Source organism: Ursus americanus, chromosome 23 (assembly GCF_024610735.1).
Source record: "Ursus americanus isolate L20-20 chromosome 23, mUrsAme1.1.p, whole genome shotgun sequence".
Taxonomy (NCBI): domain Eukaryota; kingdom Metazoa; phylum Chordata; class Mammalia; order Carnivora; family Ursidae; genus Ursus; species Ursus americanus.
Genome location: NC_142149.1, coordinates 822933 through 1055897, shown reverse-complemented (window position 1 = coordinate 1055897; position 232965 = coordinate 822933). Strand labels below are relative to the sequence as shown.

General features: G+C 57.7%; 7 protein-coding genes and 1 long non-coding RNA gene across 29 annotated transcripts; 3 read left to right on the top strand and 5 right to left on the bottom strand.

Moving 5' to 3' along the window:
• Positions 1 to 5012: 5012 nt before the first annotated feature.
• Positions 5013 to 9101, bottom strand: RFNG (RFNG O-fucosylpeptide 3-beta-N-acetylglucosaminyltransferase). Its single transcript, XM_045774943.2, has 8 exons — positions 8756 to 9101; positions 8184 to 8232; positions 7504 to 7606; positions 7223 to 7376; positions 6909 to 6997; positions 6651 to 6816; positions 6067 to 6152; positions 5013 to 5979 (listed from the first exon to the last, which is right to left on the bottom strand). The coding sequence occupies exons 1-8, from the start codon at positions 9041 to 9043 to the stop codon at positions 5898 to 5900; spliced, it is 1017 nt and encodes a 338-aa protein (XP_045630899.1). The 5' UTR covers positions 9044 to 9101; the 3' UTR covers positions 5013 to 5897.
• Positions 9093 to 14459, top strand: GPS1 (G protein pathway suppressor 1). 5 transcript variants are annotated; one of them, XM_045774939.2, is made up of 15 exons: positions 9093 to 9228; positions 9539 to 9623; positions 10115 to 10207; positions 10725 to 10906; positions 11430 to 11594; positions 11677 to 11812; positions 11916 to 11993; positions 12148 to 12208; positions 12654 to 12739; positions 12982 to 13076; positions 13207 to 13312; positions 13398 to 13478; positions 13565 to 13702; positions 13791 to 13925; positions 14014 to 14459. In XM_045774939.2, the coding sequence occupies exons 3-15, from the start codon at positions 10130 to 10132 to the stop codon at positions 14086 to 14088; spliced, it is 1416 nt and encodes a 471-aa protein (XP_045630895.2). In that variant the 5' UTR covers positions 9093 to 9228; positions 9539 to 9623; positions 10115 to 10129; the 3' UTR covers positions 14089 to 14459. The 5 variants fall into 5 exon arrangements, with proteins under 5 accessions (XP_045630895.2, XP_045630894.2, XP_045630893.2 ...); XM_045774938.2 differs by lacking the exon at positions 9539 to 9623 and having other exon boundaries at positions 9121 to 9228; positions 12151 to 12208; XM_045774937.2 differs by lacking the exon at positions 9539 to 9623 and having other exon boundaries at positions 9121 to 9228.
• Positions 14460 to 14739: 280 nt separating this feature from the next.
• On the bottom strand, positions 14740 to 21207 carry DUS1L (dihydrouridine synthase 1 like). Of its 2 annotated transcripts, none has more exons than XM_045774942.2 (14): positions 20754 to 21207; positions 19822 to 20267; positions 19200 to 19308; positions 18610 to 18660; positions 18211 to 18323; positions 17612 to 17694; positions 17369 to 17472; positions 17022 to 17166; positions 16742 to 16838; positions 16566 to 16654; positions 15985 to 16130; positions 15595 to 15632; positions 15232 to 15307; positions 14740 to 15131 (listed from the first exon to the last, which is right to left on the bottom strand). In XM_045774942.2, the coding sequence occupies exons 2-14, from the start codon at positions 20056 to 20058 to the stop codon at positions 14992 to 14994; spliced, it is 1428 nt and encodes a 475-aa protein (XP_045630898.1). In that variant the 5' UTR covers positions 20059 to 20267; positions 20754 to 21207; the 3' UTR covers positions 14740 to 14991. The 2 variants fall into 2 exon arrangements, with proteins under 2 accessions (XP_045630898.1, XP_045630897.1); XM_045774941.2 differs by having other exon boundaries at positions 19822 to 20068.
• Positions 21208 to 33852: 12645 nt separating this feature from the next.
• FASN (fatty acid synthase) lies at positions 33853 to 52055 on the bottom strand. The gene is made up of 42 exons (XM_045774959.2): positions 51921 to 52055; positions 50070 to 50203; positions 49185 to 49337; positions 47882 to 48055; positions 47566 to 47766; positions 47332 to 47454; positions 47131 to 47246; positions 46909 to 47043; positions 45930 to 46401; positions 45639 to 45826; positions 45350 to 45539; positions 44676 to 44770; positions 44434 to 44568; positions 44140 to 44343; positions 43876 to 43991; positions 43387 to 43562; positions 43096 to 43287; positions 42933 to 43013; positions 42626 to 42814; positions 42188 to 42367; positions 41906 to 42109; positions 40941 to 41245; positions 40303 to 40692; positions 39903 to 40067; positions 39702 to 39820; positions 39385 to 39539; positions 39052 to 39255; positions 38731 to 38881; positions 38465 to 38643; positions 38262 to 38381; positions 37957 to 38079; positions 37626 to 37849; positions 37349 to 37547; positions 37076 to 37227; positions 36873 to 36964; positions 36495 to 36646; positions 36151 to 36396; positions 35713 to 35901; positions 35194 to 35424; positions 34892 to 35112; positions 34701 to 34799; positions 33853 to 34584 (listed from the first exon to the last, which is right to left on the bottom strand). The coding sequence occupies exons 2-42, from the start codon at positions 50194 to 50196 to the stop codon at positions 34195 to 34197; spliced, it is 7557 nt and encodes a 2518-aa protein (XP_045630915.2). The 5' UTR covers positions 50197 to 50203; positions 51921 to 52055; the 3' UTR covers positions 33853 to 34194.
• Positions 52056 to 55243: 3188 nt separating this feature from the next.
• CCDC57 (coiled-coil domain containing 57) lies at positions 55244 to 155375 on the bottom strand. 10 transcript variants are annotated; one of them, XM_045775038.2, is made up of 22 exons: positions 155244 to 155375; positions 146887 to 146978; positions 145351 to 145514; positions 144680 to 145094; positions 142336 to 142444; positions 136709 to 136810; positions 135195 to 135352; positions 135002 to 135076; positions 130167 to 130367; positions 125963 to 126121; positions 122513 to 122675; positions 121912 to 122046; positions 121713 to 121775; positions 115949 to 116171; positions 115147 to 115299; positions 110791 to 110894; positions 107733 to 107903; positions 100769 to 100958; positions 89418 to 89518; positions 84500 to 84631; positions 83781 to 83997; positions 55244 to 55586 (listed from the first exon to the last, which is right to left on the bottom strand). In XM_045775038.2, the coding sequence occupies exons 4-22, from the start codon at positions 145084 to 145086 to the stop codon at positions 55381 to 55383; spliced, it is 3069 nt and encodes a 1022-aa protein (XP_045630994.2). In that variant the 5' UTR covers positions 145087 to 145094; positions 145351 to 145514; positions 146887 to 146978; positions 155244 to 155375; the 3' UTR covers positions 55244 to 55380. The 10 variants fall into 10 exon arrangements, with proteins under 10 accessions (XP_045630994.2, XP_045630995.2, XP_087710098.1 ...); XM_045775039.2 differs by lacking the exon at positions 145351 to 145514 and having other exon boundaries at positions 155244 to 155369; XM_087853974.1 differs by lacking the exons at positions 55244 to 55586; positions 145351 to 145514 and adding an exon at positions 87640 to 87677 and having other exon boundaries at positions 83839 to 83997; positions 155244 to 155369.
• On the top strand, positions 135346 to 138436 carry LOC148107913 (uncharacterized). Its single transcript, XR_015721221.1, has 2 exons — positions 135346 to 135580; positions 136789 to 138436. It is a non-coding gene; the product is annotated as an uncharacterized LOC148107913 (long non-coding RNA).
• Positions 155376 to 165266: 9891 nt separating the features above from the next.
• On the top strand, positions 165267 to 175510 carry SLC16A3 (solute carrier family 16 member 3). 5 transcript variants are annotated; one of them, XM_045774865.2, is made up of 5 exons: positions 165267 to 165401; positions 172272 to 172518; positions 172914 to 173057; positions 173402 to 174160; positions 174798 to 175510. In XM_045774865.2, exons 2-5 carry the CDS (start codon positions 172296 to 172298, stop codon positions 175052 to 175054), a joined length of 1383 nt encoding a protein of 460 aa, XP_045630821.2. In that variant the 5' UTR covers positions 165267 to 165401; positions 172272 to 172295; the 3' UTR covers positions 175055 to 175510. The 5 variants fall into 5 exon arrangements, with proteins under 5 accessions (XP_045630821.2, XP_045630822.2, XP_045630820.2 ...); XM_045774866.2 differs by lacking the exon at positions 165267 to 165401 and adding an exon at positions 166574 to 168288; XM_045774864.2 differs by lacking the exon at positions 165267 to 165401 and adding an exon at positions 169660 to 171223.
• A 421-nt stretch (positions 175511 to 175931) lies between these two features.
• On the bottom strand, positions 175932 to 209729 carry CSNK1D (casein kinase 1 delta). Of its 4 annotated transcripts, XM_045774871.2 has the most exons (10): positions 209342 to 209726; positions 202002 to 202112; positions 189196 to 189344; positions 188529 to 188757; positions 187949 to 188119; positions 187446 to 187594; positions 185681 to 185852; positions 184976 to 185115; positions 181961 to 182025; positions 180294 to 180797 (listed from the first exon to the last, which is right to left on the bottom strand). In XM_045774871.2, exons 1-9 carry the CDS (start codon positions 209415 to 209417, stop codon positions 181993 to 181995), a joined length of 1230 nt encoding a protein of 409 aa, XP_045630827.1. In that variant the 5' UTR covers positions 209418 to 209726; the 3' UTR covers positions 180294 to 180797; positions 181961 to 181992. The 4 variants fall into 4 exon arrangements, with proteins under 4 accessions (XP_045630825.1, XP_045630828.1, XP_045630827.1 ...); XM_045774869.2 differs by lacking the exons at positions 180294 to 180797; positions 181961 to 182025 and adding an exon at positions 175932 to 176142 and having other exon boundaries at positions 209342 to 209729; XM_045774872.2 differs by lacking the exons at positions 180294 to 180797; positions 181961 to 182025; positions 209342 to 209726 and adding exons at positions 175935 to 176142; positions 204641 to 208840.
• Positions 209730 to 232965: the final 23236 nt, after the last annotated feature.

The following is a 232965-nucleotide window of genomic DNA, read 5'->3' as shown; positions in this document are numbered from 1 at the left end:
AAACGACACGATGGGGCGCCTCCGGGCTCCGTCGGGAAGCGTCTGCCCGGGCTCAGGACGTGATCCCAGGATGCTGGGATCAGTCGTGCGCATCGGGCTCCCTGCTCAGGGAGCCTGCGTCTCCCTCTGCCTCTCGCTCTCTCTAATCAATGAAATCTTTTTAAAAAAATATGACACACACTTTACAAGAATACAAACACACAGTTAGATCCTGAAACACATGGATAGTTTCCAGGAGGGGTGGGGAGCGGAGGACAGAACTACAAGGAGCAAGTGTGTGAAAAAGAGGGGGGACCTGGCCCGAGCGGGGGAGAGTGAGGAAGTGATTCTTGCACAACTTCGAAGAAAGAAAAACCAAGGAGGAAAGGAAGGGAGGGAAGAGGGAAGGTGGTGGGCAGGAAGAAGGGACAGGGGAGGCGGGAGGGACGGCTGCCCTTACAGGAGGGGGTGCAGTGCCTCCTGGGGGGCCTCCCAAAGCTGTGCATTTTGGGGCTTTTGCTCCTTTCTCCGGGGCACGGGGAAGAGGGGGACAGGTTAGGGGCCCGAGGCCACTCTGTGTGGCTTCAAGCTTCAAATTTATTATTTTACTTTACTTAATTTATTTTATTTATTAAGTAGGCACCACGCCCAGCTTGGAGCCCAACGTGAGGCTTGACCTCAGGACCCCGAGATCAAGACCTGAGCTGAGATCAAGACCTGGGCGCTTACCCGACTGCCCCCCCCACGCCACCTTCTTGCATGAACCCCTCAGGAGCTGCCTGCCCTTCCAGAGCTCTGGCTCAGGTGGGAGCAGGGACGTCGCTGAGGCTCAGGGGCTGGGGGTGGGGGAGGAAAGCCCACCGGCTGGGCCAGAAGGCGGCCAGGGGCGGAGCAGGGCGAGCCCTGGGCCCGGCACAGGTGCAGGGAAGCCCGCTGGAGGCGGCGGCTGTGGCCGGGGTGCGGGAACCCGAGCCCGTGCGCCCCTGCACTGAGGCCAGGACCCCGTGGAGACCCCTCCTCACCACGATGACTCCCCATAACTGAGCTTTCCAAACTTGGCTCTGGCGTCCTGTCCTCGGGGAGACGGAAGACTGCTGCCCCCGCCTGGTGTGCGCCGGGAGCCTGCAGGCCCTGCCTTGTCCCGATTCCTTCTCCTCCTTTCTTCCCCTTTCTGCTCCTTCCAGAGCCTGTGTGCGGCTGCAGGGCTGCCCTCACATTCCATGTCAGGAGAACTTTCGGCCGAGAACAAGGTGCCTACCACTGACTGAAAACAGGAGTTTGTGTCTCTGGCAGTAACAGGGAACGGGCGCTTCTGAAGAACCCCCCACCCGGCCCCCCACCCCCGCCAGAGCACCCTCAGAGGCCGGTGTGCCAGAGTCCCACGTCATGGGCACGCGCCAAACTAGAGGCTTCTCCACGCTTTCCGGCTTCCCTCCCCTCGAGCCCGTGACAGGTGGGGAGAGGACTGTGGTCCCTTCCCGGGTCGTGTGCTCATCGCGCTTCTCTGTGCCTCCGTTTTACCCGGTGATGCTGGGGCCGCTTGGAAACCACAGATGGGCCCCGAAGGTAGGAGCGCCCTGGGTTCCCGACCCCCGCCATCACCGTGTGAACAGATGCGTGTTTAGGACTTAGTCCTTCCTGCACCACTGCCAAGCCCAGCCCAACACTCCGTGCTGGCTTTTTTTTTTTCTTTTTAAGTAAAAACAAATTAATTCATAGACTAATTCTAGCACTGTTTGTTGCAAAGACTTTCCCCCACTGGATTGCTCCGGGGATTTCTCGGGACCCTGTGACGGTGTGCGCGTGCACCTGCGTCTGGGCTCCCCTCCGGGGCCTCTGGGTCTCCGTGTGGGCCGTGCGCGGGCGCCCTGCCGTCTCCATCCTGTAGCTCCAGGGAGGTCTTGAGGTCAGGCTGTGTGAGTCCTTCAACTTTGTTCTTTTCCAAGATTGCTTTTTAGATCCCATGAGCTTAGCATCTCCATATAAAGTTCAGATTCAGCTGATCCACTTTTTTGTAATGTGTTTGTCCAAGTTTGGTGCCAGAGTTATCCTGTCCTCACAAATGAGGGAAAATGTCCTCTTCTAACCTATTTTCTGGAAGGCTTTGTGTCATGTCGTTCTTCCCTCCTTGGATGTTTGAGAGAGTTTGCCAGTGAAACCACCTGACCCTGGGGGTTTCTTTGTGGGAACGTTTTTTGTTAATACGTTGAAATATGTAATAAGTATGGGCCGCTCCGATTCTGAATCTCACCTCAGCTCACTTTGCAAACAACACCCTTATTTGGTGGTTCTTACTATATTCACAGAGTCGTGTAACCATAGCTACTCTCTAATCCCAGAATAGGGTTAATCCCTGTTATTCACGGTGGGACCAAGTCACCACAAATACTGAGTTAGCTAACACTGAGCCATTGCCCTTAGAGGAAATGCACGCGGGCTTCACACACGCGCTCACACACCTTACGGAGACGGTAACCCTGGAGATCAAAACACAATTCATTCTGGTAGATTCTACTTGACAAAAGAGAAAACAAGGCTCAGAAGTGTGGCATGAACTTGCATGAGGCCACTAGGTGCCGGAGTGGGGATTCGCACCCATGCCTCTGGCCGCAGAGCGGGCGCCGTTTGCCCTCTGTGCCCGTCCCCCCATCCTCGGGCCTCGCCAATTCTGCCTCAGCTGGGGGCGCGCAAGCCTTCACCTGTCTTCAAGTGGCCAGGAAAGTAGGTGCTGGTCTTGGGATTACAAGCAAATGTTAAGTGGGCCAGTGTGCAAACACACCGTCTTCCAATGGGGATCAAGGGTGTTTTCATCGCCCCGTCAGCAGCTGCTCCCGTTCACCCCAAACCCCAGCAGCTGGCCTGCTCTGCGGGTCCCCGTCCCTCCGGGGCTGGCCTGGGGCCTGGCCTGCGGGGACACGTGTCCTGATGCTTATTAAATACTCATTCAAAAAAGGTTAGAGGAGGTCCAAGGACACACAATTGAATTTTTAAACTTAATTTACAAAATTTTAACTTTTTTGATTATACGTCTACTGCAGGTTCGTCACAAAACATAGTTTGTTATGTGTAAAATACCATAAAGGGGAAAGAGAAAAACCCATTTTACTGGTTTTAGCATTTTTCAGAGACAATTAAACATTTTGGTGTTTCTTTCCAGGCTTTTTTTCCTCTCGGAAGCACAAAGGCACCAGCTGGCCTGGAAGAGCACGCAGCTCAGGAAGCCAGCCAGTCCCACCCCTCCTAGGAGGGCGCCGGGGGCCTGGGGACGGCTGTTCCTCCAGACCCGGTGAGGGGGGTCTGGGCCTCTGAGGTGGTCCGGCCTAGAGCTCCAGCCAGGGGAGGGGCCGTGTGGGCCACTCTAGTGCTGTCTATGGGTCTATGCTATGTGAGCACAGGACGTGGGAGAGGCAGGTGGTCTGAGCGGGCTGGGGTCTGGGAGGTTCAGCTGGTGCCCTGGTCTCGGGGGGCTGCTGCATGCTTCGTGTCCGAGGGTGTGAGGGGAGAGCTCCTGAGCAGGGACAATGCCTGGCAACCTGCCACGAAGCCCCTTCCAAGTGACCTGGGTCCCACGCCAGCTTGCTGCTTTGGGGTCTAACAGCACCGCTTTCAGAGGACCCTGGCTGGCTTCTCCCACCCCCGGGACTCCTGGAGCCCACACCCATCCATCCTCAGGATCCCTTCCCAGGCTGAGGTTCGGCTGTCTCCGGTTCCCGTGTCACCCTGCACGCTGACGGCCCCCCGCAGCCCCAAGCTCGCTGGGTCTGCAGCGGTGTGCGGCTGGCGTTGCCAGAGGCTCTCCGCAAAAGGCCTGAGCAGTGGGACTGCGTGCCTGGGGACAGACGTGTGAAGCAAAGTGGAAAATTGCTCATTGGAAAACTTCATAACCCGCGTGCAACAACACAAAATGGCTGTGCTGTGGCCAGTCGCTTACAAGAAGAGCCTCAAGGCCTGGGTAAGTGGACGTGAACGGAGACCCCGACCCGAGACGGAGAGACGGAACAGGACGGGCTCACAAACCCACGGCAAATCCAACCCTGGGGAATGGCTTACAGAGTGACTGTGTCATAACTGCTGGGAAGTCCGCTGTAGACAGAACAGGGGTGGGGTGGGCGGGCTCTCCCTCCTCTTCTGGGAGACACGTGGCCCTGAGAAGAGCCAGAAACCCGCTCCCGGGTCCTCGGTCGTAACCCACGCGGCAACTGCTCTGCACACGCTCCCTCGGTGGGGGCAGCACGTCCCCTTCCACGGCCCCCCTCCCAGGACACCTCGGCGCGGGCGAGGCGAGGGGCGCTACGGAGGCTCGGGAAGGAGGGCTAAGGGAACCCCCGTCTGCCTCGATGGAGCATCGAGACAGCCGCGCCCACCCGCGGCGGCTTGGGGACCGCAGCGGGCTGAGGCCTTCGGGTGTGTTTTTCTCCTGGCCGTGCACCATCAAATCACACACAGAAACCAGGCCACGCTGACTCCAAGCTGCTTGTGGGCGTGTTGCCTGCCTGCCCTATACGCACATCGGCACACGCCTCCACAGCAGTGCTCACTCACGTACGGCCACGCGCACGCGTATTCACGCACACGTACAGCCACGCGCACACGTCCACACACGTACAGCCACGCGCACACGTACACTCATGCACGCTCACGTACACGCACACCCACATGCGCCCATGTGCACTGCTGTTTACATACGTGCACACCTGTGCATGTCTGTGTGTGTACACCCCCCCCCCCCCGGCAATACACACACACACTAGTTCCACAGTGTGCTGAGAAAGCAAGCATAACGGGAAGACTACCCTCCTGGGACAGGTTTGTGCGTGTTCATCATTCCCTGCAGGACCCCTCTCCCGGCCCCTCGCCGTTTGCTTGGGCTCACACAGAAGAGTCCCATGGCAGCTTAAGGCTTGGCTGGCAGGGCTGTAAGGGGTGCAGATTTGCCTGGGATGGAGCCCCCCTGGAGCAGCGGCTGGAGGCCCCGCCAGGAGCGGAGCTGCCAGGTGCTGTGCTGGTCCATTAAGCCAATGAGCCAAACAGAGTAACCATTGAGCCTTTATTCACTTATGGCAATGGCACAGCAAGGGACCAGAGCGAAAGAGCTGACTCCCCTCGTTCCACTCTCTCCTCCACGGAAAGGCACAGTTAAGGTGGGTCAGCGGCTGGGATGGGGATGCCACACTGCAGAGGGAGCCCCAAACAAAAGGGCCCTGCTGCTTTTTGGACTTGGGGCGGGGGAGCCAGGGGAGGAAAAGTACAAAATGGTGGGTCAGAGTGCAGAAATAAGAAGACCTTGACCAAGGGGCCCCTGATGACAAGGCCTCCGGATGGAGATGCCCCAGCTAGGGATAAGCTGTGCCCCAGCCCACTGGCCAGAGGCCTGAGTCCTTACTGCAGCTCCCTCAGAGACCTCGATGCTCTGGCCAGGCACCAAGCCCGGTGAGGACAGGGTGGCTCCCCCGCCCCAGGCCTGCAGGTGAAGCCTCTGTGCTCACCGATGGCCAGCTGACGGATCCTGTCTGTGACCCTGGCCTGGAGCCCACTCAGGGGGCCCAGTCTGTCTGGAACCCCCTCTCCAGCAGGGTAAGGAGGGCAGGATAGAGCCCTGGGAGCCAGATGCCAGCCTCCTCCCAGGCCCTCAGATCCTAGGGTGGCCACCTTTCCCGTGGGAGCACACCTTGGGCTGGGCTAGGGGGGCAGCAGCATCTCCCCCTCCCGCCTTCTGGGGCAGCCTGCACACTGCACAGCCTGGACCCCTGGGTGGGGCAGGCAGCTCTCCCAGAGAGCCTGGTCACCTGGCCCTCCAGGGGCTCTGGGGGAGGCCTGCAGGGCACCCACATCTCCCTGGACGTGGCTGCGGCCACCTGAGAGAGCCGAGGCCAGGAGGGGTCAGCCACGCTCCTCCTCCCTGGGTTGGGAGTCCAGGGTCACCGAGAAACGAGGTCACTCTGCTTGTGCACAGGACACCAATCCGTATCTGGGTACAGAAGGCAGTGGACAGACTTGAACCTGGGAAGGAGACGTGGCGGTCAGGCCTGCTGGGGTGGAGGTGTTTTGGGGGGCTGGTGCCAGAGCCCCTCCGCACTGCGCACTCACCGTGTGGGGTCCTGCTGCAGACTGAAGCCTCCCATCACATTCACGACATTATGTGGGTTTTCTGGACCCCCGTAACTCAAGGTGACCTGGGAGAGGGAAGGGGGCAGGTCACTCTCCCAGGACCAGCTCCACCCCACACCCTCCGCTGGCTTCTGAAGTCAAGCCAGGAGAGGCTGCTGTGCCTCCCGCTTCCTGGGCCCCCCAGGGTAGGACCACCCCTAAGGGCAGACTCGGGAACAGCATGGAAGGGCTGAGAGGTGCAGCCGACACAGAAGACACCTCAGGACGGCGGCTGGTGCGCATGCGGGGGCACCCCTGTCCAAGCCTCCTGTTCCTCTCTGCGTCCTGGTCTGGGACCGCACTGCCCACAGCCGCTGCCCCTTACAAATGAGCCCCCAGACCCAGGCCTCTGGGTCCCAGCAGGCCGAGCACAGGGTCTGCAGCTGCGGGGCTGGGAATTCCTCCCTGAGCCCTGATGGTCCAGCCTGAGATCCCTGGGGGGCCGGTCAGGGGCGGGTCAGGGGCGGGACCCCAGGGGCGAGTGCGCGGGGAGCGCCCGGGGGCTCCGCGCCCAGGGGCCGCACCTGCTGTGGCACAGCGTCAGGCGGCAGCCTCTGCAGGTTCTCCAGGTGGGAATGGAAGAGCGAGCTGGGCAGCAGGCGAGCACCCAGCAGCCCCTCCACGATGTAGCCCACGGTGCAGTCATCCGGCAGCCGCACCCGCTCGGCTGTGCTCATGAAGCTGCCCAGGCTGGTGGGGGTCGGGGAAGCGGGTCAGGGCCTCCTCCATCCTCAGCCCCACTACCCCGGGCCTCCCAGCCCGGGCAGCCAGCACCCCCTCACCTGGCCCAGGGGCTCATCTTCAGAGCGAGGCCTCTGCTCAGGCAGAACCCGGCCCCGCCCGTAGCAAACCAGAACTTGACAGTGGTCACCTGAAGAGGAGAAAGATGCCAGGCGGGCCCCTCAGCAGCTCCCCACACAAATGGCGGGAGTGCCCCGCAAGAGGGTGGGCTTCTGCGACCTGGTCCCCCAGCTCCTCCCACAGCTCCCCCTGAAGTGCCCCCAGCCCCGGGGGTGGGTCAGACACCTGCCCCCCCCTGCCCTTCTCCACCGGGGTCTCCACTCTCTCAGCCGCCACTCCCCGGCCCCGCACTCACAGTGCCTCCTCCCTGGACCCTCTCGGCGGCCTCGATGGGGTGGTCCAGGCTGGGCCGCCCCAGGTAGACATCCTGGCTGGGCGAGAAGGTGGAGAGCAGCCGGAGCAGGCCTTTGGGGTTCACATAGTTGTCATCATCCACATGGCAGAACCACCTGGGGGAGGTGGGGAGCGCTCACGAGCGAGGGGCCGGTGCGGGTGGAGGCCTCCACCCCCTGGCCCAGGTGTGTGGGCCCCAGCCCTGGGCTCTCCCGGGGGCACCGGGCCGTGGCCATCACATACTTGCGGCCCGACTCGATGAACTTGTCGTACTCCACCGACATCTTGCAGCACAGTGCCTGGCGGGTGTGCACAGCGGAACAGTTGGTATTGATTACATGGCTGCCTGCCGGGGCGGGGGAGGGGGATGGAGAAACGAGGCAAGTATGAGGGCCAGAGTAAGATGAGGCCCGCCGCCAGCCCACCCCACGGAGATCAGGGCAAAACGTGGCTGTCCAGTGGGCCTTGCCATCTCGCCCTGCTCAAAGCCCCCAGTCTGGCTCCAACCGCGCAGCCCTGGCCTGGCCTCACTTGCTGACCTTGTTGCTGATCCACAAGGCCCGGACAGGTGACAGCCATTGGGAATCCCGTGAGGGCAAAGCCCCCCCGGGGTTGAGGACACATGCCTGAAGTGGGGCTGCCGGGAAGGAATGACTCTGTTGGAGTGTCTTCAGGGACCGTGGCTCCAGTCGGAGGCCCTGGGAAGCCCGCCAGAGGCTGTGGGAGGCAGAACCTGGCTGGCAGGGTGGGGCCCTGATGCTGGGCTGGTGGCAGGTGGGCACCCTGGCTCTGTTCTCTACCAGCTGTGTGACCCCAGACAAGTGACTTAACCGCTGGACTCTACGTAGCAGGGAGATGGGTGTCACTGCACCAGAGGATAAGCGAGGGGGCCTGGTGCACGCTGGGCTGGGGAGGGTGCTCACCTCCCTGGAGTTGAAGCTCAGGGTCATCCCCATCCGTGAAGATGAACGTCTGGGGAGAGACAACCTGTGAGACCCCAGGTGGACCAGGACGGAGCCGCAGAGATGCCAGCGGGTGAGCCTGGGCTTCAGGGCTGGAGCTTTGGGATGAGAAGAGGGTACCCAGGACGGTCCTGGACGCTTGGGGTTGGGATGGGGGAGAGAGGAGGGTGGCGCCCGCTACTGTCCCTGGCGTCTCCTGGTGCAGTTGGGGCCAGGCCTGCTCTCATGGGGTGTCTGCGGGGTCTTGGTCCAGTGTCAGCTGAGAGAACCCACCCAGGTAGGAGGGGGACTAGGCCTGGGTCCCCAGAGACTCAGAACGGGGGTCTGCCTATCACTCTGAGGACACAGCAGTGGGTAGGGGGTCCCGGGGATGGGGTCCCCGGGGCAGCCCTTGCGGGACAGGGCTGCCAGGGGTCGCGGACAGTTGTGGTCCGGCGTCGGGATCCTGGCTGGGGGCCCCGGGGGATGGGGGCCCCGGGGCTGGGGTCCTGGGGCAGGGGTGTTGACATCGGGGATCCTGGGGCGAGGCCCACCTGTTGGCGGGCCCGGGAGATCCAGGTGCTCAGTAGCAGCCCCAGGCGTGGACCGTGGTTCTTCTGAGTGGTCTTGACAGCGATGAAGACGTCGTCCGGTCGCAGGCGGGGGGCGGTGGCGGGTCGGGCAGGGGACGCCCGCCGGCCGGGGCCTGGAGTCGGAGCCGGGGCCGGGGCCTGGGCTGGGGCCGGCACACGGGGCAGCGGCAGTGGCAGCAGCAGCAGCGCGGCCAGGGCCGCGGCCAGCGCGAGGCAGGCCCGGCACAGCGCCCCCCGCGCGCGGCTCATGCGGCCGCGGGACCCGCGGGCACCGCCCGGGCCCAGGCCGCGCTGCGGCCCCTTTAAGAGCCGCCCCGCCCACCGCGACCCGGAAGCGCTGCCCCGGAAGTGGACGGCGCTGCCCCGGAAGTGGACGGCGCTCCGCGGCGGGGTGGGCGAAGATGCCGCTGCCGGTTCAGGTGTTTAACTTGCAGGTAACGAGCCGTGGCCGGCGGCCCCTCCGCGCCCTCCACGACCCCTACTCCCACCCCCCACCCCCGCCGCCGCCGGGCCGGAGCCGGGCCCCCGCGCGGCCTCCCGTCCCCACGGCCCGGCGGCCTCGCGCAGGGTCCCCGCCGTCGGCCCGGCAGGCCCGGCCCGGCGCTAACGCTCTTTCTCCCTTCAGCAGCAGGCCAGCTGTGTGTCAGGGTCGGGGGGTGCAGAGAGTCAGGACAGAATGAGGGATAGCCCGGCCCCCAGCTCGGCCTCCTCGTCAGTGACAGATCTGTACTGCACCCCTCACAGCAGTAGGTCAGACCTCTTCCTGCCGGGCACGGCCGGGGACTTCAGCCTGAGCGCCAGCCTGTCGGCCTGTACGCTGCTTTATGAGGTACCTTCCAGGACAGGGGGCCCAGGAGCGAGCGAGCGAGCGCGGGAGGGGGGCGCACCCCCGCCCGCCGGGCCGGGCCAGCCAGCGCAGGACGGGCGCCCCAGGAGACTCCTTCCCGCCGCCGCCCGGGCCCTGCCGGCCCCCTGCCGGGCGCTGCTTGCGGCTCGGAGGAAGCTGCGTCAGGACGGTGGCTGGGGGCGTGAAGGGCCTGTCGGGGGTCCCTGGGCAGGGGGCCCCCGCTGCCTGCTCTTCGCTCCAGAGGCCGGCGGTGGAGATGGCGCCAGGGCTGTCGGCTCAGCAGCCGCTGGGCTTGCGAGGGGCGGCGTTGGACGCGGGCCGGAGCGGGGAGGGGCAGGGACGCAGGCGCTCCCGGACAGGATCCCGCCGGGGACGTGGCACCGCGGGCAGAGCCCGACTCAGGGCACGGTGAGGGTTTCTCGCCCTTCCTGGGCAGTCCGGTTCGAGTGCCAAGGTGGCTGCCTGTGTTGCAGGGGGCTGTGGAGCCCATGCAGATCGATGTGGACCCCCAGGAAGACCCGCAGAACGCACCCGATGTCAACTACGTGGTGGAGAACCCCACCCTGGTAAGGAGCCCACCGGGCGGTCCTGGGGCAGGCAGCAGGTGCCTTTGGGGCGTCAGTCCTGGAGCGGGGGCTAGGCCAGACTCCCCACGCAGGCCATGTTTTTCTCTGATTTGGAAACCTTTAGGCTGTTCAGTTACCCACTTGTTATAAGGGGTGGTAGCCCAGCCGGAAACCGTGCACCCCACTTCTCTCCCACATGCGAGAGCCCCATGTGCAGCTTTTCTCAGACTGAGGACGGGTCTTTCTTGGGGCCCAGTGGCCATTCACTCCCTCAGCCCCCCGGGGCAGAGCTCTGCCCTGGAGGCCCCTGCACTGGCCCACCCCAAGCGGCCTTTGCCAGCGCTGGATCACGATCTGTCTGGTGCCCGAATACCCAGTTGTTCTTGTCATCGGCATAGGGCCTCTCGGACACTGCAGAAGGGTCAGCGTTTGGGTCCTGCTCTTGACTCACTTGCCAGGGCTTGATCTGGGGTCCTGCCTTGCACAGTCTCCATCCACTCCCCCACCCCCACTTCAGGATCTGGAGCAGTATGCGGCCAGCTACAGCGGGCTAATGCGCATCGAACGACTGCAGTTCATTGCTGACCACTGCCCCCCGCTGCGGGTGGAGGCCCTGAAGATGGCCCTCTCCTTTGTGCAGAGGACCTTCAATGTGGACATGTATGAAGAGATCCACCGCAAGCTCTCGGACGCCACCAGGTGAGACCGGGGGCTTGGCAAGAGGACGCAGGGCCCTTGGTGGGGGCAGACACCAGGGGCTGGGCGTGGTATGTCCCCCTTGGGTCTAGCCCAGGTGGGGGCCCTTCATGTGCCCCTGTGAGTCTTGACACCGTCCCCATGTGGGCACTTAATAGCATCACTGCCTCGACGTGGTGATCTGGCCTTCCTTGTTGAAAAGCCAGGAAGGGCAATAAATGGCAAAACGGGCTAGGTTCTCACTCCCCACTCTGTGGCTCTCTTTACGTTGTCCTGGCTTTTTTCTGTGTGCACGTGACACGTAGTTATTCTGACATCAAGCAGAACTTGTGAAGACAGCACTTTGCTTCTCTCCTCTTGGCATGGCTGCACGCACGACCCTTTTCCTGTTGGGCATCCCCGCCAGGCCATGGGCCCCTGTGTTCCTGTGCTGGCTGGGTGCTCACTCGGCTGGGGCTGGGCAGGGGCTCCCGGGAGGCACCCATCCTCCTGCACCTTGGCCCCTGATGGCCAAGTACTCCCTCAGGGAGCTGCAGAATGCTCCGGACACCATCCCAGAGAGCGGCGTGGAGCCGCCACCCCTTGACACGGCCTGGGTGGAGGCCACGCGGAAGAAGGCCTTGCTGAAGCTGGAGAAGCTGGACACGGACCTAAAGAACTACAAGGGCAACTCCATCAAGGAGAGTATCAGGTGCTGCTCCCGGGAGGCTGGGAGGCGGGTGTCGAGGCCCACGTGGCCCTGGGCCCAGGTCTGCTCACGCCTGGGCCCACAGGCGCGGCCACGATGACCTGGGTGACCACTATCTGGACTGTGGGGACCTGAGCAATGCCCTGAAGTGTTACTCCCGGGCCCGGGACTATTGCACCAGCGCCAAGCACGTCATCAACATGTGCCTCAACGTCATCAAGGTGGGCCCTGCCTCTGTCGGGTGGGCATCAGGAGGGGCTGCAGAGCAGCACTCCCCGGCGCCAGGAGGGGGCGCCCAGGCTGAGTCCCCCGCCCGCCCACCAGGTCAGCGTCTACTTGCAGAATTGGTCTCACGTGCTGAGCTACGTCAGCAAGGCTGAGTCCACGCCGGAGATTGCCGAGGTAACGCCGCCTCAGACCCCGTCCCAGGACTGCTGCGGCCCCAGTGGGCCTCGTCCTCCCCAGTCGGCCCTTGCCCCTCTCGGGCGGCGGCAGGGCCCGGGAAAGGACCAGGGTGTGGAGGCTGGTGGCTCATGTGTCCCCCTTTCCCCTGCAGCAGCGTGGGGAGCGGGACAGCCAGACCCAGGCGATCCTCACCAAGCTCAAGTGTGCTGCAGGTGAGGGCCTCGGGGCGGGAGGACGCCACGGCTGACCCCGGCACTGGGGTGGCCTCGTGTGCCGGATGTTAGGTCCTCACAGCCAGAGTGGTGGGCCTTGTCACATCTGAGGAAATGTCTGAGCTCTGCACCCACGGCCCCGGGGGTGCCTGCCAGGCTCCGGTCTTGGGCGGGGAAGCCAGCCTGTGGCCAGTGGTCAGGAGCTGAGGCATTGCTAACAGGTGGGCCTGGGAGCCCTTTGCAGGAGTGACAGCCGCTGTGCACGGCTTCCCTGGGCCCTTGACTCAAGGAGAGTGCCCCAGTCAGTGCTCTCGGGCGTGGTTACATCTTGACCAGAATCCTTGTCCCTGACACTGAGCAGCAGCTGGGCTGGGAGAGGTGAGGGTGGCTCTGGCAGCTTCCTCTGGGCACCAGGCTTCATTCTGCCAACCCCCCACCTCCCTAGGCCTAGCCGAGTTGGCCGCGCGCAAGTATAAGCAGGCTGCCAAGTGCTTCTTGCTGGCTTCATTCGATCACTGTGATTTCCCCGAGGTGAGGGACAGGAGGGTGTCTGGGGACGAGCCCTTGCTGGGACGCGGGAAGCAGGGGGAGGGTTTGTGGGTTGGGTTGTTTATTGAGGGGTATCCCCCCGCCCATGGAGTCCTATGTATTCTTTGGCTGGGTGGTGGGCGGAGCAGGGGTGACCCAGCCTTGTGTCTGGGCTTCCTCCTCGGATTCTGTCTCGACTGTCAGCGACCCTGATGTCTGGACCTAACTCTCTTCTGGCCCTTCAGCTGCTATCTCCCAGCAATGTGGCCGTCTATGGTGGCCTGTGTGCCTTGGCCACTTTCGACCGCCAGGAGCTGCAGCGCAACGTCATCTCCAGCAGGTGGGTGAGAGTGGGGTGATAGCCCCGCAGACCGTCCCTCTCCGGGGGCCCTTTCTCTGGCCCTGCACCTCCCCGGCCTGCAGGCCAGGTGGCAGGTGCGGGGCCGGCTCTGAGGGGTGTGCACCTGCAGCTCCTTCAAGTTGTTCTTGGAGCTGGAGCCACAGGTTCGCGACATCATCTTCAAATTCTATGAGTCCAAGTACGCCTCGTGCCTCAAGATGCTGGATGAGATGAAGGTGAGGGACCTGCCTGCTCTGGATGGGGAGGGGGGACCAGGCAGAGGGCGGCAGGTGGCGGTGCCTGACTGGGTCTCCTCACCAGGACAACCTGCTCTTGGACATGTACCTGGCCCCCCACGTCAGGACCCTGTACACCCAGATCCGCAACCGCGCCCTCATCCAGGTAGATGTGGGGGCACGAAGGCCAAGGCGGGGCGCTACGGATGGGTCTGGGAGTCGCGGGAGGCTGACGCGCCCTCTGCCCTGCAGTACTTCAGCCCCTACGTGTCGGCCGACATGCACAAGATGGCCGCGGCCTTCAACACCACCGTGGCGGCCCTGGAGGATGAGCTGACGCAGCTCATCCTCGAGGGGCTCATCAACGCCCGCATCGACTCCCACAGCAAGGTGCCTGGACTGGGGTCGAGGCCGTGGGTGCGGGAGGGGGCCCCTGAGACCCGGTGAGCACCGCTGAGCCCCGTCCCTCCCGCCGCAGATCCTGTACGCCAGGGATGTGGATCAACGCAGCACCACCTTTGAGAAGTCGCTGCTGATGGGGAAGGAGTTCCAGAGACGCGCCAAGGCGATGATCCTGCGGGCGGCCGTGCTGCGTAACCAGATTCACGTCAAGGTGAGGGCGGGGGCGGCCCTGGCGCGGAGAGGCAGCGAGGTGGGCACACGCGCGTCCCCTGGGCTGAGCAGCCCCATCTCCACCCCAGTCCCCTCCCCGAGAAGGGAGCCAGGGGGAGCTGACGCCGGCCAACAGCCAGTCCCGAATGAGCACCAACATGTGAGGGCGTCTGTCGGCCTCCGGGATGGTCTGCGTGCCCCCACCCTCGGACTTGGACACGCAGGCTCCCGTGGCTCGTGAGGCACTTCTGGAGGTTACCCCTGCCCCCGTGAAGGGCCCCCCGCCGGGGTGTCCACGTCCAGCTTCTCGTGACCCCTCCACCCTGTTGTGCCCCGTGGGGGGGGCCCTGGCGAAGTGGGCTGTTGCTCAAGGCCCTTCCTGGAAGGAGAGACCGCAGGGCTCACATGTGCGGCGCCCAGCCCCCCCTCCCCCCCACGCACCCCAGCGGCACTGCCTCCCAACTTTCCTGTTCCTGTGTCACTTGGGGTTGCAGACAAGTTCGATCTCAGACCATTAAAAGGCAGCCTGAGAACACTCCCCTCGTGCTGTTTCTTCCTGCTAAGAGGGCTTCTGAGGCTCATCTCCATGAGGTCAGGCTTTGGGGCTCCCCACCCCTCATGCAGCCGGTGCAGTGGGGAGGGGACTGAGGCCAGCGCGCTGCCCTCCGTTAGGAAGGTTCCCCAAGGCAGGGGGTTCCTTCCGTGGCTGCTTGTTTTGAGTCTTTATTGCCCTGACCCCACCCTCCCGACTCACAGCCTTGCTTCGAGTTTCCGCTGGGCTTGGGGCCTTCACATACCGTCTCCGGCTCTGAACGTGCATCTTTGAAAGGATTTATTGTTCACTTCTAACACACACGTTGTGAGGGGGCAGGTCCAGCCTGGGAGCCTGCTCCCTGGTGCAGCATTTCCGGGCTCCCAGCGGAGGCCGAGGGGAAGACCAGCTCATCCTTCTGTGTTGAGTAGTGGGAGATTCCCTGAGTAAAGGCATTTCCTTAAGTGGGACGTGTTGAGGTCTCAGCAGCAGTCCTGGGGCCTGGTGGGCCGGTGTGTGGCGCTCCAGCTGCCCCTCAGGCCAGGGCACTGCCCACAACCTCAGGAAGGCCACCTGGCTCCCCAGATCCTGCTGGCTGAGACTCCTGCGGCCGGGACTGGGCCCCTTTCCAAGCCAGAGACTTCTCCAATTTGGTTTTAAAAAGCAATCCGTGACCTGGCAGAGAAGGAGGGAAGTGGGGCTCAGGAGGCTGAGGGTCCCACTGCCCCCTGGGGGCCGGGGATGGGGGGCGCTGGCAGCAGCAGGTGCCCCTTACCTGGGCAGTCTGCGGCCTCTCTGAAAGCTCGCTTCTTACAGCAGCCCCGGCACAGGTTGAACACACATCTGTTACCCTGGACGCGGGAAAGCTAGTGAGCCTGGGGCTAACGCCCCTCCTGAGCAAGGCCCCCAAAACGCAGGGCCGGCTGGGGCACCAGCAGGCTGCACCCTGGCCCAAGGCTGGCCTGCCACGCTGCGAGGGGCTGTCCTGAGGGAGAGAAGCAGCCACCCCCCTCGGGCTGCCCCCTCAGCAGACAGGGAAAGGACAGTCCCCGCAGGTCCTGGGCAGCGTCAGCGGGGACCACCCTGCCAGCCACCTCCTGACACTGAGCTCTGCCCTAGGCAGCACGGCCAGACTCACCTTTGGGTTTCCACACTGATCACACTTTGCGTATTTTGCTGAGAAAAGAACAGAAGCAAATGTTGGTTGAGCAGGTGAGCCTGCCTCCTACCTGCCATTTCCTCCAGAGTGCCTGCTGCCGGCCGTGTCCCACCGTGTCCCGCCGTGTATGGCCCGAGGACGCAGCACACGTGCCCCCACCGTTCACTGGTTGCTTGCCACTAGAAGAACCTTCTCAGGACGGTAGCCCCAAAGCCCACCTCTGGCTCCGAGCAGTGGCCGAGGGAGCACATGGCAGGCAGGGCCACGGCTGCTTCATGTAGCAGCCTGGGTCACCGGCGGCCCTTGCTACTGCTCTCCCACCTGCCCTGGGGCGGAGCTCCCGGGGCCCCCGCAGTGGGAGCAGCTTACGCTTCAGCGAGGCATCGAAGGTCTTGTGGGGGTTCCTCAGCTGCTTCTTCTGCTTGTTCTTGGACAGGACGTCTGTGCCGCCCTCCTCCTCCTCCAGGGCCCGCTTGCTGCGGGCACCCCCGTTCTCCTTGCTCCCTTCCCGGGGCCTGAAAGGGAAGGGCAGCGGGCAGAGCTGGGGGCCCCCCGCAAGAGGCGACCCACCAGCCTGGGCCCCAGGGCAAGGACGTGCATACAGAGCCCCAGCAGCTTGGCTCCTGGGCCACGGCTGGGCCTGAGTGGCCACAGATCACAGTCCAGCCGCGGCTGTGAGGACCCAGCGGAAGCTCAGGGTTGTGTGCCCCTTGCCCCCAGTACAAGAAGCACTTAAGAGCTATCTTCTTATGGAAAAAAGACATAAAACCACAGCACCCACGATGGGTGAGGGCAAAGCCGGCACTGTGGGATGGAGCCCGGCCACCACCACCCTCCGCCAAGGCTGCAGAGAGGAGGCCAGGCTCCTGCTGTGGCAGTGGCGGAGTGCCCTCTCCTCTGTGTGCACCCCAGCCCCCCAACCCCGGCCCGTGGGCTGGTGTGAAGCTCACCCTGGCCGCAAGTAGGGCTGGCAGATCCAGTGGAAGAAAGGCAAGCCGCCAGATGGCTCCTCTCCCTCCTTCTGCCTGGATATATCCTCCTGCGAAAGCCCAGAGCACCCCAGGTCACGGAGCCCAGCACCCCCCCGCCCCCCCGCTCCCCGCGCCCCCGCAGCCCCGTCACCTGCCTGACACCGCAGCTTCAGTTCCTGGTTCACGGCTGCAACACCCTCCAGGGTCTTCACTTTGGCGAGCTCCTCCCGGAGCTGCTGATGCACCTGCAGCCTGGGACAGAGGCTCCATCACCGAGCCGGCCCCGCCTCCCGCTCCCCAGGCCGAGCCCAAGCCCCGCACACAGACGGGCACTCTCCATCTCTCTTCTGAGCCAGACCCACTACACGTCTCCAGAGAGCTCCCTCCTAACACCCCCAACACCCCAGTCAGGCGTCCACCTCAACAGCAACTCACGCGTGATGCCACAGCTTGAAGAGGTGGGCCCGCACGTAAGACAGGGGGCAGGGGTGCTGCCGCACGATGTCCAGGTACTCCTCGGCCAGCTCCCACACGGCGGGGCTGCGGCCCTCAAACAGGGCGGGGTTGTGCAAGTTGCCCTCTGTGGGGTATTGCTCAAGGTGGCAGGTGCTCACATCCCCGGAGGGCTGGCCCCCCCACCATGTCACGCCAAGGGCAGCCGCCAGTCCGAGCGCTCAGGCCCATCAGGCCGACGAGGCCTGTGAGTGAGGCCAGCGTGGGGCCCAGGGCGTCAGGATGGCGACAGGCGCCTCCAGCGTCTGCCAGCCGTGGCCCTGCCTCACCTGCACTCATGACCCCCTGGACTCCTGTGTCCTGGATGCAACGTTCCACATCCCGCAGGCACTGGATGTTCCCATTGGCAAACACGGGGATGGCCACTGCCTTCCTGTCGGCAGCAGGTGGACACTCAGAAAAAAAGGACTCTGTCCCTTCACCCCCCAGAGGACGGTGCTCCAGCCGCCACACTCCATCCGAGCAGGTGCTTCTCGGCCCAGGCAGCCGCGCCCCCCTCCACGCACACTCACCGCACGGCCTTGATGTGCTCCCAGGATGCAGTGCCCGACAAGGGCCCCTTCTGCTCCTTGGTGCGCCCGTGCACGGTCAGCAACTAGAACACAGCGATGCCCAGCTCTACCCTGCTCGCGGCCGCAGACCCCCGGGCCCAGCTCACTCAGTGCCTGCCCCCCAGTCCCCTGGGTTGCAACTGGTGGGGTGCTGCCCGGGGCTCCCACGTCCCACGGGTCCACCCAACACGCAAAGCAGACAGGCCCAGCCCTGTTCAAGGGCCAGTCTTCCCGGAAATGGCAGCACCCCAGCACCAAAGGCGTCAGGGACAGACGGGCAGGCGGGCACCAACCTGACCGTGAGGCTGGTGGCAGGTGGGGAGAAGGCAGCGGAGGCCTGGCACCTCCTCCTGCCCAGTACCAGCCTCCCTCTTGGGAGCCTGCGGCTCACCCACCCTCACCAGGCCTCGCCTCGTGGTCGCCATGATTCCGGTCCACCCTGGCGAGTCACTGCCTCACGGGAGCTCCTGGAGGCAAGGAGCACTCCACATCTGGCCCAGGGTGCAGAGGACACGAGGCAGGGGAGTAGCACGTGGCCCTGCGAGCCCACAGCCCCGCACCTGGCAGCCAGCCTTCTCCAGCATCTGGGCGTACTTCACAGTCTTGTCAATCTCCGGGAAGACACGGATTTTGCATGTGACGGGGACAGAGAGTTTCTCGTGTGCCAGCAGAACTGGGGAAAAGGAGAATCGGCTTCTGAGAAGCGTGGTGTTCACTTCAGGCAGGCGGGGCGCCTGCCTCCGCCAGATCCCATCTGCCAGCGTGCTGCAGGGGCCGGGCCGGGGCCAGAGCACCTGCCGTCAGGCTCAGATGAGCAGCTGGTGTGGGATGCGCGGCCTCACAGCCGCTCCTGCAGTGGGGCGCGTGCCGCGGCCAGGGCTCAGCGGCCGCCGGCTCAGGGCTCCTTTAGCAACTACGACCCAGCCTGACTCCCCACCCACAGCTCACGGCCAACTCACTCATTCTCTGGAGCAGGTCCCACTCCTCCTGCAGGAAGGCACCATAGTGACCTGCAAAGACCAGCATGGCCCTCAGCACCCGTTCCCCCGTGTCCACACAGGGCACGCGCCCCCTGCCATGCCAGTCCTGAGGGGCCACAGGAATAATCACCGAGTTGAGCAGTGTCTCAGCATCACACTTGGGGGAAGTGTGCCCAGGTGCGGAGCTCAAGGGCACTGAAGGCAATGCCCACCCTGCACGGCTGCCCAACCAGCAACCCCTGAACCGTACGCTTAGCAGCGCACGGCGGCAGTGTGCGGGTGACGGGGTGGGGGGGATGACACCTCCTTCCCGCAAAGCGTGTTCACCCGCAGGGAGCCCAGTGACCCCCCCCCCGCGCACTAAGGGGAGTGATAAGCCTCTGAGAGCCAGCAGAACCCTGTCCCTCCAGAGAGAGGAGCAAAGAAAGGCCTGAGACGCCACTGGGAGCAGCGCCAGGCCCTCCCCCGGTCGCGTCCACACCCTGGCCTCTAGCTGGGCACTCTGCGGGTTCAGGGCCTTGCCCCCGCCCAAAGCAGTGCTCAGTACAGCGACCCGAAGCTGAACTCACCTCGCTTGGCTATCATCTGCGGGCAACCCAAGTTCAGGTCGATGGCATCACAGTAATCCTGCGCCAGGAGAGCCGCCTGGACAAACACCTCTGGATCATTGGCACAGAACTGGGAAAGACACAGAAGGTCCCATGAGCCCAAGCCAGGCCCTGGTACCACAGCTCCCCAGCCCCACAGGGCGTTCATATGCGGCCCAGTGGAGACAGGGTCCCTAGGGCTGACTGCAGGATGCATCCTGTCCTAAACATTTACAGTATGGCATGTGCCCACACCACAAGGAGGGGGAGTCACTGATTCACACTGGTCCCGACTGGAACAAAAAACTGGCATCACTGACTTTAGCTAGAGAACAGTGTTCTTCCCCATCGTCTGATAACGACAGAACACGTGGCGGACAGCAGGCAGGCAACGGGGGGGGGGGGGGGGCTGCGAATCCTCCACAGCGCCCAAGGCATCCTCTCCCCCAAACTCAGCCAGCACCCGGCGAAGGGATAAATCTCTGGGAGACCAGCAGCAGGAGCCCTGGGAAGCCTAGTGCTTCACCACAGCACCCCACCCCCATCGGGAAGCTGTTAATGGAAAGAGGCTCCACCTGGTGCTCCTTGCCAGGTCCCTGCCCACCTGCACAATGAGAGGCCGGTCCTCGGGGCACACTTCGCAGTACAAGTTCTCCTTCCGATAGTTGGCATCGCGGACGAAGACCTGGGCGTGTAGCATGGGGGTGTAGCAGAGCTGGGCCCCGTGTCGGCGGCTCAGCAGCCTCCAGGCCAACTCACTCTGGTCCACCATGGGCGCCACCACGTGGCGAGCCCCCCCCAGGGTGCGGCTCCAGAACTCGAAGCCCTGCAGCTTTGGCATCGCCTCCACACTGAAGGGGGAGACCAAGGGCTCAGCCGGCCGCGGCGGCGGGGCATCCACGCAGGCGTAGGATCGGACCCAGAGGAAGCGCTACCCTCCTCGAGGCCACTCCAGGGCAGCCTGATGGTCACGGATATGGACATCAAGGGTGACACCGGCTGCAGGTCCAGAACCATCACCTTCCAGCGGAGGCCGTCACCCCCTGCTCGCTAGCAAGCCAATGGAACAGGGAAGGAGCTGTCTAGTCCTGGTCTGCGGGTCCGAGTCCCCCTCGGGACACCTCGGTCAGGGAGAACCGCCCCGCCCACCTCCTCTTCACAGGAAACGTCCGAACAGACTCTCTTCTCTGGCTTCTAGGACCTGTGCGGGCCAGCTGCCCTCGCTGGACCTGCCCGTCCCTACAAGCAACTAGCCGAGCCCCAGCGGAGCCCCGGAGGGGCGGCCCGGCTCACAGGGACAGCCGGGCCGGGAGCGGCAGCCCCCCCGCGCCCCGAGCTCTGCGATCACGGAGCAGTCACGGGCCTGGCCACTGACCGAGCGCGCACCTGGGGGTCTGGCACTTCCGGAGACCCTGAGGTCCCACGGAAAGTCCCCGAAGCGGCCGGAGCACGAGCGCGCGGGGCGCCGCAGCGCTGTCACCGTCACTGCCGCCTCGCGCTGGCAGGACCGCCGGGCCGGACCCGCAGGACACCTACCTGCGCCCGGGCCCGGGCTCCTCCCGGACCGCCGCCGGGCTTCTGGGGGCCAGGGCGCGGCGGGGGCTCCCTCGGTGCCCGCAGGCCGCCACGCCGGGGCCGCCACCCGGCCCAGGACTCCGCGCCGGGGCCGCCGGAAGGTGCCTCTGCCAGGGCGGTCCGGGCGGCCCGCGGTGCGGCGGGAAACGCGTCCCCGGGAAACCGCGCCCGGCCGCGGAGAAGCCCCGCCCCACGAGGTCGAAGGTCAGACGCTGGAGGTCGGCCGGGCCCCGCCACAGCGCGGTCGGGCGAGGGAGGGTGACGTGCCGACCGCGGGCGCCGAGGCCCGGCCCGGCCGGCGCCCGCTTTCCACTCCGAGCTCCCGCCTCTGTCTCCTAAAGGGGCCGCAAGTCCCCGCCTCAGTTCAGCACTCAGAGGCCTTAGGGGACCCCCCCCAGGCCGGAAGTGCTGCTATCGGCGAGGCCACACCCCCGAACTTCCGGGGCCCGGCCCGGGCGTGCGCGACGCTACCCCGCTGGAAACTGAGCACGCACGCGCAGAGCGCTCCCCGCCGCGGGGGCTGGCGGAAGCGCACCCGGATGTCCGGGGCTGTCGGGTCAGGAGCGACCCTCCGGAGTACCTTCGATGGCGGGGTTTCTTCCTGGCGCTTCCTCGAAACCCGTTCCCCCTTCCTGAAGGAACCTTTTGGTCTCACCTTTCCCCTGATTAGCGAGGCACCCGAACCCCTGCTCTGCCGGCTGCTCGAGCCCCTGCTCGGCGCCTGGGAGTGCACGTGCCCTTGGCTTAATTCGCGGGCCTCTGCGCACGAACCCGACAGGATGGAGGGACGGGTGCCAGTCATTTTATTCCAGCCTTAAATATTGCAGCATCCCCAAAGGACAAGGATTAAAAGAAGAATAATAACCAAACATGAGAGATAGACTAACATCTGAAAAATAAGGACCATACCAAATATAGCTCCTGTGTCCGCCAGGGGAGCCAGTGCTGGAATGTAGCTGGTCTTAGTTGAAATGTGCTGTTAGGTGTGAAACATACAGATTTCAAAGGCTTAGGAGGAAGGGAAAGAAGTGTAAGCGTTCATTCATAATTTTAAAGATATTGATTACATGTTGAAATGATACTATTTTTTTAAAGATTTTATTTATTTATTCGACAGAGATAGAGACAGCCAGCGAGAAAGGGAACACAAGCAGGGGGAGTGGGAGAGGAAGAAGCAGGCTCCTAGCGGAGGAGCCTGATGTGGGGCTCGATCCCATAACGCCGGGATCACGCCCTGAGCCAAAGGCAGACGCTTAACCGCTGTGCCACCCAGGCGCCCCTGAAATGATACTATTTCTTACACTGACTTAAATACATTATTAAAATTAATGTCACAGAGGCATGCCTGGGCGGCTCATTCGATTGAGCAGTCCACTCTGGGTTTCGGCTCAGGTCATGATCTCGGGGTCATGGGATTGGAGACCCCTGTGGGGCTCTGCCCTCAGTGGGGGGGGGGTCTTCTTGGGATTCTCTTTCTTCCTTTTTCTCTGCCCCTTCCCTCCCACCGGCCTAAGTAAATAGGTCTTTTAAAACACACACACACACACACACACACACACACACACACACACACAAAACCCAAAATCAACACCATGCTTATTTTTTTTAATATGGTTACTAGAAAATTTTAAATTACATATGTGGGCAGGATTTCTGGAATAGCAGATTGAGGAGTTTTCCAAATCCCTTCCCAAAAAAGCAATGTTAAAACAGGACAAATTGTTAAAAGCAACCATTCCAGGGCTCTCTCTCTCTCTCTCTTTTTTTTAAGATTTTATTTATTTATTTGACAGCACAGGCAGGGGGAGCAGCAGGTAGAGTAAGAGGGAGAAGCAGATTCCCTGCTGAGCAGGGAGCCCAACTCGGGGGCTCGATCCCAACACTTTGAGATCATGACCTGAGCCGAAGGCAAACGCCTAACAACTGAGCCACCCAGGTGCCCCCCATGCCAGGACTCTTGACCAAAGGCATACAACATTTGAGAGCACTTTGAAAAAAATGACTGAACATCCGGTGTGCCTGGCTGGCTCAGTCAGTGGAGCCAGGGACCCGGTGTGACTCTTGATCTCGGGATTATGGGTTTGAGCCCCATGTTGGCTGTAGAAATTACTCAAAAATAAAATCTTAAAAAAATAAAAGGGATGCCTGGGTGGCTCAGTCGGTTAAGCATCTCTCCCCTGCTTGTGTGCTCGCTCTCTTTCTTTCTCTTAGTCTCTCTTGCTCTCTGTCAAATAAATAACTAAAATCTTTTTTTTTTTTAAAGAAAAAGGTAAGAACAGGGGCAGTCTGTGGAGTTTCAGGAGGGGGCTACTTTCCTTTCCTCCCACCCTGTGGTAATTCCACCAGAGTCAGGTGAGCCTCCAGGACCTGACAGGGGGACATCTGATTAGAAAGCTGGACTGAGGGGCACCTGGGTGGCTCAGTCCTTAAGTGTCTGCCTTCGGCTCAGGTCATGATCCCAAGGTCCTGGGATCGAGCCCCATATTGGGCTGCTCCACTGGGAGCCTGCTTCTTCCTTTCCCACTCCTCCTGCTTGTGTTCCCTCTCTTGCTGGCTGTCTCTCTCTCCCTGTCAAATAAATAAATAAATAAATAAATAAAATCTTTAAAAAGAAAAGAAAGCTGGTGTGACTAGAAAGCCCCACAGGGTGCTGGTGGAGAAAATTGCAATCATGGTGGCAGACAGCTAGCTAGAGACCCACACCTTAGCTGCTGGAGGCCGTGAGGCTGGTTGAAACAAAGACAGTCCAGCCAGAAATTTAACAAGGAAATTCAGTCAATAAAATAGCTGCAGTTGGGCCTCGATTAGCCCCCAGCTGTCCCTGGTAGCCTGCAAGGCTGTGTCTCTGCTCAGGAGGGACCAAGGCTGTGGACTCAGCTATAGACTCTTCTCTGGCTGCATATGAGGCTTTGCACAAGCAAAAAGGACAAACCAGGGCTGAACTCTGAATGTCTCCCCAACCTACACCCACAACTGTCAGCAAGGACGGAGCCCTTACTTGTTCCAGACACTTAAGCATAACCTCTAACCAGTAATTGACTGTCATTAAACCATACTGACCCAGGGAAGCTTAGGAAACCAGACTTCCATATAAAAAAAGAATTTTAAAAAATCTAGCAGAGGGGCACCTGGCAGAGCTTGGAGTCCTGAACACACTGGGCGTGCAGCCTAATTAAAAAACAAACACACAAAAAGCCTGCTAGAGAGCCCAGTGGCCGCACACTGCGGCGGAGACAGACTCAACAGAATTCACCATCCAGGTCCAGTACCAATAACAACACCAAGTCAGACGGGGGGTGAGAGTCAGAACCCAGAGTTCCCACAGCACATCATCTAATATGCCCAGTACTCAATTAAAAAACATTCTTTAAAGATTATTTGTTTTAGGGGCTCCTGGGTGGCTCAGATGTCTGCTTTCAGCTCAGGTCATGATCTCGGGGTTCTAGGATCGAGCCCCACGTCGGGCTCCCTGCTCAGCAGAGAGTCTGCTTCTCCTTCTCCCTCTGCTTGCGCCTCTCCCTGCTTGTGCTCTCTTTCTGTCAAATTAAAAAATATATACATTTATTTTAGAGAGAGAGCGCATGAGTGAGAGCTGGGGGAAAAGGAGAAGCAGACTCCCCACCCAGCAGGGAGCCCGATGCAGGACTTGATCCCAGGACTCTGGGATCATGACCTGAGCCGAAGGCAGACGCTTCACTGACTGAGCCACCCAGGCGCCCCAACAGCACACTTCTAAGTGATCAACGGTCGAAGACAAAATCACAAGGGAGATTTTTTTTTTTTAATTGAGATGACTGAAAATGGCAACACCGCGTATCACAGTTTACAGGACGCAGCGAGGCTGCTCTCCCGAAGAAAGTTCCTGTTCTGAACGCCCTCGTGAGAAGAGAGGTCTCAGATCAATAACCCAAGCTTCCACTTTAGAAAACTGTTAAGAGAGCAAACTAAACCAAAGGAAGCAGAATAAAGGACTCAATAAAAATTAGAGCAGAACAAAAAAAATGAAGAGAAAACGGAAAAGCAATAGTGAAAACAACGAAACCAAAGATTGGTGTCTTGTAAAATCAACGAAATTGACACACCTTCAGCTAGACTGACGGAGAAAAAATAGAGAAGACACGGGTCAGCAGAAGCAGGACATCAGCACACGGACCCCAAGAAGAAAAGGCGGGCGGGGGTGCCGAGACCCCCGGTGGGATAGCACAGCAGTAATTTCGAGTCTCCCACGAAACAAAGGCCCGGCCCGGATGGCTTGGGTGAGTTCTAGGAAAGATCTAACAATCAATACCAAGCCTCCACACACACTTCTAAAAAAAATAGGGGAGAGGACACCGTCCAACTGGTTCTGTGAGGCCCGAGTCCTCCTGACGTCCGACCAGACAAAGGCCTCGCGGGGAAAGAAAACTGCGCGCTGATAGTCTTCACAGCAGGAAGATTGGTGGGCATCAGCCAACCCCAGGACTTACGGAAGGAACCATACCCCACGACCCAGTGGCGGTTACCCCGGGAATGCCGTCAGTTTACCGTCTGAAAATCAGCTAACGCACTATGCCATCTGTTAATAGAACGAAGTGCAAAAACCCATTACCTCAATAGATTCACAAGAGGCATTTGACGGAGTCCAACACCTACTTATGATACCAAACAAAGAAAGAAAGAATGAATGAAAAAGCCATCAATAAACTAGGAATAGAGGGAGGAATTTCCTCAATTTGATAAAAAGTATCTACACAAAATCCTGCAACTAGGGGTGCCTGGGTGACTCAGTCGTTAAGCGTCTGCCTTTGGCTCAGGTCATGATCCCGGGGTCCTGGGATCGAGTCCCGCATCCGGCTCCTTGCTCAGCGGGGAGCCTGCTTCTCCCTCTGCTGCTCCCCCTGCTTGAGCTCTCTCTCAAATAAATAAAATAAAAAAAGAAATGGAAGCAACCTTTAGTGTGAGGGTGCATTTCTGGGTTCTCTGTTCCCTATTAATCTGTATGTCTGTCTTTACCCCAATAGCACACTGTTTGAATTACGATAACTTCAGGGTCAGTCTTGAAATCAGGGGATCGATTCCTCCAACTTTGTACTTTTTCTGTTCCATCCGTTTTAGGCTCTTTGCATTTCCACTCACATTTTAGAATCAGCTTGTCAAAGTCCTCCGTTGAACGAAAAGCCTGCTGGCGCTCGGGTTAGCATCACACTGAATTCATAGATGGACTGGGGACGACGGAGGCCTGAGCGAGGCTGGGTCTTTGGGCCTCGCAGCGAGGCTTCCCCGGAACTTCCCTCCCGTGTGTCTCCTGTTGCGGGTTTTTTTCCGGAAGCTTCTCTAAATGGCGTCATTTGTCCTCTCATCTCATCATTGCTTCCCGGTATGTGATGTGTTTTCTTTTTTTTCCTCAGGGTCAAGATTTTCTCTTTATCTTTGGTTTTTAGCGGTTTGTTTATGTTATGTCTGACTGGTTTTACGGGTATGTGTCCTGTTTGGGCCTTGCTGGGGTTCTTGTCCTCACAGATCAAGATACTTAGCAAATGTTTGGCCATTATGTCTTCAAACGTTCTGTCTGTGCTGTTCTCGCCACCGCTGCCCGACCTCCCTCCTCACTGCTTCCTCCTCAGTGCCAAGGGCCCTGTGCTTTGCTCCAAGACAAGTCTGCCACTTGGGGGGGTGGGCGCCTGTTCCTGCGCCCTGTCCCCAGCACTGCTGGGGCACCGGGAGGGCACAGGTCACTCTGAGTGACAGTCCAGCCTCGTGAATGGGGCACCAGGCAGCCTCTTCCAGGGTCTGACAGCTCTGAGGGGCAGTGGGGCCAGCACCCACCCGAGGAGCCCGGGTGGGGGTCCCCTGGCACTCGGCCTCTTCCGGGGGGGATGTTCTGGGATGTTCCGGTCTGCCCCGCCCAGAGCAGAGTGGGGACGGGGGTGTGGGGACTTGGTAGCTTTAACGGCACAAACGTCCCTCCCTGGGCCCTGGGCGGGTTCACACACCGTGGGGACCGCTCGCCCCCATCCGCAAGCGTGGGCCTGCCGCTGTCGCTACTGGTTTCGGCGCCAGCGTGTCCAGAGTCGTGGCCGGGCCCTCTGGGCGTCCCCGTGTGTGAACATGTGCTTGCCGTCCCCCTCCCCGCCCGGCCCTGGAGGCCGCCCTCCTGCCATGGGGCCCGCCGTGCTGGGGTCCGGGCCACACCGCCGGCGGCGCCGCCCGCAGACTGAGCGGGGAGCGCCTGTCCGTGCGGCGCCAGCCGAGCCCATCCTGGAGGCGGCGGGGCTCCCTCTGCCTTCGTTCCAGGTCTGTCTTCGCCCGCGGCCACAGCCTCGAGGTCGGGCTGGTTAGCTGTCCTCCTGTCTGCGGGACAGGCCCGCCCGCCTGCCAAGGGCGCGCAAAGGGGACTCCCCCCCAGAGGGCTCCTGCCCTTTCCTGCGGCTCCCAGCCCCGCCGGCCGGTCCCCCCACCGCCTGGCCGGCAGAGCGTGCAGCTGCTGCTGGGCGTGAGTGTGAGCGTGCGTGCGTGTACGTGCGTGTGAGTGTGCGTGTGCGTGAGTGTGCGTGAGTGTGAGTGCGTGCGTGTGTGTATGTGTGTGCGTGCGCGTGCGAGAGTGCGGGAGTGCGTGCGCGTGCGAGAGTGTGCGTGAGTGTGTGTGCGCTCGTGTGCGTGTGCGGGAGTGTGCGCGGGTACGGCCCGGAGCTCCGCGTGACTGCGGTCCGCCTCTCTCTCTTACAAGGAGACAAGTCCGGGTCTTCCGTAGGCGGGGGTCTCGCCGACTTTGATGTGGTTTATATGTATCTAACAGCTTTATGGAGCTTTAATGAACGATGACATATTTATATGCCAGGGAAACAACGACAATCAGAAAAAGAAAAATATGTACGACGCCCCCAATGTTGCCTCCTGTCCCCCCAGCCCCCGTCCCTTGAAAGCGCTGATCGACTTTCTGTCGCTGGAGAGTACCTTGCCTTTCGGGGGTGTTACAGAGACGGACTCTCTCTGGTCCGGCGTTGGCAATCCGCATCATCGTGCCGAGTCCATCCAGGCCATTGTGGGCTCCCATCGTTCGCGGCCTGTTGCTGCTGAGGGCTTCCGACCGCCTGTTCACTTGTGGTGGACGTCTCTGTGTTTTGCAGCTTTGGGCTACACAATAGGCTTGTGGACAAGTCTGTGTGTGGACACAGACTCCGTTTCTCTTGGGTAGATCCCAGGAGGGGAATGGCCGGGTCATATGGCAGGTGCGCGTTTCACTTCTTCAGAAACTGCCGAAGTGTTTTCCAGGGCGGTTGTACCGCTTCACATTCCCGCTTGCGACGCAGGAATGTTCCAGTTGGTCCATGTCCTCCAATGCTCAATATTCTTTTTTTTTTTTTTTAGATTTTATTTTTAAGTAAGCTCTACACCCAGCATGGTACTTGAACCTATAACCCCGAGATCAAGAGTCACGTGTTCCGTGGACTGAGCCAGCCAGGCAGCCTTTGATGTTCTTAATTTTAACAAATAGGTGTGTTCTGATATCTCGCTGTGTTCTTTTTTTTTTTTTAAGATTTTATTTATTTATTTCACAGAGAGAGCGTGAGCGCGAGCAGGGGGAGCAGCAGGGGGAGAGGGAGAAGCAGGCTCCCCGCAGAGCAAGGAGCCCCGACGTGGGGCCCAATCCCAGGACCCTGAGATCATGACCTGAGCCGGAGGCAGATGCTGAACTGACTGAGCCCCCCAGGTGCCTCTCTCATTGTGTTCTTAATGTTCATTTCCTTATGAAATATTGTGTCTGTTCCTTATTTCTGTTTCACATCTTTTGCCCATTTAAAATTAAAAAAAAATTTTTTTTTAAAGATTTTATTTTTAAGCCATCTCTACACCCAGCGTGGAGCTTGAACTCACAGGCCCGAGATCAAGAGTCACCTGCTCTTCCATCTGAGCCACCTGGCACCCCTCTTTTGCCCATTTTTAAAAATTAAAATGTTTGTTTTCTTTTTGTTGAATTTTGAGAGTTCTTTACATATTCTGGACACAATTCCTTGGTCAAAAACTTTCCAGTGGTCTGTGACTTATTTTTCGTTTTTTGAACAATGTCTTTCAAAAAGTAGAAATGGGGGCACCTAGGTGGTCAGTCGGCTGAGCGTCTGACTCTTGACCCCAGCTCAGGTTTTGATCTCATGGTCGTGAGTTTCAGCCCTGTGTTGGGCTCCGTGCTGGGCGTGGAGCCTACTTAAAAAAAAAAAAAAAAAAAAAAAAAAGACAGTGAGTAGAAATGGTCAAACTTCGATAAAATGTAATTTAACAATTTATTCTCTTATCAATTGTGTTTTTGATGTCCTAGTTAAGAAACCTTTGCCTTGGGGTGCCTCGGTGGCTCAGATGGTTAAGCGTCTGCCTTCGGCTCAGGTCATGATCCCGAGGGTTCTGGGATCGAGTCCCGCATCAGGCTCCCTGCTCAGTGGGGAGTCTGCTTCTCCCTCTGCCTGCAGCTCCTCCTGCTTGTGCTCGCTGTCAAATAAATAACATCTTAAAAAAATTAAAAAAAAAAAGAGACCTTTGCCTAACCTGAGCTCACATTTTTTTTTTAAAGATTTTATTTATTTATTCGACAGAGATAGAGACAGCCAGCGAGAGAGGGAACACAAGCAGGGGGAGTGGGAGAGGAAGAAGCAGGCTCATAGTGGAGGGGCCTGATGTGGGGCTCGATCCCATAACACCGGGATCACGCCCTGAGCCGAAGGCAGACACTTAACCGCTGTGCCACCCAGGCGCCCTGAGCTCACAAACATTTATCCTGTATTTATTTTGAAAAGTTTTATAGTTTTAGAAGATATGTTTAAGTCTATGATCCATTTTGAGTTAATGTATGTGTTGTGCTGCGATCTAAGGTCTCTTCTTCTTCTTCTTCTTCTTTTTTTTTGGTATGTGGGGATATCCAATTATTCCAGAACCATTTATTGAAAAGACAGTCCTTTCTCTATGGAACAGCCTTTGCATCTGTGCTGAGAATTAGCTGTCCGTACATGTGTGAGTCTACTTCTTGGCTTAGTATTCTGTTCCACTGATCTACTTACATATCTTGATGTCAATAAACACACTGTCTTAATTATAGCAGCTTTGTAATAAATCTTGAAAAATCTTGGAATCGGGCAACTTCTCCAGCTTTGCTGCTCTTATCGAATTTGAGTCAGCATGTCCACGGCTATGAAAGCCTATTGGGATTTTGATCGAGACTGTGTAAAATGTATGGATTAGGGGGGCCCGGCCTGCTCCTTCGGTAGCACGTGGGACTCTTGGTCCCTGGCTCTGGAGTTCGAGCCCCAGGTTGGGTGTAGAGATTGCTTAAAGTTAAAATCTTAAAAAAAAAAAAAATCTATAGGTCGTTCTGGGGAGAATTTACACGTCGACACTGAGTTTTCTCACCCAGGGGCACAGCACATCGCCCCATCACCCCACGCGCTCCTTCATCCCGTTCAGCGGTGGGTGGTCTCCGAAGGCCTTACACACTATCGCGCTCGCCTGTGAGTCTCTCTTACTGGAGGGGCGCTGCTCTAACCGCCGTTGACTCGTGAACATCAGCGCCTGCGGCTCATTCCTTGTCCGGACGCAGTACACCGATCTCTCCTGCAGTCTCCCCACGCTCACGGCTTACATCCAGCAGGCTTTTGTAGGTTCCCTCAGCTTTTCTGCAAGGATGACCATGTTGCCTGCAACTGGGGGCGGTTTGATTTCTTCTTTCTCATCTGTACGCCCTTTGCCTCCGTTCTTTGGCTTGCTGTGCTGGCTACAACTCCCAGCGTGGCGTTGACTGGACGCGGCGGGGCCGTGAGTCTCTGCCTCCTCCCCGGGCGCAGGGGGAGCGTCCGCCCTTCTGCCACGAGGGGCGACGCGGCTGCATTTGCAGGGACGTCTTTATCGGGTGGAGGAGGTCTCCTGTCTCTAGCTGGCTGAGAGCTGTCCCCGCAAATGCGTGTTCGGTTTTGTACATCTGTGTTCAGCAGATGCTGTTTTCTGCATCCAATGAGATGATCCCTTTTTGGCCATTAATCTGGTGAATTATAGTGATTGATTTTTGAATGTCAAACCAGGCTGGCATTCCTAGGATAAACCCCATTTGGTCATGATGTATTACCCTTGGATATGATTCTGCATGCTAAAATTCCGTGTCGATTTTTCACATGTATGACCATGATGGATACTGGCAGCTTTCCTGTAACATTGGGTTTTGGTATCATAGGAGTGCTGGCCTCATAGAAGACCTGTACATGACTCCCTTGCTGTGGAGTGAACTGGGCCCCCCCGACATTCACGTGGGAGCCCTAGTCCCCGAAGTGACTGTATTTGCAGATGGGGCTATAAGGAGGTGCTAAAGGCAAGGTCCTAGGGGGGGCCCCCCATCTGATGGGGCTGGTGTCCTCTCAGGAAGAGGAAGAGACCCCAGGCGTGGTGCGCTGGCTCTCTGCCGTGTGAGGACAGCAAGGGGCAGCCGTCTGTGAGCCAGGAGGAGAGCTCTCCCCAGGAACTGAACTGGCAGGAACGGCGATCGTGGGTTTCCCAGCTATGAGAGGATTAATGTCGGTCTACGGTGTCGTGTCATGGCAGCATGAGCGATGAGCACGTCCCCAAAATATTGCATGCACACGGAATCCTTTTGAACTTACTGAGACTGGTTTCCCTTCCAGAATTCCGGGGAGAGTTTGAATAGAATGGGTAACATTTTCTCTTAAGTATCCCGCAGAATTCGCCATTCCCGTCTGGAGTTATCTTTGTGGAAAGGTTTTAGCTACAAACTCGTTTTCTTCCATACATGCGGGGTCACTCGGGCTGCGATTCCTTCCTGACTGTGTGCTGTGTGGGATCTTGTCATTTCACTGAGGCTGTCCAACTGCGTGGTGCAAAACTGTTCGTGATGTTCCCTCATCAGTCTTTTCACGTGTGTAGACTGTCAGGGACGCCACCTCTGTGGTTCCCGATGCCGGTATTTTGTGTCTTCCCTTCTCTCCCAGTTCCATCTGCTCTGAGGTTTTTTATTACCGGTCTTCTCCAAGAACTTGCTTCTGGCTTCATTAATTTTCTGTTCTGTATTTTACTCCATTGACTGTCACTCTGGTGTGTACCATTTCCATTATTCTGCTTAGCTGGGTCTCATTTGCTCTTATTTTTAGTTTCCGAAAGTTAATTTGAGTGGTTCGGCCGTTCCTGCCGCAAGCCTTCAGGCCATGCCCGTCCGCGGAGAGATGTGGCCTGGCGCTCTCGTCCAGCGCGAGATAGCAACTTCTCTTTCCAGTTTTTCTTTAACCCGAGGATTCTTTACAACTGTTACCTGATTTCCACACATTTGAGGATATTCTAGAGAATTTTTGTTATGGATTCTAATTTTATTCAATTGTGGTCAGAGAAGAACTTTTCCAGAAGTTGAATTATTTTTTAGCTTAATGACACCGGTTTTATGACCCAGACTGTACGACCTTGGCACATGCTCCCCGTGAATTTGGGAAGAATGTGTTCTGTGACTGTTGGGTCACAGACTGTTCCAGGCCCATCAGGGCAGACTGGCTGCTTCTGCCGCCCGTCTCGTACACCCTACTGACTTCCGGTCCGTGTTCTGCCAGCCCAGAAGGGCTTTTGAAATCTCCAGCTTTCATTGTAGACTTGTCTGTTTCTCTCTTCAGATCGACCACCTTTGTTTCCTGTGATTTGGAGCCATCACGGAGCATAAAAGTTCAGGATCGTTACATCCTTTCAACCAGTCGACTCTTTTATCATTTTGAAATAACCCTTTTTCTTTTTCTTTTTTTTTTTAAGATTTATTTATTTATTTGACAGAGAGACAGCCAGCGAGAGAGGGAACACAAGCAGGGGGAGTGGGAGAGGAAGAAGCAGGCTCATAGCGGAGGAGCCTGATGTAGGGCTCGATCCCATAACGCCGGGATCACGCCCTGAGCCGAAGACAGACGCTTAACCGCTGTGCCACCCAGGCGCCCCTGAAATAACCCTTTTTATCCCAAGTGTATTTGTTGCTCTGAGACCCTTTCAGTGTTGGCACATTTCCAGAACGTGCCAGAATGGCAGCCCTTCCCACAGGGTGACAGTATCCAGGTGGGAACGGCCTGTGTCTGTACACCCATCCATCCACTGGGGGACACCTCCTGGCCATCGTGAGCAGTGCCGCTGTGAACACTGAAGCACGCCCGTGTGAGCCCCGGTGCGTAATTCTTCGGGGTATATACCTAGGAGTGGAATTGGCTCGTGGTAATTGTGTGCTGAACTTTCTGAGGAATAGGGAGGGGTCCCGGTCCGTTTCTGGGCTCAACACGTCCCTTTAGAAGCCTAGAGGTGGGCCTGACCACCCCCCCAGCCCCCGGCTCTCTGGCTGCAGGGTCCAGCTCTCCCTGCTCATTCCCACCCATTGGGCCAGAACTCACACCTCGCCGCACCCCATGGATCCACTGGTGTCCCCATCACCCCTTGGCTCTCAGGGTTCAGATGCTCAGGGGACCTCCCTCCCCGACTTCCTCCGATCTCCCTTTGCCCAAACCAACGTGACGGTCAGTCTCCTGTTCAGCTTGGCGAGTTGTGCACACGGTAGCCTAGGTGTTGCTGTGAAGGTGTCTCGGTGGTGAGACTCATCCTTATGACCACCTGACTCCAAGTCAAGGTGACGCTCAGTAATGTGGGGAGGCCTCCTCAAGTGAGCGGAGACCCTGGACAACAATCCCAAGGCTTTTCTGAGGAGTAAGGAATTCAGGCAGGAAGTAGCAGTGCAGGGGCCCCAGGCTCGCCCTGGCTGATCTGAAGGGCCCAGTGGTAGCTCGTATGCCTGTCCTACTAGTTCTGCTCCTCTGGTGAGCGCCCACCCCAGCCCTCCAGGAGCCGGGCGCTGTCCCCGTGTCTGAGGGCTGCAGGGAGCAGAGGGGCACCCCCCCGACTCCCAGGAGGTGGCAGGCCCGTGCTGGCCCCCACGGCAGCTGTCAGAGGAGGGAAGAAAGGGTGACTGGAGGCCAGAGCTCAGGTGGGGTTTAATTGTGAGCAGGCCCTGCGGCCTTCACCAGCTTGGTGTAAAAACGGACACAGTACTCGACGCCGACCGTTACAGAAAACTCCAGAATTCAAGCAGCAACGTGAATCATGTTTCTTGAAAAACGAATACAGACGAACACAGAACGGGTGCCCCGCACGCCCTGGGCTGCTCCTTTCCACAGGCCCCTGCATCATGGGGGCCCCAGGGCTGGGGCTCCTGCGCCGCCGGCCTTCACAGGGTGGACGAGGCCCTGGCGTCTCCCCAGCGACGCAATAAATAGGAGAATCGAACACAGGACTGAGGAACAGACCCACGCGGCACACCAGGCCCCCGGGCCGACCCTTCACAGACCGGGGCGGGTCTCCGAGTCGGCGGCGGCGGCGCACGGGCACGGGTCCCACCGGCAGGACCCCCCTGGCCGCGGGGCGGCTAGCCCTCCCGCACGCTGACGCGCGGCTCGGCCAGGGAGCCGTGGATGATGCTGACGATGGAGTCCAGGCCGCTGCCCTCCAGCAGCGTGCGGTGGTCCCCCTCGATCACGTGCACGGACACCTTGCCGTCGCACACCTGCGACAGGCTGTAGTCGGCGCCCAGGCCCTCGCCGTACACGCTGCTGGTCTTGGCGCGCAGCAGCGTCACGTTGCCGTGGTAGGTGGCCCGCGGCGCGTACTCCTCGGCCGCGCGCAGCTTGTAGTAGAAGGAGCGCGCGGCGAAGCTCAGCTCTCGGCGGTCCAGACCTGTGTGGCTGCGCTTGATCAGGTCCACGGCGGCCGCCACACGCTCCTCCAGGCCCCCAAGGGGCAGCAGCGCCTCCAGCACCTGCGGGACGGGGCGCAGGACGGGGCTCTGAGCAGCGCGACCACGGGGTCGGACAGGGCCGAGCACGCTCGGGCTGCAGGGCGCCCCCCGCCCGGCCACCGGCTCCCCGCACCTACCCTGTCGTGCTCCATGTCTATGAACTGCTGCAGGAAGAAGCACATAGCCTCGGCCTCAGCTTCGGCCTCGCAGCCCCGGGTCATCTTGGCGCGGTAGCTCTGTGAAGGGAGAAGGGGCTGCTGCAGCTGCGGACTGCACCGGGACCCTGGGGCTGGGGGTGGGAGCCCGCTGTCGCTACCGGGGCCCTCACCTGCGTGTAGGCCAGCACGTAGGTGTGCGAGCCGTCGAACAGGAAGAGGCTGTTGTGTGTGGGGGCCGGGCTCTGCTGCGTCTGCAGCTGGAAGCACATCTCGAAGGCCACGCAGGCCCCGTACGAGTAGCCGGCAATGCGGTAGGGCCCCTCAGGCTGCACCTGCCGGATGCACTCGATGTAGTAGGCGGCCAGGCTCTGGATGCTGTCCAGGGGTGCAGCTGTGGGGCAGAAGGAGGCTCAGCGCAGGCAGGACACACACACCACCCTGCCTTACTGGGGGGAGGGAGGACGGGTCTCACCTCGGGTACACTGCAAGCCATAGGTGGGGATGCTGAGCTTGGCGGCCAGGCTGTGGAACACGGTGACGGAGCCTTCGATGGGATGCACCAGGAACAGCGGCCGCTCCGAGCTCTGTACCGAGTTGAGCCGTGTCAAGGTCGGGCCCTCGGGGTTCACCAGCAGGGTGCTCAGGTTCAGCTGGGCCTGCTGACTGGTGGAGCTGTTGTCCTTGGGCGTGGGGGCTCCCAGCTCTGTAAGGAGGGGCAGATGCCAGGGAGGGCCAGGGCCACACAAGGTGCTCCACGCGCACACACCCACCCCTGACTTGGGCTGCTGGTGGCCAGGGCCTGAGGCCCCAGTAAGGGCTCACAGGAAGGGGCCCGATGGACAAGCCCTGACCTGGGAGGGCGGCTTAGGCTGCTTGCAAGCCTGCAGCACAGAGAAGCACCCGTGCTGCTCCAGGGATAGAGCAGCTGGGGCCAGGGTGGCCCAGGGACCCCCCCCCCCTTTTCTCCAAGTCTTCCCTCATAGCCACATACCGTCAGCTGTGCTGGCCTTCGAGGAAAGCTCCTGCAACTTGCGAAGCGTGAGCTGCCGGATGTCCCGCATGGACAGCACCAGGTCGTGCTCACGCTCCAGCATCTGGCGCACCTCCACGCCCATGAGCGAGTCCAGGCCCAGGTCCGCCAGTGTGCTGTCCAGGTTCACGGTGGCCAAGTCTCGGATGCCTAGGGACAGGTACTTGGTTGGCAGTTCAAGAGAGGGGGAGGGGAAGGGCCCTGGGTGAGTGCAGACACCTCGGTGGCTAGTCCCCTTCCCATACCACCATCACCGTGGTTATGGCACGTGGCCCCCACCCAAACCACCGGCGCCTGTGCCCTCCTGGAGCAAAAAGGCACGGCTTCTCTTCCAGCCAGGGAAGCTGCAGCTAGTGGGAATTGAGGGTGCGCCAGTGTGGGGGTGGTGGGCTCTCTCACCTAGGATGTGGGCCACCGCCTTCATGAGGTCCTGGTGGGTGCTGCCGTCGCCCTGGGCAGTGGCCTTCTTCTCAGCCAGCACAAAACTGCTCAAGACGGGGTGGGGCTGGTTCAGGAAGAGGTCCAGCACCTCCAAGCAGGAGGTGATTCGCTGAGGCAGGGTCCCGCCAATGACCGTGTCGTTGGAGCCCATTGTCTCCAGGACGACACCCACATCGCCGATGGCGCCCCACTGCACGGCGAGGCCTACAAGAGTACAAGGGCCAGTGGGCCAGGGGTGAGGGGGGGCGCCCGTCGGGGCAGCAGCAGGTGGGGGTGACCGGGCGAGGAAAGAGCTGGCTCACCTGGGAGGCCGTCATGCCGGCGCTTCTCACACACGCGCTCCATCGTGGAGTTGGCGAAGCCGTAGTTGGCCTGGCCAGCGTTGCCGCGCCCACAGCTCACGGAGGAGAAGGCCACGAAGTAGTCCAGCTCGGGGCATGCTGCCCGGGTCACCCTGTGGGTGCTCGAGTCACACCCTGCCGGCTGGCCCAGCCCACCGCCAACGCGCCCAGGAGCCCCCGCCTGCCGAACTGCCTCCACTTCCCTGAACCCCCAGCTCAGGCCTGTTGCCTGGTCCCTGAGTGGCAGAGGGAACTCTGCGTTGGGGTGCACGCAGGCCAAGAGAGACAGCTGCTCCCAGCACGCGCCAGGTCAGAGCCAGGCCGTGCTGGGGGCCTCACCTGTCCAAGTTCACGGTACCACTGGCCTTGGGCTTGCTGACATCCTGGAAAAACTCGGGGGTTTGGTTCTCCAGCATGGCGTCTCTCAGGACCTGGGGGTGAGGGGTGCTTAGCACCTGCCCTGACCTGACGGCTTTGGAGGGCTCAGCCTAGGAGGGCCTTCCCTGGGGGGCCTGCTCTGGACCCTTCCGAATCACACTCACCATGGCCAGGTTGAAAACACCTCCCACAGGCCCCAGCTGCGTGGCCTCCGCGATGAGGCTCTGGGCCCCATCTAGCGAGCTGGCGTTGCTGGTGGACACCAGGACCTGCACGCCCTGGCGCCTCCACTCACGGACTTGCTTGGCCTGGTAGCCTGTGGGCCACAGGGCAGGGCGGTCAGGCCAACTGGGCTTCTAGCCCTGAGAGCACACGTGGGCCGAGCTGACCAGGTGTCCCCCCACCCCCACCCCATCCCGGCCCTCAGGCCCACTTACCTGTGCGGATCCCAGAGCGAGAGGTCAGCACGAGTTTCTGGGCCCCTCGCAGCACAAGCCACTGGGCCAGCTCAAGGCCGAACCCGCCCAGGCCCCCAGTGATGACATAGCTCTTGTGGGCTGGGCAGAAAGTCTTGGACGCAGCCGTCATCAGCAGGGGCCTGGTCACCTGCGGCACGGCCTCTTGCTCCTCGAGCACCTGCAGCCCAAGCAGCACCCCCGCTCAGGCACTGCCCTCGGGGGCCGGAGCCGGGGGTGCCGGGGGCCCTGCGCTCACCTGCACGACCACTTTGCCGATGTGCTTCCCTTGGGCCATGTAGCGGAACGCGTCCTCCACCTGGTGCTTGGGGAACGTGGTGCACTTGAGCGGCTGCACCACGCCGTCCCGGATGCCCGCCTGCAGCAGGCCCGCCACCTCCCGCCACTCGCTGCTGGCCTCGTCGAAGAGCGAGTCCAGCAGAATCCCGTGGAAGGCCACGTTTTTCAGGAAGATGGCCATGCCTGGGTGGACAGGGGAGAGGGCTCAGCATGCATGGCCCCCAGCTAACCCTGTGGACCTCGCCCCACCAGGGGCCTCCTGTCGCCCGCCTGCCCACGGCCCAGCTCACCCAGCTGGTGGTTGTTGGAAAGGTCGAATTTGCCGATTTCCAGGAATCGGCCGTGCTGGGCCAGGCACCGCACGCTGGCCTGCAGCTTCTCTTCCGCCAGAGAGTTCAGAACCAGGTCGACACCTTGGGGGGGCGGTGGGGGAAAGACAGGTCCTCCTCGTCACAACACTGGTCTGGGTCCAGAGGACTGGACCTTGTCCCCGCCCAGGCCGGGTGAGGAACAGGAGAGGAGGAGGATGGGAGCACGGGGGACAGCGACGGATGGGTGTGCCGGGGACGCCGCCGGGGGTCCGTGGGCCGCTCACCCTTCCCGGCCGTGTGCCGCAGCACGTGTTGTTCAAAGGACGTGTCCCGGGAGTTGGCAAAGCTGGCATCGCTCAGCTGGGGGAACCTGGCCTGGAGGTACGCCCGCTTTTCGGCTGACCCTGGCAGGGAGAGGCACGTTGCTGAGCCACGCAGTGGGGCTAGGCCGACAGCCCTGGGCTCCCAGGAGGGCCGGTGGGCTTACCCACGGTGGTGAAGACGCGGCAGCCCAGGCTCAGGGCGATGGCGATGGCGGCCTGGCCCACGCCGCCCGAGCCCGAGTGGATGAGCACCGTCTCCCCGCGCCGCACGCGTCCCCGCACCACGAGCGAGTAGTAGGCGGTAGTATAGACCACAGGCACGGACGCCGCCTCCTCCAGGGTCCTGCGGGCGCAGCGTAAGAGCTCAGCTCTGGCCAGAGCCTCGGCCGTGGCCACGTGGGGCGCCGGGCTCATGGTCCCACCAACTCACCAGCTAGACGGCACATCCCACAGGAAATCCTGGGACAGCACGACGGAGGTGGCCAGGCCTTCAGCGGGCACCAGCCCCATCACGCGCTTGCCACTGGCGTCCCGGCCAGAGAACTCCATGCCCAACATACATTCCCGGGCGGCCCATTTCCCTGGGGGTAGATGGTGGCGGTGAGCCCCACATGTCCCCGGAGGCGCCCAGTGTGCAAGCTCAGGCCCGAGGAGCCTCCAGGGCCCTGAATGCTGTGGGTCAAGGAATCCTCTTCCCAGTCCCTGGCCTGGAGCGTTTGCTCTGGCTGTCCCTGTAGGGGACAGTCCGTACCTGGGATGGCATCAGGGGACAGCTTGCCCGTGGCCAGCATGATGTCTCGGAAGTTGAGAGAGGCATAGTTGACGGTGCAGAGGTAGACGCCGGGCTCAGTGGGCTGGACGTGACGCAGAGGGGAGCAGACCCAGCGGATAGAGGACAGGTCCCCCCGGGTGAGGACGTTGACGAAGGCATGCTCGGTCTGCTCCTCTGGCAGGCCTGACCGCAACAGGGAGTGCGGCTGTCACAGGGGCTTCCCAGCCAGGGCCCCCAGCCCCATCACCCTCAGCCCACCCAGCCATAACGCAGGAGCTGGTGGGGGTCCGGGAGGCATCTTGGGGGGCTCACCACGCTCCAGTGGGAAATGGCGGAAGGCCCCCCAGGACCCGTCCCGGTAGACATTCATCACGAGGTCCCCCTGTAACACTTTCTGCAACTCTGAGGAGCTCGGGTCCATCTTGGGGACAGGGGACGTGCTGCTGAGGTTGGATACCAGGATGCATCTGCGGGCGGCCAAATAGGTGAGGGGGAGCTGGAGGAGGGGGAGAGGGCAGGGGGAGGGAGGGAGAGAGAGGGCAGGGGGAGGAGACCGGGAAGAAGGGGAGGGGGAGAGAGAGGGGTAGAGGGGCCTGCAGCTCTGGCTGAGCTCTGTGGCTGTCTCTCACCGAATCCGGTGCCCGCCAGGCTCCCGTCGGAGACAGTTCACCATGCCCACGACGCCCGAGGTGGCGCAGCTGACAGCCGTCAGCCACACGGGTCGGGACGAGTTGTCGGCCATGACGTTCTGCAGGACGAGGGAAGGGCTGGCGTCTGGGCAGGTCCCCAGGCCCGTGGGCATGGTGCTGGGGGGCCGGGCAGAGACTGACCTTCAGGGAGTCCACCCATCGGAAGCTGGTGTCCTCCACGGGCAGGAAGACGGGGCTGTCCCGCGGGGCCGGCCGGCGCAGCAGGAAGAGCGCCGAGCCGTAGAAGGAGCGCTTCAGGGCCGCCAGGTGCAGGGACGCTGCGGCGAACAGACCCTCCCACTCATCCTGCGGGGCGGGGCGGGGCGGGGTCCGTGCTCAGCCAGCCTCCGGCCCCGCCCCCTGCGACGCTGCGGCGAACAGACCCTCCCACTCATCCTACGTGGGCGGGGCCCGTGCTCAGCCAGCCTCCGGCCCCGCCCCCCGGCCCCGCCCCCTGCGACGCTGCGGCGAACAGACCCTCCCACTCATCCTACGTGGGCGGGGCCCGTGCTCAGCCAGCCCCCGGCCCCGCCCCCCGCACCTGACTCAGGAGGCTCTGCGGGCCTCGCTGCTCCGGGCAGGTGAGGAAGGCCACCGTCTCTCCCAGGGGGTGTCCTCGGAGCAGGACGTGCAGCAGCAGGAAGCCGCCCTCCTTGAGAGCGGCCGCCATGTTGCCGAGGGCCGTGGCTGGGTCACGGAGGGGGGCCACGGCACAGTTGCACACCAGCAGGTCGGCCGCGCCCAGGCTGCTGGGGGCGGGGTCTGCAGGGTCCCACTGGCCCTGGGCCATGCCGTATTCCTGTAGCTTGGCCTGGGCAGCCTCCAGCGCCTGCGGGTGGCGGTCCGTGGCCGTGTAGTCCAGCTGCAGCATGGGCTGCGTGTTGAGCAGCGCCGGAACGCGGGAATACAGGCGGCCATCACCAGCCAGCACCTGGAGGCGGGAGAGCTTCCGGGATCAGCTGCCCCCCAGGCAGGCATCCGGATCCCAGCTGGCGGACACCTGCCAGAAAGGCCCGCCTGCCCACCCTGCTGAGGAGACCGCCAGCTAGTGTCCTCCCCGCCGCGCCCACCGTCCAGCAGGGCGGAACGGTCAACGACATGAGGGCGGGCTCGGCACAGCTGCTGACCCGGCCCTGGCGTCCCTTACGTCCGAGCCTGGATCTGGGTGCCCACACCCACCTCTACAATGTACATCCTGGGGCTGGTCAGGTTCTCCAGGGCGGTGTCCACGCAGGCCTTGAGTGCCGGGGAATCGAGCAGGCCGCTGAGCAGAGGGTCGTCGTGCAGCAGGGGCCTCTGCTGGGCCAGCAGCTGGTCCAGCTCCAGCTGCAGGCTCCCGTTGAGCTGGAGCTGGCAGGCGGCTGCCAGTAGCTGAGGCAGGCCTTGCTGTGGGGGCTCCCGGGGGACCTGGGCCCCATCCAGCCCAGGTACCACCATCTTCAGCCCCTGCTGGGCCACCTTGGTCTGCAGTGCCTGTGCCAGCCCTGGGGAGGTGAGAGATGGGCACTAGGGAGGAGTCTCACCTGGGCCAATGTGCCCTAAGCCCCCCATACAGCAGGTGTCTGCTGAGAGCAGGGGTCCGTCAGCAACCAGAACGCACGTGACCCTGTCCTCCCAGGGCCCACTGTCTGGCCCTGGCCCTGGATAAGCAAACAGATGGGAGGGACAGAGCAGGCAGGCTGGTCCTCTAGGACTAGGAGCTAGCCCACCAGGTGGGTATCATCAAGGCATGAGCTCCACAGAGAGCAGGCTGCCTGTGGAGCGTTGGGCTCAGTGTCCTGACATCCCCAGCTGCACTCCAGTCCCCCGCTGATCATCCCCCACCCATCAGCATGGGTGCAAGCCCTCATGGGGCGGGGGGGGGGAGGGGAAGGGGTGCAGTCTGCCGGGCCAGGTCCCCGTGGCATCACACCCAAGTGGCTGGCCAGGGATGCAGCTAAGAAGGACCAAATCTGTCCTTGTGCCCTAGGCTGCCCCTGAAGACCGGGAGCCTCTCCAGGAGACAAGACTTGGCTTCCTGTGAAGCGAGAGCTTGTCAGGCTGGAGCGGGTCCCAGCGAGGGGCTGCGTGGGAAGCTGAGAAACTCCCTTTTGCCAGAGGCATCCAACGGAGGCTGGAGCACAGAGGCAGGGACTGGGCCTCACCCCTGCACAGCTGCAGCTCCTCCTGCAAGGCTGCGTTTCCAGCCAGGAGCCCCCCCTCCACGTGGGGGGTGAAGCAGAACTTCTCCAGGCTGGGGGCAAGCTGCTCCTGCTGCCGCCTCGGGGCCACGGAGGCGTGCAGGCCCGAGATGAGGACGCCACCGGCCGCTGTGCTGTTCAGACAGCTGCTCACCACCACATCAGCCACTGTGGGGAAGAGCTGGGTGAGCGTGGGCCGCGGTGGCCCAGGGACGCAGGCGTGGGGGGCCTGGGACACGGGGCTACCTTGGGCCTGGCCCTTGAGTGAGTACACCTTCTGCCGGTGAGTGGCGGGATCGATGTGGATGGAGGTGATGCGGGTGGGCAGACGCAGGGTGCGCTGGACGATGCCCAGGATGGACATCTGCAGCATGGTGTCCAGGAAGGTCACCCAGTTGTCCTTCCACAACAGTTGGCCTGTGTTGCCTGTGGCAGAGGGGCCGTCAGTGTGGCTGGGCTGGGTCTCTCGCGCGCATGGCACCCTCTCCTCTACACGCCTCGACCTGGGAGCCCCCGGTGGCCCGTCACACCCAGTACAGCCCTCCGTCCACAGGATTTGGGCGGCGAGGGAGTCACACGGCACCTGGATGGGATCCTGGGCAGCTGGTCAGGCCCAGTGTGGCCTAAAGGGAGGCGGCCCCAAGGCTCGTTCCCCAAGCATCAAGGGAGGACGTGGCGCCCTACCTTCAAGGTTGGTCTCCAGAATGCCCTGGAAGTACGGGCCATAATCATAGCCACGTAGCCGCAGCTCCTTGTACACATCCCCCTGGGACAGGCGGAACGTGGCTGTGGGGTCCGTGGGGTCTGCGGGGTCCGGGCCATCCCCGCGGTCGAAGAGCTTGGGATCAGGGTCCTCCCACTGGTACACCTTCCCTATGGGTGGGGGGCACAAGAGCCTGAGGTGCGTAGAGTGGAGCCGGCAGCCAAGGGTGCACTCAGAGGCCAACCCCCACCAGAGAGCCTGTGGCCTGGCCGGACACCCTCTGCTCACCGCTCACGATCAGGTTGCCGTTCTGAGACACCTCAAAGGTGCGGGAAGCCTCCAGGAGCCGAACTTCCAGGGCCACAGTCCCTGTGGACAGCAAGGCCAGACATGAGCATCAGGGGCGGCGGTCAGCATTCCCACCCTGACCCCGGCAGCTACCCCGTCTCACCGGACTTGGGCAAGATGGTGGCCTGGTGCAGCGTCACATCCTCAAACACCACAGGCACGTCTTCCATGTTCTGGCTCAAGGCACGCGCCAGCACCTTCCAGGCCAGGCACAGGTAGCCAGTGGCGGGGAAGAGGACGCGGCCATCGATGCAGTGGTCCACCAGGTAGTGGTCAGGGGACTCGGGGCTGGTGTCTGTGTGGGCTGGACCTTAGTGCCAGTGCCCAGGAGGGAGAAGGCAGGCCCCGCCGGCCCCCTTGCCCCACCCCGACCCTCCCCGCAGCCCCTGCTCACCGATGTTGTAGACGGTGGCTGTGGAGGAGCCGCTGGAGCCGCTGGGGAAGTCCCCAGCGGCAGGCACGTCCCACACCTGACTGTGGTCCCACTTGATGTGGGGCGAGATGAGAGGAGTCCCCCGGGGCACCGGGAACTCCACGGGTGGAAACAGGCCATTGGGGTTGGCATCGATGCTGGGGGGTGAGGGAAAGGTGTGATGTGCACGCCTGGCGCCGGGGGCCTTGCCCAGGACTACCCTGTCCCACCCACGGCCAACCGCCTCCCACCAGACCCCAGAGAGCATCAGGACGGGGTGGGGGGCCATAGCAAGGGAGCCTGGGGTGGCCCAGCACCCTCCAGCCCACTTCCTGGGGACGACCTCAAGGCCACCGAGGGGCCCTAGTAACACGCTTTGCTGTCAGGGAGAAGCTCCGTGTGGACACCCCCCCCCCGCTGCCCGGGAACCTGGCCCCCTCCCCAGCGGCCCAGCAGGGGCAGCCGACCCACCCCAGCAGGTGCAGCCTGCCCACGTTCCTGAGGAAGAACTCCAGGTTGTCCCTGTGGTCCCTCTTCATCAGGGGGATGATGGCGCAGCTGGCCTTGAGGCCTCTCTTCAGGACGGCCTGGTGAGGCAGACGGGCTTGGCCTTCCTCACTGGCTCCCACCTCCCCCCAGGCCCAGACCCTCGGCTTCTCTGGGCCGATGCACCAAGACCCCCGTCCCTCCCGGAACCGCCAGCCTTCCTCGCCCCCGGCCCCAGCTGGTGTGCACCTGCAGCAGGGCATGGGGGGCTATCTCCAGCACCACGGCGTGCTCGGGCACGTGACACAGCGCCTCCTGGAACAGCACGGGGCTCACGAGGTTGTTGACGCTGTATTCCGCCGAGCACATGCGGGCCAGGCTGCCCTTCCACTGGGCTTCAGGGATGGAGGTGCTGAGCCAGCGCGCCGAGCGGGGCTTCGGCTCCCGGATCACCTGCGCATGAGCCGCGGTCAGCGGTCAGCGGGCGGGGCCTTGGCTCCCACTGCCCCGCCTCCAGGAGCCCCCGTGGGGCGGCCAGCCCACCTTCTTGAGCGCCCGCAGCAGCGTGGGTGCGATGGACTCCATGAAGTAGGAGTGGAAGGCCATGCCGCCCGTCCGCACCTCCTTGGCAAACACACCCTCCTGCTTCAGCTGCTCCATAAATGCAGCCATCTCAGCCTAAGGACAGAGGTGTCAGGGCTGGACGAGTGCTTGGCTCCCCACGCAGAGCTCCCCCTGGGGACGGGGAAGGGACTTGGGGACAAGCCTTGCCTCCCAGGGCCCACCTGAGGTCCTGAGATGGTCACCGTGTCCTCGGAGTTGTGGCACGCGGGCACAATGCCAGGGGGACAGCGCTGTTTACACTCCTCCCAGGACAAGCCTGTGGGCAGGGATGGCCTCAGGGGGCGGGCTGCGGGGAGCCAGGGCCCCCACCCCAGGGGAAGGCACTGCCCAGGGCAGGCCCTAATGACGGGGTGCAGTAATGACAGCCGCGGAGTGGGGCCTTTATGGGGCACTTTCGCTCCCGCTGCGTTTGATCTTGAGGCAAGGTGTCCTCCCTGTTGTCCCACAGGCGGGGAGCTGAGTCCTGGACACCCGACAGGCCACCGAGGGCCTCGGCCCCTCCCCTGCCAGCCCCTCAATGTGGTGGCTCCCTGAGGTGTCCCTCCTGCCCAGCCCTGCCTGCCCAAGGCACGAGCAGGTGCCAGTGGAAGGGACCCACAGCGAGTCACTGATGCCGACTTTATCAAAAGCGCTCTGGTTTCTTGTGTAGAGGTGGGGGGGGGACTCTCGTCCCCACGTGGCTTCAGACCAGCTCGAGGCAACGGCGCGTGCTGATGCCCGCCGGCGAGCGTGCTGGGCACCGTGTGACCATAAGGAACGCAGGGACAGCACCCCCACCCCAGAGATCTCGAGGCCAGGGGGAGAAGCGGGGTGGGGGAGCACAGGGGACACCCACCCACGGCCGCCATGGCCCCTGGCGGGATGTTGGCCTCCTTGATGCACTGGCCCCTCCAGTAGGCGGTGAGGACGGCCTCCTCCTGAGAAAGGCAGCCGTCTGCGTAGCCGCAGGCCACCTCCCCCAGGGAGTGCCCGATGATGCCGTCGGGCCGCAGGTCCATGGAGGTCAGCAGGTCTATGAGGGCGATCTGGGGGGGGGGGAACGCGACATGTCACGCCAGTCTGGCCACCCGCACTGTCACAGCAGCCCCATCCTGCCCACTGGCCCCCAGACCCCAAGGGCACACCTGGATGGCGGTGAGGCACACGAACGAGTGGATGAGGTCGTCGAAGGTGGTCTCGTCTGCGCTCAGCAGCAGCTTGGATACCTGCAGACCCAAGGGCTTCACGGCCTCGTCGGAGCGCAGGATGGAGTCTCGGAAGCTGTCCAGGCGCATGAGGCTCGACCCCATCCCGCGCCACTGTGTGCCCATCCCTGTCCCAAGGAGAGGTGTCAGGGGTGGTGGCCGTCAGCCCCAGCCACCCGCTCCAGCCACCTGCTCGCCCTCCAGGGAGGGCCCGGGGAGCAGCGTGCTCACCAGAGCAGATGAACCAGAGTGGACGCCGTCCGTTGGGCGGCTGCTGAACCTCCTGCAGCTCCAGACTGCTGTCCTCGGCTCCCAGCACCGTGTAGCCCCGGAACGGCATGGCGCTGGGGGGGCTGGCCGCAATGTCATTGAGCATGCTCACGAAGGCCGCGTCCCGGCCGTGCTGGTGGCCCTGTTCCAGCAGGCACCGCACGGCCTCTGGGGTGCGCCCGCTGGCCTGCAGCAGACGGGGCAGGGTGACGTGCGGGGTGGACGGCGAGGGTGGCTGCAAATTGGGCCTGAGGATGACGTGCACATTGGAGCCGCCGAAGCCAAAGGAATTGATACCCACGTTGCCTCCACGGACGGGCAGGGGCCGGTCCACCACCTGCAGCCGCCCTTCCCGAAGGGCAGGGATCTCAGGGTTCGGGCTGTGGAAGTGTAGGTTGGGGGCCCAGACCCCGTTTTCCAGGGACAGCAGCACCTGTGGGTGGCTCGCAGTTGGTGGGGCAGCTGGCCCTGGACTCCCTGCATTGCTGCGTGGGGTCGGGCCTACCTGTCCCCCAACCTTACCCCTCCACAGTGCAGGGACCCAATGACCTCACCACAAGCCCTTTCCCCTCTCTGGGCTTCATGCCTCCACCTGGGGCCCTAAGGCGCCCCCCAGATGGATGGGCTGTGGGCCTGGACACAGAGGCCCCCTCAGCCAGGGCTCCCTCCAGGTCCCAGTTCTTGCAGAAACTGTAAGCAGGTTACTACGTCAGCCCGAAGGAGCTTAGAGCACCAGGAAGCCCCCACCGCACCCAGAAGCTGCCAGTGCGTGGTCTTCCCACAGGCCACCCAGCCCCCTCCTCTGGCTGAGTGACCCACAGGGAGCAAAGGTGGACACTGATCATAGGCTTGTGCCCTGCTGTCCGGTCCTCGGTGGCTGGCACCCTGCGGAACCCTCCCTTTCCGGGCAGGCAGGATGGCTCCAGACCTGCCCACCTACCTTGGCCAGCGCCGCGAGCCCCGAGGCGGGCTCTGGGTGCCCCATGTTCGACTTCGTGGACCCGATCAGCAAGGGGTCCCGGCGGGTGGTGCAAAGGGCTCGGTCAATGCCGTTCAGCTCCTGGGGGTCGCCGACCTGTGCAGGACAAGAGGAGAATCAGGACCCTGCCCCGGTGCCTCTCGGCGTGGGGCATGGGGCGTGGGGCGTGGGCGGGGCTCTCACCTTGGTGCCCGTACCATGGGCTTCGATATACTCGAGGGACTCTGGGGCCAGCCCAGCTGGCTCATACAGGGAGCGGATGAGCTGCTCCTGTGCCTCCCCGGAGGGGAAGGTCACACCTGTGGGAGGAGCCAGGCCTCAGCCCAACCAATGACCGCCCGTAGCAGCCCGGCCCGGGCCCCTCCGGCCCCGGCCGGCACCCACCTTGCTCCTTGCAGCCATCGGTGTTGATGCCGGCGTTCAGGATGGTGGCGTACACGCGCCGGGCCAGGGACTTCTTGGTCAGCAGCATGACCACCACGGCCTCCGAGCGGCAGTAACCGTTCCCTGCGTGCAGGGGGCACCTCAGGCCCAGGGGCTCTGCTGATCCGAGCCCCTGGGGCCAGGAGCTCCGGCGCCACCCCCTGCCCCCCCCCCCCCGGCCCTCTGCTGGCTCACCAGATTCATCGAAGGACTTGCAGCTGCCCTCGGGGCTCAGCATGCCCAGCTTCAGGAACTGCACAGAGGTGTTGGGTTTCAGCAGGATGTTGATACCGCCCACGATGGCGCAGGGGCACTCCCCGTGGCGGATGGCCTGGTAGGCGTTCTGCAGAGCCACCAGGCTGGAGGAGCAGGCCGTGTCCAGAGCGACGCTGGGCCCTGGAGCAAGAGCACAGCGTGGGTGCCCTCCCTGGGAGCCCGCGGCACAGACACCTTGCCCCAGGCAGCCTTCCTGGGGGAACCAGAGGCCCAGAGGGGCTGGCTGGGTACCCACCTTTAAAATCAAAGAAGAAGGAAATACGGTTGGCCATCATGGCACGCTGGCAGCCCACCATGCTGTAGCCCAATAGAGTCTCCGGGTCTCGACTAAGGGCCTCTGAGGCCTCAGAGCCGCTCACGCCCACCCAGACACCGGTGTGTGTCCCTCGGAGTGACGCTGGGTTGATGCCTGCAAGAAGCAACCGTGAGACCTGGCAGCCGGGCCTGCTGCCCAGCTCTGGGGGTAAGTCCTCCCCTCTCAGCCTGACTCTGGAGGGGCCTGAGCAGGGCAGCCAGCCCAGGTAGGGCTGAGGACAGATAACTGGGTCACAAGGAACCTGGGGCCCAGGAGACAGGTGGGGCTCCAGGCTCTGGGTCAGGCAGAGGCCAGAGAAAGCTGGAGGTGAGGACAGAAGGCAGCATTGTCCCCGGATACTCCCCTGGCCCCTGGTGTCACCAGTAGGGTCTGGCAAGCCCCAGTGACCAATGAGCACCCAAGCACCAAGGGCAGCCTACCCTAGGACAGCCTAAGATAAGGAAACAGAGAGAGACAAAGGCTGAGTGTCCAGGCCGGGAAAGGAGGGAGGGATCCTGGCCAGCCCCGGGGAGCAGCGTCCAAGGTCTCTGCTGGCCCTTCACTCCAGGGCACTGTGTGCCTGCGACACTGTTCAGTGCAGGCCCCAGGGGCTGGCTAGCTGTGGGGCAAGAGAGCTGGAAGGCCCGGACTGCCTGCCTGCCTGCGGCGTGACCGGTTGGCCCCCAGGGTCCCCCCAGGGCCGGGCTCCCCGTCACCTGCCTGCTGAGGCCCCACACCCACATGGCAGGACTTCTTGGCCCCTGGGGCATAGGTCTGGGTCTGCCCCGTGACAAGGCACAGCTGTCTCCAGCCACTTGTACAGGGCCAGACACAGCCTGGAAGAGGGGAGAGTGGAGAGCACTAGTCCTGGGGGCTGGTCCCCCCCTCCTGCTCTGCCTGGCACTCCACCCTTGCCCCAATACCAGCTGTACTTTGGGGGGAGGAAACTGGGGCGTCAGGGCATGCCAGGGACACCTGTGTGTGCAGTTGTGAAACCTTGACCTGCTCCCGGGCCCACGCCTCCCGCACCTCCATGAGCCCACGGGCCCTGGACCAGGGTCCAGGAGAGACAGCCACAGAGCCTTGCGTTGCCTCCTTGGTAATTTTTGTGTCTTCAGACTTATGCTTTTAGAAGTGAAAAGCGGCAATGTTGTCATGATTTCTGGAGAGGTGGGAACCTCAGGGACACGGGCCCCCAGCCCCAAGGCGGCCGTAGTCGGCCAGCAGCCTCATGAGCACCCACCTCCGTCCAAGATGGCCTCGTAGGTGACCTCCAGCAGCAAGCGTAGCTGGGGGTCCATGGTGTGAGCCTGCTTTGGGTGGACCCCGAAGAAGGACGCGTCGAACTTGGATAGGTCCTTCAGCTTGCCGGACCGCCTGGGCAGGCCGTAGAGTCCTGCAGACATAGGCAAGTGGAGGGCTGTGGGCCCCGAGTGACCGGCGGCAAAGTCCCTGCTGGGATGGGGAGCCATGGGCTGCCCAGGAGGATGGGGCAGGGGCTAGTGCTGCTGGGTCTGGGGTACCACTTGGGCGACACCAGCCCTGCTTCTGAGAAGGGGCCCCCCTGGGCAGCCGTGTGGGAGGCGGCCCGGGAGCAGAGCACAGCGGGGACAGTGCCTGTTCCTCCTGCCCAGCACCGCCCTAGCCGGAGACCCTCGCCTGTGCTACCGCTGCCGGCTGCTGAGGCCGGCCAGAATCTACCGCGCTGACTCACATCCCGTAAATCAGGTAGAGCCGCTCTGCAGAAGAGCCTACTGGGCGGGAGGGAGTCAAACCAGCTTCCCGAGAGCCTGGCTGCTTATCTGGCAGTAGCCGGATGGGCTCTGCGGGACAGGCTGGCGGGTGGTGGGGCTGGGGGTGCCTGCCCACCGGGACTCACCCGGGATCTGCTCCCCCAGCAGATCACCTAGCTCGGCCGTAACACGGGCAGACGCACGCCCAGGGTTGGCCCTCAGCCTCCCGTGGGCCCTCAGTCCCCAGCCTCGCCTTGATGACCAGTGGCTCTGCCGTTGGGACTGGGGCTCAGGCTGGAGCTGGTCTGCTCTGGGCAGCCAGGAGGCCGCATCCAGAGCAAGAACAGGAGATGGCCGCCCTGTGCGGGAGGGGAGCGCGAGGGCCACCCACTCACCTGCCTTCCACCTCCTGTCATCGTCTGTCACCATGTCTACACCGCCGATGAGATTGGCCCAGAACTCCTGCAGATTGTCCGACTCGGGCAGCTTCCCGGACATGCCAGCAATCACCACCTCCTCCATGGCTGGTCTGTGCAGGGAGGGCAGTGTGGGGGCCTGACGCTGTCGGCACTGGTGGCCGCACCACCAGCGTGCAGCCTCCCACCCTCCCCGGGCTTCCTGACCCCACAGCACCACCTATGGGTTTGCGAGCAGTGAGACCAAGATCTAGCTGGCCGGCCCAGACAGAAGCCCAGGGTGTATGGGGTGGGGGTCCATGCTGGTCCAGCCGGGCCTTGTCACTGGGAAGGCCGGGGCCTCTGGCCTTTGGCACTGACCTGTCACATGTGGGGCCCCGGCCTAGGTGACCACACCATAGCCCTGCTGCCCTGTGTCTGCCCCCCAAGTCGGTGGGCTCGGCAACCTGCTGTGGGGAGAGGGCCTCACGGAGGGTGGCAGGCCGGGCCACCCCAGAAGGGCCGAACCCTTCCCGGGACAGGGCCACTCGGCCATCAGTCTGTGAAGAGCTGACCCAGGGAATCAAGCAAGCAAAAAAGAAAGGGTGCCAAAGTTTAAGGGGAAAAAATGAGACTGGGGGGAACACCGGCCCACACTGACCAGTGGGCCCTGCACCCCATATCCCAGCTTGCTTTCCATGCTGGGGACAGGGGCCCAGGGCCACTCAGGGCAGCCCATGAACTGCCAGGGCTTGGGAGGGACATGGTGGGGGTCCCAAGTGCAAAGCCCCTGAAGGGTTCTGGGGAAAAGATGGCCTCCACCACACGGTGGACCCAGCCCGCCAGTCTGACCATCCAAGCAGGGTCCAACCTGGAGAACCATTCTTGGTTAGGGGCCAGGCAAGTGCAGCCCACCTCCGCACACCTGTACAGCTGAGGTCTCAGGACTACCTGCCCACCTCTGCACAGCCTGCCTGACCACCCAGACCCAGGTCTCCCGAGGCCCCCACTGCAGAGAAAGCCCCGGCCCCCCTGAGGAAGGGCGCTCCTGGGCAGGCCCTGGAGGGGGCAAGGCCACGGTTGGTCTGGCAACTTCCGCCAAGGCCCCAGGGCCTCGTGGCGCTCAGGACCGGTGGACGCGCCACCCTCCGGCCGTCCGGGTCTCTCCGAGCAAGGGCGCCCGAGCGGAGAGCCGCGTCTTCCTCGCGTGGCCCGGCATGCCTGAGTCCCTGCCGCGAGGGAGCCCCCACCCCCAGCGCTGAATAAAGAGCCCTTTGGCGGCCCAAGAGGCACCAGCTCGGGGGAGGCTGCTGCCTCCAGAGAGCGCCCGCTGTTCTCCCCTACTTGCTATTCACGCCGAGTCCCGCGCGGCCCGGGCAGGGGCTGGAGACCCCGCGGCGCCGGCCTCGCCCCGCCGCCCGCCCTCCAGAGCTTCGGGGCTCCGCGCGGCGCCCACTTGACCGGAGCCGGTTCCCCCCCCGCCCCGCCGCCGGGCCTCGGCCCCCCGGCACCGGGGCTGGGGGATGCCGCAGGCGAAGGGGCTGGGCGGTGCGGTCCGCGTGGCCCAGCCCGCGACCAAAATGGCTGTTCGCGGCGCGCCCGGCGTCCGTCCCTCGCGTCGCCCACCTGCCCCGCCCGGCCCCGGGCGCAGCGCCGCCGGCCCTCCAGCGCCGGACTCCGGCGCCCAGCGCACCCAGACCGGGGGCCTCGGAGCCCGCCGCCCGACGGGCTGACCCCTCCCCGCGGGAGCGCCCCGAGACCAGAGGGTGCGGGCCGGCGGCGCCCCGACGCCGGGCCGTCCTCCGCCCCCCAAGGTCCCCCGGCACCCGGTCCCCGCCGGGCCGCTCATACCTGGTCTGGGCGCAGGCGGCGGAGCGGGCGGCGGGGAGCGAGGATGGAGCGCGGTGGCGGAGAGGAGGCCGGGCCGCTGCCGTCTCTCTGGCTCCCTCTAGGCCGGCGCCGACTCTATTTAACCGCGGCCGTCCCCGCGCGGACACGCCACATGGGCTGACAGCTTGGCTGCGCCGCCCAGGCCAATGAGCGTCGGGGCTGCGCCCCGGGACCCGGCGCGCCGCCGCCGGTGGGGTGATGCCGCGCGCCGCCGAGCCGCCGGGACCCCGCGCGGGGGCGCGCAGGCCTGGGGAGCCCGGCGCTCGGGGGGCGCGGGGAGGGGCGCCTCAGCACCCCCGCCCCCGGCTTCCGTGCCCCGCCCCCGCGGGCCCGTGGCGAGGAACCTTCGGAGGCGCACGCGCACGCGCCGGGTACTGAGCCCGCGGCCGTCCCCCGCCCCTTCCCGGGCCCGTCCCCCCACACCCTCGAGCCGCGGGGCCACGTGTGCGCGCTGCGCGGGTGAAGATGGACGGGGATGTGCTTGAGCGCCACTCTGGGACCACTCTGGGGGTACACCGGGGGCCCACCGGATCCCCGGGAGCACCGACGGACCGGCCCGCGTTCTGGGGTCTCGGAGCCGGGTCGGGGTGGGGGAGGGGGCGGGGCTCGCACGCCACGGCGGCCAATCGGGGGCCGGGGGCGTGCGCACCGGCCCAATGGCGGTGCGCGAGTGGGCGTTGCTAGGCGATAGGGTGATGGGCCGGGCGGCGCGGCGGTCGTTGACCCCTGCCGAGGGCGCCCCGGGCGGGGTCACTGCCGGTCACCGCAGCGCTGCGCGGCCAGGCCTCCCCAATCTTGTGGGCCGGCGCGCGCGCCCCACGGCTCCCGGAGACCGTGGGCGGGGCGAGGCCCGGACACCGCTTGGCGTGGTTTGAACAAAGGCGCCCCCCCTGGGCAGAGGCACTCGCGCGCGCACGTGGCCACTTGCACCCACGGGCGCGCACACGCCCGGCTGAGCCTCCAGCCCTGCGTCTCCGCGCATGCTCCTGCTCACATGGTTACCGAACTTACAAAAAGACCTAGGCTTCCAGACCAAAAGGAGACAGACCGCCGGTCTAGGGGTCAGCTGAGAGTCCAGGAAGGCCGCCCTCCCTCCCTAGCGGCCATGCCCTACAGGACCCAGGCCGCCATATGGGCCCCCAAGCAGACCCTTTGTGAGGCCAGAGGAGTCCCTGGCGGTCCCCAGGACGGCCAGTGCCCTGCTTCCTCTCCACCGCCTCATTGTCTTGAAATCAAACCCTGCACTCCTCGCTGTGCTCCACGGCAACCCCTCCCGCTTTGCTTTTAGGAGCTCAGGGACCGTGTGGAGCAGGACACTGGCCAGGGACGCTCAGGGACTGCACAGAGCGGGACTGGCTCCGTGACACCAGACGCCAAAACTTCACTTGGCTGCATGCCTCTGCACGCACCACAGTACTCACCAGCCCCGTTAGGTCCCAGTGGCCACTCCATGCCCCAATGCTCCCATCTTTCCCTTGGCATCCTGTCTCTGGGGGCATCTAACTCCTGACAGTGGAAAAAAGGGCAGGCCGAGAAAAGGTGGGAGAGGGCCCTAGGGTCCAACAGCTGAATTAATGTTCTGAACAACCTTCCCATGGGTTTTTCTCTCTCTTCCAATTTAAGAAGTTTTCAGATACCTTGCACCCTGGGCCAGCAGTCACTGGACCATGCTGCGTACACTCTCAACTTTTGGTGACTTAAATTATCCCAGGCTCACTTCTTGCTGGTCAGTGGGGCTGTGCTCACTGCAGCCTGCCAGGGGCCCAGGCAATGGGAGCCAGTCTGGGATGGAGGGCCTGGGTTTGCACCATAGAGGGAGGGCTTGGAGGCTCACTCATGGGTTCTGAAATACCTCTTTGGAAAGTGACTGCTCAGGTTTTCAGCTTAAGGAAGTCACACAGTCACGCCCCACTTCTAAGGGCACACACCAGAAACAGCAGAGCACCGGGACCCCTGCCACCCCTCGGCAAAGCTGCCTCCGGGTTGCTGCTTCCTGGCACAGCGGGAATGGCCCACTGTTGCCTCCGCAGCTCCTGCAAGCACAGTGTGCCCAGGGTGAGTGCTTAGCCTGTGGAAGGATGTCCCCCAGGCCCGTGGGCCATCACATGGAGCTCAAGGCTGCACAGGATGGGACAGGAGCCATTGCAAAGCACAGGGACCTGGTCTGTGACCTCTTGGCCCTGCATCAGGCAGATGCACAGACCAGCCACACCGCCACTACTGTTTGTGGTCTCTCCCACGACGTGCGTCTGCACGCGCCCCTGCACCTGTGAGCCAGGCAGGGAGAGGACACTGTGCACATTTTACGTGAGGGCCAGTGGAAGCCACAAAGGCTGCAAGATGTGTGCAGGTCACCCTCCCCCAGCAGGTCACCCTCCCCAGCAGGTCACCCTCCCCAGCAGGTCACCCTCCCCCAGCAGGTCACCCTCCCCAGCACCCTCCCGTCTTCCTGGAGAAGCCATGTGCCCGGTTCCATGAGAGCCGGCTGCCCAGAAAGGGAAGCCTCAGGTTGCAGAGGGCCCGGGCTGCCTGAGGGCACAACCACGCTCTGCCTAGGCTGGGCACAGGCTGTCTCCGTTTCGGAGCGCTGCTACAGGCCAGGAGCGCCCTGGCTCTGCCAACCCGCTGTGGACACCAGGGGAGCAACGGGCTGAGGGCTCTGGAGCAGCACATGCCCTGGCCTCTCCCACACTGGCCCTCCCAAGACGGGAGATTGTGATCTGGAATGTGAAGTTCACTGCAGAGCAAATCCGCAAGTGTCAAGGACGTGTGGTTAGGGTTTGTGGGATGTGCTTCGGGTGGGGAAGTGTGGGAGTGGTTCTGTGGTACTTGGAAGGGTATCAGGTGCCTGGCCCCAGACATCTAGCTGTCAGAAATGTCTCACGACTGTCCTACTCGGGGGGCGGATGTGGAAGGCTCCAGACTGACCCGCTGGGTTGGTCTCATGGGACTAACGAGGACTGGAAGTGCCACCCCCACTCCACCAGCTCCCTGACGTGAGCAGGCAAGCAGGCATGGCGGAGCCCGGGGAGGCCGCCTCTGGTCTGGCCGTCGGCTCACCCGGAACCCCAGTTCTCACTTCTTCCAGGAGGTCCCCTCACATGTGCAGCACTCTGGGTGGGCATTCTGCTCTCCTGTCCCCCACCACCCTCACCAGGCCGTGCTGCCTGTGGACTCCCCCCACCCCAGCCCATGGAGGCCCTCCTGGCTTCCTTTCCCATGTCCCTGGAGCACTGATGCCCTTTCCCAGCAGGACGGAAGCAACTCCAGGGCCAAGCGAGAGCCCAGGAGGCACGGGATTTAATGGCTCTGGGGGAGTCAGTGGGGGCCCCTGACACACTGTGTGCCAGCACCCCCCCCCCCACGAAAGCACCAATACGGGAGGGCAGGGGAGGGTGTGGGAAAAGGAAGGCCCAAGAAGTCAGTCCTTCAAATTGTAGTTTCGGATCTTGGGGGGCCGCTGGCAGCCTTTAGTTTTTGCAGGTGGAGCCCTGGAGGGTCTGGCGGGCTTGGCCTTTGCGTGCGCTTCCACCTTCAACCCTTGGATGGCAAAGGCTGTCCGTGTCCTCGCGGTGCTCCTGTCCGGGTGTCTGAGGCTGTCGGGTACTGGACGTGCCATGAACTCTACTGGAGAACGGCAAGAGAAAGGCCTGTCACAGCAGGAAGGGACAGGAAGAGGCAGGAGGGGGCAGGAGGGGGCAGGAGGCCCAGGCTCCCCGTGTACAAGCTAAGCGGCTGTGCCTCTTGCCCGCAGGACCCAGAAACCCCACGCCCTGGCTGCCATTCCGGAGCCTGTCAGGCCAGAGGTCCTCCCCCACGGGGGTCAGGCCAGAGGTCCCCCCGGGGGGGAAGTGCTTGATGGCAGTGGCTGTGCCTTGGGGGCCTGGCACAGGAGGTCTCTGGGACACATGCTCTCCAGATGTGCTCCAGGGCCTGGGCCTGTCCTTCCACTGGGCACTCTGGACATTTGGGCCCCAAAACGCCATCTCCTGCCTGACCATTTCGTAATGGGTCCCCTGGGGGCACTGAGGTTAATGGTTGACCCAGGGCAGGTGTCAGGGACTTCCCCAGATGTCAACCACCCTCCACCTGCTGCCGTGCTCTCCAGGCACCCCAGCTGCCCAGCAGCCCTGACGCGTGTCCAGGCATAGGCCAAGGACCCAGGAGCCTAGACCGCATGCCACATGCATAGGCCGACACTCAGGGCAGCGTCTCTGAACTAGGGCATGGTAAAAGACTTTCGGGTTCCAAGCTTTTCTCTATTTCCCAAGTTTTTAGAACTAGGAATGTATTTCTTCTGTAAAAAACAAAACAAAACAAAAAAGATGGTATTAAGAAGCAGCTGTAAGATGCAAGGTGAGAGTGGCTCTCCCTTGTGGGCTGGCCTAGCAGGTAGGGCTGGGGTCTCTAGAGCCCCAGGAGGGTCCACCCTGGATGGGATGCTGCCCCAGAGTCCAGACGGGGGAAGGTGGGGCCTGGCACCAGCACCTCACACACGGGAGGCACACGGGTGACGCGTCTCCGAGCCGACCACCCAGGGCCTGGCCAGCACAGGGCGGTGTGCAGCACAGGTGGGGGGACACCGCATGGCAGGGACCCACCCAGGCGAGGCCCGAGGACAGGCCAAAGGGGCAGGAAAAGGCCTGTGCTTTAGAAAGCACACACAGGGGACGCACACTGTGGGCTTGCTGGCAGCGTCCCCGTGCTGGGAGCTGGAGGTCCGCCATGCATACCCGGGTCCCTGGCCCTCACGTTGGGCCTCTTCTGTCCTCTCGAGCACCTGGAACTGCTCCGTTCCCTGCAGCCTCCTTGGGGTCACATACGCCTCCTGTGCCCTGGGACCCAATCCTGGGGCCAGGCCCTGCTCTCCTCTGACTGCCCAGGCTCCAGGCACCGGGATCCTGGAGTGGGGCGAGGTTGCTCCCCGGATGTCCCCGTTCCTCTCTGCTTCCCGAGGCCATGGCTGCGTCTCCCTCAGGAAGGAAAGGCCTTTGGTTCTCTAACCGCAGACCCGTTCCTCCTCCGCACACACGCTCTCCGGGCTCGTCTCTGGAAGTGGACCCTCAGGCCCTGACTTCCATTCAGCCCCATCCTGGTAGCAGACAGTATCTAGGCCCATCCTCTGCTTGGCGTAGTTTCCTTCTGGAAGGCAGTGGCTCATGGGGGGGGGGGGCAGGGTTGGGACCCTGAGCCGACAACGTGAGGGACTGGCCCTCTCAGGGATTCCATGGGCCTGGCCTGAGTTCACCCTCACAATCCACTGCCGCTGGGGTTGGGGGGTGGGGGCAGGAAGGAGGAAGAGCCCAGGCCCCGAGGCCCTGTGCTTGGGGGGCCGTGCTCCCCGTGGCGGTGGGAGCAGGGCCTCTGAGGAGGACAGCAGTGCCAGCTGTGTGGTCTCGGGGGCTTCTGTCCCCCCCCCTTCCACAGAGCCCTCCCTGAGGTAGCCGGCTGCTCCAGGGCAGGGGCTGTCCCGGCTCAGGCATGAAGCTGGACGGGTCAGGCCTGTTTGCTGTCCTCCCCCTGCTCCCCCTCCCCCCGCACACGCCCTGTGACCGTGATGTGTCTCTTCCCTGGTTAACCTGAGATGTGCCCTCGGTGCTCAGACCAGTGCTGGTTGGTAGCCGTGCGACCTCCACCACTCTGCCCTTCCCGGTCCCCGTCTGACTCGTTCTGCGGACCCAGCCTGGGGCTGCTCTCTCTGCACTGGGTTCCGGTGAGGCTTCAGGAGAAGCACTGGGGCACACGACTTGCCTCCTGTGCGCTGCTGGTCCTGCTCCGCGGTGCCCGAGGCCAGGCAGCTGTGAGCCTGGGGGCGGGACCCTGTCTGTCTCAGGGGCTCGCGGGGCTCTGTGAGTGGTCCCCGCTTCGCGGCTGCTTGGAGCTGCTGCTCAGCCCCCTTCCGACTTGGGGAGGCTGTCTGCTCTGGGGAGCAGGTCAGGCTGCCTCTGACTGTCAGGGGGCCCGAGCACATGTTGGAAGGGCTGGGGACACGGAGCCCGTGCCGGCCCTGGCTCTCCAGAGCCTTCCCTGGGGCTGCGGGGGCAGCTCAGCCCTCAAGTCCCTGTTGTGGTCTTGGGCTTGGGGGACAAGGCCTTCCCAGGCTGACTGCAGTGTTGGCTGGTCCGGTCAGCGCTTCTGTCTCCCCTCCTTCATGTGTGCTGACGGGCACTGCTTCCACTGAAGCCTTTCCCCTGCTCCCGGGAGAGAACCTCGGGCCCCTAGGTCCAGCCCTTCTCAAATAAGATGAATTATACCCCCACCTCGCCTTGCCCCTCATCCCAATCCCCCCTTTCTTTCCCCTTAAGTAGGCTCCATGCCCAGCGTGCAGCCCAACATGGGGCTTGAACTCATGACCCCGAGATCAAGACCTGAGCTGAGATCCAGAGTCGGACGCTTAACCGACTGAGCCACTCAGGTGTCCCCCAAACCCCTTTTTGATTAATGGTTATGAATTAGATGACGTCAAACTCCCCAGAACCTTCCAAGGCTCCTTGGACCCCACAATGGTGGGATGGAGCCCAAGCTTTCAGCACACAGTGGATGTGGAGTGGTCTCACTCCCTAAGCCCACAGGCTGCTCCTGGCCTTAGGCTGGGGGCGCCGACCACAGACCAACCCCCTTGCTAAACATACCAGCTTCATTGCTCTGCCCCTGTCCTCCCTGAGCTCAACACCCAACCCCAACCCCTAATCGCTCCTTCCTAATATCATTTTCAGGGGGACCCCCTCCCTGGTTCTGAGCTCACCCAGGCCTGTCTGCTGGGGCCTCTCAGTGTGGTCCAGTGTGGTTTCCGCCCAGGGTCTCAAGAACCGCTGCTGGGCCGCGGGGAGCACAGCGGGGCCCTCAGGAAGGGAATTTAGGGGAAATACTCTGTGAGTACTGGCCTTAAAGAGAGACCAGCTCTATGCTTGTCTGGGCTGCCTTGTCCAAGGCGGGCGGGCAGAACCTGGAGAGCGGGCCCTGCCCTCCAAGTGGACCCTGTTCCTTCTCTGGGCCCTGAGGCTCGGCTCTATAGGAAAGAGTCGCTGACAGAGGTCAGAGGTGGGGCAGGCAGGCCACAGGGGTCTGGGGCGGGGCCAGGACAGTGACAACTGCAGGGCAGGGAAGGGGCAGAGAGTGATGGCCAGGCCCCTCTGCGGGCCTTGGTTTCCCTTTTGGAAGGGAGAGGCGATGGCGGGAAGAAGTCCCCGGGCCCCAGAAGGGAAAGAAGGTGCAGTGGGCAGGCTGGGGGTGTGGCAAGTGTGAATGGGCTTCAGGACCCCGGGCCGAGGGCCGGGGCTGCATTCAGACAGCTGTCCTGCGAGGCGCTGGCTGGAGACGGCAGGAGGCCACAGGGGAGCAGATGGGGCGGGGTGGGTTCTGATCTCCCTCCTTTTCACAGATCGAAGCCTAGAAACTAGATCAACAGGGTAAGATTCAGGAAAGATGCGTGTCAAGAAGGGACCATGGCAGGAGCAGTTGGGTCAGCCAGGCGGGCTCATGCTCCAGTCGGCCGGGGACCCTCCCTGGAGGGGCTGCCCGTCCTCACGCCCCTGACCACATGCTGTCATGAGCTGCTCTCTGTCCCTCTTGGCGGAGGAGAAGTTGTGAGCGACTGAGGCAACACTCTCCTTTTTCATGAAAACGTGGCCCCTCGGGAGGGCTGCCCATCAGCCACATGCACACAAGCTGGTCATCTTGCTCAAGACGCCGAGCCACCCTGGCCAGAGGCCTCCCCACGCCAGACCCGGAATCGCGCTCTGGAGCTCTGCTCAGGGCCTTTGGGACCCACGGGCTGCTTTCAGGTCCCCAGAAGGAGAGGCAAAGGGACGGAACGCCTCCATCCCAGTGGCCAAGTTGACAACGGAGTGGGGGGCCCCCGAGCAGGCCCAGCTGGATCAGGCGGCCAGCGTTCGGGCTCTGTGACACGGCTTGCGACTCTCGTGCTGCTCCCTGTCTGCTTTCAGCCCACGTGGGCAGCGGGAAGGCCTGAGGTGGCTCCCCGGGGGCCTTTCCCTTCACAAGGGCCGACCACGCGAGGACACGTGTCCTGTGTGCCGAGTCCTGACACGGGTGCCGGGCATGGCTCTAAGCGAAGCAGGCGTGCCTCGTCCTCCCCGGGCTGCGGCGACCCCATCCTCCCACCGCCCCGACACCCGCCAAGGGGAGGTGGTTAACTTTGCTCCAGAGCTGAACTGGAGGCTGCCCAGAGGACGTCAATGAAAATAAACTACCCGGGGGCTGCCGTGTCACGAGTTTGGCCGAAGTGCCTTTGCCGTTTTCCCGACTGCTCCCGGGAGAGCGGGCTGGCCGCACTCGGGAGCCGGACCCGGCTCAGCGCCTCTGGGTCGCGGCGCCGCGGCTCGGCTCGCAGGGGGCGTCACAGGTACAGAAACAGGCCTGATGAACCTCCACGTCTTCCTCTGCAAGGGCTGCACATTCCCTGTGCTCCCTGGCCTGACGGACACGTAAGCCTGGGAGAGTCGGCCTGCCTAGAAGGTCCTCTGCCCGCACAAAGCCTGGGGCCCTGCACTGCCGCTCAGCTCCCAGCCAAGCTGCCCATGGGCAGGTCCGCAAAGCAGGAGGCCCCTGGGCCGAGGCACCATGCAGACCGTGCAGGGGCCGGCAGATGGCGGGGCTGCAGGGGCCGGCAGAGGGAACTGACCCAGCCGGGGGTGCCCAGCCCAGGCTCTCGGGCTCCCTGGCAACGCCTGCCCACAGTGGCCTGGACAAGGGTCCATCTCAGTCCTGGTGCACTGACCGCTCCCTGGACGGTACGGCACAGGCTCAGCCCTTGTGAGACGGGACTGCCCTCCTGCCTCTGCGGCCTGCAGTGCTGTCGGGGGCTCTCAGAGTGGACGCTTCTGGAGCAGACTCTTGCAGGGGAAGGGGGTTGGCTGCCGGGCCTGTGGTCACCACGTGGACGCCTAGGCAGGGTCACCCTGCATCTCAGAGATGAAAGTTCACGTAAGAAAATGCAACAGGGAAGGGTGCCTGGGGGGCTCAGTCGGTGAAGCATCTGCCTTCGACTCAGGTCATGATCTCCAAGTCCTGGGATCGAGTTCCACGTTGGGGTCCCTGCTCAGCGGGAGCCTGCTTCTTCCTCTCCCTCTACCCCTCCCTCCCTGCTCACCTGTACTTTCTCTCTCTCTCTCTCTCTCACAAATAAATAAATAAAATCTTAAAAAATAAAAGACACATAAAAACTGAAAATAAAAAAAGAAAATCAAATTGTGGAAGGAGTGTCATCACAGGCGAGGAAGAGCCCGTCGGGAAAGGTCGGGTCCACAACACATCAAGGAAAGAGAATTCAGCACAGGCACATGGGGGATCTTGTCCCTACTGATAAAACAAACAGGCCCACACACGGGTGGAAAAGACCTGATGCACAGAACCGACTAGCTTGAGTGATTAGCCACACAGACATCTAAACCGGCAGGCAGAGAACGTCATTTCTTTGTCAGTGAATAAGCCACACACAGAATCAGACACATATTACACTTGCCACAGAGTAAGTCTCAATTCATTACAAATGTAAAGCGACGAATTCAGAAGCCAACGCCAAACCCTGTTAAATCCATTCTGCTTTGAAACTGTGTAACACATGACTTAATCACCCTCGAGTTATAAAGGAATACATAAAATGAATTAAGAAATGTTCAGAACTGGGGCACCTGGTGGCTCAGTCGTTTGAGTGTCCGAGTCTTGGTTTTGGCTCAGGTCACAATCTCAGGGTCGTGAGATCGAGCCCCGTGTCGGGCTCCCTGGTCAGTGCAGACTCTACTTGGGATTCTCTCTCTCTGCCCCTCCTCACTCTCTCTCTCTCTCTCAAATAAACGGATAAAGCTTAAAAAAAAAGAAAAGAAATATTCAGAACTGAATCCTCGAATTTGCAGGACACAGCTGAGATACACTCTCAGGAACAGAGAGACAGGTAACCCGCAAGGAGACGAGCTAACCCCCAGCATAAGGAGCTGAAGCAAACTCAGGGAAACAAGAAGTAAAGAAACGGTGAAGTTCGATGGAAACCCCAAGGAAAACATACGACGGAACACCAACCGAGCCCAGACTGTTGTCTGCAGAGATTAATGAGATCGACCTCTCCCAAGACCAACCCACACAAGGGAGAACAAATAAACACAACAGGGGAGTAACTGGGCAAAAGTGAGCGCTGCAAAAGCTGTTCACTAGTAAATTATTAAGACCTAGAGGCGATGGAAAATTCCAAAAACCAGAACCAAAAAACATCTGAAATATCCAATAAGTATTAAGAAATTGAGATGGTATTCGACAATTCTCTTCCCAAAGGCCCCTGGCTCAGATGGCTTTACAGGCGGTTCTGCCGAATTTTCACAGAAACCAAATTTTCATGGAACACTTCATTTCTATCTTATTCAAATTATTCAGAAAAGTAAAAAAAGAATGAAAGATGCCCAGCTAATTTTATTCCCAAACCATGTAAGGACAATACAAGAAAAACTTACAGGCCTATTTAACTTGTAAATACAGTTGCAAAAACTATATATAAACATTATCAAATCAAATCAGGCAGGTACTAAGAATACATCACTATCAAGAAAAATTTATGTCAGTAACGCAAGGCTGGTTTCTTTTCAGAAAATCTACCACCATATTTACCACACCAATAAATGAAAAGAAAAAACAATCATGCCTATCATAATGCAGAAAAAAACGGACAAGGTTTAAGACCTATTTGTGATGAAAACTCTTAGTAAATCTGGAATATAAAGGAAATGTTTAATTTGATAGAGGCTGCATTCTTGAAACGTGGCAATCACACGTATTTAGTGGACCAGCCTCGTTGCCTTCCAGTCTGTGAGTGGATGAGACGCCCGCCGTACTGTGGCTGTCGGTGCCCAGCCAAGTCTACAAGGGAAGAGAGGTCAGGAGTCTAAGGGCTGGAGGGCAAGAGAGAGACAGTCTTCATTTGAAGATGCCGTAGCGATTTACTCAGGGAAGACAGGCTGCCGGGATGAGGGTGGGAGCTCGGCAGCTCCCGGAACTTCCCTCTCGAACGGCACCAGCCCGTGAACATAACGAAGTATCAGAAACAGCAAGAAAACTCCCAGCAGGATGGCCGCCTGTTTCGTGAGGGACACGTTCCGCATGGTCTGGGGCTGGCCGGGGGCCACCTGGGGGCCTTCCCCCGGCAGAAGCGAGTGACACAGAGATGTGCAGCCTTCTGCAGAGACGAAATAACCCCATGAGATGAGAAAGCGGAAGTCACACCCGAAACTAATTGGAAACTGCCCGCCAATTACACTTCGATTAAAAGGAGAGGGAAAACGGAAGTTGGTTTGTTACGTCCACGGTCTAATGTTTTAAAGCTGCGGCGCCGTTTCCCAAACACAGTCCCGTGTGCAGGCCGGACGAGGCGGCAGTGCTGGTCTGGGATGAGGGCTGGAGCCCGAGGTGCAGACGCTCCTTCGCTCTTGCCGACGCGCAGGGGCTCCTGGGGCCCTTCCAAGAAGCCCGGGCCCGCTGGGAGGACACGGCTACAGTAATGACCTCCACCGGGAGCTCCTCAGTGCCACAGGGCGGAATGAGGAAGAGCCGAGCAAATTGATAAGAATTACCAGGGTCCTCTGAGGCCGCGCGGCGACGGCGAGCGGATGCAGGCCGACGGCGGTGTGTGCACGGCGGGGGACCGAACAGCGGCGCGGGCCTGACGCCCCCCAGGACCGGCACCAGGCCCCAGCTGCTCCTGAGAAAGTGGCTGCACTGACTTAGAGTTGACACGCAACACAACGCACCCGTCTTGAAACATGCGTTTCCGTGGCTTTTAGAAAACGCACGGCTCCACGCGGACGGAACGCGTCCGTCACCCAGCAGCCCCGCGCAAGCACGGCCCGGCCTTCGGTCCCCGCTCATCGGACGCGTCTCTTCCGGAGCCTCGCGTGAACGGAAGACACGACACTAGGCACGTTTTGAAGTCTGGTTCTCCCAAAACCAAAGGCATGTTTCTCGAGATTCACTCATGCTGCAATGGACCCCCGAACTCGTTCACCCGGGGGGGAGTTCCACTGAACGGCCACGCCGTACTCTGCCCTCCCCTTCATGCGTGGCGGGATGTTTGTGCTGTGCCCTGTCCGGGTATGAAGTCACCATCGACATTCATGCTAGTCTTTGGCTGCGTGCATGCTTCTTTTCTCGACACCTCTCTGCTCTTGATTTCCAATGTAATATGTCTGTGGCCGGCAAAGACAGTCCGTGTGATTTCAACCTCTTAAAATGTACTAAGACGAGTTTTATGGCCAAATATGTGGTCTATCTTGTCAAACGTCCCATGTGCACCTGAAAAGAATGTGTGTTCTGCTGTTGGGTAGAGGGGTCTACACATGCCAGTTAGGCCGAGCTGGCTGACCGTGCTGCTGAAACCCTCCCTACCCCCCCTGGCTTTTCTGTTTGGTGTTCTATTGATTACTGATAGAGACGTACTGAAGTCTCCAAGTGTAATTATGGACTTCTCTACATTTCCTTCCACTTCTGAGAGGGCTTTATAAAGATTGTATTATTTAATTTACAGATCGAGCAAGAGCAGGGGGAAGGGCAGAGGGAAAGGAGAGAAAATGTCAAGCGGACTGCACGCTGAGCACAAAGGCCGGCACGGAGCTCAGTCCCACGACCCCGAGATCACGGCCTGAGCTGAAATCCAGTCAGATGCTCAACCGACTGAGCCCCCCAGGCGCCCCTTTTCCCGAGAGTTTTTAAACTTCATGTGTTCACAGCTGTCATACCAGGAGCATACACAATTGGGACGGCTCTGTCTTCCTGCTCAACTGACTTCTATGCCATCATGAAATGCACCTCTTCATCTTGGGTTAGCATTCCTTGTCAGGAAGGCTACTTTGCCTGACATCAAATAGCCACCCAGCCTTCTTTATCTGTGTCTCTGTATTTAAAAGCGGGTTTCTGGTAGACAGCACACAGTTGAGGCTAGCCTTCTGCTCCCAGTTGGCTTTTTAATGCAATATTAGACCGTTACATTTAATACAATTATCAACATGATTGGTTTTAAATGTACCTTCTTGCTAAACTGCAATTGCAAATTGTTTTCTCTTTGTCCTGTCTGCCCTTTGTTCCCTTTTTCCTCCTTCTGGGGCTACTTTTGGGATGATCCTTTTGTTTTGTTTTTTAAAGATTTTTATTTATTTATTTATTTGAGCGAGTGAGAGAAAGCACGGGCCAGGGCGGGGGGCGGGAGGGGAGGCAGAGGGAGAGGGAGAAGGAGAAGCAGACTCCCCGCTGAGCAGGGACCCCGATGTGGGACTTGATCCAAGGACCCTGGGATCATGACCCGAGCTGAAGGCAGACGCTTCGCCGGCTGAGCCCCCCAGGCGCCCCAAGGGTCGATGTCTTTTACTCCGTTTTATCTCCATCACTGCAGTACTGGCGATCCTTCTTTGTGATCGTTTTTAATGGCTGTCGTGTGGCTTACAATGTGCACTCTTACCTCATGCTGCGGTGACACAATGTCGCACGAGGTCGCCTTCAAGGGCCTCGCAAGAGCATACTTCCTTCTCCCCTTCCCACCACGTATGCCATTTTTGTCATACCTTTTACTTCTGTGCACATCACAAGCCCCATAATGCACTGTAATATGTTAATATGTGCATTTTAAACAATCAGTCAGCATTTGAAGAAAAACGTAAGCCTGTCCTCTTCATTTACCCACAGACCCACACGTCTGCCTCTCCACGTTATTCTCTGTTGACCCACATTTCCATCTGGCATCATTTTCCTTCAGCCTGAAGAGTGTCCTCAATTTCATGTAGTGCGGGGTCGGTTGGTGGTGAATTCTATCAGATTTGTTCATCCGTAAAAGCTTTTATTTTGCCTTAGTGTTTGGAGGGTATTTTTGCTAGATACACAATTCCATTTTGACAGGTTTTCTTTCAGTATTTTACACCTGATGAGCATTTGCCTTCTGGCTTGCACAGTTTCTGAAGAAAAGTCTGCCATAATTCTCTCTTTGTTCATCTCTATGTACTGTGTCCTTTATTTTTGCTTTGACTGCTTTTAAGATTTTCTTCATCACTGGTTTTCAGACACGTGATGACAACACTCCCTGGGTGGCACATGCACACCTGTGTTTAGCCAGCTGTCTGGGGTAGTTGAACTTGGATCTGTGAGTTAAGAGTTTGCATCAGATTTAGGGGGAGATCTGGTCTTTTTTTAGAGAGAGCAAGTGCACAAGTGGGAGAGAGAATCTGCAGCAGACTCCGCATTCAGCCTGACGTGGGGTCAATCTCATGACACCGAGATCATGACCTGAGCCGACCGAGCCACCAGGTGCTCCTAGTGTTATTGCTTGAAACACTCTTTCTCCCCCTGCTCTCTACCCGGCTGTTAGACTGATGGACACTGTCTGTCACGAGGCCGAGGCTGTTTCCCCCCACCCCTCCTTCTCTCTTTGTACATCACTTAGGACAGATTCTGTTGCTATGTCTTTGAATTCTCTGTTCTTCCTTCTACCGTCTTTACTCTTGGGTTAATCCCATCCTATGAGCTTTCCTTATCAAATATTATAGTTTTCATCTCTGGAAGTTTTGTTTGGTACTTTTCATATTCTCAATTCTCATTAGGTACATGTTTTTCTTTATATACTTGAATATAGTCATTCCAGTTCTTTTAATGTCTTCGTCTGCTTGTTCCCCCATTTCTGTTATTTCTGGGCCTCTTTCTCCTGACTGATTTTCCTCTTGCACACGGATCACATTTTCCTGCTTCTTCACATGTCTTGGAATTTCTGATTGGGTGTTAGGCATTGTAATATTTCCTTGAAAAAACTTTTTTTAGAGTGTTGGGTTTGATTTTGGCAGGCAGTTAGGTTCCTAGATTGGTCATTTCAAAGACTGTTTTTAAACTTTTCTAGTGTAAGTCCACGTGGGGCTTCACTCCAGAGATACCTAGCCCTACTGCTGAGGCGTGACTCTCTGGGTCTCCACTGAAGGAAGGTCATGACGGGGACGCTGAGTATCTCCCCACTCTCTGAGAGCTGGAAATGGTTCAACGTACAAGCCGTCTGTCTCTCCTTTGTCTGGAATTCTGGAGCTTTAGTCTAAACGTCTGTGGGCTGGTATACAGGGAGGACTCACAACAACATCTGTACAGGTTTCTGGAGCTCTCTTCTGTATTGTACCCCCCTTTCCAGACTCTGTCCTGCAACTGCCAGCCCCTGCTGCCTTCCCAAACTCCACTTCCCATTTTCCCAATGCAGTAAGGCTGCTGAGTTCTGTCTGGCAACCCCCTCCCTGTGCCTGCAGCCCAGAAACTGTCTTCAGGCAGAAAGCCAAGGAGATCCTGGAACTCACCTCACCTGTTTGCCTTTTTTCAAGGACAACGGTCCTGTGCTGTCTATTGTCAGATGTCTGGAAACAGTTGTTTCATATATTTTGTCTAACTATCTAGCTGTTTATGGAGAGACACTGAGGTCGAGTCCATGTAACAGCTAGCCGGAAGCAGAAGTGAGAGCTAGCCGTGCTGCGGTCCCAGAACACAGGCCACTGAAGAGGAAGCTGATCTGGCTATTTCTTCAACTATTAACTTTGGTGTACATGTTCTTTCTATATCAACTTTTCCCCAAGTGGCATAACTGTTTAATCCCAACGCCTTCAAGAGGAGAGCTAACAGAGATGTACTTGACCGTCACCTCTCAAAAAGTTTACAGGACACTCTGCACTTCTTAAAAAGTCTCAGGTTGTACTAATTAGCACAGGCAGGAAGCTGGCGTTGCTCACGCAGTCCAGGACACAGCACTGCTCCCTCCTCTGACCAGAACACTGGTTCTGGGAATTCTGTAGTTGTGATTACGATGGTGCTGAGAGGCAGCACACGCCAACCCGTAACAATGTCGCTGGCATGCTACGCGCTCCCATCCAGCCCCGTCTGAGAGTAGTGACAGGCAGAGCCAAGAGGATAAAGGGTGCTGAGCAACAAGAGGGCAAGACCGCTTGGCCGCTGGGGTCTTGTGCCCTAACAGTCATAGTGCTGAATAAGCTTCCCGTTCTCGAGGACGAGAACGTGTGCCTCACAAGGTCTCTCTGTGGCGGTGGCCAATGAGAATGTGTGCTGAGCCCTCCAGTGAGAGGCACTGCACCCCGTTAGTAGCTCGTGTTCCCAGAGCCCAGCCAATGAGTCCTGACTGCGGGTTGCATCGTGACGTGTTTCTGGTGCAGAGGACAGCCCTCCCTGGCTCTAGCTGGCTTTGTTCCCCACGGCTTAGGCTGCTGGTCTCTGAGCCAGGTCTCACAAGGCTCTCCTAGGTCTACCCGTCTCACTGACGCTCACATTCATGTAAGGTTCTCAGACCCTAGAGGAGTTCTGTGATTAGTGCATGGGTATGAGGACCACATGGGAAGAACAGAATGTATTGTTCCAGGTGGTACAATGGAATCACAAGATGTTCTTTGAGGTCACCTATCCTGTGTGATTTTAACCTTTTCTTATCACAAGTCCATATCACAAATGGCTATCACTCAAAAAGTGCAGGGCCATCAGCCTGCCCTCCTGTGCTCAACCCCTGGGTTTCATAAGAAACACAAAAGCATCTGTGGGGAAGCCAGATGGGAACATTCTTGGTCTTGGGGCATGTGGACAAGGTAACTCTAAGGTCCTCTGTTCACAGTATGTTTTTATGCCCTCAGACCAGGGCTGGGCTAGCAGGGCCACAGCTGAAGCAGTCTGATTTCAGAGCAAGGTCCAAAACACTGTCCCTGTGTCCACGCATCCTTCTAGGGAAGGCATGGGACAGTCTCCACTCAAGAACACAAGACACCAAGAAGGGGACAGATAAGATAGTGTCCTGGGGGCTCACTCAGCCCTCGTCAGAGGCAGGTGACACACTGTAGGATGGACACGATGACAAGCCCAGGAGGGCCTGGTGTGTGTGCCCTGCAATAACCCGTGGAAACAAACCCCGACTCCCCAGTAAAGAGAACCCAGTTTTACCAGCAGTCACCAGATTCCCAGTCTGGGAAGGAGCTTTGCCAGAGGCTGGGTCCCTCTCTGGAGCCCACCCTGCTGATCCAGTCACTGGAGCATTTTCTCTTCTTCTCAACCATGTAAAATCATGGACGTGGTTCCCAGCGGGAGGCTGCGCGTCACGAGGCAGGGCTGGGTCTGGCTCACAGAAGCGTGTGGCTCCCAGGCTGAGCTGTAATTTGGCCCACGCTTTGTTTTGATTTTTTAATTAGTTGCCAATATTCAAAAATGAAAACATTCTATATAAAAAACAAGATTTCTAGCTTCTCTTGAAAAATGGGAGGATCTAGCTCGTGGGACCATCTGCCACTGAGGGGCAACTGTAGGATGGCGTCATCCGCCAGACAGAGCGAGCCTGCCAGACATCAGCACCCCCACGCAGAGGACTGCCTGGCAGCTAGCACAGCCCCTGCGGGCCTTCACTCAGCCACCTGCTGCCTGGTGCCCATGTGCACGGTGTCTGGGACTCTTCTCAGCCAGTGGGCTCAGGGTCTGGAGTGCAATGGCTTGGACTCTGGTCCTAATCCACTGACTGGGAGCTGTGAGACCTTAGGGGAGTAACCTAGCATCTCTGGGCCCAGGTCTCTACATCCGACCGCAGAGCCCCCACCTCTGAGCTCCGGGAGCTGCTGAGAAAGGGACCCACTGTGTGAGGTGCACGCCAGCTCTCTGTGGCACTGGCGGGGGCTCCACAAGCCTTTGGGCTATGAACATGAGGTGGCTGGTTTGGTTTTTATCTGGATCGTTGGTTAAGAACAGCCTGGCAATGTGGTTATCTGATTTAGGGGTCATCTCTGTAGAGAAATATGTATGGAATTATCCTTACTACACAGGATTTAAAATTAATTTTGGATTAGTAACCAGTTAATAGCATCATGCATACCCTTTTCTTAACATTTTATGCAACCCTGTTTCGGGGGGCGCCTGGGTGCCTCAGTCGTTAGGCATGTCTTGGGCTCAGGGCGTGATCCCAGGGTCCTGATCAAGCCCCGCGTGAGGCTCCCTGCTCAGCGGGGAGCCTGCTTCTCCCTCTCCCACTTCCCCTGCTTGTGTTCCCTCTCTCTTGCTGTCTCTCTGTCAAATAAATAAATAAAATCTTTAAAAAAAATTTTTATACAACCCTTTTTAAAAAGAAAAATGTTAAATTTCAGGAAAAAGAAATAACACCCCCATTGTATCGTTTAAAAGTTGTCACCCTTCTATCCCTCCTCATTTTGATCCCCCCGGGGGATCCCCTTGGGGGGAAGCAAGGGAGTGGGGGTGAGGGTCTCCACCCAGGGGAGCTCCCCGCACCAGCACCCACCACGGAGCAGCCTCCAGTGCTCACAAAGGGATGGGCCATGAGTGGGTGGGGCCTTCCGGGCAAAGCCCGCCTCCAAGTGTGGAGGAGTGTGACCCAGGGCTACATTCCTCAGGTGCTCCAGGCCATTATCTGTCTGACCTCTGGGACAGCCTTGGCCCTTCCCCCAGCCGCCCGACCCCATTCTGGTCAGGCCTGTCCCCTCTGGAGCTCCAGGGGTGCAGGGAGGACTGGGACTTGAGACCTCTGCTACGGGCTACCTGGCCTTGGGCGGGCACTCAGTGTCAATGGGGCAGACAGAGGCTAACCCCATTCAGGTTACCTTCATTTGTAAAAACAGATCTCCAGCCTGCCCCCGTCCCCACCCCTGCACTGCCCCCTTTCCTGAGTGGGGGCAGAGTCCCCTCCTACAGCGCTTCCCTGTCCTGCGTTCTGACTTACAAATCACAAGGAACGTACACCTTCCTCCTGGGCAAGCTTCCGTCATCACCTCTAAACCGGTGCAAACCCAACGACGTGCGAAGCACTGGGAAGATGGCCAGCCTCTCTCCTAGTTTACAAACTGCACACTGAAACCAGTAATGAAGTATATTGTTCATCATCACATTGGCAAAAAAGAAAGTGCTTGATAAAAACCCAGCAGTACTGGGGGGGCCTGGGTGGCGCAGTCGGTTAAGCCGCCAGCTCTTGGTTTTGGCTCCTGCCCTGATCTCAGGGTCGAGGCCACACCAGGCTCTGCGCTCAGCAAGTCTGCCTGAGATTCTCTGTCTCTCAAATAAATAAATAAAATCTTAAAAAAAAAAAAAAAATCCACCAGTATGGGAGTTAGGAAAGACACTCTTAGACCCTGCAGCCATGAACACCAACTGGGACGACTTTTCCAGGGCGATTTAGAAATAGCTCCCAAAACTCAAACCACTCACACCTTTGACCCAGTGATTCTGCTTGGAGATACCATTCTGACAGCAGACTCCCACAGCCCTGCTCAGACACTGCAGCACTGTCTGTGGAGCTCAGACCACAGGCCACGCACACGCCTGTGGACAGAAAGCGGTTAAACCACGGACTCAGGCACTGGGTCACTAACTGCTGGAAGGGGTTAGCTCTGTTCGCAGGCACCAACTAGAGAGAGACGGCAGATGGGGATTTAAACAGCAAGCTGCCCACTGGTACTTACAACTACAAAGAAAAGGGGAGGCACACACATTTTTAAAGGTTTGCTTCTGTGGCCACAGAGAGCAGGCCACGCTTGGAGAGGGGCAGGGGACTGGACAGTTGTGGTCTGGGGAACAGAGAGGGGACCGGAGGCGGGCAGGTGACTAGAAGGGAGAGAAGGGGGAGGAGGGGACTAACTTTTCACGGAAAACCCTATGCAGCATTTAAATTGATTTTTTAGCCATAAGGAGGTGTGCACCATAACTAGCCTAGGTCTGGAGCCCCCTTTGCTCCAGTGGGCATGCCGCACCCTGGGCGTCCACACATGTGGCCAGCACACTTGGGAGGCTGACTACTTGCACCACCCTGGAACGCACACACCAACAAACCGCACTGCCAGAAGTCCCAGCGCCCCAGCCTCGCCCTCCGAGGTGGGTGAGGCTTCCCAAGGCGGGTGATGAGTTGCCAATGGGGCCTGACACCTGTGTTTTTCTGGTGCTGCCCTGTTTCTGTCCTGATTAACTTGGATGAGTTATTCATACGTGACCTGTGTCATCTTGCTTAAGAAAATCTCTCCAGTTGGATTATTTCTGAAGTTAAAAAGAATGATCTTAGAAATGTCTGATTTTTAAATCACATCTCAGTCATTTGTAAATCTTCAGTTCCAATGCTGTACATTTTTAGGTTTGATTTTGACTGGGATGCACTCTGGGGATTTAGAAAGTGTGCTGCTGACGCTGCTGGTGGAGGGCCGTCCCTCCCCCGCAGCTCACCCGCCACTGAGCCCCCACATCTCATTACTCAAGGGCTGGGTCTCGCTAGGTATGACCTCTTCCCCCTTGAAAACACACTCATTTAGCTTCAAGGGAAACTGTCCATATTTCCATTAGAATTACAGTAACCGACGAGGTCAATGTGGAGAAAACATCTTTACAGTATGTAATCCTTCCGTCCAGGAAGAGTCAACTGTTAAAAATCTACCTTTTCAACAATGCTTGGTAGTCACTCTAATCACCTTGTCCCAGGAATCCAGATCCCTGGGCTGCAGACTCAGGGCCTCCCCCGGCTCCATTCCTTCCAGTTATCTCCCTGCTCAACTTGATTGAGCACCTATTGTGTACCTGCCTGTGCTGACCAGGGGGGTCAAGGATCAAGGACGATGCCCCCAGCCCAGCCCCATGTTGTTCCAGGATGCCGGCCAGTGCTAAGAGGGGAAGGAAGTCGGCTGGAAGATGCAGCTAGAGGGGCTTGGGATGCGGGCAGGTGCTCGGAAAGGAAGGTGGGGAGGAGGTGTCTGCAGATGCAGGCCGGAGGGGGCGGGGCTGCATGGGGCTGGGGGAGGGATGGGGAGCAGAGGTCGTAGCCCCTAGGCACTGCAGCAGGGAGAGAGGAGAGAGTATGGTCAGGGTGGAGCAGGCGTGGGTGGGGAGTGTCAGTGGCGGGGCTTGGGCAGCAGGTGCCTGGGAATGGACAGGATGAAGGGGGCCGTGGTGACCCTGAGACCCTGGGTGCAGCCAGGTGATCCGGACCCCAGGCAAGTGTCCAGGCCCAGGAGGTCAGGCTAGGGCTCAGGCCCTGGCCTCAGATGGGGGTGCAGCAGGGACTGGCCAGGCCTGTCGGGGGCAGGATGAGGGCGGCTCTGGTCCCACCTCAAAACTAAGGGGCATGTGTCCTTTCAGTATAAGAACCGTGTGCCATCTGGAGAAACACCGTGTAATAGAAGTAATTCTTCACGTTTAAGTGCAGATGTCACACACCGTTAAACTATTTACCATTTTGACTGTTCACAAACGCTACTCACGATGCACTGAAAATGGGCCGATGCGAAGATACTTCACCACCGTTTCTAGAACGGAGCCTCCAGACGGCTCGTCTGGGGACCGACTCCCGCGTTGTACTGGCTCAAGCAGAGTTCCTGTCTGCCTACGAGAGTCTTTGAAGAGACCAGTGAGGTCTTAAAAAGTACCCTTACACACAGTAGAGTGTCATATGGGTAACTCAGTCACGCACACCCAAATACTCAGGATACAGGGGCAGCATACAGAAGCTTCGTAGATAATTAAAACGTCTAAATTGCATTAATTTCAACCTTTTCCTCCCACCTCAGTTTTTCACAGGGAGAACCAAAAGCCTACATTGAAATGTATCTTTCCTACTTTTTAATCAGAAATCAGTGCTCACAAAGGGCGACGGCCACCCTACCCCCAACTGGTGTCTGACCACCCTCCCCAGCATGGACCCTGCTGAAGCCAGACCCATCCCCCCATCCTTTCCCAGCTTTCCTGCCGAGGACGGTAACACAGTTCCTGGCTGCTGTCCTCAGGGTCTGAGACAATCCCCTGGTCAGGTGGGAGAGGGGTCTGTTGGGAGCTTTGAGGAAACGCTTCCATTTGCAATGAAGAGAAAGAGAAGCATGAGGAGAGAAGCACGCCTTTTTCAGACGTGATGCCTGGAGCTGCTGCAGCCCTTAGGGACCTTTAGGAGGAGCGAGAACCCCAGAGGCGCCAGCCCAGGCTCATCTGCCCTGGACCTAATGTGCCAGTCCAGGGACTCCTCTGTGTTGCTCAGTGTGTGGGTCCTGCAGCTGTGCCAGGCACACCGCGTGTCAGGAACGTGTTCAAATGCCCACCACCTTGGCTGTCTCCTCCTGGGGGGGTGCCATGATGAGAGAAGGTGTTTTAAATCACTTCCACGCGGCTGTCCTATGACCTGTGCACAAGCATGTCAGTCTGTTGGGGGGGCCGTGCTCCTCCCCACACACGAGGGTCTCCGCAGTCAGCCACGGCAGCCAGCTGGCCGTCCTGCTCTCCACGGGCCTGGCGCTGCTTGGCCATTCCCTTCCACCTGCTTCCCGACTCGTCCAACGACCGTTTCACAACTGGGTTCTGTAACCCTCCCACAGCCGCCTCCTCTCTGAGCCGTGGCTCTGTGTCACACTTAAACGCAGGCGAGCAAGGGGATGTGACCGGAGCCTGCTTTCCCACCACCGGCCCTGTCGCCAGGACAGCTCTCCTTGCCAGCGGCCCCTTGCATCTCTGCTGTCAGAGCACGGCCAGCTTCTGCTGTCGATGCTGCTGTCGGTGTTTGTGTACGTCTCCCTCAGGCGCTAAGGGCAGATGGGCCTGCAGCCCACCCCCAACTCTGCCTGGCCCTGGGGGAAGGGGGGAAGCTGGGGAGACAGGGGACCCACAGCCGCCTGCTGTGCCAGGAGAACCAAAGCCTCGTAACCTGACCCTGGGGCCTTGTGCTTTCTGCCGGCCACCACCGGCCACCGTGCCTGTCAGCCGAGCTCTCAGTTCTGGCCACACATCTGCCTCCCTGCCTCCATCCTGTGACCAAGAGAGTCCTGTCCTGTCAAACCCCAGTCCTGCACGGCCTCCGGCCCTCCTCTCTGGAGTCTGCCTCCCCCCAACGAGACCTGTCATGTGCCACCCGCCTCTGTCACCTGCACGCAGACAGGCTTCCTCCTGCGTGGTCCCCTTGGAACTACTGCCTTGCAGAGCACGACTTCCCGAATAACTTGTCCCCCCCTTCTGCCCTCCAGCCACTCCGCCCGGGAAGACTGGCATGACCATGCCACCCATCCACGCAGACCGCCGGTAACCCCACAGTGACCCCCACCTCAGGACAGCAGTGGCACCCTCCTGTCCTGACCTCACCTGACCTCCCTGCCACGCCCCCAGGGGACCACTCTCTTCCTTAAGACTCTGCATTACAAAAGGTACCCAAATTTCATCAAGTGTGCGTACATGTGTAGTTTAAAGAATAAAAATAAAATAACTTGAAGAATACAACAAACCCCACAAACCCCAGGGCACCTGGCCGGCTCCATTGCTGCAGTGGGCAGCTCTTCCTCTCCAGGCCGAGAGCTGGAGCCCCACGCTGGGTGCTGGGATTACTTCATAAAAATAAAAGAATAAAACAAACACCTGTGTACTCAGCTTAAGAAACAACATTGCCACCACCTATATTTCTTTTTTTTTTTTTTAAGATTTAATTTTTTACTTATATTTGACAGAGACAGCCAGCGAGAGAGGGAACACAAGCAGGGGGAGTGGGAGAGGAAGAAGCAGGCTCCCAGCAGAGGAGCCTGATGTGGGGCTCGATCCCAGAATGCCGGGATCACGCCCTGAGCCAAAGGCAGATGCTTAACCGCTGTGCCACCCAGGCGCCCCTACCACCTATATTTCTAAATAAAGTTTTATTGGCAGGCAGCTACATCCCTCATTTACATACTGTCTGTGGCCCTTTACAGAAAAGTTTGCCAACTCCTACTTTGGATTTTTTTTTTTAAAGATTTTATTTATTTATTTGACAGAGAGAGAGCACGAGCAGGGAGGAAGGGCAGAGGCAGAGGGAGAAGCAGTCTCCCCACTTAGCAGGGAGCTCGATGTGGGGCTCGATCCCAGGACCCTGGAATCATGACCTGAGCCGAAGGCAGATGCTTCACCCACTGAGCCACCCAGGCGTCCTGGCATTTTTTTAAAAAAAGAGGGACAGGTGGTGTCGAAGTTGCTCAGTTCTTATTGTCTGTCAAGTCTTTGTTTTGCCCTGGTTGGTGAAAGACATGTCCATGGGTGTGGGGTTCTGGGTTGCCGGCATGTACAGATTCCCCGTTGCTGTTGACAAGAAGTCAGCCGTCCATCAGGCCTCACCTGCTTGCAGGTGACAGCCTTCTGCATGACCCCATCACGTCTGGTGCTCCTGAGTTCTGTCAGGACACACCCAGCTGTGCACCTCTCCGCAGTTCCTGACGGGGGCTTGTGAGGCTTCCCAGAGGGGGAACGAGGGCCGTGGAATACTCCAGTGGATCTTCACAGGGCGCCTTTGGCCTGGACTCTGTGCTTCTGAGGCTCTGACCAGCGTGCGGGCATGCGTCACGTCACACCTGCTTATGCCGTCCTCCACGGCTCCTGACCTGCTTTCTTTCTGGTTCTCTTTCAATCTCTCTGTCTCTCTGGGTAATTTCTTCATATGTAACGTCTGTGTCACTGATCTGCTGTGGGGCTCAACCACCAAGCTTTCACTAGGAATGATTACATTTTCCGGTTCTTAAAGTTTTGTTTGTTCTTTTCTAAGTCTCCTTGGTCTTTCTTTATAGTTCTTGGTTTCCTGATGTGCTTTCTTGCGAGTCTCTTATTTCTTTGAACCTGTGAAACTCAGCTATTCATACCTTGTATCGTCCACGTTTATGGAAGGTCTGTCTTCTGCTGGCCTCATTCCTGGTGCCTTGCACCCTGTGCACGGGATCCCATTCTCAGCTGGAATCTGATTTGTGGGAATGTTTATGGTCTGGGACAAAGTGGGCCCCCTGAAGCGGTCTGTCTCCACTGCCGCCCAGTCCTTGGGGGCCCCACCAGTTCAGAATCACTGAGAACTAAAATCCTTGGGCCACGCAGGTGCTGTAATGGGGACTACCCTACATGAGAGCTGCGTGTGGTGATGAGTTATAAGGGACAGCCTTCCTGCCAGTGCTCCGTGCGAGGGCCCTGTCCTCAGTGGGGGCACTGGACAGGCAGGGCACGGAGCTGTTTCTGGCTCACCTTCCCACTGAGGGTGGGTGGGACCCTTCCCAGTCCCTGCTTTCTGGGAAGGATCACCTGTCACACTCCCACCCTGGGTGGGCCCTGAGTTTTGTCACTTGCTTCCTGAACACCGTGAGGCTGTGACACCCAGTGTCAAGTTCACCCAGTTTGACAAAGGCCTTGGGGTCAAAGCTGGTGGTGGTCAGCCTGCAGTCAGGGCTCCTCCTTCACGGGACCTTTGGTAACGATTCTTCACCTTCTTGCCACGTATGGATGCCTTCAAGCATGACTGTGGCATTTTTTTAAAAAAAGCATGCTCTGCTTTACTTATTTTGTTTTAAGTAGGCTCTACCCAACGTGGGGCTTGAACTCATGACCCCGAGATCAAGAGTGAGCATGTTCTACCAACAGAGCCAGCCAGGTGCCCCGACGATGGCATCTTCCTCAGCAGCTTTACTGAGCTGTTTGCAGAGGGGTTATCAATCCAGCACGTAGCTGATGTGCTGGGAGCAACGGGGCTAGATTTATGGATAACTAGAGTGACTCAGATGTGACACAGAAGTAAAAGTGCTCTCCATGTACAAGGCCTCAAAGAGCTTCCCATATAAAAATTCTCTTTTAAAATTATTCTGGAAGAAGAAAAATATGTCCAAGAGGCTACTATGAGAGATTTGCAAAGTACATAAGGATAAATCTCAAAGAATTTAGTCAAATTTGGGGCACCTGGGGGGCTCAGTCGGTGAAGCGTCTGCCTTCAGCTCAGGTCAGGTGATCTCAGGGTCCTGGGATCGAGTCCTGCATCGGGCTCCCTGCTCAGCGGGGAGTCTGCTTCCCTCTCTCCCACTCCCTCTGTGCTCTCTCTCTCTCTCCCTCTTTCTCAAATAAATAAATAAATAAATAAATAAAATCTTTATTAAAAAAATAATTTAGTCAAATTTACTTTGTCTAAGAGATACCCCTCGCCAACATCTAGTGTTCTTGTTGGCACCGATGCATAATGCAGAAAAACACAGGTGTTGACAAGCTTAAGAAATCGATGGCGAAATGAAAATAAGTAGGTCTTAAGGAGTGACTGCCAGAAGATCACTTTGAAGCAGGCAGGAGGTGGAAAATGTGATCTATCCAATGAAAGGCAGGAGAAAATAAGACATTTTTAAAGCATGCTAAGTAGAAAATACAAACTAAGATGTGAGAGGGAAGCGCTCGCGCTGCACGAGTGAGCAGGGCCGCCAGACTCAGACGGGGCAAGCGGGGTGCGCAGGGCGCCGGCCGCCCTGAAGCAGGAGGGAGCAGGAAGGTGGGAAACGAAACTCAGTGAAGTCGGAGCCAAGAGGGACTGAGGCCCCAGGACGGTGAGGCAGGGTTTGGAGAGGGCTGTAAAGCTGAGTCTGAAACCTGCGTGGAAAACCCAATAAACGTGAATGACCAGGAAGATGTGGACATTGCAGGCAAGGAGAGCTCAGGTCAGCCCATGACCAGGGCCCGAGCCACTGTCATGACTCCAGTAGCCCAGCCACGCACGTGGGCGGACCCAGACACACACGAAGACACCCGGGAGAGTCAGCACTGCTGTGAAAGTGGGGAATGTGAGTCACTCAGTAACTGTGGCTGGGACATCTGGGTGGGCATCTGGGGTAACCAAAAAATGTAAGTTTGGTCACTATTTTATAACATATCCTGTGATAAATTCCAAGTGGATCATAGCTTTAAATATAAAAATGTGAAGCCATATCTGTATTAGAAGAAACCAAGGAAGAATCATCTCTAATCTTGGAGTGGAAAAGGCCTAAGTATGGCACAAAACCCAGGAAGGATTGAAAACAAGGACAGTAATTTAACTACATAAAGATAAAAAAAAATATGTGTGTGACAAAAACCACCATAAGAAGAGTCAAAATCAAATGAGAAATCAGTGAACTATAAACCAGAATAGTAGAGCTGATCAACGAAACTAGGAGCTGGTTCTCTGAAAGAATAAGATTGATAAACCCCTGGCCAGACTTACCAAAAGAAAAGAGAAAGGACACAAATTAATAAAGTCATGAACGAAAGAGAAGAGATCACAACCAGCACTGAAGAAATACAAACAATCATAAAAACATATTATGATCAACTATATGCCAACAAATTAGGCAATCTGGAAGAAATGGATGCATTCCTAGAGATGTATAAGCTACCAAAACTGAAACAGGAAGGGGGCGCCTGGGTGGCGCAGTCGTTAAGCGTCTGCCTTCGGCTCAGGGCGTGATCCTGGCGTTCTGGGATCGAGTCCCACATCAGGCTCCTCCGCTGGGAGCCTGCTTCTCCCTCTCCCACTCCCCCTGCTTGTGTTCCCTCTCTCGCTGGCTGTTCCCTCTCTTGCTGGCTGTCTCTCTGACAAATAAATAAAATCTTGAAAAAAAAAAAAAAAAAACCCAAAAACTGAAACAGGAAGAAACAGAAAACCTGAACAGACCCACAACCAGCAAGGAAATTGAAGCGGTCATCAAAAATCTCCCAACCAGAGCCTAGGGCCAGATGGCTTCCCAGGGGAATTCTACCAAACATTTAAAGAAGAATTAATATCTATTCTACTGAAGCTGTTTCAAAAAATTGAAATGGAAGGAAAACTTCCAAACTCTTTCTATGAGGCCAGCATTACCTGGATCCCAAAACCAGACAAAGACCCCACTAAAAAGGAGAATTACAGACCAATACGAACATGGATGCAAATATTCTCACCGAGATACTAGCCATAGGATCCAACAGTACATTAAAAGGATTATTCACCACGACCAAGTGGGATTTATTCCTGGGCTGCAAGGTTGGTTCAACACCCGCAAATCAATCAATGTGAAACACGACATTAATAAAAGAAAGGACAAGACCATATGATCCTTTCAACAGATGCAGAAAAAGCATCTGACAACGTATAGTATTCTTTCTTGATTAAAACTTTCCACAGGGATGCCTGGGTGGCTCAGTCAGTGAAGCGTCTGCCTTTGGCTCAGGTCATGATCCCAGGGCCCTGGGATCAAGTCCTGCATGGGGCTCCATACTCTGTGGGGAGTCTGCTTCGCTCTCTGCCTGCCCTCCCCCTGCTTATGCGCACTCTCTCTCTGACAAATAAATAAAATAAAATAAACCCACAAAAAACCAAACCTCTTCACAGTATAGGGATAGAGGGAACATACCTCAATATCATAAAGGTCACCTATGAAAAGCCCACAGTGAATATCATCCTCAACGGGGAAAAACTGAGCTTTTCCCCACGGTCAGGAACAAGACAGGGACGTCCACTCTCACCATTACTATTCAACACATACTGGAAGTCCTGGCCTCAGCAATCAGACACAAAAAGAAAAGGCATCCAAACAGGCAAAGAAGTCAAACTCTCAGCCTTTGCAGATGACATGACACTGTATGTGGAAAACCCAAAAGACTCCACCCCAAAATGACTAGCACTCATACAGGAATTCAGCAAAGTGGCAGGAGATAAAATCAATGCACAGGAATCATCTTCGTTTCTACAGATTCTATGCGGCATTTCTGCATCATCCGCAAACGATGAGACAGAAGAAAGAGAAATTAAGGAGTCGACCCCATTTACAATTGCAGCCAAAACCATAAGATACCTAAGAATAAACCTAACCAAGGAGGCAAGGGATCTGTACGCAGAAAACTATAGAACATTCGTGAAAGAAACCGAGGAAGACATGAAGAAATGGAAAAACATTCCATGCTCACGGATTGGAACACATATTGTGAAAATGTCTATGGTGCCTCGAGCAATCTACACATTCAGTGCAATCCCATCAAAATACCAACTTCTGGGCGCCAGGGGCTCAGTGGGTTAAGCAACTGCCTTTGGCTCAGGTCATGATCCCAGGGTCCTGGGATCGAGTCCCACATCAGGCTCCCTGCTCAGCGGGGAGTCTGCTTCTCCCTCTCCCCCTGCTTGTGCTCTCTCTGTCTGACAAATAAATAAATAAAATCTTTTTAAAAAAAGAAAGAAAGAAAGAAAGAAAGAAAGAAAGAAAGAAAGAAAGAAAGAGAGAAAGAAAGAAAACTAAAGCTGGAGGCATCACAATTCTAGACTTCGAGCTATACTACAGAGCTGTGATCACCAAGCCAGCATGGTCCTGGCACAAAAACAGACACATAGATTAATGGAACAGAATAGAGAGCCCAGAAATGGACCCTCAACTATATGGTCAGCTAATCTTCCACAAAGCAGGAAAGAATATCCAATGGAAAAAGTCTCTTCAATAAACTGGTGTTGGGAAAATTGGACGGCCACATGCAGGATGAAACTGGACCACTCTCACACTGTACACAAAGATAAACTCAAAATGGATGAGAGGCCTAAACGTGAGACGGGAATCCACCCAAATCCTAGAGCAGAACACAGGCAGCAACCTCTGTGACCTCGGCCGCAGCAACTGCTTGCTAGACACGTCTCCAAAGGCAAGGGAAACAGACGTAAAAATAAACCATTGGGACTTCATCAGGATAAAAAGCTTTCGCACAGGAAAGGAAACAGTCAGCAAAACCAAAGACGGCCGACAGAATGGGGGAAGATATGTGCAAATGACATACAGATAAAGGGCGAGTATCCAAAATCTATAAAGAACTTACCAAACTCAACACCCAAAGAACAAATAACCCCATCGAGAAAGAGGCAGAAGACATGAACAGACATTTCTCCAAAGAAGACATACAAACGGCCACAGACCACGAAAAACTGCTCCACATGACTCGACATCAGGGAAATACAGCTCAAAACCACAGTGAGACACACCTCACAGCGGTCAGAACGGCCACAACGAACAAGTCAGGAAACGACAGATGTTGGCGAGGATGCGGAGGAAGGGGAGTCCTCGTGCACTGTTGGTGGGAACGGAAGCTGGTGCAGCCGCCCTGGAAAACAGTATGGAGGGTCCTCAAAAAGCTGAAAATAGAGCTACCCTATAGCTCAGCAATTGCACTACTAGGTATTTACCCCAAAGACACAGATGTAGTGATCCGAAGGGGCACCTGCCCCCCAGTGTTCATAGCAGCGATGTCCGCAGTAGCCAAACTGTGGAAAGAGCCCAGATGTCCACCGACAGATGAATAAAGAAGATGTGGTATGTGTGTATACACACACACACACACACACACACACACACACTGGAATAGTACTCGGCCATCAAAACACACGAAACCTTGCCATTTGCAACAACGTGGATGGAACTAGAGGGTATTATGATAAGTGAAATCGGAGAAAGACAATTATATGATCTCACTCGTGTGGAATTTAAGAAACAAAACAGAGGATCACAAAGGAAGAGAGGGGAAAAAATAAAACAAGACGAAATCAGAGAGGGAGAAAAACCGTAAGAGACTCTTCATCATAGGAAACAAACTGAGGGTTGCTGCAGGGGAGGGGGTGGGGGATGGGGCAACTGGGTGGCGGGGTTAAGGAGGGCGTGTGATGTAATGAGCACTGGGTGTTGTATACAACTGATGACCTCTACCTCTGAAACCAATAACACACTATACGTTAACTAATAGAATTTTACCTTAAAAATGTAAAAAAAAAACCCCAAAAACCAAATGAGAACTTGAGGGGAGATCTAATTCATGCATCAGAAAAGGCCTAATTTCCATCATAAATGATGAGCTCCCACAAATCAGTAAGACAAAGAGCAAACTCCACGTACAAAGGGCAGAGAACTGAAGGTGAGGAAGAGGAAGTGAGGAGGCGTGGAAAGGCTCCCACCAGGCGGCCTGCACACACACACCGCCAGAGCGCCTGTGATCCTGTGGTGTCACCAGAGCCCAGCTGGACAATGTCTTCCCCAACCAGAAATGCATCTGCTTCCCGACAAAGCAACGCCCCCGCCCTCGGAGTCACACGTGGGCTGAAAGCCTGTGCGCAAGGCCATTCACCGTAACATGACGTGTACGACAAAAGATTGGAAATAACCTAAAATGTCCACCTCAGGGACAACAGTCACAACGGTGGGAGCACATCTACGTAACAGAGCGCGACCCGCATGGGGCTGAGACCCGGATCGAGGGCGCTCTGCGCACACGGATCCCCAAGAGGCTCTGCACAGGCTGCCCTCCCTCAGCCTTCTTGCCGCATGGGGCGTTCTGCAGCTCCCCCAAAGGTGGGCCCTCCAGATGGATGCTCCTGAACACCCGTGATGACCAGGCAGGACAAGGGCAAGGACAGCGTCGTGCTCGCGAGGCTGGGCGGCACAGAGAATGGCCATGTCTCCCAGACTGACGCACCAGCTCCCTGGGGAGGGGACCCCCGCGGGTGGCCTGTGCTGCACGCTGTGGGTGAGGACCGGCCTCCGCGAGGGAGCCTGCACAGGCGGAAAGAGTGCCTGTGTGTGTGCACGTCAGCCTGACAGTGGTCACCTAGCCCTGCCAGGCAGCGGCTGGGGGACAGCACGTCTCACCTCCGCTCTGACCTCTCGCTGGACTCCCCACTGATCAAGCTCTTCCTTCCTGCTTCTCTCTCGGCAGAAGACCCTGAAAGCAGGGTCCCCAATGGGAGCCGAAACTCCCCTCAGGCTATAAGGACTGCCCTGAGCCAGCAGGACCCCATGACTGACCCCACGACAGTGACCGACCTGACCTTCACTGCCCACGAGCACGCACCCACTGACCTTTGTCCCACACGGTCCTTACATAAACCTGGAAGTGCTTTCCACACTTCGGAGGGTCTTCTCGACACTAGTCCGCAGGCTTCCCGGGAACGGCCTCCCTGAAATAAACTCCTTCCCTGTGTCACCACCACCATCTCTCCGCCTGTGGATTCTGTCGGTGGCCAGTGGCCAAGCCTGGCCCGTTTGGGACCCCAGAGCCCTGGCCCCCGCCTACCTGGTGCGGAGTCGTCCTGGGAGGTGAGGCCAGAGGGGCTGGATCCCAGGTCCAGTAACTTCCACATGTCCTGGAGGGGACCGCTGGCCACCGAGGAGGGGCTTCCGCTGGGGTGGCTACTCTCCCTGTGGGATTCTTGAGCCGGGCGTGGCTCTGGGGACCGGTTTTCTTTCTGCCGAGCTGATCTGCAAGTTACTGTAGAGATTTTGTGTTGCCTCTAGGAAAGCAAAAAAGGATGAATTATCCCTGAGAGCCCGGCTCTCCCTGCCCCTGGAGGAAGTGGCAAGACGGTGGGCATGGCCCAAAGACAGGCCTTGGAGTGAGGCTTCAGGGCCCATCGCCCAGAGGCCCTGGGGACAGGCCCGCGCTCCCCAGGCACACTGGCTGGCTGGTGCATGACCAGCTGGGGTTCCTGTGGACACCAGAAGGACAAAGCAACGTGTAGGACAAAGGCAGTCTGGTCTTCACGGGAGGTGGGACCTGGAAAGAAGGGCAAATGCCCCAAGCACAGCTCTCCAGCTGTGCCAAGGCCCACTCCGGAGCCATGCTGCCCATGCCCCCAGCGCCCCGGGGGGACCCACTCTGCAAGGCACAAGAATAGACTCCACCATCCTAAGAGAAGCCTCTGGGGTTGCCATGGCAACAGCCATCTGCTAGGACACCAGGCGCTCCACTTCCCACGGCTGTGCCCGTGCTGAGACCGGCAGGCCCTGCCGTACCTGCCCCGACCCCGCCAAGGCTCCTGCTGTCCAGCCCTGTGGAGGACCGCTTCTCCCGACTGTCTGGGCCAAGCAGGGTTGGACCTTCCCCGAGCATTCAGAGAAACATTTTTTCTTGGTGTTCTTGGAGTCCTGCCATGAAAATGCAAACAGAAGGAATTCAGTGTTGGCGGGTCACTGATGGGGTGTGTTACCGAGGTCTCCCTCAAGATTAGGGAGAAACGCTCTCCCCAAATTTCATGGTTTTCAGCCTCTGTTCTGTGGCCAGCCCTGCCCAGTTTCTCAGGCTAGCGTCTCCTCGTTGGGCAGACCATTGTGCAGGCCTCTCCCGCAGACCCATTCCAGGTGCCCTGGAGCTGTCCCCGCCGTCCCCACCGTCCTGTGACTCAGACCTTGCTTTTGCCGAGGGCTTGTGTTGAGGCCCAGCAGAAGCCCCTGTCCCCTCCCCCCCGCCAGCCCCATGAAGTATGTGCCCATCGGACATGCCAGCAGGGCAGCTCGGGCATCACCAGTCCCAGGCCCCCACTCCCACCCCCCCCACCCAGCAGCCAGGCCTCAAACCTGGGTTCCTTCCCTCTCTCACATTCCAAATCCATCCGACAGTGAATCCTGGCTTCAGCTGTCTCCAGACGTGATGCTTCTCCTTGCTGGCTGCCCACCCCTCTTACCCGGGCCCCCAGATCAGCGTGGAGCCTGAGCACCGCCACCTCGCTAGGGCCACCTTGGGGCTCACGTCACCCCATGGCAGAACAGGACATCCATCTCCCAGCTGGCTCTCTCTTACTTTATTTTAAATAAACTGAAAAGGCAAGCCGTACACTGGAAACTATCTTCACAGAACATGGGCCGATAAGGATTAGTCTCAAGACTTTATAAAACTCCCATATCCTTCAGGGAAACTGAGTATTAGTGAGCGAAACACTACACGCAGGTACAGAGACACACACTTGCTACCTCTCATCAGCTAATTACAGGCGGAAGCTTCTAGTTGTGTGGAAAGGCTTGTGAAGAACGGAACTCTGAAGGCAGCAAGACACGGCCCGCGCACACATGCGGCTGGCACACTGGCAGGCATGACCTCCGTGGAAGGACAGTGGCATCCCGCCAGCCGGGACCCCGGTCGTGGTCACCGGGATGAAGTCAAAAGCACCAGGAGACAGAATTCAGCACTTAATATAGGTCAAAACTCAGTAGAGCAGAGGAGAAAGAACTTTAAACTGAGGACGGGTCTCTACGAGGTTGAACCACACGGAATTGCTGATATTTCACCACTCCTGATTTACAAAAACGGCAGTTTTGTAGGATTCGATGTAATACCCAAGCCTACAGCAAACTTTCTACTTGAAGATAAAATGCAAAAAGCATTTGGGGCACCCGGCTGGCTCAGTCAGTGGAGCGTGTGACTCCTGGTTTCAGGATTGTGAATTTGAGCCCCACTTTGCACGTAGAGATTGCTTAAAAAAATAAAATCGTTACCAAAAAAACGCAAAAAAGCATTCTATAAATCAGGACAAGGTGTGGATGACCCTGTTCTCCCCGCTGCGTGGGAGTCCTGGCCAGGAGAGCAGCATGAGACAGGACCGCGAGGGGAGCAGCCGGACCCTCACCACAGACGCTCTCTGTCCGTGCAGTGAACCCGGGAAAACGGCTGCTACACGTATTAGTGCCAATCAGTTCTGCAGAGCTGTAGACATAAAACAGTTGATAAAAGCCGACTATGCTCCTAATGGCCTGCAACACCTGGAAAATGCAAGTTTAAAGAGGTCCTCAAGATGAACAAACCGGTACAGCCACCAAACAGAATACCGTCCGGCAGCGAGAGGTGAGCTCTCAAACCCTGGAGCGTCGCGGAGGTGCCATGAGTGCACCGGACCAGGAGAAAGGAGCCAGTCTGGAAAATTCCAGCTCCGTGACGTTCGGGGGCAAAGGCAGAGCTGTGGGGCAGTAAGATCAGCTGGTACCGAGGACAGAGCTGGAAAGGGGAAGGGTGCACAGAGCACAGAGGAATCTCGGCACAGGGGGACTAGTCTGTGTGAGACCACGGTGGTGGCCACGTGTCACGATACGTTCGTGCAGACCCGCAGAACGCACAGCAGCGGGAGCGGGCCGCGACGTGCTGCACGGGCTCTGGGTGATGACGGTGTCTGTCCGGGCTCATCAGTGGGACACACACATCGAGTGTGCACAAGAGGGCTTTCTAACAACGTCTACAGCAAAAAACAGCCTAAATGCCCCTGAGAGAAGAATGGATGAGCCAATGCTGATGTGTTTATACAACAGAAGGAACACACACAAATCAGTGTCTAGACGTGGGCTCGGCAAGCCACACCTGGCAGAGGCCAAACCCCGCCCACCTTCCTTTGTCCAGCCCATGACCTAAAAGTAGTTTTTACATTTTTAAATAGTTAAAAAAAGTGAAAAGAAGAATGTTTCATGACATGAAGATTATATGGAATGAAACTTCCTGGATCTGTCGAGTTTTCCCAGAGCACATCCAGGCCCGTCTGCTCCTGTACCCGCTGTGGCACCGTCCGGCTCCTCGCAGAGCTCAGCTGCCACAGGGAACGCGGGGCCCTAACGCGGGGCCCTAACGCGGGGCCCTAACGCTGGGGCCCTAACGCTGTGGCCCGACATAGCCGCTCTCTACATAGCACATCGGTGTAGCTCAGAAGCATGACGCGGAATGAAAGTGCCGTGCAGAAAGATGCATGTACAACCAGATGTGATTCATGCAGATTTCTAAGTATCTGCGAGGAGGAACACCAGACTCAGGAAAGTCTGAAGGGGGGATGTCGGGGTAGAACTCTCAGAGGGGTTTTGACTTTATAACATTTTGTTTATTAAGCTGAATGGTATACATCGTATGAGTCTTTGTATCTTCTTAGAAGTCTAAAAAAATTTTAATAAAAATACATAAATTATAGGGGCGCCTGGGTGGCACAGCGGTTAAGTGTCTGCCTTCGGCTCAGGGCGTGATCCCGGCGATCTGGGATCGAGCCCCACATCAGGCTCCTCTGCTATGAGCCTGCTTCTTCCTCTCCCACTCCCCCTGCTTGTGTTCCCTCTCTCGCTGGCTGTCTCTATCTCTGTCGAATAAAATAAAATCTTAAAAAAAAAAATACATAAATTACAATATTTACCTAGTAGAGATCAAATGGGATGAATGGCTAAGAAAATTCTGTAAAAGAGCGGAAACAAGAACAAGCTTGTTACATGTTTTTGTAATATATTAAAAATATTACAAAGGGATGGGTTTTTTTTTTAAAGATTTTATCTACTTATTTGAGAAAGAGAGAGAGAGAGACTGTGAGCAGGGGGAGGGGCAGAGGGAGAAGGACAGAGTCCTAAACAGACTCCCTGGTCGATCCCACGACCTGAGATCACAACCTGAACCGAAACCATGAGTCAGCTGCTTGATCGAATGAGCCCCCAGGCGCCCCGCGAAGGTCTGGTATCTAAAGCAGGACCGCACCAGCGGGGAAAGGACCCCTCACTGGAGCTGTGTCAAAAATAAATCCAGACCCAAATCTGACCATGAGGAGGCGCCATCCCGGTCTGCCAGACACTGGCCTGGCTCTTCCAAAATGTCAGCATTGTGAAGGACATACAAGGTCAGCAGACCTGTTCTGGAGTGAAGGAGATGCCCACACACGCACCTACCCCCATGCAGGCACATGTGCAATAACATGCTTACACGTGCAACCCCCACATGCATGTCCACACACACACACGCGCGCACGTGGGTGTGCAAGTGCTGGAGGCAATGTGGGTCCTGGATCTGTAACTCACAAAATCTGAGTATACAATATGTATTAAATTCTAGGATCATATTCACGTTTCCTGATTTTCATAATGTCGGGAGGTGTCCTTGTTTTCAGACATAAAGGGGCTCGATGTCGGCAAGTTACTCTCAGCCAGTCCAGGAACAAAGTTGTCTGACTGTGTGTGTGTCTCTCTCTCTACCTACCATTTATCCTATCATTCATCCACCTATCCATCCATCCATCCATCCATCCATCCATCCATCCATCTATCCATCCATCCATCCATCTATCCATCCATCCATCCATCTATCCATCCATCCATCCGTCCGTCCGTCCGTCCGTCTGTCCGTCCGTCCGTCCATCCATCCATCCATCCATGTGTATAAATAACCCACAAAAGAAGAAATATAAATGGCCAATAGATTACAGACTTTAATACCACCAAGGACATAAGAAACTTCTAAAAGATGAAATTTTTTTAGCCCATCATATTGGTAAAGATTTGAAAAATAAGGGGCACCTGGGTGGCTCAGTCAGTTAGGCATCTGCCTTCAGCTCAGGTCATGATCCCAGGACCCTGGGATCCAGCCTCAAGCGGGGCTCCCTGCTCAGGGGGGAGTCTGCTTCTCCCTCTGCCTCCATGTGCTTGCTCTCTCTCTCAAATAAATAAATAAAATCTTAAAAAAAAGAAAGAAAAACAATACCCAGGTGGGTAAAGCTACAGTAAAACATCCATATGATGTAATTTGTAATTTTATATTTATTATTTATTTAGGTAGTTTTTAAAAAACAGCAGGAGGGGCGCCTGGGTGGCTCAGTCGGTTAAGTATCTGACTTCTGGTTTCGGCTCAGGTCATGATCCCAGGGTTGGGAGACTGAGCCCCAAGTCAGGCTCCACATTCAGTGGGGAGTCCGCTGAAGATTCTCTCTCTCCCTCTGTCCCTCCCTCCCCACCTAAAATAAATAAATAAATCTTAAAAAAAAAAGCAGCAGGAAACATACTGAGGTGTTACTGGTAATTATGCTTGGGTGCTGAAAATTGGAGCCCTTTTCAACGGTATTTACTGGATTTTACATTTTGGTAATGAAATGCAATACTTAAGCGATTAGTAAACAGTTATTAAAACTACATTTCTTAGATAAAGGAGTATTACCTGGGCTGCAAAATGGGGTTGCAACTGTCCCAGAGGGGCCTCAGGTGCGACATTCTGTTTCCGGGCCTCAGGAGTGGGCAGCGGGTGATGACGTGGCTTTCCTAGAAACAAGAGGAGGAAAAGGATTTGCTTTTTCTTTTCTTTCCTTTCTTTTTTTTTTCTTAAAGTAAGCTCCATGCCCAGTGTGGGGCTTGAACTCCCAACCCCGAGGTCAGGAGCCATGTGCTCCACCGACCGAGGCGGCCAGGCACCGGAAGGTTTGCTTGCTGTGCACACCTCACTTCTTGATCTCGCTGGTGCCAGGCCCAAACGCTCCAGAGGCACGGCCCTCTCCTCCCCTACACCAGTCACTTCTCTCTTGCGGTGCGCCTGGGGGCGACGCCGGGAACCTTGTGCCGCGGCAGCTGAGAGCAGGGGTGCTCGCACACGACTCACAGCTGCGACGCCTGACCCAGCGCCTCCCAGCGCCGGAAATCAACATGTTCACCAACAGACCCAAAGACACCCTCTCTGCAGCACAGAAAAACAAGCAGCGGGAGGTTAAGTGAATAAACCTGGAGATTCTGCCTGTAAGAGGCGCTTCGGCACCCTGTCTCACTTAGAAAAGATCCGTTAACTCAGGTTGAGTCAAGTTACCTACACATCTTGGAAACTCATCTGTAAGCTGACATACCACAAGGTACAATTACTGTTGAAGTCACATTTCTCAGAATAAGAACCTACGTGGTTAAACACAAGGTTACTGAGGACTCCAACGAGGTTTTTGCGTGTTTGAGTTGTAAATAACGATACATACTGTATTAGTACTGAGTTACGTACCGTATGTATGGAAACAGAAAATTCTTTTTTTTTTTAAAGATTTTATTTATTTATTCGACAGAGATAGAGACAGCCAGCGAGAGAGGGAACACAAGCAGGGGGAGTGGGAGAGGAAGAAGCAGGCTCATAGTGGAGGAGCCTGATGTGGGGCTCGATCCCAGAACGCTGGGATCACGCCCTGAGCCAAAGGCAGACGCTCAACTGCTGTGCCACCCAGGCGCCCCCGGAAACAGAAAATTCTTAAAAGCTTATAATCTCTTCATTTGAAGCTGGTGGTGGTGAATGCATCGCATGTTAGCATCTGGGTACAGAACTAGTGCTGCCATCTTGGACCTCCTGGGAGGGTCCGAATGTACGACGTCAGTTTTTTTCCAGGAGGTAAAAGGACATGGGAAAGACAAAATTTGGAAATGAATTTATTTTCCTTAGTTTTTAATACCTGAGCTTAAAAGCTATGAAATTCGAAGACACACAAACGGCCAACAAGCCCATGGAAAGGTGGTCGACGCCGTTAGTCATCAGGGAAATGCAGCATCACAGTGAGATACCACTTTGCACTCGTGAGGGCGGACAGAAGAAGAAAGAAGTCAAGTGTTGCCTGAGATGTGGAGACATCAGAGCCCTCCCACGTCGCCGGTGGGAAAGTCAAACGTTGCAGTTGCTGTGGTAAAGTTTTAGTTTGACGAGAGCTGAAGGCCAGGGTGCTTGTCCCTCACAAGGACCGTCTCTGAGCCACGGAGAGGCTGCGCAGGTCTCGTCCGCAGTCCCGGTTCCTCGCGGCCAGCCGTGGTCTGCACACAGACGACCCTGCACCTGCCCTGCAGTCAGGTCAGCAGTAGCCTCACCCGATGTCGCAGGCCCACATCACTCCCCTCCCTCCTCTCATCACGGAGGCACTTCACCATTTCAGCGTCGCAACAAAGGGGAGTCAGCTCAGTAAGATTATTTTGAGAGACCCCAGTCACAGAACTTTATTTACAACAGATCGCTCTAATTGCTCTATTTTATTGTTATTGTTGTGAACCTCTTACTGCACCTAATTTATAAACATTATCATGGCTAAGTGTGTCTAGGAAAATATGTGGAATGCGTAGTGTCCGCGGTTTCAGGCATCCCCTTGGGGTCACGGAATGTGGGTACAGGCGTCTGACGGCATCGCTCTGCCCCCTGTGAGGCAGGATTTCCAGAGCTCCAGTCGAGAACAATGTGCACTCCTCTGACCAGGAACCAAACTCAAATGGATCAAGACTTCGTCACGGAGGACACTTGCGACATTTGGATGTGCGACTTCCTAGGTATAGAAGGGCCCTTTCTCCTTCCTCTTAGCCGGCTGTAGTCTGCAAAACCCGAATGGCTTCCGCTTCTGTAAACTGAAGTGGAGCATTTTTTTTTTTTTAAGATTTTATTTATTTGACAGAGAGACAGACAGCGAGAGAGGGAACACAAGCTGGGGGAGTGGGAGAGGAAGAAGCAGCTCCCATTGGAGGAGCCTGATGTGGGGCTCGATCCCAGGACTCTGGGATCATGCTCTGAGCCGAAGGGAGACACTTAACCGCTGTGCCACCCAGGCGCCCCGGAAGTGAAGCATTTCTAAGCGGCATCTGTCTCCCTAACTCTTCAGGAACTCAGAAAGTTTTGCTAGCGGATCACGGGGGGCATCCCCAGAAGCAGAAGTAAGCACTGGGCTGGCCGGTAACAGGCTGTGAGGGGCAGTTCACAGCGCAAGTTGAAGGTGAATGTCAGAGGCGTGGACCTCAGCTAGGGGGCAGTTATCCCAATTGTTGGACTCTCAGAAAGCAGACCTTCTGAAAGGCGGGATCTTCTTCGAAAAGGCCTTGCATGAAAATGAACTTCTGCCCAGGCATCAGCATGAATTATCAGAAAAAAAGTTCCAACTCGAACAAAATAAAATGAATTTTTCCACTAAAATTACAAATGGAGAGGTGCCTGGGTGGCTCAGTCGGTGAAGCGTCTGCCTTCGGCTGGGGTCATGATCCCAGGGTGCTGGGGTCGAGCCCCACGATGGGCTCCCTGCTCAGCAGGGAGCCTGCTTCTCCCTCTGCCCCTCCCCCTGCTTGTGCTCTCTCTCACACTCTCAAATAAATAAACAAAATCTTTAAAAATAAATAAAATAAAATCACAAATGGAATTCAAGGCAGAGCAGCAGGCTCGGCATCTTCCATTTCTTCTGAGCGCAAACCTTTCACTGGGTATTTTCAGGGGTAGTGAAGAGATATTCGTAACGACCCATCGCAAGGTGAACTAATGGGAGACGCCACTTGATGGTGGAATAGAAACTCGGTTTCCTGTAACCTGTTGTGCATTCACGAGAACAGAGGGGCTGCACCTGTTCAGTCTTCTTTCTGCTATAATCTGATGTATATGACATTAAAAGTACTGACTACATGGCAGTTTTTGCCAAAATAGTGCCTGTGATCATTTGAGATTATTTGGGTCTTTGGTTTACAGCCATGCGACAACGGAAAGCACTATAGGGAGAGGATTTTAAAAATCCCAATTTATATGAAAACAATAGCCTTCTACATCTTTACAAAATCGTTGCTAATGAGCATTTGAAAACTGTCCACAGGCTCCAATTCAGCCCATTTTCTGGGTATTCCATAAATTTAAGTTTGAAAAACCATTATCAGCACTCGAGTCTGCAGCCTTCACGGGAGTGTCATTCAGAATAAACATCTATAACCGATTTCAGTGGCAACACTTCCAATTAAGTACGGAGTAAGATATTTGTATTTTACCTTGTTTCTTGTATGGCCCGTTGCTTCTCATTAGAATAATATTAGCTTTATTGAGGCTATTTTAGAATTGTAGCTATTCTTTGTTTCTTTCAAGTTGAAAAGTATAAGTTCAAAGGTTTTGATTTTGGTGTTATCTTTATTTTTTTATTTTAAAGATTTTATTTATTTATGTATTTGACAGAGAGAGAGAGAGAGAGAGAGAGGGCTCACGAGCAGGGGGCAGAGGGCAGGGGGAGTGGCAGAGGGAGGGGCAGAGGGAGAAGCAGGCTCCCCCCTGAGCAGGGAGCCCAATGGGGGACTCGACCCCAGGACCCTGAGATCATGACCTGAGCCGAAGGCAGATGCTTCACCAACTGAGCCACCCAGGCGTTCTGGTGTCTTTAAAGTGAAAAATTAAATAAAGCAACCAGCATATGTTGATTTAAGGGGGAAAAAAGCGCAAATCACAGGCCCCAGGTGGTGTCCCTTAGGCTGGGTCCCAAACCAGGCGCATGACCTGAACCAGGCTGAGCTGCGGCTGTGAGGGCGCTTCCTGACAAGTGACAGCACAGGAAGAAGGCAGGGAGAACCGGGCAGAAACACAAGAGCCATGGCAAGATTTTAACACAAAAATCACCGTTCTTGGCAGTTCAAGTTGTCAAATACACATAAATTTAGAAAGAATGTTAGTAAGTATGTATGATAAAGGCTGCTTAACAGATTCAAAAGTAAATTTCAACATGTGTTTAAAAATAACTAAAAAATTCTAAAACTTCTCCCAAACAACTCAAGTGAAATAGAAAAGCCGGGTACATAACCGCAGAGTATCTGGAAGCTAGTCACACTGACAATACCGTCCCTCAAAACCACGGAGACACGGCCAAAGCAATACTCAGACGGAAAAGTCACACCTTAAAACACGCAGTTACTAAACAAGAAAGAAAAAATGTTAAAGAAATCAGGAAGGAGCAATCAAACAAACCTGAGGAAAGGAACGAACAAACACAAAAAGTAAACTCCTTGTAAAGGTACGGGAATCCATCGGCTGGCTCCAAACAGCTGCCTTTGGGGAACCCCCCCTCCCCGCAAGGCAGGCGAGAGGGCGGGCAGAGAAGGGAGGGAGGGGAGAGATTTCCAGCAGATATTATGAGATCTCCAGAAAAGATCAGAAACAAATGGGAAGAAGAGTATTTAAAGAAACAATGGCTGAGAATTTCAAAGTATGGGAAAAACAACCAACCATAAGTCTTAAGATTTCAGAAAACCAACCGATTCCTGAGCAAGTTAAAGTAAGGCCAACTGATCCCGTCCAGACAGAGGCTGGTAACACAGAAGAAAGGCAGCCAGAGAGAAAAGGGAGGCCCTCCCCAAGGACGGGGCTCTGACCAGGAGGACCGGCTTCTCTGAGGACACCGAGGCATTCGCTTTAAAAAAGGTTGTGAGAGAACGCCAGCGTCAGGTTCTTGTTCCAGCCAAGCTATCATTCTAGAAAGTGGTCAAAATACAATCATTTTTTTAAAAAAGATTTTATTTATTTACTTGACAGAGAGAGACAGCCAGCGAGAGAGGGAACACAAGCAGGGGGAGTGGGAGAGGGAGAAGCAGGCTCCCAGCGGAGGAGCCTGATACGGGGCTCAATCCCAGAACGCCAGGATCACGCCCTGAGCCGAAGGCAGACGCTTAACCGCTGTGCCACCCAGGCGCCCCAAAATACAATCATTTTATGACAAGTGTGTGCACTGCCCGCGTGAGACTGTACAAGCCAGGGTGCGCGTCCCCGTGTCGCAGTCACGCGGAGGGCGCTGGGGCCAGAGAGCCAGCCTGGCACGAGTCTGTCAAGCAGAACATACAACCTGACTGAGAACCATTGCTTCTAAATCAGCATAGTTGACAACAGACTGTTAGATGCCTGTGTAATTATGAATAATAAATGTAAATAAGGATTTTAGTATTTATGTACACATGCCTAATACATAGTGTTGGGCCAGCAGGCTAACTAAAGCTAGGTCCCTAATTTATTTATATTTTTTACCAAATTCTTTTTTTTTTTTTTTTAAGATTTTATTTGAGAGCAAGAGAGCGCGAGGGGGAGGGAGGGGCAGAGGCAGAGGGAGAAGTAGACTCCCCGCTGAACAGGGAGCCCAACGTGGGGCTCAATCCCAGGATCCTGAGATCACGCCCTGAGCCGAAGGCAGACGCTTCACTGCCTGAGCCCCCCAGGAACCCCCCCAAATCATTTCTTGATGAACACAAACTTCATCAGGACAATGACACGGTGAGGAAACACAAAAGGTGCCATGCTGTGGGATTCCAACTGTGGGACGCTGGGGAAAAGGCAGGACCACGAGACAGTGAGAGGGTCGGTGGCCGCCAGGGAGGGGCGGGATACGCAGGCAGAGCGCAGAGCACTTCCAGTAAGACTACCCCGTACGATCTGCCGGAGTCCCGCGGTGGACGCGTGTGGAAACATATCTATCCCAACCCGTACGACGCCCAGCACCAAGAAGCCCCGCGATGTAAGCATGGAGTCTGGTGCTGGTGGCGTGTCGGGGAGCTTCGTGGATCGTGAGAAACACACCACTGTGGTGGGACGTTGATCGTGGAGGCTGGGGGTGGGGGACATCTCTGTACCTTCCTGGCAGTTTTGCTGTGAACCTAGAACTGCTCTCACACAGTCTTTACAACAGTGTTCGGTGTTACGACCCTTGGAAACAGCCTTTTGAGAAACGCTGGCTTTACATGAGATCCCGATGGTGTGCGCAGCTGGGGCTTCTGGGAAAAGCAGAGTTGGCAGGTAGACGGCATGAAGGGAGAGGCCCCACAGCGCGTGATGTGCCGGTCTCCACCTCAGAGGTGAGGGGTGAGCAGTCAGAGGAGGGCCGCTCCACGGCCTGTGTGCCCCACACGCGGGGCTGACGGAGCCGGCCCAGGGCCAGGTGCAGCCTGACCGTAGACCCACACACAGTCTGCCTGTCTGTCAATGCAGATCTTGAGGCCTGACCTGAGCGGGAGGGGCAGGGCCGGCACAGAAGCCCGACCCCGGTCGGCTCGGCAGGGCATGTGGGATGAAGACTGGGCCGCTAGAGCCGAGGCCACTGAAGGGGCTGGACCGCCAGCTCCGTGTGAGGGTGCTTCCCAGAAGCAGCTGGGGGCAGACGCGCCTTGGGGCAGGTGCCCGTGAGCCCTGGGATCTGCCTTGCCTGGCGGAGCTGGAGAAGCCCCTGGGAACAACTGCAGACTGGTGCGGCGGCTCGGGCGCCACCTTGGCTGGACGGTCTCGCATTATTAATGTTGTTAAATGATGATAAGATATTCGTGTCACAGTTGGTTTATAAGCCAGATGTATTTACGAACCAGATAAACTGTCTTTGTAAAAAAATGCACAGACCAGTGTTGCCATCGGGTCTACGCACGTCCGTGGGAGAGGAGAAATCTACCACCAGCACGCTTCTGAGGGAAGATGGCCTTCCCAAAAGGAAACAGTGGAAGAGTGTTTGGTATATTTGCAAACTGCAAATAATATAGAAGTATCCAGAGAGAACTCCCTGAATTTCACTCACGAAGTTCCTCCCCAAACCACCAACTGAAATTGATACACGTCCTTGCGGTCCCGTGTTCGCGGTCACACACGTGTGCACACACCCTCTTCTGTGTGCCTGCTGTACAAACGCCCTGCTGTGCGGCACCTGCACAAGAGGGGTCAACGGGGTCAACACACACGGCTTCGGGCTCATGACAAGACGGCACAGACAACGAGAACGCGCACTGGGAGCGCTGGTGGCAATTTGGAACTGCCACCTTCGGGCTCATGACAAGACGGCACAGACAACGAGAACGCGCACTGGGAGCGCTGGTGGCAATTTGGAACTGCCACCTTCGGGCTCATGACAAGACGGCACAGACAACGAGAACGCGCACTGGGAGCGCTGGTGGCAATTTGGAACTGCCACCTTTTTCCTGTAGTTGCCAAAGCATCACCACATGGACGGGACTTTAACAGGGAGAAAAGGCTCTAACTGGTGTGAGGCCAGGCAGAGGCCGCTCCTCTGGACTCCAGCGCCCCAGCACGAACACGCAGACCGGTCCCGATGACTTTCTCATGGTAACAAAATGCCGCCAAGAACAGCCTTGCACATACGTCTATTTCATATCGGTGAAAAATCTTTTAAATAGGTTTCTAAGAGAAGAATTGCTGATCCAAAGGGTATAAACATTATAAAACCTGACAGAGCCAAACTGCCCTCCGAACAGGCTTCGCCAACAGGATCCCCACCAACAACGCCCCTGCTCTCCTCGACACTAAGGGTGACTTTTCCGTCTGAGACTCAAACTCAATACTTAACAAACTTACTTTGCCTCCGCAGACGCCTGCAGAGGCCGCGTGTCACCCGCACCCTATCAGCTATGTGACTTCTCCTGGGACTCGCCATCCTGGCCCTTGCATGTGATCTGTAGACACCTGCTTTAGGTATCGATCCTCTTCACCTGTCGCACATGTCGTGAACACTGCCCCCAGTCTGTCATTTCCCTTTATCTTTGCTCACAACGTCTTTTCCTTAGAGACTTTTAAAATGTAATGCCATCATACCTGTTGATCTTTGACTTCCCCTGCCTAGGGGGTATTTTAATGTTTTATTTTATTTTATTTTATTTAGGGAAGCCTTTCTCCATGCTTGGGGTTGTTGCAAAGATGAACTGAGGTAATGTGTGCACAGCTGATGGGGGAAAGGCAGTTTGGACTGAACCCCACACCGCTGCTCATATGAAGGTCTTAGAAAATAAGGAGAGACAGCCACAGGTCCAGAAGAGAGCAGAGAGCTATGAGCCGCCATGTGCCACTCACTTTACAGGCTGGGGACTATGGATAGTTTCCTAGCAAAATGGAAATAACTAAAATTAATCTAAGAAGAGGCAGAAAACCCACACAAACAAATCACTGTAGAAGAAAATAAAAGACGGTTAAAAGTCTACCATCAAAAAAGTCACCAAGTAGGGAAAATTCTTTTGCTGAGGTCTCCCTAACCTTCAGAGGAGGCTGAAAACTTAAGTCACTAGGGATCTGTGGCTTTCTCTGACACTGTGAGGCAGGAAGGTGCAGGCCTGGCAAGAGGAGACAGTGAGTTTAGCCAGATTTGAGGCTGAGTGATGGAGAAATTGCAGAAGGCAGGAAGTATCTGGCACATAGCAGTGGCTCCTCTGTTGGAAGGATGGATGGATGGATGGATGAATGGATGGACGGATGGATGAGTGTATGGGTGGGTGGATGGATGGATGGATAAATGGATGGGTGGGTGGGCGGATGGACGGACGGATGGATGGATGGGTGGGTGGGTAGATGTGTGGGTGGATGGATGGATGGATGGATGGATGGGTGGGTGGGTGGGTAGATGTGTGGGTGGATGGATGGGTAGGTAGATGGGTGAGTGTCGAGTGACTCACTGAAATACTTAGCCGTAAGGTCAGGCTGGCTATAGGTAACCACAATGAGAAGGAAAGACAAGTTCACTTCCACTAGGATTAGAGGGAGAGGGAGGCATGGTTGCAAACAGAAAAGGTCTTGGGACTTGGAGGCTGAGAGAGAGCACCCTGGAAGTGGCATAGCACAGCATGGAGGCTAAGGTCAAGAGCAGCAAAGCTCAGATGTGGGAGGGAGGGTGTTGCTGGTTTAGAAGACAACAGAACAGAATGGAGTTAGAAGAAACAGAGTCATAAATGCTGAAGTTGCTGTGGTTGCCGGCTAAAATGACAAGTGTGAGGGAGGAGAGTAAGGGCAGATGGCACTGCCTCCCAAAGAAACGAGGTTTTCAGTGAACTTGGCAGAAGATGGTCTAGAGTGTGTCTGACAAACAAACGCAGTCAGCCTTCCTCTTCGGCTTGTGACCTGGAAGGAGGACGCAGAAGGGCTTTCACTGAGCAGGTCCCGAGCGAGGCAAATAGCCAGTCCCTCACGGGGCTGCAAACGACACCACTGCCGCTGCTGTCGTGTGGACAACACACGGAGATGAATCTGGTTGTCCCCATTTACTATTCCTCCTTCCAGAGATGGGATCTTAGAAGGACAGAGCCTCTGAGACCGCCTCTCCTCCGTTACCCTACATGGCAGGGTGGATATCCCACTGTGTCTCAAAGAGCCATTTGGGCTAACTATACGCATGAGGTTTGGTTTGCTCTGCCCCTTGGGCCCCTGGCCCACAGCAGCCACTCAGCAAGACAGCAGCTGCACAGGCCTCCTCTTCGGATTTCCTCAACGGTCTGCACCCGCTCTCTCAGAGACATGGCGCTCCCTGCTGCCCTGCTGCCTAAGTTCTCCCACGTTCCACTTGCTACTCACTAGATAATTCTACTCATATTCAGACCAAAACCACTAACATAATAAAAACTATTATTATCCATGCAGCTTAGCTGTGGGGGTCCTGAGGATGAAGCACAAGGCCGACCTTCCCCTCCCTTTCTGTGCGTTGGGTGTTAAGGACTTAGGAAGACTTGCCCAGGAAAGCTAAGACCGTAGTTGACAGAGGAAACATTTTTTGCTGATATTCCCTTTGCAGTGCTCTGGGCTTTAGACAATAGACAGGAGAGAGGGAACGGCCTGTCTCCCATCAACCATGGGTGGAACCTGAAATCCCTCATCTCTGATCATCACAGTATCTCAAAGCACAGAGAGGCAGAAGCCATGTTAAGTGAGGGGATACAGCGTGAGGAATGGGGGTGCCACAGGGAAATGAGAGCAACTGCTTCTGAAAGTGGTCTGAGAGCCATGTGGCCAGTGGCTCGCTCTGGGCACTAACCAAGAGTGTTCGACCTGGACAAGGCTACTCCTGGCCGGCCGTGGTGACAACCATGCAGCCGCCCCATGAAGGACATCATCTTGCCCACCAACACTGGTGCCTTTGGTCCTCTAGCAACAGGGGACCTTGGCTTTGCGTGGGCAGCTGGACGTTTGCTCTCAACCGATGACCCTACACCAGACCTTCCAAGAACCCACTGGTAGAAAGGTGCACCTCAGCTAAATTTGGACCTTATCCCTTCCATCTCCCCTTGCATGGAACAACAGTGTGATTATGTGTCATTAATTTGAAGCATGTTATTTCCTTATGGGCTTTTTAAGAGACAGTATCCTATACACTATTGGCTTGTGAAATATTATTATAAATTATAATTCATGCAGTGAACCCTTGTTGAATAAATTATCGGCAAAGACAGTGTCAGTATGAGCACAGCTTGCAGCAAACAAAGCCCTGGGCTCCTGTGTCCTCAGTGGCAGCCTGGGCCTGTCCTGCAGGCCCGGAACACAGGCACGCCTCTTTCTAGTCTGGTTGGAGCGCTGCCTGTCTTTCTTGGGAACCAGGGCCCTCTGAGACCCCTGTGGGCAGCCAGGCATCTACTGCCAGAGGTCTCAGGCCGGGTCCCAGGGGACACACAAGTCCCGGCAGAGCCGGCGAGAACATGGCGAGAACACGGCAGCTGTGGCTGCTCCCTATACGCAGCCCAGAAACGCCGTCTGCTCTGCTAACTGCAGTATTCCCCTCAGATGCCGCCCGAGACGCGGGTCCGGGGAACTCCCACCGCGGGATGAGGCTCTGCTCTGTGCCGTGACTCCTGACCCCGGCTTCCCTTCACAAGGGCAGCTTCTGTTCTCCCTCCCTCAAGGCAGCAAAGCTGCTCTGCTCCCGCCTCCCAGGTCCCTCCCCTGCCCCCTCCAGAGGAGCAGGCCCGAAGAAAGCACTTCTGAGAGGGCCCCTGGCCCCTGTGACCCCACTGCCCGGTGGAGCAGGGCACTGCTCCCAAACTCACCTGGGGCCTGATGGCCCAGCTCTGCACGGAGCCTGTTCCCCATCTCCAGGAGCTGTTCTTTCTCCAGGCAGAGGCGAAGGATTTTTCGGGCTGCCTCCTTCAGTTTCCTCTGGAGTAGGGGCACAGACAAGGCCTGTGGGGGCTGTGGCCCCTGGTCCTCAGTCCCTGTGGGTCCTTGGTCTGCAGGGACCTGTGGATGAAGCCACAGGCAGACAGCCCATAAGACAAGCCATCCAGGTGGGAGAGGGGCATGTGGGTGTGGGTGCAGAGCCGGCACCACGGGGGGACAACGGGATAAGGACCAGTGTGCTTTGGGAGTGAGATGGGGACGCTGCCTCCTCCACAAGTGGGGTGAGCGAAGATCACGAAGCCCTGGGCCGGGCCAGGCCTGCTTTTGGCCCCTTGTGGCCCCCACCAAGCCCATGTCTTTCTCACAAGGACAATGAGGAACTAGTTGGAACCCATGCCGAGCCTCCAATGGGCCCCCAGGACCCATGAGGGCTCACGTCTGATTGGATCCCCTGCGTGGCACCAGGGTTACAGGCTGGGTGCACAGGTCACAGGTACCGGGGTCACCTGGTGTGGAAGGGGCTGGCAGAGGCCTGATGGACAGCCTGCGGTGGGCGCCAGCCTTCCTCTGTACTTCCTTCCTGCCTGGACTCCGTGCTGTGGGTTCACTGTGCCGGGTCACCACACAGCCCCCATACAGACACGCAGTCACACCCAGAGGGTGTTCGGAATGAGGGGGTGTAGAGAGTAAGAGAAAGGGAAAGACCAAGGTGTGCGTGCCAGACAGAGGCCCCGGAGGAGCCAATGTCCAAGGCCCCGAGGGACGCAGGTGGCCTATTTAGGCACGGCTGCTCCTGACACTGTGAAAAGCTACACTGTGCCCTGTCTTGGCCTCATGACGTGGAGCCAGAACAGGAGCCTGCCTGGAGTCCCTGGAACAGACCAGCACGTTCTGTCCTGGCCCCACTTCCCGGTGTGCCTTTCCAGGGCTGGCAGGCGCCCGTGTACTCGGTGGCCTGGAGCCGCGGTGACCACACACGGGTGCCTCCAGTGCAGGCCGCAGGCTGGCTGGGCAGGATGACAGAAAGGGGAGGAGAGCGGGAGACGGCCCCGTGGCAGCACAGCCCCCGCACCCAAATCCTGACCCCCTTCCCCCGTGACGGCGCGTGGGCCTGCTATCAACCGCGCAGGGCACCGGCCTCGCCCGCGCTCTCCTGAGGGCCCAGGACATGACTGGGGTCCTCAGGCCTGTAGGGGGCCTGGGACAGACCTCGAGGAAGGGAGGACGGAGGCCTGGCCTCCACAGGAACACGATGGTGGGAGTCTCCTGTGCCACTTGAAGTGAGGAAAGATACTTTGCAAAGCCCAGAACGCTCAGACGCTGACGAGAAAGCTCACTTCTGAGAGCAGACCCCAGCCCACAAGGCAGCCCCCCTGCATGGGCAGGGAGCCGACCCCACACGCGGGCCTGTGGCTGGGCTCTGGCTGGCCGGGGAGCCATGGCTGTAAGCTTCCCAGGCCCTAGTCACCGTGGCTGCACATGGTGAGAGGGCGCAGCAGCCGGGGCCGTCCTGGGCTAGGTTTCTGATGCGATTACTTTTTTTTTTTTTTTTTTACAGAGGCACAGCAAGAGAGGGAACACAAGCAGGGGAAGAGGGAGAGGGAAAAGCAGGGTCCCAGCGGAACAGGGAACCCGATGCGGGGCTCCATCCGAGAACCCTGGGATCACGTCCTGAGCCGAAGGCAGACACGTAACGACTGAGCCACAAGGCGCCCCATCTGGTGCGATTCCTTTGACGGCTTTCTCAAGTCTGCCCACACCCACCATGTAACACTCATTAGGACAATCCCGGGACTGCCAAACCACTGCGCGCTTTGGGGCCCCCACAGCCCCCACATGCTGGCCCCGTACACCCTCGCCTGCTCGGGGGGCTGCTCCCAGAATCCTGGCCAGGGGGGTCCACATCTGTGCAGCACAGGGAGGGCTTGGCCGGTGGAGGGGTCCTCGTGAGGGAGGATTCTGTTCCCAAGGGCAGCGGCGACTGCACTCCACAGAGCCTGACGTCAGAGCATGCCCCAACTCGGGGGTGCAGAGGGGCACTTGCCAGGGCTGCAGGGGCTCTCGCGGTGGACATTAGGGATCCCAGTCCTTCTGCAGGTTCCCAGGGGTGCAGGCAGAACTGGAGAACACTGCCCCCCAGTGGACCCAGAGCGTCCCTCCCGCTGTGCTCAGGGGACTGGGAGGACCAGTGGACAGGAGCAGGCTTGCCGGGGAGAACTCTGGGGCTGTCAATCCAGTGGGCTGGGGGTCACTGGAGACACAACAGGTGCCGGTCCAGCAGTGGCCCTGCTGCCAGCTGGAGAAGGGGCTCCGAGTTCCTCACAGGCCCTTGTCCTGGGCTGGGGTGGTGAGGGGCCTGCCTCCATCTGGGAGAATGTCAGACTCGCACGGGAGCTGCCAGGGCAGCGCCGTGGTGGCACCAGACCCTCTGCTTCGTCACCATCGGCCCCTTGCGCCATATGCATTTCTTCCTGAACCGCGGACAGGAAGCTGGAGACATCGTGCTCAGTTACACCTCGATGCTTCAGTTTGTACTTCCTACAAATGGACGATTCTCCTTGTAACCGCAGTTACGAAAACCAGACATTTACCACACATACAACACTATGACCTACCACATGGGCCGCACGGAAACCTCACCAACTGTCCACTCGTGTCCTATAGTTTGTTTCTCCCGTCCAGGGCGCAGGACCCCGCAGGACATCTGCCTTGCGGGGCCCTGCAGGCTCCTGACGGGCACAGTCTCCACAGTGCGGGCCCCGATTCGAGCGCATCACTTGCGGCTGGAGTCAGCAGTAACCTGTGACCCCCTGCGCGGTGGGCTTCAAAGCCCAGGACATCCCTCCGTCCCAGTGTCCATGACAGGAGTGCATCTCAGTGAAGGGGTGTCTGCAGGCTGCCCCCCTGGACAGTTGCTCTTTTCCCTTGTAACTGAACCATTACTGGTGGGAGACACTGAGTCACAGCCTTGCCCCTTTGTGCATCACGATGGCTTCCCAGCGCACAGGCCCTCCACGTCTGCAGATGATGTTCTGGCCAAGGACCAGCCCTCCCCTTTCCTATCTCTCCTTGTCAGCACAGACCTGGGAGTCCCACTTACTGTGTGGCCAGGGCCTGGGGCCCTTCTGTACCTGCGTCCTTCTGCCCCATCTCCATGTGTCCATGGTGGAGCCCGCCCCTTCCTCTCAGCAGAGCGAGACTTTCAGAAACCAGGCTCTCGGCACTGGTGGCACTCAAGGCTCCTGAGCTGCCAAGGTGCTAGCCCTCCTGCAGTAGAGCTGGGCTGGGCACAGCCACTGGATTTCCTGTGCCTCGGTTTCTCCCCAGGGTCACAGTCACTTCAGCTCTAGCCTGTCAGTCAGAATCAAACATCTCCATTTTAAATCCTGCTGATACACATGATTTCTTCCATCAAAGCAAGTGGGGTCTGTGACCAGGCTGCTAACAGAACCCCTAGTGCTTCTGACCTCAGGGCCGAGCATGGGCAGCACCTGGAATGAACAGTGGACACGGGGTGAGGCAGACGTGCTGCTTGCCGGCCTCTGTGGCCCCGTGGCCAGGACGGTGTATCCGAGCTGAAGGACGGTGGAAGGGCTCGCGCGGGGCTGGGGCTCTGGCTATCCAGGTGGCATTTGCTAAAGGGCAGTGCAGGCGGTTCCGGGTCCCACCTCCCGGTGGCCTCTGAGGGCCTCCCCTCTGCAGCCATTCTTCACCTGTCCATCCGTCCCAAGGTGCGTCCGGCCCTCCTGTTGTTCGTGAGCCAGAGAGGAGTGGACCCGCCCTCCCCTCCGGTCCTTCAGGGCTGGACGTCGTCCGAGAGCCGAGTCCCCCTTGTGCCTCTCAGCACTGCCTTCTACGTCCACGCTGCTGCCGCCGGAAAGCTCGCCACATCTCCCAGACCCCATGGTACAGTCGTAACTGCAGGCCCCCACGGGTAACGAGGTCACCATGGGTCACCACAGGTAACCAGGAACTGCAGTCACCACGGGTAACCCAGGTCACCGTAGGTCACCACGGGTAACCCAGGAACTGCAAGTCACCACGGGTAACCCAGGTCACCGTAGGTCACCACGGGTAACCCAGGTCACCGTAGGTCACCACGGGTAACTCAGGTCACCATAGGTCACCACGGGTAACCCAGGTCACCATAGGTCACTACGGGTAACCCAGGAACTGCAGTCACCGCGGGTAACCCAGGTCACCGTAGGTCACCACGGGTAACCCAGGAACCGTAGGTCACCACGGGTAACCCAGGTCACCGTAGGTTACCACAGGTAACGCAGGAACCGTAGGTCATCACGGGTAACTCAGGTCACCATAGGTCACCACGGGTAACCCAGGTCACCATAGGTCACCACAGGTAACCCAGGTCACCGTAGGTCACCACGGGTAACCCAGGTCACCGTAGGTCACCACGGGTAACGCAGGAACCGTAGGTCACCACGGGTAACCCAGGTCACCGTAGGTCACCACGGGTAACCCAGGTCACCGTAGGTCACCACGGGTAACCCAGGTCACCGTACGTCACCACGGGTAACCCAGGTCACCGTACGTCACCACGGGTAACGCAGGAACCGTAGGTCATCACGGGTAACTCAGGTCACCGTAGGTCACCACGGGTAACCCAGGTCACCGTAGGTCATCACGGGTAACTCAGGTCACCGTAGGTCACCACGGGTAACCCAGGTCACCGTAGGTCACTACGGGTAACCCAGGTCACCGTAGGTCACTACGGGTAACCCAGGAACTGCAGTCACCACGGGTAACCCAGGTCACCATAGGTCACTACGGGTAACCCAGGAACTGCAGTCACCATGGGTAACCCAGGTCACCGCAGGTCACCACGGGTAACCCAGGTCACCGTAGGTCACCACGGGTAACGCAGGAACCGTAGGTCACCACGGGTAACTCAGGTCACCATAGGTCACCACGGGTAACGCAGGAACCGTAGGTCACTACGGGTAACCCAGGAACTGCAGTCACCACGGGTAACCCAGGTCACCATAGGTCACCATGGGTAACCCAGGAACTGCAGTCACCGCGGGTAACCCAGGTCACCGTAGGTCACCACGGGTAACCCAGGTCACCGTAGGTCACCACGGGTAACGCAGGAACCGTAGGTCATCACGGGTAACTCAGGTCACCGTAGGTCACCACGGGTAACCCAGGTCACCGTAGGTCACCACGGGTAACGCAGGAACCGTAGGTCATCACGGGTAACTCAGGTCACCGTAGGTCACCACGGGTAACCCAGGTCACCGTAGGTCACCACGGGTAACGCAGGAACCGTAGGTCATCACGGGTAACTCAGGTCACCATAGGTCACCACGGGTAACCCAGGTCACCGTAGGTCACTACAGGTAACCCAGGAACTGCAGTCACCACGGGTAACCCAGGTCACCATAGGTCACTACGGGTAACCCAGGAACTGCAGTCACCATGGGTAACCCAGGTCACCGTAGGTCACCACGGGTAACCCAGGTCACCGTAGGTCACCACGGGTAACGCAGGAACCGTAGGTCACCATGGGTAACTCAGGTCACCGTAGGTCACCATGGGTAACCCAGGTCACCGTAGGTCACCACGGGTAACGCAGGAACTGCAGTCACCACGGGTAACCCAGGTCACCGTAGGTCACCACGGGTAACGCAGGAACCGTAGGTCACCACGGGTAACTCAGGTCACCATAGGTCACCACGGGTAACCCAGGTCACCGTAGGTCCCCACGGGTAACCCAGGAACTGCAGTCACCACGGGTAATCCAGGTCACCGCAGGTCACCACGGGTAACCCAGGAACTGTAGGTCACCACGGGTAACCCAGGAACTGCAGTCACCGCGGGTAATCCAGGTCACCGTAGGTCACCATGGGTAACCCAGGAACTGTAGGTCACCACGGGTAACCCAGGTCACCGTAGGTCACCACGGGTAACGCAGGAACCGTAGGTCACCACGGGTAACTCAGGTCACCATAGGTCACCACGGGTAACCCAGGTCACCGTAGGTCCCCACGGGTAACCCAGGAACTGCAGTCACCACGGGTAACCCAGGTCACCGTAGGTCCCCACGGGTAACCCAGGAACTGCAGTCACCACGGGTAATCCAGGTCACCGTAGGTCACCACGGGTAACTGACAGAGTAAGAAAGTGCACACTTGACAGCATTTCCATCACAGCCGTCGGTTAGAAGAGAAGCGGCCTGTGCTCCACATCTGTGGGGACGGCCGCCGCGGGGCTCTCTCCACAGCTCAGAACTGTGGCTTGAACCAGCCACAGAGCCCGCTGGGTACCAGGTGTGGAGGGCCTGACCAGGAGCAGACGGGAGCCCCACTGTCATCATGACTGCAAGGGTGGTGGCCTCAAACACTCTAAGAATCCCCACAAGGGTCCTCTCCAAGGAAAAACCCAATTTTGCTTCAATTTCAGGGCCCTCTTAGCAAGTCAGGGTCTCCGTTTTAGAGGAAACAGAATAGCCCTCTTCATATGTGTGGTTTTCCCACACTGGAATTTTTTTTTTTTTTAAGATTTGTTTGTTTATTTTGGGGGGGAGGCAGAGAGAGAGAGAATCTCAAGCAGATTCCCCACTGAGCACAGAGCCTGACGCAGGGCTCGATGTCACGACTGTGAAATCATGACCTGAACCGAAACCAAGAGTAGGACGCTTCACTGACTGAGCCACCCAGGCGCCCGGCCTACGCTGGACTTTTAAGTGGTGGGATCCCGAGGCCTGGAGGCCGCGGACCAGGCCCGACCATGAACGCCGAGGCAGAAGCAGGGGGAGTGGGAAGCAGCACGCCAGGGGCCCAGGAGGGCTCTGCAGATGGCCACTCGGGTGACTTGTGCAGCAGGCCCCAGACAGCACAGTGGGAGTGGGAGCGGTCGGCACAGGACACCTACCTGCCTCCCAACGGCCACCTTGTCCAAGGCTCGCGGCTGCGGCCTGCTCCCAAGACGCCCCTCAAGCTCAGCCACCTGTCCCCGCAGCTCCGACACCTCCAAGTGCAGCTGGTCCACCTCACGGGGGAGCTCGTGCTGGACGGTGTCCGCGTCCAGGGGCCGCTGCAGCACCTGGAGGGCCGTTTCAGGGGCAGTCAGGAAGGGGGTGGGGGCTGGGGAGGGTAGGGGGGCAGGGAAGCAGAAGGCTGGAGGCACTTAGAAACGGCAGGAAGATCGGAAAGCAAACGCAGTTGTAAGTCTCTCGTCTCTGACTCAGCAGTCGCTCCCCACACCGCGCCCCACCTGTGCCCTGCTGTGTGGACGCACGTGCCTGCGGCAGAGCCCACGCTGGACCCCAAGGCTGGCTGGGGAGGTCCAGGCCTGAAACTGTCTGGACAGAGGCAGAGGGCCTAAAACCCTCTTCCTGAACCCAGTTCAGGCGGAAACAAACATGTAGAAAATGCAGGTCACCAGTAGGGGGCAATCCGGGGCTTGGGACCCGAAGTGGAGCGGAGGCAGGGGTGAGGCCAAGGCTTTGAGGAGGAGCTAACTGACGGGACTCGGGTTCCAAAGGGAAGTCCCAGGAGTAGGCGGCCTTGGGAGTTACAGGTCGGCTCTGAGATCCCCAAAGCGGGTCCGGCCAGAGCTCCAGGGCCAGCCCCTCACTCTGGCAGCTTCTCTGGACAACGTTTGTCCTCCTGCTGATACAAGGAAGAAAAGAGCAGGGGATAGAAAGAATGACACCCCCTCTACACTCTTTTCCCTTTCATTCTCAGGAAGAGACAATACGTTCCTATTCCAGGAACTCCTATAATGAATTCCTGGCGAATATTTTATTCTTTGAATTTGTCGAGTACACACCAAAAAAGGTGACCATTTGGTAAACAGACACTGTTAATTAAAAAACACTTTGAGGTGGGTATTTTTCCCCATGATAATCATAACATCTATGATTATCAAGAGAAAACTAAAAGCTTATATTTAAATGTTTACTCCCTGTTTGCAAAGTGTGTGTGTGACATCCCAACAGTGGGCAGAACGGGAAGCAGCGAGTCTGAGTGTCTTGTGCCCCCGCCCCTCATGCGGTGAGGAGAAAGAGGAGAGCGGTGAGTCCCCTCCATGATGACAGTGACACTGCTCTCAGTCAGGACAAAGCACAGCCTCCTGGAGCGCCACCTGCAGCCGCCGGAAGGCTCAGCCGCCGGAAGGCTCAGACGCAGAGCGCACGAGGCAGCGTGATTTATGTGTTTATGGACTTAGGACATGTGAAAACGCTCTCTTCTTGTTGCCTCATGAAAAACGTATCTGTGCAAAAGGCAACAGGATGGTGTAACACCAAAGTACAAGCCGTAAGCAAATACAGACACAACAGGGCTGCCTGGGCGGCTCTGTCGGTGAAGTGTCTGCCTTCAGCTCAGGTCATGATCTCAGGGTCCACGGATCGAGTCCCACATCGGGCTCCTGCTCGGTGGGGAGCCTGCTTCTCTCTCCCTCTGCCACTCCCCCTGCTTGTGCTCTCTCTCACAAAAAATGAATAAAATCTTTTTAAAAAAATAAATAAAAAAATAGACAAAACTGGAAATCATAAAAACTAAGAACATTTGTGCTTTGAAGCACATTATCAAAAAAGTGAAAAGAGAAGCCTTAGAATGGAAGAAAAATTTTACGAAATATATATCTGATAAGGGACTAGTATCCAGAAGATACGAAGAAGTCTTAGGACCCAACATGAAAAGACAAACAACCCAATCACAAATGGGCAAAGGGTCTGAACAGGTATTTTTCCAAAGAAGACACACAAACGGCCAGTGAGCCCATGAGATGACACCCCCATGACAAGTCATCGGGGAAGACGCAGACCCAAACCACGCGAGGTACCACGTCACACCCATAGGATCGGCCAGAATCCAGGGACAGAAAATAGGTCACATGGGTCAGGATGTGGGCGGTCGGGATCCTCACACGCGGCCAGGGGGACACGAAGCCGCACAGTCACGTGTGAAAATGGTTTGATGTTTCTTCAAAGAGCGAAATACAGACTGACCATGTGACCCAGAATCCCGTGCCTACACATGTACCCGAAAGAATGGGAAGCAGGGCTTGTCAGGTGCCTGGACACCACGTTCACAGCAGCATTATTCACGGTTGCCAGAAGGTGGGAACAACCAGGTGTCCATGGGGTGAAAGGGTCCACACGGTGTGGGAAGCACAATGGGGTATTACTCGGGCCTTCGAAGGCATCAAGAACTGATCGATGCCACCACCTGTGATGAACCTTGAAGCCATGGTGCTGAGGGAAACGAGCTGGTCACAAAAGGACAGCTCGCAGGACCCCAGTCCCAGGAGAGTCATCCAGCCCACCGGAAGGACAGACGTCCCCAGGGGAAGGGGTATGGGGCTGGTGTTGAATGGGGACAGTTTCTGTTCAGGTGACGGACAAGTTCTGGGAATATTAGATGGCGGTGACACGTACACGGTATCGTGAATGTGGTTAATGTCAATGTACGCTCGAAAATTGTACGCTTCATGTTTGTATATTTTACCACAATGAAAAAAACACTAAAAAAAGAGAAATTATGAATTTGAAGCAATAAAGCACGGGCTGTGACCCAGGGCACACGTGTGACAGGGCAGGACGTGTGCCCCAGGAAGCAGCGGGCTCCAGCCCAGCGCAGGACTGTGGCCTGACCCCAGACAGGCTGCTGCGGTGTGTGGACACGCCCGTCACCCTGCATGGTCCTGCCACAGCTCGGCACCCGGACTCGCTCAAGCGCGTCCCGAGCGCGCGGCCGGCATCACACCCCTCGGCAGGGGTGTGAGGCAGGGAGTTCCGGCTGTGCGCTCCACCACGCGTGCTGCCCCTCTCGCTCTGGACTCATTTACCAGGGCTTCCCGTGCGCCTTCTAGGGACCACAGGTGACCTCACAATAACCCCTTCCTTGGAGGGAAACTGAGGCACAGAAGGTGAAGCGGTCCCGTGGAAGACTTGCACCGCACATGTGTCGGGGGGAGGCCATACCTTCTGCTTGAGCCGGGCCACCAGGAAGTTCACGAGCTGTGCCCTGTCTCTGAGCCTCCCGAGCGCTAGCCCAATGGACGCGCCACCAGCTGACACAGCTCCTCCTGCAGAAAGAGTGATTCTCCTAGAGCCTGTCCGGGGAGTGGGGTCTGCGCCGTCGCCGCCCTCCCCTGCAGGTGCCCACCATCACTGCGTCCACCTGGAAGCCAGGACGCTCTAGAGCTGAGAGGAAGGGCCAAGTCCCCACAAAGACTGAGAGGCGCTGGGGATGAAGTCTCATCCTCGTGAGAGCAGGGATCTCCGCAGGAGAGCAGTGCAGCCTCGTCACCTTGTGCCTGGTGGAGGCCGGTCTGCAGCAGCCTCCCAGTCACTTGGGAGTTAGGGAAATGTTTCTACAACCATAGGTCAAAGAAGGAATCGGTGGAGGTTACAAATTATTTTGACCCAAAGTATCATTAATACACTGCTTATCAAAACTTCTGGAATGCAGGGCTGCCCGGCTGGCTCAGTCAGTGGAGCGAGCAACTCTTGACCCTGGCTCAGGTCACGATCTCAGGTCCTGGGATTGAGCCCTGCATCGGGTTCCCTGCTCAGTGGGGAGCCTGCTTCTCCCCCTCCCTCTGTCTGCTGCTCCCCCAGCTTGTGCGCTCTTTGTTTGTCAAATAAAATAAATAAAATCTTTAAAAAAATATAAAAACAAACAAACTTCAGGAATGCACTGAAAGCTGTCCTTTCAAAGACACTTACAGCCGTGGGAGCTCACTGTGGAGGAGAAGGGAGGCGAAGTCAATGAGCTGAGTATCTGTCTCAAAGAATGAGAAAAAGACCAACCAAGTAAGGCAGAAGAAAGGACTGAATAAAGTGAATATTAGACACCGAGGAAGCAGAAAATGAGCGTACAATGTAGCTGGCTCCTTGAAAGGCTTTTTGCAAAGATAAATCCCTCATAAGACTAAGCAAGAGAAAAAAAGTCAACAGAAACAAAACAATCAATGAAAACAGATTTATTACTTTAAAACCTACAGAAGTTTACAACTCATAGGACAATACTATAGACAATTTTTGAAAATTTGGATGAAATGGGCAATTTTCTAGTAAAATATAATATCAAAAAGTGACACACAGAAAAGAAAATCTGGGTCGTCCTTTACTATTAAAAAAAACAAAACCGAATTCACACTTTAAAACCTTCTCAGGAAAATCCTAAACCCAGAGGGGCTCAGAGTTGAAATCTATTAATTGGTTCAGGAAAAATTAACATAAGTCTAATAGAAACTTCTTCAGGAAACAGAGAAATAGGGAACATCTCCCAACACATCTGAGGCCAGAACTGTGGTCCTGAAACTTGACAATGGCCATCATGAGAAAGAAAGTGTACAGGCCAATGTCCCTCACGAACATAAACGTAAAATATCAGTGAAAGAATAGATCACATGTCGAGTTTATTCCAAAGACGTAAAGCTGGTTTAACATTCAAAAACCAGCGCAAGCTCGCTGTTCTGGACAAGGCAGTGCGTGCGCGCCCCATCCCTCTCCTTCGGTGCGGCTGAAAGCCCAAAGCAACTGTGAGGGGAGGCCCAGCGGGCAAGGGCCAGGGGCTCCAGGGACGCTCCGCGGTGGGCTCCACGTCCTTCTCCTTCGCGTATTTCCCAGCTTTGATGCTGGAACAGCCACAGCCCAGAACACCAGGGAGCTCAGACCAACAAAGGCCCCGGCCAGGCCTGTTCCCTTCAGCACAGGGGCCAGGGAAGGGAGACTCCGCAGGTGGGCCTGGTGCAGACAGAGGCCCACCTGCACCAGCCGCCTGCACCCTCCCGGGAAGAGCATGTGGGGAGCATCGTGGGGGGGCTGAGGAAGGAATTCCTTAACTCTGTGCACCAAGTCCCGGAGGGGCCCCTGGAAACCAGGCAGCATCCATACAGCCAGAGTGTTGCAAGCTGAGCCCTGCGGCGGCAGGGAAAGCACCAGGACTTCAGCGGCCTCGGATGGCACACGAGGAGGTTAAGCAGAAGAGCATTGTCGCAAAGGTGCTGGGGACCAAGTGGCTGTCCGGACCCAGCCCAAGAGAGTGGGCCAGGACACAGACGTGCATTGTGCCCGAGAAAGGTGGGGGACCGGTAGAGCAGAAGAGGAATAAAACAGACGTCACACAGATGGGAGGTTTGAGCACCCACTCGATATATGCACGTCACAACCCAGCGTCACCCGTCACACCAACAACCAGGAAAATCCCAACTCGAATGAAGCACTGAGAGGACAGACGTCGGGACTCTTTTTTTTAAGATTTTATTTTTATTTATTTGACAGAGAGAGAGAGCACAAGCAGGGGGAGCAGCAGAGGGAGAGGGAGAAGTGGGCTCCCCGCTGAGCAGGACCCTGGAATCATGACCTGAGCCGAAGGCAGACGCTTAACGACTGAGCCACCCAGGTGGCCCAAGCTGATACACTCTTAAAACAATGGAAGAAGAAAAGTTTCAGCAAAGGAATAAAAGATAATGAAAAACAAAATGGATCTTAGAACTGAAACTGAAATAGAAGTCCCGCCGAAGGCTCCAGAGCAGCATGGAGGTCTTGAAGACAGACACAGAAATTACGCATTTAGACAAGGGAGGAAACAGACTGAGAAAAGTCACAGAGCCACGGGCACCCGCGGGAGAAGAACAAGAGAGCCAGCGTTTTTCTGGTCAGAGTCCCAAAGGGAAAAAGAGCATGGAGTCAAGAAGACACATGCAGAAGTAATGGTTGAAAACTCCCCAAATTTGGCAAAGACAATAACCTTCAGATTCAATGCCAAACAGGATAAGCCAAAGAAACGTGTGCCCAGACACACCACTGTCACGTCTCTGCCCCGAGCGACAGACTTGGTGTGTGGCTTGTCAGGGACAGTGTCTGGGGCGGCAGAGGCCTTCTCAGAAGGAAGCGGCACCATTAGTTTAAGGGCTGAAAGCTCCTCCTCTTATGCCAGCGAATGCCTTCCCTTCTCCAATAAAGGGAAACCAGGACTTGCCATAAGAGTGGGTGACATGGAACCCAGAACATCGGGATTCAGGAAGGACACGGGCAAAGGGCAGGTGTCCAGAGGAACGTCACAGACTCCACCATTCCTCCTGAGTTTTTAAAATTACATTTGAAGGTTCAAAGCAAGAGCGATAACCCTGCCTGAAGCGGTTCCTGATGTAGGAAAGGCGGTGTTCGCCACAGCCACGCGGGCACGGGGCCCGGGCAGCAGGCAGGCCTCCACCTTCCGCTGGCAGCTGCGCAGTGTGGACGGGAGCTGGCCGTGGTCCTGCAGCCACCGAAACGGTGTCCTCAGCAACCACGGACCAGTGACAACGGAACATAAACAAAGTTTGGACGACCTACGAGCAGGAAAGAAGTCGCCGGGGACAGAAAACAGGCCAGAATCCGCGGCTCACACTCACACGACAAGTGCAAGCGTGGACGGTGCAGATATGTCAGTTAATTCAGAAACTGACCCTATGTGCTGCCTATGGGAAATTCACTTCAACTGCGGCAGAGGCAGGCGAAAAGGGAACAGGATCCTGAAGATACACTGGGCAGACACGACCAGGGGAAGGCCAGGAGAGCTGCCTGGAGGAGGGGACCGCTCTGGGATCACAGAAGGGTCCGTCCCCGTCACAAACAGTCCTAGGGCTGCACGTACGCATCCAACGACAAAGCTTCAAAACACATTAAGCAGAACTGACAGAATCGCGATAAAATACAAAGATCTGCCTTACAACAGGAAGAGAAAGGAATTTCCTTACTCTGATCCCGCCCCCTCATCCTTACCAAATATTAAAGTGAAATGTTGAAAGTGTTTCTCTGGGCTCAGGAGGAGGGCCAGCTGTTACCCACATCATATGGAGAGTCCAGCCAGGAAACATAATACAAGAGAAACAAGTCACAGACACCAGCTTTGGGAAGCCTGCCAGCTCCTGGGCGGAGAGCAGGCCGTCTGGAGGCGCCGTGTCCTGCTCCCTCCCTTCTCTCCTTGTAAACCATCGGCTGGGCAGCTAGAGGGTGCTGCCTGGCCTGCATGCGTCCGCCTAGTCCCCCGAAGTGGGCCCTCCACCGGGCCAGCGCCCCAGCTGGGGTGAGGGGGCATCTGCGTGGTGTCGGAGCAGGGGTGGGGCAGGGAGGCGCCCATACACGGGGGTGAACAGGCGTAAACACTTTGAGAACGGCTTGGCCTGCGGACTCCTGGGGAACAGGACAGGGGACCCGCGGTCTGCGATCATTCCTTGACCTGTCCGTGTGCATTTCGTGCACTTTCTGTAGGGTTTATATTTCAACTAAAACAAAGGCAGTGTTACCAGGGCAGAGCATGTGACAGGACAAGACAAGGACTCTTACCGTGGACGTCAGCCGAGGTGTGGACGCTGGGCTGAGAGTCAGGGTAAGAGGAGGACCTCTTCGGGGGATCGAACACATCTTCTACTTGTTCTTCCAGGGCTTTAAATTTATGCTTCAGATTTTGTATTTCTGTTTCAAGGACCATAATGTGATCTGCCCCAAAAAAACAGTAAATACACAGGCACACACATTTACATGTCCCTCCACCGTCACCAGGGCAGAGGCCCACTCAGGCCAGTGCCACCTATTTCCCGCCCGCCCCCACAACAGCCCCTGGCCTCGGTGCTCTTCTCCCCTCCAGTGCCAGGCGCTCACTGAGGAGGGTTTCACAACCCGGCAGACACTCAGCGCCCCCTCAGGCCCGTGCGTCTCAAGCGTGGGCTCGTGCTCCACACTGGTGGAACTGGCCCTCCACTCACAGCCACTCCTGGGCCCCTCCTGACCGCACACGGGGTGCAGCCCAGCTCCGCTCCAGCACCAGACGCCCCGAGGAGAGGCCCAGTGTCCCGCCAGCCCTGCACTGCCCACCACTCAAACACAGTGCCCAGCTGGCTCCCCATGCCAGCAGACTCCCGGCTGGACATGCCAAGCACACCCTTCACTTTCTCCTTCCCTGTTATCCACATGCAAACACTGACTTAAGATGTTCTCTCTCAGAGGAAACGCCGCTGTCCTACTTTGAAGTGATGTTTTAAACCACGTGTTCATTGGTAAGACTCCAAGTGAAGCCCATTTCGGACCCAGTGGAGACCCGTGTCCCCCCGGCCTCCCCTCCCCTCCTGCAGCCCTCACCCGTGCTCACCAGGAACCGCGGCTGCTGCCTCTGGGCTGGGACGGGGCTGCTCTGTGTCAGCGACCTGACCGCCTGACGGGGCAGGAGGTAGAACGTGGTCACTCAGAGTCTCCATTTCTTTCCTCATCTCAGCAACAGCCCTTCGTAAACTTGTGTTTTGCTCCTGGAGCCTCTGGATCTCACTAGATGGGAAACTTTCCCTGATTTCTTCTTCATGATGCCTTAGGAGCAGCTGTCAGAAAAGAAAGAGAATGCTTACAGCTACAGGAGAAACCTGCGTCTCGCTGCCCGTCCAGAGCCACTGTGTCCACGCTCCCCCTCGTCTGCCCTCCCAGCTGCAGGGACCTTCCGTCTAAACTGACAATGCAAATCTTCTGGTTGTCACAAAGACAAGACTGCTGTTTGCCAAAGGCAGCTTTCACTGAAACCTGCGGACCCTTTGTTCTCGGTCACGAAGCCACCCTCACCCACTGGGGCGGCAGGTGTGGAAAAGACCAGCAGTCACTGTGCCGGGAGGAGGCGGACGACACGGGGCTATCACCCGCTGCGAGGGCTGCTTGCGGGCGTGCGACAGAGCAACGCTGTGGGAGACAGTCTTGGTGGCTTCTCGAAAGGTGAAACACAGAGTTACTACACGACCCACAATTCCACCCTGGGTGTTCGCCCAAGAGAACCAAAAACATACGTTCACCTGAAAACTCGTACGTGCGTGTTCACAGCAGCGTTTCTCACAGGAGCCAGAATGTGCACATACTAATGTCTACCAGTGGATGAATGAATTAAGAAAATGTAACACAATGGAACAGAAGGAATGAGGTTCTAACACACGCTAACCCATAGATGAACCACGAAGACATGCTACGTGGTGGTCAAAGACTTCAGCACAGTTATAAACAGAAACACACTCAAGGATTTAAAGAAAAACAGGACATAAAAGGAAGAGTATTGGAAGAAATTTTTAGAAAAACCAAACAGCATCTGCAGAGATAAGAAATACATTATTTGAAATAAGAAACTCGCGGAGAGGACGGCCTGAGAGCAGAGCAGACACTGTAGGAGGAAAGGTCTGTGGGCACGAACACAGCGCCAAGTGACAGACCCGGAGTCAACAGGCTCGGCGCAAGATGTACTTTATTCGTAACAAATTGATGAAAACATCAGTCCACAGATCCCAGCCCACCGAACCCAAAGCAAGATAAACATAAAGAAAATCACACCAAATAGCACATCGTAATCAAATTGCTAAAAAAGATCAGTGATAAAGAGAAAACTCCCAAAAGCGATCACAGGAAAATAGCGTATTACCCGGTGTGCACAGCACAGATACAAGGTTTCTGCCGACTTCTCGTGACAGCCACTGAAATCCATGAGAGAGGACCGGTGTGCGGCGTGCAGGAAGGGAACACACCGACCACCTTGCAATCCTATGGGCAGTGGCAGCACCCTTCAGAAATGACAGTGACCACAAGGGGCTCGCTGCAGGAGGGCCTGCGGCTGGCTGTAAACAACCAGAAAATCAGACACGTTCCTGGAAACGCCAGCACAGAACCAGGATACCTGAAGCATGGGCCAGGAAACGCAGCCCCGCGGACTGCCCAGGTCCGTGTCTGAGCCCGAGCAGAGGCCCCTCCTTCACGGACACGTGCCTGCCGACCGGGCTGCCTGGCCGCTGTGCTAACCGTGTGGGCGGGCAGGCCTGCCGGATGCCCCGGCGGCCGCACACGCTCCACGGACCCCGGCTTTCCTTCCGACACGTCGCTGGCCCCTCTCAGCTTGCCCAGTCCTGCAGCACCTAGCCACCCGAGCTCAGAGCGAGGCACCAACACACCCGTGTGGCCTTAGGATGGTCTCGGCGGCCGCAGGCAACAGAAGGGCCATACAGTAAAATGTGCAACCATTTACATTGTGTTCTGAAGAACTACAATGACATGAAAAACAGTTGTCACAGAAGTGGGAAAAAAGACTCCAAATTATACAGCACAAGCTGAACTATATAAAGATAGTACGTGCACGGGAACACGTACAAGACCCGCAAGGAGAGGCAACTAGAGAAACACACCGGAGTGCCCGAGAGGCCCAACCACGGGGGACTTCTGCCTTCTCTGTAGCAGTAAGACTGGCCCGTGTTGAGCCAGCCGCAGGCCGGGCGCTGGGTCACGGCCCTCTGTCAGTGCTCTGCAAAAGGGACGCATCACACAGATGAGTCAATGAGGTCTGACCCCGCCACCACACTGTCTCCACACTGCCACCGCGTGCTCAACCCGTTACCCCGCCATGCTCCGGCCACTCATTCATTCCCCACGAAAGCGCCAGGGAGGCTGCGAGAGGCAACCCGCTCTGGGCCGAACAGAGCTGGGCTGGGTTAGACCTTGGGTCCGCCTGGTTCCGGAGGCCATGCTGCTAAACTGAAATTGCTGAACTCTTGCAGTGGCCACATGTTACTTCTCCTTCCAGAAGGAAGCAGCTCTTTCTCTACTGAACACAGACTCCAGCTTTCCAACGCCCTCCTCTCCCCCGTCACACCCTCCACAGGCTCCTTTCTGCACCTGCTCTGCGTTCCGGCCCCTGCTCCTCTGCCCCACTGCTCGCCGTGGACACTGCAGACAGGAAGGGCAACCTGCTTCCCTGCAAACCCCCACCTCCCTTTCCTGTGCCCAGCGGCACGTCGCCCACAAAACTTCACAGCTGCCCCAGCACAGACACCACAGCAGAGCCGCGTGGGACCTGCTGCTGGCCTGGCCTTGCTCAGATGCTCCCTCTGCCACCTGTGGAGCAGGGACCACCCTTCTCGGATGGAATGGCAGCATCAGCCCCCACACCCCTGGGCAGCCCGAGAGCCACGATCTCCTCTGTGACGTGGCGTGGCGATGAAGCCCCCGTGACACAGGCCGCGTGCTCCCCTGAGCCTGTACCGGGAGGGCCTGTGCTTCGGACCTTAGACCGTCACCGTGGGAGGACTGACGCGGTCCCTGCAGAGGCTCCACGTAACCAGGTGCCCGTGGGAAGAAGACGCTGCCACACAAGATGCAGCCCATCGGCTCAGCGGAGATCACGCCGGCCCATCCGCCCTTTCCCATCGCCTCCTGATAGACCCGCCTGCTGCCCTAACCTTGTGCAGGCCGAGAGGGCCCACCTACACCAGACAGGCAGCAACCACTGTCCACGGACAGCTGCAGCTTTCCCAGGTGGCCACATCACGAACCTGCTAATGGTTATCACACCCCATGAAGCAGGGACACCCACGGGACTCAGCTCAAGCCTTCATCCCACCGTGTCTGCCGGACGCCCGCAGAGAGACCTCCCACCCCAGTCCTGGCTCGGAAGCCACATCAGACCACGGGGCACGCCAGCTCATGCTTGCGGACAGCCTTGTGGAGTGGGCTGTTACGTCCCACTAGCTTTGGCTCCAGGCCCCCTACACAGAATCAAAGGTATGCGCATTTATGGACAGGAGTGGAGTGTTTTCTCAGCATGGCTGGTGGGATACAACTGTCTTCATGTGACTTCCAGGTCAGCCCTCGGATGCTCAGCTCCCAGCCTGCCTCACACACTAACCACAGGGTGAGTGCCAGCCACGCAGGGCACAGCCAGAGTCCGCAGGGCCGACTTCCACTCTGAGACACGCGTGAGTCACTGCCAGCGAGAACATGAGCCGTGCATGTGCTCTCGACAGACTGGCTAACATGGACAGCGGGGCAAGCCAGCCCACAGACATGGCGCTCATGCCTGCGTTTGCCCTTACCCCCCAGGCTGATGCTGGACGAGTGGGGAGAGGGCTGCACTGCTGGAAAGTTCCCTTACCGTGAACAACTAGGTGAGTGACTTCTCATCAAGGGACAGAGGTTGGACTACTGGACACTTGGGCCCTAGAAGCAGGAGGATGGTGTCTGACACTGCCCCCAGCACTGCCCCAGAAGCCACCCCCCCTGCGGGGTTTCCCAGATTTCCCAGCAACACGGCTTCCCTCAGGGGCCTTGAGGAGAGACTCGTGGTGGGCTGGGGCTTCCTGTGACGCTGACTGTGGGGCATGTGCCTCAGGCTAGAGGCAAAGGCTCCCTCAGGGACTCTGGCTAGAATCCTTCCTGCCTCTTCCTGCTTCCAGCGTGGACCCACACCTCTTGGTGTCCCTCGGTTTGGGGCCCCGTCACTCCCGTGTCTGCCTCCGTGGGCGCCTGGCCTTCTCCCTGTGTCTCTGTCTTCCACGTGCTGTGCCTTGTATAAGGACTCCAGCCATATTGGATTAGGACCCACCTGCTCCTGCGTGACCTCATCCGACTGGTTACACCCACAAAGAGCCTATTTCCAAGTAAGGTCGCATCCCCGAGAGCTGGCGGTTGGGACCAAACCTGTCCCTTCCGGGCTGCTGTTCAGCCTGCAGGCCTCTCACAGTCAGCGTCGGGCTCTGGGTGGCTGTCAGCAAGGAGATCTTTGTGGGGAGAACATGGCCATGGCTGTATGTGGGCGGCTCAGACAGCACGTGTGAAGACGCGTGTCTCTGGTATAAATTCTAGCCCTTAGTTCTGTCCTTCCTGGACAGACGCACCCTTCAATACAAAGGGCCCTTGGCTGCACCCTGGGATTTCCTTCTGGATGTCTGACGGTACCCCACATCCTTCAAAATCAGCACCAACACCGACAGGAAGCATCCTTTGCAAGTCCTCGGCTCTGTGGCCAGTGACGTGGCAGGAAGGACACTGGTGGCCCTGCCACACGCTGATTCCTCCCTGTGAGCCTTCCCACTGTCCTGTGTTGCCGAGGCCCGAAGGAGCCTCCGTGCCCGTGTGCCACGTCCTCCCCAAGGCTGTGGCTCCTGCCCAGCTGTCCACACAGACGCTGGGGCAGTTTCCTGCGTTCTGACAATTCTCACAAATGACCGAGACAGGATCATCAAATGTCAACCCTGTGCTTGAACTTAAAACTCTTGAGAGAAGAAGTAGAGGTCCTGGGTTCCGTACGTGGGTCAGGACAAGTTGGGAACATATATGCGTATGTTTTAGTAACCTCCACACCCAATGCGGGGCTCAAACTCATGACCCCGAGATCAAGAGTCACATGCTCACAGACTGAGCTGGCCAGTGCCCCAAATTACAAATACCTTAACATTGGTTAGGGGCTGGGCCTACAGACGTGGCCACAGCACTGTCTTGGAGGAAACCTTGCCCACCTGGGTACCTGAGACAAGCCAGACGTCTGAGCAGCCGCTGCCTTTGGGGTGGGGATGGGGACCAATGGGAAGGGCCGCAGGGTACTTTCTAGGGTGATGGAAATGCTCCATATCTTGCTGGAAGGCTGGGTGCCATGGGCACATTCACGGCAAACACACTGACCTGCGTGCACTAAAGATCTATGTGCTTCACTGCATGTCAAACAAGACAAGAACCGTTCACGGGCCTGGAAAAATCCTCCAGCCACCCCGCCTGCTCTCACTCCCCCAGCCTCATGCTGCCTCTGCCCCTCTGACCGTGGACCTTGGAGCCCAGCCCTGCTCCTTCTAAGCTGTTTTCTAGGGTCCCAGCCTCTCGGGCCACAGGGCCGGCCTCAGCATCAGAGATTCCAAAGGCCAGGACACAAAGTTCTCGGGCAGACCCAGCACAGGGAGGTACTCAGCCAGTCCCTGCAGACAGGATCACGGCACACAGAGACCCGTCATGACAGCTCCACGGGGAAGGCCACAGCAGCAAAGTGACACTAACCATCTGTATGGCAGAAGGGAGTGTGGGGTTTTTGAGATTTCAAGAACTAAAGATACAAAGAAGAGTCTGAACAGAGTTACCTCAGCTCTTTCAGGCGTCAGACTGGCCCCTGTTGCGCCAACAGACCCTGGAAAGGAATAGGGCTGAGAAGACAGACCTCCAGTTGGGTTCTGTGTGGCCCTATTCTCCCATGGCCGCTGTTGAGGCAAGCCTCAAGGAGCGGGCTGCTGGGGCCGTGGGCGTTCCCGGGCGAGGCTCAGGGAGGACAGCAGCACTGACCTGCACCTCCCTCTCAGGAAGGAGCCCGCGTGTCCTCAAGGCCTGCACGGCCTGGTCTCTCTCTAGGGTCAAGGCCTTCAGCACCACCTCCTGGTCACGCAGCATCCGCTCTGTCTCCTGGAGCTTGGCAGAAACCTGGGAAGAGATGTGGGACTCAGTTCCCACTGGGAGGGTCACGAGGCAGCAGTACCAACTTTTGGGGTCCTTCCCGGGAAGGAGACTGCAGATGTGTGAGCAAGCAGCCCCCGTGGCCCAGGACCACGCAACGGTCGGAGCCGGCTGAGCGGCCGCACCAGGCTCAGGTATGGCCCTTTCTGCCAGGTCCCCCGCACACAGGAGCCAGGGATCCTCCCAGCACTGGCCATTTAGGGAAACAACTAATACAATAAAAACTAAGATGCTATCAAAGGCTGTGGGTGGGACAGGGACACCTTCCCCTGCTCTCATCTTTGTTGTTGCGCGTCACGCTGCTCAGTGAGGCTCGGCATGCTCCTATCCGAACGGCAGTGTGGTGAGAGCCCAGAGCCTTCCAGGAGCCGCGGGGCGTGCTCCCAGGCCCTCCCAGCGCAGGATGAAACCTGACAAGCTTGGGGACACAGACCTGATCCCGCGCCTCGGTCAGGGCCCGAATCAGGTCTTCGGACTTGCGGTAGTGGTCCCTCTCCACACCGTCACAGCGCTGCCGCCAGTCGAGCTCCCGCTGTGCCTTCTCACGCTCCAGGCACCGCTCCCTCTCCACGGCCTCGGACAGCTGCTGTTTGTACCTCCAGGGACGGGAAAGGCACAAAGGTTAATGTCTTGCACATGAAGAGCAAAGGGGTGCGGCAGGCAACGGGGTGGGGGGACGGGGGGCACAGCCGGGAGGAGTCCGCAGTGCGCAGGCGGAGGAGACACGGCACCTGTGGGCAGACTGGGGTTCAGAGAGCAGCCAACAGGGACTCCCAAACACCGAGGAAACCAGCACCACGGAAGATCACGCTCAAGAGACAGAAGAATCCATTCATGAGAAGGGAAGAAAGCCAGCAAACTCGGGGAAAAGAGAGAGAGAAGCGGTTCCAGCAGAGACATGTGAGAAGGTCTCAGAGCGACCACCACCGCAGAGCTCGGGAACGTGTGCAGAGTGGGCTGAGCCAGAGAGCTTGGAGCCGCCAGGACAGAGAGCCCTCCAGAGCTCAGAGGACCGACATCCATCAAAGAGCAGGTCCAGAGAGATCAGAACGGAGGAAGCAAAGCAGAAAACCCAGCACAACGGTGGGGATGCACGTCCTCGGACCAGAAGGGCTCACCGAGCGCTAGGCAGGGGGCTTCACGGAACCACACGCACAGACGCCATGTGCACTGTTGAGCCCCAGGATGAAAGAGAAGCCTAAGGGTGAGAGACAGTGAGTGCCAGATGGGCCCCAGGCTTCTTGTCGGCCACATGGGGGCAACACATGGCGGGGGCTCTGGACGACCTCCCCCAAGGGTGGCCAGGCTGTGTGCACGACACGGTGGGCGTGCCCCTGATCAGGTGAGGCCATGTGAGACCCTGTCCTGCCCACTGGAGGGAGTTTCCTGCTGGCCTTAGAGTAGCTGCCGCGCTGTGAGGCCACTGTCAGGACCTGCGGGCGCGTCAGCGGCTCACAGCCACTGGGAAGGGCCTCTGCCACCAGCCTGGAGGAGCCCGGGAGGAAAGGGCAGCCTGGCCGATACCGTGGTCCCAGCCTAGTGAGACCCTCTGCCGGGAACACAGCTGAGCCGAGCCGGACTCCTGAACGCAGAGACCGAGATGATATGTGGACGTAGTTACACCTGCTGGGTCTGCAGTAATTTGTTCCAGAGCAACGATAAAGTAATACGCAACGGGTTTAAAATCCAGGGGAGAAATGATTTGGAATTTAGCATCCTAAACACAGCAAAATCAGCACTCACACAGGAAGGCAAACATGGAACACCTTCAGACACAAAGGCTCACAGCAGTGGGACAGGGCTTTGAAAACTGTGCTGAAAGCCCACTTGTTTATTGTTTTAAAAATTTATGTATTTATTTTTGAGAGAGATAGAGAATGCAAGCTGGGGGAGGGGCAGAGGGAGAGAATCTCGAGCAGACTCCCGCTGAGCACAGAGCCCGACTTGGGGCTCGATCCCAGGATGCTGAGATCATGACCTGAGCCGAAATCAAGAGTTGGACGCTCAACCAACCGAGCCACCCAGTCACCCCCAAGTTGTTTATTTTTAAAATGTCCATGGAGGGCCAATACTTTGTAAAATGCCAGGAAACGCCACAGTACTGTCCTGTGACCATGAAGTTCCGGAATGCCCGTGCTCCCTGCCCTTGGGTCCCAGGGAGCAGGAACACAGAATATGTTCTCTGTCCACAACAGAATTAAATTAGAAATCAGTAACAAAAAGATATCTGGAAATCTCAAGATGGTGGGAAACTTAGCACCAGATTTATTTCTCTTTCTTTCTTTCCCTTTCTTTCTTTCTTTCCTTCCTTCCTTCCTTCCTTCCTTCCTTCCTTCCTTCCTTCCTTCCTTCATTCCTTCCTTAAGATTTTATTTATTTGACAGAGAGAGACAGCCAGCAAGAGAGGGAACACAAGCAGGGGGAGTGGGAGAGGAAGGAGCAGGCTCCTAGTGGAGGAGCCTGATGTGGGACTCGATCCCATAACGCCAGGATCACGCCCTGAGCCGAAGGCAGACGCTTAACCACTGAGCCACCCAGGCGCCCCACAACAGATTTCTAAACAGCCCATGGACCAAAGAAGAAATTGCAAGGAAAATTAGAAAGCATTTGTAACACGGGGCCCCTGGGTGGCTCAGTCGTTAAGCATCTGCCTTCGGCTCAGGGCGTGATCCCAGCGTTATGGGATCGAGCCCCACATCAGGCTCCTCCACTGGGAGCCTGCTTCTTCCTCTCCCACTCCCCCTGCCTGTGTTCCCTCTCTCGCTGGCTGTCTTTCTCTGTCAAAATAAATAAATAAAATCTTTAAAAAAATAAAAAAGAAAGTATTTGTAACTGAATAATATCAAAATCTGTAGGAGGCAGTGAAGTAGTCCTTGGAAGGAAATTCACAGCATTAAATGCTATGTTTCTCAGAACAGAAGAATGGTCCAAAAATAACAATTGAGAATTCCACCATTAGAAGTTGTCAAAAGAGCATCAACTTAAAGCCAAAGGAAGTGGAAGAAAGGAAATAACGAAGATGAGAGTAGATGTCAATGAGAATAAAAACCCAGAAAACTAAGAAAAGTCAATGAAACCAAAAGCTGGCTCTTCGAAAAGATCTGTAAAATCAACAGATCTCCAGCTAGACCGACTGAGGACAGGAGAGAGACGGTTCTGACAGGCTCTGCACACACCAGGGAGATATCAGGAAACACCACGAACAAGTCCGCGCCAACAAAGTCAACAATGAAATGAAACAGCAAACGCACTGAAAGACACAAATTCCCAAAACTGACATAGAAACATAGAAAACTTGGAACAAGCATGCAGAGAAGCCAGATGCAGAGGGCACACAGACGGAACGGCGGGGCGGCAGGCGGGCTGAGACAAGAGGGAGCGCCGGCCGGGCAGGGACAGGTTTCGTGTCTCGGCTGCAGGGGTGGCTGGGACGTGTACGTGCTGGTCAAGATTCAGCAGCTGTACAGTTGAAACAAGTGCATTTTATTATATTTAAATTATTCCTCAAGAAAGAGAAATGTTCTTTACTCAAACATTCATTCCATCTGATAAGACGGTAGCAGTCGGACAGGAGACATAAAGCGGTGACTGTCCACACGGGATCAAGCAGCAGGAACGCTGCTGTGGGGCTTGCTACAGACCTGAGCCCATTCCCGGGGACAGGCTTTCTCTGGCCGCCCTCCATCACCCTGTCCCCTTGTTCTCTTTTCTCACAACCAGATGTTCTTCTGTTTCCTGTTTCTTGTCTTTTTCCCTCAATAAGATGTGAGGCCAGGGCCTTGATTCTTTTCCCTTTTGTACCCTTAGCACCCAAAACAGCACTGGGCCCCGAGGAAGCGCACACTGAAAAGAACCCTCTCGGGGAAGCTGTGGGGACAGTCACCTTCCGATGTCCTGCTGGCATCTGGCCAGATGTGCCTTGAGCTCCACCTCCCCTTCCTGCAGCGACTGAATGTGAAGGTCCTTGGCGACCATCTCCTTGGACAGCTGAGCGATCTGGGCATCCCAGCCGGATTTCAGAGCTGACGCGTCCTCCCGAAGTCTGCACAAAGAAGGGAAGCTGTGTGACTGTGGGTGTGGTGCTCACTCCAGCTTTCTCTCACCCACACGCGCGCCACCCTCAGCGGAAATCTACGCACCAGTGTCTCCGCATCAGGGTGGAGATTCCCTCACCCAGCTCAGGAAATGGTCCTACCCAAGAAGCAATGTCCCCCCACCCACGCCACCAACCCAGGTGCCCACTAAACACCCACAGCACGCCACGTCCGCACCAGACGTGCAGGGAGAGGGGAGCCACGGAGGTCTCGGGGCAGCGCCGCTGGGCTCACCTGTGCCACGCCTCGTGCAGCCCCTCCACACGGAGACACACGTTTTCAAATTCAACAGTAACATGAGGTTGTACAGAAACCCTTACACTACCTGGTAGAATCACCAAAACTCAGATAAATTTCCCCAGAAGAAAAACCCTAGAGAAGACACCTAGAGATACTGACCAGGGGAGACGCAGTACTGACGGCACAACAGGCCACTGGGGCGCACCCCCTGCGCAGCCCGACTGTTACAGGACGGGGCACAGAATCACCACCTCCGGAGGAAAGCAAGGTGGCTGGTACGCGTCAAGTCTTTGGGCTCTGCGGCTACGCCACCCAGAGGCAGCGCGTGTCACATTCTCAGAGGAGGAAGAAAGTGTCCACAAAGAGTTTCCAGCATGATTCTCAGCCACTGGAAAGAGACCATTTTTCTTCAAATGCTTCCAACAAATTATTTCTAGTACAATTCGTACAAAGTCATCCTGACGTCGTACCTGTTCTCACACCACAAAGGGCTGCACAAAGTTGGAAACTTCACCACACATCCAGTTGAGACAACGTGCAGGTGCCAGGAGGGGGGCCGGGACTGGCTCAGCCTGGGGGCCACGCAGCCCCGCTCCAGGCGGCGCTCCCCGCTCCAGTACCGCAGGGTGGTCGGGTGACAAAGTGCAGGCCGGGACCGGTGCCAAGGTGGCCCTTGACATGTGCTATCCTGGAGCCACGTCCCCACAGGGTCTGGGCCTCGGCCGGCTGAGCCGCACCAGCACCAAGCATCTGACGTGATGGGGGGACACGACGGCTCTCCTTCAGCTACGCTCCCATCTACACGCCCCCAGGGAGCGGGACGGACACAACATCACCCATATGTCAGCAACTCAATTTAAGGGGCAAAGGACATCGGCCAGCAGGGAACTTGTCACTGAGGCTTTTTCTGACTTTCCAGGTGGGAAAGAGCGGCTGGCGGCCCTGGAGGTCACCTGCCGGGCCTCAAGCAGCACCAGGGGGATGGTCCACATGGACTTCCTGTTACACTCCCCGACACTGCTCCTATGCACCCCGAGTGTGGCAGCCCCCGCCCCCCCCCCAATGACAGGAGAAGCCGCTGGGACTCAGGAGCTGTATTTGTGTGTTTTCTGTTTGCAATGCACACCAACCAAGGATCTGCCCACCACAGAGCTCTGCTTGTGCCCCGAACGTGAGCCCGGCTCCTGTGCCAATTTGCTAAGACCAACCCAGCCCAATAAGGTCGGGGCTCTGGAGAGCATGGGGACTCACCCTTACTGCGTCCTGGACCCCCGCAGTCAAGCACCCCGCAGTCAAGCGTCCTGGACCCCCTCTGCTGCTCAACATGGGACCACGGGCCACACGTGGTTCCTGAGCACGTGGCTGGTCTGAACTGAGATGTAGCTTCAAAATTTAGCACTCAAAAAACGCAAAATATCTCCATAATAATTTTTTCAGGCAAAAGCATGAGTTGTTACACTGATTTCTTGTTAATGATGCACAGCGTGATTGGGTTAGTCTCCCCTCTCTCTTCTTGTGCCTTAACTGTGGACCCCGGAAAGGGGCCCCGCCCGTGTGGCCAGCGGCGACTCTATGCTGCAGGTGATACGGTGGCACAGAGCACGGTGGGTTCTCACAAAGCCTCTTCGGGCCACGGCCTCTTACTGTGGCATTCATGACCCAATGCCCTCAGAATATCATCACAAATACACCCAAAGAAATAGCTCAAAATATGGGCTGTTTTGTTGCTCATTTCCAAACAGCATACGTCTTAGTATGAGAAGACACGGACTGTCCCAGGCATGATGGCCCCAGGCAGCACCGGCCACGGCCTGCGAGCCGGGCCGCACAGAAGAGCAGCGAGGAACCCAAGGACAGACACGTCGAAAGGCGAGCGCGGGTAGGAGGAGGCGGTTCAGGGCCTCCATGCAAGTAGATCTGACCGCAGCTGTGAGAAGGGCCCGTACAGAGCCTCGCAGCCCAGAGGGAACACATCCGCCCGTCAGACTGTCCTCTAACTGCGTTGCTTGCGTTGAACAGATCAACAAGATCGTGCGTTCAGTCAAGGAACCTTCCTGAGTGAGCTCTAACTTCCTGGTATTGTACCGTTGCACGAGCCATCTCCCCCCGACGGAAATATAATTGGGCAGAGCACCCTCTCTAGAATGGAGCCAGTCACGCTTCCCAAACATACAGGAAAAGCCAGTTGCTAAGTAAGGTAAACACTAGCCAACAACCGACTTAACTGTCTTAATCGGATATTTTTAGTAAACACAGCTTCTCCAAGTATCACGTCCTCACTGGCAGCCAGGAGCCTGGAGTCCAGTTCCAAGTCCAGCTCCCACTGGTTCTACACGCACATGCGTCCGCCTGGACGCTGTGCACGGTGGGACAGAGCTGCTCACACATCACACCTGGCCGAGATGCTCAGAAGAAAACTGGGTTTAGGAAGAAACCAAAGGAATACTACTCAGCCATCAAAGAAAAAAAAAGGAATCTTGCATCTGCAACAACGTGGATGGAACTAGAGGGGATTATGCTAAATGAAATACGTCAATCAGGGAAAAACAATTATATGATCTCACTCATATGTGGAATTTAAGAAACAAGACAGAGGATCATAGGGGAAGAGAGGGAAAAATAAGACAAAATCAGAGAGGGAGAAAAACCGCAAGAGACTCTTCATCATAGGAAACAAACTGAGGGTTGCTGCAGGGGAGGGGGTGGGGGGATGGGGCAACTGGGTGGCGGGGTTAAGGAGGGCGTGTGATGTAATGAGCACTGGGTGTTGTATACGACTGATGACCTCTACCTCTGAAACCAATAACACACTATATGTTAACTAACTGAATTTAAGTTAAAAGAATAAAGTTAAAAAAAAAAGAAACGAGTTAATGGAGGAATTGGAATCCGTGTGCAAAACAGGGCATCTGCTGTGAAAACCATCTGGCAGCTCCTCAAAAAGTTAAACATAGGGGTGCCTGGGGGGCTCAGTCAGTGAAGCATCTGCCTTCAGCTCAGGTCATGGTCTCTGGGTCCTGGGATCAAGTCCCGCCTCAGGATCCCTGCTCAGCGGAGAGTCTGCTTCTCCCTCTGCCTGTTGCTCCCCCTGCTTCACTCTTTCTCTGACAAATAAATAAATAAAATCTTAAAAAAAAAAGTTAAACATAGATTTACCATCTGATCCAGCAATTCACCTTCTGGGTTTACCTCTCCCCAAATTTTAAAGAGACCTGAATAGGTATTTGCACAGCCATGTTCGCAGCAGCACTATTCACAAGAGCCCAAAGGTGGAAACAACCCGAGTGCCCACTGACAGGTGAATGGATAAAGGAAATGTGGCCCACCTGCATAGTGAGGACCACTCAGCCGCAAACAGGAAGGACATCGGCCACCTGCTCCAATATGGGAGGACCGAGGAGGCATTACGGGAATAAGCCAGTCACAGAAGGACAGACGCTGCAGGATTCCACTCACATGAGGGACCCAGAGCCCTCAACGCCAGAGACACAGTGTAGACGGTGGGTTCCAGGGGGTGGGGGAGGGGAACGGGAAGGGACATTTTGGTGCCTGCACAACGCACTGAATGTGCACTTTAAATGTTTGACGGTAAATTTTGTATTATGTGTCTTTTGCCACAAATAATTGCACACATTCATACATACATACACACAGCACAATCTGAAAAATAGAAAAGGAGTAAAAGGGTTAAGAGAAACGACCAGAGCGGGCAGAGGTGTCTCCACCCACTTCGCGCCCCCCGCCCGCACTCACTTGTCCATGGCGGCATCCCTGGACTTCAGGGCGTCGGCCTGCCCCCCCTCGGCCCTGCGCAGCCGCAGCTCCAGGGTCTCACAGCGGGCCTGCAGCTCCTGGGCCCTGGCCTCCAGCGCCCGCAGCTGCTCCGCGTGGGCGCCCTTCACAGCCGCCAGCACCGCGTCCCTTTCCCTGGCCAGACGGTCGAGCTCCTCGTGCCTGAAACACAGGCCGGTGTCAGAGCAGCGCACACAGGCCCTGGCCGGTGCCCAGAGCACACACACCTCTCCCGCGTACGGGGGCTGCTGCGCTCGGCGCGTCCCGCCCGGCCACCTCTGTAGCAGCCACCTGACCACGTGCTCACGCCCCTCAGGTAAACACCGGCTGGACGGTTCTTAGACGCCAGGTCTCTGGACACTCCGGAGCTCACCCTCCCCCGAAGAAAGACCCCAGCGACAGGAGCTCTAGGAAAGCTGTCTTGCCGCCACCCCCACCGGCTTTCCTACCGGCTCCCGAAAGCAGGGCGCAGGCATACGCCACCTCTGCGGCTCAGCAGCCGTCAGTCACCCGGAACGCCGAGGCCTTCCCTGCGACTGGGGGCTGCCGGACACCAGCTGCTCGCCTATCTTTGCCGGAAATGCCAGACCTAGCAGAATCCCATGACCAGGACAGAGGCTCGTCTGGACAGGACACCAAGCTGGCGGGCGTCACACAGATGTGTGACTGGCAACGCTCAGGACTTCTTACGCTTGTATTCTACTTGGTTTCAATAAAAAGTTAAAAGCCCTAAAAAATGTAACTTTACATGGTATTTTTTATTTTTATTATTATCTTTTTAGACAGAGAGAAAGCAGGGTGGTGGGAGAGAGAGACTCTTAAGCAGGCTGCAGCCCAGCGCAGAGCCCGACGCAGGGCTTGAACTCACGACTCTGACATCATGACCTGAGCTGAAACCAAGAGTCGGATGCTTACCCACCTGAGCCACCCAGGTGTCCCCTACATGTTTTTTTTGTTTTGTTTTGTGTTTTTTTTAGATTCCATCAGCATTTTTCTTTTAAGATTTTATTTATTTGACAGAGAAAGAGAGCAAGAGAGAGCACGAGCAGGGGTAGCAGCAGAGGCAGAGGGAGAAGCAGGCTCCCCGTTGAGCAGGGAGCCCGATGCGGGGCTTGATCCCAGGATCTGAAGGTCATGACCTGAGCCGAAAAACAGACGCTTCACCGACGGAGCCACCCAGGCACCCCTTCCATCAGCATTTTTCAGTGGGATGGTGAAGCCTTATTCAACCAAGTCACGTGAAAGTACTTTACATTCTAATTACAATCAAGCCTCACCTTATCCATATTGCAACCTGTTCAGTATTTTCTACCTTCTGTTAGCAAAAAAATGAACACGGGCCAGTTGCTGTACCTACCAGCGTCTGGCAGCACAGGCCCCTCTCATCAGACCGGGAAAAGTCTCATCGCGACGGCTAGTGAGAGGAGTGGAGTTACTCCCGAACTGCACTGCGTGATTGTTGCTTAGTGACTTTCGAAAGGCAAACACCAGACTCTGGGGTGGGAAGCCTGCCTTCTGCCACCTTGGCTCCATTTGTGCTGCTCGCGACACCACACTGTCACACAGCGCGATCGGAGGCGAAGCATGTGCGTGTGTTCTCATAACCTGCTCTAATAACGGGTCTGAAAGCGTGTCAGGTGTATTCGCACTAACCCGTCCTAACCTAGACCGCTCTGGTACCTCTGACACACGTGCTCTGTAATTCTCAGTGTTTTCATGATACTCCTCCAAACACGAACTGAAAACCAAGTGAGACGTTCTTGCACAGCAAGCTGACCAGCCAGTGGTTTCACAGCAAGGGCGGGTTCTGCTGAGCTCTTTCCCTAAATGGAAACTAAGTCTGCAAGCTTCAGGCTTTAGGGAGAAATGGTAAAGCTTGTGACAAAATCGAAAGCATCTTGCTGTGTCCATATCATGCTGGCGAACGTGTTCCCCGCGTCACAACCTTCCAGTTTCCCAGCTTCTCAGGACAAGGGATTCCCACGCTGTCACTAAGCAAAAGGGCACCAGGTGTATATAACGGTCACAGAATAAGTCTTAGAAAAGCGTCTTACCCAAACTTCTGGAACAGAGAACACGAATGATCCTGCCGACCGAGCCAGGCACTACCAGCTCTCTGCTCCCACAGAGCTACCAGCAGGCACATGACGCACAGTCATGCCAGGCGCGAGGCGGCAGGTGGTTCCTGGCAGGTAACCGGAAGCCGTCCAAAGCCTGGCGGATGCTGCCAGAGAGCCCACCCAGCTGCTCTCTGGCCATGAGTGTGATGAGGTGGCCAGCCCCACGCAGGTGCTCACAAACTGATGGGGGGACCCTCTCCCCTCAGTTGGGGGGCATTTCTAAGGAGACTTACAGTTTACTTAATTATTGAATTTTATAGTATATTATAGTGTTTTGTAAATTATGTACAAGTAATTATCAGAATACATTCACTTAGAAACCTTTTAGAACACTTGAGCCTTGTTACCCCAGCAAATTTCACTGTTTCTAGTTTATACAAGTATATGTACTGTTGTTAAAGGAGATTGATTTCAAATTTCTGAAGCATAAGAAATACATGATGGGACGCCTCGGGGGCTCAGTCGTTAAGTGTCTGCCTTCAGCTCAGGTCATGATCTCAGGGTCCTGGGATGGAGCCCCGCATTGGGCTCCCTGCTCAGCGGGGAGCCTACTTGTCCCTCTCCCTCTGCTCCACCCAGCTTGTGCTCTCTCTCCCTCAAATTAATGAATACAATCTTAAAAAAAAAAGAAAGAAAGAAAGAAAGAAAGAAAGAAAGAAAGAAAGAAAGAAAGAAAGAACGAACTACTTGTTTCACTAGCCGTCACAATCAGATTGATTTCAGCTCAGGCCACAGTCTCAGGGTCCTGGGTCAGAGCACCGCATTGGGCTCCCTGCTCAGTGGGGAGTGTGCTTGAAATTTTCTCCCTCTCTCTCTGCCCCTCCCCCTCACACATGTTCTCACTCTCTAAAATAAATAAATAAATCTAAAGAAAAAAGAGAGTGACCAGTTTTACTTTACCTTTTTCTTTCTTTCTTTCTTTCTTTCTTTCTTTCTTTCTTTCTTTCTTTCTTTTCCTTTCTTTTTTCTTTCCTTTCTTTTTCTTTCTTTCTCTCTCTCTCTTTCTTTCTTGAGATATTAAAGTAATCTCTGCACCCAACATGGGGCTTGAACTCACAACCCCGAGACCCAGAGTCATGTGCTCCACTGACCGAGGAGCCAGACACCCCTGAACAGTTTTACTTCTTAATGCCAATATTTATAATATGCTAAAAATTATATTCATTTTCAACTATTTCAGCGTATGAATAAAAACACTTTGGGGGTGGCTGGCTGGCTCTGTCTGTGGAATGTGTGGCTCTTGATCTTGGGGTCATGAGTTCAAGCCCCACACGGGATGTAAACATTACTTAAATATAATTTTAAAAAGAAAAAGGCTCCAGCTGTGGACATGAAGAGGAACACAGTTTTCACCGAAGGCCGGCCGCCACTGCGCATCCCGGCACCACAGGCCTGCGTGGGGCCAAGCTGGACCACATCCTGCCGTGCGCATGGGGCCCACATGCCCCCAGCAGGAGCAGGAGCACGACTCCCGCCCCAGCTCCCGCGTGCCGGCCTGGCCAAGGGTACACGGGCCGACGGCATCTATACGGTGGCCTAGAAGGCAGCTCCCAGCTCCAGTCTGACTCCAGGTGAAAAAGCAGTAGACGGACAGCCTGTGAAGCTTTTCTCCTCAGCGTGCGCAGACCGCACAAACGTCGCGGCCAGAAAACACAGAACTGCCCCAGACGGCCCGTGCTCCCCCACCCTCGCCGGCTCGTTCCCGAGCATACTCACCACCACCATCCTGGTGCTTCTCCAGAAAAGGAAGAGGGTGACTCCTGTGGCGGGGGAACGGTAGACGCTGCCCCCTCAGGCTCTCTGGGACCCACCTAACCCCGGGCCCGGGCTGCTCCCAAGGGCACGGGCTCCCCCACACCCTCGTCCCTGGGTGGGCCACCTTGTGCTCTCTCAGGGTCCCTGCCCGGGTGGTGCCACGCTGTGTACGTGCTGGGCATCCCCTGACCCCTGGCGGTGTGGGGCACGCAGCCCACACTGAGGAGTGAGACAAGTATTTCGGCAGGAAGAAGGGGGGGGCTCTTGAGAATCTAGAGAACGTACAACCAGGAGAGCAGGATTATTTTGCCAAAATAATGCAGAAATGAAAGGTGACTGTATCCCCAAAGTGACATTTGTTGCTGCAGTCTAAAAGCAATGAACTGGTCAATAAAACTTTTCTTTTTTTCTTTGGAGACAGAGAACTTGCGTGTGCGCTCAAGCCTGGGCAGGGGCAGAGGGAGTCCTAAGCAGGCTCCGTGCCCAGCGCCAGCCTGATGTGGGGCTCGATCTCACGACCCCGAGATCACCACCTGAGCTGAAATCAAGAGTCAGATGCTTAACCAACTGAGCCAGCCAGGCGCCCCCTGGTTAATAAAACTTTTAAGTTTAAAAGTCTTAAAACACCGGGCGTGCCTGGCTGGCTCAGTCAGTGGAGCACGTGACTCTTGATCTCGGGGTTCTGACTCCAAGCCCCACATCGGGTGTAGACAGAACTTAAAAATAAAACCTTAAAAAGTCTTTTAAAAAACGTTTTAAGACACTAAAAAGCCTAACTACCACCGAGAAAATCCTGAACAGAGCATGGAAGCAGACCCAAACCCAAAGTCGCAAATTCAAAGGCTGGACGGCCCGCCGGTTGGCAGGAGCCTCTGCCTGGACCTAACCCCAGCGGCCAGGCCGGGAGCCAGGAACACTCACTTCCTCCTGAACGCCTCCTCTTCCCTCTTCCTGGAGAGCTGCACACAGTCAAGCTTGCCCTCTAAGTCCCTTATCCTGAAGAGGAGGAACTGTTAGCCACAAGAGCAGACCAGGGCCCGCTGCCACGCCCGGCGGCCTGCGCAGGCCGGCACAGGCGGAAGCCCCCGCCCAGAGAGGCAGGCCCGGTCCGCACCGCGCGTCCTTGGCGGCTGCCAGGTCCCTGAGCTCCTGGCCGCTGCGCCGCAGCTCTCCCTCCAGCCCCGCATTGGCGGCCTCTGCGCTCCGCAGCGACTCCGCGGCCTGCACGGTGGCTTCCTTCACAGCCGCAAGCTCCTTGTTCAACAGCTTCACCTTCAAGAGATGAAGAATTCAAAATGAGGCTAGAACTGGAGCCGGGCCGGGAGAAGAACACGTAACCCCAGAAGCAGCACAACAGGGAAGGTGCCCCTTGACGCCGATGCCCCACGACCCCTGAGGGCACGCTGCACCCCACCACGGGGCCCACGCGTCCATCCTGGCTCCCATGTGAATACTGCTCAGACACCGGACTCAACCTGCGGCCGTGAACTGCCGGCCACGGTAATGGCTTTGCACGTGTAAGCCGCGCTGCCCGCTGGGGGAGGTGGCCACGGGTTTGTATGGCCAGGCGTGGCAGATGGAGGTGGGGCAGGGCATGGCCCCGCATGTCCCGCCAGCCCTCTCCCCCCTGACTCTCAGAAATCCCCATGTGGCCTCCTGCAGGTCACTGAAGGGCAGCCTGGGCCCTGGCTGGCAGGGGGCAGGGCTCCTGCAGGAGTGTGGTCAGGGGTACTCATGCACAGGGGCCAGACAGGGCCTGAGAGGATGCGGACTGGCACTCCAGGAGAACTGGTGTCCCTGCCAGGAGGTGAGGATGGGCTGGGAGCTGCCTGGCCTGCATGCGGGCCACATAGGACTGCCAGGATTCCTGGGGCCTCTGGCTGGCCAAGTGCTGCCCCTTGGACTATGGCACTGTGGGAAGGCTGGAGGCCTGTGGGAGGGGCCCTCCCTGACCGCTAGGGCGGGGTTTCTCTTCCTGACACCTGCTGGATGCCCCTGCAGGTGTAACCTATCGGGGTGGCAGGGCCAGGCCACGTGTCCTCCCCTGCTTCTTCCTCCCCTGCACAACCTCCCGCTTCCTCAACGCTGGCCCCTGTCTCCATACTAAAGGTCAGTTGTGCACGCAGCTCGCGTGTGCCCTGGCAGCACGTGGGCTAGTGCATCAGAGAACCCACGCTCACACAGGCCCTGAGGGCATGCTGCACCCCATGCTGCACCCCGTGGGTGCACAAGCTGCACGCAGGCCCTGAGCGCCCGGCCCGGCCTCCTGTGCTGTAAATGGGGGTTGAGCAGCACCCCCGGGGCCATTCCCGGTGCTCACGGAGGACACAGGCCAGCAGCCGGCCCTCTCCACCAGGGTCGGGGGGCAGTTTATCCCGGGTGGGGGCACCCTTCCCTAACACCGGGGCAACCAGAGCGGTGGCACCGGCCCTCCTCTGTCCCTCATGAAAGGGGCCACATAGCAGGCACCGTGGCGGGCACTGCCCAGGCGTGTCACCCGTGGCCCCTGCACGGCAAGGGAGGCCTCTGTGTGAACCCCACCTTCCTGCCCAGAGGTAGCCTCACGGCTCAGGAGCAGCCCCTGACGTCTGTGGAGGGAATGGTCACAGCCCGAAGGCCATACCCCACCTTGAGCTCATGAGTCAAGACCACGTTACTCATGCTGTCCGCCTGTAGCCGGAACCCGTGCTCCCTCTTCTGCATTTCAGACTCGAATTCCAGCAGCAGCTCCTAAAACAGAAAGGGCTGGTGGTGGGAGGAGACCGTGGCGCCCCCGCAGAGACCCCCGCCACAACTAAGCACCGGGCGAGCGGGCCCGAAGCTGCCAGGACACAGAGGTCCCTGGAGGTGGAGGCGCGACATGAGCCCTGCAGACACGGTCCGGCCAGTCTGCGCAAACCGCCTCAGAGGGCTCCCGTGGCGTCAGTGTGCCTCAACCGATCGCCCAGGTGGTGCCACCAGTTTTTGCCGGGCACCCACGGAGCCGCCGGGCCTGTCCACTGGGCACACACAGATGAGGAACTGCTGGGGACTGGGGACAGAGGCCCCTGGGGCTGCTCACTTTGCCCCCGTGCGGGAGCAGTGCTGCCAGCAGCGTTCCAGCTGGTTCCGGCTGCTCCCTGCCTGTCTCCCGGCTCTCGGCTGGCTCCCTGCCAGGACCGGCAGCCATGGGGCAGCCCCATCCACACCTTCCAGGATGCAGACCACGGCTCCGCGACACCTGGCTCTGCAAGCAGGCAGTCTTCTGAGCTTCACCCCCAAGCCGAATCTAAAAACTCGACACGTTATTATGACGATAAAAGTATTCACTGCACACTCGCCAGGGAACGGTGACCACAGTTCATAACCGACAGCCCACTGTTTCTCCTGGAGTTTGGGTTACCCTCCGACCTCCCGCCACCTCTCTCTCCTAGGTCATCCCGTCCCCTCACGTTCCTTCACGGTGTCCACTTGCGCAGCGTGACCCTCTCTCCTAGGGGACAGCCACTCCAGAGGCTCCACACTCCGGCCTGGCTTCTCCCCGGACTGCCGCACAGCTGTCTCTCCGGCTGCCCTTCACACCTCCCCGCGCGTTCCCCAGCACTCCTGTCCCTCTTCCTCTCTGTGCGTCCCTCCTGCTGGGAAGAGCCTCTGCCGGACTCCACGCCCCAAACGGCCTCACCGGGGGTCTGGAAGCCCAGCTCTGGCCAGGCCCAGGCCCACTCGTTCCTGCGTAGAACTCTGGGAGTATGAGGCTGCCAGCAGGGCCCTGTGGCTGGGGCTACCCAATCCAGGGGATGCCAGGCAGTCTGCTCAGCTCAGGCCCCCATTGTCCCGGCAGCCTTCTCCAGCTCCCATCTCTTGGTTCCCACTGGTCTGAACTCAGAAGGGAATGGAGGCAGCTGAGGGTTGAGCCCTTGGCCACGGGCCAGGCTGCAGAGCATGCTCCAGTACTTTGGGAGACTCCGGCTGAGCCCAGCATCTGCAGGCAGCCCCCTTCCACCTGCATGTGCGGACCCGAGGGCCCTGTGCTCACACCTCGCAGCCGGTCTGCTGTGCTGACTGCAGCTAAGCCGCGGGGGAGGCCCTGTGTCCATTCTCCCCTTCCAAAAGTTTCCCAGATGTCTCCGATACATCTCCCACTATTGCCTGGGCCTCTGCGGGCCTTTCATTCTGAAGTCCCCACCCTGAGAAGCGACTGGGCCGTGTCCTCGATAGTCTGCCCCTTCCTGTTTTCCACTGCATGTTTCTGGAATGTGATTGCTGGATTGAACTTCCTGTTTTATCCTCCACATCTCTTAAATTTTCCCCCAGATTTTATTTTTTATCTATATTCTGAGTTTATTTCTTTAAATATACTTTTAATTGTCAAAATTCTTTCTTGTTTTGTGAATGGCCCTTCCTCCTAACATCCTATTCTTGGGTTATGGATGCAAAACACATCTCTGGTGGCACTAATCACAGGACGGCCCACAATGCACCCCAGGAGCCTGAACACTAAGACGCAACATGAGGTGAGGCTGGGCCTGTCCCCACCCCGTCCAGACAGTCTCAAGCTCTCAACTGTGCAGAGGGTGGGGGGTCACAGGATCACCACCTCGCCTGCGGACGGCTAGACCGGCATGGACAAGCAGAGGCCTGTGAAGGCACAGCCGCCGCCTCACCCCGGACGTGGGCACACAGTGGTGGGCTTCAGGATCACTGACCCAGGAGTCATCGTTCTCTCAGGGCTACTTTCCCATGCTGCTGGCAATTCTCAAAGGTCTCATAACCCTGTCTCAGCTGTATGTTCCTATTCGGGAACGGGGCAAAGAAAAGTTCCCTGGAACGTCACCAAAATTAAATCACCTGCTAGTCATGCGATAGTGCTGAGGAAAGGAAAAGGCCGGGGCCAGGACGGAAGACTGTGGTAACACACGTACCCGAGGGCTTGCTTCTGGGGTACGTAAGGAACTCTTACATATCAACACGTGAGGACGGATAACCCACCTTGTAAGAAGGGCAAGAAAGGTGAACTGACACTTCACAAAAAAACATGTCTTAATGGCCAACGAGCACGTGAAAAGATGCTTACACACTGACCATCGGGAACAAGCTAATTAAAACCACAGTGAGACAGACACCATGACCCGCCCTGTAAAGTGGCTAAGTGGGAAAGATGGACGACACTCCGTGCTGACAAGGACACAGAGCAGTGAGAATGCTGATCGAAGGCTGGCGCTGGTGGGAGCTAAGATGGCACAACTGTCTGGAAAACAGTTTGGCGGTTTCTTACCACGTTAAACATGCCCCTAGCACACAACCCAGAAACTCTGCTCCTAAGTTATTTACCCGAATGAATGGAGGCTTGCCAAGAACGTTCACAGCAACTTTATTCCAAACGACCTCCAACTAGAAACGACCCAATGTCTGAAACATCCAGCCGCAGGTGAGCGGGGAGCCGACTGGTACAGCCACACGGGGCAAGAGAAGGAACAGCGCGCTGACCACAGCATGCTGCGTGAAAAGCCAGACAGGAAAGAGCACGTAGCGCGGGACTCTGGCAACGGCGGACGTCGCCCGTCATGGAGGGAAGCAGACAGGTGGCTGCTGGGGCTGGCGTGGCGCTCACTCGCTGACTGCAAAGGAGCACCCCGGGACTTCACCCCGGGACTTCACGTGACACAGCTTCTGTCCTGGCCGTTACGTGGGTGCGTGCGTGTGTCAGAAGTCGCGGCGGTGCACAGACTGCATGTAAATCGGGGTCCCTCACATCAGCCCCACGGCCCACACCCGCTGCTTTCCTTCCTCTCGGGTGTGTAATTCAACTTGTTAAAGGAAACTGTGCTGAGCTTCCGCCCGGGAAGGAGCTCCTGCCTGCTGGGCATCCGGGTACACACGTCAGGGACGCTGCCCCGTACGCAGCCCCCCAGCTGACACCAGGTCAGCCCCCACTGCACGCAAGCCCCTGAGCCCCCCGCCCACGAGCTGCTGCTTCTCTAGCTGAGGCCCTTCCAACCCCTTCACTGCTGTGGTCCTCACTGCTGTCAGTCCCTTCGTGTCCTGTTCCCCGTGGTCTCAGAGAAGAGACAGACCTCCGTGGTCGATCTGCCATGTGGACTGAGGTGTGGACATGCTTGTTCCTCAGACGTGGCTCACACGTGAAGAACTGACACCCAAAAATTACACGGGGGGAGGGGTGCACAGTGGAACTGAGATGCAGAATCCTGGAGCTAGTGTCTGACTTTGTCTCCCCCATCCTAAAATCTCAAGGTGACCCGACCCAGCCCTGGCACCTAGAGCAGAGCAGAGGTGACACGAGGCAGGTGAAGCCCGTCCCCACAAAGGAGCCGGCGAGGGCAGCGTGCGGACAACACAGTACAGCAAGCGAGATCCAAGTGGCTGATGAAGTCATGGGGCTCCAGAGTCTGAGGGAGGCCAATCCCAGCCCGACTGTGCTGGCGAGGGTGAGGCCACATCTGCCACGTCCCTGGTCCGCCCTCTCCAGGGAGGCAGGCGGGAGCCGCACACCTGCCTGGTGATACATCCACATGGGATCCCTAAATCTCTGAAGGTCAAGTGGGGGTCTCAGAGACACTCACATAAGTACAATTGAAAGCATACATTTTACTTTTTTTGCCCTTTGAAAAGTAAAAGTATAAGGAGTCACGTGAATTCCCCTTACTGGAACCTGAATATGATAATCTTTTTTAAAAATTTAATTAATTAACTAAAGAGAGGGAGAGAGTGAGCGCACAAGCAGGGGGAGCAGCAGAGGGAGAAGCAGACTCCGCCCGGGAGCAAGGAGCCTGACGTGGGGCTCCATCCCAGCACCCTGGGATGATGACCCGAGCTGGAGGGAGACGCTTACCCCAGGGGCCCCCAGAACATGAGAATCATTGAGATTCTTTCCTCCTAACATATTACAAGACCACGAAGCATTTGGTTTCTGCTCCAAGTTCTGCAGGCTGTGGGGGCTGGGCCGTCACGCAGACGGAGCAGGGCCAGCAGGGAAGTGCTGACCTGAGGGAAAAGTCCAGCCCAGGAACAAGGAGCGCTTCACCCCGATTCACAGCTCACGTCCACCTCCACCACCCTCCTCTCTTGCTCCAGGGAACCCACTTTCCTGCTGGGCCCCTGACGGGCCCTCACCTCCCATCCTCCCATTGAACGCTCTGCCCAGGGCTCCTCTGTCTACGCCTGCCCTTTGACGATGCCCCAGGCTTCCAGTTCCGTACTCTGTGACCTCCCCACCCTGAACTCCAGTGTGAAAAGTCCCCTCTTACCCAACACATCCTCCTGGAAGGCCAGGAGCCACCTCCCATGCAGCCTGAGAGCACTGGTGTTGTTCCCAGGGCTGCTGCCTGTGAGCCCTACGTGGCTGCCTACCCCTCAGACCCCCTGAACCTTGAACGCCTGCCCCGGGAGCTCTAAGCATGCGGGTACCCACCACTCCCTCCATGCCCCTTAACACCTGCAGGCTTCTGCTCACGACTCCCCTTCCTGACCACCCTGCCTTACTGCGTTGTGCGGGTGACAGCCTTGGGGTGTTCCAGTACAGACCGTGCTGTTCAGTGTCCACTGTGACCCATGGAGGGCCAGCTCGCTCCCAGAGTAGGCAGGTCCAGGTACTCATACCCTAACTCCAGGACCTGGGAGGACACCTAACACATGGTTCACGTTCAAAAAATATTAGTTAAATGAATGAAGAAATCAATTACTCATTCTCTTTCTACTTCAGTGGATTCCAATTCTGTGTTGCTAACACACACAGCAGAAAGCTTCCTTAACCCCACAGTCCACAGCTTGCAGGTACAGCAAGAGTCCAACAGACCATCTCTGTTCCCATCACCTTATATTTCATTTTTCAAGAGAAAAATCATTATTGCCATTGAATCAATTCTACTTCTGACAAGTCAAGAATGGACACAAGATGTTCAGAAACAAGAGACAGGAAACCAGCCCCAAGGAGACCTGGAATTTGAGTTCCCAGCTCTTTTCTACAGTAAGTAACTCAAATTTTGACTTTTTAATACTTTTTTCTGAAATAAGTAAGGGAGAAAACATTTGTCTATTTGCAAGGAGAGAGAACACTGAGGGAGCTACTAGAGACAGAGGTTCGGATGCCCACCGTACCCCTCCGGGCCACCCTAGAATGGGAATCCGCTCCAGTACCTCAACTTTGATCCCATGGATACCACACAGTTAGCAAAAAGGCCGTCTTCTCCTCAACAACTTGGTTTCAACGTGGTGGGCAGGGCAGGCGCCTGAGGGGGTTACGCGCTGGAGCGCCCTACCTGCCTCTGCAGAGCAAGCTCGCCATCGAGCTCCTCGAGCTTTCTCTCCAGCGTCCACTTCAGGTGTTCGTACTGTTCCCGCTGCTGGTCCATCTCGCTGTTCTTGTCGCTGTGTAAACACGGCAGTATTGAGAAAAGCTCTCGAGGGGTGGCTTCAGTGGGACCTGCGTGCTGCACCACACAGTGACTGCCTGCAGAGGGAGCCTGAAATGGGGTCCAGAGTCTCACAAGGTAATTCCCCAAGCGCTCAGGACACAAGCCAGTCACAGGTCACACCGAGAGCAGGAAGGTCCCCACCTGAACGGGAAAAGGCAGTCAGCACACACACTAACACCAAGATGACACAGACATTGAGGTTTTCTAACGAGGGTTTTTAAAGCAGCCATTACTTAAAATGCTTCAACAAGCAATTTAGTGCACCCTTAAATAAAAAATTAGAAGCTCCCGGCAAAGAAACACTTACAAAGAATCAAACAGAAACACAGAACTAGGAGGTACGACAACCAGACAGAAGACTCTAGGGTGGGCTCGGCAGCAGAACAGACAAGACAGCACGACAGAGCAAAGACTCCATGAACTTGAAACCAGGACAACAGAAATTACCCCAGCAAACAACAGAGCGAAACAGCCTGAAAAACAGGAGCAGAGCTTCGGGGAGCCATGGGACAGTCACAGAAGCTGAAGGCTCGTGCCACTGAGCCCCCGCATGGGAGGAAAAAGAGAAGGGCTGACGTGTACTCGAAGAAATAACAGCCGAAAAGATCTCAGATTTGCCAAAAATAAAAGGAGGGGGGCAGATGATGTGAGGAGACACTTTACAAGAAAGATGTAGAGCAGTTTAAGGATGCTTTAAACTCTCTCAAACACCGCCGTGAGAAAGAAAATCAGCACCCCCCGGAGGCAAGCTGGCCCACGTGCCCAGAGTTAAGGGCACTGCTTCTGCTCCTCCAAGAGCGTCACAGCACGACTTTTAACAGCAGAGTCGGGCAACAGCCAGAATGCCAACATCCATCCTGCGGCGGAAGGTCCCGGAGCCCCGTCCCTGCTCCAGGCGATGCTGACCTGGCCCCTGGGGAGGTGGCCTGGGATGTGAACGCTGCGAGCCGCACTGCTTGCAGGAATGCCAGGCTCCCCGGCACACGGCATTGGGACTGGGAGCATCTGCACAGGGGCCGAGAACACCTTGGGCTTCTGCACTTCTGCGAGGACAGAGACGCTTGGGACCCTGGGAGCTACACCGCAGCGTCGTTACAGGAGATGCTGGCAGTGGCTCAGAGGCTCGTGAGCGCCCACCGAGGCAGGTCGCCTTTGCCACGCCCAGCCTGCCACGGGAAGTCAGAGGTGCACAGCGCCAACAGGCCCGGCAAACACAAAACGTGGCCGGGCAGCCATTTCACAGGATGTGGCAGAACTCGGTGCGTGAGGTGAAGAAAAGCCGCCCGGGAGGATGGGAAAGCGCCACAAGCAGGCTGTGGGCCATGTGTACGGGACGTGTCTACGTGGGCACGAAAGCGAGCGCTCCCGGAGAGAACACAACAGACTCCTCAGGCAGCTTCTCCTTTCCACCTCACCGTCTTCAGGAGAAAATGACTGTCTAAAACATCGTCACTGCTGTGATTTTCTACAAGTACCGTGAAGTGCACGTGTGACAACGTGAAACACTATTCGGGATCCCGTGTTAAGTGAAAACAGAACCTGCCGGACGCTGCCTGCCGCTCTGACGTCTGTGTGCTCACACGCGCACACACGCGCACACACGCACCAGAGATGCACCCCGACAGCTAACGTGACGTCACAAACCTACATCCTGCAATCAGGGGAAGGCCAGCAGAAGATTTTAAAATGAAGCCTGCTTCTCTCTCCTCTCACTGAGGATGGTGTGTGTGATACGAGAGCGGCTTTCCGGGGACCCACCAACAGGACCCTCTGACCCCAGCCTCCAGTTCTTCTTAGTCCACCTGCCTCAAGCGGGCTCACTGAGCTTGGGAACTGAGAGCTGTTTTGCATCATTAAAACCATCACAGAGGGGCGCCTGGGTGGCTCAGTTGTTAAGCGTCTGCCTTCGGCTCAGGGCGTGATCCTGGCGTTATGGGATCGAGCCCCACATCAGGCTCCTCTGCTATGAGCCTGCTTCCTCCTCTCCCACTCCCCCTGCTTGTGTTCCCTCTCTCGCTGGCTGTCTCTCTCTGTCAAATGAAGAAATAAAATCTTTAAAAAAATAAAACCATCACGGGCTCTAACATCTTTTAGGGAAATGATAAAGATTTGTAATTCACGGAGAAAACTCTGAACGTTGAAACCAGTGTCCCGTGGCCTCCACCGCGCTGCCCAAGGGGTACCTCACCTGTGGATGCGCTCCAGCTCCAGCCGGTGCTCCTGCAGCTTCAGCTGGTGCTGCAGCTGCAGGTCCTCCCGCCGCCGGGCCTCCAGGGTGAGTGCCTGTCGCAGCCGGGCCGCCTCCACCCGGAGCTCGCTCACCTCCGCCTGCCGGGCCTCCTCCAGCCCCCGGGCCTGGGCGAAGGCAGCATCGTAGCGCTCCAGCTCGTGGTCCCGCTCCTCCAGCACCTGCAAGTTGTAGACGAAGTCCTCCTGCAGGCGCCGCAGCGCCCCCTGCGCCTCGTACAGCTGGCTGTGCGCGTCCTGCAGCGCGGCCTCCTGCAGCTGGCAGCGCTGGGCCTGCAGCTCTCTCCACTCCTCCTCCTTGCGAGCCAGCAGCTGGCTCAGGGCCTGGTCTGAGGGCAGCGGCAGCATTGGGGCAGCTGGAGCAGGGAGAAGGTGGGCAGCGGGCCCAGGGTTAGGGGCTCTAGCTGTCCTTCTGAAATACCCGCCCCAGATCCCCAACTGTGGCATCGCTGTCACCTAGCGGAAGCACACTCTGGGCCAGTAGGCAGCTGTCTGGTCACACATTCTGAAGAGCCACAGGAGGCTCCCCAGGGCCCAGACCTTGAGGGCTCTGTCTAGCCTAGCCTCACCCTGCAGCAGAGGAAGGAAAGATAGGAAACACCGTGTGCTCACCGACAAGAGCCAGAGCAAGCCCTGGAGCCCACCAGCCTCTGAGAGCCAAGGCCCTCCTGCCCCACACTGTGCCCCTGCGGCAGGTTTGGGCTCCCGCAGAGTCAGGACTCAGGAACAAGTTCCTTGGCTCTTTTATTTCCAATCCATCACAGACTGATACTTTTCTAAAACACAATAAAAATGAAGTACTAAAGGAAAACAGAATTTAAAAACAAAGATATATAATACACAAGACCAATTTTTTAATTATTAGATTCAACAGCATAAAACTACTTTGTCAAACTGCTAACAAGTATCTAAACAGCTTTTGGTCCTGTGTGCTGCCAAGGGTGGGCCGCACGGGTATGCGTGGGGGGACGGCTAGCGAGGGCTGCCAGGCGTACTAGAGACTGTGTGGACTGTCGACGTCCCGTCACCTGGCAGAGAAGAGGTGGATTCGGACACATAAAACCATGTGGTGCTCCAGGCCCTGATCTACGCCAACAGGCCTGAGGCCACACAGCAAGCCCAGAAGGTAGGCAGGCTGGGCCCAAGGGCCACGGTCCTCCTGGGGGCCGATGCCCCAGGGCAAACACGGCCCTTCTCTGAGAGCACCTTCCCAGAAGGCCGGGGGCATCTGAGTCGGGCATCTGGCAGTGACATGTGAGTATCACTATCATCCCAAAGAACCTGAAATGTCTGATTCATGTAAAGTGGGTTTTTTGGGTTTGTTTTTTTTTTTTTTTTGGTTTTTTGCCCAATGCAGGGCTTGATCCCACGACCCTGAGATCATGACCTGAGCTGAAACCAAGAGTCGGTTGCTCAACCGACTGAGCCACCCAGGCGCCCTGGGATTTTTTCTTCTTAAAAAAGACCCACTTCAGGGGCACCTGGGTGGCTCAGTCAGTACAGTGACCGACTCTTGATTTCAGCTCAGGTCATGATCTCAGGGTCGTGGGATCAAGCTCCATACTCAGCCAGGAGTCGGCTTCCCCTCTCCCTCTGTCCCACCCCCTGCTCACATGTGATTGAGTTCTTTCTCTCTCCCAAATAAATAAATCTTAAAAAAAAAAGAAAAAGAAAAAGAAGAAGGAAAATTCCCAGCATCCCGCATCATCTTGACTCACTGGTTCAACAGTGGTTTATGGTGAGGCTTCTGGGACTGGGGGAGACAGACAGCGGGCAGGGTTTCAGAGGCCGCCGGGGACGCTCGGAAAAGGGGTCACAGAGGTACGACGCAGCCGCTCCTAAGGAGACCCCATAGCACCCACACCGGTCTACTCGTCAGCACACAGCAAACAGACAGAAACTCGGAAACAGGAACAAGAGAATCTAAGGGCTACTGTTTCGGGTATTCTTTATGTTAACTCTAGAATTCCTACGTAAGTGACCCCTCTCTGAATCAGCAATACTATTTTTTAGGGACGTGAAGTATCGTTTCACTCCTAAAGTTACTAATAACAAAAACCCCCAACAAAAAATTATCCACATAATCGAATCCGTTACTATAACATTTTGGTAATAAAATGAAAACACAAAACAAAACAATGAACTCACAGGTGCAGGCAGTATGCTCCGTGAGGGGTGAGTCCTCCGCCAACACTACACAGGTCTCTGGCCCAATGAGTGGAGTTTGGTAGTAATTATCGCTACAAGTTAAAAAAAAAAAAAAAAGGAAAGGAAAGGGGAAAAAATTAAAAGAGAAATTGTCAAAATGGTCTGAGCTGGTGTTTGGAGAATCCCAAAACGCTGTCAGGACCGCAGAAACAATAGTGAGCATTTCGCAGAAGCTCGGTGCTGTGCGCCAAGCTGCCCCAGGGAACGGTGGAAACACGTCAGCTCTGAGCTCAGCAGAGCAGTGCTTAGAACACGGACAGCAAGGGCGCCTGGGGGGCTCGGTCAGTTAAGCATCTGCCGTTGGCTCGGGTCACAATCCCAGGGCCCTAGGATCAAGCCCCATGTCGGACTCCCTGCTCGGTGGGGAGTCTACTCCTGACCTCTCCCTCTGCCTCTCCCCCCTGCCTGTGCTCGCCAAATAAATAAACACATAAATAATCTTAGAACACAGACAGCAGAAGAGGAAAACATGGTGTGATAAATGTCAGGATCGGGCAATGGAAGCCATGCAGTGGTTGCGCATCAGACAACGCACCCAACCCGAGGCTTGCTGGAGGACAAAGCACCAAGACCAGGATGGAGCGCAGCACCCACCACCTTCGTAAGGAAAAAGTATGGCGATTTCTCAGGTGAAGCCAGTATTTTCTTGGCATTGGCACTTTGATCAGAATGAATCCCTTATGCAGGTCTTCCCATAAGAGCAATGAATCACGCAGCACAGGGCTTGGCCCACTCTTGCTGTAAAGGGCAGTTGGTAATTATTCGGGGCTTTGTGGGCCACAGAGTCCGTCACAACTGTTCAACTCTGTGCAAAAGCAGCCACAGAGCATGGAAAATGCAGGCTGGGTCTGGCCCACAGGCCTGCTTTGCTGAGCCCTCTGTCTCCGTGCAGGGGACACTTTTATCAACACCGTGTGGCAACTACTGTCATTTCTTACGGCTGCTCCTTGCAGCGCCGAGCCCTCAGGGCTCACTTCCAGCCTGGCCAGTCTTGCGGCGACTTGGCGCTAGAGACGAGCAGCAGAGTGCAGACAGAATGCCCCTGCCAAGACCCAGAGGGAGAGGCTAAAGCAGCGGGAGGGCCTCCAGCGGGCTGCGGAGACCGCAGGACCCTGCCACGTGCAGTGTAATAAGAAATACACCGTGGCCTTCATTCACAGTTCCCGGCACAAGGCTCCTAAAACCCTCACAACTTCCTGAGTGATAGGAGCTACAGGGCCAGCTTTTGTTAGGTTTAGTTTTTTGTTGCCAGGTTCTGAAATGACTCCAGGTGAGAGGGTATCTTCTGTTTTTCATATCAAACCTGTCAACCACACATGTGTTTACGAGGTGACTCTGAAAAGCCCCAGGTAACCATGGGATGGAGCTGGCTGCCAGAGGAACCAACCTTGGGATTACAGGGTTTCTCTTTCAACTGCACCCACCAGCTTCCACTGGGAGGCTGACTCAATCACCAATGGCCAATGGCTTACTCAGTCATGCTTCTGTGACGAAGCGTCCCCAGCAATGCTTAGCCAAGGGGCGCAGACAGCTTCCGTCGGTGAACACACTGGAGGTGCGCCAAGACAGCACGGGCGCTCTGCACTCCTTCCCCTGCCCCTCGCCCTGGGCATCTCTTCCACCTGCCTGTTCTTGAGTTACATCCTTTTATGATAAACGGGTCCGCTAGAAAGTAAAATGTTTCTCTCAGTTCTGTGAGTTGCTCTAGCAAACAGAACCCAAGGAGGGGGTCATGGGATCTTCTGATGTATAGCAGGTCGTCAGGAGCACAGGTGACAACCTGGACTTGGAACTGGCATCTGGGTGGAGTCAGTCTTGTGGGGCTGAGCCCTTCACTGTGGGGCCTGTGCTGACCCCAGGCAGTTAATCGGAATCCGGTTCAATCGTAGAGAATGCCTGGTGGAGGAAAATCCCGGCACCCGTGGCGTTGGAGGCGGAGCAGAGCTGAGTGTGAGCGCAGAGGGAGGCCTGGGAAGCGGGGGTCTAATCACTAGGGGCAGCAGAGCTCCAGCGCCCTGATCACTGCGCCCTTCCCACAGGCAGTCCTGTCCAGGGGCAGCCCCAGGTCTCCTCCCTGCAGGGGTCTGGAGAAGGGCAGTGCCCCTCCACCGTGGACTGCAGGCAGAGCCAACGTGCCTGGGCCCGGCACCGGGGCTCCAGCCCTACTCCTGCTCGCCTCTCGGCCTCGCCCAGCACGTCAACCCCTGCTCAGTTGCGACACACCCATCCGGGCACCTGCTTGCCATTCTGAGTGACAGACCGCCTGAGCCCAGCACCCCACGCTTCTGCCCCCCAGTTTCCCTGGCTCCTTCAAAGGCACCCCTCTATCTAGCTGCTCAAGCTAAACACGTGGGGTTAGCCTTGATTTCCAGCTGTCTCTCACCCCCACGCACCTCAGCTGTCATCATCCCTGACCTGCAAGCAGTCTTGCTGCGAGAGCCCCTGAACTGGCCCTTCCTGTGTGCACTCCCTCTGAGGGCTGCCAAACGGATCTTAGAAAAAAGGAAAAAAAAAAAGCCTGACTCCCTAGGGCTTCCCGTTCCACCACACTTGCAGCCATCCTCACGTTCTCTCAGGGCGGGGGCGCGCCCTGTAGGCCACCATCCGCTGCCGTGCGCCGGGTGCTGTCAGACGCCCAGGCGGCTCCAGCACGGGGCACAGCACCCCGCTTGCTGAGGTGCCTGGCCCAGCCTGGCCACGGCTGCTCTCGATCCGAAATACCGGAGACCCCACACTCCAGTCACCAGCCTTCACCCCTCCAGATTCTCAGTAACTTCATCTTCAGATGTGTTGGTGGACGTATAAATGAATCACAGAAAAACTGGAGACGTTTACTTTTACAAGTTTTTAATTCAATAAAAAAGGAAGTTACTGGCTTCAAATTCAGTCAGTGGCCAAATATTTCCCCCAAGTAGACAGCTGGGACGTGCAGAGGTCACCTCAGACTCTCTTCTGAGCCCCAGTCCCCAGCACACAGAAGGTGATGACCAGTGTTTGCCTCGCGCAGGAGCAAACCCCTGCCGTTACACCTCAAGGGCCACGTCACCGTCACCAGGAAAAAGTGATGGTGCTAACAGGAAAGTCCGACAGACACCGCGAGCTTCTTCGAAGTCGTTCCTCTAGTCACTGAACGAGTACTTACGTAATGTCTACGAGGTGCCAGGGACGGTTTTACCTGCTGCAGACAGACAGGGAAGGTCTCTGCACCCATGGACTGTCATCCTGGGGCAAGACGGAAGCACAAAAGAAAATGGCAGAGGGGGTCACTCTCCACATCCACAGAGTGCCGGGGGCCACGGGCTGCTCTGGACAGAGGGCAGGGAAGCCTCCGCCCACCAGGGTAGAGCAGGAAGAGGCTCTGCTTGGCCTTCGGGAGGCTAAGAGGTCCTGCTTGGACCACGGTCCCTGCGCTGGCTGCAGGGCTCCCAGGACCACTGGGAACCCAGAGTTACGGCAGGCCAGGCTGGCCACAAAGCCCACCGAACGCGCTGGGGTGGAACTGGTGACCTGCACAGTTTGGTGCTCACCCACACGAACCGTGTATCTACTGGCTGCAGAAAACACCCAACGCACACCCCCACCCCCACCCCCAGCCAGCAGGGCAGCTCTATGAGCCGGCCGCTGGTGTGCGGCCTAGGAGCTCCGGGGTCAGGCACAGTCTGGTCAACAAAAACCGATGCACACACAGGCCACCCACATGCCTGCACCCACTCACAGGGGAGAATCAGGATTTAAGCAAACACACACCACCCCACGACGCCCCCGCTACTGTGATCTCTGGTGACTCAGACCGCCTCCCGAAGTACCGACGAGTCATCAGCGCGGTGCTTCACAGAGAACGCACCAAGGTCGGCCAGGTGAATGGGCCTCCCCTCCTCCGGGATCTGCTCACTAGCCCCTGTCCTGTGCTGGGTACCGTGCCACCAGCTGTGCCTCTTAAATGCACCGGTCACACAGCTACCCACAGAGGTTACTCCTGTAAGAGACAGCAGACCATGTGATACCATGCCTGGACGGTATCCGCAAACGGCTCTGGCCATTTTCAATGTAAAGTTCAACCTGTCTGGCAGAGTATTCAGAGAGTCCTAGGACAGCTCACTCCCTAGAGAGCGAGCAGCTTGGACCATGTACCCCAGATCCTACTGCACTCAGCACCCACAGGTAACCTGCCATGCAAAGGCGCACACCCCTTCCCTCACCAGAGAACAGCCTGTGTTGCTGTAATCTCACCAAAGGATGATCCCAAAAGCCCTGAGGCTGACATTAATCGGCTTTAAATGTCACAGATTCAGAGTCTGGACCCAACCTGTCAGCCAGCGGGTGACCCCAGCAAGCACCCAGTTTTCAGGAGGGACCACGTGAAACTTCTGGAGAAACTACAGAAATCCCCCATGGGGGGAGAGATGCACAGTCACCATGGCTTTGCTCCTGGCGTTCACAGGGCTCTAGGAGAGCCGGGGGGTCGGCAGGGGGTGGAGCAGGGCCACGCTAGGCCACACCATCACTCTGACTTTCTCATTGGTCAAACACTGAGCTTTCTAACCCTTATTTCAAGCCTGTCAGGTCTGAAAAGCACCTGGAAACCCCCGGGTGTTAGGAAGATGGAAAGAACTCCCCATGAAAGCCACAGTCTCCCACACATGGAAACCCTGCAGGCCCCAAACGGATGCAGGCAGCAGAGGCCCCACCTAGAAGATGACCTCAGTCAGCAATGCGCATGAGTGCGCCCCTGGTGTTAAGACAGGGCTGCCAGGAGCGCAGGGCAGCTTGGGACCCGCTCACTGGAGCCTCGCCAGGGCTGTGCAGTGGGGGCAGCCTTGTCGGAGGTGGGGGGGGGGTGGGCAGCACCTGGGGCTTGGCGCTCCTCGCACAGAGCACAGGGAAAGAGAGGCTCAGAAGTCAGCACTTCCAGTTAGTGACTCAGGCAAGTCCTCACAAATGAGGATGGAGCCAACGACTGCCAGAGCTGCAGGTGGGTCCATGCCGGCTCCATGGTTAAGAGGAAAGAGTTCGAGACAAAGGTGAGTCCCAGTGAACCACAAAGAACCACATGGGAGGTAAAGAGCTTTCCAAGCACAGGGGGCTCTGCAGGGGGCTTGCCTCATCCCGGGCCTGTCCCCACCCCTGCTGCAGTGTCTAGATGCTGGATGAACAGGGAAGGAGTAGGACAGGATGCTTCTGCCCCATGGATGACTCTCACCACTCACCGAGGCGACCAAATCATCAGAGTAAAACACGTCAGAGATGAGCCTGCAGGTTACCCGACCCGCAGATGTGACATTAGAATTAATCACACTCCGTACGGCCGACCAAAATTTGTAGCAATTTGTTTTACAACAAACCTTTGATAAGTACTTAACTGGAAAAGCACTGCATGACCTCAGTACAACATAAGCAGCTACAGAAGCTACAATTTACACAAGGGAACATTTGTAAAGGGTAAAAGTTGGCCACCAGACGCTTACGAACAAGCTGTTTGGGCACACTGGCTGAGCAAAGAGACATCCAAAGCAGGGGTTTCTTTTTACCTCCTTCCTCTGAAGGACTGCAGCTCCGGATGCATTTGGCTTTGCACTCAGCCACTAACAAGATAAGCCCCACCATTCTGAATGCAGAAGAACCCAAACCGACTTCATTAAGGAATGTTATATTGTTGCTCTATAAACGTATTTAGTGAGTTTAATTTGCAAAACATTTTGTGGGACTTGAAGGCGAGTCCAGAGGTGGCTCATCTGTTCTACACTCAAGACGGGACTCAATGCTGGCACCCTCTGGAATCCCAACAGGGGCTGTCTGAGCTGAACTCCATACGTGGACTCTCAGCATGTCTAGGGGATGAAAATCATGGGCCTACGACCCATCCTTCACTGACTGCCAAATAGTCCCCACAACCATCTGCAAAATCTGAAAGGAGAGAGATGAGTCACAAATGGACCTTAATTCCACCGCTGGCACTTGCTGGGGGGTATGCAGTGCTTCTTCATTAGAATTTACACCTGCCAAATTCCTTTGCCAAAAAATAACAAAAACCAAACACATACAAGTTAAGTGAGTAAATGGGAAATAAAGTGGAAGGGAAGTTGAATCATCTTATAGTTAAAAGCTGTTGATTTTTGTTGTTGTTGTTTATTTACTTATTTAAGTAATCTCTACACCCACCGTGGGGTTCGAACTCATGACCCTGGGATCAAGAGCCATACTTTTCCAACTGAGCCAGCCAGGTGCCCCACGAGCTGCTGAGTTTCAGAATAACATGGTTCACATATCAAAACTTAAAATCAATAAGGACTCATAATGAAAGGTGAATAGAAACAAGTAAACCTAACTTTATTACAAATGATTAACGTTAAGTGGAAAAAACCCATAAAAATGCACTAAAATAACTTTGTAAAAAAATATTTTGACTATATATTCTAAGGATAAAAACAAAACAACTGTATGCAAATATTACATTCTAGCTAATAGGTTTTTCACAGAAATAACGGATTGGCAATTCTGAAATTACTCCACGTGTAGTCTAGGATTGAGCATGTAAGTAAATATACTGACAATAGGAACCAGACTTAAAGAGGAAAGGGAGTGTAGAACGAACCTTGGGGTAACTGATTGGAAGTATCAGTATAAACTCACGGCTTTTAATATATACACAGATCTATACGCACAGCTACGGATACAGATGGGTCTGGTTTCCTAGCTCTGCCCACTGAGAAAGCCACAAAGCAAGGACCCTGCAGGAGCAGTAAGCACACCCACAACCTCATGACGGTTTCCAAACACCTCCTTCGAGGCAAAGAGGAACCTGAGCTCCTTAGAGAAGTGACTGATTCAGGCTAGGTCAACGAAAGCACAAGATGAGCCCGAGCACCTGGTGGTGCTGAGAAATGTCGGGGGACATGCTGAAAGGACACAGAAGCCAACTTGAAGGGGCTCCTAACGCCCAAATCTGGAGAATTAGCAACAAAATACATTACAGCAATGGATTATAACCGATGGAATAAACACAAAATAAAAACATCTATACCAACATGAATAAATAAGTAGAAAAATGGGGAGAAAGGAAGGTTTTGGGGGCACCCAGGTGGCTCAATCGGTAGAGCATGTGACTCTTGATCTCTGGGTGCTGAGTTCAAGCCCCATGCTGGGTGTGGAGCCTACTTTAAAAAACGGGGGGGGGGGGCAGAAGTTTCTTTCTTACAGAATTCCAACTAATATGAAGAAAGAATAATAGAAATAGAAAAATATTTGGTAAATATGAGTACTAATTGTTTCACAAAACACTTGTGATAGAAAGTGCAGTGACGCAGCTTCGAAGTTTCTCCACACAACATGTTCAATAATTACCAAGGGAAAAATGGTAACTCCTTTATAATGGAGACACATGTAAACCACTTAACCAAGTGTCACCAGTCATGGGACACACGGGCATCATGTGCCTCCCGAGAAGAGCACGACTTCACCGTTGAGGTCTCCTTATAACAAATGCATAACTTGGAGGGGCGCCTGGCTGGCTCAGTCCAGGTGTGGGTTCCAGCCCCACACTGGGTGTACAGATTACTTAAACATAAAATCTTTTAAAAAAAAGGCTTAACTTGAAATCAATCACGAGGAAACATCAGACGAACCCAAATTGAAGGGCATTTCTACAAAACAGCTAATTCCTAAAAAGTCCAAGGAACACTGTGCAACCGGTGCAGATGAAAGAAGAGTGGGGAACCGCGCAGGTCCTGGACGGGACCGCAGGGCACTGGGGCGCGGGCGTGACGCCGGTTTTGTCCCAGCGCTCACTTCCTCAGCGCGCTAAATGACCTACGGTAGGAGCGCACGTTCACGCGGTGCGGAATCCGGCAAAAGGCACGGGGGAAACGTCTGCACTACTGTTGCACCTGCGTGCACGTCTCAGATAACGGGGGGGACACAGCAAATCACTGAACCAGACCGCCGGGGTCCGAACCGGTCCTCACGGGCGGCGGGACTGGCCCCCGCGGGGCGCCCGCACCTAGCGGAGCGGAGGGGGCACACCCGCACCGTGTGGGGGTGAGGGGTGACCCGCACGGGGGGAGGCGGGGGGACACCAGCAAGGGAAGGAGGAGCACCCACGCGGGGCAGCGGGGAAGCGCGCCCACTGGGAGCCCGACCCCTCCGGCTCCCGCCCGCAGCACGCAACGGCCAGCGCGGGCCGCCGGGACGACCAACGAAAGCGACGAACCCCTTTCAGGGGCCCGAGAAGCGGCAGTGAGGGCACCCCGCTCCACGCGAGCCTCCCGCACCGCCCCCCGGCCCCCGCGCCCGCGGCTCACCGCGCACGGCCGCCGGGAGCAGCCTCCGGGCCCGCCGCGTTGCCATAGTGACCCGGGTCCGGCCGCCGCGGTCCGGGCGCGCTCAGTGCAGCGCTCCGGGGCCACCGGCTCGAAACGCGAGCTCCGGCGCAGGGTTCCGGACTCTTCTCACCCGCCCCACGCGCAGGCGCCAAGGGGCGAATGGAGGGTCCCCGCCCGCCCGACCCCGCGACAGGGTCCGCGGCGTTGGAAGTCAGGGCGGGGACGGTGGGGGGCTGGAGCGGAGGCTGCCGAGGCTCCCGAGCGGGGCCCAGGGGCGCCAGGACGCCAGCTCCCCGAGCGCACCCGGCACGCAGCCGCGAAGCTGTTGGCTGCCCCCGACGGGCCGGGCCTGGGGGCTGCGCAGGCGGGGGCGGGCCTGTCCTTAACAGGGGGCTCGGGGCTGCTCGAGGACGGTGTGGGAGGGGGCCTGGGCATGCACGTGGGGCGGGTGGGACTGCCGGGTCGGGGGCGGGGGGAGGGCGGAGCTGCCCCGGCTGGGATCCTTGGAGGGACCCGGGGCTGCACGCGGAGGGCTAGCCCCCCACGCCCCAGCATCACGCATGGGCCGTGAAGGACGCAGCCTTGAGGGGGGCGCGCGGTGGGGAGACCCCACTCAAGCAGAGAGGAGGGGCAGTCCGCCGGGTGGGGCTGGTCTTTGGGCGCTGTTGCACGGTGTGTGCTCTAACCTGTGCGCTTTTGTTTCCTGTTCCCTTGTAAGTTGAAACAAAACCAAACAAAATCACCTTCGTAGGCAACATGCCTCACCTCACCGAGGCAACGGCAGACCTTTCTGCCAAGGCCCCTGCACCTCGCTTTAGGCCTGAAGAGGACCCGATGGGCCCCCGGGAAGCAGAGACAAAACGTCAGCTCAGCGCACCTGACCCGGGGCTGGGTGGGGTCCCAAGCCCAGGGACACAGTCACCTGTCCGCCCTCCGTCCCACCCCTCCCGTCTGTCTTCTCCACCTGGACGGCTTGCAGGCTGCCTCCGGCCAGTCCCCAAGCTGGTCCTGCTGGTGCTGGACAGACGTCCCAATCCAGCTAACAGTTGGAAAAGCTCCTGGAGGGAGGCCCAGGAGTTATTAAATATCAAGCAGCTCAATAATTCAAGCCTCATGAAAAATGGAAGATTTCACATCTTGCAGGGAAACCAAGTGAAAACAGCTGTGCTGGCCTGGAGGCGTCATAGAGGGTCCCCATAACCTTTAACCTGCATCCCACAGGCCCTGGGCCCCCTTGCTGCCTCCAGACCAGGATAACCTGCTGTCGCAGAGCCAGGTTTCAAATCCTAGTCCACTCCTGTCTTACATTTTTCCAGGACTCGGTTTGCTTCTCCACAGGATGGGAGAACACGCTCCCTTCCCTGTTGCTTGGAAGGTCACAAACAACACTGAACCACTCAGGTCCTGGCTCAGCCCCTAAAGGGGCCCCAGGTGTGTTAGGGTAAAAAGGGGGCCTATGGGACTTGCCCGTTTCAAGGAGAACAAAACCTAACAATGAGCTCCGTTCCTCGCCATCCTAGGCTCTCAAACCTGACTCTATAGTAACCCCAACACTAAGCCCAACCCTACCCCTGAACCTATGACAACCCCAGGGCACAACATGGCCTTGCTTCTCACGGGAAGGGTCAGCTCCTCCTGCCCTTTGCTGGGACAAGCACCTTCCCCGCCCTTCCGGGATCCCAACAACCCCAGAACTTCTGACCCTCTCACTAGAATCCCAGGTAAGGCTTCGGGGGTACCAGGCCCAGAGAGGCACGGTACTCATCTTCCCTTGCATGGCACACAGCCAACAAGATGGTGGAGGCCGGAGTGGGCCCTACCGGGAGCCCAGGCACTCACCACCCTGCCAGGGGCCTCCGCACACGTGGCCAGCCCCCACTCCAAGGTCTGAGTCAGCCTCCCTAGGGCTCCTTTTCCGTGCCGTATGCCCAGTAGCCCAGTACGTGTGTGTGAGCAGATGAAGGGACATCCTGACCACCAGAGTCAGGCCTGCAGAGCTCTTCCAACGTCTCTGCCCCCAGGTGAATGGCGCCCCTCTCAGCCATGCCCACTCCCACCTCAGGCCTCTCACTGCCTCATCCCTCATTTATCTAACCAGCATTTAGCGACCACCTAGCCAGAGCCCGCCCTCCCCTGTCCTCCAGGGGGGGCTCCAGCCTCTGGGGCCCAGCAGCGACATACAGTGACCCCCACTGAGGCCAGCATCGACACACGGTGACCCAAGTAGCCCGGCCCCCTCCACAGGCTCTCCACTTGCATCTCTGGTCACTGGCTGCTCCCTACCTCTCTCCCCCTGGTCTCCCCACCGGTCGCACCAGACCCCACGTCCTCCCAGTCTGCCCGGGAGACCAGACTCGCACCCTTCCTTCCCCCACTCAGAATGCCCTCCGCTCCCCCTATGGTTGTCGGGCCTGCTGCGTCCCCATTGCTGACAGCTGACTGGGTGTCAGCATCCTGGAGCTACGGTAACAAATGGCCACAAACTGGGGTGCTGAAGGTAACGCTTCTGCAGGCCACAAGTCCAAACTCAAGGTGGCTGCAGGGCTTTGCTCCTGCTGAAGGCCCTAGATAGAATCCTTCCTGCCTCTTCCAGCTTCCAGCGTGGACCCACACCCCTCGGTGTCCCTCGGTTTGGGGCCCCGTCACTCCCGTGTCTGCCTCCGTGGGCGCCTGGCCTTCTCCCTGTGTCTCTGTCTTCCACGTGCTGTGCCTTGTATAAGGACTCCAGCCATATTGGATTAGGACCCACCTGCTCCTGCGTGACCTCATCCGACTGGTTACACCCACAAAGAGCCTATTTCCAAGTAAGGTCGCATCCCCGAGAGCTGGCGGTTGGGACCGGAACCTGTCTCTTCGGGGCTGTTGTTCAGCCCACTACAGACTGTTCCCCTGGCCCTGCACTGGCCGACAGTCCCCCAGGGCCAGGTCCCCCAGGCCACCCTGTGGTCACCTCATCACAGATGTAGAAACAGAGCCGTGGAGGTTGAGGGACCCTGCCCAGCCCGATGGCCTCTAGCACAGCCAAGATTGGACTGCCCTGCTCCCAGAGCACACAGTTGGAGCTCAGTAATTGTTTGGGGGGGAGTGACATTGGAGGGTCACTGGAGGGCCAGTGAGAGGGGCCCCGCTTCCTGGCGCATCATAGGGGATGGCCCCCCATATCGCACAGAGCCTTCGTGGCCACTCTCCAGGTGGTTCCGGATCTCTCCCCACTTTACAGATGAGGAGACTGAGGCCAGAGGGCCTGTTCTGCTTCCATTTTGCCCCAGTGCCAACGCCCAGAGTGGGTCTCAACACTGGGTGGCGGGCTGAATCTGCTGTCAGTTGTCGTAATCCAGGAAGGGTCATGGCTTAAAGGACTGGGTTTGGGCTGTGGCTCCAGCCTGACTTGGTGGCCAGAGTGGCCCCTGGGTGGGGAGGGCCCTGGAAGCTACGCTCCCTCCCAGGACAGTGCCCCAGGGAGATACAGGGAGCACCAGGGGCTGCCCAAGGAGGCCCCATCCTGACGGCCTGGGACTCCAGGTCCTTCCTCCAGCATTGGCCTCGGAGCTGACCTCACTGGGGGATGTCCCTTGCAGGCCTTCCATGGGGTCCCACACACAGCGATCGGGGTGGGGCCAGTGTGGGCACAAACCTACATGGTGTTGAGCAAGTCACTTCCCTCTGGGATTAGGAAATGCTCTGCCCCGTACCCCTCACCCCCTGTTGGGCCCACAGCAACTTCCCCATTTGCGTGCAGGCCCTGGGGGCAGGAAACGCTGGGCTACCACCTGCTGTGGGAGCCTCTTCTTGGAAGGGTGTCTCCAGAAGGGGTGGGCAACACCCTGGTGGGATCCTGGGGAGAAGGGTACCCAGATGGGGGGGTTGGTGGGGGATGTCCTTCAACCCCCGGCGTGTGCCAGGCCCTGGACAGCCAGCTACATGGTCCCTGCCCTTCAAGATCAAGAGGTGCCCTGTGAACCTGAACTGGGCAGCAGGCTGGGGCAGGGCAGGGGCAGGGCAGGGGTCCTCACAGCCCCAAAACAGGAAGGGACACTGGGGGGGGGGGGGAGGACAGTGTTTCTGGAGGGACAAAGGGACCAGAGGGCCCGACATAGTTGTTTCCCCGAGGTCAAAGCCCAGAGGTAGACACAGAGCTGTCAGATGTTCCCCACAGGGCTGGTGTGAAAGGGACATGCTGCCCAACAGGGGGGCACCAAGAGGGGCGTGCCCCGCCAGGCCAGCCCCAGGGCTGTCTTGACCAGGGGGTTGGTGTCCACCTTCCTTTGCTGTCCTGACCACTACACAGACAGCAGCCTGTGGGGTGATCCCCGGGGGCTGGGGGACCCCGTGGGACTGGCAGGTTCACACGTGGATCCCAGAGACCCTGAGGTTCACCTCTCTGGGCTTGGAGGTGAAGGAAGCCAAGGGGCTCTCGTGGCCCACACACAGCTAGGACGGGACCCGGCCCCTGCACGCTGAGTGGAAACCCACCTGAGGGCTGGCCTCCCTGCCCGCAGCACGGGACTGGACACCAGCTGTCAGAGTCCCACCCCCTCCCAACCCCCCAGGTGGTTCTGCTGAGCTCTCAGTGCTGAGTCACCAGGGAGGGGGGGCTGCGGTCAGAGCAGGAAGGTGGGGCAAGGCCTTCCCCTCCCCGCGGGCTGGAGGAACGCTGCGCTTGGCACGCAGCCCGGCCCCACTGGCTTAGCCCCTGGCCAAGGCCTAGCTGCGGCCCTCCTGCGTGTCGCTCTGGCCTGCAGGAGGCTGAGACGCCCATCCCTCACCTGGTATCGTCCTTCACGGGTACCTTGATGTGCCACGCAGGGCCTGGGTCTCTACCTCTGTCCCCTGGGCCTGGAGTGCTCCACACTGACATTAGGGGGACTCGAGGGGGCTGTAATGTCAGGTATCACCATGGAGGGAGGCAGCCCACGTAAGCTGAGCTCGATCCTTGGAGAGCAAGATCAAGGAACAAGGTGGGCCCACGCCTGTGCCGTACCTCAGTGGGGACGCAGAGCCCGGTCCAGTGCAAGGTCAGGTACAGAGTGTGTGGGCAGAGCTACATTAGCGGGGGGGGGCCCCCAGCCAGCCCACCTGAGCGGATGAGACCTGAGCGCTAGGGAGGAGAGGACAGACGCCCAGCCAGGGCGCCGGACCACAGGGGTGGTTTGGGAGGTCCCCTCTGGCCACTCCATGGGCAGACAGGAGACTGGACCAGGGAGGGACAGGGCTGGTGGCTCCGCTGGCGTGTGGGGGTGGGGGTGCGGTCTCCCAAGTGTCCCTCTCTCACCTACATTGACGGAGCACCCGCTCTGTTCCAGGCACTGTTCCAGGCACTGGAGTAGGCACAGGCTCTCCCGGCCTTGCGGGGCCATGGCCCTGGGCAACAGAAGCCCAGGATTTGCCTGGGTCTGGCTTTTGGAGCAAAGGAAAGAGGGGACCCAGAGGGAAGCCTGATGTGCAGAGGGCTTCGGAGGGGTCGAGTGGGGTCACAGAGGCACTTCACTGGGCCAAGAGGCGTGGGGAGCCTGAGCTCCAGTGCATCTCGGGGTTGCCAGCAGAAGGATGGTCTTGAGGGCCCTGAGAGTGGACAAGGCCACACCCCAGATGGCATGGACAGAGGAGGAGAGGGGTCAGGAGACATGGGGGAGCCCTCGGAGCTGCGGGGGAAGAGCCAGGCAGAGGACCTCTGCAGGTTGGGGTCTGAGAATCGGCCACTACGTTTGAGGGTTAGGGCTGGGGGCCTGACAGGGAGCATGGGGCCGCATGCATTTGCCAGGTACCCCTGGGCAGGGCACCCTAACAAAGCGTCAGTCTCGGCCAACTTTCGGAGCTGTCTCTGGCCAGGGATGGGCCTCACCTGAAGAGCAGGTGCAGCTGTAGGCACGGCTTGGCCACCCTCAGGCCGCGCACAGGGCACGGGAGCAGCCCACTGCCAGCAGACGTCCTGGAGCCACCCATTCCGTCGGGACTCCCAGTGTTTCCGGCAGCTGAGGACGTGCAGGGCCAGGCTGGGGGGGAGGGGCCCCACCCCCAGCCCTTCACAGGTGGTGTCTGAGGTCCCTGCCTGGATGTCCCGCTGGTCCTTAGCAACACCTCACTCAGCCGGGGGGGGGGGGGGGGGCAAACAACGGCCGGCAAGGGAGAAGGGCACAGGTCGCGTTCTGCAGCCACGGCCTCTGATTCGGGGGGACAGGGAGGAAGGACAGGACCTCACGCAGAGAGGAGTTGTTCCTGGTGCCTGGACTGGGGACCTCCAGGAGCAGGCACCACAGGGACCAAGGCGGGTGGGACCTGGAGGGCCCAGGTCCAGGAGGACCCTGTGGGGAGGAGGGAGGCGAGGGGCTCCCACCAGTGGGAAGCACGGGACAGTCCTAATCCTAATTCATGCCCCTCCCAAAGCTGCCCCTGTCCCACCCCAGGGCTCCACGGCTGGGGAAGGACAGAGTAGCAGAGCCCCTGTGGCCATCAGCAGGGGGAGGACAGGAGTAGTGGAGCCAGGGGGAGTAAAAGCACATGGAGGGCCAGACCAGGGCCTGTGGGGCAGCAGGTGGGGGCAGGGGGAGCCCAAACGCTTGGGGCTGCTCCCCATCCAGCTTCCAGGCCAAAAGGCCGAGCTGGGGGGCAGGGGGCCGGGGGCAGGAGGGAGGCGGGACATTTATGTCCCCGAGGAGCAGTCAGGTGGGCTTCACCACACCCACGCCCCAGACAGGACACAGGTCCAGAGGAGTCCCGGAGTTGAATCCTGCCAGGCTCCACATGGCCTTGCTTTCTGCTTCCTTTTCCCAACTGGATCAGATTCTCGGACATATCTGCCCAGCTAGCCCACTGACCTTGGGGTGTGAACGTTCTGGCAGCAGTGCCTCCCCCCACCCCAGACACCCCCACCCGTAGACACCCCATCTACAGACACCCCCAACCTTCCCAGGCACCCCACCTCCCAGACACCCCAAACCCGATACCTCCAACCTCCTTCCAGACGCCCCCAGCTCCCCAATAACCCCAGCCTCCCCCAGATACGCCCAGTCCAGATATCCCCAACTCCCCTCAATGGACACCACCCCACCCCCATGCCCAGCACCCGCCCTGGTGAGTCATGCCAGGCTGGGCTGGGGTCTGGCCTCTGCAGCCCATTTCCGCCTCTGTTCACAGCTTGGGCCGGCCAAGCAGTTAATGTGTTTATTTTTCTCGGAGCCTGAACAGATCCCAGGTAAAGGCCCTGGGGAGAGGGAGGGGGTGGTTAGAAACCCCTGGCCTTGGGCCAGCTGCCCTGGCTGGGGGAGGGTCCTCTGCCCCCACAGGGCCTCATCTGCAAAGGCGGCCTCCCACCCTGGAGTGGGGGAGGGTGTGGCTGCAGGACTGAGCCCCAGCTGTGCCACCAGCTCCCTAAGGAGGGCAGGGGCCGTGGTTCGCCCAGATGTCTGTCACGTGGTTTGGCCTTCTTCACCTGCCCTGGTGAAGGCAGGTGGGGGGCATGGCCTGGAGTCCAGTGCTGGGTTCCCAGGACTTGAGAATGGGGAATCTGCATGGCTCCACCAGCAACCTGGCGTCCTAGATCTGGCCCCAGGTAGGAGCAGGAGGCCTGTCCTCCACCCTCCCTGTAGCCGCTGCCCTCAAAAGTCTCTCTAGGTGTCCAGGGTCATTTCTGGAGATAGAGGCAGACCTGGCAGAGCCTGGCACCTTTGTCTGTATGCACAGGGAAAATGGAGATGGGACCAGCCGCAGACGATGGGCTGAGCAGATGCCCCTCCACCATCTCCAGACACGGCAGCTCTTGAGAAAGGTGGAGGGTGTCCCCCAGGAGCTGCAGCTGGCTGGGCAGGGTGCTGGGGACAGCCCTGGAGGCCCCTCGGAGCACACTGCAGGGCCCGACGGGACCCAAAGCTGTGACTTGCAACAATTCAAGGAATTGGGAGTCCAGGAGACAGAGAAGAGGGTTGTGGCAGACGTGAGGGAAGGCAGGGCCAGGGCCACACCAGGTCATCGGGGAGTGGCCCTCACCCAGTACAGGGCCATCCTGTGAAGCCACCCCCTTGCCAGGATGGCTAACCCTCCCAGGGTCCTCCACTCCCTTCCGTTCTGAAAAGGGCAGCCTGGGCTGTGGGGCTGGCCCAGGGCCACTGTCGGGGAACGGGCATCGGAGCCAGGTCTGGGGTGGGTGCCCTTGGCCTTCCCTGTCCCTCCCGGAGAACTGCGGCCACTCCTGCCTGCAGTGCACAGGGCACCATTGGAGGGGAATGAAGGGCCTAAGGGGAACTCAGGGTAGGGGGGCTTAGCCCAAACTGAAATGTGCCGTGTGGGGCTATGTGCAGGATGGAGCCTGGCCACCCGAGACCCTCCCGGTGCTGGGCACCTCTGTTAAGGGACCAGCGGAGTCCTCAGCAGTGGGGCCAAGGGTTTCAGGTGTCAGAGGCTCCTGGCCCTCCCCTGAAGGGCTAGGCCAGATGAAGCCCTGGCGAGAAACTTCCTCTGGTGGTCGGCACTTGGCTTCCCACAAAGAGCCATCTACCCCACACACCAGCAGTCATCACTCTGCCAGCCCCCACTCTGGTCTTCCACCCCACCCCTAGTCAAAGCCCCCTGCCCTGGAACGCTCTGCCTGGGGCAGGGGCGGAGGCCGGAAAGTGTGTCTTATCAGCCTGCCCTCTGTGTCTCAGCTCTGGGTGGCCAGGCCGGCTGGCTCCAGGACACGCACACACAGAAAACCATGCCTGAGGGGCTCTGAGTCTGGGGCACTGTCCTCTTCCTCCTCAGGGCTCCTGCAGAACCAGGTGTCCCTGGCTGACCACCCCCCCCCCCCGCTCTCCTAGCTGGACCGTTTAGGCCCCTTTTCCTCCTAGGAGTGCAAGGGCTGAGTCCCAGGCACTCCCTCTGATCACTGGGGGAGGTTTGGGGTCCTCTCCGGTCTTGGAGCTCAGAGAAGACCGAGCGGTGGGCTTAGGGAGGCTGGGAGAGGGCAGGAGGACCCCAGCCATCCCTGCCCTCTTTCTCTGTTGGGCACTCTGTGCTCTTCGGTCTTGGGGTGGGGGCAGGGGTTGGGGGTCAGGGGCTGAGGGCAGCATAGCTCCTACCCAAGAGGAATCTTCAGTCTTCAGGGTGGGGTGCGTTAGCCACCAAGTTCCGTGAAGACAGGGAGGTATCTGGGTGGTGGTGAAGAGGGACCCTGAGCTGGGCATGCTGTGTGTCTAAATAATCTGAGGCAGGGGAGGACGGTGCCCCACCCTCCAGAAGTTGGAAGGACCACCATAGGTGGGGGGATTCCTTTCTGCAGCCGCACCCTGCCCCAAGCACCATGAGGCCTCGCCAGCCCCTCAGATGACCTCCCACACTAGGGCACCCCCACCTCCAGGCTGTGGGTTGAACATCGGCTGGTGTAGGCAAATGGGGGGTACCACCTGAGGCTGGGCTGAGCTAGCTCTTTCCATGTGACAGATGAGAAAATGGGGCTCGAAGACCTTACTTGGGACCAGCTGGGACGCCCCTCCCCCGTGGGCGAGCGTGGGCGGGTGTGGGGATGGGGAGAGCGCCAGGACTGGGGTCCCACTCCACCGCGGCCCCGGTCTGGGCGCCTGAGGGGAGGGTCACCAGCTCTATCTGGCTTCGCGGGGCTAGGAGCCACATGGGGAAACGGAAGTTCAGAGAGGTTGACTGCCGTGTCCACCATCCCTCCGGCAGCGCGGGGGGGCCCGGCCCGCTCCCCACCCTGGGAGGAAGCCGAGGCTTGGACGGGGCGGAGATTCCCGGAGGGTCTGGGGCGGGGCGGGGGGGAGGCCTGAGCGCCCCAGAGCTCAGCGGGGAGGTGGGAGCCCCACAGGGTCAGGGGAGCAGCCCCGGGGCGGGGGGACGAGACCTGGGGGCCGGCCCGGGGGCGCGGAGGGAGCGGGAGCTGCGGGGCGAGAAGGCGCACCTCCCTCCCCGGCCCGGGTCCGCGCGGTGGGGGTGGGGGGTCCCTCCGCCCGGCGAGAGCTCGGGCGCCGTCGGGAGCTCTGGGCGCCCCTCCCGCGCGGCGCGGGGTCCGGGCGGGGCGGGCAGGGGCGGCGCCACGCGGCGGTGACGCGCGGGGGACGTGCGGCGCGAGCGGCCGGAGCTCCGAGTCCCCCCGGCGCGGCGCCCAGCAGCCAGGCGGACAGGCGCGCAGCGGCCGAGCGGCGGCAGGTAGGCGCGGCGTGGGTGCTCGGCGGGACGGGGCGGGCCCGGGACCCTCCGCCGAGCCTGCGCTCCGGCCCCTAGCCCCTTCCCCATCCGGGTCTCGGGCACCCCACGCCCGCGGCGGCCCCCATCGCGGGGTTCCGGGGAGCCAGCCGCGCCCCCGCCGCGCCCTCGGACCCGGCCCCTGTGCGGGGCTGGGCCCCGGCTGGGAGGCGGATGCGCGGGGCAGCCGAGCCGGGTCGCGGGAGTGAAGAGCTCCGTCCTCGGCGGCGGGCGGTATTTGGTGGGGCTGCCGCCGGCCCGGGTTCCCTCCCGAGGGCGCGGGGTGCACGTGCGCTCCCAGCGTGGCGCTGGGCGGTGGTGGTGTCTTGGCCCGAGGCCTCTGTCTCCCTCACTCCCGCTTCTCGCCGCGCCCAAACACTCGCCGTCCCACATCCGCCCTCGGGCGAAAGCTCCCAGCCCAAGCCCGGGGCAGAGAGGTAGGGGGCTCCCTCTGAATCAGGCTGGACGCCCTGGTTCGTCTCAACCCCTCCTCCCTCTGGCCAGACCCCGGGCCCGTGGGAAAACCAGGTGGGACCTCAGTTTACTTATCTGAAAAGTGGGTTGACAACACACCTTTCTGGATGCTGGACCAGGCCAGTGGCAGGCAGGCTGTGAGTGGAAGGTTAGCAGTCAGGTCACGGCCGCTGGGGATGCCTGGCATCTAGGTGAGGGACTAAGGGGTAGCCCCGAGGCCAGAGTGCTTTTCTATCCCAGAGGCACTGAGTTGCACGTCCAGAAGTGCACCCTGGGTGTGAGGAACGGAGACAGGCGCAGGAGTGTGCCGTCAAGGCTGGATCCGGCCTCTGTGGGTGGGCAGTGTGACTGAGGACTTGCTCCTGTGGTGGGAGGCTTGTCCCCGGAGGGGCTCTGAGGGCACAGGTGGCAGTGCTCAGGCTGGTGTGGAGCCTTCCTGCCGAGAGGCCTGTGGTGTGGGCCGGGCCTGGGACGGGCAATGGGGGGCCTGGTCCCAGGGCAGGCTTTGTAATGACTTGGTGTGACCTTGGGCAGGGCCTGAGACCCAGGAGACAACCGGGCTCTGATGGACTGCAGCTAGAACCTCAGTGCGGAGGGCCAGCAACAAAACGGGGTTCGTGCTCTCCAGGACAGTGGCCGGGGGAGTATGTGCAAGGGGGGGTACTTGCTCCAGGGTGGGTCCCAGCAGTGACTGGCCTGCGTAAAGGAGAAGGGCCAGTGCCACTCCAAGGATCGGAGTCCAGTAGGGTGTCGACTGCCTCCCAGCAGCCAATCCATCGGGGGCACCTCCGGGTCAGGCCTCCGCTGGGACAGGAGTGGAGAGGCTTGGGGCTCCTCACGTGCCCCCGGGCAAGTACAGATCTTCCGGCTTCGGTCCCCATCTGTGAAATGGGCAGTGCGGGGGAAGCCTTCCTGCCGATGGGAGTTCTCGGTCAAGTTCCCCGCCCCAGCTGCGCCCACATGGCCGAGCCCCTGCGGAGGGAAAATGAGGTCCTCCCGCCCTGGGGGGGCCGCGGGAGGGGCCACAGGATCTCCTCCGGCGGGCGCCAGCCTTCACTAGCGCCCAGGGCGGTTCCGGGGCTCCCTGACCCCAGCGGCCCGCGCGCGGGCCTATACGGTAACAGACGGGGAGGGCGCCTACTCCAGGCAATACGGTGGCGGCTCCTCCCTTGGCGCGGTCACGTCCCCCACGTCCCTCGGCCCAGCGAGCGGGGCCGGGGTGGGCGGAGCTTGCTCCCTTCCCACACCCCTCCCTGTCTACCGCCCCAGCCCCACCAGGCCCAGCCGGCTGGTGGTGGGAGGGGCCTTTCCTGGCGAGGGGCTTGCTGATGGGGAGACCTCTTCCTGGCCTTGCCCTTAGAGCACTGGCTGTAGGGTGGGGGGCGGCTGCAGGGAGTGAGTGGGACAAGATGGCCATGTGATGGGCAGGCCAGGTAGTCCCGGGCTGGGCAGGGTCCAGGGCCACAGGGGGTTGCTTCGGACCCGCTCCGGCCTCTACTGCTCACTGGCCCCTTTGAGCCGTCTAGAGGAGGGTGCCCTGACGGGTGAGCCCGCAGCCGTCCACAGGGCCACCCACAAGGCCCGTGGCCCCCTCCTTGTCACATGGGGCACAGGGTTGGAGAGGGGCTGGCCCCAGTGCAGTGGCCAATATGACGCATGAAGCCAGCATTTTTGCTCCACTGGCCTCTGCAAGATGTGAGCCCACCAGAGAGCTCTGAGGGCACTGGACATGCCCTGGGGGCTTCGTGGTCAGTGGAAGTGGGGCAGAGGGCCCAGGCTGGGCTTAATAGGCCTGGATCATGCCTGGGGTAGTATCCAAGGCCCATCTCCCTCCAGCCCCAGCTCTGCACAAGGGGGGGGGGTGTGCATCTGGGGTCCTGCACAGGCCCTGGGAAGGGGACAAGCACGCTGACCAGTGCTGCCTTCTGAGTCCTGGACAGGCAAAGGCATCGGTTATGCTGTTACCTGTTTGCACAATAGGAGAGTGGGGAAAGGAAGCAAGGGGGCCTGGGAGGCCCTCCCCCGGGGGCACTCCCATGTCCATCAACCACCCCCTTATGCTCCAGGGACCTCGGGGCTCAAAGGAAGCCAGGTGCTAAGCCACAATGGGGCTGTTTCTTGGTGCCCAGGCATGTGTCCCAGGCCTCCTGGTGCAGGAAGAGTCCAGGAAGGAATGCAGTTGTCCTTCTTGCCCACCTACCTGGAGCTGGTCTCCAAAGACTGGAAGTCTGCTTAGATAACTGGCCAGTCTCCTCAGAAGGCGAACCTACAGAGCACCTGGGATAGGCCACAGGCTCTAGAGTCGGAGGCCACCACACTGAACCTAGGGGACATGGCCTGCCCTGGAACCTGACAGGCCAGAGACCCAGGAGCCAAGGTGGGTGCGAGGACCTCTGGCACAGAGGTCTAATGGGGAGCATGCCAGGGTGCACTGGGGACGGCAGGGGGTCTACAGGCTGGAGTGAAGCCGCAGGAGGGGGTTCTGGAAGTGGGTGAAGCCAAGGAGATGTGGGGCTGGTGAGGGCCAGGGCGGTGAGCAGTCGGGTGTGTGAGTTTTGCACTCGCCGTCCAGGTGCAGACGTGGTGGGTGGGCCTGGGCCTTTCAAAGCCCAGTTGAGTAGAGTAGGCAGAGAAGGGGGTCACTGGGGAGGGGTGGTGCTGGAGAACAGGCCTGGCGGGAGGCCAGGCTGGCTCAGGGGCTGGGGTCTGGACTCCAGCCGGGATTCAGCCAGCCCCTGGACTGCTGAGGGAGACGCTGGCAGAAGCCCTTGATTTCGGAAAGCACAACGGCCCCTCCCCTCTGAGGTGTGGTCTGTGGTGGCCCAGGGCGGTCCAAGGGATCCCCAGGCACACCCCTCCTTGGGCCCTCCTCTGCTCAGCTTCCAGCCGCCTGGGGCGGTGGGACCTTTTCGGGAAATGGTGGAGGGGCAGCTCCCAGAGCCTCACCTGACCCAGAAGCGGGCACACACACACCCCACCAGGGAGATCAGCTTTCTGAGGCCCAGAGGGCGGGTTATTTCTGGGCTGGGGACGTGGTTTGCATGCTTCCCCGGGAGGGTAAATGTCATCACAAGGCCAGCCGACTGGTGTGTACCCACAGATGTGCCGGTGACACCTCCCCCTGCACTGCAGTGAGGGTTCCCGACCAAGCCCCTACAGGGGGCCACTCCTCCCATCTTGGGTCTAGACGGGCGGTGGCAGGCTTGTCCTGGGAAGTCTGCGGGTCTGGGCCTCTGCCGGCCTTCCTCCCCCAAGGCACTCTGGGCTGACAAGGCCGTTTTGCTCTCGGAAATCCCAGCCCTTTCTCTACCTCCCCCACCCCCTACATTTGCAAAGCCCTCCTGGGCGAAACCCTTTTGCTCCAAACCCAGAGGCCCCACCCATTCCCTTCCCGGGCTGAGAAACCTCACTTTGAGGACTGGCTTGTGTGGGGAACGGGGAGGGGAATGTTTTAGTCCGGCTGGCACCCAGGAAAACGTCTGAAGGGCCTCTGGGGCCTGTACGGGTGGATGGGGGCCATGACCATGCTCCCCATGTGGGCCTCCCATGGCCCACACAGGTCCTGGAGCATGTTGTACCCTCCTGGCCACTAGGCCATGGCACCTACTCCTCTGACCCTCACCCTCCTAGGTGCTGGCTCAGGGGACGCCCTGGGTCCCACAGGTGGCCAGCATCTGCCTCGGAAGACCAGGGGAGCCTTGGGGGTGGGGGTGGGGTCCAGCCCTGGTGGGCAGCAGAAAGCAGAGAACGGGGCATCATGGCTGGTGTGGCCGAGGAGATCTCAGAGGGAGGCCCTGGGTGGCTCTGGGACCCTGGGAATACGGAGTGGAACTGCTGGTGATTTTTGGTTTCAGGCGCACTTCCCTCTTCCGCCTTTGCATGGCCCACTTAGTTTATTTTTAAAAATCAAAGAATGTCTGTAAACCCACAACCCAAGACAAGCCAGGATTGTGGGGACTACTAGCGGCTCAGGGCCCCATGGCCACCAGCCCCGCCGCTGTCCTGGGTCTGGGGTTTGTGCTTTCTGCCTTCAGCAGTATCACGGCATCATGACACATTCCTAAGATGTATTTTTGGGGTTTTTATTAAGTTTCCCTGCTGCCTGTACTTCAGGGACCTTTTAAGCTTGACGCTGAGGAAGGTAAGGACTACCGCTGCTGGGTGTCCCCCACCCTGTGTGTTTGGCTGTGGGATGGCGTTCGCCTCTGGTCCCGTCCCGGCCTTGGGCACACGCTGCAGCCTGAGGCAGGGATCTGAAGGACAGAACCCAGGGGTGAGGCCAGACTATCCAGGCAGAGTCCAGTCCCAGGTTCCAGGTATGCCTTAGATGCAGAAATGGGCCAGCTGGGGGGCTGTGCCAGGTCACGGGTCTGTGGGCACGTCTGCAGGAGAACCGGGGGCTTCCTTGGTCTGGGCGCCCCGTGAACCTCTCAGCTGTGCCCCCAGGGGCTGTGCATCCCATACCCTCGGTAACACCCTGCATCTTGCTCTCCCGTCTACAAGCCTTCTGAGCACTCGGGAGAGCCGGTGGGGAAAGGGCACGGGGTCCGGGAGCCCAGGAGGAGAGGTTGTTCTCTTGGGTTTCCCAGAAGTGGTGCCTGTGGCCGTGAAGCCTGGCCCAGCCTAGGGTGGGGGCCGGGGCCATGTTCTGCTCCAGTGGGCTGTGTCAGCCTTGTCATCAGCCTGGCAGCCAGCTGGCTCCTGGGGATCCATCATCTAACGGTGGCACTCGAACAGCAGCTACTGCTTGGAATCACCCAGAAAGTCTTCAGCAAACAGCCCCCAACACATGACACACCCTTGAATGGAGCCCAGACTCCCCCCAGGCAACTGAGTCAGGTGGCGTGGCCGTGATGCTGGGGGCAAGGGCGGAGTGGAGGCTGGGAGGGGTTACTCTCCACGTTCCTTCCCCCCCTCCGCTGACCCTGCACTCACACGGGCCAGGCAGAGGCCCTTGTCCTCACTCCAAAGTCCTGGCCCAGATTCTGTCTATGCCTTGCATACAGAAAATGGGGCCACCCAGGGGGCTCTGCAAGGTCAAGGACGATGTTGGAGAGGGCACGGGGTGGAGCCAGGTGGCTGAACCCGGGGCAGTGCCATCCCCTGGTTGGGACGTTCCTGGACGTCAGTGCAGGTGGAGCGTGGTTTACGCCACGGAACTGGCAAACGCTCCCCATCGGGACTGCTTTCCCCCCGGGGCCGGTCTTCCGCACCCCGCTGGTGGGGAGAGGCCTGGCCCCCGGGCTGCCCTCCCTTCCCCGCACCTGCCCTGAGACGTGAGACGGCACTCTTCTGGGAACAGCCTCTGTCTGGTGAGGTGGGGGGACCAGCCACCAGCCTGATCTCTGGGATGAGGGGATTTCTCGTGCTAGGATCAGGTGGAGGCGAGGGTCTCCAGCTGGACGTCTGGTCCCAGTGTTCCAAGTTACTGTCCCGTGCCTCAACGGGCCAAGTTGTGGCTTGGAGAGGGAAGTGGGCCCAGGGCTGCTGTGGGGTTTCGGGCAGACAGTGGGTACAGGCAGCCCCTCCTCGCCTTAGCAGGCTGGGGGCTGGATGGTTTGCTCCAGTGGGCTGCATGGAAGCTGCACCCCTGCCCACCTATCCCTTCATTCAGCTGTCCACCCTGGGGTCTCCCCTTCCTTGATCTGCAGAGACCCCCCTCCAGCTGTCCTGGAAGAGCTGCAACCTGTGGATAGTTGGGTGGGAGGAGTCGGCACCGGCACAGCGAGGGGGCCCTCCATCACGGGCCAGCGGGCACAGGGGGCGTCCTCTGCGGCGAGGACTGCACTCCCTGACAGCCTGACGGCCCCTGCCGGCTGCCCCCCACTCCAGCCTGCACAGCCAAGCCTGTGTGAGCCTTTGCCCCTCTTCCTTAGGGTCTCCCTCGGGGGGCAGTGCACGAGAGGACAGAATCGGGAGCCCCGCTCCCCTGGGGGTGGGAGAGCACGGCTGGCCACAGCTAGATTAGGTCTCAAGGGACACCACCCCAGGTGGGGCCCCAGGCCCCCTCTCACAGGACCCACCCACAGAGAACGGAAGGTGCCGCCTGTTCCCCCACACGGGGTCAGGCGGGATGACGGGCTGGGCTGATGTCCCTGCTGGGGTCTGTCCTCCTCAGGAGGTAACCTGAGACTGTGTCGAGCCCAAAAAAGCCACTGCCCTTTAGAGCCAGCTGGGTGGGAGGAGGCCAGGCCTGAGCGGGGAAGGGAGGAAGGGCGGCAGCTGCTGGTCAGGCCAGACCCTCTGCCCCGGGGCCAGACGCAGGTGAGGGCCAGAGGCGGGGCTGTCAGGTAGCTTGGGCAGCAGGGCCCTGCTGTGGCCGAGGCTGGACGGCCGCGTCAGCTTGCCTTCCTTCCTCAGGACGCACGAGCCGCCCTCCTGGCCATGGGCGGTGCCGTGGTCGACGAGGGCCCCACGGGCATCAGGGCCCCTGATGGGGGCTGGGGCTGGGCCGTCCTCTTCGGCTGCTTCGTCATCACGGGCTTCTCCTACGCCTTCCCCAAGGCGGTCAGCGTCTTCTTCAAGGAGCTCATGCGTGAGTTTGGGATCGGCTACAGCGACACGGCCTGGATCTCCTCTATCCTGTTGGCCATGTTGTACGGGACAGGTAAGGCGCTGTCCCGCCCGGCGGTGGCCTCTGGAGCTCACCAAGGGCAGTTCTGGTTAAGAGCCTCACACACCAGCACAAAGGCCTGGGGGTGGGGGACTGGCAGGAGGATCCGGTGTCCGCAGCCCAGACTCTGGGGGGCCTGGCGGGGAGCCCTGGAGGGGCTCCTGCCTGGAAGCTGCGGCTCCCCGCAGGGCCAAACCGGGCACAGGCCAAGTGCGTCCAGATGTTTCGCTGTGAACGGTGCTTTGCTCAGGAAGGCGTCTGAGCATGACTTGCACCCTGGGCGCCTGGTGTGTCTGCTGAGCCGGGGCGGGGGGCGTCAGGGCAGCCCGGCCAGGTCTCTCGGTGAGCGTGGAGAGACTGGGCCCAGCCTTATGTCCCCACCCCCACAGGCCCACTGTGCAGCGTGTGCGTGAACCGCTTTGGCTGCCGGCCCGTCATGCTTGCGGGTGGCCTCCTAGCGTCCCTGGGCATGGTGGCCGCATCCTTCTGCAGAAGCATCATTGAGCTCTACCTCACCACTGGGGTCATCACCGGTGAGTGGGGCCCGGCCGGGAGCAGGGCAGGCCGTGGCATGCTGGCCCCCCCGTGGCCGGGTGCAGTGGCTCGGGGGGCTGGATATTGGGGCAGTGTGCCCAGAGCAGGGCTTCTCAGGAGCAGGCAGCTGCGGACAGCCCCCCAGCCCTGGCACCAGTCTGTCCCCCGTTCCTCACTGGTCTCTCCTAGCATGTCGGCTGGTGACGGGGCTTTAGACACACACGGGGTCCCCTCACATGGATATCTGCAGACCCCCACCTGGAACTTCGGGGCAGAAAACGGGGGACCGGTGGAGGGGCCAGGCGGGCTGGCGTGACACCTCGCCTGCCTGCCCCTCCCGCAGGCTTGGGTTTGGCGCTCAACTTCCAGCCATCACTCATCATGCTCAACCGCTACTTCAACAAGAGGCGCCCCATGGCCAACGGGCTGGCGGCCGCGGGCAGCCCGGTGTTCCTGTGTGCCCTGTCCCCACTGGGGCAGCTGCTGCAGGACCACTATGGCTGGCGGGGCGGCTTCCTCATCCTGGGGGGCCTCCTGCTCAACTGCTGCGTGTGCGCCGCGCTCATGAGGCCCCTGGAGGCGCCCAGGCCGACCTCGGGGCCCACGCCCCCGCGGCCATCCCGGCGGCTGCTGGACCTGAGCGTCTTCAGGGATCGTGGCTTTGTCATCTACGCCATGGCCGCCTCCATCATGGTGCTGGGGCTCTTTGTGCCCCCCGTGTTCGTGGTGAGCTACGCCAAGGACCTGGGTGTGCCCGACACCCAGGCGGCCTTCCTGCTCACCGTGCTGGGCTTCGTCGACATCTTCGCCCGGCCCACCGCCGGCTTCATCACGGGCCTTAAGAAGGTGCGGCCCTACTCCGTCTACCTCTTCAGCTTCTCCATGTTCTTCAACGGCCTCACTGACCTCACGGGGTCCACGGCCGGCGACTATGGAGGCCTGGTGGTCTTCTGCATCTTCTTCGGCATCTCCTACGGCATGGTGGGGGCTCTGCAGTTCGAGGTGCTCATGGCGATCGTGGGCACCCAGAAGTTCTCCAGTGCCATCGGCCTCGTGCTGCTGTTGGAGGCCATCGCTGTGCTCATTGGGCCACCGTCGGGAGGTGAGTGGTGGGACGCAGCGGGGAGCGAGCCTTCTTGGGAGGGGGACCCACCGTGGGAGGGCTCTTAGCTGCAGGGACCCCTGCCCAGGTGGCCAGTAGGTGTCAGGAGGGAACACCGGCCACGCCCACCTCCCGGGCCAAAGGCCGGCATGTGCAATCCGGAGGGTTGGCACTATCCCTGCACCTGGGCCTGCTCAGAGCCAAAGTGAGTGTCAGCTTCCGTTATGCTAGGCTTTTGCTCTTTTGTGAAGGCTGACAAGATCCTGGGGCGTGGGCTAGGTGGGCGGCTAACTCTGTAGGCCCTCACCCATGGGACCCCGCGGGCGCCAGGGCTGTGCCTTGTGGTCCTGGTGCCCTTCTGGGGCCTAGGCAGTTCCTGTGAGGGCCACGGGTGAAGAGGCCTCCACAGTGACAGGCAGTGTGTGGCCAGGTTACCTCCAGGCACCTCAGACGAGGTGCGCACCCTGAGACTGTCTCCTTCAAAAGCCTCCAAGCCTCCTGGTCTGTGCTGCCTGGGGGGTGGGGGAGGCCGGGACAGGGTGCCCCCGGGCTGTCCCCAACAGCACAGTGGTGCACAGGTAGTCGGTGACCGTGGGCATGACCTTCAGCCCAGGCTGACGCTGTCACCCCTTTGCAGGCAAGCTCCTGGATGCGACGCACGTGTACCAGTACGTGTTTGTCCTGGCGGGGGCCGAGGTGCTGGCCTCCTCCCTCGTGCTGGTGCTGGGCAACTTCTTCTGCATTAGGAAGAGGCCCGAGGTGGCCGTGGGGGAGGAGGAGCGCCACAAGCCCCCCGCGGACGTGAGGGTGGACTCTCGGGAGGTGGAGCACTTCCTGAAAGCAGAGCCCGAGAAAAATGGGGAGGTCGTTCATACCCCAGAGACGAGCGTCTGAGCCCAGGCGGCCAGCGGGGGTGACGGAACCGGACAGAGACTTCAACGCTCACGTTTATTTCACAAACAGGACTAGCTTGGCCGTCCGTGTTTCTCCGGGGAGGTGGCGGGCTGGGAACGTGTCATTCCAAACTGGCGAAGCCGAGCCGCGAGGTTACGAGCCATCTGCACCAGGGACCCAGCCTGCTGACCCCGGAGCAGCCCGGTGCCCACCGCTGAGCTCAGGGACCTAGAAACCCACGCTTTAGACACAACACGGCGGGCATCAGAGGGCGGGGCTGGGGAGAGCCGGCAGAGCGGCACCGTCTTGGGAGGGGGCCTCCCCACGTGGCTGGCTGCACCCCATCCCGCCCTGTCTGCACCACGGCGCCCCAGCCCGCCCCTCAGGGGGTGCCTGGGGTGCAAAACTCCCTTCCTTTGCCTCTGAATGTCTGAAATAAACCTGCGTGTGGGAGGAGCCACCTTGGAAGGAATGTCTTCAAGGAGGTGGGGCGTTGTTCTACGTGGGGTAGGGGTCTGACCGTTCCCTCCAAATTCATTCTCTCAACAATCTGGTGGTTTTTACAGCGTGGCTCTGGCCCTTGTCGGCTGGGTCAACTTTCTGAGCGCTGCTGTTTCCGTGCCCCGCTCTGCTGGAGCCCAGACAGCTCAGAGCATCCACACGGGGCCCCGGTGGCTGGCAAGGAAGGGGGCCGTGTTACAGGGGTGTGGCCGCGCCCGGGAGCCCCTACGAGACGTGTGCACTTAAGCTGAGACATACGTGTGATTCTTGTTCACTGTGTGTGTGTTTAAAAAAAATGATCTTCCTGCCTTCCATTTATTCACCCCTCGGCTGGTGGATCGTGGCCCTTTGCGGTCAGCGCCCAGGGTGGGCATCTGCTCCCGTCCTTCTTGTCCAGCCCTGCTCGGCCTCGCCCCGGGTACCTCACACCCACCTGCCCTCGTGGCCAGTGGTGGCCTGTGTGGCTGGGAGCCCGGTCAGAGGCCGCTGGGGCCGCCTCAGTAGGTGGTGCGTCGCGGGCGCTGGGGACGGCAGCGGGCACCCTGGCGGGCCGTGTGCAGCCGGAGAGATGCCACGTCCCTGCTCCTCTGCAATGAAAAGCAAGCGAAAGCTCACATCTTGTCCCTCCCAGAGAGGTCCCCCCGAGGGGACTGCTGCTCTCCCTCCTCCACCTGCCCATCAAGCTGTGCGAAGAACCAGGCGCCCGCCCGTAGCCCTGGGCCCCCCCGACGCCCTTCCTGGTCTGCCTGGACCCTCTGCGGGGGGCCCGGGCTGTGGTGCTGCTAGCAGTCGCAGGGTTGGTGGCACAGCCCTGCAGGGCCCGTCTCTGTCGTACGAGTCCCACCTGGCTGCTGCTGGCCAGGAGCAGCAGAGGTGGGCGTCCTCCCCCGTCTCCGTGCCTGTGCCCAAAGGCCTGGCCCAGCGTGAGGACCAGTCCCGCCCTGGGGACAATGTCAAGCAATTCTGAGATGGTCAGCATGTCAGCATCGCTCCAACCGAGGCAGGAAGCGCAGCTGGCCTGGGGGCTGGGGTCCACGCAGGCACACACGCACGCGCTCCCAGCTGAACGAGAATTCTGCCATCCTCCCTTGGCCTCAGGAATACGGGCCTGTCCGTCCCTTAGCTGGCACCTCGGTGGACATGTTAGGTGGACCCAAGGCTCCCTGCCCACCACAGTATCAACGCCTCTGGCCCACACTGGAGGCTGGGGTTCAAGGCCCAGGGGTGAGCAGGCAGTCTTGTCTGCCTAGGTTTTGGTTCCACATGTTTCCGGTGGGCCTGACATAAGAAAAAGGAAGCTTGCTGTCCTCAGGAAGCTGTGGCTACCTAGGGCTGAGGCCTCCTCCCTCACAGGAGTCCAGGAGGACAGTCAGCACTCGGGGGGCCATGGATGGGGCTGTCCTTCACCCTCCAGACATCCGTGCCAAAGGCGGCTTGTGGCCGGCACCCCCGAAGCCCACCCTTCCGAGGGACGCAGATGCCTGTGCCCAGCCCCCTCCTCGCAGGGTGCACACACACCACCCTGACCACCCCGGGCTGCTGGCCCTAGCCTGGTCAGACCTGGGGGCACCTGCCACATACACACAGTTGGGAGGGGCCTGTGTGAGGAAGACCCTGGCACACATGTGGGCCCCAAACTGGGGGTCCCCGGGAGATCTGCCAGTGATGTTTCGGGAGGCTGTTGCCCAGGACCAGCAGGGGCCCACTAGTGGGGGTTGTGAAGGGCTGTCCAGTCCTTCCCAGCATCTAAACCATGGCCTTGAGGATGCAGACCCCGGAACATGCTCCTCTGGGACCTCAAACACACCTGTACAGGTGCAGAGCAGAGAGGGTGCTGCTTCCAGAGGGCCCACCAGACGGAGCTAGGAACAGGACAGAAACAGGGTGTAGGGGTTTCCAGGAGGAGCTCCAAACAGCCCTCTGGGCAGGGGTGAGGCCTGGACATGGCCGGGGCAGCACACCCTCCTGAGCGCGGAGCCCGCCATGTGCCCAGGGGCTGGACCCTGGGTCAGGAAAATGGGGCAGCCAGTACGCGTCTCCTAGCACCGAGGGACCAAGGAACAGGACAGGCACGCTCTGGGCAGAAGGCAGGGGGGTGGCCCCCCGTCCTGCCTGCAGCCCCCTCCCGGCAGAACAGGGAAGGGCAGCTCAGGGCTCGTGTCACCGGCACTTTGGCTGGGTGCAAGGGTTGGCAGGTGGGGTGAGCAGCAAGGAGTCCGAATGCTGCCTTCCCAACGCTGGCCGCTAAGTGAGAAGGGCTGAGGGCCAAGGAAGAGCCCAGCCCTATTCTAGAACCTCAGAGCCCACTGGGCTCAGCCAGTGGCAGGAAGGAGAGGGCCTGAGCCCAAGGGCAGGGACTCAGGGCCCACACCCTCCAGAACACCCCCAGGCACCAAGGACCGTGGGGCAGGAAGATTACAGCACACAGGCCCAGAGCTGCTGGCTCCTCGGGCACACACAGGGCCAGCCCCTTGCTCAGCGGGGTCTGGGGCTCATGGGGGCTTCAATAGCTCCAGTGGGAGAGGGAAGCCAAGGCAACAAAGGGATGAGCCCACCCGGGGGCCACGGAGCTGGGGGTAGGGGGTGAGGACGGGCAGACAACAGCAGAGCCTCAGGCGCAGGGCATGTATGCTGGCCCCTCATGGGGACAGGGGCTGACAGGCCGGAGCCCCTTGGTCAGGGAGGGGGCCCCCGGGAGCCGCCTCGCAGGAACCAGGCACGCCCGTCCATGGCAGCAGGAACGCTGCTCACTCCCCAGAACACTCAAGGCAGCCACTGGTACTTCTTTCTGGGCTGCGCCGAGGCCCATGGAGCTCAGGCGCCTGCCCCGTGAAGGTGCTTAAGGCAGGGGAGGAGGAACTGGCGCTGGTGGACGGCCTTCACATGTGTCAGCTCCGGGACCTGGGGAAGCGGCAGCCCGTCCCTGCGGCCTGGTGCCCACCAACTTATACAGACGGCACCGCCGGGCCACAAGGACAGACATAAGACGCCTCTTCTCGGGAGACCGGTTTTCACCTGCTTAGCCTACGCACAGCGACACCTGACTACGAAATAAAGAGCAGCGCAGGGCGGGGGGAGGTAAAAGTCATCACGGGTTTATTATTTACACGGTGGGCAAGCACGTAAATGCAAGGGTCACACAAACGTGCCGCGTCAGAGACTGGCCGCCAGTACACAGGGTGGCACAGACGCCGCGACTACACCTCCTGCAGCGGGAGGGCGGCAAGCGTGCACGGACGGACGGACGGACGGACAGCCGGCACAGCTGAGGCCCAGGGTTTGGGCCCACCTCTCCAACACAGTCCAGCCATTTCAGGTCGAAGCCCAGATGCGGAGCGAGGGAAGGCCAGCCCTAGAGGTCTCCGGCACTCCATCGCGGCTGTGGCTGCTAACACCGTGCCCCCAGGGGCAGGCCCGCCTCTGAAGAGGGCACTAGGTCACAACAAAGGCCCCCAGCCCGCCCTGACCCGCCTGGGCTCGCACTGCACTCCCAGAAACAGCCCCACCTGGCCAAGTCCCTGCACCCCAAAACACAGAGCAGCCCGCTCGGGACTCACCAAGCAGCCAACAGTCGCGCTCTGTGCCGTCAACACACACTAGTCAGGGCGTCTGGGGACCAGTGCTCCTGTGCTAGGGGCCCCAGGGGACAGAAGGGGGAAGACAGACACGGACGCCTCTAGGCCCCTCACGTGCTGCAAGTGCCCCAGTCTCCAACAGAGCACTCTGCAACAGGGTGACAGGAGGAGAGGTGGACGTACCCACAAATACAGATTATTGCACCTTGTTTCCCACGGCGGGGGGAGGGCTCCTGGCTACTGGTTGCCACCACCGTCTGGTGCCGCTGCCTGCTACAAAATGAGGGAGCGTCCTGGAAAACCACCAGGAACCCAGCGGCGCCAAGAGGGTCTTCCTTGCAAGACTCAGCCCCACCCTGCTTCTTGACCCCTGTGGGGTTCGCTGTATCCCAATGAAGGTGGTGGAAGGAAGCACGTGACGCCACACCCTCCTGGACAACCAGTCTGAGTCGCCAGCTTCTTGGCACCTCAGGGTGGATCCCCTTGGGCCCGAGGCCGCTGTGGTTAAGCCTGGCACAGCGCAGACGGCCACATCCTCGGTTCTGAGCACACAGCGTTAACACACTTCGAGGGTCAATCTACACTGATCACATTTACAGTCGGTTTAGAAAATTTCCCCAATTCAAAGACACTTAGGCAACACCATCACCAAAATAACCACACGTGACCCCAAAGGAGGGGCCCGATGTCTCTCAGTTCGAAATCCGCTCCTCAGGGACCAGCAACGCCCACGCAAAAAGCCTTGGCTCCCGAGGTCTTCCATGCTCGGCTTCCTTCTCGCCGCGTCCGGGGAACTCAGGTGCGCCGCGCCCGCTAACTGCTCTGAGGACCACGTCGCGTCACGTAGGCATTCTGGTGTAGGTGGGGAAGGGACAGTGACAGCCAAAACCAGCGTAATGAGGCCACAGGACACACGGCACACAGCACACGCACAGACGCACACACGTCACTTACACACGTCTACACGGGACAGCACTTCCGGTGAGAAAAGCCTTCTCCACAGCGGACCACACAACAAAGGGACCACAAAGCAGAGGACGGGCGCCCGCGCGCGCTCTGCTCCCTGACTCGCTCTGCCCTACACAGAAACTCCACGCCAGCCTTGTTCCAGGGCTCGTTAAAGTCAACATCGGTTTTAAGACCGCAAAAACAGACGAGAAAGAAACAATAAAAAGACAGATTTCTTTACACAGATTTAAGCCAGTAATTTTTAGCAAAATGATACAAAACTGTCTTAACCAAGTAGAAGATCGGTGGTTACAGTAGGCTCGTCAGGGAGCAGGGCGCACCGCCACTGGAGGGGAACCGAAAGGCTCTGGAGCGGGAGTTTGGTTCTCTCTGCAATTGTCTCTCACACTCTGCTTTTCTTCCCAGCCCGTGACAACCGAGTCCACGTGGGGGGCCCTCGGTGCAGCCCCTGTGACGGCAGCGCTTTGGAGTCTGTCCGGTTTAGTTTGTGTTTTGTTTCCCCCACGGGCGTCGCTGGGTGGGCGGCCTGGAGAGCTCCCGGTGTTAACATTTCGGTTCTAGACCGGGGGGCGTGTCACTAGTAAAGCCATTGTAACAGAGTAGATCAGCCATGCATTGTCTGCCCTTCACAGCAAAAAGGAGAGTTCTCATCGGTGCACCACAGACTGAAGACCACTGGAAGCCACCCGACCGGGAATCTGTCGGAGCCAAAGCACAGGAGAAGGTCAGCATGAGGCCGGTGGGTCGGGCTCGGGCACAAAACACCAGTGACGGCGAGGGGACATAGATGTTGCCCAGCCCTACTCCGGACGCGTGAGCCCCAGCCACTCTGGATGGCCCCTCCGCGGCCAGGACACGTGCTCAGCAGAACGAGTGACAGGAAGATGGGGAAGGAGGAAGAGGCATGCAAGCAAGGAGGCCGGGTGGCCATGGAGCTAGAAGCCCAAGAACGATCGGACCAGACAGAGCCCAAGCTGGAAGAGGTACTCGCTCCCAGCACTCCTTCCTGGAAAGTAACCTGGTGTTTTGAAAGCGGGAACCAGGTGCTGTGTGGGCCCTGGGGCTCCCCGTGGGGGGAGGCATGAAAAGCAGCTCCTATCGAGGTGTGCGAGAACACAGTCACCCTGGAACTGTGGCTGTCTCCCAGCGGCGCGGAGCCCAGCAGCGGCAAGCCCTGACCGGGAGGAGCCGCAGCACCGCCGACCGGAGGGAGCCTGGCTTGGACACCCAGCCATGCGCCAACGGCAGGGGAGCAGGCGGCTGTGGCTGACGGGTTAATACAGACGGCAGCACGGATGGGACGCTGAGCAGAGACCGAGCTCGAAAAGAAAAACAAACGAGGACAGAAATAATGCGAAAGAAGAGAGTGACAAAGCCAGGGCGGCAGAGACCACCAGGAGACTCCCGCAGCAAGAGCGCAAGAGCCCCCACCAAGCACGGCCCGCTCAGCTGAGCACGATACGACACACGCCCCGCACAATGGACCCCGGGACGGGCGGCTCGAGGGTCCTGGGACCACTGGAGCCAGGCGTAAGTGCAGAACCCTAGGCTCCTGCTCCCACCATGGGCCCCGGACTCTCGAGACCGCCACAGGGCCAACAGCCAGCTAACAGTGGGCAGGGTCCTGGGGCCGCCCCATTCGGATACTCTCCGGTCAGCTCACCCCCAGACAGGGCGACCGAGCACGGCTGCTCTGGAATCCACACGAGGAAAAGCACCGGGCGGAGGGACCTCGCTCTCCCTGCAGCACCTGGCATGCAAGCCCAGTCCCACCTGCGCAGCCCGTGGTGGACGCAGGGGTGGTCAGCGCCCGCCCGCCCGGCGCCTGCTGCCTCACAAGACCCGACATGAGCACACTCACCCAGTGCTGCCTTCCAACGGGGAGACGTGCAGCTACTTGCCGTGGTGTTCGAAAGGAATGCTATTCTGAGGTGGGGGGAAAAGAGAGCTGTTGGTAAGGGCTCTGCTGGCAACCAGCACTGTGGCCTTCCTCACTTCGCTTCGGCCAGGTCCACCACCGGCCATGCCGCCTCACAAGGGGCCCCAGGAACCTGGCGAGTGGCCCCCGAACGAGCGCAGCCGCTGCTGCTCCTCGAGGCTGATCGGCTGATGAGGCCAACGAGGGGCCAGGCGGACCCCTGTTCAGTCCTCAGGCAGTGAGCAAACCTGACATCTGGATGGCATCCCCTCTACTGGCCCCTAGAAGACCAAGGGGCTGCAGGCCTTGTTTTGGGAGCATGAATGCAAACAAACAAACCAGAAGGAGTGACTGGCTCAGAGACTGGGTCCCATTCTACTAAGAGCACTGGACCCAGAAGGCCTTTTCTTCTCAGAGAGAAAAACCTGCAGTAGGTTCACTGACCAGATGCTCTCTGGGCTCCAGGCTGCTCTGGCTGAGAAGCCAGACGCACACCCTGGGTCGGCAGTGTGGGGACTGCGGTCCAGCAGGAGCCGCCCTCAAGAAAGAAGCTGGGGCAAGGAGCAGCCACCCTCCCGCGAAGTCTGCGTGTGCCACGGCTGAGGGGTCAGAACCAAGAACACAGCGGTCCACGGCCCTCCCCCACGCCCGCCCGCAGAGTCAGAAGGTCCTCCCACAGGCTGGCCGGTGGCTCGAGCACCTTCTTGCTGAAAATGAACTACTTCCTTGGACTTGGTACATCTGCTCAAGATGCAACATCCCCTCCAAGTGCACAAAGAACCGAGAGAGAAACAGCAGCCCCAGGGGAAGCTGGCGGGATGCGGCCTCAGCCCCAGGAGGGCGGGGCCACCCTCGTGCAACAGAAGTATCACTGGTTCTACCTTCACCCCACTGTCTTTGGGGGAAAGTGCGAACGGAACCTACAGAACCGTAGAAGCTGGAGTAGCTCCCCTCGCTCTGGAACTTCCAAACCACTGGGGCAGACATGGGGGTCAGCCCCTTGCTTAGAGTCTGCTAAGAGCGAGTGCTGGTGGGTGATCAGGAAAACCCAAAGAAGGGAGCCATCCCTGGGATGTGGATGCATCGGGGACACACCCCCAAGGGCCGTGTCCTCAACATGAAGACCCTAAGAAACCCCCTAGGGTGACCAGTGCTCCTTTCAGAGTGGGAAACACCCCCGAATCACATCTCTGGAGGCTCCTCCCTGCTGTCCAGCCCATCGCTTCTTCACACAGAAAGCAAAAAGAAGAATAAAGACGCAGGACTCCCAGTTGCAAGCTCGCCTCAGCTAAGGAAGACTTCACGGGAAGGCTCTTGCGGCGGCGTGCAGGCTGAGGCTGGCCACGCCGGAGGAGAAGCTGGGCTCAGACCCAGCGGTCGCAGGCTCTCTGGCCCTTTCATTTCCCTCAGTGGTCCCAAACCCTCCAGATACTTTCTTTTCCCTCAGAGAGAATTAGGTTTGCCCCATCCCTTCATCTCCGCTGGTGGAGGCCCCAAATCTGGATCCTGAGTTCAGACAGAGCCCGTGACAGCCACAGAGCCCGGCTGTCCCTGCCTGGGGTGTCCAGGGCCCCAGTGCATGCCTGGGCTCTCGGCCACGCGTGGGCACACACTGCCCAGGACCTGCTCCTGGCTGCTGACTCATGGATTCCAGGGCCTGTGGGAAGAAGCCTGTAGCCCTTTCTGTGTCCTGCGGGTAGGACTGGGGGCTGGGAGCCATAAGGGGCCCAATCTCGTGACCCTGGCCAGACTCCTTGAGCCCCACAATACAAACTACCTGCACCCTTAGTCTCTCTTCTGGCAGACTACCAGAAGTGTTTATAGTGAAACTACGCATTCACTTGATTAAAATAAAAGGTCAGGAGCACTCTTTCTGCCTGGGCACGCTTTGCTCCTCTGCCGGAAGGCCAAGACAACGCCGCAGAACTGAGCTTCTGGGCAGTTCTCACAGACCCTGTGCTCTCCTAACCAACGTGCTCCACCCACCATTTGCCAACAAGCTATGCCCAGCACCAAGCGCATGCCGACAGCAGGGCCCAGTGCTAACTCGTCCACGAGAGGTGTCACGCTGACCCAGAGGGGTGCTGCCTGAGTGCACAGCCCAGAACACTGGCTTCCAGTGCGTTCCTGAAACCAGTGCCTGCCCACCCAGCAGATAACCATGGGGCACAGGCACCCCGCGGACCCTTGCAGAAGCAGAAGAAATGCCCTCTGACCCGCTGCCACGCACAGAAGAGGGCCCTTGGAAGCTACGCGAGGAAGAACATCCCTGTGTGTCAAGAGCTCATCTGTGGAGGACACGTGAGCAAATGCAGAAGAGCCACGGCACCAAAGCCAGAGAAGGAAGAGGAGGACGTGAGAGAAGGAAACCGCGTGACCCAGCCACTTCCCTGAGGACACCTGCCTCGTCATAAAGAAGATAAGCGGGCAGGGACTTCAGAAGAGAGGAACGCTTACTCGCGGCACATTGCCTGGCGCCAGGCTCCAACAGGCTCATCCACACAAACTTACAGGGCCACCAGCAATCCCCCCACAGGCTATGTGTGCCCACGACAAACATGCAGTATGAGCAGGCCCGACATTTCCAGTCTGCACAGGAAGACGGCCCAGCCTCCAAGGCTGGCTCCGGGAGGGGGCCGGGACCGCGAGGACAGCAGCAAAAGAGAAAAAACCCCACCACCTGCACCGGCATGGTCGGGGAGCCAAGCCCTTCATCCGCACAGCCCACCTCAGGCTCCCAACCAGAGGGCCACACAGCAGCGAGGGGCAGAGTGTCCCTCCCCAGCTAAAACTCAGGAATGGGGGAGAAAGGAAAGAAGGAAGGAAGGAAGAAGCCCTTCAACACCCGCACCCCACTCTGCTTGGCGCCCTAAGAGCAGCCCAGACACAGAGAGGCCCGAGGCCCACAGTGGCCTGAACTTGGCGAGCCCAGAGTGCGTACCCGCGCGGTGCGCGTACCTGTGAGGTGGACATGCGGGAGGTGTCTTGCCGGCCCGTGAGATCGGAGGACGAGATGTTGACAGGGGCGCCGCGGTGCAGCCGCATACTCACTTTCCGCTCTCGTTCCACACCGGACACGGGCCGAGGAGAGGTGTTAGCTGGAGGGGGAGACAGGGGTGATGGTGAGGGCTCAGGGCAGTCCCCTGACCCAGCGTGAGGGGGCCTCTCCTCAGCATCCAGTACACAGAGGAGTGGGTGCCGCTACACGCCACCAGATGTACGGGGCGGCAACAGGAGGCTGACCCCTGGCTGGCTTGCACAGCAGTGGTGGGCAGGGCCCACGGAGCACTCAAGGATGCCAGTGTCCTGGCTCCAGGTGGACTTTCCCAGGAGCAAAGCACCAGGAGTCCAGCAGGAGGGCAGCCCGAGGCCTCCCTACTTACGATGCCGCTCACAGAGGTGATGGAGGGGTGGGGACTGAGAGGCTCCCAGGGAGCAATCCGTGTCACAAGAGAAACAACGGAGAAAGAGAAACAGACATGCCCCGGCCGGCCAATCCTCAGAAACCAGAGTCTACCAGGACCGGACGCATACAGCCTCGCCCACGAGCTCTGCCCACCTGGAGCCCGCATGGGGCCCCGCAGCTCCAACAGCCAGAGCAGCCAACACACAAACCAGAAACCCCCAGTGCCTGCTGGGGAGACATGGTGCCAGCCCACTCACCAGTGTGTGAGGTAGGGGTGAGGGGGGTGGGAGGAGCCACTTCCTGGGTGCCCCGTAGGCGGCCAGAGGCCGTGGAGGGGAGGCCGCGGGCGGCTGGGTTTCGGGAGTGCCTCAGCCGCTCCTCTCGGTCCCGGCGCTCCCGCTCAGCGTCATCAGCAGCCCGGCTGGCTCCCTGCAAAGGAAACAGGGTAAGACCAGAGTGAACGGGATCTGGGGGACAACAACCCACAGGCCCTGGCTGTCCCACTGCCAGAGAAGCCATCCACAGCAATGTAGCCAGCTGAGATGAGGCCTCTCCCTCTCTAGGACAGCGGCCTGCCCCTTGGCCCTGTGAGTGCGCAGACAAGGTCTTCCCAACACTCCTGAACCCCAAACTCTGATGGCAACTGGGTGACCTTTCCCTGTGAGCATCCACACAGGGATGGGAAATCGTATGAGCTCAGGTCAGCGGCGGGCCCAAGGTGCTGGCATCCAGGGGATCCAACAGGCACGTGGGGCCCAGCCGGCTGGCCCTAGGGCGGATGTGGGCCAGGGCACACATGACAAGAACGCACGCAGCCAGGTCTGCTGTGGAAGGTCCCGCGTGATGGACACCACAGCCATCTCTACTTTGAGCAAGTACGACCCAGACGAGTGGGGGCACGACAGCCGCCACGTTCCAGTGAACAGCACCTAACAGTCTGCGAACTGCAGCCCACGAGCCAAATCCAGCCACCATCATTTCTACAAGTTAAGTTTTCCTGATGTAGCCGCACCCACTTGTGCCCCACACCGCCCGTGGCAGCTTCCCAGCCGCGCAGAGCCGAGTGCTTGTCCCACCACGCGCACACTGCAAAGCTGAGATGATTCATTCTTCAGCCCTGCCCAGAGAAAGGTGGCCAGTCCCGTCGGGAGGGGGATGACGCCGGAAGGTTGCCCAGACTCTGGGCGATCGGTGGTCGCACGTCCTGAGCCAGCCCACTGAGGGGCACCTGCAAAGCCCCAGGACAAGCCTTCCTGTCTTATGCCCTCTGAAGAAGAGGTTCTGCTCCTCCATCAGACCTTCTCACCCTGGAAAGGTTCCAATTTCTGTTCTAAGCTAACTAAATAGAACAAATTTGTAATGAAAAACGAAGCAGAAGTTCCAAAAAACCCTGGAAGTTTCCAGCAACAGTGTCTGAAAATTAATTAACTAGACTCATGAAGAGACTCACGGATGAGCAGCAGGTTTACAGAACAAAACATCAAAGCTCAAGTTCAGTACGTACGCGAACACCTGCACCCGCTTAACAAGCCTGGCAGCAAAGTCAACCACAGCCTAGCACCTCTCCAGGCACCCACCCTGCTCGCTCACCCGCACAGCCGGGTCAGAGGGAGGAAGGGCAAAAGGTCACCCCACCTGGCTGGAGCCCTTGGCCTTGGCCATACCCCCCTGCATGACACACACTCTGGAGCCACGCCTCCCACCACAGGCAGTCAAAACCATGGCGCTCTTAGCCATGGTGACAGCAATCACAGAAGTACCTTCCAAATAAAAGTTTATCATTCCAGTAAGAGCCGTGGTTCCAGGCAGACCTGCACTTGGGAGACCCACTCTGCCGCCTCCAGGGGGCCTGGTGCCGACGTGGTGCTGCCTTTGCTCTCCCTTGACGGGGATCTTGCTTCTCAGAACCTCCTGCCTGGGGTGGACCCCACCTAGGCCACAGCCATCGCAGGTACCCTCGGCCCCCCAGTGCGGTGGCAGAGGCCTCTGGCTGAGAAGTAAAAGAGCCGGCAGCACACTTACAAATTTGAGCATGTTCCAGTCGAACACGTAGTCATAGGAGAAGCCCTGGCGGTGGAAGAGATTCCTGAAGAGCTGCCTCAGGTAGGAGTAGTCAGGCTTGTCGTCAAAACGCAAGGAGCGGCAGAAATTCAGGTACGTGGCAAACTCAGCTGTAAGACAAGACACTCAGCGCTAACTAGCTATACCCGACCGGGTGTCCGTCGACATGTCTGCCACCATCCGCGGCCACACACTTAGGACGTGAAACACGGCATCTCAAACACTGGTCACACTGGGAGGAACCGACGCTTAGGAAAAGCCGGTACCACAGAGCACAGCCTGGTCTCCCCTGCGGCATTTCTCCATAGGAACAAGGACAACTCCATGCGACATGGTCCCCAGAAGGTAAAGGAACAGCAGGGACAGAAGGCTGCCACCAGCTCAAGGACACAGCCTCCCAGTGCCCCCTCACCCCCACCCTGAGATCGTGGGCCGGCCCGACGCCTGCCCTCAAGGACACGCACAGGGATAGCTTTTACACAGCACTTCGATGGGGGTGGACATCTTCTTCTCGCTGATCCGCTCGTACTTCTGCCTCTTGGTGGCTGCCTTCAGCCCCTGCCAGGGCAGAGAGCCCAGATTGAAGTACATGAGCACATAGCCCAGTGACTCCAGGTCATCTCTTCGAGATTGTTCTGGAAAAGATGGGAAATGGGTCAAGGACAGTATGTGTGCGTCTGCAGCCACAAAGCCAAGACCCCAGGCACACTCTTGACTGTGGAAATGAACTTTTAAAACAACGGAAAAATATTCTTGGATTCTTTGTTTCAGTGTGCCCTTGGGAAACTCACACCCCTGAATGAGTGACACTGATGTTACAGGGACTATCAGAAAGCCCAACCATTTACCTGCCCCCACACCTCACAAAGGGTTTTCGAGAGTTCAGAGAGTTCTGTGCTACAGAGGTCTGATGACAGCCTCCATGCCAAACATGCTGACCACTCCCAGGGTCCCCCAAGAGGCTGGCCTTTCCCTAAGAGATGGCCATGCCCAAGGCAGCCTAGTGACTGGGGGCACAAGAGACCCCACCACCCACGGGCTCACCGATTCCAAGATGCGTGTTGATGGAGGCATACCGCGCCGTCCCAGTGAGGTTTTTGTTCTCACGGTAGGGGATGTGCTGGTGGGTCCTGGCGTCCCGGTACTTCTTGGCCAGCCCAAAATCGATGATGTAGACCAGGTTGCCCTTCTTCCCCAGCCCCATGAGAAAGTTATCTGGCTTCACATCTCGGTGGATGAAGTTCTTTGAATGAATGTATTCGATGCGACTAATCTGTAGTTAGGGAAGTAATGACTAGAGATTAAATCCCAGCAGCAGTCTTGGCAAAAGCAACTGCTTGGCAGAGTGAGGGCTGTGCCCTCAGCTGCATGTCCTGCGGCCCTTGGCCAGAGCAGAGTAACTCCACAACCAGGGAAGGATGCTGAATGGACCATCTTCCACACACCCGCCCGGTTAGGGCCGTCAACCAACAGCAGCCTGACAGGACCATCCCTTCCTGCAGGGGCCCACCAGGAAATGCACGCACACCTCCAAACCCAACCCACGGTCACAATCCTGCAGCAAAGGTGAATGCACTCCCACTCTCCGCCTGTGGACACTAACAGGCACAGAAGGAGAACAGCACCTGAATGTGCCGTAAGACTGCCAAGTCATACCAAGCACGTGCCGAGGGCCGAGGCTCCCTGTCACCGCAGAAACACGGATTCTTACCATCTGGTCAGCGAGCAGCAGGACAGTTTTGAGGCTGAATTTCCTTGAGCAGAAGTTGAATAGATCCTCCAGGCTCGGCCCCAATAGCTCCATCACCATGACGTTGTAGTCCCCCTCGGCCCCACACCACCGGATGGTGGGGATGCCCACTGCAAGAGAAACCCAACACGCCTGTGCTCGCATGCTGGGACACACCACACGAGACACACACTGTGTGACAAGAGCCAGGCGGGCCGCAGCTGGAAGTGACACTGAGAGAGAATGGAAGGCCAGTGTCCCAGGTGGGGGAGTGAGCAGATGCAAGAAAGACTCCTGCTGACCTTCGGCCCAGGTCACCAATCAGGAACCAGTCTGGGCTCGCTGCTGGGAACCGAAGTCCACACTTGGCTCAGGTTTCCTTGGTTTTCTTGTCACACCCTCTTTCTGCCCCAGTCCTCACGACTCCTCAGGCTGCCTCTGGGCTGAGCCGTCTCTCCCATCTCTGGTTTCGGGGGCCGGGCAATTCTTGGGGGGACAGGGGAGGGAGGTTCTGGGGTCGTCCCTCTGTCAGGACGTGTCTGATGTTGGGTGATGGGTCTGGGGAGGAAGACCACGGAGCTGAAGGGCCTTCTCGTCACAGAACGTCAGGTCCCTGCTCTCAATGTGACTTGTCACCAAGGATGGGACTCTGACCCCTGGCCGGGGTGTGGTCATTCTCTCCAGAGTTTGTACTGTTCTCTCTGGGGGGACGTCACTACGTGGAGCCTACACTCCGGGGGTCGGGGGTGGGGGGTCACGCTCTACTTCTTGAGGGCAGAGCATCCATATATAGTACTCAGATTTGTCTCTTCTCCCCATTTACTTATTTATTTTTATTTTTTAAAGATTTACTTATTTGTCAGAGAAGGCGCGCACACAAGCAGGGGGAGCAGCAGGCAGAGGGAGAAGCAGACTCTCCGCTGAGCAAAGAGCCCGATGTGGGACTTGATCCCAGGACCCTGCGATCATGACCTAAGCCGAAGGCAGATGCTTAACCGACTGGGCCACCCAGGTGTCCCCCCATTTACTCATTTAATCACTGTTCTGCAGTACTGTGGGTACCTATCTTTTTTTTTTTTTTTAAGATTTTATTTATTTATTTGACAGAGAGAGAGAGACAGCCAGCGAAAGAGGGAACACAAGCAGGGGGAGTGGGAGAGAAAGCAGCAGGCTTCCAGCAGAGGAGCCTGATGTGGGGCTCGATCCCACAACGCCGGGATCACGCCCTGAGCCGAAGGCAGACGCTTAACCGCTGTGCCACCCAGGTGCCCCTCCCTTTTTTAAAGATTTAATTTATCTTTTGAGAGAGAGAGAGAGCGCGCGCGCACACGCACAAGCAGGGGAGTGGGAGAGGGAGAAGCAGACTCCCCACTGAGCAGGGAGCCTGATGTGGGACTCGATTCCAGGACCCTGGGATCATGACCTGAGCCAAAGGCAGCCACTTCACATAAGTAGCCACCCAGGCGCCCCCTGTGGGTACCTATCTTATATTCTCGTCTATACTGCAGCCCCACATCACTCACTCTTGCGAACAGGGCTCTAGCCATGGTCGCTGGGGGCTAAGGCCCTTGACCAAAACTTAAGTTTTTAGTTCAGCTTTATAGCAAGTTGTGATACCAACTGGGTAACCCCCTTTCATTTTTAAAATTAATTACTTAAAAATGTATTTTACATGTTTCATGAGAACAAATTCAACAAATACATTTAAGTTATAAAGCAGAATGAAGGAAAGGTCCGGAGCCCAGCACCTACCCAGACCCAGGACATTCCTTCTAACTATGCCTACTCTTACACGCCTCTCTCCTCTCATTTTTGTGCTCCCCACATCATGACCATCCAGGGCTTTACCATTCCCTTGCTTTTAATAAAGTAAGGGTGCATGCTTACTACTCAGCCAAAGAAAAGGGTGAAATCTTGCCATTTTAGATAACAAGGATGGATTGGAGGGTATGATGCTAAATGAAATAAGAGAAAAAATACCACACAATTTTACTTACATGTGAACTCTAAAAAACAAAACAGACTCATAAATACAGACAGTGAAGTGGTAGCTGCCAAGGGGGTGGGGCAAAATAGGTGAAGGGGATTAAGAGCACAATCTACCGGTTATAAAATAAATAGAAAAGAGAAAAAAAGGTCACTGAGATGAAACGTACAGCACAGGGAACATAGGTAACAACACTGTAGGAACATGGTATGGTGACAGATGGTGACCACACCTGTTGCGTGTGCACTGTGTTAACACACAGACCTGTCGAGTCACCACGCTGTACACCAGAAACTAGTATAACTGAGTTTTATTATATTTCTTTTTTTAAAAAAGATTTTATTTATTTATTGGGGGGGGGATCACAAGCAGGGAGGGAAGGGTAGAGGGAGAAGCAGACTCCATGCTGAGCAGGGAGCCTGATGCAGGGCTCGATCCCAGGACCCTGGAATAATGACCTGAGCCGAAGGCAGACGCTTCACCGACTGAGCCACCCAGACACCCTAATTTTATTACGTTTGTATTAAATCGTTTTTTAAAACTATACATGCTGTATAGTACTCCCCTCGGAGAACAGATCACAATTCATCTATTCTTTCACTTGGAATGTCAGAGTTTGCTATTGCAAACGGTGCTACTCAGTATACCCTTATTTATGTCCACGGATGAAAATTCTTCTACACAAAATTCTTGTTCACATCCGGTTTCCCCAGGCGCATGCCTACAAACACAGAGCACAAGTTATCTGACCCTATGAGATGATGTCACCTTGTCTCCTGAGACGGAAAGCCCACTCCACACGCCTGCCAGCAGTGAGCTGGTGAAGAGTACCACCAGATCACTGACTTTTCATCAATCAAGTGGGTGTGAGATAGGTCTCAGCGAACTCTCAATTTGGAACTTTCTTCTGTATTTATTGGCCACATGCTGTTCCTCTCTGAAATGTCTAACCTCGTCTTTTGCCAATTTTTCTATCAGGGAGTCTTTTGTCTATTTATAGCCATTCTTCAAAAATTCTGGGTACTAAACCATTGTTGATTTTATGTGAGGCATATTTTTTTTTCTTTTGGAGCCTTCTTTTTTTTTTTTTTTTTTTTTTTTAAAGATTTTATTTATTCATTTGACAGAGAGAGAGACAGCCAGCGAAAGAGGGAACACAGGCAGGGGGAGTGGGAGAGGAGGAAGCAGGCTCCCAGCGGAGGAACCCAATGCGGGGCTCGATCCCAGAACGCTGGGATCATGCCCTGAGCTGAAGGCAGACGCTTAACGACTGAGCCACCCAGGCGCCCCCCTTTTGGAGCCTTTTGATGAGAAATTTTAACAAAGATGAACATATCAATCTTTTCCATTATGAGTAATGTTTTTGGTATAAGAAACCCTGGGTCAGAAATAAATACTATTATTATCTTTTAAGAGTTTAAAAGTTACTCAATATCAACCAAGATGGAGTAATGGGAGCCCAATTTACCCCCACATCCGCAAAAACCAGAAGACTTAACAAAACACAGAACATATGGAAAAGTGGTTTCTAAGACACTGAACAGGAGAGGCAATGAACGACACTCAGGCCTGAGAGAGGACACAAGCCGCGTGGGCCACAGGGCTGCCCCCCCGCCCCCGCCTCGACTGCCAGCAGAGATGTAAAAACTGAACAGATGAAGTAACCTGACTTCGTCCCCTGTAACTACACGGAGAAGAACGTGAGCAACAAGAGTAAAACACCAAGCATGCCAGCAAGTAAAACTCCTAAAATTTGGCATCCAAACATTACCAGGAGGCAAAGAAGCAGAAAACATCCACACTGAGAACGGTCCATCAACTGAAACTGGCTCAGACGTGGAGTTCGCAGAGAAGGACAACAGGAGTCTTATAGGGGTAAGTGGGGGGCTCAGTCGGTGAAGTGTCTGACTCTTGATTTCGGCTCAGGTCATGATCTTGGTCGTGGGATGGAGCCCTGTGTCTGGCTCTGCATTCAGCAGGGAGCCTGCTGGAGACTCTCTCTCTCCCCCCTCTGCTCCTCTCCCCTCCATGTGCTCTCTCTAAAAATAAATAAATAAATCTGAATAAAAGTTATTATAAATTCTAATTATATTCCATGTCAAAAAAGCTACACAAGGAAGATTTATAAAAGACTCAAATCCAACTTTTAGAGATGAGAACTACAGTGTCTGAGATCAGACAGTGCAGAAGAAAAGACGCGTGACTCGAAGGCACAGCAATAGAAACTACTGGAAAAGCAGCAAGAGCCACCTACAAGCTACCTCATATCTATATCACCGAAGACCCCAGGAAAGATGGAGGAGGGGGACAGAGATGATGTTGGACGTAGCTGGATGGAGACAACAAACCTACAGATATAAGCTCAGGGGACCCCACACACAAGAGCCATAAAGAACATCACATAAGTGTCCATATCTGCTAATCAAATCACTCAAAATGAGTGACAGAGAGAGCATCTTGAAAGCAGCCCGGGGAAAAAAATCCACATCACATGAAGAGGACAAAGGCCAGGATGGCTGCAGACTTTTCATCAGAAACCAGGCACTTAAGAGCACAGTAGGGCACCATCTTTCAAGTACTGAGGACACCAACCTCAGAAAGCCAAGCCAAATAAGATTTGCAGATAAAAAAAGTTGGAAGAATCCATCAGCAGCAGACCTGCACTGCTACGTATGGGAAAGGCCACCCTCCGGCAGAAGGCAGTGATGCCAGACGAAGTGTGGGCCCACACAAAAGGATGGAAAGCACTGGAAATAACAAGAGTTCACATGTAAGATTTTAAAAAATCACTTAAATCCCTTTAAAAGATAGGACTGTTTAAACAAAAATAACAATGCAATACAGGTGTGTACTATGCAAATGTCTGTGCTGCAGGACAGTATCACAGAGGCTGGTAGCGGGGAACCCAGCACTGTCACAGGCCCATCTGCCCTGTACCAAGTGCAGAGTATGGCAAGGACACGAGAGGGTTTGTTACACAGATGCACGTGATAAACCCTAACTCAGTCACTAAGGTAACAAGGAGAGCGTTAGTGAGCCAGCAGAGGTGCAAATCATAAGAAAAACCATTAAGAAATGTAAACAAAGGGACGCCTGGGTAGTGCCGTTGGTTAAGCATCTGCCTTCGGCTCAAGTCATGATCTCCGGGTCCCGAGATCAAGCCCCACGTCGGGCTCCTTGCTCAGTGGGGAGCCTGCTTCTCCTCTGCCCGCCACTGCCCCTGCTTGTGCTCTCTCTCTCTGACAAATAAATAAAATCTTAAATAAATTTTAAAAAATGTAAATAAAATACTTGTAATCAAAAAGAAGGCAAAGGAGGAGGGAGACAAAAACCAGCTGCAAGATGGTCAACCAAAACCTGGCCTGTCAGGAACCACATCAAGTATAAATCCTCTCAACACCCCAAATAAGGCACACTTTCTCAGACTAGATAGAAACAAGGGCCCTTTACACAAAAACGGGTTGTGAGAAGGACAGCACAGGACACCAACTTTAGAAAGAAGGGTGCACAAGAGCTGGGTCCACGTGGGACGCAGTGGGCTGTGGAGAGCGCTTCTGGGGATGTACCTGTTATTTCATAAGGATAAAGGCATCAACTCGTCAGGAGAACGTACCAACTCCGCATGTCCATGCAGCGGACAGCTGAAACACATGAAGCAAAACCGCAAGCAGACCGACAAACACACAACCTGACAGTGTCCTCAACATCCCCTCGGGCAGCCAGCACTCTCTCCTCTAGCACACACAGGGCAGTTAGCAAGACAGACCCCACAATGGACATAAAACAGGCCCAGAGTTAAAAGGATTCAAGTTGAACAAAGTATGTTCTCAGATGACAATGGAATTCAGTCAGAAATAACAAGAGTGCTCTCTGGAAAACCCCCAAATATTTGGAAGCTTCATAATATACTTCAAAATAACCCACAGATCAGGGAGAGACCAGAAGGGGAATTAGAAAGCTTTCTGAACTAAATGAAAATGAAAACACAACACATCAGGGTTTATGAGACATGCTCTAGGAGCACCTGCGGGAAATTTATAGCAACAAAACGCCTGTATTAGAAAAGACAGATCAATGATCTCAGAAAATAGGAAATTAAACCCGAACAGATGAAAAAAAAAATGATCACAGCAGTAATCAATGAAACAGGACACAAAGAAACAAAGACAAAAACTACTGAAATCAAAACATGTTCTTTGAAAAGATTTTTGATACACCTCTAATCAGACTGATTAGGAAAGAAGAGAAGACACAAATTAGCAATACCGACAACTGCAGACCCTACATCTACGAAAAGGCTAATGGAGAAATATCACGAACAGCTTTATGCCAGTAATTTCAATACCCAGATGACACGGATAAACTGTCTGACGGACACCACCCACCAAAGCCGTTACTGCTGGCGGGGATGTTAACAGGACAGCCACCTGGAAAGCAGTTGGCCGTCTGTTAAAAAGGAAAACATTCACCTACTTCTGATTCAGCTGTTCCACTCCTAGACACTCACCCATGAGAAAAGGAAATAAATGTCCACCCAAATACCTACACAACGTTTACAGCATCTTTGTTTGGAATGCCGCAAACTGGTGGAGGGATGGAGAAACTGGGGCATCCACCCAAGGGCACATCATGGCGTGGCGCACCATGAGGACTCTCTCAGAGGCCAGGCAGGCTTCCTCGGGTTGGGTGGAGGGAGGGCAGAAGCATGGCTGTGGCCATAGAGGCACACCCACTGCTGTAAGCTCACAGCCATCACTCCAGGACACATGTTGCTTCTCACTGTCCCAAAGAACTGTGCCCTGGGCCCCACGTTCTCAGGACTCCAACTACCCTGGCCATGTACAAATCATAGATCTTGTGCATTCTAACTTCACTCTTGATGTAAGCATTCTGGTTTTATGTTCTCGTGTATTTCTGCGTGATGCCCTATTGTGCACTGGGTTCTCGGGGCAAAGAGACGTTTCCCGGGGGGTCAGCAGCAGCCGCAGGACCGTGAGGCAGGAAAAAGCCGTCTCCCCAGGGTGCAGAACAACTATTTGGAGTGCACAGGAACCACCTCACTTTTACCGGGGCTGCCCCGTGACTCGATCTCTCCCTCCTAGAAGACTCAAATTCATATGAACAAGAAAGGTGGTGTGCAGCGGTCAGGAGAAGGTGCTGAGGGGAAGCCACATCTGGGGGAGGCTGGTCTAGACCAGTGATGAAGGACTCCTACTCGTTGAATCTCAGGACATGCGCTCCCTTCACCTACCAAATCCTTTACTGGCTCAGGCCAGGTCTACCAGCACAACAGGGTTCACGCGTGTGTCTGAAAAAATTCAAGTTGGTCATGGTAAGTTGTAAGAGGGCCTGAACTGCCCTGGGGTGCCACATGAAGCAAAGCCCCAAATCCTTAACCTTGAACAATTCTGAGTTTTCTTGCCTTGGCTTCCAGAGACCATGGTGTTCCAGGGCCAGCATCCTGCCCCTGCCACAGCCATGGTTAGTGTCACGGTGGGGAGGACAATGGAGCACACTGGACCAGCTGTGCCTCATCCTGGTTTCTAGCCGCCCCCTTGGATCGCTGTGTCTGCTGGGCCCACTGGACTCACAAGCTGCCGGCTGGGTGATCGACATGCAGCCGGGCTTGTATAAATATAATGAGCTGGTCTTTCTCCATGCTCTTCTGGGCTTTTATTGTTTACCAACTTTTTTTTCCTACTGAGAAAAACAGCCAGAGGATCTGACAAAAGGCTCTGCACCAGGCAGAAAATCTGAAACACAGGCTTGAGGGACCCCTTCTTGAAGTATGTGTGTATGTGTTGGGGGGGTGTCTTGAGCCATCTTTTCTTGGTGCCCCCTTCCCCTATTTCCTATTTTGGGCCAGATCCTCTGTCCTAAAAACTTGACTCCCACCCTATTCCTTCCTCTATCTCCCCACTCCCCCCAAAAAGCTCACACACCCTTACACTGAATTTCTGGGGCGTCACAATTCTTAAATGATCTGTGCAAAATTCTGAAGAAGCCAGAAATACTCCATCCCTTGTTCCCAACTCCCGAGTCAAAACTGTTCTTTGACACGATTCAGGCCAGACACACTGCTGTATTTAGATGGATCAAACCTACTTCAGTGTCTAATCCTAGGGAAGATGTGCAAGGGTGGGGGCTGGGAGACAAAGAAGGGAAGATGACTGGACCTCCAAGCCACTCATGGGCATCCGTGAAGGTACAGGACACGCACATCAAAAGGGCCACAAGACTGTTTAGTAGGATGTGGATGAATGTAACTTCATGTTTAGTGCAGGAAACCGAAGCTTTGTGTGGAATCTTGAATTTCTGGGGAAGGAGGGAGAGGAGGGAAGCATGTGCCTGTCCGCCCTCTCCCAAGCTCCCTCCCCCTGCTCCTGAACTGCAGGAGGCTGAGCCCCTGGGTTCAGTGACCCCGTCCCTGGAGAACGGATGAGATGGCTGGATCTGCTACCACCGTGTAACACACGCACCGACCCTTTCCCTTCCCCTCGGAAAATACAGTGACAAAAGAGACGCCCTTATTTTTTAATGCTCCCCCTTGTCTTCTGTGCTAGCAAAGACACCCCATGCCACGCTACAGAGGAATGGTGAGGACAAGACCAAAGAGGATGTGGCTCTAAGAGAAGCCCAAAGCCAGGCAGGTGGGACATGGCCCTGCAAGCATGTGCAGTGTCTGATGTCATCCTGTAGTCAAGACACTTGCCTGCTCCACGAAACACAATTCCACTCTCGGGCTGTGCACCAGAAAATATGTCTGGGTGCCATCGAGGCAGCGTCCCCAAGAGCCAGATGCCAGAAGCAGGAGAGAAGACTGCTTACAGAGACGTGAGGTTACTAAACAGCAGCCACGTCAGCAACACGCAGCCGTGTCAGCACAGGGGCATCTCGGGAGCATGCGGGGTCCAAAGTCAAGTCGTACGGTACGTAAAGAGCATACTGCGTAGACCCACATGTGGCGTCTGTCGGGCAGACGCACATCAAGGACTCACAATGTCTGTTTACACTGATGGGGTGTTCCAACGGCGGCACCTTTTTTTCCTAGCGGTTGATACTAGCATGTCTTGTCACCCCAGCATCAGGGAGCAGGTACAATGCAGTAAAGGCAGAGCGCCCTGCTCTTAGAGTTCTCTGGCCAGAAGATGCTAAGCTTTCTGCGTGGCCTGCTTTGTCCTGAGCAGATGTCTGGAAAATCGAGTGATGAGACCCCAGGAAGCAATGATCTATAAAGCTATTCACAAGCATGTTCCCACTGCCTATCCAGACTGCTACCCTGGGGCCAGCAAGATCAGAAATCTGAAAATGCATGCCGCTGCTGGGCCCATGCAGGAGCAAGCAAGGCCCGCGGGCGAGAGCAGTGGCAACCAGCATGCTGCCCCTACCCACGTGCCATTCGGGTGGGAAATGGGTCGCCTGGCATCACTATGTGTAGTTCTCAACACCTGATGGAGCCCAAAGATACCAAAATCTATGCTTGGGGGTGAAAAACTAGGAGACAGGCAAATGGTTTTCATTTCTACTTATGAGAAGTTCCAATATTTGACATTAATGCAAATACAAACTTTCACAAAGCTTTCGGCAACTGAAACCTAAAACAACTGTAAACAAAATGCCAAACGTTTCTAGACAAGGTCACTGGATCTTTAAAAAATTTCTTACAGGGTGACAGAAAAACAAAAACTTAGAAACAAACTAGGCAGGGATGTCGGGGGCAAACTCTGGACCGTGGCTTCTCCCCCAGAGTGCACTGGGACTGGCACGGGGCACTGAGGGGATCCTGCCGCCTCTCTAGCAGGAGGGAGCAACAGGCCTTCAATTTAGTATCGATCCCCATGTATTACATACACTCTTGGCTACTGTGAAACTTTCCTTTCCTTCCCTTCCCTTCCCTTTCCCTTTCCTTCCTTTCTTTCTTTCAAGATTTAACTTATTTATTTGACAATTTGACAGAGAGAGAGACACACAGCCAGCATCAGATGAAACACAGGTAGGGGGAGTGGGAGAGGAAGAAGCAGGCTCCCAGCGGAGCAGCCTGATGTGGGGCTCGATCCCAGGACCCTGGGGTCACGTCCTGAGCCGAAGGCAGACGCTTAACCGCTGTGCCACCCAGGCGCCCCAACTGTGAAACATTTCTTAACAAAAAGACAGTAATTGTCCAAAATAAAGCATGGGAACTAACCAGGACACAGGACGAGAGAGGTGAACCTGGGGATGCCGCCAGCTCCTACTGTGCTGGCGGGTGCTGGTTCACCCTCGCTGCCAGCCCAGGGTTTATACAAACGGCCCACTCACCCCTCCCACACGCCACACCCGCTCCGAGCCTTGACCAGAAGCAGCTGTGGACTAAACACATGTTCTCTACTGAGGGACCACCAAGAAAGGGTTGGTCCAAAGCCACTCTGGGGACATGAGGATGGGAAAGAGCAGTTAATGTCTTGGTAGGGCCTGGCAGTCCACTGCATCTTGAGAAGAACCTCATGTCTGCCCAAGTCATTCACCAACACAACTAAGCAAGATTTATTCCTGCTATTCCAAGTGTCCCATCATTGCCAGCAGACTGGCAGCAGTGGAAACACCAGGGGCATGCTACGGACCGCCAGGGAGGGCAGCGGCACGCCTCCCCAGGAGAGAGCTACTGTGCACCAGTGGCCTGAGCACTACAGCACTCAGGTTCCAACCTCTGTCCTCTGGGAAGTTCTGCATCAGTCTGTGCATGTCTCCCCATTCAGGACACGAGGCTGGCTGACACTCACTGCACAGGACTGTAGTGGCAGCAGACGTGCCAGTGTTTGTAAGCGAGGCTGACTCCTCCCACAGGCGGCCTGCCCGCCTGAGCACTGTTCTCTCTGGCCAGGAACAGCAACACCACCACAGCAGATGGTCAGTGAGTGCAGGGCAGCCTCTCAGTTTCCATCTTCCTCCTAGGATGCCGTCAGTATCAACCACTTGCAAGTAAGCCCAGAACACAGCATTAAAAGCATCGAACAGCTACAAGCAGACACTTGCTGTCAGTTCACCATAACCAAGTGGTCTGTGTGTATCAGCACGGGACGTGATACAGAAGGCTGACCAACAGCATGTGGACCCCTGCATCCTGTCTACAGCCCCAGCTTCGTCTTGGTGAGGAAGTCACACAACGCTACTAGAATCGCCGACTCTGCTGGACATCATTCGTTTTCAAACATTGAGATCTTACTTTTTTTAAAAGCACCTTGATAATATCCACCAAAAGCACATTTGAAACAGAAGTAAAACTCAAATACACGTGGGGGACGGCCAGACGGGAGAAGATCCTAGGTTCCTAGGATCCTAGAGAAGGCGCACAAACCTTACAGCAAGGATTCAAAGTGAGAGGCGATGCTGCAGCCTGGGCCCTCAGCCCCCCAACAGACAGCTGTGGTCCAGGGATGGAGGAGCCCCATCCCAAAGGGAATGAACTCTTCTCTGTTAAGTCTCAGCCACTTACTCAATTTCTCTTTGGGGCGTCAGCTGACCGTTTTCTTTCCTTCTGCCCTCTAGCCCTCCAGCTTACAAATTCTCACAGAGATGCTACTTGTTAACACTCAACAAGGCTTTTAAGCTGGAAGCTTTCTTCAACCCCCAGCCATAAGGCCCTGCCCAACCATGAAGGCCACATCCTGAGTCACCTCCTTCTCATCACTACCTGACGAGCTGTGTAGACTGTCCCTGATGCCTGAGAAGACTGCCCCCTGCTGAGGGTCACCGGAGGGCAGACACACTGGCTGGGTCCTCTGCTGACCACTCCCTGGGGCCCACAGGCGTTTGTACCCCTGGGTGCTGGTTGAGAGCCCACAGCTGCCTCTGGTCCCGAGAAAGCTGGGCCAGGACGCCCTGAACGCCCTCTGTGATGGGTCCTGCAGGACTGTCTGTGCTGCTCTGATATGCATCTGTTGCTGAGACACACCCGTTGCTGTGTAAAGCAAGAAATGTTGGTTGCTAGTAGCAGCACAGATTAAACCATTTTTGTGGAGGAAAGATGACAGTGAAATCACCAATCCTTCCTGCTGGCCTGGAAAAAGAGAATTCAGACTCTGAAGACAAGTTTTCATTTGGCAAAGCACCAAGAGCACCCCAAACTGTGAAAGTACCACAGAGGCTCCTGCCATGAAGGGTCTCCAAACTGGATGCAGTTGCAGCCTTTCTTCAGACACAAAGCCTTGATCCCGAGGGGAGCTCCCTGGGGTGAAGCACGGACATGTCCTTCCTAATGCTGCAGTGTCTTCAGGACTCTGAGACCGCCAACAAAATCCCAGCCTGCTCCATTAGCCAAACTACCGTGAAGTCCAGAGAATTCTAAAAGTTAGACTCTTTGAGATCAGGATGTGTGCTCTCAGACATCAGACACCCTTAGGTATGAGAGGAGGCTTCCCAGAATTGGGACAGTAATTGAGTTGGAAGGGGACACAGAGATCAGAGTTCAAACTCCATTTCACTCAGGCGTGTTTGAGGGGCCCCCCCAAAGCTGTGAGCAAAGCATGTGACTGAGGTCGCACACCCAACAAGCAGGAGTGTGCCTGAAAAATCAAAATTCACACGAACCCTGAGTTCAAAGACACCACCAGCTAACATGAGGCTACGGAAAAGCAGAAAATCATGTTTTATATGGAGTGAGGCCCTCAGTAGGCCTCTCGGTATCTGAAGGAAGCCACGTGACTGAGTCAAGTGTATGGACGTTTTCCTCCCTTTCCCAAGTAAACCAGAGGCTCTGATTTACGACGCATTCTCCCTCACCAAATACGACCCCGGTTTTCTTTTGAACAGGTAAAGGGCATACCTCCTCCCTGCATCATTTTGTAGATTTTGCTCTCGATGTGGAGCTGAGGGTGTTTGGTTTTGACACATTCAAGCTTGATGGCAACTTCTTCTCCTGCAGCAATGTCCGTACCTTGGCAAAGAAAGAAAATCACAAACATTAATAATCTGGTGTCTACCGCCTAACGCAATGCTACAACACACTACAGACCCCCTGCTCTGCTTTCCACCATGAAATGGTGTCGGTGGTTGACAAACCCCTGTGGAAAATTATCATTACTTTCACTTTTTAGGCAGGAAGTCTTTGATATGTATAGAAAAGTCTTATTTAGTATTCCCTCACCCACTTCCATATGTCCCTACTCTGATCACGTCAATAGGGGACCCAGAGACAGGGCAGTGTACTTCTCTCCGCAAGGACTCCCATGTTTTCTGCCCTAAACCTTCCTGTTCACCTGCTGGCCAGGCCCTGTGTTCACCCACCCAGGGTCAAGCAGTGGGGGAATTGCAGGGTGACCGTGTATGCTCCCCGTTTCTCCATGCTGCCTGGACAGGCCTGTGTGGGTGGGTTTAAGCCTTTCTTTTTACCAAACACCCACACAGCTTCAGTCCACCCACCGCGGGTGTTGAGCTGCACGCATCCCGGAACAGTCAGGGCACTTCTCCAGTGGAATCGGTCCCTACAAGGAGACTCCCGCAAACCTCCCCCTCCTGGGGAACGGGACACTGCCATGCAGTTCTTACAGATGCTGGACCAGAAGGGCAGACCCTTTTTCAGAGCCCAAACGAGACCCATCAACACGCACCTGTCACATACCTTTTGTTAGTTTTATGCTAAAACTGACAAAACATCTGCTAATACCTCCCGATAGCCAGCCATGAGTTTGAAGGCAAAATCAGAATTTTTATCTAAAAATGTTCTATCTCTGCTTTACCCCAATTAAGCAAATGCCAACAGGACAACAACCTGCCCCAGGCTTCACACACATCTGCCCCAAAGCTGTGCCTGTGAACCCTTCCTCAAGAAGCTTTAGCTGGAGAGAACAGGCAAGAACCTTACACAGCACATGCCTAGCTCTCCCCTAGGTGCCTTCGAAGTACGGGTGTTCCCCCTTGTCCGCAGCCAGCCTCGGTCTGCACACAGACGACCCTGCACCTGCCCTGCAGTCAGGTCAGCAGTAGCCTCACCCGATGTCGCAGGCCCACATCACTCCCCTCCCTCCTCTCATCACGGAGGCACTTCACCATTTCAGCGTCGCAACAAAGGGGAGTCAGCTCAGTAAGATTATTTTGAGATACCCCAGTCACAGAACTTTATTTACAACAGATCACTACAATTGCTCTATTTTATTGTTATTGTTGTGAACCTCTTACTGCACCTAATTTATAAACATTATTATTGCTAAGTGTGTCTAGGAAAAAACAAGGTATACATAGGGCTTGGTACTGTCAATGGTTTTAGGCATCGCCTGGGGGCCATGGAATGTGTCCCCTGTGGATAAGGGGGTCCGGTGTATAAAACACTTTAAGCCTTCCCAACAGTATGTTTATCTGTACTGGTTCCGGCAGCTCAACAGATCCGGGACATTTCCTTCCAAAGGAGATCGTAGTGTTGGACAAAGCAACTTCAACTGACTGGTTTCTCTCTCCACAGGTTTAGTGGGGAGAAGTGCAGTCTGTTTCACAAGAGACTTGCACAAAGGAGCGGGTTTGCAGTTATAAAGCACTCTGAGATTCCCAGGGAAAGGCAGAGTAAGATCAGCGACACTAAAACCATGATCAATCGGCCTGCAGGAACTCTGCCTGCTGCTGTTCGTGTGTCCACTAAACGCCTAAGAACCTCCAAAGTCTCCTCCAGACTGCTCAGATGGCTGCAAGAAGTGCAGTGCTTCTGGTGGGCCTGAATCCAAAACTGGGAAAAACCACCATCTGATCACTGCAAGTGACCATTCTAGATTTAAGAACTTCATTTACCATTCCACAGAGACTCTTCTGGGCACTCGGAAAGAAGACAGGAAATACATTTTGTTCTTCCTACCCGCATTTGGGATGATCTATCCAATTACAAGAGAAATGACTTCATCATAAATGTACTGTGCAAATGAGAAATGCACTGGGAGTTCCTGTGAGGACCTGGACTCCGAGCTGAACCCGCCAGCCCAGGAGACACAGAGAAACAGATGACTCAGCTTACTGGTTACATCAGCAACTCTGTTCCCCAAGCATGAGCAGTGGGGCCTTTAGCGAGAGCACTCTTGCTCCACCAACTACGTCAGCACTGTCACCCCTGCCACGAAGCAGGTCTTCAATGACAAGACAGCCTGGAGCCACACGGACTACTTACCAGAACAGCACCTACAAGAGAACATTCTAGCTCCACTCTATTGTGGCTGATAATGCAAACATCTAGCCATCAACCCAGCAATACTGACCTGACAGACTTGGAGACAATGACCATAGGCAACTCTGCAACACAATTTGAATTCCATTCTCCTATCATGATGCCAGTCTTCCTGCAGGACTACACCAGTAATATAGCCAGCCTCCCCAATGATCACACCAGCAACAGAGCCAGCCTCCCCCGAGATCACACCAGCAGAAAGGGCCGGCCTCCCCCAGGATCACACCTGAAAACAGAGAAAGCCTCCCCCAGGATCACACCTGAAAACAGGGCCAGCCTCCCCGTGGATCACACCAGCAACAGAGCCAGCCTCCCTCAGGATCACACCAGTAAGAGCCAGCCTCCCCCTAGGATCACACCGGCAAACAGAGATAGACTCCCCCAGGATCACACCAGCAACAGAGTCAGCCTCTCCCAGGATCACACCTGAAAAGAGATAGCATCCCTCTAAGATCACACCAACAAGGGCCAGCCTCCCCCAAGGATCACACCAGCAAAGAGGGCCAGTCTCCCCCAAGATCACACCTGAAAACAGAGACAGCCTCCCCCAAGATCACACCAGCAAACAGGACCAGTCTCCCCCAGGATCACACCACCATCTGAGCAAGTGTCCCCCTAGGATCACAACTGTGAAAGTTGCCCAGAGTTTGATGACCCAAAGAGAGGCTGGGCTTGGGCTCTGCAAATAAATGTGAGAACAGCAGACACTCTGGGCTGCTTCCTTGCAAGGTCTTTGCCCACTGGGTAGACGTACCAAGCAGCCCAGCTTTGATTCCTGTGCATTCTATGAGAAGCAAACATCACAGGCAAAACCAAGGTCCAACCGTCTACGGCCCTGCAGCCCTGCCCCACCTCCTATGGCTGGCACCACACCTCACCCTTCACTGGTAGCGCAGCTCCAAGTCTAGCACTCAAACCACCACCAGTCCATGGGGGGACCAATACAGGGCAGTGAGAGAGCACCGAGGAGCTCTGACAGCGAAGTGACGCTGCTCTTGCTGCGACATTTTGATCTTACTTTACAGAAGTAATGGTGTGTGAAGGATTGGAAGTTACAAAACCTGGTCCTTCAGCACAGCTAACTGGTACAAGGACTTCGAGATCGGGAACAAGAATTTAAAAGACCCCCCTGAGCACTGGGTTTGATTCACAAGTCAATCCTGTGTGTGTTTACACTAAGCAGTTTTATCTCCCAAACAACCTTGACTCCTGCAGCTGAGCAGCCCCACCCAGTCGGATAAGAGGTTCCTTTCCCGGCAGAGGTGTTGGTCTCTGCTTAGACAGGTTAGTGGTGGTCCTAGGAAAACAAAATTATGTCTCTCAAGTTGAGCAGATGAAGTCAAACGGCGAATGGTGAACCTAACACCAAGCTTGACTCTGTCCTAGGACAGCTGTGCTTACGCCCAACTCCCACTAAGGACTGTCTTATCAAAGAAACAGGGAGAGGCCTCTGGGTAGCCGGGCAAAGGTCACTCTCACAGGGCAACTGTTGACAAGGCAACTGATGCAGGATCACAACCTCCTTAGAGACACTCAAAGCTTAAGCCACCACCCTAAAGAACACAGGCAGGTGACTAGGAAAGCTTCAGCCAGTGCAGGCAACTGGTCTTCTCTCCTGACCGGCCAGTCAGCCACCACTCTGGAACCCCTACTGCGTGTCAGACATCCTTGCACGGCGCTCCTAAAGAGAAAGGAAAGTCAGTGAGAGGGAACACATGAAAATCAAGTATGACGAAATTACTAAGCTTTAGCCCTCTAAAGGCATTCTGTACATTATGACATCAGACCGAACAGTCCACCCAGGTAACACATGGGCAGAGGGGCCATCCTCTGATAAATGGATGCAGTGACAGGTCAGATACAAAGGCCAACATGGGCAGGAAGAAAACTTTCATTCCACCAATCATGAACAGCAGGGGCAGGGGGTAGGAGCGGCCCCGAGGACCCTTCTGCCAGCTTCTAGCAGACAGACATGGAGCAGAACAGAGAGAACTGGGGCCTCGCAGACTCGGTGGAACGTCGGCTGAACAGAGGCGACTGCAGCACCGCCACGCAGCCTGGCTCTAGCAATGGCACTCCACACACTCCCTTCTTCCCTCAGCTCTACTGCTCACACTGAGGACACGTGGTCCACATTAAGAACATGGCCCTGCCCCCATTTTCAAATGTTAGCAGGTGTACAAGAGGTACACTGCCCACAAGTGAGAGGACTTCTGGTGTCCAGTGCCTCACAAAGCATCACCTCCAGCAGCAAGGGGCCAAAGCACGTGGAAGCTAAAGCTGAGGGAGGCGCAGGGCTGGGAGGCTTCGCCTGACGCCGGCTGGCAATACCAGCTACAGGCAATGTTTTGCCTAAGCGGGTACTGTACAGGATACATGAGCTCCGAGGCCTTCTCAGCCTACCCTTCCCAACAGCCTCTGGGATCTGGCAAGCTTGGAGGTACACTGATGACTGGGACTGCACACTTTGGGGTCCACGGAGGCCCAAGTCCAGTACATAAACTTTCTGAAGCACAGGCATTGGAGAAAGAGCCTCAATGTACTGCCCTCTTTAAAGAGGCAATTGTGGGAAGGGCTGGAATAAGTGGCAAGGCACCGTGCTCCACGGCCATATCGATGCAGCAGGCCGCTGGGAAGGCAGGCCAACACTGGGCCCTCTTGGTCCACAAGGCACTCAGCAAGCTGAAAGATGGCCTCCTCTCCTTGCAGTTTCAAACCTCTGAAAGCACAGAAGTACCAGGCGGAAATCCAAGACCTCAAATGCCAGGATCACAACATTGTGAACCTACCTAGAGGAGTCGAGAGCCTTCTGATCAATAGCAAAATGACAGCAGTAGAAATGATTTAAATTGTAATCACACCAGAATATGTGGGACATAACAATGTTCAAGATACGAGGTCCCAATTCCTTAACTAATGCCTTTACCTACACAGGAAAAAACTACGGTATGGATGACTCACTCCATTCCACGCTCTTTGAAGCAGCCATCTTTGACCCTCAAGCACAGTAGCTGGTGAGCTTCCTCAGACCCAGCTTTCCAGCCACATCTTACTCAAGTAACAAGATCACCTTTCCTCGGGGGAGCAGCTTAGCCTGAATGGACCACCGTGTGGGCCATGAGCCCACGCTGACGGAAAAGATCAGTTGTGTCTGAGTACACCTCAAAGGATGGGCGGCGTGGGTGCTGGGAGTGGGGGCGTGAGAGGCACAGTCCACCCGTCTTAGAACCCACAGGCTGGAGACGGCAGACAGACTTCTCTGGGATGGGTCAGCCTGATCTGTGTGAGGTGCTACTGTGTGCTCAACACGAGGTGAGGCCCAGAGGACAGAGCGGTGAATAAGCAGACAGGGCTCCCTGCGCCAGCTTCAGAAAGCACAGAGCTGGCTAGCACCAGAGCACAGAAAGTTTCAAAACAGCGACTTTTTGATGCCTGTGTAAGGGTGGCTAATGGATGGACTTCTCAGTACAGCTCCTAGATCCTAGGTTAAAACTTCAGCCAAAATTTACTGTTCTATAAATAATGCAAACAGTTTACATTCACCCAGCAATTCTGCCTAAACCAACAGGGCCGAGGATGCAGCCAGCTGACTGCTGGACAGAAACATTGCTCAAGCGTGTTTTACGCAGCAGGACAGTGAGGCAGAGGGCAGGCAGGCTCAGAGGCGTAGGCAAGGCCTGGGGCGGGCTTGCTCCGAGGGGTAGGAAGGCACCAAAAGCAGTAATGAACCACACAAACATGTGCACTCCTCTTAACACTGTCAAGTCAGGGCTGCACCCGCTGGGCGACAAGAGGGCAGGATGGGATGGGGACCATGTGAAGCTCTTCCTGACCCCCTCTGACAGGTACATAGCCCAACAGAAACAGCAGAGCAGGGGCTGTGCACAACAGAGCGTGTTTACCCAAACTTGCGCAACAGTCCCTCTGCACACACACCACAGCCAGCGCACGCTCCCAGGTCCGGGGGCTACGGAATAACTTACACACAGTGCCTCTGAGAAACACAGGAAAGTTATTTTTAAATCCCCAACTTTAAGATGCAAGACAATCACTGAGGTTACACGTGTATGTGCATATTCTTCCACGATAAATCTGAAACAATCCAGAACTTTCTAATCCCATTTTTTTTTTTTTTCAAATCTACCTTGAGAATTTTAACAGCCAGAGGCCAACCTCATGAGTACGGAGAGCTTTGCTTCTTTATTTGCCTCTCATTTCGCCAACATGGCAACAGCGACTTCGTCCGGAGTCACCTGAATCCCACCCAGGCTCCTGCCCAGGTGCGCGACATGTACTCCAGGACGGCTCAACGAGGCGGAGGAGCCGACCCACCCGGGCGACCCCGCGCTTGGTCCTGCGGTCCAGTGGCCCGAGGTCCAGACCCGGGGCAGCTGGCGAGCTCGGGCTGCACTGTCGCAAAGGGCGCCGCGGGAGCCTCGGGCCGGCGCCCCGGACTTTTCCCGTGCCCACCCCCCACGTGCACAGGACGCAGGGGGCCACCCACCCGCCCGGCGGCCTTTGTCTGCCTGCGGGGACACCCTGGCGCGGACACCGGCGGACCGCGGCGAGCAGCCAGGGTCTCGGGCCGAGGCTCAGGGCCACTCCCTGGCGGCCACGGGCGCACGTCTGGGCAGGTGCCCCCGGGGCACGGGCCGGACCCCACGGAAGGGCCGAAGAGTTCCCGCCGCCCCACTCCCGCCTGGGGGGCTACGGGGGCCCGGGCCGGGCGGGGCAGGGCGGGAGGGTCCCGGTCACAGCCGCAAGCCGGAGAGGAGATCCCCAGGGCGGGGGCGGGGTCCCCGGGGCGGGGGCTGGACGAGGCCCGGAGGGGGCCTGCCCCTGCGTCCCCGGGTCCTCGGAGCGGGGTCCGGAGGTGTCCGGGATCCGGCACCGGGGGGGCTGGGGCCGGGCGGACGCCGGTCTGGGGGGGCCGCCCGGGCTCGGGGGGAGGGGCGCCTCACCGAGATAGATGTCTCCGAAGGAGCCGCTGCCGATCTTCCGGCCCAGCCGGTACCGGTTCCCAACTCTGAGCTCCATGGCGGCGGCGGCGGCGGGTCCGGCTCGCTCCTGCCCTCCCGGCCGCTTCCTGGGTCTGAGCTCGGGGAGGCGGCGCCGCTGCTGCCGCTACGGCGGGTCGGGCTGCCGGCTCCGCCCCCCTCACGGCCCCGCTTTCACCATCGCTTTCCGGCCGCCCCGCTGCTCCCAGCGCCTCAATACGGGGCGGATGGGACAGTCCGAGCACCGCCGCCCCTGCTCCGGCCCCCGCCGACCCCGCTCGCCCTCTCCCCGCCGCGGATGGACTCGGATCTTCCGGGCCTAAATCCCCCTTCAGCTGCCTGAAGGAGCCGCCGCCATCGCGCTGTGACGTCACTTCCCCTAGCAACCCCGGTGGGGCGGGGCCCTGCTGCCCGAGGGGCGGGGCCGCGGCTTCGGGCGGCGGGGCGGGGTCTGGGCGGGGTGTGGGCGGGGCCGGGGGCCGGGGCCGGGGCCGGGGCTGGGGCGGAGAGGAACCAGCGCGAACCCTCGTCCTCCGGACCCCGGGACTCCCGGGCCATCCCCTTCTCTCTTTGACTCGCCGCCGCAGCCCCGGGCCGGGAGACCCCCCGCCCTGCCCGTTCCCATGTGCAGGCTCCACGTGTTGGCGCAGGGGCTTCGTGTGTCCTGGCAAGTGTCTGGGAAGCCGGCGGCTCCCCGCGACAGACCTGGGACAGGTCCCGGGGCAGTGATTTTTGCAAGAGGGAAAGAGGGGTCCGAGGCTGTCTGTCCCTGCAGGTCCTGGGACCCGCAGGACACAGGCTGGGACGCAGGGGTCACAGGTGTGCACGGCCTCTGGGGTTGCCCGTGGTCTACCGAGCAGTTAGTTCCCCTCCAGTTCTGCGCCACCTCCCTGCAGCTCGGCCTGCGGCTGCCCGCCCACGCCCTGTGTCTGGTCGTCTGCGCTCAGACCTAGAGCCTGCTGTCAGACCCGAAAGGAGAGGTGAAGCTACCAGGGCTTCAAAGCGTGAGGCCGGCCGGCCTGCCTCTCAGTCCCATCTTCCTGGAAACCGAATCGACCTTTTCATCTCATTTGTATTGGGCCTGAATGTTGTTCCTTGCAAAAGAAAACAAAAATGTTAAAGTTCAGAATGATGGCCAGCTTCAAAGATCTGGAGTCTTGATTCTGATCACTGGGAAGGGAGTCCTCCAGAGAGGCATCCAAACCAGGAAGGAATGACAGACTTTCATGTCATTGCTTCTCGAGCCATGCCCCACCCCATGTAAAAGGGAGAACCATAATACACGATGTTAATACATACTTTTGGACATCTAGCAAATGTCTACTGCTCTGTGCACAGGGGTTACTGGAGGTGTGGGCAGGAGAGCAGCACAAGCTGATGTTCAGGACCGTCTCTAGGGGTGGCCGAGGAAGGAAGCAGTGGGGAGTGAGTGCCAACCCCTGGCACGAAGTGGGGGCGGGGGCTCTGTCCACTGGCAGGTCTCCCCTCTCCAGCACTCAGTCTCAGGAGTGGAGCCCCTGCCCCCAAATAGTTGGGGTCATGGGGCTGGGGAGCCTGGCATCAATTCCTGAGCATTTCATAGCAGGGCCTGGAGACAGGAGAGGCTGGGAATGCCCCCATGGCCATGTGGCAGCCTGCTTTCTCAGTCTTACGGCATGGGGGGGAGGATTTTGACAAACTAGTAAAAATAGCCTGTTGGCAGAATTCCCTGATGAACAGTGCCCTGTTCCCCCTCCCAGAAAGCCGTGAGTACAGACTGGAAACAGCAAGGGACCTGGAAGTACAGTCTGCCGACCACTCCCTTAGCTGCTCTGGGCTGGTCACTGGCTAGCAGTCCATCCTGGGGACTAAGTGTCCTCTCTCAAAAAGAAGCTGCAACTCTTTGGGCCACCCCCAGGCCCCAGGGTTCTGCCCACGTCATCCATTTATGCTTGGAATTGGTCAGGATAATCAGCCAACAGCAGGACCAAAGTCCTTGCTTGAGTTTTACTCCCCGTGATGGGGGAGTACCCGGAAGAGGCCTGCGCAGGAGCGGAGACACCTTCTTCGAGGAGCCCTGCACCAGGGTATGTACCAGGCTCGGAGCACCATGCCGCAGGCGGCCTGCCCCAGAGGCTACAGCTGTCCCCTGTGTATTCCTTGGTGTCCCGTTTGGGAAGCACCTTGTAGGGTGGGGGCTTGCCGAGGCCGTGCTGTGACAGCTGCTTCCTCACTTGTGGCCTCCAGAGGCCAGGATGACTCGGAGTGGGGCCACCTGGCCGGTGTGCGCTCCAGAATCCTCTCTGTCCTCAGATACTCTACCATTCACTTGCTGTGCAGCCTTGGGAAGGGCCAAAGTCAATGCCCCCAGACCCTTTCTTGGAGCATTGGTGAGAGGACCCGGAATAACACAGAGAGCAAGAAGGCTGGCACAGGTGCACGTGTGTTCTTGTTGGGAATAGTGTCATCCGTGTCGCAGCTCACACTGAGCTCAAGGAACACCCACAACTGCTCCTGGCACAGGAGCCCTGGTGGCAAAGCCCCGGCTTCACGAATGACTCACGTGGACGAACGCCCAACTCCCAGGCCAGGCCTTTGCAGCTGGGGCAGCTCCCTGGGCCTCACCCCCAGCTGGGTTTCACTGCCCCCTTCCCGACTCACTGCCCTCTTCTGGGAATGGCGCTGGCCTGTGCCATCTGCTTCCTCAGAAACTCGCTCGTGCCCAGGTCTCCCAGGGTGTATTCCCAGCTCGGCTAGGGGCTCCTCCACTCCTGCCCGGGGGCTTTTTTATTTTAATCCAAAATTAAAGGCAAGTCTCACCCAAAAGGCTGGGGGCCGGGGGCCCCACAGGCCTGCCCCCACTGCTCCCCACCCCCAGATACACTCCGTCCCTTCCCCTCCAGGGCACAACGCTTGGCAATGAGGGTCGCGTGTGTCTGCAGACCATTCCCGCTGCACCCGGCATTGCGGTTTCAATGTGCTGTCAAATCCACTGTCCCCTTCGCTTTCACCCAGACTCCCTCTGAGCTCTTGGGCAGGCCAGGGGCCTCGGAGGACAGCGGGTCCCGCCTGTCCGCGGTCCCCTGCAGAAGCAGAGTGCGAGAGAAGCAATCTGAGAGCGCGTGCGTCCAGGCCGGTGGGGGCTTCCCGGGCTTGCTGTCACGTGTGTGTCTGTGTGCACATGTGAGCAGCCTCATGGACATTTAGTTCACATGCTGCTCAAGTCACACATTTACAGGGTGCGGTTCGGTGGGTTTTAGTACACGCAAGCCATTTTATGTTTTCATCACCCCAAAAAGAAGCCTGTAGCCCCCCGCACCGCGTGAACGACCCGAGCTCTGCACTCTCACTCACTGGTGTGGCCCTGGCTGGCATCAGGCTGCCAAAGTTTGTGATTTCTTGTCCCTGCACGTGCACGGCTCCCTTCTCCCGTACTGCCTCACAGCATGGGCTCTCGTCAGACTCTTTGGGGAAGAGGGGCACACTCCAGTCTCAGGAAATAGGAGGGGTGTGTGTGCATGTGTCCTGGGACTCGGGTCTCTGCAGAGTTGTGTCTCTTGACAGCCCTGAACCTCGTGCCATGGGCTTGGTTCTCCCTCCTCCTCACCTGCTGTGCTCCGGCTTCTGGTAGTTTTTGCCCCGGGAGCTGCTCTGACCTCTCTCCCGCACCTCTTCAGCTTCCTGAAGGTAACGAGCTGGTCCTGATTGGCCAGTTCTTTTTCTGCCTCAGGTCACAGGTCACTGTGCAGGCCTAAGGAGAGTACCCTGGAGCTGATTAGTGGGGACTGAGTCATTTGCACAGATGATGAGGACCTGTGGCTCCCCTTGGCCAGAGCTTGGGGCACCTCAGGGTCACTGAGGAGAGGCTTTGTGGCCCAAGTTCACACCCTGGAGAGAGGGTCACCTGGCTGCCACCTCTTCGTCGGGCTCCCCCGTGAGCACGCAGCGGTGAACAGTCTTCTCGTTGCTGCTCCTGCTGCACGTTGACGGAGCATAGCAATGCTGAGCGGCGTCCTTCCCTTGGAGTCGTCTTTGCCAGACGCAGAAACTGAAGCAAGAGACTGTCCGGCTAAAATTTCTAGGTTTTCCAGGGCGGCTGCAACTTAAAATATCCTGTGTGATTTTTTTTTAAAGAGATTTTATCCATTCATTTGACAGAGAGAGAGAGAGAGGGAGAGAGAGCAAGGGAGCGGCAGGCAGAGGCAGAGGGAGAAGCAGGCTCCCCGCTGAGCAGGGTTCCATCCCAGGACCGCGCTCCATCCCAGGACCGCGGGATCACGACCTGAGCTGAAGGCAGACGCTTCACCAACTGAGCCACCCAGGCGCCCCTATTCTGTACGATTTTAACAAAAACTAACAAAAAGAGAGGTTCGAGAGAGAATGAGATAGCCAGAAGATGGAAGCAGCCCGTGTCCAAGGGTGGAAAGGGTGGGCGAACGATAAACAATGTAGTTTGTTACAAAGAATGTCACGGAGCTTTGAAAGGGCAGTAACATCCCGACACGCTAGAACGTGGGCAGTCCTGGAGGGCACTGCGCTCAGAGAGGGGAGCAGACACAGAGAGACAGGTGCTGTGTGACTCTAGAGCTGAGTAGAAGGTATAGGGCGGGGGGAGGCGAGCTGGCATTAATGGGGACAGAGTCTCAGTTCGGGAGGATGGGAGGAGTCTGGAGGTGGCCGGTGGTGACGGCTGCACAACGTGAAGGTGCTCAGTGCCATTGGGCTGCACATTTAATGGTAAAAATGATAAAGTGGATGTTAGCTACCCTTTACCACAACTTAAAAAAAAATCCATGGACCAAAAGAGAGGGGGAGGGGGAGGAGAAGAGAGGAGAGGGGAGAAGGAAAAGGGAGCGAGGAAGGGGGAGAAGGGGAGGGCTTCTCACCCTGGACAACAAGAACTTCCCAGGGAGGCAGCAGTGCTGTGCTGTCTGCCTGGGTCTTGTGTGTTTGTGTTTTGACTCTGTGACCTAGACGGGTAGGATGGAGCCGCGGGTGCCGTGGACATGGGAAGGCGCTGAGCCCCGCACAGCCACCAGCCCAAGGGCAGGATGGTCACTTTGTCATCATCCCCAGGGGGGGCCACAGTTGCCAAGGCTCCTGCGCCCCCAGACCCCAACCTCAGAGAGGAGGAGCTGTGGGAGGAGGTGGTGGGAGCACCACCTGCCGGCAGGGTAGAGGAAGGACTGCGAAGCCAGCCGGTGGAGTGGGGGTGGGGCGGGGGGGAGGGGCCCACAGATGCCTCTTAGTGCACAAGGATACAGACTCGATCTGCGACAGGGAGGCACTGGGGCAAGGGTCCTCTGGCCACCCTCCTGTATCTGCACGTGTGCGAGTATGCACCCGGCATGCACAGGTGTGTGTGTGCACATGTGTGCACCTCCAGAGAAGCAGGCACCACACATAGATGTGGGCACGCACGTATGCACTTGTGAGTCTGCACTGTGCACAGTATGCACAGGCGTGCCTGTATGCCCATGCATGTGTGCAGTGTGCATACACACGTGTGCGTGTACACGTACTTGCATGCATGCTGGCGTGTAGCGGGAAATAGGAATGACCATCTCTCTGGAACCGGAGAAAGAAAGTGCTAACTGAAGATTCTCCATATGGAAAGGACCACTGTGAGGGGTTCTAAAAAAGATGGACGTCGGGGCAGGGACGGAGGGGAGTAGAATCTTTCCAGAGGTCTCGTTGTAGGTGGGGAGGAGGGGAGAAAAGGGGAATAAATGTCTTCTAGAGACTTCATGTTGGGGGTGGGGTGTGAGGAGGAGAGCTTAGAAGCTCCCTGCTGCCAGATCACATGTGCCCATTGGGCACTCTGCCCGTGACAGGTGAGGTCTCCCCATGCCTGGCAGCAAGAACTTGAACTCCCTCCTCTGATCAGAGCTCTTTCCCAGACATGGGGCTCAGCTCTTCCAGCCCCGAGTCTACAGCAGGGCCGCAGACACTGTTCAGAAGTTCGAATCCCACACGGGCACGGCCCTGTTTAAAACCAGTGGACTCCTGGCGTGGGGAGGGGGGTCAAGTGATGCAGCCACTTTGGAAAACTGGAAAACGGCTTGGCGGTCCCTCAAAAAAGGTGAAGGTCGAGTTACTGGGTTCCCCAGCCGTGCCCTAGGGAACTGAAAATGTCTGTCCACACAGAAACATGCACGCGAATGTTCATAGCAGTGTTATAGTGTGTGCAATTATAGTCTCATAGCCCAAAGTAGAAACAGCCCAAATGTCCATACCAGATGAAGGGATAAACAAAACGTGGTCTGTCCGTGCAGCGGAATATGGACCGTTCAGCCATAAAAAGGATTGGAGCAGCAACACCTGTCAGCAGACTCGGAGGGCCACATCCTACAGGGTTCTATTCATGGGAAACGTCTGGAACAAGGGCAGAAAGTGGACTGGGGGCTAGATAGGGAGCTGGGAATGGGGCTGGGGGCAGACTGCTGGTGGGTGAGGGGTCTACTCCTTCTTTGGGATGACAAAAACATTTCAGAACTAGGTAGAGGTTAGGATTGTTCAACATCATGAATGTATAAAAAGCCACTTAACTGTCTACTTTAAAATGGCTAAAATGGAGAATTCTATGTTAAATGAATTTTACCTTAAAATAACACAAATTAGCCCTGGGGACTGAGCTCAGATTCCTTGCTGGGGTTTAGAGGGTCCTCACCATGTCCCCACAGGCATGACTTGCCGTTCCCTGAGAGCATCCGTGTCTCCTGCCCCAGGGCCTTGGCACGCACTGCCTCTCCCCCCTGTAATGTTTTTGTGTCTGACCTTTGCCCAACTAAGTTGCCTCTGTTTCTCCTCTCCCCAGGGAATGATACCGACCTAGTGCCCATGGGACGCACGAATGGCAGATGACCAGACCAGGTGGCTCCGCCACCACCCTAAAGACAGTGGCAAGGAGGCCGAGCTTGGAGGTCAGGTGCCCAAGCTTCAAATCCTGCTCTGCCACCAGCCGTGCAACCTTGGGCAGGAGACTCCACCTCCCTGTGCCTCTCCTTTCTCAGCTGTGAAATGGAGATAATCCCAGCGCCGAGCCTGGAGGTGGTGGAGACGCTTGATAGGGTTACCGCACGCACAGTTTAGAAGAGGGCCTGGAGCCAAGTAATGGCCGCGTGGGTCCTAGCTGTTCACATACTTACTGTTCATTTGGGAAATGAACCATCAGGCCGGTAGCAGTGGTGGCGGGTGCCCATGGAGCCGTGGATGGGACCCGGGCCCGATGGTTGCCTCCTGCTCAGATCCCCACCATGGGTCAGGACCCAAGCCCCCGCCTCACCTTTGGACCTGTGCCCATGTGCTGAGGATGCTGGGCCCAGCACTAATGATTAGCCACACTTCATTAACAAAATTCGCCGACTGGGTCCCTGTCTGAGGGCATGAGGAGGGACAAGCCAACTGTTGTGAACAGTGGTGACCAGCGGGACAAGGGGCACCAGGCCGGCACAGGTGCGATTTATTGCTTCCAGCAACTCCTATGACCTTCCCCAGAGACCTGAAGGGGTGACCTCAGCCCAGGCAAGGGGAGCCGGCAGGAAGGGTCGGTGGTGGGGCCTGAACGGTCTCCCAAGGGTGAGAGGTGCTTGTGTGTACGTGTCCCACGCAGCTAGTGACGGCTGAGGAATACTCCGGGAAATGCAGGGCTCACCTGGGCCCCGGCTGGCCAACAGCCCCAGGAGGAGCCGGGTAAGCAGTGGGGTCCCAGTGCTCGATGCCAGCCCCACCACTGGCAAGCAGAGACATGCAGCCTGGACCCACACCAGCAGGGAAAAGGAAGTCAGTTCATGACCCCAACCAGCCTCCAAGGATCGGCCCAGGCGCAGGCAAGCCTGGGACAGAGGCCAGGGTTGGGCCGGGATCCTGGCCCTGCTAGGCATCTGCTCTGAGAGCAGCCGCCAAGCTCACATGGCTGCTTAAATTAATGAAAATGAAACAAAAGTACAAATCCACTTCCTCAGCCTCACTAGCCACGTTCCATGTGCTCAGTGATGCCTGGGTTGGATAGCACGGAACGGAGCATTTCTATCATTCTGGAAAGCTCTCTCGGGCAGGCCTACAGGAGGCCAGGGGGTCCCAGCTGGGTTTGGAGGTGGGAGGGGCATTTGGCAATGTCTTGTTGTCACAGTGTGGGGCTGATGAGAGGTCAGGGATGCGTTCAGGACCCCACAGTACACAGGGTGGCCTCCCACAGAGAACGATCCAGCGCCAAGTGTCCGTGGGACCGAGATGCAGACCCCCGCCCTAGACCCAGCCAGCCCCTGATTACCTTCCTTGCCCACCTGATAGAGGCCTCGGTGAGCCTGGCTCCTCGACAGTCCTTCGCCTAGATCAGGTGAGGGTGTGAGCCCAGAGGAGCCCAGGTGGGCGGAAGGGCTCCGCTGTGCCCGTCCACCAGTGTGTCAGCTGTTCCTCTGTATGGCGGGGCCCAGACTTCCTGAATGAAGCTGGGTCAGATCTGACATCAGGAGTCCTGAGCGTCAGAGCTTCAGGGGTGAGGGACACCCGTCTCATATAACTGGACACTTGGACCTTCGCCTGCCTGCTGGGAGCCACGAGGCAACTGGCCATGGGAGCTGGGCCCGGCATGGTCTTTGGCCTCCAGTGTCACCAGGTCACCCAGCTCAGGAGCGCCCTCACCCCCACGCCCAGCCTCCCAGGAGGGCAGAGGCCCTGCTCCCACAGCACACGGTAGGGCCTCAGCATGTACAGCGTGAACGACACAGGGACCAGCAGGGGCTCGAGGCAGCCCGTTGGATCCTCACCTCTCCTCTGGCAGAGAGGGCAGGGGCAGGACCCAACCCTGACCTCTCACCCCAAGTTCCCACCCCCTTTTCCAGGTCCCCATTTACTTCCCAGCCTCTGGGAGGTGGTTTCCAGCCCGAGATGCTGGCTCAGGTGGGCCCGTAAACAGGAGGTGTTTTTGAAACTTGCCCTGCTGTCACCCACTGCCCATGGACTTAGGAGGCCCCGGAGAGGCCCCAAACCTTGTTCCTGGCTGGGAAGCAGGCCCGCACAGCTCTTCTGGAGTCCAAGTGTGGAGCCCCTTTGCCTTCTAACCTTGCCCCGTGGGCTGGCGGTGACCCTGCCGAACCCCTCCTGCAGCTTTTCCTGGCCACACCACCTCCCCTGGCCTAACCCCCACGCCCTGCCATCCTCTGTTCATCGTCATCTCCTGCCAGGTGGGGTCTGGACCTGCTCCTGCCCCTCCCCATCCACGCCACACCCCAGAGAGCCCCTTCCTGTGGCCCTGAAGACGGCAGGGCCGTACATGCCACTGCAGGTGCCGGGGGCAGTGGCTTGCAGGTGGGAGGGGACGCCCGCCCGACTGGAGCATCTGTGGTTCTGGCCTGGCCTGAAGGAAGGTAGGGTGACCCCCGAGTTTCCCTGCCTCATGAACCAGGCTGTTAGCCTGCCAGGGCAAGGCCGGGGGTGGGGGCGGGTCATGCCTGTCCCTGGCCTCAGGATGGTCTTGCCTCTCTCATTGCCCACAGTGTGCCCTGCAGCTAGGCTGGCCAGGAGAGTTCCTGCTCACACCCTTGGTCACCTGCACATCTCTGTATCTGCTGTGCTGTGTGACTGGGCAGAGTCACTGGGCTGGGCTTCTCCAGGCTCCAGCGCCTGCTGGGGTGCCCCACCTGCCCCACCCCCGTGAGCTGCTGGACACAAGAACTTCCCCAGCATCCCTTCCCCTGAGGCCCCCCCAGGTCTGCCTACCGCCAGGCAGGCTTGGGGCTCCTGCCAATCACCCGGAAGGCCCCATGGAGCAGTCCCTGCAGGGGTGGGAGCTGGGGCCTCTGAAGAAAGAGGAACCCTCCCCCTGGCAATCTCCTCTAGCCAGGACTTCCCACCAACGCAGCAGGCAGAGGGTGGTTGGGTCGGGTGACCCAGGCCAGCTGTAAGCTGGCCTAGTTGGGAGGCGTCCTGGGCGCTAGGGCAGGAGCGGAGGGTACTGGGGTCAGGTCAAGGTGAGACTTGGGGCACTCTGAAACGGGGCCGACCAAACCTGCCTGGGAGTACAGGACGTGGGTCGAGGGGGAGCCGTGCGGGGTCTGGCGCTGTGTGGATGCTGAGCACTGGGAAAGGGCAGCTGTCGTGATCCTGGTGATTATCGGAAAGAACTGCAATGACTTCGAGAAAGGGGCGAGCTGGTAAAGGCAGCTGGCACCAGACCAGCTCCGCTGCGGCTAGGAATGGATTCCAGAAATGCAGCTGAATGCAGAACACCCCCCCGCCCCCCCGCACAAGAATAAAAGGAGAAAAGTAAAAGCAGCAATCAGTGGAGGACGGGGACGGAGGGTGGAGGGTGAATATGAGTTCATGGGCGGGAACAATCGCGTGAAGTCACTCCGCCAGGAAAGAAGGGAATAAGCAGGACAACGCAAACAAAATATATGGGAGAGGAAATAACAACTGACCCGATGTAGACCTAAAAAATAAAAGTTAGAAACACCTAAAAACTAATAAAACAGAAAACCTAGGTGAAGTAGACAAATTCCTGGAAAAATATAAAATGACCAAAAGAAGGGCAAACAGAAGAACAGGAATAGACTGACATGTGGTTGTGGGAGCCCTCCCCTCCCCAGCCTGGGCTGCAGGCTGCTCGGTGAGGGGGTCCCGCCCTGAGCCCTGGGACCAGTAACTCCTGTCCTGGACAGAATGTTCCGGAAAGTGGAAAAGAGGCAAGACGGATTGTGGCTCCTAACCAGACAAGGACAAACAAAAAGAGAGCACAGGAGGTCTGTTTCACTCAGACGCTTTGGTGCAAAAAATCTGAAATAAAATACTAGATAACTGACAATTACAAGTGAGAAATCGACCTCATGGTCTGGGCGTCTCTAGTCACATGTCAAACAGTAGCAGCGCAATTCATCCCATTAATAGACTAAAGAAAGATCCTATGATTAACTTAGTAGGTACGGAAAAGCCTTTGACCCTTGTATTGAATACGGCATTTTGTCACTGATTAAATTCTCTTAGCGCAATAGAAATAGAAGAACATTTCCTTCCCAGGGTGGAGGTTAGACACCCAAGCCTGCAGCACCACGTATGCAGTGGAGAAACTGGTGGCCGAGATCGTGACCAGGACAAGCTGCCTCGTGACGCTGATGTTCCCACAGTCCCAGATGTTACGTGACCCAGCAATCCGTGCTCTGTGGTTGACTAATTATTAGTGCCCCCCTACCCCCATTCCGATGCTCATAGTGTGAGGAGGTGGGGCCTTTGGGAGCTGATGAGGTCACGAGAGCAGAGCCCATGATGGGATTCGTGCCCTCTTAAGAAGATGTCTGGCACCTTGCTTGCCCTCTCCGCTGTCAGCCATGCCACCGGAGGACCCAGCAAGAAGCAGCAGTCTGTGAGTCAGGCAGCGGGCTCTCATCAGACACGGGCCCTGTCAGCACCTCGATCTTGGACTTCCAGCCCCACACCCTGAGAAAGAGGTATTTGTTGAACTAAGATGCGCTCCTAGGTATTTATCCAAAGGAGTTAGAAATTTATGTCCACACAAAAACCTCCATGAGAATGTTTCTAGCAGGTTGGTTCATAATTGCCCCAAATTAAAAGTAACCAAGATGTTCTTCAGGGAGGGAATGGGTAAAGAAGCTGGAATATTCAAGCAGTGGAATGTTGTCCGGCAATAAGAAGGAATCACTGTCGAGACACACGGAGGCACAGATGAACCGTAAATGCCTGTTGCTGGGCGAAAGACGCATTTGCAGTGGCTGTGGGCTCTGTGCATCCCTTTCTTTGACATTCTGGAAAAAGCAACCTATGGAGACAGTAAAAAGATCAGTGGTTGCCAGGCTGGGAGGCAGGAGGGACCAGCTGACACACAGGGGATTTCTTGGGCGGTGAGACTATTCTGTGTGATACTGGAACACTGGACACATGAATCCACGCATTTGTTAAAACCCATAGACTCTCCAGCAGAAGGAACGGGCCTTAATGTATGCACACTTGAGAGATTCCTACAGGAGTGGAGGGCGTTGGGGTGGAATGACAGGAATCTGGCTGTGTCATAAGTGCCCGAAGCCCCCAGACGGAGGGGGTGGGGAGAGGGCGCTGAGCCGGTCGCTCGGGAAATGAGCGGGGTCTGTAAGATGAAGGGCAGAAGGAGCGTCCCAGGACCTGCATGGCAGTTGGTGAAGTTGCTTCCCACGGGGTCCTCGTCAGCAATTCGGAAGCCACGGCCCACGTGCTGGGATGCAGTGAGTGAGGGGGTGGGTGCTGGGGGTCAGGTTTCCCGCTGTTGGAGTGGGAGTGGACAGAGAAGCAAGGGACAGGGTAGACGGGCCCGTGCGGCATGAGTTGGGGTGGGAGTCATGCTTAATATAGGGAAATGTGGAAATACTTCTAGGTGTGTATGTATACGTGGGTTAGCACACACACACGTATCTCCTTGCTCTGTCAGTGGAGAAGCAATGACACCACGAAGCACACCCAGCACCCACATCTTGGTTTCTCATACCTTTCTCCAAGAAAAGGAACCGGGGCGCCTTGGGGAAACAGCTGATTTGAGGACGGGGACGTTGCACGTATAAGAGGATTATGGAGCATCTTGTAGTGCGAGTGTTATGGACTGAATTGTGTCTCCTCCCCCCAGAATGTCACAGGTGAAGCCCTACCCCTCAGTGTGACTGTATTTGGTGACGGGGCTTTCCGGGAGGTAGTTAAGGTTAAACGAGGCCATAAGGGTGCGTCCTGACCCAACGGGACTGCGGTCCTTGCAAGAAGGGGAGGACACAGCAGGGTGCACAGAGGAAGGCCACGTGAGACGCAGGGGAGAAGGCGCCGTCTGCCAGGCACAGAGAGAGGCCTCGGGAGAAGCCAGCCCTGTCGTCATCTGGATCTTGGACTGGGGACCAACGCCCGTTGTTTAAGCCCCCAGTCTGTCGTGCCTTGTTACGTAGGGCAGCCCTGGCAAATACAGCTTGAAAGTCCAGAAGCACTCACAAACAAAACCAAACAACGTCCCACACGAAGGGGCTACGTTAGGGGGACACAAGCTGAAGGAGCCCCCAATCGCTAAAGCTGGACTGATACGGGCAATACATAAATTAGCAGGGTTGGAATGGATGGCCGTCTGTGAGTCTGCACCGACATGAAAATGATCACGGCGGCGAATACGTGGGGAGAAAACCCATGCACAAGAACCAGAGTGGCATGTGGGGAGGCTGTGCCCTCCCCACCCCACACGTGGTCCTCCCCACATAACACACGATGCAAACACGGACAAACACTCCTCAGCCAGGTGGTCACTGTCACATCCACGGGTGACGAGTCACACTGAGAGCACCGACCTCTGCGTGACGTGATGAGAAGGGCACTTTGCCTCTGTGGTCTCCTCCCCAAACCCACAAGGCCAGACTAATCATGAGGAAAACATCAGACACATTCCAGCGGAGGGACAGTCTGCAAAATCTCTGCCCAGCACTTCCCAGAACTGACGGGTCACCTGAAACCAGGGAAGTCAGAGACGTGTCACAGCAAAGAGGCACGTGAGGAGACGCAATGCCTAAATGTAATGTGGGATCCTGGAGCAGCGAAAGGACACTTGAAGACACTTGGTATAAACTGAGGACATTTGAATAAAGTGTGCAGTTTAGTTAATAATAATAATAATGTATCGACATTGGCTGATGAATGGTGAGGATGTGGGGTGGATGAGAACTCTAACTTCGTAACTTTTCTGTAAATCTAATTCTGTACTAAAATAAAAAACTGATTTAAAAAGAAAAAAAAACATATTTGCAGTAGGCTCCTGTAACTGTAACAAGTTACAGATCTTCCCCGCTATTCTTATGATGTTCATGAGTATTTAAATCTGTAAGACCTTGACATGAAAAAAACACAGGCACCCAAAACACATCCCAAAGGTTGCCTATGGGGTCGGGGGACAGATAACAAGTGAGTACAATACAAGCAGCAGGAACAAGAGAGAGCCTTGCACTTTATGAGCCATGAGTTTATTCCATGACCCCAGGTGTGCGAGAAACTTGACCCTCAGGGTAAGAAGGAAACTGGCCCAGCCTCCTTTACTTTCTGGTGAGCTTGGTGAAGCCGCCGAGCCTCAGTTTACCCTGCTGTTAAAGGGGCCAGGGAGGGGAGGAGCCAGCCGCAGTCCCTCCACCCCACCCCCGGCCTGCCAGGTGAAGGGAAGGAAGTGCAGAGCTGCCCAGAGACCCCAGTCGCATGATTGTGGCGTTGTGGGTAATGGTTAAAAACAGCAAAACTGCAATGCTGTGATTTAACAAACAAGCAAATACAACTATTCTAAAACACACCGAGAGAAGTAGAATGAATGGAAAGAGGGACTTTTCAGAAAAAATACACTCGCGAAGATCTTCGGGACCTGCTGGACCTAAAGCCACCCTAATTGTCCCCGCGCCAGCATGGCACGAGCACCCCGAACCCTCCGCAGAGGCCGTGCCCGTGGCCGGGGCGCCTGCTGCGTCGGAGCTCGCTTTCTTGATCTGAGGGTGGTGGTAGCCGTGAGAGTCTGCCCTACGGGCAGACGATGCTGGGATCCGGTCAGTGTCAGGGCTCCCCTGGGTGAGGGTTATTGGGTACCCCCCTTAGAGGGGCCACATTTAGCAAACAGAAATACAAGGCGCGCACTGAAACCTGTACTTCAGACGAACCAGGAACGCGGTTTTAGGCTAAGTATGTCCCACGTGATACCGGTAACCGTACAGCGACCACGGATTGCTGGCTGCCTGGGCTCGGGGTCATTCGGGGGTGGCGGAAACATTGCAAGATAGTGGGGGTGGCCGCACCGCTCTGTGCGTACCGACATCCACGGAGCCGGGCGCTTCGCCCCCAGACCCACACCTGACCTTACCGCCCGGGGCAGGCGAACGCCGGGGCTGACCACCAGCAAGGACCCCGCCCCAGCCTCGGATTCGTGTCCCCCCGGTTCCCTCCCGAGACACGGGACAGGGTCCGACCGGCGCGTGCTGATTCGGGACCCGCCTTGGAAGTCGCCCTTCCGGGAGAGGCAGAAAGGCGACCGTCCCGGACCGAAGGACCAGAGCCCGAAAGTACCCCGCCCGGCCACGGCCGCCGGCTCTGCCTTAAATAGACACCCCCGGGCTCTGATTGGTGGGTTGGAGTCATGTGCCCACTGCTGGCCCAATCGTCGAGGCCGCGGCTTGTATTGTGATTGGCCCGGCCGGGTCAGGCAGTCTCCGCTACGACGGCCGGCAGGGCTGAGGACGGGGGCGGGGCCGAGCTCTGGGAGTTGGGGTGCGGTGCGCCTCGGTCTGGCTGGCTCTGCTCCGAGCTCCGGGGACCCTCTCGCCCCTGGCAAACTGGTCGTCCAGTGTGGACAACCCAGAAGGGCTAAAAATCCTGCCGTCTGCCCTTCAGGCTTTTGTTTAATGAGACATTTCAAACACGCAGCGAGCACCGCCCAGATTGTGCCTTAGCGCTCCCGGCCTTCAGCGCCCGGACTGCAGATTTTGCAGGTTCAAACCATGTAACTGGGGGCGCAGACTGACCTATGGCGGAAACGCCTGAAGTCCCAGAACGCGGACCCCCGGGGCGCTCGGTCACCCTCAGGCACCCTCCGTCACCCCCAGACACCCTCGGATCCTCGGTCACGCCCAGACACCCTCGGATCCTCGGTCACCCCCAGACACCCTCGGATCCTCGGTCACGCCCAGACACACTCGGATCCTCGGTCACCCCCAGACACCCTCGGATCCTCGGTCACCCCCAGACACCCTCGGATCCTCGGTCACCCCCAGACACCCTCGGATCCTCGGTCACGCCCAGACACACTCGGATCCTCGGTCACCCGCAGACACACTCGGATCCTCGGTCACCCCCAGACACCCTCGGATCCTCGGTCATGCTCAGACACACTCGGATCCTCGGTCACCCCCAGACACCCTCGGATCCTCGGTCACGCTCAGACACACTCGGATCCTCGGTCACGCCCAGACACACTCGGATCCTCGGACACCCTCAGACACCCTCGGATCCTCGGTCACGCTCAGACACACTTGGATCCTCGGTCACCCCCAGACACCCTCGGATCCTCGGTCACGCCCAGACACCCTCGGATCCTCGGTCACCCCCAGACACCCTCGGATCCTCGGTCACGCCCAGACACACTCGGATCCTCGGTCACCCGCAGACACACTCGGATCCTCGGTCACCCCCAGACACCCTCGGATCCTCGGTCATGCTCAGACACACTCGGATCCTCGGTCACCCCCAGACACCCTCGGATCCTCGGTCACGCTCAGACACACTCGGATCCTCGGTCACGCCCAGACACACTCGGATCCTCGGACACCCTCAGACACCCTCGGATCCTCGGTCACGCTCAGACACACTTGGATCCTCGGTCACCCCCAGACACCCTCGGATCCTCGGTCACGCCCAGACACACTCGGATCCTCAGTCACCCCCAGACACACTCGGATCCTCGGTCACCCCCAGACACCCTCGGATCCTCGGTCACCCCCAGACACCCTCGGACACCCCCAGACACCCTCGGATCCTCGGTCACCCCCAGACACCCTCGGATCCTCGGTCACGCCCAGACACCCTCGGATCCTCGGTCACCCCCAGACACCCTCGGATCCTCGGTCACGCCCAGACACCCTCGGATCCTCGGTCACCCCCAGACAGACTCGGATCCTCGGACACCCCCAGACACCCTCGGATCCTCGGTCACGCCCAGACACACTCGGATCCTCGGTCACCCCCAGACACCCTCGGATCCTCGGTCACCCCCAGACACCCTCGGATCCTCGGTCACGCCCAGACACCCTCGGATCCTCGGTCACCCCCAGACACCCTCGGATCCTCGGTCACCCCCAGACACCCTCGGATCCTCGGTCACGCCCAGACACCCTCGGATCCTCGGTCACCCCCAGACACCCTCGGATCCTCGGTCACGCCCAGACACCCTCGGATCCTCGGTCACCCCCAGACACCCTCGGATCCTCGGTCACGCCCAGACACACTCGGATCCTCGGTCACCCCCAGACACACTCGGACACCCTCGGACACCCTCGGACACCCTCAGATCCTCAGTCACCCCAAGACACACTCAGATCCTCGGTCACCCTCAGACACCCTCAGATCCTCGGACACCCCCAGACACCCTCAGATCCTCGGTCATCCCCGGACACGCTCAGATCCTCGGTCACGCCCAGACACACTCGGATCTCGGTCACCCCCAGACACACTCGCATCCTCGGTCACCCCCAGACACCCTCGGATCCTCGGTCACCCCCAGACACACTCGGACACCCTCGGACACCCTCAGATCCTCAGTCACCCCAAGACACACTCAGATCCTCGGTCACCCTCAGACACCCTCAGATCCTCGGACACCCCCAGACACCCTCAGATCCTCGGTCATCCCCAGACACGCTCGGATCCTCGGTCACGCCCAGACACGCTCGGATCTCGGTCACCCCCAGACACACTCGCATCCTCGGTCACCCCCAGACACCCTCGGATCCCCGGTCACCCCCAGACACACTCGGATCCTCGGTCACCCCCAGACACACTCGCATCCTCGGTCACGCCCAGACACACTCGGATCCTCGGACACCCTCAGACACCCTCGGATCCTCGGTCACCCCCAGACACACTCGGACACCCTCGGACACCCTCAGATCCTCGGTCACCCCAAGACACACTCAGATCCTTGGTCACCCTCAGAGACCCTCAGATCCTCGGTCACCCCAAGACACACTCAGATCCTCGGTCACCCTCAGAGACCCTCAGATCCTCGGTCATCCCCAGACACGCTCAGATCCTTGGTCACCCCCAGACACACTCGGACACCCTCAGACACACTCAGATCCTTGGTCACACTCAGACACCCTTGGCAACCCTCAAACACCCTCGGTCACCATCTGCTCTGGCCTTTGGCCATTGTTGACCACCCTCAGACACCCTTGGTCACCCTTAGACACCCGGAGTCACCATCCACATTGGCCCTCAGTCACCCTTGGTCACGCTTGGACACACTTTGTCACCATCTGCTCTGGCCCTTGGCCACCCTCAAACACCCTTGGTCACCATCTACACCAGCCCTTGGCCACCCCCAGCCATCATGTGCACAGGACCAAGGGGTTGGCATTTCCAAAGTACAGACAGAACCTGCAGGCCCTTTTGTGCTTAAACAGAGTAAGTGCACCCTTGCTTGCTATTACTCCCCACTCCCCGTCCCACCGGCCCCACGAGGCCATGTCAGTGGTCTTAATCTCCTGTGTCCGCAGACATTTCGCTGCTTCATCATCCTGGGAATTATTTCGTCATTACTCACAACTCTTCCCAGCCTCGCCCACTATGACTAAAACAGTGAGAAAGCACAGCATGAGGGCATCACCCGGAAGGGGGACAGCGACACCGGCGTGTGGGGCTGACCTGGGTGCTGTCCTCTGTCAGGACCGTGTAGGTGGCGCCTGCACACAGACTGCGCCAGCTGCGGTGCACTCCCGCCCCACGCCCTTGAGGGTCTGTCTCTTCCGGCTGCCGTCCAGAAGGCAGAGAGGAGAAACCCGACAGACGACAAATCAGAAGACAAAAGGGACAGAAGAGCTGGCGGCCCCGCCGATGGCAGGAGAACAACTGTCCTCAGATGATGAGGTTCCAGACGAAGCACTCACCAGGGGCTCGGTGAGTGAACAGTGCGTTTCCCAGCCAGGTGGTCCTTCAGCAGGCGGGCGTGATCACAGTATTCTGTGACCAGCGCCTGCGCCGTCTCGTGTGCCTACACGGACCCAGGTCAGTATTCTGTCATCTTTTATGATGTCTGTGCTTCCAAATGTACTTGATACAAATACAAAGAAGCTCTGTTTAAATTCTTATTAAAACTTCTAAAGACTTCTATTATCCTTTTATTTTTACTTTTATAAATTATTTGTAATCCGAATTAAAGTATAATAAATAAGAGGCCTTTTCTGTTTCCTGCGATGGGGGGGTGAGGACTCCCCTCTGGGACCTGTGCTGCGCTGAGCATGGGAAACACCTGACCGTCCAGGCCCCTTCCCTTTGAGCCCACAGCGGGGGTGACCGTGGGGATGTGCTGGCCTGGAACAGCTGAGGGGTTGAGGTGCTGGGGGAGAGTCCCGTAGGACTGGGGAGCACCATGGGAGGGGAGCAGGGGTGTGTGTAGCAGCCTCGTGTGGGGGAGGAGCACGCTGTGCGTGGGGGGTACAGGCTGTGTGTGTACCCCGCGCAGCAGGCTTATCGGGGTCCGAGACCCAGGAACCTTTGCTGGGATGTGGTCTCCTGCCAACAGGAGGGCTTCTTGTGCTGTATTTCCAGCGTGTGCTGAGTCGTCATCCCCGCACGCTCATGGTGGCGAGCAGGCTCCCTTAGATACCCTGACGTGGCGGGTGTGCGTCAGTGAGTGCTGGCCGGCCTCGACCAGGAAGCCGTGGGCTGGGAGTGATGACACGGCTCAGGGAATGGAGCGATGGAAACACTCAGCCCTCTGCACGGAGATGATAACACGTGAACTAAACCCAGCAGCGGTGAATCTTGACTGTGACCCAGAGTCCCAGGCAACGTCAGCGGGCCACGGTTCTCGAGGACTGCGCTCCCCCCGCGGGGCCACCCCCTGGGGCTGGCAGGGAGTTTTCAGCAGAGCAGTGTGCCCAGCACCCCCTTCCCAGCCCAGGTAGGGGTGGCCTCTTTGGGCGACCTTGCCCAGTGTGACCCCCAACCGTCTAGAGCGGTGTCCACCCCGGGAGGGGAGCGGTAGGCAGGCCGGTCTGCAGGCAGGGCCGAAGCCCACGGAGAGCTATCTTGGAGGCCTTTGAGTGTGTCAGAGGCACCCAGGGCCTCGAAAGGTCGACACAACCCAACGTTAGTCACAGCAGTGAAAGCCAATCTTGTTCAGTGACCGCTTGTGGGGCTTGTGGGGGGTGGCAGGCAGTGCTGAGTTCTGATCCAGATTCGTGCAGAGGTGGGTACGCTTGAGGGGAGAGGAGAGTCGGAAGGAGGAGGGTCGGCCAGAAGAATTGGGGAGAGGAAGCTCGCAGCCCCGGGAAGGGTGTAGGCCACTGACCGTTGCACACGGGACTTCGGCTCCTGCCCTCCCACAGAGCCCCCTCTTCCCATGTTGGCCGGGCAGTTAGAGGCAAGGGTCAGGGGGGCCCTGGAGCCCTGGAAGGGGAGTGTGGGAGGGACGGCAACTGTCCACTCTGGAGAATGCTGGCTGTGGTCTCGGGAGACGGTCACCGGTCACTGCAGTTACTTTACTCCCGAACGGTGATGGGCCTGGGGACAAGCTGGGGGTCTAGGATGGAGAGGCCGCTCTGGGGCAGTAGGCTTGAGCAACGGAACCATGAGGAAGGCAGAGGGCCTCTGGCGACCAGCAGGCTGAGTGCACACAGGCTCATCAGGCGACCTACCTGGAAATAGCCACGGGCACCAGCTGACCAATGGGCTGCTTACAACGGGCACAGGTACCGGAAACGGACAATTCCACACATTCCCATGTCCCCTCACCCCCCCATACATTCCCGTGTCCCCTCACCCCCCCAAACGTTCCCATGTCTCCTCACTGCCCCTATATTCCCACGTCCCCTCACCCCCTCATATGTTCCCGTGTCCCCTCACCGCCCCTATATTCCCACGTCCGCTCACCCCCCCAAACGTTCCCGTGTCCCCTCACCCCCCAAAACGTTCCCATGTCTCCTCACTGCCCCTACATTCCCACGTCCCCTCACCCCCTCATATGTTCCCGTGTCCCCTCACCGCCCCTATATTCCCACGTCCCCTCACCCCCCCAAACGTTCCCGTGTCCCCTCCCCGCCCCTACATTCCTATGTCCCCTCACCCCTCCATACATTCCCGTGCCTCCTCTGTTCTGCCCTGGTGAGTCCTTTCCTGCCTGAGCTGCCAGCCTCCAGTCGCCCCATGTAGGAGATGGGATTGAATTGGGGTAGAGAGAGGCCTCCCCACATCGACGTTTGTGACTAGGCTTAAAGCCCAGGACTTAACAATTGCAGGAGTTTCAAGGCCGGACCCAAGGCCCCAGGGATGGCAAGTCTGGCGAAGCCTCAGACCCTGCAGGGGGTCCACCGAGAGGAGATCAAAAGGCCCAAACGCCTGCAGGAAGCTAAGCTGTGAACCACCGTGGACGGCCGTGGGGAGACCCTCTGGCGGGTCCACAGCCCACGCCCTGCAAACTGGGGAATCCTCCTTGAGGCTGGGGGTGCTCCATTTCTGTCAAAGGCTCCTGCCACTGGTAGACCTCAGTTTCTCCAGCTGTCAAGGAGAGTCCATGAACGTGGCCCTCCCTTCCAGGCCTGGTGGGGGGAGCCAGGAGACGCTCGCTGGGCTGGCTCCCCGCCGCTGCCGAGTCCTGCCGCCAGAGGGCACACGGCCCTCCTTTGAGCCCCCGCCCGCCCCGTGCTCCGCGGGGCCCCACAGCAAGGCAGGTGGCTGCTATGCGGCTCCACCGCGTGCATGGAGGGCTGGGGACCCCACCTGGCCATCGTCTGCAAGGCCGAGGGCTGCTTGTCCCCCGGGGCAGTTCCGGCCGTCAGAGGCAGGCTGAGCGAGCTGTAGGTGGGGCAGGGCAAAGATGTGGAGGGGTGTGCGTGTTGGCTGTGGACGCAGCTCCCCCTCAGGGCCCCTCCTCTGCTTGGACCCTTCCCCTGGTTCCCTGGAAGTAGATGGGAGTGGAGTTCCCACCAGACCAGCTCTGCCTGGCAGGGGATTCTAGAGGCCGTGGGGGGTGGCTGGCTGAGACGGGCAGGGATGGCCTGAAGGCAGGGGCCAGGTCATGTGGGCAGGACTGGACCATGTGCACAGAGGTGTTGGGCCTGACCACCCAGCCATGGGTACCCAAAATGGCTGGGATGGGGCCATCGGGGCTCAGCCCAGACACCAAGGAGCCAGGGACAGTGTGGCATCTTGGGGCAGATTTGAGCTCAGGGTGGGTGTCCCCCCCCCCCCCCCCCCCCCCGCAATGTGAGCAAGGTGGAGATGAGCCAGGCTTTTCAGTCTGGTGTTGGAGCTGCAGGGAGCCCTGAAGAGAAATGGCCTAGTGGGGGGGGGTAGCATGTGACAGTGGCACTGGAGCCAAGAGATGCTTCTGGGCAGGGGTCCCGCATCTTGAGAACCGACCTGGGACACACAATGTCCTGAAGGGGGGATGGGAAAGACGACCCCTCCTCTAAGTGGCCCAGCTGCGGGCGAGAAGATGTGACCAGCCTTATCATCAGGGCTCCCTGCCCAAGCTTACTGACCGGGACCAGATGTCCTCTCTGATGACGCTGATGAGGACCAGGTGAGACATCCCTGGGACCCCCATGGCGAAGATCACAGGACCACAGCCAACTTCGGGGGCTTACCCCTGCGTTTGGGGCCCTGAAGCCTGGCAAGTGACAGCCCCTTGGCAGGGGGAGGTTAAGGTGACAGAGATGGGACAATGGGCATCATACTGGTCCCTTGAGAGGCTGCAGCCTGGAGGCCCAGGTGGAAAGAGACCCACTCAGGCAGATGTGGGGAGTGAGAAGGGCGGGTGGGGGACCCTGTGGTCGAGATGGTCTCTCTCTGAACATGCTGAGAACAGTCTGGACCTCCCTGCCATGTACCATGTGCGGGAGAGAATGTGGGGGGGGGGGCCCTGATGCCCTCTGCCCCTCCCCCAGGAACCCCCGTTGCAGGGCCGAGCTGAGGGTCAGTACTGTGACCCCCATACCCCAGGCCTCCATGTCACTCGGATTGTAGCAGCATGCCTGCTTTTAAACAGCTTCACCTCACCTGGTGAGATCACTCCTGTGGGGCTTGGGGTCCCCCCCAAAAGGGTCTTCCTTCCTGGGCCTTCCACCAGGTGGGGCATCTTCTGGGCCTCGCTCTCCCGGCCCAGACTGTGGGGAGATCTGGAGCCCCCGCTCAAGGCAGTTGCCCAGCAGCTGTTGGGTGGTTGAGACTTTAGGAGCACCAGAAAGTTCCATCCCACCATGATGGGGTGAGGGTCTTATAGGATGGGGAGTCCTCGAAGGGGTGGAGGCTGTCCCAAGCATCAGGGGCAGCTGATGGAGGCCCCAGACCAGGGGTAGATGGTTTTGGGGGCTGAGAGAACACTGTCCCGGAGCTGAGTGTTTTCGTAGAACAAGAGGAGAGACAGGATGTCACATGCCTTCTGCCCACCTTTGAGAGACAGGAAGCTCAGCCTCCTGTGGTGTCAGCCTGCCGGGCTTGCAGGGTGGACCTGGCCTTGAGGAGCTGTGGGTCTGGGCCGGCTCCCCGCGGGCAGTGCTCCAGTGCCATGGGTTGCCCCTCAGGGTCACAGAGCAGGCAGGCCATCTCCCTCAGCCTCTGGGAGCTGTTCCCAGATCCCGCAGCAGCCCTCTCCATGCCCGTAGGTGATGGCCAGGAGGCTGGCTGCTGGGCGGCATGTTGGGGGCAGTGGGTACCTCCTGGCTTTGGCTAGGCTGTGGCCTGGAAGTCTCCTCAGAGACCCATGGGTCCCGGGTGGCCCCATCTTGCTCAGAGTGCCTGGGGACCCCAGTGTCCAGCTGGTTGATCTCTTGTCATAGCAGACATTCCCTCTCCCCCAGAGCACTAGCTTTGGGGACAGGATGGCTCCTAGGAGCCCACAACGGGGTCTCTTC

Coding starts and splice junctions, on each gene's coding strand:
- GPS1 (XM_045774935.2), top strand. CDS start 9,471: ATGAGGGATAGCCCGGCCCCCAGCTCGGCCTCCTCGTCAGTGACAGAT. Junction 9,624..10,114: donor CCTGTACGCTGCTTTATGAG/GTACCTTCCAGG, acceptor CCTGTGTTGCAG/GGGGCTGTGGAGCCCATGCA. Junction 11,595..11,676: donor TCCATCAAGGAGAGTATCAG/GTGCTGCTCCCG, acceptor CTGGGCCCACAG/GCGCGGCCACGATGACCTGG.
- DUS1L (XM_045774942.2), bottom strand. CDS start 20,058: ATGCCAAAGCTGCAGGGCTTCGAGTTCTGGAGCCGCACCCTGGGGGGG. Junction 18,661..19,199: donor GCAGATGATAGCCAAGCGAG/GTGAGTTCAGCT, acceptor TGGTCTTTGCAG/GTCACTATGGTGCCTTCCTG. Junction 16,131..16,565: donor CAGCCCTACTTGCGGCCAGG/GTGAGCTTCACA, acceptor CTTCCCTTTCAG/GCCCCGGGAAGGGAGCAAGG.
- SLC16A3 (XM_045774865.2), top strand. CDS start 172,296: ATGGGCGGTGCCGTGGTCGACGAGGGCCCCACGGGCATCAGGGCCCCT. Junction 172,519..172,913: donor GGCCATGTTGTACGGGACAG/GTAAGGCGCTGT, acceptor CCACCCCCACAG/GCCCACTGTGCAGCGTGTGC. Junction 174,161..174,797: donor CATTGGGCCACCGTCGGGAG/GTGAGTGGTGGG, acceptor ACCCCTTTGCAG/GCAAGCTCCTGGATGCGACG.
- CCDC57 (XM_045775038.2), bottom strand. CDS start 145,086: ATGCTGCCGCTGCCCTCAGACCAGGCCCTGAGCCAGCTGCTGGCTCGC. Junction 122,676..125,962: donor TGCCAGCAGGACATCGGAAG/GTGACTGTCCCC, acceptor CCGTCCCTGGAG/GTACAAACAGCAGCTGTCCG. Junction 84,632..89,417: donor AACCCCATTTTGCAGCCCAG/GTAATACTCCTT, acceptor TTTTCATGGCAG/GACTCCAAGAACACCAAGAA.
- RFNG (XM_045774943.2), bottom strand. CDS start 9,043: ATGAGCCGCGCGCGGGGGGCGCTGTGCCGGGCCTGCCTCGCGCTGGCC. Junction 7,377..7,503: donor TTCATCGAGTCGGGCCGCAA/GTATGTGATGGC, acceptor CACCTCCCCCAG/GTGGTTCTGCCATGTGGATG. Junction 6,153..6,650: donor CTGACGCTGTGCCACAGCAG/GTGCGGCCCCTG, acceptor TCCCTCTCCCAG/GTCACCTTGAGTTACGGGGG.
- FASN (XM_045774959.2), bottom strand. CDS start 50,196: ATGGAGGAGGTGGTGATTGCTGGCATGTCCGGGAAGCTGCCCGAGTCG. Junction 38,382..38,464: donor CCGCGTCTTCACCACCGTGG/GTAAGCCCACCG, acceptor TCTCCCTGCCAG/GGTCAGCCGAAAAGCGGGCG. Junction 36,965..37,075: donor GTGTTTTCAACCTGGCCATG/GTGAGTGTGATT, acceptor CCTCACCCCCAG/GTCCTGAGAGACGCCATGCT.
- CSNK1D (XM_045774869.2), bottom strand. CDS start 209,417: ATGGAGCTCAGAGTTGGGAACCGGTACCGGCTGGGCCGGAAGATCGGC. Junction 202,113..209,341: donor CTTCGGAGACATCTATCTCG/GTGAGGCGCCCC, acceptor TTCTTTGCCAAG/GTACGGACATTGCTGCAGGA. Junction 188,120..188,528: donor CAACACGCATCTTGGAATCG/GTGAGCCCGTGG, acceptor CATCTTTTCCAG/AACAATCTCGAAGAGATGAC.